At 42.5% G+C, this 254,734-nt stretch overlaps 1 protein-coding gene, 1 long non-coding RNA gene and 1 pseudogene across 6 annotated transcripts; 2 read left to right on the top strand and 1 right to left on the bottom strand.

Moving 5' to 3' along the window:
* Positions 1-29,230: 29,230 nt before the first annotated feature.
* On the bottom strand, positions 29,231-248,194 carry CLYBL (citramalyl-CoA lyase). 5 transcript variants are annotated; one of them, XM_036454691.2, is made up of 9 exons: positions 248,105-248,194; positions 122,709-122,895; positions 62,325-62,513; positions 58,092-58,193; positions 56,269-56,362; positions 54,798-54,965; positions 49,384-49,508; positions 33,290-33,409; positions 29,231-29,343 (listed from the first exon to the last, which is right to left on the bottom strand). In XM_036454691.2, exons 1-8 carry the CDS (start codon positions 248,161-248,163, stop codon positions 33,314-33,316), a joined length of 1,020 nt encoding a protein of 339 aa, XP_036310584.1. In that variant the 5' UTR covers positions 248,164-248,194; the 3' UTR covers positions 29,231-29,343; positions 33,290-33,313. The 5 variants fall into 5 exon arrangements, with proteins under 5 accessions (XP_036310584.1, XP_045444720.1, XP_036310583.1 ...); XM_045588764.1 differs by lacking the exon at positions 29,231-29,343 and adding an exon at positions 29,440-31,079; XM_036454690.2 differs by lacking the exon at positions 29,231-29,343 and adding an exon at positions 32,121-32,267.
* Positions 75,785-78,537, top strand: LOC118728304. Its single transcript, XR_004990862.2, has 3 exons — positions 75,785-76,349; positions 77,769-77,868; positions 78,381-78,537. It is a non-coding gene; the product is annotated as an uncharacterized LOC118728304 (long non-coding RNA).
* LOC118730999 lies at positions 163,766-163,864 on the top strand (annotated as a pseudogene).
* Positions 248,195-254,734: the final 6,540 nt, after the last annotated feature.

Raw genomic sequence — 254,734 nt, 5'->3', positions numbered from 1 at the left:
AAGAAGAAAAAAATTATGGGCTGCAAATGGCACTGAAAATGAGAAGCCTCTTTAGCAATGAACTTCACAGGAAGAACGAAAGCAACGTTTATGTCCTGACCACAGGTCCAAGGGGAAGCCAGGCAAGGACAAGAGGGTCAGCAGGGATTAAGGGGGGGTGGGGCAGGGAGAACATGTGAATGGCTTGGCACAGCCCTGCCCTGGTCTGGCCAACAGGAGGAGGCCTCGGGAGAAAGCCTTCCTTGAGGAGCGTCAAATTCTCCCCCAGCTTTCCACTGTTACCATTTTGCATGTGGGATTCAAGTTTCTCTCCTTGTCTTCTATCCAGCTTATGACTAGTTATTAGTCACAATAACTATTTAGGGTAATTCACTTTTTCATTTGATCAGTGTTGATTGTCAACATGCCAAATCCATGATCTTCCTGGCTGATGTTCTGGGTCACGTAGCAGGTGAGGACAAACTGTTCTCCCCTACTCCACTGGTCTGAGGAGGGGCTCTGGTGGGTTCTGGCTGATGGACTTGCAATGTCCAGAAGGAAGGGCTCATCATCAGTAGGTACGCTTCATAAGTGGAGATTACGGCAACTGCTGTTGATGGGAATAAAATACTGTATTTGCATAATGCTTGTTAACATCCAGTCCAGTAGGTTCTGTGGGATGAAACGTCCCACACACCACGTCTGAGGATCCATGCAGCGTGCTGCCCTGCAGCTTAGGGGAACGCTGTGGGCACAGGTTCCGAACGGTGCTCCCTGTTAGGCAGCAGAGTGTTTGTGGGGGTCTAATTCAGAACACAAAGTCTGGTGGGGCTCTGTCACCTTCAAGCCCAGATGTTCTTTCTCCGGCTCACCTCGTGGCACAGGTTCTGATGCAGGTGGTTCTGGGATCTTGGTGAGAACGTGTGTTCTAAAGCAGTTAAGTGTCGGGCATAATTTTGATTTCTGTGTTACCTGTCTGCCTGTGTGGACAAATACAAAGTTTATTGCCTTTTATTTGAAATGTACTATTAGCCCGGCTGGAGTGGCTTAGTGGTTGAGCATTGACCTATGACCCAGGAGGTCACAGTTCGATTCCCAGCCCGAGTTGCTGACTCCATCCCCAGTGGATGGTGTGGAGGGTGGCTGATCATCAATGATTCCCTCTCATCATTGATGTTTCTATCTCTCCCTCTCTCTCTCCTTTCATTTCTGAAATCAATAAAATCATATTTAAAAAAATAAAATGTACTATTATGATTAATACCTATTGTTACGTGCTTATTGAATATCAGATTTTTAAATATATATTTATTATTATTGACTTCAGAGAATAAGGGAAAGAGAGAGTAAGATAGAAACATTAATGATGAGAGAGCATCATGGATGGGTTGCCCTTTGCCACACTCTCCACTGGGATGGAGCCCACAACCGGGGCATGTGCCCTGACTGGGAATCGAACCATGACCTCCTGGTTCATAAATTGACACTCAGCTTCTGAGCCACACCCGCTGGGAGCATATCAGGCTCTATACCCACGTGCTAAGTGCTTTATACAATAGTCTCATCCATTCCTCAAACAGCCCCATGAGGTAGGAAGCCAATTATTATTCTCATCCGGCAAACGAAGAAACAGAGGCTTAGATTAGAGGTTGCATGGGTTGGTCAGGGACTGCATGGCAGGGACAGGATTTGAAGTCAGCTCTGTCCGGTTCCAAAGCCCACACTCCAAAAGGCATATCAGACCACCTCAGCTTCAAGCAGTTGGGTTTGATGTATTCAATATTTCCTTCATGGTCTCCACACAACCAGCTCCTAACAGCTTGCCCCTGCTCCCCAAGCCCGGCGGGCTGCCTCTTCTGCTGAGAATGAATGATGGCGGGCGCCTGAGGTGGCATCCAGGTGGCCTCCCCGGCGGGCTCCCCGGCCCAAACCAAATGGTGAGATCAAGCCCCTTGGGGGTGTCATTTCCTCACCCCTCCAGAGTAACTCAGTTGTTCCTGCTTGCCCCGTGTTTCTGTTTCCTCGCTAAGCCCGTAATAGTCACCGGGCCATGTCAGCATGTGAATGGACTCACTGTGCTCCATCCGGCAGCTGCGGCGCTCCAAGCACTTGCCCCACACACGGCAGACACAGGAGCTGCGCGCGGGGTGGGAGCCGCAAGCGACCAGGATCCCCGCAATGACAACCCCCAGCTGGAGAGACGTGCCAGGGGAGAAAATGCCATTCTGACATTCAGAAGCGATCGGCCCCCATTCAGCGCTCCCCGGCTTCTCCCCTGGCAAAGCGGGGAGGACATTCTGTGCGTGGGGAGGAGACTCCATGCAAATGTCCTCTCTCGGGCGGGGATCTCCCCCACTCGGAACAGAGCCCATATGTCCAACAGGGTCTGAAACCACACCGGCCGGCCAGCCAAGAGTGTCCATTGTCACATGCGCATTTGGACCGCAGGTAGTCCTCACGGGGCCCCTGTAATTCGAGTCAAAACAGCCTCCTCCGTGACAGGGAGGCGGGGAGGGAAAGTGGTAGTTGTGATTTCAACAAGCCCGAGGGCTGTTTTTTCTAAGAATCTCTGCCAGCGGCCACTGAGCATTCTCTGTGTGCGGCACCTACCGGAGATCTCAAAAATGCAGGAGCTATCAGATTCCAAATTAAACACCTCGGTGCGGCTGTGTGCTGGAGAGGCAGCCGGTCACGTGGGCCTGGGCTTGGAATAGACCAGAATCTGACTGTACTTGCTGCTTTTTATGGAAACCCTCCTCACGGGCCTCTTCAGCATCATGAATTAAATGCTGAGGTTTGAAGCTATCGGGCCAATGGAGCTCAGAAAACAGTCAGCTTTGAACCTCTGGCCTCTGTGGGCTATTATGATGCAAGCATGTGGAGTTTTTGTTGTTTCCTTTTTGATTTTTTTTTTTTACACCATTTTTACACACAGTGGGCTCTTTAGCTTCCATCTGGCTCCTCTTAGGACTCCTTTTTTCAGAAGTAAGCACTGGTCAGATTATAGCTAACATTTTCTCCTTTCCCCTAAATATTAATTTTAACACCAGAGAGGGAAAGAATGAAGACGTGTCTCTCAGGATTGAGGTGTATTAATGGGTTCTCATGAACGCGGTCTGGCCAGCGTGCTGGCTTCCTATCCTGGCCCTTCACCTCCCTGGCTGTGGAGCCTTGGGCAAATGACTTAGCACCCTTAAGCCTTGGCTTTTTTATCTATACAACTAGAGGCCCGGTGCACAAAATTCATGCACTGGGGGGGGGGTGTCTCTCAGACCGGCCTAAACCCTCTCACAGTCCGGGAGCCCTCAGGGGATGTCTAACTGATGGCTTAGGGTAGGGGTGTCGAACTCAATCAGAGAAGGGGCCAAAATCTAAAATCCAGCCTAAATCGCGGGCGGAATGGTTTACTGAACAGTCATAAACTGTCATTGTGATGGAAACGCAGCGGAGTGCAGTAATGACAGCGAGGTGCGGGCCACATTGCAAGGCCTGGCAGGACGGATTTGGCCCGTGGGCCTTGTGTTTGACACATGTGGCTTAGGGCATCATTAACACTCCTCTTGAGGGAGTGCATTGACCACTAGGGGGCAGCTCCTGCATTGTATATCTGCCCCCTGGTGGTCAGTGTGCGTCATAGTGATCGGTTGTTCCGACATTCGATCAATTTGCATATTAGCCTTTTATTATATAGAATGGGCATAATGATAATGAGAACTAGCTTATTAGATTGTTGTGTGAATTCAAATGAGTTGATTAACAAAACACTTAGCACAGTACCTGGCACAGAACATAAAACGTACAGTTTTGACCATTTGTAAGACTGCAGCTCGGTGTCACGAAGAACACTGACGTTGTTGTGAAACCACCACAGCCATCCGCTTCCAGAACTTTCTCATCTTCTCAAATCGAAATGCTGTGCCCGATAGAAAGTCACTCTCCTCCCCCTCCTTCCTTGGCCCTCGGCAACCACTATTCTATTTTCTGTCTCTATGAATTTGCCTACTCCAGGAATCTCGTGTAAATAGAATCATACAAAATTTGTCTCTTTGTCACTGGCTCACTTCACTGGGCATAATGTCTTCAAGGTGGTCCATGTTGTAGCGGGTGTCAGAGTTTTCTTCCTTTTTAAGGCTGAATAATACTCCGCGGCATGGATGTACCATGTTTTATTTACCCACTCACCTGTTGATACACGATCTGCTGAACATTTTAATAATGGTCCTTCCTTTAAGGAACTGGCAGTCTGAGTGTGTAGGACCAAGGAGTTTAATTCACTGGGTTCTTATCTCTCTCTGAGGTAGGCCTTTTTGGAGACAGGTGGCAGCATTGGCAGTGATACCAGCATATTGTGGGCACCAATATGTCCATCTGCCCCAAAAGGTGCTCTCTGCCAGGTTGGCATGGTGCCTGACATCCCAGCAGGAAGGTTACCTGTGACATGGAACCAAGTTCCTGGGAGGAGGAGTCCTGCGTGTCAGAGGGAGTGTAGGGGCTGGTCATCTGGAACAGAGTCCCGGGAAGGCTGTCTGGGGCGAGCATGCTGGGAAAGGCAGGGAGAAGATGTGAAGCTGGAGACCTTGTTCAGCAGCCTGGGGTGGACGGCAAGGCCTTAGACAGCACAGGGGAGGTGCAGCGTTTAGGGCAGCACTTCTATTCCTGGGGAGATGTCCCCACTCATGCTAGAATTCCTCTGTGGCTCCTCCATTCCTTTGCCCAGTTCCCACTTGCTCCATGACCTCTTTGGAGTCTCTGTCTCCCATTCACCTTCTTTCTAGCCTATCCGGAGTGCACCCCACCCATAGGTCTCTACTTCCTAGCTTCCTCTCACTTCTTTGGGTTTTAGTAGGAAGTCTGAGGTCTCTACAGGGAAATCTAGTAGAGAGGCTTGCTTCATCCTTGTTCTAGATCAAGCATGTCAAACTCAAAGGATAACATGGGCCAAATAAATGAGGCATGCAGCCCCGCAGGCTGCTAGTTTGACATGCTTGTTCTAGATTAGGGGTGTCGAACTCAATCAGAGAAGGGGCCAAAATCTAAAATCCAGCCTAAATCGCGGGCCGAATGGTTTACTGAACAGTCATAAACTGTCATTGTGATGGAAACGCAGCGGAGTGCAGTGATGACAGCGAGGTGCGGGCCACATTGCAAGGCCTGGCGGGACGGATTTGGCCTGCGGGCCTTGTGTTTGACACATGTGTTCTAGATGGTAGCTAGCTTCAGGTTAAATGTGCTGAGTGGGACTGGAAGAATAAAACAAGGATTCTGGAGAATCCAAGTGATTGTTCTTTCCACATTTCTGAGCAAATGAGGGGTCATGGCAGTTGATGGGGATCCAGGTGGCAGAGGTACCACTCCAGTCTGCTGTGCGGTTATTTTTGTCCAGTCCAGGGACAAAAGTGTAGAAGCCAGTGACGAGGACAATTTCAGTGTGATGGGTACTGACATGCAGGTCATGCAGGGACCAACGGGGGCACGAAGGAGCAGTTGGGGCTCGGTGAGTCAGGAAAGCTCATTTGACTCAGGTGCGGCATGACGTCATTGGGTTTTGGCACCCGCCGGAATCCAGGAACCCATGGTGCTATTCTACATATGGAATTATCCACTTTTCCTATTGTGCATTTATGTTGTAAGAGAGACAATATTAGAAAATGAAAGGCCATCAGCTGGGGTTCAGGCGGAACATTCTGCTGGATCTCGTGCTGTCGCAGTGGCTTTACTCACTCTTTCCTATGGCTTCTTCCTCACAGGCCGTTCGGGGATTTGCAAATTGATGCTCATGAGGCGTTGGAAACCCTGTGCAGAAAAACATGTTAGGTCAGCATCAAGTAAAAAGCATTTCTTATTTTCTTAGAGACAGCCAAACAACAGAAGTATATACCAAAGCAGCGTTAGCTATTCAATTGATCAAAAGGCAAGGGGAAAGATGTTAAAACATTATATTTGAAACCTCCTGAGTAGACAAAAGTGCAAAAGGAGAGGGAAACTTTTACTATGGTTCAAACTTTGGTCATTAAAATGAATAGAAAACATAAACAAACTTCACCATAAACTAAATTCAGGGGCTCTCACCCTGGCCGGTAGCTCAGTTGGTTAGAGCATCGTTCCCAAATGCTAAGGTTTCGGGTTCAATCCCGGTCAGGACACATACATACCATACAAGCATCAACCAAGGAATGCACAAATAAATGGAACAACAAATTGAGATTTCTCTCTCCCACCCCCACTTAAGAAAAAAAATCAATGCACAATAGGAAAATAAGACAAAATAAGAAATATTGTTCATCATTAGGATTACAGAATTGTTTTCAGGCCCTTGAGAGCTGAAATCTGGATATCAAACCAAGTTCAAACAGCATGACCGCCACTGTGTATGTTTTGAATAGGAGATTGGGGTCCCATCGTGTAATGTTTAGCACTTTGGACTTTGAATAGGAGATTGGCTTAGGGCGGTGCTTATTGTTTCATTTATTTATAATAATGCTGCAGATCTCTAGTATGTATTCACCCCGCAAATACACACATCTCCCCATTCAAATAACTAGTAAGTCCACTGGTAGAATGGCCTCAGATGGGAATGCAGCATTTCAGTGTCTGCCAATTCAGCAAATATTTTAAAAACAATATTTAAATTTGTTTGCAAGTTATGAACCTACAGGTTATTTTACTGTAAAAAGAAAATGTAATATTCTCTCTCTTTTATTCTGGGGACTCTATCACATAAATTTCTGTAACTCTAGATATTGGCTGGAAAAAAAAAAGTGTTTTTTTTTTTTTTTTTTTTAACATGACAGCTAGTGACTTTTAGGCCTTTATCCAAATATTTCCTCCTATTTCTAAAACACATAGAAAAGTGATATGTCTGCTTTCTTAAAGGATTTTCCAGGGATTATCCCCTTCAAGTACAGTAATCCCGCGCTGAGTCCGGTTGTCAGTTTCATTAAGAAGGCAGTGGCTCTTCTTGGCATACGCGTCCTTCCGCCGGGCCGGCGAGCTGCCTGCGGCGCCCGCTGGCGAGGAGCACCCGGAGGGGGCAGCTTTCGAACTACGGTCAGAATTCTCCTAAGAACCATTTTATTTATCTTAGAGTTAGTGGTGGCTGATGGTTATAAAAGGACTTCTTGGTGGACTTGTGACTCTTCTTGTGTTTGGGGGGGGGGGGCGGGAGGTGGGAGGAACAGGCATGGAAAGACTCGAAAGCTCACCCTATTTCTGGGGTGCCCCTGTTAGCCGGGAGGCGTGGACTTTGCCTCCCATTTGCTATGTCTGAGCTTGAATTTGGTTATGAGTGGGTCCTGTGGCAGATTTTACTGTCTTTCTTTTTTGGAAAGAATCTTGCATAAAAGTGCTTTTGAAGAACATTTGCAACGAAGCTGGGAGCCATTTAGGGAACTAGATACACAGACAGGGGAGAGCTAAAGGGAAGGGGGCAGGTGCATGGGATTAGCCCAAGGAATGGCCCGGGAAGCCGAGAAAGGAGCTCTCTCAGTACCAGTCTTGCTGCCACCGAGGCAAACGCCAAGGCTGTGGGGCCAGGGGACCTCCTTAGGAAGAGGCGACAACCACGCCACTCCCTTTCTCGCGAAGTACATGCCGCCCAGATTATACCCCCGGCGGCCGGATCCATGCCCTGCTTCTCTCTGGAGAATGAAGGCCATGGAGGTGAGGGAGGAGATGGAGAGAGCAGAGAGGGTGGGTGGGATAAACGTGAAAAGCTGACTGCAGTGCCTCCAACCTTTTCTCCACCTTGGCACAGGAAAAATAATAATATTTTCAGAGCAACTGGGCAGCTCTTGGCAGGAGAAGACCAGTGTGGAAGCTCCAGCCATTGTGGGCCCAGTGTCCCCGCTCAGCCACCGAGGAGCTGAGGCCGGGGGCTCAGGCACACGGATACCCCGTTCTTTCATAGGGATGGGGCAACTCTTTGTCTAGTGAACATCATGACTACACAGCCGCAGGATGGAGGTCACGGGGCTTTTTTAGCACCTGGTAAAAGTTATGGGCCCCTCTCCCAGAAAGGCCGTTATGTCACACTCATCGGATTTTTGCTCACAATTTCAAGGAATTCATGGAAATGCTCAAGTCTTGCTTTAGATTTAGTTCATCAAGGAAAAATGTGTTGATGAATAAATAAATTCAAAGACATATAGATAAATTCAGCAAATCAGATTTTAAAAAATTCATCTAAAGGATGAATTGTGGACTCTTTGGGTTTTAAAATGCCTTTCTATAAAGCTCTTGCTTTAGAAATGGTTTGAAAGCTGGAGACACTAAGCAGACAGTAGCCAGGCCAGGTAATTAGATTCAAACAGCTGAGAACATTGAAGTGGTTGAACAGATTGCTTAGCTCCACGTTGTCTACTTTTAAAAGGTAGCCACGTGCCCTAACTGGTTTGGCTCAGTGGATGGAGCGTTGGCCTGCAGACTCAAGGGTCCCAGGTTTGATTTCGGTCAAGGGCATGTACCTTGGTTGCAGGCACATCCCCTGTAGGGGTTGTGCAGGAGGCAGCTGATTGATGTTTCTCTCTCATCGATATTTCTAGCTCTCTTTCCCTCTCCCTTCCTCTCTGTAAAAAATCAATAAAATATATTAAAAATAATTAAATAAAAGGCAGCAAGTTGCCTCGGCCAGAGTGATTAACTGGTAAGTGGTCAGTTAGATCAGTGGCACAGTTTTAATTTCTGAACCCATTTCTTTCAAACTCTTTTCAAATGGGACCTTCTTTAATGTTCTCAGCAGGCATGGAGGTGCTGTAAGGGATGCCATCACAGGATTTCCAAATTTGACCCCGGGCTGCTTAGGCATTTTGCTCCTTGGTTCCCAGTCATTTGTTCTGACGGACTCAGCTTCACTTGCCCAGATAAGCCCATATGTACGCTTCAAGCACCCAGGGTACTACGATGACAGGTACTCAAAACAACACATTCAGGGCTCAATGCCTTCCCAATTACTTCTGAAACAAAATAAAAACCAGATCTGAAAAAGACGAAAAGGCGAGAACAGGGAGGGAGCAGCAGTGTTACCTTGGATAATATTTGACTTCTGTTAGTTTAATCTCAGGTCTCACATCACGTGAAAGCTGTGTCTTTGCAAAACACAGCCTGGAGGGAAATTTTGCCAGTGTCGTGCTCTGGTGAGTTAATACGCATCTAAACAGTTTTGTAACAGATTATTTACTGACGGGAACAGAATGCCTTGGCAAGGGGTGTTGTAGAGAGAGCTGTTCTGTTGCATTAGTTTATTCCACATTTCAAAATAATTTCCACAGACCTCCTGGTTCTTATAGGTTCTCTCAAGCTCTTCCCTCTTTGCCCTGACTGGTTTGGCTCGGTGGATAGAGCGTCGGTCTGTGGACTGAAGGGTGATTAAAAACAAAACAAAACTGGAAACAACCCAAACGTTCGTCCATAAGGGACCGTTTGGGTAATCCATAATATAACCACATGATCAAATACCATGTAATAAAAAGAGATGATGCCCTACCCGGTTTGGCTCAGTGTATAAAGCATCAACCTGCGGACTCAAGGTTCCCAGGTTCAATTACAGTCAAGGACATGTACCTTGGTTGCGGGCACATCCCCAGTGGGAGGTATGCAGGAGGCAGCTGAATTGATGTTTCTCTCTCATCCATGTTTCTAAGACTCTATTCCTCTCCCTTCCTCTCGGTAAAAAAAACAATAAAATATATATTTAAAAAGAAAAAAAAAAGCGTGTTCCTCTACTAGTTGGTAAAAGGAAAGAACTGAGGTGAGATTACGTTGCCCTCTGGTGTCAGCCAACCCAAAGAAAGAGCTAGAACTCAGAAGATAAGAAGGAAGTAGGAAGAAGACACTCCATACCTGAAGGTGGAGATGGAGAAGGAAGGGAATGGAGAGGGAAGAAGGGAGATGAGCCTGGCATGCTATACCCATTGGGTCCTCTTCTCATTGGTAAATGGTGGGATTTCACCTCCCATCTGGCTGAGGAGGATAGTGTTATTCCCAGGGCCATCTGCCTGGGGACCCTGGAGCCTCTGTGATCAGTGATGGGGAAGAGTGAGCTCCTGCAGAGATGGGGGTAGGCCTTTCTCTTGGGGAACCAATTGGGAAGAGAACTGAGCGATGGCCAACCATCAGCATTGCAGATTTTTTAACTCTTCCTTGAGATGGAGACTGAGATATTCATTCCTTTCAGGGGCATCCACCAATACCCCACATAGGGACAGGGCCTTACTGTCTAGCTCTTCACTATGTGCCTGGGCATGAGGGCCTCGGTGGTGCTGGTAGGTGGTGACAATGCCACTGGTCCCTGGAGCTCCTCCTTACCCCAGCTCTTCCCCCTTGCCCTATTGTCAGACTTTCCCACCCTCTGGCCATGCTTGCCAGGATTCATAAGCAGGGTATGGTTGGTTCAGACAGCTTATTAAATCTTGAATCATTTTTAGATGTGTTTTCCTGTCATTGCCTTTTTGTGCCTTATACAGGGACAGGCATCACGTCTTTTTGATGCAAGCTGTGGTAAGTCAGTGACATATTGCTGAAGATTTTTCTTATAGAAACAAATACCGTATTTTTCGGACCATAAGACGCTCCGGACCATAAGACACACCAGTTTTTAGAGAAGGGAAATGAAGAAAAAAATATTCTGAAACAAATAGTGTCCTAAAATATTTTATGTGCATTAAAACCCAACATCACAGTCATAAACACATGTAATCAACCCTATAAAGTAAACAGCAGCATTTAGAACCATTTTAGAGCCGGGCAAGCACACAGAGACCACACAGAGCCGAGCAAGTAAAAAAACTTTTTAAAAAAGTATATGTGTAGGCTATATTTGGACCATAAGACACAGGGACTTTTTCCCCCCCACTTCTGGGGGAAAAAAGTGCGTCTTATGGTCCGAAAAATATGGTAATTGGCGCCTATTTACTAGTAAAGAAGTGAATGGAAGCCAGGAGTAAAAATGTGGGCAAAGGCTCTGGCCAGTATGGCTTCCTTGACTGGGCATCGAGGCAGCTGGTGTCAATGTTTCTCTCTCCCCTCCCTTCCTCTCTCTCTAAAAAGTCAATAAAATATAAGTAAATAAATAAAAAGAATGTGGGCTAGGTTTGGGCAGAGGCACGGGAAGGTCAAGCATTCCATCTTTGGTCCTGAACAAGAGGAGCTAAAGGCCTGGGCAGGAAGCCCTGGGGCCGCAGAGGCAGAGCCTGGTGGGGAGCAGGGCTGTTTGGTTACCTGGAAAGAGGCAGGAAGTGAGACAAAGGAGGAAAGTGGAGTTGAGAGAAGGAGGCACCCGCAGTTGCAAGTTCCTTTTGTAGGTTCTTCCGGGGCCTTCAAATCTTAGTTCAAAGCTGTGACTTCTGAAGTATTCCAAGGGCTGGCAGAACTCTTGAATGAAAGAGGATTAACAGCCTAGCTCTTAGCACCTAGTAAAGTCAAGATGTATTATTGAATGAGTGAGTGAAACATTGCAGCTGATTTTATCATTGGTTTTCAAATAGAGGGCACATAGATGGATGGTAAGTAAGAAAACAAACAAACAAACAAACAAACAAAAAACCCAGCAAGAAAACAATTATTTTTTCCCCCACCCACCCTATGACCGTGTAGCTCAGGTTAGGGCTAGTTAGATTTGTGAAGTCTATGGAAGACTAGAAAATATAAGAGAAGTTGAGAGAGAGAGAAAAAAAGAAAGCAAGCAGAATAATTTTCAAAGATAGCTAATTCATAGATTTGTAAATCATTGTAATCCACTTATTAGTTATGCAATGGAAACAAGGCATCATAGTAGTTTCTTCAAACTCTATTCTATAAGCAAGGTAATACATTTGGGGATTGTGTCAGGAACCCCACCGGGCACTTCCTGTTTGTACCCCCAGGTATTTTCTCCACAGGTGAGACCGGCTTAGGCTAATGCCTAGGAATACCTAAGCCTGGCTTTTCCAACAAAGAGGCTGCTAAAGGACACTCTGAACTCTGGTGGTGTGTGAGATGCCACCCATTTCCCCTCGGTGCCCTCCAGGTGGTCCATGCCTTTGAACCTCAGGTCTCTGAGTGCCCGCCCACTTCCTCCCACTTCCTCTGCGTGTGCTGCCTCCGAGGAAATGGTCGAGGTTATTCTCCTCCGGCGTTGCTGTAACCTTAGTGCCGCTCTTTTCTAGAAAAAGATTTGGTGAGACTCACTGCAATCAGACGAGCTTGTTTCTTAAGAAATTGGTTCGTTTTGACTTCATTTGTATTCGTCCAAATATGAGCTCTACTGCTACGGGTCAATCATGTTGCTTAAAACCTTCCTTTTCCCCCATCCCCACCTTCCTTTGTCAGTCAAAGCTATTTTGTATTATTACCCAAGCAACACAATGATTTACAAAATAAGAGAGAGGGACAATCTATTCTAATGGTTGGGAGGCAATAAACAATATTTACGTGCGCCCGGCTGACGGGGACTTTTGGAGAGCGTGTGCACTTGTAAGCGGGAAGCTGGGGGAGATGGAAGATGAAAAGCCAGCCCTGGGGTTCTAATTGTGAGCGCGCATCTTCTTGGGAAAGAATAAATACATCTTCACTTTTTTTTTGGCTTCCGATTCTGTGTTTGTCAACCCAAGTTATTAACTCGGAACCCTCGGTGGGTAATGCCGGCTTGAGTTGCAGCTGATTTTCACGGGGCTGAGCCTCAGAGCGGGGGCCTGGAGGAAGGTGGTCAGGGAGGGGCCTGGGGGTGGGGAGGGTGCAAATCCTTAAAAGGCAAAGCTGCCGGCTTCCAGGTGCCGGAGGGCTCTGAAATTTGAGCCCTTCCTAGGCCTCATCTTTTTCCTTTCTCTTTCAAATCATAATGCCCCGGTGGAGAAAAAGATTTTTAAAATTAAAAAGACAGCAGACGGTTGTGTCCAGGCTTGTCTCGTTCTCCCGCTGCCACCCACCGTCCACCCTAACTGCTGCCCAGCGGCGGGTGGCAGGAGGTTTAGGGCTGTTGGGGTCACCTTGTCAGCCCGTTTGCACCCTGGCTGATGAATCTGGAGATCTTTGCTCTGTGATATTTGCACGGAAAAAATGCAATGTTTGCACAATAAAGCTCTCCAGATTTTTAAGCTGTAGGAGCGAGGCCAGTTTTACAATCAATGATAACAGGTTTCCCTTGCTGCCATTCCCTCAAATAGTATCTTATTTCAACAAAATGGTGGCGACCAGCGTGGGGTCCCACGATGCAGATTTTTAAGCAGAAAATTTAATTTTATGTACCATTCACAGTTGTGCGCGGCGAGAAATATTTCTCCCTGCGTGAACTTGCTGGACTCGGCTCTAAGCAGAAAGGAGTTTCCATGTCTGCACACAATGCCCCTCAGCACTTCCTGGTGAAATACGGCCTAAAATTACCCGGGATATTTATTTGCAGCAATTAAAAGGAAGCGGCTGCCTTGCACACAAATCCATTTTTAATGTAGACACCCAGTTGGCCGCGGTGTGAATGCTGAGCCTTTCTCCTCGCTGAGAGCCGGAGAGGCGGCTTTCCCCCTGGGCCCGCTGGTTCCCCGTGGACTCGTAAACTCTGGGACCGAAGCCCGAAGCCGGCAGGGGCCACGTTGACATGGAAGAGCCCTGGGTTTGGAGGAACGGACTCGCAGACCGGGCCCAGAAAGAGCGGTGGGGCCCCGGAGGGGAGGAGGCTCTCCCACGGATAACTGGGAGACGGGATAAGTGGCTGTCCTTGGATATGGGCTGGGTCCAAAGGGTGCAAGCCGTGTTCTCCGGCTGGGGAAGCAGGACTGCCTCCTCTGGGTGATGGTGAGGGGATGGTAAGAGCAGGCCAAGACCCAGGCAGAGGGAGGAGGCTGAGTCACAGGGCCAGAGGCAGGCAGAGAGGAGAGGTAGGGTCAAAGGGGGTGGAGAGAGGAGGGAGAGGAAGAAGGCCAAGGCTAGCCTCAGGGAACAGCCTTCCCATTGAGGAGTGGCCAGGAACTCGTATTTGAGACGGAGGCCCCCTTGGGAGGAGGTATGAGAGTGGCTCCCGAAAGAGCAGTACAGCCGAAACCGGACTGAAAGGTCCCAGGTTCGATTCCGGTCAGGGGCATCTACCTCAGTTGCGGGCACATCCCCAGTAGGGGGTGTGCAGGAGGCAGCTGATCGATGATTGTCTCTCATCGATGTTTCTAACTCTCTATCCCTCTCTCTTCCTCTCTGTGAAAAATCAATAAAGTATATTTTTTTTAAAAAAAGATTTTTTTTTTTTAAAAAGGAAGAGAGGCATGGCTGCCCTGAGTTCAGAGGAGCTGGGGGAGGCAGATAGGAGAGCCCTGCCCACTGGTCTCACCCTGGTGAGACCTCTCTGCTACGGAAAAGCACGCCCGCCCCCTCCAATGTCCCTTCCCATCGGGGTCTGTGGTGGGACCCTCACATGCACCTGGGGATCCCTTCACTCCCCACCCCTCACCCTTCCCCCCCCTCACCCTTCCCCACCCCTGCTGGCCTTCACCTCTTCCCACCTGTCCGAGCTCATGTGACCTTGAATTAATATTGACCGTTCATGTGGAGGGGGCAGCAGTGACTTAAACGGGAGCAACCCAGCCCTGTTGTATGTCATGGCAGGACCCTGGGGGAGGAGTAATGGGGGCGCTGTGCCAGGCTGGGGGGAAGGCAGAGCTGGGCTTAGTCACAACGCCATCTCCCGGGTATCAAGGGCCTATGCCACGGGGTCCAGTCACATGTCGCCGTTAAACCCCAACAATCCAGGAGGAGGGTCCTGTCCACTGGAGGCTCAGAGAGTGCTAAGTGACTGGCACAGCTGAGGCCATAGTCAGGCAGTGGCCATCGACCCACACAGGAGGGCAAAGTACCAGTACTAGCCGCTCCCCCACCCTGTCTTGGTGCGGGGTAGGGGGTACTGTGGGAGCCGGCTCCAGGCCTGGGAGCAGGGCAGTCGCAGGCAGCTCGGGCCGTAGGGGCCCGGGAAAATCAAACGCTGGGGCCAGAAGGTGAGGGTTAGGCCACAGACGCCCACAGGCCCTGCTTAGCAGTCACCGCCTGGCCCTGTGCGGAAAGTAGTTCTGAGCCTTCATTTAGACCACATGTGTCAAACACAAGGCCCGCGGGCCAAATCCGTCCCGCCAGGCCTTGCAATGTGGCCCGCACCGCGCTGTCATCACTGCACTCCGCTGCGTTTCCATCACAATGACAGTTTATGACTGTTCAGTAAACCATTCGGCCCGCGATTTAGGCTGGATTTTAGATTTTGGCCCCTTCTCTGATTGAGTTCAACACCCCTAATTTAGACGCAGTGAGAAAAGATGCTGGAGATGACGAGCAATGCCTGTCCTGACCCAGATGGGAGGCAGTGGTTGTTAGGATGGATCTGCCATCCTCGTTTAGGCTTCTTGAGTCCTTGGGAGTTTTTTCTTCTGGCCAGTTGCTCATCATGTTCCCCAAACAGATATTACTTTTTCTTCCCTTATGAACCTGAGTCCACAGCTTTGGAGTTGCATTTAGTCTCAGGTCATGTCTGGGAAGGAGAATCGGGCATGCGCAAAGAGAAAGCAGGAGAGTGCTTCATGAGATTTTAAAATCCAGGGGACAGAGGGAAGGGTTCGTTGCTTCACGGGTATTGATGTTTGGGACTGAGTATGGGTTTGGCACTGTCCGAGCGTCTTATGAGATATTAACTCGTTTCCTCTTCTCAGAAACCCTATTTTACAAACGAGACAGTGAGACCCAGGGAGGTAGGCCAGCCACTTGTCCAAGGTCAGAGCTTTGTGAACCTGAGCGGCCGGGTGCTGGGATCCCCGTGACTGAGTTACAGCGAGCTTCCTCTCCGTCCACCGTGCACACAGCTCGGTGCTGCTTTCCGTGTGGTGTGGTGCTGTCTGGGTCCAGGTTTGTCTTCCAGGCCGGACCGTGAGCTTTGAAGGAAAGGGCAATGCTTTACTCTGACCCAGGCGAAGAGCTGAAACATGAATACTGACTGTGATAGGCACGATTTTAGGACTCAGTCGCGTCTGTATGTGAGTCATTTTTCTATGAGTGTGTCTGGCTCCACCACTTGCATGAGCTTCTAGGAGTGGACTCCGAATCACTCCATGTTCCTGAATCCCCGGCATTGAACACAACACAGAGAAGAACATCTCTCATTTGTTCATTAATCCATTAACTGACGCATTTCAACGAAAAAAAATTTTAAGGGCAAGCACCACGCTAGATGTCAGGAATGAACAAAGTAAATAAACTCTCCATCTCTGCGGTTGAATTCCAACCTCACAAAAATAGATATAGAAAAATGATACTGACATTCTTTAAATGTCACATGTCTTTTTTTTACAAAAAAATAACACCAGATTATTCATTCCTTCCTTATCAGGCTGTATGAGGAAATAAAAGATGCAAACACCCATTTTATTCCTATTTTACTAACCAAGGGCATTGGCTGTCCCTATTAGTCAAATCGAATATTTAACATTAAGAGAAAGTGTTTTGGGCCAAAACCGGTTTGGCTCAATGGACAGAGTGTCAGCCTGCAGACTGAAAGGTCCCGGGTTCGATTCCGATCAAGGGCATGAACCTTGGTTTCAGGCACATCCCCAGTGGGTGTGTGTGTGTGTGTGTGTGTGCAGGAGGCAGCTGATTGATGATTCTCTCTCATCGATGTTTCTAACTCTCTATCCCTCTCACTTCCTCTCTGTAAAAAATCAATAAAATATATTAGAGAGAGAGAGAGAGAGAGAGAGAGAGAGAGAGAGAGAGAGAGAGAGAGAGAGAGAGTGTTTTTGGGACAGAGCTGATGGGAGAGCACTGGGCTCCCACATGCGAGGCAGGGCTGTCCCATCCTCTTTTGTTGTATGAAAAGCTGCGAGCATCATTCAGTGATGACAGAGCGTGCACTTGGCTCCTGGCATTCCTTTGAAGGCTTGCCTGCAGCGTGCTGCTGGGAGCAGGAACGATCCCACACACGGCCAGGGAGCCTCCCCCGCCGCCCCTGGGGCCCAGGTGTGTAAACAGAGCGGCCGGCCCTCCGCCCGGGAGGAGGAATTCTGAGATTGGACAGCTGGGGCGCAGTATTTTTCAAGAAAATTTTCCCTACCACTGAGGCAGTATCTCAGCATTCCCCTCGACTGCTTTTCTGATTGCCTGAGGCTGCTGATGGCATCCGAGATCCCTCCTTACAGACGGGGAAAGGCTCTTTTCAAGAACCTACAGCCCACAGGGAGGGTGGCAGAGTGGGACCGGAACTCAGGTCCCTTTCTTGGGCATCCCAGGTGCTTTCCACTGCCCAGCACAGCTGAGCCAGCGCCCGCTCTCCCCGTCGCCCCTCCCCACACCCCTCCCCCGCCCCCCGGAGGAGAAGGGGCCTGGCCTGTGTCAGAAGGAGCCTGGGCAGCTGTGCCCTGTGTGCCCAGGCCTGGCAGCAGGGTGTGTGAGCTCACATGGAAACCACCGGCTGGGGCCCCTCCAGCCCCGGTCTTGTAGGTGTAATTCATCATCGAATGATCAGAAGCAGGATTTTCACAGATTTCTATTTGTAATTAGCTCCATCCTGATTTTTTAAAATTTGATATACATTTAATGAAAACTTTGGAAATATAATACAAACATATAAAAGAAGGGAAAAAAATCAATTGTAGTCTTGTCATCCAAACACAGTGATTGCTATCTTTTTGACGTATTTTCTCGTCTGATGCTCTTTCTTTTCTTTTCTTTTCTTTTCTTTCTTTTTCTTTTTCTCTCTCTCTCTCTCTCTCTCTCTCTCTCTCTCTCTCTCTCTCTTTTTTTAATATATCTGTATTGATTTCAGAGAGGAAGGGAGAGGGAAAGAGAGATAGAAACATCAATGGTGAGAGAGAATCATTGGTTGGCTGCCTCCTGCACGACCCCACTGGGGATCAAGCCTGCAACCCAGGCTTGTGTCCTTGGCTGGAATCGAACCTGGGATCCTTCAGTCCGTGGGCTAATGCTATATCCACTGAGCCAAACCAGCTACGGCTCTCTTTCTCTCTCTCTCTCTCTCTCTCTCTCTTCTTCCCTCCCTCTCTTCTTCCCTCCCTTCTTTCCTTCCTTCCTTTCCTTCCTTCCTTCCTTCTTTCCTCCCTCCCTCTCTCTCCCTCCCCTCTTCTATATTTGTCCGAGAGAGAGAGAAACATCAATGTGAGAGAAACAACATAGATCAGTTCCCTCCAGTACACACACTGACCGGGATGGAGCCTGCAGTCTGGGTAAGTGCCCCAAGTGAGAACTGAGCCTTTGACCCTTCAGTGCACCAGATGATGCTCTAACTAACTGAGCCATCAGTCAGGCTGATGTTTCTTTATTTTAAAAAATGTTCTTATTGAGTTTTAGAGAGAGAGGAAAGGAGAAGGACAGAGAGATAGAAACATCGATGAGAGAGGAACATCATCGATCAGTTGCCTCCTGCATGCCCCCTTCTGGAGACCAAGCCTGCAACCTGGGCATGTGCCCTGACCAGGAATTGAACCAGCCACCTCTTGGTTCCTGGGTTGGTGCTCAACCACTGAGCAACACTGGCTGGGCTGTTATTCTTTTAAACATCTTTGAAATCACATTGTAATAATAATAATAGCAACTAACGTTTTGTCAGGGGCCTGCTCTGTGTCAGGTACTGTTCTTTATATATCAAACTCGTTCAGGTCTCAACAATTCTATGAGATAGGTACTATTATTATCTCATTTCACAGATAATAAAACTGAGGCGCAGGGAAGCTAGTCACTTAACCAAGGTTACTCAGCAAATAAGCCTACCTCCAGACTCTGCAAATGCAGTTTGCTGACTGTTTTTGAACTTAATTTTATATTTAGTGTATTTTCTTAAGAAATACCAACTTTAGTGACTGCCTAATGTTCCATCAAGTAAATTTCCCATGGTTTACTAAATCTACCTCTCTAATTTAATTGATGCAACTGCCAATTAAGTAGTGTTTGTGAATGAGGCTTTTTCTATATTTGGGATCACAGAATTTCTTTAGAGTAAATGCCTAGATCTAGATTTAAAAGGTACAAGAAAACCAGCCCGGCTGGTGTGGCCCAGTGGTTGAGTGTCAACCCAGAAACCAAGAGGTCACCAGTGGGGATTGCTGGCTCGATCACCAGTGGAGATCACCGGCATTTCTCTCTCTCTATCCCTCTCTCTAAAAATCAATAAAAACATATGTATTTTTTTAAAGGTACAAGAAAAGGACACTAAGTCTGTTGATACACTTTGCCAAATATTTTTTGAGATTGCACCTCGGCACATTGCCACACTGGCCCTCAAAAATAAATTTGATGGGCAAAAAAAGGTGCATTACTTGTTTTAGCAGTTCTCCTGGCCATTAAAATTTTTTAATATATATTTTTATTGATTTCAGAGAGGAAGGGAGAGAGAGAAACATCAATGATGAGAGAGAATCTTTGAATGGCTGCCTTCTGCCTACCCAACGCTGGGGATCGAGACCACAACCCGGGCATGTAGCCTTGACTGGAATCAAACCTGGCACCCTTCAGTCCGCAGGCTGATGCTCTATCCACTGAGCCACACCAGCGAGGGCGCTGTTAAAAAAAAAATTGAAAAAGTTTTTGTAAACGTTTTTTCTTATGGCTGCATGAGAACCAAGCTCTAAACTACTTTTAGATTTCTTCCTTTTTATTCCTTTTATTTTTGGTCTCAGACCTGGAGCTAGTCTCGGTTAATTTGCATGTTTATTGTAAAAGATAATGATGATTAATTAGAAAAGAATTGGGGAAGGGGGAGAGCCAGAATAGGAAAGTCCTTAACTGTCCATCCTGCTTTCACTTCTGCTGGAACCCTCTTAGAGAGAGGAAGGGAGGAGGACAGAGAGATAAAAACTCAGAGTGACACCACTTACTACAGGCACATGATAGAAGCTCAACAAATGTCTGCTGGAGGAGCGAATGAATGTATTCTATGTAGGACCAAACATATGGTAACCTACTGTCTAATAGTAACTACAGCTTTAATCATTGCATCTTATTCCCTTGGTTAAAAAAAAAATTCCATCTGTGATCTCAGGTCCTGGCCTTCTTAGGATCCACTAGGCGTGCCAACCCGCGGTCTTTTAGCCGAAGGCAGACAACTGAGATCAAAGCTCCCCGCACTCCCAGGAGCTCTGGCTGAGAGGACCAGGTCTCAGGTCACAGGACGGAGCTCTCTTTCCCTGGGCGACCTGCCAGCAGCCATCCCCAATGGGGAGAGGGGAGAAGTAGGCAGGTTAGGGGGGCAGGAAAGGTGCGGGAGGTGCTGAGGCAGAGAGAGGGTGTGTTTACAAAAATGCCTCAAAGGCCCACTGCGCTGCCCCCCCTCCCCCTCCCCCACTGAGGTTTCTTAGCGTGGCCTCTCAGAGACAGGCTAAGCTCACTTCTGCCTTCCTGGGATCGGGGGACTCACTCGGATGCCTTGTTATCTGACGGACATCCCTTTGCTTCTATTACTTAAACTTTAAATTTATTGGAGTGAAAATTGTTAATAAGATTCTGTAAGTTTCAACTGTACAATTTTATGACACCTCATCATTGTCACCCAATATACAGATGAGGTATCATAGAAAGTCACCGAAGTCAAATCTCCCATCACCATATATCTTATCTTTTAAAAAAAATATTTATTTTTTATTGATTTCAGAGAGGAAAGAAGAGGGGGGAGAGCTATGATGAGAGGGAATCATTGATCCGCCACCTCCTGCATGCCCTCTACTGGGGATTGAGCCCGAAACCTGGGCATGTGCCCTTGACCGTAATTGAACCCAGGACCCTTCAGTCCCTAGGCCGACACTCTAACCACTGAGCAAAACCAGCTAGGGCCTTTGCCTTCTTTTAAAAAAATAAAAACTGTACAATGGGAAGCTTTATGGTCCAGGTGTTTTGAGTTCTTCAGATGACACTGGGGCAAATATTGCCTTCTGCTCATATAGTTTAAAGATAGGTAGAAAAAATAAATTCGCAGAATATCATGACACATGATGGTCAGACTTCTAAGTGAAATTTGTAGGGAGGCTCCATTCCATACGTATGTACCTTATTTTAAAAGTTAATTGTGAAACATTTCAAGGCGAGGGCTGTTCCACTCTCCTGGGGTCGGCAAAGCATGTCACCTGGGAGGAACCCATCAACGATGTGGCCCAAAACGTCACCATGGAAACTTACTCGTTTAAGTTTGTTTGCTTTGTAAAGGTTATCATGGCCAGGAGTTCCCAAGTCGGGTGATAGTCCCATACCTTAGGCTTCTCATGCATAAGCCACACGATATCTTCCAGGGTTTTGTTCGGTTCACTTTTTAACTGCAAGATGGTGGGTTAGACTGAAGCCTTGTGTTTGGCGTCTCGGGAATTGGTGTTTATTTAATGCGCAGGTAGTTCTAACACGCAGCTCGGGTTCAGAACGTTTGGCCTAGGTCCATGGCCGGCAAACTGCGGCTCGTGAGCCACATGTGGTTCTTTGGCCTCTTGAGTGTGGCTCTTCCACAAAATACCAAGGCCTGGGCGAGTCTGTTTGGAAGACGTGGCATTAGAAGAAGCTTAAGTTTAAAAAATTTGGCTCTCCAAAGAAATTTCAATCGTACCGTTGATATTTGGCTCTGTTGACTAATGAGTTTGCCGATCACTGGCCTAGCTGATCTCTCAAGTCCTTTTTTGGCACCAGAATGGTGATTTCTATTCTTTTAAAAATTAAGTCAAAGTAACTAAGAAAATCAGATTCACCTGAGATAATTTTGCTCTAAAACATCTTCCTAAATTCAGAGATCTCAGAAGTCCTCAATCGAAACTTAACTTCATAAGTGACCATGAAGTACAATACTTTGGGCAGATCTTATGAATTGGGCAATTTTATGTTTGCCCCCACATTTCATTATTTCTAAAAGGCATTTCAAGTCAATTACCAAAACAAATATCTTTCACTTTTGGGAGTCAAGATGTGTGGTCAAAGTTTTTGATTTCCATGTGGAAATAAAAAGGAATCAAATGAAAATGTTTATGGATAAAGATAGATGAGAAATGAAGATATAGAATCTCTGCGGTTAACTTGGGATGACAACTGCATGCGTGTGTGTGTGTGTGTGTGTGTGTGTGTGTGTGTTCACTCCTGAGCCTCTGTGGTGTCCCGGAGGAGCAGCTGATGTGGGGGGTGTACCTCAGAGAAGGGAGAGGTGGTGGCAGATGCAGCCCTAAGGCAGCACCCTACGATTTCAAGGCCGTGACTACCTAGGAACACTTTTTCTTGAGGACTGTGTCACCACCAACTTTTAAAAATGTAGCCGGGACCGGTTTGGCTCAATGGATAGAGAGTCGGCTTGGGGACTGAAGGGTCCCGGGTTCGATTCCGGTCAAGGGCATGTACCTTGGTTGCGGGCATATTCCCAGTAGGGGGTGTGCAAGAGGCAGCTGATCGATGACTCTCTCTCATCGATGTTTCTAACTCTCTATCTCTCTCCCTTCCTCTCTGTATAAAATCAATAATAAAAATATATATATATAAAAAAATGTAATTAGCCAAAACCAGTTTGGCTCAGTGGATAGAGCATTGGCCTGCGGACTGGGGGGTCCCAGGTTCGATTCCGGTCAAGGGCATGTACCTTGGTTGCAGGCACATCCCCAGGAGGGGGTGTACAAGAGGCAGCTGATCGATGATTCTCTCTCATCGATGTTTCTAACTCTCTATCCCTCTCTCTCCCTGCCTGTAAAAAATCAATAAAATATATTTTTTAAAAAATAAAAAAATAAAAATGTAATTAAACTGGAGATGGTTTTTATTTTGTTGTTATGAAACCTAGGCGTCTGCGCTAAGGATTCCAACCGCTATATCCTGCATCGACCCAGTAAGATTATCTGTGGCAAAGAGATGCTGAGGTTTTTGACTTCTCCATGAATACACTGGGAGACAGAAAGACCCATGCTTGGTGTTTAGATTAGAAACACAAGAGAAAGAAGTAGCATCATCATCAGAAATGTGCAATCCTAAAGATATTCATTGGAAAGTTTTGAAAAAGTCAAGCTCCTGCCCTGGGGGCTTCTGGGAGTTATGTACAAAATACAATAATTAAATTAAGCCCAGCAGTTAAAATTCCTCATAAAAAGAACAAGCTGGAGCGCTTCCCAATGGGGAATGCTTGACTTAAAAGAGAGGTTTTACTCCGTGGCCTGGAGGTCAGCAAACTGGGACTCTGTGGGAATGTATAAAATTTCTTAAAGGGGTTCCTCCGCCTTTGTTTTGTGGAAAGAAAATAAAAGAGTAAAAGGGGACAAGTTCTGAAAATTAAAAAAAGAAAGGTGCAGTCCTACAATCATCGCGATTTTTATAAATGCAGCACCGGAGGCTATGAAAACATGCTCTCTCTTCTGAGTCCTAATCTAACACACATGCTCCAGGAGAAGGAGGGGAGAAGACCAGTGGCGCCATGTTCTCATTTTCAGAGGCAGTGCATGCAAACTTGTGGCCCGCTCATTTGCTACTGCTTTGGAGATTATTTACCTTAAATAGTCTCATAAGTATATTTCACAATTTAAAATTCCTTAGATGACACAAAGATGACACTTTTTAAAAGTTTATTTATTATTATTATTTATGAAGCCTGGTTGTAAACAATGTTTTTTTGGGAGGGGGGAAGGGGGAGGGGGTCACATCCTCCATAATCTGAAATGGAATCTTCGTCACAATTTGGAAATATCTGGTTTTGAAAATAATCCTTTATTATTACCTTTCTGGTATTATACTCCCCACACCCCACACCGAAAAGAATAAGATTAAGAACAGGATAGAAATAAAAAATTTTATCTCCTTAAACTTTGTACTGACAAGCATCATTCTAGGTTTCAGGCTGCAGACTCAAATGATTTGCACTAAAACATAAAGAACCAACACCAATTTGAAGATCCTCATCTTCTTTATCATTTAAACAGAATCCGAATTTTGGCTCCACATTCAAACAGCACGATCAAATGTAGGGCATTCAGAATAGCAGCGTTGACAGCAACATTTAATTTTCTGAATAATTAGCAGCCTCATTGGCATTTCTACTTTGATCCCAAAGTACAACACGAGCCGTCCTCTGCACACGGGCTCGGTGTGGTAAAACGGGCTGATAGACTTCCGTGCCAAGTTCACGGTCAATGGACTACGGAACATCCTGGAAACAGCCTGAGACACTAGACTTACTTCCAAAACATGGACACGAAATGAGGGTGTAGGGGTGTGGGGTGTTGGAATATAAATATCAGAGGGGGAAAAAACTACAGAATTTAAGGAAAAGTTTTTTCTTTCCCATATTGGTTCATTTTGCTTTTGGAATTGTGAGGAGAGGGAGGAAGGCAAAATAACAAGAAACAGGAGAAGGGAAGTGGAGCAGAGCCCAGTAGACAGAGGGAGGAAAGTGAATGAGTGGTAATACGTAGAACGATGTAGGGTGGGATGGGGCCACATGAGTGGGGCCAGAGCTGAGAGGAGGCCCAGCTTGGTGAGTGTACCCTTGGTCCTTGAGATCTAGGTCCTTCATCCTTCCACTGGGTGGGACTCCTTTCCTTAGGCCGCCCACGGCATCCTCCAGCCATTCAGACCAGGCTCCAGCGGGCAACCTGCAGCATGTCTGAGGGACTGTTCCGTCTGGGAACCCAATGCGATGAAGTTGTGAGGAGCTCAGATATTCAAATACCTTTACCCTGGTCAGGCAACTGCCCCTGAGGCAGCCAGTTGTTGAAAAATAGACTTTGGCTACCTTCTCTTTGTTTCAAAAAACTCTTTCAGACTACCTTAGCGGGGAGCTTAATGTGAAACCGTAAATGTAAGGCGTTCTCGGGTGTGGAGCTGTGTGGTTCAGTGCTCGAGGGTTGAGACTGGTGCTGGAGACTTGGTTTTGACAGCTGTGTGACCTAGAGCAAGTCCACTGAAAGGGTCGATATTGCCACAACTCCAGGAGGCACATGTACATTGTATTTCTCTATGTGCACGGAGCCCCCTTCGGCCAGCAACGGGCACTGCATAACCCGCCAGGGCCTCAGTGTCCTCCACAAAAGCAGGTGGTTGGACAAAATGGTAACGGCTTCCTAGTGAAAGACATCTCCATGGCCCAGGAGTGGGACTAAAAGATTCTGAGCAAGCACAAAAGAGCCACAAAGCTCCCTGGCACGCGTACAGCTCTCGGCGTGTGCCGCCATAGCCGGCGTGTCCAGGGATTGGCTTCACCAATACATTTTCCTGTGGGAACACTTCCTTTACCTGCCAATAACAGTGAATGAGGAAATGGGGTTCACTTCATAGAAATTCACTTCCCAGCCAGCTTTGCTGCGGTGGGATCCCCGCCCTGGACTGCAGCACAGTTCTGCTCCCGGATGGAAGTCATTCGGCCTTCACCGAATGCCTGCGATGCACCAAGCATGAATGCTAGGCGCCTTTTATTTGTTTTTGTTTAATTTTTTTTGTTAGGTGCCTTTTACAAAGCAATGTTCTTATTTATTTATGGTTTTCACCTATCTTCCATTGACATCAATTCTTTCTTAAAGATTCTTTTTTAAAACTGATAAAATATACATAACATAACATTCGCCAGATGCAGGCTGCCCTGGGAAGGCGAGACCTTGGACAAGGCTGTTGTCATTGGCTCAGGCAGAGGCCTGCCCCAGCTGGAAAGTGGGGCTCTGGGGGGTGGGGGTGGGGGAAGAGGGGGGCAGACTGGGTAAATTTCTCTGCCCACCACCTTAACATTGCAACTCTTTGTTAGGCAATTTTCTCCTTACAGTTGAAGAAACGGATGCTCATAGAGAATAAATGACCCGTCTGAACGTAGCACAACCCGTTAATTGTACAGCCAGGATCAAAACCGACGTGTCTGGTGGAGGAGAGCCTCGGTCCCTAATTTTAATAATGAACACTTTGATGGAGCTCTTGCTGGGGGTGAGAGATGAGGAGGGGGGGAGGGGTCCAGAGATGCAGGGCAGTGCCCCATATTCAGACCATCCACAGTCTTTTGGGGGTGGGGGTGGGGGTGGGGAACCACACAGAAGAAGTGCTGCCACAGAGATCCGACCCAACGTAACAGGAGGACGGGCTTGGGGAGGACCAGGACGTTGTCTCTGGGGAGCCGGAGAGGCCTCACAGAGGTGGCCTTCCGGTTGTGCCTGAAAACTGCCAGGAGTTTGTTGGGCTTGTTGGAGAGGGAGGGGCTGCTTACGGCTGGTAGGAAGGAGCCAGGCTGTGCCTGGCTGCATGGTGGCCCAGGCCCCTCGAGAGAGGCAGCGTGTTGCTGGTGTGGAAACGCTGGCAGGCTCCTGGTGGCCAGAGCGCCTTCACACGAGAAGAGACGAGGCGTTTGCACAGAGCCCAGCCCCCTTGGGAACTGCTGTGGGAATGCGGTCATTCAAACTCCCCATGAGGAAACGGACGAGCTCCTTTCCTCATCTGGGAGTTCAGGTATTAACACAGTTTTCCCAGGGAACCTAAGCCAGAAGTTCATTTTTTTTTTTTTTTTTTTAATGGTCTTCCTTCCATGGAACTCAAAGAGCCCGTTTAAAAAAAAAAAAAAAAAAGTTTAGCCAGAACCTTAGAGTGCAGTCTTCTGAAGGAACTCGGCAGCACAAAGCTATCTGAAATGGAATGCTCATTTTCCTCTCGGCTCCTTTGCTGTGTCTGAACAACCAAGGCAATCTGATTCATTATTTCACAACAAAACCAAACCCAGACAAGCCAGCGCTCTGGCGTTATGTGGACAAAAACATCTGGTTCCTTTTCACTGGGTTCCTCTCCTCCAGCTAGACATTTTAGCGTCACAGCATGGCTGGCGTGTAGTCGCCCTTGTTTTTCCATAAGCTGGAGTTTTCGGTATATCCACCCTCTTATTCCTGTAACGAAGGCCATCTCCAAAGTTCCTCCCAGGGTTGAGACTAATTGCTGGGATCGGGTCCAGCTTTCTATATGTTTGCATGTTGCACACACAGTATGAGAGAGAAATGGATTTTGATCAGTGGAGAAGTCTAACGTAGCTACAGGATTCCTCCACTCCCACCCCTGCCCCATTAGGTAGGCACAGGTGACTGGGGAGTGGATTTTCTACTCTATATGGTAATAGAAAGCTCTGCCTTTGATTTAAGGTTCAGCAGTTATACTCGGGGAAAGTGTGGTTCCCTCTGCTCTTTCTGAACGGGTTGATGCCTGAACAAGAGCTCCTATCGGAGAAAAGCATCTCACACTGACCACATTCTGCCCCGAGGCCAAGCACAGCTTTGCAGCCCCCTTTGTGAGGCCAAGGGGAGAAGGGGCCGGCCCTGAAGTGTCTGTTCCCTCTGCAAGGCTGACAGGCTGTTGACAAACACCCAGGGCTGACTTCACTCCTCAGACCCCCGGCAGGACTGACCCTGGCTTCAGGCCTGAGCTCCCAGGGGCCAGAAGAAGAGCCGAGAAGGAGATGAAATAGGTGGAAAGAGTGGCTGGTGTTTAAAGCCCACGGTGTGTAGTTTCCCAAGGTTTTAAATAGTTAATTCGACCTCTTTTGTTATTATCACGGCTGTGGCCGAGGGCGCTGACAGGTTCTGGGTGTTGGCATCTGACAGTGTTTTTACGCCTTCGCTCCTCCCGAGACTTCCCACGGGAGCATCTTAATTTTAAAAGGGCCTCCGAATAGCGTCATCAATAAAAATAAAGTAATTGTTGACAAGAAAATAATATAAATATACTAAACAAAAAGTACATCTGGAACCAGTCCTAGACTTCTAGACTAGCTGCCTGGCACCCAGGCAGGCTCAACAGATGTTTGTGGAGTGAATACACAAATGAAGTGATTCTCTCCCCAAAAAGTTCAGCGAAATCTTGACTTTCAGCAAGGCGGTTTAAGAAAGACATCATCAAACCCCGTACCCCCCTCCCCCGCCCCTCGGGATTATGACTAAAGTATATACTAAAGTATATACTGTATACTTTAGTCATAGAACAGGAAAATCTGCAAAGTTGATTTTGGAGTTTTTTTTTGAAAAAAACTCTCCACCAAAAAAGCTCTCTGAAATGGAATGTCCGTTTTTCCTGTTCATTCTAAAACCGTGTTTGTTTGACTAAGGTGCATTTCAGCTTAATGAGTGAAAAGCAAGGGAGCCCGGATCTTCCGCGAGTCCCTCGGGCCACGGACACCACGGATCCCGCTCGGGGCTGGACAGGTTCGGGGCGCCGGGCTCCGATCCAGTAGGCCGGGACCCGGGACACGCGCCCGCCGCTGGCAGGACCGCAGGTCCGGGTCCGGGCGCCTGGCCCGGGCGCCGATGTGGGGACGGAGGGACCCGGGGGCCCCGCGCAGGTGTCGGGCCTGTGCGCCCGGAGTGTCGGGGGGCCTGGAGGACCCGAGGGGGACGGTATTGTTACACTGTAACGAGTCTGATTAACATGCTCCTGACACTTTCTCTTCGTTCCTCGGGCTCCTAGCAACAGCGCACAAAGGCGCGGGATGGTCCCGGGCTCCGCGGGGACACCGGGCAGTCTTTGATCTGCCAGCGTTACCGCGGGGCTGCGCGCCAGGCTAGCGGGCTCCGGGCGGCCCGCGGTGGGCACGGCCCGGGCCACCGGCTCCCCGGCTTCCCAGCCTGCACCCCCTCCCTCCGCCCCGACGGCCGCCGCGCCCCGGCGGTCACCGAGGGCGGTGCCTGCGGGCTCCCCGCTCCCCGCGCTCCCGCCTCGGGCCCCGGGGAGCGGGCGGCGGCCGCAGATGCAGGTCCTTGGACCAGGCTCGCCGGGCCCTGCCCGTCGGAAGTAGCAACAGAACTTCCAATAGAAAAGAAAACTACAAAAACAAAAACAAACCCCACCTAAAATAAAGTTAGGGCGCGAGCAACACATTTAAAAGATTTCGCAAAATTAAAAAAGGAAAAAAGAAAAAAAAAAGACCCCGTGGACGTCAGCCCTCTGAGCTGAACCGGGGTTTGATCGGCACAAAAGGCGCTAACGAGGATGTGGGTCCCTTGCTTCGTGTCGCTGGCATCTCTCACGGATTCGGGAGGAACTATGCTGCCAAATGATTGCCGGGATGTAAACAAACTCCCAGCAACAAAACCCGCCCGTCACAGAGCGGCACAAAGCCGCCCGACCCCGCCGTGCAATATTTGGGCACCAAGTTAGGTGTTGGAAAGGAATTTACTTTCCATTTTGTGCGTCGCCTGAACCCCCCTCCTACGCCCACCCCGATTTAAAATAAAGCCGGAGAGAATAACTAAGGTTTTAACATTTAAATGTTGAATTCCACTGATTACGTTCCCCCTAAATCGCGTGCGAAAACCTCTCGGGTGGGTGGGGGGGAGGTGCCCCGAGCCTGGGGCCAGCGCTCTGCTCTGCGGTGACCGCCGGGCTGGGGCCCTCGCCCGTGTCAATGTGCACGAGATGCTGCTGATCATAAAGCCTCTTCTGTACCACCGATCGCTTGTCTTCCAAGAACTAGAGGTAAAAATATAATAAAAACGCAAGACATTTAGCTTTCCAAGATAAATGGAAACCATAAAAGTAGAATGTTCTTCAAGTTAAAAAAAAAAAAAAAAAGCGCGTATTCTTTTATTTCACTCCTTAAGATGTCGTTAGCAATTCAAAGCACCCAAAGAAAATCCGTTTTTCCAGCCGGCAGAACGATTAGGGGCAAAGGTGTTAATGATAATAATTGCGCGTGTATTTTAGTAAAGGGGGCAACAACCCTACATGGTCTTTTCCCATTTACCTAGCAAAATATGCCAGAAAACGAGTTCCTTTGAAATTCAAATCGGAGGTGGGAAAGTCTCGTTCTGGAGGACACTTTTCCCAGCCGTCCCTGAGGACCAGCCAGAAGGGCAGCCAGCGGTTGAACACTGCAGATATGAAAGGACCAGCTCCCAGATGCCCGGGAAACTTCCCAACTTGTGCTTCGGGACGCTGCCCGACTCCGCCAGAGTGTCCCTCGCCATTTCAATAAAACATGATTGTATTGATATAATCCTCTATACATTAAAATGAGGTTGTCACCGAGTGTCATTAAGACCACAGTAAAACAATGAAGACATTATTGGGCACCCCCCTCAGGCAAGGTATTAGGGGAATAAAACAATCTACACCACACGGGTCCTATTGAGATTAATGAAAAAATTATGCAAAAAAAGTCGCAATTTCATTTTCCCGTGACAGGGCTTTGCACACATACAGTCAGTCTTGCTTTGCACCTGATGATTTATTAAACTAATCTACGGTGATCACCACTGATGTTCTCAACTCAATCTTGTCTGGGCTCATTTTCTAAGTAATTGTTTCTCATTAGTTCTGATAATGTTTTAATAGTGTTGCCCATAATTTAGGCCCCACGAATTAATAACAGGGGGGTGATATGGCAAAGCGGTTTGTGATGAGCTACAGAAAATATAAAAACAGGTATCTTCTTTTGAAATTTAAATTGATCAGATCGACTGCAAAGTCCTCTTTTTGGGGCCCATGCCTAGCACAGAGTTCTCCAGGTTGGCATTGCTATCATGCTAGGTGGGATCTGTTCACCCAGTTCCTCGCTCCCTGGGATACCTGTGCCCCACCCCCCAAAGAGATGCAGGTGAGAAAACAGAGGGGAGACCTTATCTCCCAGCATCTCCTTGTCCTGAAGTTTTTATTCTTCAAGGAATGAGGCACAACAGGTATGACTCCCACCAACCCTTTCCAGAGCCCTCCTTAGTCTCTGCTCAGAGTGGGCCCTTGGTCCAGATTTTTGGCTCTCGTGGGTTCCTGTCTCATGACCCTACCATCACCAGGACCAGGGGGTTATAAGGAAGATGATGGATTTGAAGCTTGGGGAGACTTAGAGAGCAAGGTGGCTTTGTTTGAACAAAGTGCAGCTTGAGATGAAGGGTGCGGTGACTGTTCCAACATGGCCGAGGGCTGAGGAACCCGTGGGCCTGTTGGTGATGGGTGTGCAGACCCTGCTGAGGGGACTGCTTTTCCCAAGATCCAAAGGCCTTCACCCCCGCACCTGAGGTTCCTCACAGGGAGGGCTCGGCTCTCAGGGAGCTCCTGGCGTGAGGAGGCGCCCTGTAGGGTTTGGGGGTTGCTGTGTAACTGGAGTGGACACTAGCACATCTTGCGCTCTCATCCTGTCAGAGCCTGGTGGGGTCATCTGGACCAGCACAGAGGATGGGAAGGGCAGGTGGGTTGGAGAGGAGGGTTGCCTGTGGGGGAAGTATGAAGGAAGGTTTTATTTTCCTCTTTTGCTTAAGACCAGACCTGCCTACAGTGTTCGCACCCTGAGGGATGTGTGTGTGTGTGTGTGTGTGTGTGTGTGTGACCATGACAGGTTAGAATGAGAGGGGGCCTTTGCCTTCTGAGCAGTCCTGTGTCTGTGCTCTGAGCAGAGGGGTCTGACGGTGTGGACACCTATAGTCCTGGGTTACCCTTGTGCACACCGGCTACCAGCCCATTAAGAATGGCCGGCTGTTGTTTGTTTACCCTTCCTAGAACTGCAACAACAAGGTGGGGTGGGGACTGCTCCTCCTGGAACTGCCGCCCGCTGCTCCTGTCCGCAGTCCTGAAGCCATTGAGGCTGGAGGCCCTCTTTCTCCTCACGGCCCCCTTGTCTGTGGAGAGGGTTATCTCCCCTCTTCTTGTCCTGCTCGCGCTGAAGTGTCACAGAGGACCACGGTGAAGGTGACGGAGGGGCAGGCCAGGACCGCCAGGCACACACCTCCTTGGTTTAAGAGCTCACTTCAAGGATCCTATGCTTGGGGATATTAGCTGGTTTCTCAAGAACGTGTTTCCACAGAACCGTCCTGCTGGGTCGGGTTCCTCGGGTGTCCCAAGCAAAGCTGTGTGCCCCTTCCAGCTGAGCACTGGTGGGCGGGGGTGGCAGGATAACATGCGGGCCTCCCCACTCTGCTTTGGTTCCATGGTGCCTTTCCTTGAGTATAACCTTCAATTCTACTCCCCTCTGGGCTTCCTGTTGGAATGGAAGAGGTAGAGGAAAAGCAGACCCCTGGTTGGGGTACACACTAGGGGCCATGTAGGAAATAAACAAAAAGGACAGAGGAGGAGGTGAAAAATGAAAATAAAAAAAACCAAACTGTTTTCTATTTACACATTTAAATAAACAGAACAGCCTTCCCCGCGGTGTTTGTCTAAGAGTGGCAGCCTTGCCGCTGTGTAGGTCATGAAAAGGTTGGTGTAGAGTTTAAAACGTCCCATTCTGTTAATTTCTTAAAGAACAGTCGCCAGAGTCTCGGCACAAAAGCTCATGATTTAATGAGGAGCAGAAACAAAATCTCTGATTGTTGGTGTTTCAAATTTCATTGGCGTCCTCTGGCAAACACAAGTTGATCCTCCGCGGCTTCAATACCCTTTAGCCTTCAATATAAGAGCACACGCTGAATGGGGAAGAATGGCCGGTTGTTATGTTTATTTACCCTTCCTACAAGCTGGGTTAACCTCTTCAAAACAGCTTTCCTAAGCCCGTTAACCACACCACCCATCTGACCCGCAGCCGCATCTCTAATGTGATGCAAATCTCGAGGGGCACCATGTGCACCAGCTCGGGGCATTGTGTCCTCTCGGAGGCTACAAGTTTATTGCTAAGGGGCTTGTCCCGGCCGTACATTTACAGGGGAAATGGCCTCAATGGCAAACAGTTAAATGGGAAATAAAGGGGATGGATGGATGGTCCTGTGTTTCTTTGCATTTATTTTTTAATTGCTGGTAACTGCTGACCCGAAGTATTTGGGCTTTCTTAGTCACGGCCTAGTGGTTCAAGGATTACGGATGTTTCTTTTTTTGTGGGGGGGGGGAAGGGGGGGATGGAGCTTAATAGTCGTCAGTTCTGAAGATTATTTTTAGAGAGATCTATAGAAACCAAGATGATTAATCAACTTTTCTATGCCATCTCTGTTGTGTGTGTGTGTGTGTGTGTGTGTGTGTGTGTGTGTGTTTTAAATCAGATTTCTAGTGAAATGAACACAACCCCTTCCTTCAGTTGTTATTTTTTAAAAGCCTGGCCCGTCTTCAAATTATTTATGGGATCAAGTGACACATGAACACCAGGGGAAGCATCTAAGGTGAGAAGGGTGAAGGGAGTACACCTATTTGGGAAAGACCCGTTTCATTAAAGGCCTAACTCCCCCTTCCAGCCCACCTTCCCCTACTATTTTATCTCCGTGTGAGATAATGAGTCCATAGCCATATCACATTAATGAACAATAAAATCATAAGCTTGGAACCAAAGAGAAGAAGGTTCATTTTCAGAGGAATAACTGGCCAGTGAGATAACGACCACCACGAGAAACTGTGATTAACATGAACTGTAAGTGGGGAAAGGTTCCAATCTGGCATCCTAACAAGTTGCCTTGAGTATTATGGTCTGTCTTTAAGAAACCCACTGTATATGTCGGCCCACCTGAGGAGAGCTTGATTTAGCAGATCATTTTTCCCTGATGGATGTGGCAAGCGTAACAATGTTCTGGGCCTGCTTCAGTAATGGCATGTCGATCATACTCCCTCGGAAAGTAAAGGCTCCCTGGAAAACAGAGAATGCAAACTTCCTGAGAGAAAGCTGGGAAATTATAGGCTTCTTTAAGGCACAAGAACATTTCAGATTCCACCTGAATTATACTGACTTTCCAACCCAACTTTTGAGAAAGCCAAAGAAAATTACAGGGGAAAGATTCCCCCCCCCCACACACACACCTCTAAAGAGGAAAAAAAAAAATCTTGTAGCATTTTAATGGAGTGGAAAAACATCAGACCCAAGATCTTGGAAACTGTTCATTTAACTCTTGAAATCAAGCAGGAAACAACTGTGGAAGGGAAAGGTAAATATTTCCTTATAGGTTTTGAAATATCGTATAGAACTTTAAAAAGAGTAAAATGCTCTAACAACGGAATACTGTTTGAAGAATAAATGTAGGATCAGGTTAAGTTGCTTCTTGCTATAACATAATTGAGGGGTAACACTACCAGGGGATGAGAATATGTAACGTAGGATTATTCTGAGTAAAAAAGAGATTCCTCTGTTGGCAGACATTTGAAGGACAGGATTAGACTGACAAGGGACATGAGCCTGAAACCAAAAGATCACAGGTCTGTTGAATGGCAAGACTGGAAAGAATCTCTGAGATCTGATTTATCCCCATTTTACAGATTCTTTTGTTTAAACCTTCTGGAAATGCTTATTGAATGCATCATGTGATCTAGGCCCTGTTCTAGATGAGGAAACAGGTGAAGATGATTAGGAAATGTTAGAGCAGGGGCTAATCCTTGGATCTCAGAACTTCAAGCCTTCATCACAGACCCCCCAATTAACAAGATGGTTCTTCAGAAAAAGAAAAACTTAATGGTCAGAAGGTAGCATGCCCAGATTGTAAGTTAATGTTTGGATATTTGTGTTCTTTTAGTCACTTCTTTTTGCTGTTTGCCATCACAACTCTTCATCTATATTCATGGCAAGGATATGGTGTGAGTAAAAAGCAGATGATCTTTTGAGACCTGGAAGTGGACTAGAAAATCAGTCCTAGCTGAGTGATGGCATATATTGCCATCTACTTCTGGATTTCACAAGTACTACCTGTCAACCGTCAATGCTGTCTTTATGCTTCCTGGACAGGTCTCCTGGGCTCTCTAGAGACCTTCATCTCCCACAATAACACTGAGTTCTACATAGGACGGAGGTAAAATAAAATTGGCAGGGAATCCTTAGCAGCGACTTCAGAATTTATCTTTCAATCAACAGAGAGGCTTAAAAGCCACTAGGATTAGAATTTTCGCCAGGACTGCCATGCACCACAAACAATGTTTCAGTCAATGACCAGGACCACATATATGACAGTGGTGCCCTAAGATTGTAATGAAGCTGAAAAATTCCTGTCGCCTAGTGATGTCATAGCCATGGTAATACCATAGTGCAGCTACATTACAATCGCCTACAGTATGCAGCACAGTAATATGCTGGACAGGTTTGTAGGCTCTACCACACAGCCTAGGGGTGTAGTGGGCCATACCATCTAGGTTTGTGTAAGTGCTCTCAATGGTATTCGCACAACAATGGAAGAGCCTAATGACGAATTTCTCAGAAAGCATCCTAATTGTGAAGTGACGCATGGTGTATTGCTTACCCTTCCCAGCCTTGAAATGATAAATCTGATTCATAGGAACACCTGCGTGGACTACAATCCGTCATCTCTTACCCTCTTATTTCTCCATTTATACCCCCAGATTGGCCTGTGACTTATTTCATTCAGCCTAGAGCTAATTTTGGTCTGCTCTGTGACTAGGATGAATTTTATGAATTTGGTAGAAGTTCCAAGGATGTGCCATGCGTTAGCATGAGCCGTGAGATCAGGGTGTGAGTCTCACGCTGTTTTACAAGGCAATAGTCTAGTTTCCTTATTGGAGTAAGTGATGAAGACCAAAGGCCTCCTGGGTACCTGCCCACCGAGCGGATTACGGCCTGCAAAACAGCACATCTGTCCTGCCAAGGCTGAAAGAATAGGCCGGCGAGATGACATTAGCGTAGATGCACATGAACGCAACGCAACGCACCGAGAATCAGAACGACGGCTTTGGGTCTGTGCCACGTTCCTGAAATCTGCCCCTGGTCCCACGTGCATATCAAAGAGGCAGAATAGCCCACGTAGTGTTTTAAGACAGAAGACACCATGTCTTTCTCTACAGTGGCAGATTTTGCTTAACTTTCTTTACAAAGCTTAAGCTGGAAAACAAAATCTAACATTTTTATTCTTTGTTCCCTTCATCTCGGCAAATTCAGAATTAGACGCCCAGCACGAATATCCCCCTGCTTTCTCACATATCAACCAATAATATGGGTTGGGTTTTGTTTGTTTGTTTGTTTGTTTTTTAACATGGATCTACCTGTGAAATGTGAATGGGCTGTTGGTCAGGATTTAGAAAAATGCAGATTGTCGAAAGCTGCTTGGATCTGTAGGGAGGGCTGGAGACATTCCTTAATAAACGGTTACAGGTGAGTTTCAGTTTGACAGCCCCGTGCATTCCTGAGAAAGTGGCACACATGCCTTTTGCAAAGTAAAGGGACTTCCATCAGCATGGAGATTCAGACTGTCATTTGGTTTAAACAGTAACTCACTCATGGTTAAAGGCCTTAAGAACCATGACTAGAACAATAATAATAGCTATAATTTTTTGAGCAGTTGCTAGCCTAGCACTGGACGTATATTATTTCATGTAATGCTTGTACCAACAGTGTGAGGTAGATCCTATTACCCATCCCCATTGACAATATATATATATATTTTTCTATTTCTTTTTAATTGTGGTAAAAACATAACCTAAAATTTACCATTTCGACCATTTGTAAGTGTGCAGTTCAGTAGTATTAAGCATGTTCACATTGTTGTGTAATCAATTTCCAGAACCTTTTCATCTTGCAAAGGTAAAACTTGGTCAGTTCCTATTAAACAACAACTCCCCAGTTCTCCTTCCCTAGCCTCTAGCAATCGCCGCCTGCTTTCTGTTTCTACAAATTTCTATTCATCCCTATTTTATCGCTGAGGAAACTAAGGCACAAAGAACTGAAGGAACTTGTACCTGTCTGCCCTCTGGCTAGTAGATGCAGAAGTGGGGAAATCCTGGCTATCTCGTGCCCCTGGCTTACACCCTGGGCCTGTTGACTGAGAAGTGTTCTCTGGGTGACTTCCCTGACCACCTGAGTCAGAATCACCAAAGGGGGAGGGCCGCTTGTTAAAATGCAGACTCTCAGGCTGGACCCCATAGGGTTTGATGCAGAAGGCCTGTGGGTTGGCAGGAATTCTCTGATGACTCTAATGCATGTTTGGATTTGAGAAGTTCTGTGTTTTAGGTCCCCTGAGTAGAAATGGTTAGGTCGGCTTTGAAATGGATACAACTCCATCCCTGCCCTCCAGTTGCTTACAGTTTGCTGGAGGAGACAAGGAAGAAAGAAGCAGGTACAGTACAAAGCAGTAGAGTGAGAGGAAAAGGCAATGTGATGAGCACAGCGTGACGGAAATGGCTGCCCTTCCCCATCAGGATCGTTGCTGCCAGCTGCACAGCTCACTTAGCTGTGATGTCGTGTACCTACAGCGAGCCGGGCATTCCCCATTCGAGTTGCCATGAGCTCCTTGCGCAATGGACTTTCATGCTACAATTCCTATCAAGTTACTTGTGACAAATGACTGATCAATTGCTTTGGCACATTTTACTACATATAGGCCTGTGGTTTCAGTCTCCCGGATGTGAAGGGCGGTATCACTTTAGAATGAGCCTGGTGGCAAGCTAGGCATCGAAATCACGTCAACATGATTAGACCTGGAAGTTCTTCATGGCAGGGAGAATCTGACAAATTAAAAAATTATAACTTGATTGCGAAAGTATCGATGAGGGTGGTGGCGATGACAACAGTAAACATGTCTATGGGAAATATTCATATTTTGCATTTCTGGCGCTTCGTACTTGAGATATCTTTTTCTTTAGAGTATTCAAATAATAATGTTTTAGAAATCATAAGTTGATCTAACTTTTTTGGGCATTCCGGGAGTTCTCTCTGGCACTGGGAGGGGGATTTCTGTTGGCTTTAATATAGCATTTGAGCACAGCTGTTCCAGTTCTTCTTCTTCAGGGTCACACTCTTCCTCTGTGACGCTAAGTCTTACACCCGGCAAATTAATTATTTACCTCACAGCAGTTCCCAGGGAATTCCTAAAACTATCAGTCAGCGTTGGCCATTATCAAATTTCTCTACAAGATCTTGGTTGTGTCTCTACCTGCTACATCCTCTCAGCCCAGCCACGACCTCCTGCGATACAGCTTCCCTATGCACAGAGCCACCTGCTCCGAGATGCTCTCCACAATGGGCAGAGATGATGCTCTGGCTGACACTGTTTCATTCTCATTCTTCCTTTCCAATTTCTGCAACTTGGAGAGTCCTTGGACAGGTCCCCTCACAATTTGGCTATGACACTCCTTTTAAGGATGTGAGATTGGCTGCTTGTTACTCAAAGCTCAGGGCTAAGCTTTCGGCTCCCGGGCTGGGAAGATCTCACTGGGAGAGTGCTGGACACTTAACAGGGGAGTCGCCCCTTCCTAACTGGGATCATGCTGCAGTTTTTATAAAACATCAGGTCGGATTTCCACTTGCTTAAACCTTGTTTTGGCTCACTTTGGACTTACAGAATCAAATGCAATGCTCCTCCGACCAGGACAGGCCCTGCCTCTGCTCTTGGCCTTGTCTCCTGCCAGTGCAGCCACACACACACACACACACACACACACACGCACACGCACACGCACACGCACACCTCGGTACCTTTCGCACACACTCTTCTCTGCTCTGAAGGCCCTTCCATGTCTATCTGGCAAATTTCTTGTGCTTCCAGGCACAGAAATGTCACCAGCATCTCTAGATTTCCTTATAGGGCTAATCCCACGCCTTCCTTCCCTTAGGCAGCCTCCCTGTATAGCCCTCGTCACACCCTTTTGTAATTACCTGTTTACTTTGTTATCTTTCGAGCATTTTTTCTTGAGGGGAGGGGTTTAGTCTCATATTTCTTTGAAGTTACAGAACCCTAGTACCCAAAGTATGGTTCAGAGTGGAGTCTGGCTCTTCAGTGGGGCTGGAGTGGGGTGACCGGGTGGGCCATGGCCTGGGAAGATAGAATTTATCTTATGTTTCTTCTTCCCTTACCTGCTGGCACCTTTCTGTACCACTCAGTCTTTCCCTGGTCACGTAATACCCACTGGTCAGTTGGCTCATATTTGCTGAGCCTCCTCCAGTTGACACAGAGTCTAACCTCAACAAATGTGATGCTGGGTTGAGGTCAGGTTAGCTCATGCAAATGATGTAAAAGTTAAAATGCAAGTGAGCGTGTTATATTCGTGGCGCAAAGACAGAGGAGCCACAGAGAGAAGGAGCCCTCGAAACAGGGATGGTTTGGCCAGGCAAGGGCTTCGAGGAGAAGGCACTTTTAAAGTCACGTGAAGAAGGTCAGGGATGCCAAATGAAGGTCACAGAGGAGTGGGGGAGACTGAGAGTGGGGTTGGCTTTGTCTCTGTCCCTCAAGAGTCCCATGCCCTTCTGGTTGTCAGTGACTCAACAGATTAAGCAAAATGAGGGACCACAGTGTGAGAGGCAGGACCTTTCTATGGCCCTGTCGGTGGGTGAAGGGTTTTCTCCAGGGCCTGAGGAAAGGGAGCCCAAAGTAAAGCAATCTGAAGACTGAGAACATTTTAAAATATTGGTTCTGCTCTTCATCAGCTGCTTGACTGTCTGTATGACAAAGCACAGCACGTAAGACAGTCTCTGCTGGATGAAGCGGGACCGGGGATCCCCCTGGATCCCTTGCTCTTGCTGCACCCCCGGTGGGCCCAGACTGGCTCCTTCCTGGACACCAAGGAGAGGAAATTGAAACACCTGTTTCCTTTCCTTTATTCTGGGCGCTGTCCCTCTGCCCAGGGGTGGTCTGGGTACCCAACAATGGGAAAGCTAAACGCTGGCGCTGCCCCACTCAGCCTTGCTGCTGAGTGAGACCATCATGGATGGCCTGACCTCCCCCCCCACAACCCACCCCACAAACACAGATGGCTCTCTGGCGCCAGGAGAGGGGTTGGGAGTGGGTGGAGGATGTTTATTCTCTCTTGAGGAGGAAATCTCAAGACTCTCTCAGCAACTGTGGTTTATACACTACAACCTATTCCCTCAGTAAGCCCTAGACTATTCATTTCCACGCTAAAAATGGGACAGGTGCAACCTTATTAGGAAGTCCCATTAAAAAAAAAAAAAAAAAAAGAGGGTTCATCTGATGGTACTGTATACTTCTACAAAATATTTTCAAAGACATTCTCTCACTTTTAGTAGGAAAGGCATGCTTATTTCTGATTCATAGATGCAAAAACTGAGGTGCAGTATTAATTTTTTAAAGGAACATATGAGAAGGAGAGGACTAGAATCTAAGGCTTTTCATCCAAAATCTCAAACTCTTCCCACTAATATATATATCTCAAAGTATAGCTTTAAACAGTGGTACCTGTGGTTATATACAAAAATTTTATATATAATCATATAAAGTATACTATATACTTTAAATTTTTATTTTTATGTGATTTATAAAAAATAAGCAGCATATGTAAATGGTTATTTCAGAGATATTACTTAGGGTGAAACTTAAAAAAATTATATATAGGTAAGTTAATATGTGAAAATACAGTTTTAATAACTGAATTGGGAACTACTAAAATATAACATGCTTTCACCCTGAGTTTCCATTTGAAAGCTACTAGAATTATTTTGATATGAGAAATACCAAAGGATATTTTCAGTGGGAAAAAACTTAATTATATATATGTGAATGACATTTTAAGTCTTGAAAAGAAACCCAAAATATTTATAAGGAGGATTAAAGACAGTGACATTTCATCCTTATATATGTGTCTGAATGTCAGACTAAACATCTTTTAAAATTGCCAGGATGAGATTGAAGACTTGGGAAATAGGGAACATTTTTTTTTAACACTTTAAATTGTAGTGATAATTTGATAGGTATTTTAATACTATTTGGAATGAAAATTCAGTACTATTTACATCTATGGTCAGAATTTATAAATGCTAATGTAGCTCCACATGGAATTTCTAAAAGTTCCACTGAAGCCATTCAATATGGACAATGACCCACGTTGGGCAGCTCTCGCGTTGCTCTCGGCACGGCAATTCTGACAGATGACCTTCCATGGCTTTTGATGGGGAAGCCTTTCAAATGGTTCATGGGAATAAAACAGTTGGAAGATCTGAAGGGGGCTAGTTTCGTGCCTGATGGGGGGATGCAGTGACAATGTAGGTCTGTTGAGCTGCTTGGGATGGTGCCCCCGCCTAGGAGCCAGCCTCAGGGAGTGTGAGGTGCAGGGGATCCTGCATCCTGGGCAGCCTATGGGATTTACTTTCCAAGTTCTGAAAGGTGGAAAAGCCTGGAGAACACCCTCTTCATTCCTCCCATCCTTCCCCCTGTGGCTCTCAGGCTGTAAAAAGCACAAACCATCAATGGAGACCAGAATGGATGGCCCAGAATGCTCCCCAGCAGACCCTCCTGCCAGGTCAGTGCTGGCCTGAGGGCACCAGGGGCTACCTGGCATGCAGCCCCTCGGTGACTTCCCACCAAACAGAGATAGGCAGCTCGGCAGGATGGGCACAGAGACAAGAGTCCACACTGAAACCCGGAGAGAAAGGGACTTGCTTCTCGGGGTTCTCCTGCTTGAGGCCTCTTGATGCAGAGGTTAGGAATGGGCTTCTGGGTCAGCTACACTTGAGACTGAGTCCAGACTCTTTCTTTTGCTGTGTGTGATCTACAGCACATAATGCTACATTTCTGAGCCTCAGTTTCTTCATCTGACACAGCATCAATATTTGAAAGCAAATATACTTAATAGAATTTAAAAACTCAGACTATCAGCTAGAGGAGGGAGTGGAACAACGGGGAAGGAAGGACAGGGTTTTTAGTAGAGGGTGAACAGGACAAGGAAGTCCTAGCAAAGACAAGCGTCTGTTTGTAAAAAAAAAAAAAAAAAAAAAGAAAGAGGAAATTCCTTGGAATGTGGCTAGTGGGTAGATGTACAATGAATAGACATCATTAACATTTTGCTTTTTAGAAAGGAATGATTTAGCTTTAACTCTACATAGAAAATGGAAACAGTATTGTATATTAGTAAGATTGATTTGGGACCTTACCAACAGTTTTAGGAAGTTGGAAGAGAGAAAAAAAAACGCAGTAGAAGATTTGGAAAATGAATTTGGCAGGGTAGGTGGAGGTGGCTGAACCATAGGGAGGACAGATGAGGTGAGTGTCTGGGTCGATTATCTTAATACTAGAGGCCCTGCGATCAGGGCCATCTTCCCTGGCTGCCCTCCTGCAGCCGGCACCACCCCTACCACCACCCATCCCAGTTCCCCATTTGCTATTAGGTGATTGGAGCCTGTGGTTGTGGGGAGGAGTCAAGAGGTCGGCCTTTCACCTGCTTGCTGCCCCGCCCCTGCTGAGGATTGCCCTCTGTGTGTGGGGCAACTGGTGGGGCCAGGGCCTTGACACCCACTCCTGGTTCCCCATTCGCCATTGGGCAATCGGAACCTGCTGGCTGGGGAAAGAGACTGAGAGGTGGTCAGTATGCCTCATAGTGACTGGTCATTCCGCTGTCAGGGTCAGTTTGCATATAACCCTTTTATTATATAGGATTATTATATAGAATTTGACCAGTCCAGAGTCCTTTGCTGCCCAGATGGAGGTTCTCAGTGGACCAGAGCCATCCTTACTTCACAAATAGATAAGGAAGACCAAAAATGCCTTCTGTTTTAAAAATTCTTTTCAGAGCTCGCAAAATGTAGGCAGCAAGGTTTATCTTTAAAAATTTTTAGGCAGAATGATCAGACAGAAGTAGACAAGTCTTTGTTTTAAATATCTTTAAATCTGAAAAAATCAAGCCAAGTTCGTCATGTGGGAAGCTACCTACTGAAGTGAAACAATTGAATTTCTAAGCATGTTACAAAACCTAAAGGAACTTACACATTTTCTAGCAAAGTATATATTGTGCTTAATTTTCTCAGCTTTTCAATAGGTTTATTGAGGTATAATTTGCATACCATAAGACCCACCATTGTTAAGTGTGTATAATTCATTGAATTTTTAGTAATTGTCTAGAGTTCTATAACTATCACTTCCTTCCCAGATTTTTTTAATCAGAAATTTTGTCTGGAAAGATTTTTATTTAACAAATAAGTATGTAAATATTTTAAATTTAATTTAGAATATTTCATGTCAAATTTAAGTTGGTATTGCCTATGAGAAAAGTAGAGAATGAAGGCCATTTTATAGCAGCTTGCTGGTAAGAACATTAATGTTAAACTTCTATTTTATACACTTTAGACTATTCTTTCTTGGGGAAAGCACACCTAAATGAACAAATGTTAATCTTAAGGCACTTCAAAGGGTTTACTACTTTACAACTAACTGATAACAATAATGGATGGAATAAATGGTGACAATTTTTTTCTTTGGGTTTTTGTAGAAGGAAACAAAAAGTCAGTATCATATATTCTATAAGTACAATGAATAATTCTTTTTAGCACGGTCAGAAATTCTGAAACCAGTTATCTAACTAGTATTTACTAAACATATAGTGTGTACCTATTTCTGTCCAAGACACTGCAGGAAGGTAACTGATACAGAAGAGAGAATTCTTTACTCTTTAGGGTAGTGGTGAGAATCCCATCCCGTCTCCCCCCCACACACTTTTTTTTTTTTTTTTCCATTGGGGTCCAGTAACCTAAACAGGGGGAAAAAGAATTCTAGAAAATCTTGGTTTATATATTTTAATACAATTTCATTTACCTGCTTTTACTATTAAAAATATTTTAAAAATTTTAAATACAACAAAAATTAAAAGAATGCTCTAAACTTCTCTATTAAACTCGTTAAATGAGAGGAGGCAAGGGATAGTGGAGGGGTACAGCAGTGATGTCGTGAGAAAGAACAACATAAAGAAAAAGAGAAAACAAAAAGGAATCCTTGGAGAGGAAGACACGGGAGGAACAGGAGACACACACAGAAACACACATACAGAGTCACGCATACTAAGAGGGAGCCATACTGTAAAGGAAAAGAGGCGGGAAGAGGTCTGAGGAATAAAGCCATCCTTTTGCGGCCCTCACTTAGGTCTTGCTATTAGAGACACTGACAGCCGCGGTGTGTTTGTGCAACCACAGGTATAACTGAGACTGACTTGGGGAACCTGCCCTTTGAGGGAGATGAATCAGAGGCCGGGACTAGTCATGGCCTCCTTGCCCGAGGCTCGCAGTCTACCTTGGGAGACTGAACAACTGATGACTAATGAAACAGAACGGGGTTTGCAGGGATCAGAGCTGGGAAATCTTTCTGGGGTCCAGCGGGTGGGCAAGTACAGGATAGAATTGGGAGGGAGGGAGCGATGTGGGAAATCATGGCTGGGAAGGCATAGATACTCTGTGTTCTTTCTTGCCTCCTCAGAATTTCTGCTTACAACCCCCCCCCCCCCCCCCCCCCCCCCCCCCCCCCCCCCCCCCCCCAAAAGTGCATGACTAAGAAAATCATGCTAATCTGAATTAACTGAATTCACATTTTGTTTGTGACCAACTATTTTTAAGGTTCTATCTAGTTTTGGTCATTAACATGGGGACTTGCTGTGACCCAAGTAAATCGCATTTATGCTAACTATATTCATATCTTTATTTACAAAGCCGCATTTATGCTAACTATGTTCGTATCTTTATCTACAAAGTGAGCCCAGAATTCTGGCTGGGGCTCTGCCATCACCTAGGCTGGGAGTGACCTGGGGCAACTTCCAAACCCCAGTGGGTCTTTGGTGTATTAAGCTGCAAGCAGAAGAGATTTGACTAGAACATTTCTGAGATTTTATCCAACTAAAAAAAAAAAATTACTCTTTTTCATGGAAGCTGAGTGGGGGAAAAAAAATCCTGAAAAGTATAAACAAGCATAAAATTATTTTGATTAAAATATACTTAAGAATGTGCTCTACATTAAGGATGAAGCAAACAGCTTTGTAAGTTATCAGATTTAACCTACACACAAAATATCTTATCCTCTACTATGGAACCAGCCGTTTGTCACTAAAACTATGTGAAATAGGATGTGATCTACCCTGGAGTTGTGTCACATTGCTGCAAAATTTGCTGTTAATCAAATTAACCTGAAAGTCAGCATTGGCAGACCCTCAGCTTGTCTAAGATTTTGAATCTTTCAAGTCTAAATTATGGCATATAGTCCTAAAAGTATTGAGTGAATAAGAAGTAAAGGGGGACCCGCATGAGTAAGAATCTCGAAGGTAAAGTTATGTCTCTTCACCTTTCATTTTCACAGGAAATCACGCCAGTTGGGTTTTAGCATTCCTGCTTCCAAATAAGGAGGGGAAGGCTGTGGGTGGTGGGACGCAGTGGTGTGGGAGGGTACATTGTTGTCTATTAGTGGAATCAACCCTTTCAGTTGACAAAGACAACAACCGAATCTGTAGATGGTTTATTTGATCTGCGTGAAAGAGTGGCAGTGGGATTTCTGGCACTTGAATAAGCGGAAACAATATTTTTGGCTAGAGAGACTTCTGAGCTCTCTCAGGGAGCCTTCTAGAAGGCCATCTGGACCAAACAGTATTTCTTTTGTAAAGCTCTGCATTTGGAAACACAAATGAAAGGTGTGCGGGCTGCAATCAGATACCTAAGAAAATCACATGTATTGGTGTGGGGGGTATTCCTTGTAATTTTCTAGGTGAAAAACTTACATGAGGGGAAAAAAAACCCTTTTTCTTTCTTTTTTTTTAATTAAGATATAAGTTCCTAATTTATATTCCAGTAGAGGATTTGCTTATGAACACAAACTTATTAATTTGCATTATTGCTTGCTCTAGTGAAATTAGACTGTTTCAGTTATGTGTGTTATTTATAGTTATTATGTCAGATAGTGACCTTGTTTCTGACCTTTACGTTGTTAATTGAAGCTAGATTTTAAAGGTGAACCTTCTTTGGTTTTTGGCCAGCTTGCAAAGCTGTAACAAACAAAAAATCTTGAAAAAGTTAAATGAAATCCTCCCAAAATAAAATAAAGCATTTATGGCAATGATAGCAATAAACCAGGGTGCTTGGAAAACTGGAAATGAAGCAGAGCCACATTTATAGGCAGATACTGCAGAAATAGGAATATTCTAGCAAAGTACCTTTAAGAATTGGTCACATGTGCTACATTTTTCTTTAACATTTTTCTGTTAGAGCCTCTATTTGGAAATAAGTGGTAAATTCTTGTATTAAGATTTCTTGGGATTATCAATCAATTTTTAAAAAGCAACTACTTCCTTTAGCTGTCAATTTTGTCCAAGAAGTGATGAATATAGAAACAGAAAAAAATTATCACTGACTTTATCATATAGACATGGTATCATACATACATGAATGTATATGTAGTATAAATACATACGTTACATATATGTATTTGTAAACAAATTATAGTTTCCACTGATATCAACTAATTATTTACTTGAGATATTTTCATTTCAATGATCTACTTTTCATATTACATACAATTCTTAGTCGATAAAAAAAACTGTTAAAATCATATTTTCAAATAGGCAATACTAAATTTAGTTAATGGAGAATTTTCAAATATTATGGAATAATATTATTATGAAAAAATGACATAAAAATGAAATTAACTTTCAAAAACCCTTTATAAATTTAAAACAAATTAATGGAAGTAACTTATCCTGGCTAAAATATTTTATTAAGTAATTCAAAGCTAAAATAATTAATCACATGAAGCTTGCATCTCAGAATATATTTCTCTGGAAGGATGAAATAAAGAATCAAGGTTGATTAACATTATGGATATATACCTCCCAACTGATATCAGCTAAATTAGAAATAATTTAGCTTATGGGAATTAAAATAGGGGCATAGAGTATGTGGAACGTTTAGACATTTTCCAACAGATTTAATAGAAAAAGAGGACCTCAGTCCTTAATGTCAACTGGTAACCTAATTCTTATTAGTGGGAACTGGTGTACCAGGCAAATTCTTAAAGTAGTCACAAGTATCATTACCTGCCAAACAGTGACGGATTATTATTTTTTAATGTAAAGTATTTTCATCTGACATTACACTAAGGACCTCAAACTTGCTTTCCTTAGAACTTCTTATTAAAATAAAACAAGAAAATTCATGTGATACCAGAGACTGAACCCCAATAATTTATCTACTTATGACCTAAGTATTCTCATGAATTTTGTTATTGGGAGAGGAAAGGGAAAATTTTTTTTGAATTTATTTTTGAATAATAATGATAGCTATTTAATAATAATTATTATTATTACTGTAGAAGACATAATTACCCAGCATTAACTGTAAACTTCAGCTATACTTTTGTTCTTAGGGAATAATATAATTTAAGATAGGAGCAGGAAGTAGAGAAAAGTAAAGACATGTAATTTTGCTTTCTTGGGTCATTTCTAATTATAAACATCTCTTGAATGAAGTTTTTCATCAGAGGGGGGAAAAAAGGTCTTTCTGAAATTTGTAAGTGTCTCACTGGAACCCAACCATCAGCTTCCCCTCACTGACAGTCACCTGTGCTTTGGACAAAGTAACCGAGGGTGTGTGTTTTCATCAGTGATTCACATTTGAAATACAACAGATTAGATGTTTGTTGGAAGCAATACTTCCTACAACTGAGCAACCTATTTATACCAAATCTCCACAAACAGGACCCACATTATTTAAACCCCAAGACCTCTCAAGACCTGGCGTTACCTGCCTGCAGACCCTATTTTTGTGGCCAGCCAATTGATAGGCAAAGTGAAAGAAACATGGGAACTGGATAAAACAACCGTGTGTCCCCACTGGAAGCCCCATTACTGGAATCACTTAAACCTTGCTGGACAAAGCACCACGAGAATTTGCTGTCGGAAACAAACCTACACGAATGGGGCAGGGAAGAAATGACCTAATAGTTGGTCTCCCTTCTGCTCCAATCTCTACCCGTCTGTGTTAGCAAAAGCTGCCACACTGTTGTAAAAGCTTATGCCCCAACAAGAGGGCATTTCTTATTTATTTATTTATTTTTTAAAGTTCAGAATTTAACATTTAAGTTGCCATCATCAAAAGGCAGGAACACCCTGAGACGATTTTTCCCTGGGAACAACACTTTTAAGATACAATGGAAAAGTGCTGTGTTTTTCTTCATCCAAGAACTTAGATGCCGGTAAAAGAGTGCGCTTCTAGTCGGAATGTTGTTTGCTGGCTACCTGAAATTTAGGGGCACTTCTCCTAAGCCCGAGCTGCTTACAATGCCAAGTGGCATCCTTTGATGTTATCCAACATGAAACCAGACTGGAACTCTGCCTGGTCTGCTGTTTTGGGGACCCCCATCCTGCCTCAGTTGATTATTTCAGTTGGAAGTATTCCTCACACGCCTGTCCCCTGCTGCCACAAGGTGCACACAGGTGTAGGACAGTAAGGGAGTGTGTGGGCAGGCAAGCATGGGGAAGAGGAGAGTGGACGGCGTTATTTGCATGTATGAATGAAAAAGTACATGGCTCTTCTCTCTGGATAAATATATATGTTTCAGGATATTGGTTTTCGGGTCAAGGTAGAGAAGTGAACATAAAACACAATGTCAAGAATATTTTTCTATGAATGGCAATGTTCTTCCAATGGTCATTACTGATTTGAAATGAGAGGATGGATGCTATTTATCCTGAAAGTGGTCTATGTCTAAATGGGATAGTACCGTTATCACAGATCCTGTCTTTTGATTTTAAGTGCAAACTTGTACAAAGATGATCTTGTGGGTGTGTGAGGGTGAGCATGCGTGCCTGGTTGGAAGTGAAGGCAGGTGTCCATAGTGAGAGGGAGGGAGGGAGGCAGTGACCCACTTAATATTATTCCTTACTTTCCCAAGTCCTGGGATTTTCAGGTGTTTTCATTGCCAGCGGAAAGTGCAAGTGACACTTATACTGATGTCACCAGTTAGTTTTTGTTTGTTTGTTTGTTTGTTTGTAACAGGGACTATTTAACCTTTAGAACCTTAATAATGGTTCTAAGTACTTTTGCCTTGGGGGTATCAAACCCTCACTCTTTATGTAAGTAACAAGGGCGCATTTACATATTACCTCTAGGACAGTTTTGTAAATACAACCTTCCCCCCGCGGCCCCCCCCCCCCCCCCTTAAGGGGAGGCACTCGGTATTATTGCAAATAACCTTTAAGATAATTAACTGACAATGCTGCAACTAGCATAAAACCTTCCTTCAGGCGACACCTAATTTAAGTGTTACTGGCACAAAGTGGAGACAGATTGCGCATCACCACTGCAATATTTACATAGCAGAAACCCACAGCGCAGGAAACGCGAGGCTCAATGATGCACTAAATTAGGAACAACCGTGCTCCAGTGTTAATTTGCTTTTCATTCTATCCAAATCTCAGGTCCAGGAATTGGTACAAGTACATGGACAGCCTCCCACTCTTCTATGACTAAACCGGAGGAGATTTTTGTACTTTTCCGCCCCGATGTTAAAGTAACTTGAAATTTATTTCTCTCCACGAGAACCATTTGATCAAACTGTGCTTATTTCATTATAACTTGCTCTCACTTTGATCTAAAACTATTTTCATATGACAGCTGCATCAGAGTCTATAGAGAAAAACTAAACAGACTTCCTCTCTTTTCTCAAAGGCTGCCAGCATAGCTTATGAAAAGAAAAGAAAAAAAAAAAAAAAAAAAAAGAGAGAGAGATGTGAGAGCCAGTTGGTGAAATATTTAGAGACATGGCAGGGCAAATTTACCTTAGGCGAATTTCTCACTGATGAGTATTGTCCCCCCAGTTCAAACCCTCTCCACCAAAATCATCCAAACGACGATTTTCCCCCTCCTCCCCACAGTACTGTAAACACCGGTTTCATCCAAGTCATTAATAAAGCATTTACCTTTCCTAATTGCTGATGCTCTTGAAAGGCGGCGATCAGTTCTTCAGCCCACTTAATTTTTTCAGGGGAAGGAGAAAACTGCTCCTGGACGGCTGCAATTTGGTTAGGGTGTATCACCTGCTTACCTACAAAAGGATTAGCAGTTACACAGGGAACACAAAACAACAAGTAGATGTCTTAACCAGGAGAGGCTCCTGAATGCCTCACCGACTGTATGTAAAATAACTCATTATTTTAGCACATTTAAAAAGAAAACAACAGTAATTGGGCAGGCTTCTCCAGAACACCACATCAGAACAAACACAACAATGGGAGTAATTGTGTTTCCGATCCTATAGAAATGCCACCTTGGTGCAGATAATCTCTCAGTTTTAGCTACAGGTGGACTGACTGAGCAGCTCGTTGAATAACTGCTTTGGCTGGGACTTTAAAGGATAATGTCTGCAAATTAGAGTGATTATTTTGAAGTAAAGAAGAAAAATGTTATGTTAATTCTTTCTAATTTTATAAGTTGTCTTTGGCTTATTTGGCACCATTACCCTGCTTTCCACGATTTCTTTTAGGAGTAGTCTGTTGGTTTTCATAAAGCTTCAGAAGCAGGTGTTACAACTATATTAATATCAAATAGTGTCTTACAACAATAATTTATTTTTTTCCTCTTTAGGTATGATATGTCATTTCTAACCACTAGTAGAAATTTAGATTTCACTGAGAAAACTTTATTCAGTACAGTAAAGTAGAAGACAGATTTAAACAGTGTGGTCCCTAAATTACTCCATTTAAAAATGTTTAAATAAAAATAACAGAAAGTTTCTTGACCTAAAAACATAACCAGATTTTCCCTTTTTTCTTATAGAATGAAGATTTTGATTCCCTTTTATATATATACTTAGACACCCAGATGAAATCTTATCTTTGTAGTAATATCTTTTTTTTGAAGTTTAAGTATCTTTAATAAAAACATGATATAAAGATAAGAGTCACAGGATTCTAGGAAATCACGCAGTTATTAAAATGAAACAGTTTAGCAATCAGGGAAGAATGGAATCTAATCAGGTCATTAATAAAATGAAACATAATTTAATGTTATAATAATGTTGAGGTTATATTTTATTACATAATAAAATTATGGACATATTTGATTCTTTTAAAATGAATGTACACTTAGTGATAACTTACTTTGCTAAGTATATTTGTTGGTGTATCAATTTGCTTTGCTTTTGAAATAGTGTTTAACACTTAATCATTAGAAATTACAGTATATTATTGATGTTTTAAAAAAGGTGAATTCCTGTTACTGCCATTATTCTATCGAACAGAAAAAAGAAATGTTTGTAAAAATTTCTTTTTGTATTTGTGAGTCTCCGTGAATAAATACAGTAATATCTTTTCTTACAATGGCATAATTAAAACATACTCACATTGCTATTTCATTTTTAGTCTGTCAGCATATTAATAAAACATTAAAACACTATATAACTAAAGCTGCTTTAAATTATTTGAGGAATAATTTCTGGGAACAAATAACATCAATGATGACAAATGAGAGCTTTTTTCAATAGTAGGTACTGAAATTATATTTAAATAATCTAATAGTTGTTACAATATTATTAATAAAGGATGTCAGTTCTGGTACTCATTTTGTACTAATTGTTGGTCCTGAATTTTATAATTTATGTACATAATTTACACTGATGTGTAAAAAGCCAAATTTCATGGGAACTTCATAGTACAGACATGATAATGTGAGGAGCAAGACACAAACTATTTAAAATACAGTAAAACTACTGATGGCTTGCAAATACCCATATGCCGGTAATGAGGCTAATTTTAAGATATGCGTTAGGTTTTAGAAATTTATGAACATTCATTTGTGAAGTTATCTTTTGTTGAATCTTGAATACCCCAACAACTGAATATCGGACTTTAATGCCATGTGGGAGCAAAGCAAATATTTTATACAGAAGAGTTGTTATTGACAAGTTACTGAGAGGGTGCGAAACTAGAAGACATTAAAATTTATGACCATGAAATCCTTTTTACAGTACCACTTGATATATCATGCTTTAAATCAATACCTGTCAAGTCTTTTAGGTAACTGTATGATGCTGTCATTTTTGTCTTCTATAAAAGACTGCAAAAAAGAGAAAAATCTCTAGAGTTTCATATTTATAATCTTTCTTCTCAGCATGTAGTACTGGAGTCAGCTCTTAGAGCTTTATTCTAAGGTTTATTTTTATAAAAATAATACCTAAAGTTAACAGCTATTTTATACATCCAATGCATTGATTTAAAATCTGTGTCTCTGTGAAACAGACTACAGAAAAGAAACTACAACCCACTGTTTCATGCGTGGTTAACTTTAAAAAACCACAACTCATTAAAAATATATGTACTTTTTTAAAGTACAGAAAATCCCAATTACATAGACGGGGTGTTTCTTATCAGTGTTATGGATAACACAATACTTTCATTGAATTTTAAACTTTCAACCACCTGCTTCAGACAGGACGTGTGTCTTCTTCCTTCCTTCCTTCCTTCCTTCCTTCCTTCCTTCCTTCCTTCCTTCCTTCCTTCCTTCCTTCCTTCCTTCCTTCCTTTTTTTCATTACTCTCCTCCCTTCTTGTGCAAAGCGCAAGGTATGGAATTAAATGATAAGTAATTAGGACAAACAGATTACAAGTGGCCTAAAATACTTATTAAATCATTTATTGTTTTAAAATACTACAAATAACCTCATATCTTATCAGACTAATTACCTCTTATTGGCATGTAGAGATATAGTTGGGACAACAAAGACCTTCTTTCTGAAAATTGCAAAATGGCCATAAAGTGTAGCTCCCTACTTTACTGACTTGTTTGCTTGAATCTATAGTGGGCACTGTACCCTCTGTGCCTCCCCGTCCCCCCATTCCATTTTTTTGTGTGATTTAATACTCCCTGTTGTTGAGAAACAATAGTGCCAAGCCCATAAGCTCCTCATGCTGAGTTGGGCACAGTCTAGAAATTTAAATCTGATTTGAAATAACTTGTCTTCTGCGATCGAATTAGGGGCCAATTTAATGCAGTCCTGTATCTTGGAGAAACCCTCAAACTCCTTTGTAAGTTCCGGAGCAAACATTTACCCCAGAGGAGACGGAGGACACCTCGGTTATACTGAGTGAGGGTGACAGAGGCCCGCATCAGATCCAGCGTTTTCTGTTTCTGATTGCATTAGTGCTCATTTCAGAGCAACATCTGGCTGCTTGGCAGCCAAGGCCGGGCATTTTAGACCAACAACATTGGGGTCTATTAGATAGATTTCATGGAGTTTTTCTCCAGCTTCTCCATTTGGGCCACGTCCTAACCAGTCGTCAGGAAGAGACGGGTGTGCAGGCTAGCGGGAAAAGGACAGCCCTGGACCAGGGCAGAGGCACTCTTTCTTTCTTCCTTCCTTCCTTCCTTCCTTCCTTCCTTCCTTCCTTCCTTCCTTCCTTCCTTCCTTCCTTCCTCCCTCAGTCACTATTAAATGTAAGGAGGATTTGTTAATAGCTCAGATGATTGAAGAATATTTCCCTGTAAGAGATTGCAGGTATTTACTTATTTATTTACAAATTTGTGGGGGTCCCATTTGAACTCTCTCTGTTAAAAACACAAAAATCAAATGCCAAAGCTTTATTTAATTCTAATAAACCCCTTAAGATGGCTTCTTAAGCCTTGAATTTTACTTTGGGCTAAATCATCATCCATTCAGATATCTTGTGCATTTAAAGTGCATTTAAACCTTAAGACATGTTTCGTTAGTAACCCCTAACTGGACACATTTCAAAAACATTTTCCAAAGGGATAGCATGGGTGCTTGTCTTTTGTCCTTATTATTTGGATTCAATTCTGAGCATGATGTTTCTAGAAAGTGCAGCAGAAGGACAGATAAGAATAAAAGATTTTAGAGTGTTTTTTTTTTTTTTTAATCCATGGTTGCACATGCGTGTGTATGCAATTGCAGAATGTGTTTGGGTGTAGAATTCTATTGTGGTCTCTAAAAAAATAAATAAATAAATAAAAGAGATTTCTGTTGCAAAAACACAATTTTCGGTTGCTCCCTGGGTTCCTGGGGCCTGAGTGACTAGGCACACCAATCAACAGATATCCGCCTGCGCTCCAGGACCGGATTGTGAGGGACCTGCTGAGCGCAGTGCCAGCCAATGCCCGTAGGTGTTGCCAGGTGCACAGACACATATCGGGAGGTGGGAGAGAAAGAAGGGGCTTGGAGTGGCAGATGAATAAAAACCTAGTTTTGAGTGGGAAAAAAAATAAAAAAGATATCAACAATCTTTTTTTATGAAATTTATTAATATTTGGACTGCTGAAGAAAAATTTTCTTCAACCCATCAACACAAACTCTTAACCTGCTAACCGAGCGGGACCTATAAATACGTCAAATGCAAACAATATCGGGACTGGGTAGGACGTATGGATACGTCCTTGAAATATATGTTGTGCCCCGAGAGGGACGGTATATATTTTTTGTAATCTTTTTTTTTTTTTTAATATTTTATTGATTTTTTACAGAGAGCAAGGAAAGGGGAGGGATAGAGAGTTAGAAATATCGATGAGATGAGAGAGAAACATCGATCAGCTGCCTCTTGCATACCCCCCACTGGGGATGTGCCGGCAACCAAGGTACATGCCCTTGACCGGAATCAAACCCGGGATCTTTAGGTCGAAGGCTGATGCTCTATCCACTGAGCCAAATCGGTTTCAGCTATTTTTTGTCATCTCTATCATTGTTTGTAAAATTTATAATTTTTTAATTCGACGTGTCCATTTTTTTTTTTGTCGGTATTCTTTTCTATTTTTTTTGTAATTTTGTATTTTCCTTTGTGCTTTATATATATATATATATATATATATATATATATATATATACAAATATATATATATATATATATATATATATATATATATTTCATTTATTTTCATTAAGTATAAATAAAAAAAAATAATATGAAATTACGTCCTCCGGGCGTGACGTACTGACACGTCCTAGTGAAAGAGTACGCACCCGTTACAGGTTGCATCATTAAAAAGGGAACTCCCCGGTTAACAGGTTTAAGGCAGTTCACCCAAAAATACTTTTACGACAGCCTCATCCCTCCCCTCGTGTCAGCAAAAACTGCAACAAAATACTTAACAGAAAAAAAAAAAGGTCACTATTCTAACGAGAAAATAAAATAAGTGATTTGCTTGTTGACTGGCAGAGCCAAAGTAAAGCCTGACCATTTGTTGGGTGGGTTCTTGCCCTGGATGGCTTCTTTTCATGTTTCAGATGGTAGAATAGGTATGTGAACTACCTGGCCACCTTAAGGAACACTGATTTCTGGAATGTTCGAAAATCTAGACAATGCTGTTCAGGATACCACCGAGGACCATACCCGTAAATCCCATCGCCGCTCCTTCTCTCGCCTGCCTCAGGAGCCCCTCTTCGTCTCGGAAGTCGATGTACACCAGGTCTACGGCCTGCAGACCAAAGGCCTTCGCCACGACAACGATCTTTTGCCGGGCGTAGAGAATGTCGTGGGCTTCTTTACTACTTGTTGCACCTGGAAATGGGAGGTTGGCAGAAAAAAGGAGAGAGGTTAACTTTGGAAACCCAACCCATACATCTCTTGTAAAAACTCAGGACGTAAGGGTGTCTGGGTCCTCCATGGCCTTGCGGCCCAGGGAGGTGATGATTCAATATAAACGAAGAGGGATGTGTGGAGGCAGAGTTCAACCTCATGGGACCTTCTTGCAAGGTATCTTTCAGGGGAATGGCTGTGTGCATGAAGAAGAGGACCCCCCCCCCCCCCCCCCCCAGGAGCCAGAATCATGAATGACTTGGTAGGTCGGTCACAAATGACTTCTGACATGTATGTTTCCCTTTTGCCATCCCTTGGAAATTGTCGGTCCAAAGGTAGCACTGCAAGAGGTGGCCAGAGGGCTGTGTGAGGAAATGGCTCAGTTCTCCCGCTGAGCCCAGAGTTCCACAGGCTGTGGTGGCCATGCCCTGTTATCACTGAGGTTCTGAGCCAGGTACTTCCGGGGTTTGGATGGAGAACTTAAGAGAAATGGAAGGGCACTCGCTTTGAGAGAGGCAGAAAGTTTCCACTAAGCTACTGGTGATACTGAGTCCCCCGGGAAGACCGGTATTAAAATAAGTTCCTGGTGTTTCCACCCTGGGGGTGGGAGGGCGTGTGTTTACGTTTGCTCAGGGGGAAGCTCCTGTCTCGGGTCACTTGGGACCGTGGCTCTGAAAAGCCAGTGACCTGGGCTCCTTTTCCAGAGGCACCGTCTCTGGTTGCACATGCATCGTGCCCAAGGGATGGGGAGGACCAGTGAGAACAGGCACGCACACTATCTCAATGAGTAATTAATAATAAGAGTTCTGAAACAGACTTGAGGAGGTATTTAAAATCTATTTTAAATAATATTTACATACTACAGTTAATAAAGAAAATTACTCGGTAGAGCATATGTGGAATTGCCTTAAATTTGTGGTAGGGGCCTCAATCCCCTTTACACTGAGGTGAAAACAAAAATATTTAAGCAACAGAGAGGATGTTCGCATAACAACTATTATGAACAGAGTAGATGCTGTCTCTTCCCGAACACGTGTGAGGCTGCAACAGCCTTTTTACGAGTTACTTTATAAGTGAATAGACATAACGGTGCTGTGTTCTGAAAGCAGGACAATGGTGAGGTGTCCTAAATTATCGGGAAGTGCTGTCCATTCAGCTGAAAACCATTGTCACGGTTGGCAAATATATTGTCATGTAAATGTCCGTTTGTGAAGGGGCCCAAGGGGGGAAAAAAAAGTATACATGTGTACACAGAAAGAATGAGAGAGAAATGAGTCTTTGACACCTATGCTGGCTCGAAAGTCTTCTCCTCCGAAAACGACAGCATCTAGGCAAAGGCCCACCGGAGGCCCGGCCTTCACGGCTTCTTTGCACACGGCCTGTAAAAGAGCAGAGAGAGCGTCTCACAGACACACACGGTGGGGAGAAGCAGCCTGCTGTAGATTCAGCACCAGAAAGATCCAGTTCTGAATACAAGACAGTTTGTCTGAGAGCAGTCCTAAAAATGCAGCCCCAAGTCACCCCTTTCGAAAGGCATTTCACATTGTTCAAGATAAATAATGCTGTATACCTTGGCTTTGCTTTAATGGAGTATGTTAATATAGCCATTAACGTACGTTCATATAGTTACAATGTTTGACTTGTAGTTCATCCAATTTCTAGAAAAACTTGGGAGTTAACTCAGTTCGGTTGTACTATAAGTAATTTATGTTTTTCCAAAATTTGTTTTTGCTTTAAGAGACTCACACCATACACAGAAAGCCACAGGAAAGAAGGCAAGAATTTTTAAAATCAAACTAATTGGATTATTTGCATCGGGATCAAGATTTCTTAGTAAGTGGTTTTAGGATTAAAGACACACAATACAAAAACCTACAATGCCAGAGGGGAAAACAAAAATGCAACAAGTCACCCAAGACGTATTAATAAGCAACTTCGATATTTCCATGTGAAATAAAGATAAATGACATTCGTTGCAGACAGCACTGTGAAGCGACAAAGGTTCATGCTAATATACGTGGGTGGGGATGACATGAGAAACTCGTGAGGACTCTGCTGATTAATTTCAGGGGTTGTAAGTGCTTCTCGGTACGTTATGGAATAAAATGGCAAAACAGTGCTGAAAATCAAATCGTTATAGGAATCTAGCTGCATCTAAAAGATATGCTTTGATTATATTCCCAGAAATCTAGGGCAGGCTCGGAGAAATGTGTGGTTAGTGGTGTAAACACACGTGAAGTAGCTCGCAAACATTTGCACTCTGCCCCTCCTGCATGGTCCAGTAGGTCTCAGAGTTTCCTCTCAGAGCGTTTGCTCACATATTACCTCTCCAGTTACAGCTCAACTATCTTTTTATTGTGTTTTGTTTTGAGGAATTTCTTCTCTCGTGCCCTCTGGGATAGAATGCTACATTGATGTTCACAGGTCAGGTGTAATGTGAGGTATATTTTGGAAAACAATTTAAATGACAACCAATAAAGGGATTTTTTTTTTTTTTTTACAAGCTAGCTATTAATTTGTTAAGGCAAACAGCTTGATGCAACCAAGAAATGTTGGGAAGCACGTGGGTAAGATAATCTTCCTGGTATATATTAGGAAAGAGTTTCTGTTCTAATGTGGTAAACTGAAATATTATACCACAAATTATTGGCATATACTAACTAGGAAATAGTAATTGTTATCAACTGGACTTTATGGATGATGTTGCTACAGAGACCAGAAAGTTTCCCAATGAAAGACGGTTGCTACAAGAGAATAATCGAAAGTTAATTCATAAGGGTGACAAAATAAATTTTCATGCACATTTTATCTATAAACATAATAATTCAAAGCACATATTTTACATAGTGATGATTAAATTAAAATTATTGCTAGGAATCTACAGTTTAAATATTTAGGACTGGGAATTCTTCCTTGCTACTTAGTCCATTTCTTTCTTTTCTAAGATGCTCACAACCTGGTTTTGTATAATTACAAATAATAAATTGTGCTCAAGATTTACTTTGCTTATAAATTTTTTCAGAAAAATATTTTAAATTAATATTGAAAAGAAGAGTTCTCTTTAGGTAATAAAATATTAACTTCTAAGCCACGTTAGGGTTTTCTTACCTTAAAATTGAGCAAACCCATTGCAGTTTCCACAAAAGGGATTAAATTCATAGGTTGTTCAAGTTTTCGGCCTTTTAAGTAGAATGAAAATTTGTCTGAAAACTAAAATCAAAATTGTCATAGGTAATTAGTGAGAGGAAAATGTATAACCACTGAAGTGTAGACACAGAAGTAGTATTTAAGTCTTTGACCAGAGGAAGTAATATCCCAGCCTCTTTCGTCCACACAAAAGAATTTAAAAAAAAGAAAAGAGAAAAGAGGAAAGACCAAAGGAAAAAAGGTAACAAAGTTCCCACCAAACTAAATAGTAAAACCCCAAGCATTATACTTTTCTCTCTCTCTCTCTCTCTCTCTCTCTCTCTCTCTCTCTCTCTCTCTCTCTCTCGGAGCAATTTGAGGCCTACGACATAGAACTAGAAGGAGAGAATCTTGAGTTTAAATGCTTCCCTTAAAAACATACTTAGTTAAGACCTCTCACCCTCACTTCTTAAATGCAAGTGGTGGGCCCCTAAAACAATGCGCCTTGCCCTACCTGCCATTCTGTTTTTGTTTCACACCCAGCACTGACATCAGTGCGACTGCTCGGCCTTCTACGTGGAATCTGTATTATTCATTATCATACCATTACCCTTTGTGCAAGAGGGTTTTCTTCATAATTTTTTAGCTTACCTAGGAAGACCTTAAAAAGGAAGTTTAATTCTTTGAAGACCAAAGCTCGCCAATTTTTTCCATGAGACCAGTTCACAGCTAGCTCTGTGCTGCCAGTGGGGTAGCCCAAATTCCAAAATCTATCATCTGGAAACATACAAAAGCTCTTGCACAGACACCCCCCACCCCCCCTTTCAAAAGGAAAAAAAGAAAAAAACCAACCCAAAACCTCACCACACTCTAAATTGTAAATCTATTATGTCTATCTAGATCTAATAAGATGTGGGAAGATTAAAAACACACACACACACAAAAAAAACACACAGGTATGACAGATATTTTTGTAAATAAAGATGAAAACATTATCCATTTTAAATTTAAGGAATATTCATCCATTAATGGATATCAAAGGAAAAGGGAATTTTAATCATCCCTCCATTCAGTCTCAGTTGGGTAAATCATATCTAAGAGATTTGCATAAATATAAACCATCAAAGACTTTTCATCTTCAAAGGGGGTTTCAAGACCCTATAAGCTTTGTACTGTAATCATCGCAGGTCACCACCCTGCAGGAATAGGGCTGCTATGGCAACATAAAAAAACTAATGCTTAAGGCTTAGCATAATATTCTGACTAATAGAAAGGAAACTCATTTTAAAAGCTGGCAGCCTATTTACCCGAAGCAGGATTAGAGGTGTTATTTCCCCTTTTAGCTGCCCCCTCCTTGCCTGTGCGGCACCCTCCTCCCCCTAAAAAATCTAATCACTGGGATCTTTAAAAAGCTTTTGAGCAATTTGCAGTAACTTTACAATTAGGCTAAAATAAATCACAGCTTTCAGTAATGAAGAATTATTCCCAGTTGCTCCCACTGCCCCCTCCCTTCCTCTGTCACCATCATCATCACCTCCTTAGTAACTTTGCAAGGGAAGGAATAACTCAGCCGAAATAGCAAGAAAGAAGAGAGGGCTACCATTTAAGGGAACAAAACGTATAGTATTTCATGTAAATGAAAATAAAACATAATTTATGTCACAGTTAAGCTAGAAAGTAGGGAGTGACATATTGGTGGTTTTGGTGTTACAGATCCAGTGTGTGTGTGTGTGTGTGTGTGTGTGTGTGTGTGTGTGGTGTTCTTTTTTTTCTCATTAAAAAAAAAAAAAAATCTTGCCAGGTTTCTTGCCCCATGGTTTGTGATAATAGTTATAATTATAAACACCATCAAGTTTAAAACTAGGTAAACACTCTACAATATATTCCCGGTTCTCAGTGAGAAAAAAAATCTCTTGTTTTTAAAGCCAATAGGGGCATTTAAAAATTAAATATTCCAGCCCATCCTTCTTCCCCTCCTCCCCTTCTTTCTTAAAAAATTGCATTAAGTACGCACACAAAAGGTAACTAGTGGAGAAGTTTCAATTAATTTTTTTTTCAAAAGGAGACAATTAAATGTTTCCGGCCTGGTAAAGTGTTCATTTCAGCGAGGTGGAGGGACTAGGGGGGCAGGGGCGGGGGGCGGAGGGCGGAAAAGAAGGGGGAGAATCACAAAGAGATTGGGGAGGAGATGAAGTACAAGGCTCAGCAATTCTTTCAATTCCAGTGCACACCCAATAGTGTGTTGGAAGAATGCGCACTGTTCGGGATTTGTGGGAGAATTGTCCCGTCACAAAGGAGGCAGAGTCACGCTTGTTATAGTCCAATAAGCCGTGCCAGTCAAACAAGAACCCACACTAGCGACAAAAGGCCAGCAAGAGATTCTCACACAAAAGAAAACAAGGAAGCCCATCTTTCAGTTGTGCATCAGGCCCTGGATTTTATGCTTCACATAAATACAAACGGAGAGGAAAAAATAAACAGCCCAAACAGACTTCTGTTAACTAGAAATCCTATTTAGATTTCGGTACGTTCCTCACATCCAGGGATTTAAAACAGGGAACAGAAGCTGGGCCTGAAGGCTGGGGTGGGTCCTCTCCCCTCAAACGAGGGTAGTAACTGTGATAAATAGACATGAACTATGAAACCGAAAGGGAACAGTGACTTTGGATTCCATTTCAATCAATGGAAGACACCTTCAAGGGTAGAAGCCCTTGACGATATTAACCTAGTGTAACCAGCATCTCCCAGCCTCAGAGTTGACCTTGGAGCAGAGAGAGTAAAGAGGAGGGAGTCCTTGAACACCTGGCTCAGAAGCACCAACATGGAGCTGTCCAGCTGAAGAGTAATGGCAGCTGCCTATGCAATTCTGAATTCTACAGAAGCTGCATTAAATGAGTAAAATGAAGCAATCAACATCATGAAAAGCCAATGCGGCCTAAATATTATCATTTCAACATGTAAGAGGTCCGGGGACCACAAAAATCTTCAAAATCCCATGTGTACTTTACACTTCCAGGACATCTCAATTTGGGCTTGCCACATTTCAAGTTCTGGGTACCACACGTGGCAGGCAGCCACGGCTTTGGAAAGCACAGGCCCAACACATCGATGTGCATTTAAAGGGGACGGGTTTCCCCGGGTGTTACAACCTCGCAGTGTATTTGCTACCGTTGCCACTGCAGCCTTAGAGTAATCCAGATGTGGCATCAGAATCACCACTGTCCACATGCCCTCACCACACGTTCAGCATTTACGTGTCACAGGCCCTCTGCCCTGGAGTGACACAATGGAATGTTATTTTATTCAGCAGAGATCAGCAGAATCATAGCACCCCTTAAGTAAAATATCCCCCCATCCCCCGCCCCATTTTAACAATGAAAACAATCATAGTATAATTAGGCCCATTTCAAAGTTTTCTTAAGTAATTTGACATGCCAGGTTTTTATTGGCCGAAAAGTCTGTCATGAAACACAAACACACCTGTCAGCAATTTAAAAAGGAGGAACTAGAGAACTGTTCAGGAAATAATATCTGTGCTAATTAAAACCACTGGTTAAAAGCTTCCTGTTTACTCCTCCGCTTGCCCTATGGAGTGACCCTTACCTCTCCTCCTCCAGGTTCATTTTTTCATTTGTGGCTCATGTGCTGTCTCTGTCTATGCTGTCTTCCAACGAGTCTGGCCGGGGAAGGCCCTCTTACGGCCCTGTTCTCCCAGGTGGAGGGTTGGGGCCTGGCAGGGTGCAAGAAGCTATCCAATTCTCAGGCAAGCTACCCTGTTTCCCCGAAAATAAGACAGTGTCTTATATTAATTTTTGCTCCCAAAGATGCGCTAGGTCTTATTTTCAGGGGATGTCTTATTTTTCCATGCGCTACATCTTATTTTTGGAGGATGTCTTATTTTAGGGGACACACGGTAGTTTCCAAGGACTGCTCTGTAAGGGCTACTGAGGACCCTGTGCTGTCCAGTCCACAAATCCGGTGAGGGAGCAGAGGCATCATTTCAGGAGTAGAGTTATCCCGTTAGGACACTTGGGGCAAAGCCAGGACGTTCTCTGTGGGTGAAGAATATGGACTCTTGGGCTCACTCCTTTTTCTGAATTCCCTTTCTGCTCTGTGCATGTATTTTCCAAACTGGCAGCACCCAAATGCTTCCTTTCTGCTACTCCTTCTTAGCCAGTCTTGAATCTTTGATTAAAGAAAGCATTAGCTACTCACCCACTGGATTTCCTCGGGACCTTCCACCTTGGGTAGCATTATGCTGGAAGGAAGGACCCGGGACTGCAGGACGGCCTCCAGGTCTTCTTCAGCCAGGCCACTGGACACCGCGTTGATTCTCACACACTTTTCGGTTGGGCCCAGATCAAAGTCTTCAAGAGTTTTTACTATTCTTAATCGAGCTTCATTCTGTAAGTGTTGAGAAAATGAATCTCCTGAGTATATTGATCGAGAAGAAACAATCCAGCTGTCTGGGAAACTTATGTAGATTCAGGCCTGAGCACCATTACTATATCTACAACTACTAGCATACTTCTAAATAGTAGTATCGTTTTGCTCATTAACATTACTTCTCAATTGCAAAAGTAAATTAATTAATAGGTAGCATTTCTTGAGTATTTACTTGGTACAAGGCATAGTTCTACTATGTGCTATTTGGTCTTCTATCTGCTATTTCTCATTTAATAAATATAAGAAGCTATGCCGAAACCATTTTGGCTCAGTGGAGAGAGCATCTGCCTGCGGTCTGAAAGGTCCCAGGTTCGATTCTGGTCAAGGGCATGTACCTTGGTTGCAGGCACATCCCCAGTAGGGGGTGTGCAAGAGGCAGCTGGTCAATGTTTCTCTCTCATCGATGTTTCTGACTCTCTTCCTCTCTGTAAAAAATCAATAAAATATATATTAAAAATTTTTAAAAATAAATAATTAATAAATATGAGAAGCTAGATACTATGGATAATGGCAATCTCATCTGTCAGTGTAGTCAGTTTAGGGGCAAAAAATTGTTTTTCTTTTTCCATATGCTTCATGCTTTTTTACTCACTTTTTAAAAAATATTTTTTTTTTGCAATGGAGTTGAATCTTGACACTTAATTAGGAAGGCACTCAGAGGAAACTGACATTCCACACTACAAAAAAGCTCCAACTTATTCAAAAGGAAGACTGTAATATCACTGAGAAACCCCTTCATGGAGTGGAGGGAAATATACATGTTTTTCCTTTGATTTGACAGTCTTTGCTCCAGTTAAGGAAAACTGAAAGGTTGAAAGCCTGCCTCCGTGTCTGAATTGTCCTCGGCAAAACTATATGAAACCAAACATATTATTGATTGTCTTTGAGTTGGGGGTGATGAAGGTGAGGGGAGCCGGGAAAGGAGTGATTGAGGGGGTGGGGGTTGGGGTTGAAAGAATAGTACTTTGAGGTCATTACTTCCTGCCTATTTCAGTTTCAAAAACAAATTCCTCCACCTTGCCAACAGCCCTCAACTAATTCTCATTGTCAGAATGAACACGTATCAAAAGTAGTTTCATTTGGGAAGAGATTTTATGATACTAATAAAACTTGAAAGCTTCTCACTGCTGATGAATGTGGTTTAAAAAGAAAAGTTTTAACAATATGCAGCCATGTGCACAGCAATCCTTATCTAGGAAAGTAGCAAAACCGAAATGGTGACAAAAAAAAAAAAAAGAATGGTTTGAGCTGATATTGAATCTAAGTCTAATCAACAAGACAAGCCAGGACAGTAGATTTAAACCAGACGGAAGTGGGCCTACGACCCTGTGGAAGCAGGGAAGTCTTCGAAATGTGGTCCGAGTTAAACAGTGTGAGGAAACGGTAGCTTAGAGTTGTCAGGTCAGATGGAAACAGAGCATGTAGGACAGTTTAAGACGGCCCCGTGGAGTCCTGATTTACAGAGCTCCGATTGCCAATAATTAGACCACGCTTAGGTAAAAGCAAGAGAGCGCTCCCACGAGCTAAGGTGAGGGTGACACAGACACAGTGGCCTGGTTCCACACCATGCTGTTGGCCATTCCACGGCTGTAAAACGCACCCACTCCTTCACCATGCCCTCCTGTTACAGCCACTAAATACAAAGATCTTGAAGGCGAAAAGCAGACGTTAACTCAACGCCATGGTGCCAAGGCTGTCTAGAGCTGGCGAGAGAAATGCTTCCAGCTCTTGGGCAGTGCATGCATTGAGATCCCCGGCCTCAGAGAACCTAAAATGTGCTGTGCTCCGTGTAGCCTGCACAATCAACCACAAACTCAGGATTGCTGCGGCTCATACACATTTCAACTTGCAGGATTTCTTTCCATAGCAGGTCGAGCTTGTGAAGGGTCTGTTGGGACAATGAGTGGGGAATGGGAGGGAACTCACTAGATCATTTAGGCTGAAATGCATCTGAAAACCAGAGCTATTGGAATCTTCACCTCCGTTCTCTGCTTTGCTCTGCCTGTGAACTCAAGGACACAGGATCACTGGCAGCATCAACAACTTCCTACATTGTTTTTTTTTTTTTTTTTTTTTTTTTTTTAAGTATATTTTATTGATTTTGTACAGAGAGGAAGGGAGAGAGATAGAGAGTTAGAAACATCGATGAGAGCGAGTCATTGATCAGCTGCCTCTTGCACACCCCCTACTGGGGATATGCCCGCAACCAAGGTACATGCCCTTGACAGAATCGAACCCGGGACCCTTCAGTCCCCAAGCCGACGTTCTATCCATTGAGCCAAACCGGTCTTGGCAACTTCCTACATTGTTAACGCTGGTGTCAAACAAGAGGTAACCTCTAAGGTGTTTTGCCGTTGCACTTGGATGTGAAAGGGGGACTGTTTGTTCAAAGCTCATGTTCTAAACCTGTTGGCGATTTTTATCTCCAGTCAGATTGCCATGGTTTCAGCACATTCCGGTTTACTTAGTAAAATTCTGCCCTTGTGAAATTGGCTGCCAACGAAGTACCTAATTCCAACTTTAGGCATAATCTGATTAGTACTTTTCCTGTTATAATAACGAGCAGCAAATAATCAGCATTTTATTAGAAAATTTTTCCCTCCAACTTCTGGCTCATAATTAAAACCGAGCTCTTTCCACTTCATCATTCTGTACCTTTCCAAAAATAAAAAATAAAAAGATGGCTTTGGAGGTATATTGCCACACAACACCCTTATTAACAGGCTGTTGCTTGCTGCAATTTACATAAACTAAGTGTGCATCCCTCTGCCATGTATCCCAAAATATCCAATCATGGAATTCACACCAACCAACAAGCATGTTGATTTTTTTTTTTCCTTTTTGGTACTTCAATGGTGAAATATGTTACTGTACTAGCAAACATACCCATGCCATCTGTCGGGTGAGAGGAAGGCAGTTTCTAAGAACAATTAAGTTTAGTTCCGGGTGTTCAGCTAGAGAGAACCCCAGCCCACCCGGTTGTGAAAAGAAAGAAATTGGGTTCATTTCGCTCCCTGCCTTTCCCTCTCTCTCTCCTCCTCCCCTCTCTCTAACTTCTTGCTAACATCTCTCTCTCTCATCTCCATTTCCTCACTCCCTTTCACGTTTCTCTCTTTTTCTCCGCTCCTGTTTGGCCCCTGACATCCTTTCATTTCTGTCTTGTTAGGGGATTAGCAAAACACAGCCCAGCAGCCACCATCTCCCCAGAAGCGCTGGCTAGGTGATCTGCTGAGATTATCGGGAGCTGAGTGCGCTTGGAGAAAGAAGGAAGTGAAAACGAAAGTAAAAAAAGAGGCCACTCACAAAAGATCTTTTTTGGGGGGCTGGGGTAGGGGGATGTCAAATTCTGGTAGCAAAACGGGTTGTTCAAAATGAGGTTTAGAAGGAACCGCGTTCTAAGCGTGCTAACACGACGGGATGGCTTTGGTGAGCGCTTCTCGTGTGGGATGAACTTGTTCCCCCAAGAACTGACAACCTGGAAAGGTGGGGATAATGGAGCGAAGGCCTTTAGCAGCAGTTACATTAGGTCTCTGCAGACTCATCAGCACCGTGTGCTCTGCAGCGGGTCTGATTCCAGGCGGGCCCTGGGGAGGCCAGGGAGGGGAAAGCTGGCCCGGGTCCGAACCTTCCCAGGGCCCTGGTGGGAAAAGGGGGTGCCAGCAAAGTTCCCGCATTCAATCCATATTCCGTGCCAGGGGCTGCTCGGTGCAGTGGACCGGAGGCTAATGAACTTGTCCTTCTACATAAGCCACCGTATTATGGGACTGTGTCTGGGCCAGGAACCAAGGCGTGCGATGATTTCAGGGCCTGGGTCCCTGTCACCTGGGGAAGAGGCATGCTCCGGTGACGTCAGAAAGCGGGTAAATCAACCATCCCCGGGACCTGCGGACTCCGAAATTAAAGGAGAAAATATGCGTGCAGTTGGTTCAATTGGCACCCATTAAAGCTAATAACTAATCATCCTCGCGAGTTTCTAGCTCAGAATGATCAAATCTGCAAAGAAAACAACATCCGTCCACTTTTACACTCCAGTGGAAGAGGTGGTCCCTCGCGGCGGGGTGGCACAGTCTCGCCATCTGGAGAATAAATCGAGTGTGAAGTACAGTATAGTTTGGGACCAAGCTCCGTGGCGGCAGCTCAGCAGTCAGTTCATTAGTTCCAAACTTCCAGGGATTAGAGCCGCATCAATTCTACTGTCGGATAGGAAGAGACAGCCCGGATTCAGATTCAAGGAGGATTGTGACAACCGGGAGGGGCCCCTTGGGCTTATTTATAAAACTACAAAGTATAAACAGACCCAAATAAGTGCCTTAAATAATAGCATTATCACAGTTTCATAACATCTGAATTAACACCTTTCCCTTCCACACACCCCCTCCCCCCCTACACACACACACACACACACACACACACACACACAAACGCACACACTGAAACCTTGTATGTTAATGTATAGTTATTTTCAGAGGAAATCGCAAAGACTACCCGGATGCAACAGGAGCAATGAGAAAGAAAGCTGTGCAGCCGGACCTAGATTTGGTGATTAAGAAATACCAAAGACTTTCTAGACTCCAGGGAGATGCATAACACTTGTGATTTTTAAAAAATGTGTAATTAATATTTTCATCCCGCAAAAGGCACACTGCCACGCTGCATATCCAAAATGATATGCGAATCCAAAATGATAGTGAGTTCTATCTTTTCTGAATTGGTCCGGCTCATCTCATTCCCATTTTATCTAATTCCTAAAATGATGTCACAGGCATGGAGTGGAACAAATTTTTGGCAGAAGGGCTGTATATCAGGATCAATATAATTTTTTTTTTTTAATTTGAGAATGTTTGAAATAAATTCTGAGAGAATCGTTCCATTTAAGGTCTCCTTTAACTTATTTTCATACATTTATATTAAAAAAAAACAGAAGTGCTTCTGACATAAAAATGTCATAACTAAGTGAATTATATTTTTGTTTTTCTTATAAATGTATAAAATTTATTATAATCACAGAGACTTGTAGTGACTGCTTGAAAAATAAAGGCAAATAAATTCTCATTAATTATTACAACCTGGTAGTGTCTCTTTAGGCAAGATGATAGTGTTGAGTTTTTATCCCATTGAATTTTTTACATGAAAAACAAATCTTGGGTTGCCTGTTTTTGAAAACATAAAATCTACAAAACCATTGAACATACCATGAGTTAACTGGTTTGAAATTGCATTCATTAGTAACACTGCAGGCACAGTCAACAAAAGAAAAAAATAAATAAATTGGACTTTATGAAACATTAAATTTTTTAAAAATTTATAAAAGGCAACCCATAAAATGGGAGAAAATAGTTGCAGATCACATATCAGATAAATAATATCTAGTACACATACATAACTCCTAAAAGTCAACAACAACAAAAAATATAATTAAGAATTGGGCAAAGGACTTGAATAGATATTTCTTCAAATAAGATAGATATACAAATGGCCAGTACCCGGATGAAAAGATGCCCAGTATCACTGATCATTAGGGAGACAAAAATAAAAACTACAATGAGATACCACCACACCCATCAAGATGGCTATAATTAAAAAACAAAAACAAAAAAACACAACTACAAAAACAAAATAAAAGGGTTGGTGAGGATGTGGAGAAATTGGAACTCTTGTGCACTATTGGTGGGAATGTAAAATGGTATAGCCACTATAGAAAACAGTTCCTCAAAAATTTAAAAATAGGATTACCGTATCACCTAGCAGTTTCACTTTTGGATACATAACCAAAAGAATTAAAGACAGGGTTTCAAAGGGATTTGTACACCCATGTTTATAGCAGTATTATTCACGACTAAAATGTAGAAGAAACCAAAGTATCCATCCATAGAAAAATGGATAAACAAAATGTGTTTTATTTTATAATTGAAATATTATTCAGCTTTCTAAAGGAAGGAAATTCTGACATATACTACAACATGGATAAACATTAAAGACATTATGCTAAGCAAAATAAGCCAGTCACAGAAAGACAAATACTATATGATTCCACTTATACGAGGTCCTTAGTCAAAATTATAAAGACAGAAAGTAGAATGGTGATTGCCAGGGGCTGGGGGAGGGGGAAAGAATGGGGAGTTATTGTTTAACTAGAGGCCCAGTACACGGATTCGTGCAATGGTGGGGTCCCTTGGCCTGGCCTATGGGGATTGGGCCAAAACTGGCTCTCCAACATCACCAGAGGGATCCTGGATTGTGAGAGGGGGGTTCCTGGGTGATCCACCCCAGAACTGAGCTCCCTCCTCTCTGGTTCTGGGTGTGTCACCCAAGAACTGCCACTGCCAAGGGACTGCAGCTTGGCAGTTCCTGTGTTGAGTGTCTGCCCCCTGCTGGTCAGTGTGCATCATAGTTACTGGCTGGTTGGCGGTCACTTAAGCTCATATATATATATATATATATATATATATATATATATACACACACACACACATACATACTAGTGGCCCGGTGCATGCATTTGTGCACATCTAAAGGAAATTAATTAGAAGAAAGATTCATGTGGTAATTGTATTAGTACAAAAAATTACATGTCAAAATAGTATGTACATTACAATATTATAAAATTAAAACACACGTGCAATTGGTGCCAGCGAGAAATTTATATGTATCGCGTATGCACGAGTCAACATTTATTTTTAAATTGCCAGTGTGTGTCATATGTACCCGGTTGGTCAGTCAGTCAGACTATTGGTCACTTAGCCTTTTATATATGTAGATTATAGAGGCCAGTGCACAAATTCGTGCATGAGTGGGGTCCAGCCAGCCCACCCTTATCAAGATAAGGGGGTGAATTTGGGCGGAGCTGGCCAGAGGGAGGGGCTTTATGCAGTTGGCCTTTTCACAATCTGGGACCCCTCAGGGGATGTTGGAGAGATAGTTTTGACCCAATTCCCACAGGCCAGGCTGAGGGGCCCCACCAGTGCATGAATCTGTGCACCAGGCCTTTAGTAGGCATATAAGATCTTTGGTTAATCTCTTCCTGCCCTACCCCTTAGATTCATCAGTCTATTCCATGTTTCCATGCCTGTGGTTCCACTCCTGCAGTGAGCGTCTGCCCCCTGGTTGTCAGTTCACGTCATAGCTACCGGCCGGTCAGTCAGTCGCTTAGGCTTTTATATATGTAGAGGCCCAGTGCACAAAATTCGTACATGGAGTGGGGGGTTCCCTCAGCCCAGCGTGCACCCTCTCCAATCTGGGACCCTTCAGGGAATGTTCAATTGCTAGGTTAGCCCTGAACCCAGGGATCAGGCCTAAACTGGCAGTCAGACATGCCTCTCACAATCTGGGATCACTGGCTCCTAACTGCTCACCTGCCTGCCTGCCTGCCTGATCGCCCCTAACTACCCCCTCTGCCAGCCTGATCACCCCTAACCACCTCCACATGCCGGCCTGGTCACCCCTCATACCCCCCCCCCCCCCGCTGGCCTAATCGCCCCCAACTGCCCTCCCCCTACTGGCCTGGTTGCCCCTCACTGTCCCTCCTGCCAGCCTGGTCACCCCACGCAGCCTGTTGTTCGGTCATTTGGTTGCCCCTCATTGCCCCCCCTGCTGGCCTGGTCACCCCACGCAGCCTGCTGTTCGGTCATTTTGTTGTCCCTCACTAACCCCTCTGCTGGCCTGGTTGCCCCTAACTACCCCCACACCCTCCCCGTCAGCCTGGTTAACCCTTATTTCCCCCCATGCTGGTCTGGTTATCCCCAACTGCCCCCCTCCCACTAGTCTGGTCGACCTCAACTTCCCCCCAGCCAGCCTGGTCACCCCATACAGCCTGCTGTTTGGTCATACGATCGACTGTTTTGGTAGTGACGGCCCCTGGGTTTTTATATATTAGGATGGGTATAGCATTTCAGTTTTACAAGATAAAAAGAGTTATGGGGATGGATAGTGATGATGGTTGCACAGCAATATGGACATATTTAATAACCACTGAACAATGTACATAAAAATGGTTAAGATGGTAACTTTTGTTATATGTATTTTACAACAGTTAAAACAGGTGATTAACAAAAATTCTTATTGGCAGAGTGTCCCCTGGTAAAATTGCACATGTTATGAACCTAAAGCAGTCATAGTGTAGCGCAAATAAGTTAAAATGTAAAAGCTATTAAGACTACAGTATAAAATTTCCAAAAGTTTCCTATTATTTAAAGTAAAAAAGGGGGTGACAGTGGAAGAATATCATGTAAGGAAAAATATCCTGAGAATAATTTACATCTAAAAAATTTGTGCTTTAGAAAATTAATCTTCATTCGAAACACTAATAGCAAGATACCCATGAAAATACACACATGGTGACAAAACAAGCCAGGGGAAAATCATTTGGGGGGGGGAAATGGAAAAGAATCCCAAATCAAATTTAAAGAAAATATCCCTTGATTAACTTTTGGTCAAGAATATGTTTGTATATTTTCAGAAAACAACTCCGAGACCATCTGGAATCCTGTAACAGAGAGGAATACACAGAAGCGCTCCAGCCATGAAGACAGAAGAGACACAATTCAGAGATGGAAGATGCTGACGATGCCACAGCATACCAGCAGACAGCAGCTGCGGGTGCTGAAGGATGTCCAGGACCAAATCAGAGACGGGCGGACCTGAATTATCACCATTTGTCCACCAACCAGATCTGAAATATCATGGCTGACATGTACACATAAGGAACTATCTGGCATTGAAATTGGGACTCAAAAGAACTGTTGGCCCAGAAAGGAACTCACAGACTGATTCATTTGTCTCTCAGCATAACCATTATGGCTTGTTGCAGTTTAGATTCTTACAAGGGTATTTCTTGGACCACATGATCTCACACATCTAGAGGAAATAATGAACAACACAAACAGACACAGAGAAAGAGAACCAGTGATCAGACTCTCCAACCTCAGAGGGAAAGTAAGAGAGGATGGGGGTAAGGGGAAGAGATCAACCAAAGGAGTTGTGTGCATACATATGGGCCTAGCCAGTGGCCATGGACAACGGGGGTTGGGGAGGGCATATCTAGGGAGGGGTTTGGGATGGGAATCGGGGAATAAGGACAATTATGTGAGACCATAATCAATAAAAACAAAGCAAAACAAAACAAAAAAACAGGTGAAAAATGCACTTAATGCATCTCACAAATTATTGCATTCCATGTAATATTACACGATTACTTTAAAAACATAGATTTTGATAGAGCAAAGTTTCTGATGTGTTTATTATGAAAGATACATTAATATATAAGTTTATAGTAAAATGCCCAATCAGTTTTCATTAAAAAACTAAGAAGGCACAGGATGTATATAAATGGATGGCTCATAATATGTAATTGCCATTTTTGTCCCTCAGATATTTAATGAAAAAAGAAAAATTTCTATTAAAAAAACAACTAAAATATAATAAATCTATAAAAATTATTTTTAAGGTTTATGAGCAATTAAAATGTTTTTAAAAGACATTAAAATAATGGCTTTAACTTATTAAACAGGCCTATACTTTTGAAAAATTTCATAGAATACATACTTAAAGTTTGAGCATTTCATTGTATATAAATTTTACCTCAAAAGACAAAGAGAATGGTGAACAAAAGTTAATGATAAGCACACAATGTATTTAAGGAGAAGTGTACTGCTTCTTTCACAACTTAATATGAAACAAACTTAAAAAGTAAATTAATACACTTGGAAGAAATATAAAATGGTATTGAATATCAACTGTAATTTAAAAAAAATTAAATGAATTGATGGATGAGCTCTACAGCTCACCAACATTTGTTACGATCTTTTTGACGATAGCCATCCTCGTGGGTGTGAAGTGTCTCTCACTATGCTCACTCTGGTTTTTATTTCCCTGATGACTAATGATGTTTAGTCTCTTTTCATGTGTCATTTTTATATATCTTCTTTGGAAAAATGACTATGTAAAAAACACTATGATTAAATACATATATCATTTTCCACTGTAACAATTTTGAGTGTACCTTAGGGGTCTTAATTACATTCACAGAGTGATGCAACAATCACCATTATTTAATTTCAAAAGTTTTTTTATCACCCCAAACCAAAATTCTATAACCATTTTTGCAAAAATTCCTCATTTCTTCTTAACCCCTAGCTCTGGTAGCCTCTAATCTACTTTCTGTATCTATGTATTTATTCCAGTTATTTCATATAAGTAAAATCATACAATATTTGTTTTGTCTTTTTCCACTTAGTATCATAGTATTTTAAGGTCCATTTATGTTGTAGCATGTATCCAAATTTTATTCCTTGTTATGGTTAATAATCCTATTTAATAAGAGTAATATGCAAATTGACTGTACTTCCACCACACCCACAAGCCATGCCCGCCAGCCAATCAGGAGCAAGTATGAAAATTAACCCAACCAAGCTGGCTGTGGCCACAGAGAGAGCAGGAGGCTTGAGTTGCCCCTGGCAATGGAGGAAGCCAAGCTTTTCTCCTGCCCTGACCTGCCTTGGCCTCTACTCAAGGCCACAAAGTTTCAATTGTAGAATATAAATAAATCTCAGATACCAGGGCCTCCACTTGGGCCACTGTGGGGTGTGGCCAGCCTTCAAACCACCATAAGCCCCTCACCCAGGCCACCCCATGTCCCAAGGGAACCCTTCCTGATCCAGGACACCCTTCAAGGCAAACCAGCCAGCCCCCACCCATGCATCAAGGCCCCTACTCTATCTAATCCTATCTAATGAAAGAATAATATGCAAATTGACTGTCACTCCAACACACAAGATAGCAGCCCCCATGTGGTCAAAGCTGGTTGCCCCCATGTAGACACAAGATGGCCAACAGGGGAGGGCAATTAGGAGGTGACCAGGCTGGCAGAGGAGCAATTAGGCATCAATCAGGCTGGCAGGGGAGTGGTTAGGATATGATCAGGCTGGCAGGCAGAAGCCTAGAGGCAATCAGGAAGGCAGCCAGGTGTGCAGTTGGGAGCCAGCAGTCTTGGATTGTGAGAGGGATGTCCCAGATTGGAGAGGGTGCAGGCCGGGCTGAGGGACAACCCTCCCACCATGCATGAATTTCATGCACCAGGCCTCTAGTGTATGTATATACACTCACACACACACAACTCAGCCAATATATATGTACATTTTTAAAAACCCATTCATCCATTAATGGACATTTGGGTTGTTTCTACCTTTCAATTATTATGAATAATGCTTATATGCAGCATTCAAGTGGCTTTTGGAATCTCTGTTTTTAATTCTTTGGAAATATATCTAGGAGTAGAATTGTTGAGCCATATAGTAATTCCATGTTCAACTTTTTTGAGAAATTGCCATACTGTTTTCCACAATTTCGTTGCATAATTTCCATCAGCAATGTACCAGTTTTCCAATTTCTTCACATCCTTAATAACCCCTGTTATTTTCTATTTTATTTACTTGTTATCAAAGATAACAGCCATCCCAGTGGGTGTGACATGTATTTTATTGTGATTTTGATTTGCCCTTCTCTAATGACTGATGATGCTGTCCACATTCTTTGAAGAAATGTCTATTCTAGTCCTTTGCCCATTAAAAAAAAATGGGTTGTTTGTTTTTGTTGAGTTGTGAGTGCCTTTTATATATTCTGGATATCAAATATATGATTCTCAAATATTTCCTCCCCTTCTGTAGGTTGTTATTTCACTTTCCTGATGGTGGTCTATGAAGCACTAAAGTTATAGTTTCACTAAAGTCCAATTTATCTATTGCTTTCTTTTGTTGTTTGTGCTTTCATTACAGGATTCCAAGACAAAAGGAATAGGGAAACTGAGGCAGGAAAGTTTAAAACAGTGTGGGCAATTTGCAGCCATCTTGTAACTAATAAGCCATTATCTTCCCCAGCCAATGGTATAAAAACACACACACACCTCCCTAAGGAGAGAATGCAGAAAGGGAAGGGGAAAGGAGAAAGGAAGAAAGGAAGGAAGGAAGGAAGGAAGGAAGGAAGGAAGGAAGGAAGGAAGGAAGGAAGAAACAAAGAAAGACAGAAACAAAGAAAAGGGGGAAAAGGCAGTTTTACTCTTTAAAGAGAAAAGCAGTAGTCTCAAGGCTTGGCAAGATCCAATTGCCAGGTTCTTCTCATGAATTCTGGGAAGGCCACAACAAAGTAACAAGAAGGGACCAGAAGAATTAATCTGTACCAAAATATTCAGCAAGCAAATTTTGAAGCCTACAGACAGGAGGGTATATAATGCCTCGGACCCCCACCCAACTCACTCTTCAGATTAGCGGAAGATGTATAGATTTGCCTTTTCAATAAAGGTGCACGCTTTAATTGCCTTAATAAGTTGGCTTTTCACAACTCAGCCAAGGTTTCTGGTATAAATTCATTTATATGAGGAGAGAGGCTCAAGGTTGGGAACAGCCCTCTCCGCGGACTCAGGGAGCTGTCCAGTAACACCTCTCTGGTGTCGGTGAGAGGTGCCTCTCACACTTTCGTTACCGCTGTTTGAGACCACTGCCTAACCCAAGGTCACAAAGATGGACAGCTATGTTTTTGTTTAAGTGCTCTATTTCCACTCTAGCATGTAGGCCCATGTATATTCTGAGTGTTTATTTTTGAATATGTTGTGAGATAGGGAGGCTTATGATGTTTTTATTTTGTGTTTTCAGTCTTTATCATTCAACAAAATGAAATGGAAATTCTCTGGGAAGAGAAAACCCAAGTGGAAAGAAGGGGCTTACTTTCAGCTTCTTCACTCGGGTTTGCCCAGTCCTTGAGTTTGGATTTCTTGCTGCCATAGCCCTATCCATTCCCCTTCCCCACTCTCCATCTCTTTTCTTTTGCCCTTCCCCTACCTGCTCCTGATGGATTGTCCTCAGCTGCCTGTGATAGGCCTTCGGTTTTTGTGAGAACTTTGCCAGGCATCTGAGGGGCCTCAAATCCAAGTTCACGGGGCTGGGAAGATGCTCCTCATGGCACAGCTGCCTATACCTTTCACGTTTCTTGTTAACTTTATGATGTAGTAGTGCAGCTTTGAGGTACACTTTGCATGCAACTTTTAAAAAAGTAAAGGCTTGTGGTGACTTTTTCTTTTCTCTTAAAATACATTTTTATTCATTTCAGAGAAGAAGGGTGAGGGAGAGAGAGTAGAAACATCAATGATGAGAGAGAATCATTGATCGGCTGCCTCCCGCATGATCCCCTGTGCCCTGCAATCTGGGCATGCGCCCTGACAGGGATTCAAACCGTGACCTCCTGGTTCAGAGGTCAATGCTTAACCACTGAGACACACTGGCCAGCTGTGTGGATTTTTTTCATTGCCGGTAATAACCACCATGCTCAGATTTGTCTGTGGAGCTCTGGATTTTGCAGGTTCATGGCTCTTCTCACTTGTACTATTTTCTTTGTTCTCATGCATTGCTTGTTCTCACAGCCTCAGTGGGACAATGTTATAGTTTTTGTTCTCTGGCAGGGCAGCGGAGGCACAAGGAGCAGATTTGTTCCTGTGGGTCACTCGCTGACGAGGAAATGGGTGCTGTGATGTGCTCTCTCAGAGGGCCTACCAGCACGTCTGTCCACCTGCTGGGCAGGATTCATAGGATCACTCAGTAGGTGTTTTAAGTACTTAAGGCCAAACATCAGATTCTTGGAAACATTTAAATAACTGACAGGATTTGTTCTTTTCTCTTACGATTGTGTTTCTGAAAAGGAAATTTCCTGAACACCATCCCCAGATTCTGCCTGATGTCCCTGAACTGGTGCATTTAAAAATGTTAACCAGTAAGAGAGGAATCAATCAAATTCAGAATCATCACTATACAGGTGCTGGGGCCGGGGACAGGAAGTGGTAGGGAAAGATATCCAGATCACTTTATATTGCCGTATAGATCAATAGAAGAATGTGCCATCTAGTTGTGGCGATGAAAGGCCCACAGAATCGGAAGTGAAATGACAGGTCTAGCCAATGGGACAGACAATAGGAGCCGGGGATTAGAAGTGGGAGGGAGCACTTCAGGCCAAGATGCGGGGGGGGGGGGGGGGGGGGGGGGGGCGGGGGGGCAGAGGAGTTGAAGATTTCAATAGGTACAGAGAAGGGGTAGGACCCAGAGGGGGGCGGGGGGAGCCAGAAATGGGCACAGAGCTGAGGCAGGAAGAGTGAGTGAATGCAATGGCAGATGGTCAGGACATATGAGGTTAGCCGGGAAAGGTGCTGGTGCCAGGAAATGGACTGAAAGGTGGGAGATTCCAAAGCAGGCAAGGGTGAGCCCACAATTTAGGAACAAAGGGCTTAGGCCCTGTTCGGTTGGGGAAGGAAGGAGTGACGGGAGAGGTGGGCCAAGCGCTGAAGTTCAGTTGAGAAAGTGCCTTTTTTATTGGAAGGTCTGCCCCTTGCAGTGCCTTGAGCACTAAGTGGAGCAGGTCCTTGTTGCTTGAAGTTGCCCTAACCCTGGGCATCCCTGGAGTGCGAAGCATGCACTCTTATCAGGAGAGGGCTCTAGTCCCAAAGCTACTCAGCTTTGTCTTTGGAACAGGTGTTTGCACAGGGGTGTCTGTGTCTGGGGATTCGAAGTGTAGGGCAATGAAGAAGACATGCAAGTACATGCTGGCACCCCCCCTCCCGCCCCCCAAATGTGGGCCTTCTAACTGGTCTCCCCCGGCCCACCCTTCTCACTGGTGCAAAGCACAGCCCCCAAGAAAAGCTGCCCTCTCCCTTGCAACCAGCTATATTGTGTTGTGCAACTTCTCTGGGTTAGAGGAGGTAATTAACTGTTTTGGTTTAAAAGCCCCCTGCTGAGTTGCAGTCTGCGTGGGAATATAAAAATAAACAAGCACGAAAGGGAACAGTGTCATCAAAGGTCTTGGAACCTACCTTTCTTCATTCTGAGGGGGAAAGCACTACTGTTGGCCACGGGTGCCACGGATTACCCACGCAGGGCTGCGTCCACTGGCCTTTCATGCTTTTTTAACGATAAATCAAGACTGATCGGTTCATAATTTAATGAGGCGACCTTGCCATGGTTCCAGATCCGCCTCAGAAAACAGCCTGTCACCTGGCCTGGCCTGAGCAGTTTTACTGTGACTTTCTTTAGTTCTCAAGCTGGCTTGAGGAACATTGCTAGAAATGATCCAAATTTGTCCCCTTAATGTAAATATCAAGAACTGGGTGTCTTGGTGTGTGTGTGTGTGTGTGTGTGTGTGTGTGTGTGTGTGTGTGTGTTTTGTGTCTGTTTTGTTTTTAAGCCAAAGCCTCTTGATTTCTATGGAGGAAAACATTTGTTTCCCTGCCCGTTACCAAATTTTGGAGGCAAGTTGGGCCCCTTCCGTCCGAGGCCACACTCAGGTAGGTTCTGAAGGGGCTGTGTGCGCGGGGTTCCTGTCTGTGTGCCAACTGCTTCAACAACACTTCTCTAAGGTGCTGACACAAAGAATCTTGTCTCCATAAGTAGGAGGCTGCAAAAGCTTACAAGAGAAGTGCTAAGGCACAAATAGCCTTGCGGTTAAACGGGAGTTTGTGGTGGCTGCAGGGCCAGGCCTTGTTCTGTCATTCTGGGGAGGAAGCTGTACTGGGGGCAGGGCAGCGTCCCACACAGAATTCTTAAAAAAAAAAATTTTTTTTATTGATTTCAGAGAGGAAGGGAAAGGGAGAAGAAGAAACATCAATGATGATATAAAATCATTGATTGGATGATAATAGAGAATCATTGATTGGCTGCCTCCTGCACCCCCTCTCTCCCCACTGGGAATCAAGCCTGCAACCTGGGCATGTGCCCTTGACTGGAATCGATCCTGGGACCTTTCAGTCCACAGGCCGACGCTCTATCCATTGAGCCAAACCGGCTAGGTCCCAAACAGAATTCTTTGCATTCCTCAATGCTGATCAGCCTTCCTGGCAGCCCTGAAGGAAGAAATCAGATAACAGAGTAAGCTCTGTGATGGCAGAAATAGACCATAAGGAAAGATTTCTTGCATACACTGAACTGGATCATTAAACTCCCAAACTACTCTGAAGTAGGTGAGCTTAAAAAAAAAAAAAAAAAAAAAAAAAAAGGCAGTTTTAAAATTCCCAGCAAAATATTGCCAGTTGTTTCGCTTTTTGCATATTTTTATTTTTGTTGCATATATATATATATATTCACACACTTGTTTTTATAGGAGCTAATCTTTTGTCTTTCATGGCTTCTTATTTGTCTTGCTTCCTAATTATTTCTTAAAGAAAGTGGTACTTAAAAAAACTTTGTTTTTAGATGGCAAATTTACAGGTATTTTTTAAAAGTAGAACTTCTGCATTGTATTCTTTACCTATTTTATTTTATTCTAAAATCAACAAGGAAAAGAAAATATAATGTGGGAAAGAATGGAGGATGATGATGGCCATCAGAGTATTATGTACATACGAGAGGCCCAGTGCATGAAATTTATGCATGGGGGAGGAGGAGTCCCCTCAAAGAATGTCCAACTGCCGGTTTAGGCCCAATCCAGCAGCTGGACATCCCTCTCACAATCCTGGACCTCTGGCTCCTAATCACTCACCTGCCTGCCTTCCTGGTCACCCCTAACTGCGCCCGCTCCCCGCCAGCCCGGTTGCCCCCAACTGCCCCCAACTGCTGGCCAGGTCATCCCCAACTGCCCCCTCTTTGCCAGCCTGGCTGCTCCTAACTGCCCCTGTCCATCCCCCCCCCCCCACCAGCCTGGTCACCCTTTACTGCTCCCTCTGCCAGCCTGGTCGCCCTCAACGCCCCCCCACCCCCACCCCCTGTTGGCCTGGTCACCTCTTACTGCTCCCCCCGCCAGCCTGGTTACCCCCAGATGCCCCCTTCTGCTGGCCTAGTTGCCCCTAACTGCCCCCCTGTTGGCCTGGTCGCCCCAACTGCCCCCCTCTTCTGCCAGCCTGGTCATAGGCAGCCATCTTGTGAGGATGTGAGGGTTAATTTTCATATTACCTCTTTATTATATAGGACAGCAGATTCTGGCTTTTTAGTTTGGTCCAAGCCACACAGAAGAAGGTTTCTCTTTGCAGTCTACTGAAGCAAACCACAATTCCTCTGGATTTGGGTACCGTGGAAAAGGTGGCAGAGCCCAGTGTCATCTGACCTAGCTCAAGAACAAGGATCTTCTATAATTAAACGTCTTCCTCAACAAAATGCTAATAAAACAATGCAATGGCTGCACCACACTTGATTTTCATTACGTTTTACACCTTTTCCTCTTGCCAGCTCTTCAGGTTGACTTTCTCGGCGGCTTCATTCCTTCACTGGTGCCAGGCAGGCTCACTGCGGAACCACTTGGGTTTTCTTCCCCTTTTTGGCGCCCAGTAAATTTTCATAAACCATTTAACGTGAGAACAAGCAGGTTAATTTCCCGTGCCGGTGAGCCAGACTCTCGGAAGGCTCTCTGCAACACTGCCGTGTTCTGGCGTCAGAGTCAGAGGCCTGGGTCCCAGCGGCCAGGATGCTTGCCAGCGCCTTCTCTGTGCAGACACCAGGTGTGATTTAGCATAACAGATTGTGGGGACGCACAGCGGCTTCGAGAATCCATGCATCAGAACCAAACTGTACCCTTCGTGCAAGATGAAGAGGAAGTCTCGTGGGCTAGAGGCTGTGCCAGGAAAGGCCTCTGAACAAACGGGAAATGGGAAATCACTCCACCTGGCATCACACACCTGGTTTCAGGGACGTTCGAGTTCTTCCTAACGCTGTCAGAACCCCGTTAAATGCCGCATCATATCACAAAGCTGTTTTCTTCTGATGATAGGCAGTGAGTATATGCAAAAAATGGAATTACAGCTGACCCTTCACCAATGTGGGGGCTGGGGGGGCCAACCTCCATGCAGCTGAAAATTCAAGTATAACTATTGACTCTTTAAAAATTTACTAATAGAGTACTGTTGACTAAGACCCTTATTGGTAACATAAATAGTGATTAACACATATTTTGTATATATATTCTTACAATAAAGTAAGTTATAGAAAAGGAAATGTTAAGAAAATCATAAGAGAAAATACATTTACAATATTTATTGAAAAGAAAAAAAAAGTGGGCTTGCACAGTTCACATCTGTGTTGTTGAAGGGTCTACCGTATATGGAAATTTTAAAGCTTACTGAATTTTAAAGCTCATTGATTATGTACCTAACCAATGCCTAAACCATGCATGCAGCCTTGGTGGACAGTGACTCTGAATACAAGGCTCCAGGTGTCAACCCTTGGGATGCTGTTTAGGGAAGACTCTCAGGGAAGAAGCCAAGCTTTGGGGCCAGCGCAGTGTAGACCCCAGAGATGAGAACAAGCTCCCCATGTCGACAAGCTTAGTGAGAAGAGGACAGATCACCCACAGGAGAGAGGCTGAAGTCACATGGAAGGTGGTTTTAGGACAAGTTTAGCAAACACAACTGCTGGAATTAACCAGGCTTTCTGTTCAGACCATTGCCATGGGCAATTTAATGCTTCGTGATGCACAATTAGGTAATGGAGAGGACCAGTGGGGTCCCAGTGGCATCCCAATGCTGAGTAATATGGCTTTTGAGTTAAGTATATGTGCTCAAATATCCTAAATCACTTGACAATGATGATATACATGTATACACAGTTCTTTTAAGAACTTTTTAAAGGGCTTGCTCTCATTTGTCCTCATAGCAGTTCTGAGATGCAGACAAGACAGGTCTTATTCACCATGTTTGCCTGAAGAACATGTAGGTTATAAGATGTAACTTATCCAGAGATCGGACAGAGTCAGCAGTTGAGGTGAGGCAGAACTCGCGTTGGCGCCCAAGCTGGTGCTCTGTCTGTGAACCCTCCTGGCATCTGGGTCTGTGAGTTCCCCAGTAGCCTATCATAAACTATTTTGTTTTCTGCTTAATTTAAAATTAATACTTGTTTTAAATATATTTTTATTGATTTCAGAGAGGAAGAGAGAGAAGGAGAGAGAGATTGAAACATCAATGATGAGAAAAATCATTGATTGGGTGCCTTCTGCATATCCTCTACTTGGATATTGAGCCCACAACCTGAACTTATTCCCTTGACCAGAATTGAACCCGGGACTCTTCAGTATCCAGTCTGACGCTCTATCCACTGAGAAAACCCAGCCATGGCTTCAATAAAAGTATATTAATTAAAAATAATAAAAATCACTCATTTAGAAATAAAGAAATCCAATATTGTCACAAACATTATAAGCTGTTCACCTTCAAATGTGAACTAGTAAAATTGATTAACAAATTCTTAATTTGAAATGTGGGAAAACAGTCACTAAAAGATGTATTGAGACAGAGCTCTGAGATAAGACCAACAAATCTGGCCAAAAGAATAGTCGGCTGATAAACATGTAATAAAACAGCAGAATATTATTGTTACTATTATTATTGTTACTATTGTTACTAATATTATTGTTACTAATATTATTGTTACTATTCCTCTATGAAGCTGAAATACCCTAAAAGGGAGAAGTTAATGAACAGTGAGGATCTGGTACAGAAACAAAGTTACCAAAACAGAGTCAGGGAAGGAGAAATATGAAAACAAAGCTCCTTTCTCTGGCAGTGGGTGTTCCTTCTACCATCCAGTCTTGAGAAAATAGAGGTTCATTCAGGAGGTGGTATTTACAGACAGCTATGATGCAGGCAAAAAAAAAAAATGTTTATTTCAAAAGAGATCTAAGATTGCTATTTAATAATATTATTAATGTTCTATGTCAAGTGTTTTATGATGTTAATAGAGAAGAAGATACTGGAGTTCTTGATTAGTGATGTCCATCTTTTTAAATTTACTCATCAGAAGTTTAGTTTTCTAGAGATGCCATAACCAATTACCACAAACTTGGCTGCTTAAAGCAATAGTGATTTAATCTCTCACAGCTCTAAAGACCAGAAATTTAAGATCAAATTGTCTGTAGGGCTGTGCTTCCTCCCTAGAAAATCTTTCCTTGCCTCCCCCAGCTTCTGCTGGCTGTCAGCATTCCCTGTGGCTGCATTACTCTAACCTCTGACTCTGTCTCCATGTGGCCTTCACCTCTGAGCATCTCTTATAAGAACACTTGTCATTGGACTTAGGGCCCACCTGGATGATCCAGGATGATCTCAATCTTGACATCCTAGCTACACCTGTAAGACTCCTTTTCTAAATAAGGTTGCGTTTACAGGTTCCAGGGATTAGGACGTGGTCATATCTTTTGAGAAGCCACCATTCAATCCACTACAGGAAGCATATTCCATGACCAGTGGATTGAATGGTTCCTTAAAAGAACTACTAGAATATCCTACCTAATAAAAGAGTAAAAAGCAAATTAATCTTGTGCTTAGAGTAATTCTTTCTACCAAGAAATTTGGCTTTTCCATGTAAACCTCGTCAATACTTTTCATCATCCAGAGAATGCATTTTTAGATGGTTGGCTAAGGTTTGGAATCATAAAATCATGCAATTTTGGGGCTGAAGAAAGCTCAGCAATTATTTAGTCATTTTAGAAACAAGGAGATAAAATTCCCAGAGAAATCAACAAATTACTGAAGGTCACTGAACATAATAGTGGGAGAGCCAGAATTAGAACTCGTCTCCTGACACCTATTTAACCACTTTTCACACTATCACACACAATACAGAATGTGTTGCAGAGCTTGCTCCTACATGAATTAGGTACTCTTAAGATGTTGGCCTCAGTGGTGTCACCCAGTGAGATAACCAACCTTCTATGGACTGAATGTTTGTGTCTCCCCAAAACTCATATGTTGAAGCTCTAACTCTGAATGTGATGGTATATAGGGGTGAGGTCTTTAGAAGGTAATCAGGTCATAAGGGTGGAGCTCTTGAGTGAGATTAGTGCCCTTATGAGAACAGATAGAAGAGAGATGATCTTTCTCTCTGCCATATGAGGGCATAGCAAGAAGGTAGCCATCAATGATCCAAGAAGTGAATTCTCACCAGGAACCACACCATCCTGCACCTCGATCATAGATTTCTCAGCCCTCAGAATTGTGAGAAATAAATGTTTGCTGTTTAAGCCACCTAATCTATGGTATTTGTTATAGCAGCCATAACTAACAAAAACACAACCCAATGAAATATTTAGTGCTATTTTGTGTGCTGTGGGCAAGTAAGGCCTCTGCTCTCACAGAGCTTGCACATTCATGTAGGTGAATAATGACAGTACCTGCAAGACACAAGGCTCTATGTAGCCTTTTATTTGACAATCTAAGGCTCTTTTCCCTTAGATTGTCAAATAAAAAATGACAACAGTTAACACAACAATAGCTGTCTGGTATAAATGAATTAAAATTATACTCTTTTTTTTTTTCAGACTGGCAAAAAAATATTTTTTGGTGTGTCGCAGACTTTTAGTAATTAGTTTATATGTGCCATGAGATGAAAAGGTGAAAATCACTGCCTTAGAGGAAAGGTAAAGCAACTAGAGTTACCATCCCACTTAGAAGTATTCCTTATCTTGTCAGATGTCATCATTTGAGTCAAAAGCACTTCTTGGCCTAGAAAATAAGCCTCCTTACTCCTCTCTAGTGCCTAACTAGAGAATCAGGAACCCAAGGTCAACCATAACAAACAAAAAAAGCTGTTTTTTTTTTAAGTTATTAAACTCCACAGAATAAAGTATACCTCTCAGGGACAGTAAAGCCATTAACTAGCTACTTGTAAATGAGAGAGGCATTTTCTAGTTGATACAGTGAACAAAAAAGACCCATATGGCGGGTCCTTTTGGCATAGACGTCTCTGCCCTGGATGTCTAATATGTTTCTTCACTGCATTAATTCTTTATATCGGAACCATTGCACAATTTGCTTACTTCCCGGGAAGGTAAAAACAGAAAGGTTTTTGTCTGAAGGATACTTCCCTTCCCTCCCTCCTTCAGCACTGGAGCAGCCTCGTCCATGCAGGATGCCAGTGACCCGGGTCTTCTGATGAAATGGTCTGGCTCTTTTGGTAAAACAATCACAAGGCTCTGGCCCACACAAGATTCAACACAGTCCTTCCTCGTGAAACGGGAAAGGGGACTAGACTTCTGGGTAGTACTTCACCTGGGCTGGACCCGATGCCTGATGCAGATTCATTATTTATTTTGAGATGGGTTTTGGCTTGCTGGATGGAGCATGCTGCATTGCTGCTGGCTGGAGTGTGAGTCCCGCGGGCTTGCAGCCCTGTCTTCTTTCATAAGAAATCCTTGCCAATCCAGGATCTGTGAACTGATTCTGCCAGCCAATCTCTAATTTAGCATATGTACAAAGCCAATTTTTGGACACCATGATGGAGCTTGGCACCTCTGCAGCCCTCCATGTTTGCAATGCTCACAGTGAAATAATGAGGAACTAGCAAGATGGAAAGAAAAACATGACAGGAAAAAGCTTTCTAAATTCACAAATTGTCTCTGTATTATATATGTATATGTGTTTCCCTCCTGCTCTTCCAACATAAACTTCCCCCATGCCTTTCGTTGTCCTTATTTCATTTAGGTTTTCAATCTGGGATGCACTTAGCAACAGCCAACACTGACAAAGATAAAACCCTGCTCCCTACTGAGAACATCTGATTTTTAAAATGTAGAAATGCTGCTCTTTACAAAATAGGACATTTCCCTTTTAATTAGCTTCAAAATACACCCAAATAATTTGCTGTAGGAAATGATACCATTTTAGAGTACTTAAAAATAATTCCCGTCCTTGTAAAACCAATTTGATGAGAGGTGCAAGCTTAGTGAAACCTTTAGTTTTGAGACAAATTGAGGTGTTTCTGTGGAGATAGCTGTCACTGCCATGGAAAAATGCACCCAACCCTCAGGCTTTTATAACTGTCTTCTCTCAGAAGACTTGTGTCTGAGGTGTGTTAGCTAACATATTGGGGAACAATTGCTAATAGAGGCTCAAGTGCCCCATCCATCTTTGCTGAAATTGGATCTTCCTGCCTCCTTCCCTTTTATCGATTTTCTTGTCAATCACCTAGTTTTCTGACAGTTCCAAACAGAATAGGTATCCACAAAAGCTCTTCGGTGACATGTCATGTTATCTTTGAAAATAGGTATATGTACTGTGCTCCCACACTCAGCAAAGTGCTGGCATGGCGTCCTGAGACAGCGCCCACCAGGTTCAGCATGAGTCCAATCTCTGAATACAAGGGAGGGGAGACTGTGATTTTCTGATGTATACTTACTCCAATGCACAGATTGTGACCATGGCCAACTTTCTGGCTCTTTTGGTAAGTGAGATCCCTGCCAGGTGAGCCACCGCTGATAGGTTTGCTATCTGGGATAAACAACCCCTCCCCCCCAAAACAACAACAACAACAACAACAACAACAACATCTGGTCCTTACCTGCTGTGGCCTCTGTTGGTAGAAAAAGAGGCTGAGCCCTGCCTGTATAAATATTTTAGGAGCTGGCTGATGGCAAGCTCTGCAAAGCCATGCAGAAGCCAAGCTTGATTGCCCTGGCCTGGTGTGGGGCTCCCCAGGTGGCAGGGGTTGAGAGCGGGCAGTGTGGGTGGTGGGGGGTGGAAGTGAGTGCCTCCAGTCATTCCGAGTCGTCCCTGGGCTGGTTGGTGACTAGGGCTGACAGGCGCCCAAGGGGAGGTCCCATCCAGCTTTTTTTTTTTTTTTTCTATAGCAGGGATAATGGGCCATGTATGGGGTCTTAAGACAGAGACTGGGGACTTTTCTGTGTGACCATGACTACATTCCTCATCAACAAGGCCACACTCATGGTCTCTTGGAGGCCATTGGCTCACTGGAGGATTACCATTAGGGGACATCTGCTCAGTGGCGCCAGGTCCTTTCCCTACCCGTCAGGGGCCAGCATGGGGTCTCCATGCTGCTTCACCCAAGTCAGATAGAAGGGCAGGGCACCAGGTCTGGGAATTAGAGAGGACGATCGATATGTGTATATGTGATGCAGTCACAAATGCAGAGGCTCACACGTAACCCCACTGGGAACTGGTTAAAAATGAAGTCTGTGATAAATAACTCATGGAACCCAGACCCTGGCCAGTCTCCCCAAAAGACAGGAGGCTCCTAACATTTGAGATTCTGGAAGTTCAAGGGACTAGAATGTATGTAAAGAATTCCAGGACTGGCCTTACAAATAAAAGTATCTACTTAAACAGGGATGAGTTTTTCACTCCTGAGTGAGCCTGAAACCTTGAATTATGAGATCACCCCCTTTCAAGTTAAGTGTCAAGGGAATGATTAAGTCATTTAAACATAAATCTTATAACTTGAATTCCTCTGCCTAGGCACCCTGGAATAGCTGCTACCTTGTTGGTATATTGAAGTTCCCTATTATTTGACATGTGTTCACATAAGGAGACCATCCATCTAGGGGGATAATTAGAGACTGCAGAGTTCTAACAACCAAGGAAGAATAGAGATATTTTAAACTTTTGATAAGGTAAAATTGACAAGAATTTTAAAAAATGTATGTCACTTATATCAAAGTCACTTATAACAAGAATGCAGATGTTTTAAACTTTTGATGAGGTAAAATTGACGAGAATTTTAAAAAATGTATGTCATTTATATCAAAGTTTAGTAGATTTTTTTGTTTTTATTAATTTTGTTTGTTTGTTTGTTTTTTAGAGAGAGAGAGAGTGAGAAATATGAGAGAGAAACATCAATCTACTTACTGCCTTTCCCAAACACTGGGACCAGGGATGGAGCCTGCAACTTGGGCATGTGCCCTGAATAGGAATCGAACCAGCGACTTTTCAGTGTATGGGATGATGCACAATCAACTGAGCCACACCAGTAAGAGCAAAGTTTAGTAGATTTTAAGAAGATCAGAATTGGATTATAATTTGGAATTAATTTACACAATTTGTTGTTCCAGTTGTAGTTGATTTTTCTTGTAAAAAAATATTGTAGCCTGGACTGCTGAAAATTGGGTTATAATACAGTCAAAGGAAAAGGTAAACCATTAATAGAGAAAAGCTATATTGGTCAGGGCTCTCCAGAGAAACAGAACCAAAATATGATTGATAGATAGATAGATAAGTGAGAGAAAGACAGATAGATAGGTGTACTTTAAGGAATTCAAAATCTACAAGACAAGCTGGTGTAGTCCTGAGTCGATGTAGTCCTGAGGCAGAATTTCTTTTCCAGGAAATGTCAGTTTTTGCTCTTAAGGCCTGCAACTGATTGGATGAGGCCCACCTACATCATCCAGGGTAATCTAATTTACATAAAGTCAACTTTATGTAGATATTAACCACATCTACAAAATACCTTCCCAGCAACATCTAGGTTAGCGTTTGATTAAATAACTGGGTACTATAGCTTAGCCAGTTGACCCATAAAGTAGTTCATCACAGTCACTTTTTTCCAAACTGATAAAATAAGAAATGTCTTCTGTCTATAAGATTCAGTCTTCTCCCTTTTGGAAGGGAGAAGCCATACCCCATCAAATGAGACATGATATACTAGTGATTGGTAGTTCTATAGTCTTTTCCAAGATATTTCTTGGAAGAGGGTTGCAGAATCCTGAGCCTGGTACAGAGGTGCACCAGCAAAGGGGACTGGCAAACAATAGGCTAAATGAAGGGAAGGAAATCCACCTGTTTTATGGTATTCACTCTGGTTCCACCAGTGTCTCTGAAGCAGGTGCTCCACTACAGTCAGTACATGAATAGTTGCCTGTGCTGCCCACCTGACCAGTTCCTGACCCTTGCTCTTCATCACCATCCTTCTCAGTCACTAACTGTGCTCTTAGAGCAGCATATGCTCTCAACATGTGGGTGAATCTCATGAAATAAGATAATGGATGCTTTGTCTTGGGCCAGCAAGTCATCCCAAAGAAAAATAAGCTTTATTCCCTGCTAATTATACTCTGAGTCTTTCTTAAAAAAAAAAATAATAAAAAAAAAAATATATATATATATATATATATATATATATATATATATATATAATGTTATTGATTTTTTACAGAGAGGGATAGAGAGCTAGAAACAACGATGAGAGAGAATCATCGATCAGCTGCCTCTTGCACATCCCCTACTGGGGATGTGCCTGCAACCAAGGTACATGCCCTTAACCGGAATCAAACCTGGGACCTTTCAGTCCACAGGTCGATGCTCTATCCACTGAGCCAAAACAAATTTCATAATTTGTATAGTTCTACAATACTTTAAATGACAAAACAGCCTGCATTTTAAGACTCTAAATCAATGGGGGAGGGACCCACACCTTTGGAGTAAAAATGTACCATTTTGGTTGTTATCTCTAAGGTCAGATAATAATAAGTAACATGGTACTTTATCATTTATAAAGTGTTTTCACATACACTTATTTTATTCTTCTCCTTGCAGAAACCTTGGAAGGTCAATGGTTTCTCCCCATTTTACAGATGATGGTACAAAGGCTCAGGGAGGATAATAGACTTTCCTGATAGCACACAGCCATCTGATTGCTGAGCAGGGACTGGAACAGCGATCTGCTCTCCCTAGCTACACCTGGGGCTGCCTAGACTTCTCCAGGCCTTGTTGTTGGTGACAAGTTCAACCCTCAACCCCTAGTTTAGAGAGACACATAAGCGTGGCCAGAATCTGAACTGTTTCAATAAATCATGAAATTACTCTCTACTATAGAAAACCTTCACTGAAGGCAGTGTTCACACTTATGGCCAGGTATCTTTCCCTCTCCATCTGCCCTTCCTGGTGCAGGGAGCACTATTGGAAGCCAGTGAGCGTCTGTGCACAATAAAGAGTTGGGGGAATGAGAAACAAGGATGTGAATCTCGTCTGCAAAGTGAGGCCTTGTGTCCTAACAAATAATTAAGAAAAAAGTTGAGGTCATTTTCTTAGCTGATCCTCACTGGCAGAGCCAACTTTGGATTAAACACTTATGCTCAGTGGTTTTGACATTCTCATTGAGGCATATCTTGATGAAATTAGAGATGCAGAAAATATTTTTTGATAGAGTACAGAGACAAAACAGCTAGAAGGGAAGCCAACTTTGTGTGCAAACTTGTGCAGACTGAGTTAAAGAGGAAAAGAGAGTAAGGCGCATGCTCATGTGGATGTGTATAAATGAAGGAAGATGAAAGCAGGTTATAGAAGAGGAAGGGCGAAGCTGGGGTGATGCTAATTAATTAGACTTTCAGATCTTGGCAGCAAGAGGTGTGTTTATAAACAATCTTCATTAAAATGTACCTTTCCAACTATTAACTGTTGGCAGCAATAGTCCCTGTCTAATTATTCTGTACTTGATTCAGTCTAAAAGTGGAGAGGAAAATATTAATAAATGAACACAACCATTCTTATGCTGTTATATAGATTTCTGCACCGAGATTATTTCTAATGCTTAGTTAATGAAGTGTGGCCAATTCAAGCTATTTTATGAAAAGATTATGTGTTAGTCAGAAGGCTTTCAAGCTAGTAGAAAAGAAAAATTAGACAAAGATATAAGAATTAATAGAATGCTAACCATTCAGGAATCTCTTAATAGCATTCTCTTACTAAGCCCACCAGCAAGGCAACTATCGATATAATAGTTTTCCTCTTGGAATTCAACTCTAGAAAAGTCTGAACTACAAGGATACAATAAAGACTTGAAGACATTCTAAATATTTTTTAAAATTTATCTCCCAGGTATACTTTCTGAGGAAGTTACTAGAGGATGTATTCCATTAAAACAAGGGAATAAAGCAAGAAATGAAAATAAATGAGGTTCAGAAAAATGAATATCCAACTCAGAAATCAGGCCCAATGACTTCCCAATATAATAGAAATCTACCAGATAACAGTTTAGAGGGCAGCCAGCACAGACTAGAACAGAGTGGATGGTGACTTTAGCAAAAAAGAGAAAAAACTTATCGTTACTTCACATATGTAAAGACACTTTACAGCTCTGTTGGAGAGTTTGGGACTCAATTATAGAGCAATAACAATATATAGAAAATAAAGCACATTCAATAGGTAAATGGATAAACAAACTGGTGCATTCATACAATGGAATGTTATTCAGAGATAAAAAGAAGAGCGATCATGCTACAAAAAGACATGAATTTTTTTTACAGTACATGATACTGTATAGTAGTGTTTTATATAGTGTACTAGTGGCTCAGTGCATGAAATTCATACACAGAAAAGGAGGGTGTTCCTCAGCCTGGCCCGCACCCTCTCCAATCTGGGACCCCTCAAAGAATGTCCTACTGCCAGTTTACAGGGATTGGGCCTAAAATGGCAGTAAGACATCCCTCTCACAATCCAGGACTGCTGGCTCTAGCCACTTGCCTGCCTGTCTGCCTAATTTCCCCTAACCACTCTGCCTGCCGGCCTGCTCACCCCCAAATGCCATCATCTTACTTGGGTTAATTTGCATATTTTCTCCTCATTGGCTGGTGGGCATGGCTTGTGGGCATAGTAAAGTGATGGTCAATTTGAATGTTTCTCTTTTATTAGTATAGATGTGGTTTTTTTTACAGTGCTTTTTATTTTTTATTATTTTTTTATTATTTTTTTAATATATTTTATTGATTTTTTTACAGAGAGGAAGGGAGAAAGATAGAGAGCTAGAAACATAGATGAGAGTGAAACATCGACCAGCTGCCTCTTGCACACCCCTACTGGGAATGTGCCCACAACCAAGGTTAACCGGAATTGAACCTGGGACCTTTCATTCCACAGACCGACGCTCTACCACTGAGCCAAACCAGTTTCGGCTACAGTGCTTTTTAAAAAATATATATTTTGTGATTCTTTTTTTTCTTTTTTCTTTTAGAGAGAGGAAGAGGGATAGAGAGAAACATTAAAGAGAGAGAAGCATCGATCAGCTGCCTCCTGTACACTCCCCACTGGGGATGTGCCTGCAAGCACGGTACATGCTCTTGACTGGAATTAAACCTGGGATCCTTCAGTCCACAGGCCAATGCTCTATCCACTGAGCCAAACTGGTTAGGGCTACAGTGCATTTTTTATTGTATAGGATACTGTATAATAGTGGGTACAACTTATGTTTTCATTCTATGCCATATTAAACATGTGTGGTAATGTCCATAAATAATGAAACAATATGCTAAGGAACCTTTCTTATAAAACTTAATAGCTTGAGGTGGACCTTACTTATAATGCACACATTTAAGTGACACACATTACAATCTCTCCAGAAGATCAGCTGAACACCCTCTAATCCATTACCCTCAATCCATGTGAAACCTCAATATTTTTGCCAGCACACACTTGCAAACCCATATCAAAATTTTGATCCAGATGGTAAAATCTGGGTTAAAAGTTTCTATAAGTTGTTATAGTGATTACTCCAATGATGAGAGTTTAGATAGTGGGGACTTATGTTCTAACACTGAGAGTATGAAGCAAGGTGACAATGATCCTGCAGAGGATTACATGATCAAAGGGGGAAATAAAACTGTATCCAGACAAATGCAAGTAGGTATTCCTTCTGTATGCATACAGCAAAGTGAACAAAGAATACTGAAGCAGCACATCTGTTATTGTGATATGTTTTGGAGCAATGTTTCCCATTCCTATTATTCTATTGTCATGTTAGTTATAGTGTTGATTCTGCAGTTAAGACAAGATTTTAAAAATATGGGCATGTGCAAAAACAATGGGTGCAAATATAAGTGTGAGCACACGTAAATGCAATACCCCCAACCCTGCGCCTGCATGATCCTCTGCTGGTTAGACTACTGCAAGTGGAGAAGGTGGGGCACTCAGGAAAGATCACCTGGGTCAGACCTGCTTTAGAAAAGTTGGGATTCTTTGCAGCCAGTGGCCACCGAATGCAAACATCAAAGTATACATACATATTTTACTAATACTTTGCTTTCCATAGTAGGTAGCTGAGGGAGTAATACATTTTTATAATTTAAATTATAGCAAAGAAACACAAGGGGAGCCTAGTATTTAGAAGTCTTTGTGGAGAATTCTTTGGATGAGAAAAATTCCTTTAACTTTAGGATTAGTAAATCTCCCCTGCTCCCAAACCCAGATTTAACTGGTCTGATAAGTTGATTTTCCTCAAAGCAGGGTGTAACAGCAGCCTCTTCACCCTTGTTTAAGACAATTATGATACATCAGCTTGATATAATATTAAGCAGCCATTAACATTTATAATTATGAAGACTGTGGTGATGTGGAAAAATGCTTGTGGTGTCAAGTGAAGAGAGCTAAATATAAAATTATATTTAAGCTACAAGTAAAAATGCATGGGAAAAGGCTAGACTGAAACATGGGATAAGGAAAACATTTTTATACACATCACATTTCAATCTCAAGGGGATTAAGCGAAGCTCTGAAAAAAGCAAATCCTACTTTACAGTTATAGAAATGGAGGAGGGACTTCACTTTTTTTAGCTACAGCGATGTGAGCTGCAGTTACAGACACCACAATCATAGACGCTTCACACAACAGCAACCCCTTTCTTGTTCGTGTTGGATCTACTCTGTGGTAGGTGGAACGGCAGGGGCTGTGCCTTTTACTCCATGCAGTCTTCATGGACCCAGACAGCCAGTGGCTCTATCATCTATAACCTACAACTTCCAAAGTCTCTCTCTGCTATTAACAATCAACTAGGAGAAAGAACATGGAGCAGAGTGAAGAGTTTTTATGGGTGAGGGCTAGAAGTAGCACAAGTCACTTCAACCCACATTCTGTGGGTCAAAACTTAACCTCAAGGCAATACATAACTGCAAAGGAGGCTGGGAAATATCAGCTGTGTGCCAGGAAGAAGTGGAAGTGGGTTTTGGTGACGAGCTGGCTGATCCCTGGCACACAAATTCTCACATCTAACTAGAGATAGGGCAAGAACTGAATCCCAGGCCTTCCTCACTTAGATCAGAGCTTACTTACATTTTCATCTCTCATTCTCTTTCACACATATACGCATGTACACATACACATACATTAAAGATAAAGACTTATCTTTATGTTATGAAATCTAAACCGAAAACATCTAAGGACTCCCAATACATAATCTGATTTCTTTTAGGAAACACATTATGTTCTCAATGAAAATCATCTCTGGGAAGGAAGCAGTTACCAGGGATAAATCCAAGGTTCCGGAACAAGAGAATTTGACTAAGAGCTGACTTGCCTGAGAAAAAATGAGCAAATACCGACATCATCACATGACTCTTATATTTCTGGTGTCATGCACATCTTTGCTTAGACATTATCCCGTTATTGATGGGTAAGAAGAAAATCAAATCCTACCTGTAGCCCACATTAAGACTCGCTACCACTGCCCATGAATCCCAGCCAGAAGGCACTAAAAGGAGTTGGCATATGTGTATTCTTTGAGGCCTGTTTCACTAGGCCCTACCCCAACTTTTCAGGTCCGTGCCACTGTGGTGGTGATCAACAAAAGTAGGGATGCAGTAATTGAGAGAGGCATTTTTAAGCAAAACATCTTAAACACATATAAGATAATACTCTGGGGAAGACTCCAGCATCCTAGAAAACAGATTTCTGTCCCAAGTTTGGCATATTTTTATGTCAAATGTTCTCATTTAGAGAACAAATCCGTCCAAGTAAGTCAGAATCAATCATCAAATCTCACTGGTCCTTGGTGGAGTGAGGTGAGTGTTGTTTATGCCAAATATCAAAGATATAGCCAGAGCTTAGATTGGACAATGAGAAAAGTAAAATTGCTATTTTGTATTTTTCTCTCCCTTGCCAAGACTAACCAGTGCAATGCCTTGAACATTTAGGTACTTTAGTAAATACTGAAGTAATCATTATGGACATAATTATGTCATGTTGTTTGACTGTAATTCAGAAACTATTGAAGTATGGATAATTGCACCTATACCCCCCTTTCTCAGTGGTAAACACTGTACCAGTAAGTTTTTTGTTTGTTTTGTTCAGAAAACCCTTTTGAAAAAATATAAATTTAAATCACCTTTCATGTAGTTAGGCTAAGGGTAGAAAGAATGATTTTTGTTTTATTAAAAAAAGAAACTGGTTGGGCCATTTGCTAGTGGAAAGATAGCCCTCAGGGTAAGGTGTGGATGGACAAAGAACATCAGATTTCTCTGCAAAATAAAGTCAGGAATGATGAGGTTCTAGCAGTTTGAGAAAGAAGGGGAGAGGGAATCTGGAGAGGTAGTGGACAACTTTTCTATTGTAAGTAGTTTATTGTCTGTGATATCATTCCCAGAGGCTTAGAGAATGCAAAGTGGCCACCAGTTTACAGGTAAGAGAGAGTAAGCACTTGCCCTCTGCCAGGCACTAGGTTATGGTGTTAAGTGCACATTCCAACTGAATCCTCTCTCTCTCTCTCTCTCATCTCCCCTCCCCCACTTTTTTTTTGCAGATGAGGACAGAGACTTGAATGGACAAAATACACAGTAAGTCAGAGCACAAGTTGCGCTTGACTGATTCCAAAGTTCATCCTATTTAATAGTCACTAGAGCATGGACACTGAGGACTGTTGCAGCTATGGAGCAGAAATGATTTGAGGGTTACTAATTAATGGTAATAAAAGCATCCCAGACATGCAAAGTACTAAGTAAATACTAGTATTACAGTTCTTGCACTTGACCACTGACATCGGAAGGGAGCACTGTCATCTAAAATGAAAACGTGACAAGCTAGCAAGGGCTTATTAATGTCACATGAAAATGATATAGTTAAATACTCATGCTCACATTCCACTGGTTATTTATATTCTGACAACCATATTCTAGGGCACTGGACTCCCATTAAGGGCAGGATCGTTTGCAAATCCAAAAGAATATACGACTGTATTGCTGCTGCTGCTGCTGCTGCTGCTTCTTTTTTTCTGAGACAATAAGAAGGGAAGTGGTTCACCATTTTGGTGCAGAATTGCAAAGCAGAAATCATGGTGCCTCTACCACTCCTGCTTCAAAAAGAAAAAAATTATACCCTTTCATTCTCCTAGCAGCATGTAACTAAGGTTTAGATGAGTGAACAGATGCATGCAAAAATCAGCCACGCGCACAGAAAACATTCATTTTCACAATCTGGTAAATCTGCTAGGTACGCATGAAACGGAGCCAAATTGATTTCAGCAGAATGCAATGTCACAGCCTCGGCACGACAGGGATCCTCCTCAGCCTCGCTCACTGCCAGGGCTGTTTCCATCAGGGTCTTGGGCAGATTGATCACCCAGCCGCTGAGGATCCAGGAATAGTTCCATAAATGGTGGCATAATTTGCCAAATCCTAGTTGACCAGCTTGTGTTATTTCCATGCCTACTAATGGACAGAACATGCAACTCTGTTCTTGCTTTTGCCACTTTGAGGACTTTTCTGAGCTCCTTTAAGTATTATAGTTCACAGAATTATGGACTCTGAAACAGTGAGTGTCCTTAGAGATAGTCTCGTCCAAATCTTTCATTTTGTGGATAAGATCCAGGAAGGAGAAAAAGTCTTGTCCAGGAAACGTTTGACTCCCAGACCCATGCTTTTTTCACCACATGCTTTCTCCATTGAAATTTGAATTCAGACCTCTGCAATTCCATCACCCCCAAACATCTATGCGTCAATGAAATATTTATAGTGTCAAGGGCTCTCTTTAGTCTGCCCTTGAACTTCCTATTTGTCTACTGGACTACAAGTCCTCAAATCCATTACAATACAAGGTTACAATCCTTTATTAGACATGAAGAGTGTTTTGGACTCTGGAAAGGTAAAACGGTACCTACACAGTCTATTTTATAGGACCTCCCCCTGGAAACTTGGGGCTAAGTATAGGACTAATCGTGCTAAGAAAATAGGAGTCTACAAACTGTCTCACATTGGTTTAGGTCCAATTTTGCTGCCGAATGAGTATGCTAAAAGCTTATGATAAAATTTTTGTTTTTCAGAGCTCTTTGGGTTTTGAAAATGTAGACTGTGGATTCATACTACTGTCTTCACACAAGTGGCCTTAAATAAGCATCCTGGGCCAGTCAGATTACATCACTTTATCAAGAAATGGGTGGTTTTTCACTAGAGTTTCTTTGGCAAGACTTCTGTTTCTCTGTAAATTCCAGTTTTTGCACTTGCCTCTCAGTTCTACCCCAGATAACAAGACGAAATGGCTCCAAACCACACAGACCTCAGGGAGCTTAGTTCGGACGCTGAATGCCCTGTTTGTTACTTGGATTTTTTTCTAAAACAGATCCAGCTGGGATCACCAGCGGGCAGGCACGTTGTAAGGCAGCTGGGGAGGTGGTGTTGGGGACTGGCAGCAGCACCTGTCCTCCTGGGCTTTGGTAAAAGCAGAGCCGAGTGGGCTTGCCACCAGGTCCCCAATGGGCAACTGATCACGCCTGCATCTCTGGGCTCTCTCGGGCTCCCACAGCTTCTCAGCTTCCTGCTTCTCAGCAGATGGGCAGGTTTCCAGAGCTGTCAGATTTTCTTCTGCCCAAGTTAACAGGGACATTGATTTTGGAGGAAGGAAGGCCCTTCCTCCCCCAGCCCATCCTCCCCTGCTCCTGGCTTAGCCACGCCAGCTCCATGGCATTGTCTGGTTTTATTAGTACTGCCTGGCTGAGGCCTCCTTTCCCAGGCGGCCCCTGTGATTTCCAGCGCCTCTTCGCTTGGCATGTCATCATGCACTCCTGGTCTCCCAGGGAGCGCCTGCTTACCTGGATAATGGGCACTTGACCCCCTGGTTGCCAAAGTGGGCTTCGGTACCACAGCGGCGCTTGCATCTGTTTTTATTGTTTTCTGGACTGCTGCCGGGAGGGAGTCCCATAAACATGCCCTTGCTTGGCTGGCTCTGGGATTGATGGAAATTGGATCACTTTGGGGGTTCTCGTGGGTTTGGATGGAGGGTGTGGAGTGGCACAGGAGGGTCTACGTTTGTGAGGAGCCCCTTCGTTTCTCCAGAGCTGGAACATGGCTTTCCTAAAAGCGTTCACCCTGCTTCTTTGAGGTATTTCCCCGCAGAGAGAGGAGGAGGTAATTTTACTTAGAAAACTATAAAGGGAAAGGTCTTCAAAGAAAAAAGAACCCCCTTCTGTCTTCTGGAGCAGACAAGGTGGGTGAGGTGTGGAGAAGAAGGGAAGTCCTGTCTCCCACAGCATTCTGTATCCCCCTCCCCCTCATTCCCACTCACTGGCCACTGTGACAGCGTGTGACACCCTTGCCCAGATTCACTTCATTCTGCTGCATCCAGAATGATATTTTGTAAGATACCCATATCTGCTGTTTAAAACCCTTAGTGGCCTTCGATTATCCTAAGAATATATGTACAGTCCTTACCATGGTCCCTGGCCCCCAAGCAGCTGGCCCCTGCTCACCTCTCTAGCCTTATTCAGCATGACCCCCACGTTCTGGGCACCCTGGTCTCAGCGGCCTTCTCAGGCTTCTTGCTGCTCCTGGGCTTTTGCCCAAGCTTCTCCTCCTGCCCAAAGGTTCTCCTTCTGTTCATCTGCCCCCTGCACCCCACCCTTAGCCCAAGTATCTCCTGGTTATCTTTTCACATCCATTTCCATAGAGCCTCCTTCTCTCCAGCCCAGAGTCCTGTTTTATACTCTCATGGCACCCTGTACTTTGCCTTCCCATCACCTACCACAATTCACAACCGCACATTTAGTTTAGTGACCATTAGACTGATGTCTGACTCTCTCATCAGCCCATAAGCTCTGTGAGAGGAGGGACTGCATTTTCTTTGCTCACCATCATCACCTCCAGTGTTATCCTTATGATGCCAGACAATAGTTCCTCAATCATCTTTTATTTATTTATTTATTAAATATTTTTATTGATTTCAGTGAGGAAGGGAGAGGGAGAGAAATACCAATGGTGAGAGAGAATCATTGATTAGCTGCCTCCTGCATGCCCCCCATTGGGGATTGAGCCTGCAATCCAGGCATGTGCCCTTGACTGGAATCGAACCCAGAACCCTTAAGGCCACAGGCTGATGCTTTATCCATTAAGCCAAACCAGCTAGGGCCCTCAATCATCTTTTGATGAGTTACTGAGTGAATCACTTGTCTTGCTAGTCTGACAACCTCACCAACAATGCCACTATGTAAGAAAACAACTCCTACATTACTTCAGTGTAGAATGGAGCTTTCCATTGGCTGGCAAAATTCGGGTGTGGGTTATTCTTGAAATGTGGATGAGTGCACCAGTGCCCGCACTCCCTGCAGCCTACATCCCACTTCGTGTTTCTCTCTGGAAGCTCCCAGGGCCCTCTCTGATGGCATACTGGCATATCTTCCCTGAGCCTTTGTGTTGGCCAAGAGGAACATGTCACATTGGTAATAATGTCAGTAAACTCGGAAGTTGCCAAGGAGAACAGTAAGCGAAGGCCAAGAGGAAGCCAGCAGAGCCTTAAACACGCGAGCCCCAGAAAGCATCTCATTACCAGAGGCGCCAGCCATCACACCCTGGATGAAAGGGCATAATTGCTGAAAACAGCTAATCACTAACAGCATGACAGCCAAGGACCTAAGCAGTCCCTTTCTTCGCTGCAGACCTGCCCCATCACCAGGGGAAAAGGTGCCAGGAGAGGAAGGCTCGCGCCTGTATCAGAGATGCTCCGGATGCCCTCTCTTTGTCTACTATCAAGCTCGAAATCTTGATGCAAGATTTCTCCTAAGGCCGTGCCTCTGGACGTCAGAGATGTGACTGTGGGCCCAGTGTGGCAGAGGATGGTCTTCTGTGTGATGTTGCCATTCACAAAAAGACATCAACATTTGCTTTGGGGACAGTATGTGGACAAATAAGGATTGGGCACCCATGGTGTACACACTACCGCGTAAGGTTCCTATGAGAAAAATAAAATAAAAAATAAGCCTCATAATTTTTTGTTGTTTAATTATATTTATTATGATAATCCATCAAAATAAGTAGATGGTTTCATCTAGCAAATGTTCACAGAGATATCAAAACAGAAGTGGTAGCAGGTCTCTGGGAGGTGTGTGTATGTATGTACAAAATTAATAAGCATAGCACCGGGATAATTATTTTTAAGTGTATGGTTTAGTGGCATTAAGTACATGTAAATTATCTCCCATCTCCAGAACTTTATCTCTCCAAACTGAAACTCTATACCCACTAACTATGAATTGCACATTCTACACTTCCCCCAGCATTCAGCAGCCATCATTCTACTTCCTGTTTCTATGAATCTGACTATTCTAGGTACCTCATACAATATTTGTCCTTTTGTGACTGGTCCATTTCACTTAGCATAATGTCTTAAGATTCATACATGCTATTGTTTGTGTCAAAAATTCCTTCCTTTTAAAAAAATATATTTTATTGATTTTTTACAGAAAGGAAGAGAGAGAGATAGAGAGTTAGAAACATCAATGAGAGAAACATCGATCAGCTGCCTCCTGCACACCCTCCACTGGGGATGTGCCCGCAACCAAGGTACGTGCCCTTGACTGGAATTGAACCCGGGACCCTTCAGTCTGCAGGCCGGCACTCTATTCACTGAGCCAAACCAGTTTCAGCAAAATTTCCTTCCTTTTTAAGGCTGAAAAATATTCCATATATACTTCATTTTGTTTATCCAGTCGTGCATCATGGACACTTGAGTTGCTTCTACCGTTTGGCTGTTGTGAATATCGCTGCTACGAAAATAGGTATGCTGGTTCCTAGTTCTTATATATACTTTAATACGACCCAACCAGATTCTGCACCAAAGCAAACATTTGTGGCTGAGTTGTGCATGCTCTGGTTGCCACAGGCTGGGTTGAGGAAGTCAGCCAAATGGGTTATGATGAAGTCAAAAGGTACAAACATCCAGTTTTAAAGTAAATGTCACATATTAGGCCCAGGTAAGTTATGGAATATAACATGAGCATGGTGACTATATTTCATTATACTGTACTGCATATTTTTTTAATATATTTTTATTGATTTCAGAGAGGAAGGGAGAGATAGAAACATCAATGATGAGAGGAAATCATTGATTGGCTGCCTTTTTCATGCCCCCTACTGGGGACTGAGCTTGCAACCTAGGCATGTGCCCTTGGCGGGAATTGAACCCAGTACCCTTGAGTCCACAGGCCGACTCTATACACTGAGCCAAGCCAGCTAGGGCAATACTGTACTGCATATTTGGAAGTTGCTAAGAGTGTAGACCTTAAAAGTTCTTATTAAAAGAAAAAAATTCTGGAACTATGTAAGATGATGAATATTAACTAGACTTATTATGGTATTCATTTTATAATATATACAAATATCAAATCATTATATTGCATACCTAAAACTAATATAATGTTGTATATCAATTATAACCTCAAGAAACAAAAGAAAATAAGTCCAAAAAGGAAAAAAAACTATATACATGAAACTCTTTTTGGTTAAAATTAAACAATTTTAAGTTATACAATAATTTTATAATAAAGTTATATAATAGCTAACTATTAAATTGTAGTAAAAATACCATCTAAATATTCAGCAGTAGAAGAATGATTAAGTGCATTAAAATGAAACCACTTGATACATATTTATATCAATTAAAATAAAACATTTTATAGTAATAAAAAAAGCAGAATATAAGTTTATCAAACTGTAATCATATTAAGATTATGGCTGCAAAGGGACAAAGACTGGAAAGGAACAGGGAAATATTGAAGCAACATATTGTGGGACTGCCGATTAAGAATGATTTCTTCCCTTGTAAAAATATTCTTTATTGCTGCAGTTTAAAGCAATAAAAATTAAAAATTTAAAGTGGCTAACAAAACTTGTCCATAAAAATAAGGGCACCTGCTGGGCTATTTTGGTGGTTAAATAGGTTAATGGATGCAAAAACTCCTAGACATAGTTCCTGCAAGCACCCATCCGGGCCCTCTGTGCCCCTCACCTTTCCTTCCTTCCAGCTCCACTGGCCTGAGGCTGCAGGACCAACCCTGATCACACTGTACTTCTGCACCTCTCTCTTTCTCTGCGAGTGTGGCTTTCACTTTTTTTTTGTTTTGTTTTTAATCTATGACTTCTAGAGTTCAATAGGATCTAGACACATACCTTCTGATTCTCATCAAAATGAATTTGTTTGTTTCTCCTTGGTTAACATACAGTTTTTAAAAAGCATAAAGTATTAACAGCACGGCAGTTTCCCCAAACTAAACGTAGGGTTACTATAGCCTAGCAATTATACTTCCGGGAACATATCCCAACGAGGTGAAAGCAGGGATTCAAACAGATATGTGTGCACCAACACTCATAACAGCATTATTCACAATAGCCAAAAGGTGGAAACAGCACAAGTGTCCACCAGCAGATGAATCAATAAACTAAATGTGTTTTATATACATCCTGGAATATTAATTCACTCTTAAAAAGAAAGAAAATTCTGATACATGTTATAACATGTTTGAAGTTGAGGACATTATGCTAAGTGAAATAGCCAGTCACAAAAGAACAGATACTACGTGATTCCAATTACATGAAGTGCCTAAAAGAGCCAAATTCAGAAACACAGAAAGGAGGGTAGTGGATAGCAAGGGCTGGGGGAGAGGAGAATAGGGAGTTATTATTTAATGGGTATAGAGTCTCGGTTTGGATGATGACAGCATTCTGGAGATGGATGATGGTGATGGTACATAACAACATGAACGTACATGATGTCCCTGAAGGTACACTTAAAAATGATTAAAATGGTAAATTTTATCACAATTCAAAAAAAAAAATAGTATATGGTATTAGCCTCCTTCACAGGTAACAACCTACCTGGGCATTAACAGCTTACTAAGCATTATATTGGCATCTTACCAAGTACTTTCCAGAGGCCATGCCTCAGGTGAAAGATGGGAAATTTTCAGTTTTTGTGGCAGGTGAGACAGAAGACTATTGGGCACTACAGCCACACAAATCCCATTGCTCTGTCTGCCTGTACAAGATCACTCTGGTCATCAAGGAGTGTGGAAAAAAGCCAGAGGTGAGAGGTGAGTTTGGGGGTGGGGTGGAGGTGGTGGTCTGGGTTACAACAGAGGAGGAACTCAGAAAAACAACAGTGACAGCAAAACCAACAGAGAAGCCCTCTGAATTCACCTGTCATACTCCAAACAATTGTCTAGCAGTTGCACAGTTCAAAAGGGCACTCAGGCTGCTCTGCTTCGGTGATGGGCTCTCTCCCATTTATGCACTGCTCATTCTTCAACAGTTCTTTCTCCTGTTGAGTGCAAATCTATATCCTACTTTCCCTTCTGTAACATGCAGCAGACCTGTCAGACTTGGGCAGTGTTTGCTGATGGTTTTCTGCCCCCATTCTGCCCTCTGAGGCAGCATAAAATAATTCCACTCCCTCTTCTCTTTGAAATCTTTTCTGGTTTCAATTCTTCTTTTCTTGAGAATTAACATCAGCAGCACCTCCAATTGCTCCTTGTCCTCTTGTCTATGGCTTCAAGACCTGAACTCTGGCCTTTAGATGTGACCTGACTGTCCTCCTACCTTCCTGTAGCAGACTTGTTCTCCAATTAGGGCTGCTGAGGAGCGCACTGTAACCATGAATATGAATGTCTAACTTCCAGGCATTCATATGCAAACCAACTGACAGTTCATATGCAAAAGATGTGGTAGTTTAACCATTTCCTTGTTCATTAATTTAACCCATTGGATCCCCAAGATCAATACAGAAAACATCTCCTAAATGGAAAACAAGTAACAATGGTACAATACCTAATCTATTTTAGGCATTCTGGTAGCTGTTTTAATATATAATTTAACCTATACATCAACCTATGTAGAAGTACTACTTTCTCCACTCTATATATATTGAGAAAGTCAGCCCCTGGCCAGAGTGGCTCAGTTGGTTGAGCATCATCTCAAAGGTTGCAGGTTTGATCCTGATCAGGGCATGTATGGGATGTAACTGATCAATGTTTCTCTCACACACACACACTTCTGTCTGTCTCTCTCTCTCTCTCTCTCTCTCTCTCTCTCTCTCTCTCTCTCTCTTTCTCCGCCCCCCCTCCATTCCTCTCTCTCTAAAAAATCAATAAAAATATATATTCGAGCATTTTTTAGGTGAATGTATAAATAAAAGAAAGTCAGGCCTAAGTCCACACCAATAAGAATCAAAACCAAGGTATCTGACATCAAAGCCCATTTGCTTTCTACATTCCAGTTTGAATATACTACATTAGGCTGCAGCGAATGCAAAATCCAATTCAGACTCAATCGAACGCTAGGGATATTTATGTGACAATATCCAGTGGTAGAGGAGTTTCTGGGTTGGCAAAGCCAGCAGTTCCACAACGTCATGCCCATTGCTTCTGTACCCACTTTGCCACCCATAATGTTATCTTTGTTCTAAGGCAGGTTGTCGTTAGCAGTAACCGTGGCGACAGGCCTCTTTGTTACTGCTAACAGGAAAGAAAAACTGATTTGCCATGGTACTCTTTTAAGAAGAAAAACCACTTTAGTAGGAACCTTCTGCAAGCTACTTCAGATAACTCAATGGCTATAAAAAGCAATTGCCGGTAAGGAGGATTAAATTACCCTTCTCTGGCTGAGCCAGACTTAGCCTTTGAATCAGGACGGGTTCTTGAACTTAATATCCATTGCTCAATGTTAGGGAAAAGGAAGTCCAACACGGTTGTGCCACCCCACCTCTACTGAGAGCAGCAAAGCAGCAAAGGCAGGCAGAATGCTGAGTATGGGCACACAGACCCAACCCCTGCCCTCATGGGGCTTCCAGGGCATATGAAAGCCACACACTGCCCAAGTCTGACAGGTACGATGCATGTTTCAGAAGGGAAAGTACATGTAGCACACGCAGAACACAGAACTGGGAGATCACTGAATCTCAGTGGCTCAGGGAGGCCACCTAGAGATGGTGCTCCTGGTGAGATTGGATGGAGGCTGGCAGAGGGAAGAGCACAACTCTCACCCTTGAGTCCCTCGGGACACCTCCCAGCCAGAGACAAATCACTTGCTCAGTCACTCATTCATGCTTGCATTCATTTCACAAATATCTCCTTGCAGCGGTTGAGAACTCATGTACATCCCTGGCAAAAGGAACTTACTTAACAGATGAATACCCGTGAACGAGCCAAACCTTATCCTTTCCCCCTCTTTCCCACTTTTTATTCTATTGTTTATTTGAACTTCCACTGGAGTCTGGATTACCCCCCACCCCCCCCAAAGTGCTGAATTTCAAACCACAAGTGGTAAATTTTGCTATCTCTAAAGTCTGAGTTCAGTTTTCAAGGAAGATAATTTGGAATTATTAAGTTAAAATGAGGTTTTAAAATCATAAGTAAATTTCAATGATTCGTGTTCCTTTATTAGGAGTTTCTATGGATAGGCCCATTAGCTTCGGATTTCAAACCTCAGCATATGCAGACAGTTGACAGTTTCGCTAAAAATACAAACTGAAGGGGGAAAGGAACAAGCTGCTTGACTCATCCAGAATTCGGTAAGCAAAGCATAAAAATTTCCCTTAGCTTCTCTGAGAAACTTTCTATTTAAGGTAGCAGCATATTTTACTTCATAGAGAATTACAATATTTCTATTACTTATTTTCCAAAACTTTACGTTTTCCCCCCCAACCAATAAAAAAACATGAGATGTTGCATTCAGTCTGTTTTTTTTTTTTAAACCTGTCCTCTGAAATGTCAATAAAAGAATGCCTTAGAACAGTATCATTCTTGCCATGAGGATGTCTCTATTTTTTCATTTATTTTAATGGTTGAAATTGCACTTGGATGTGTAACTCACACATTGGGAGTACTTGATAAATATCAAAGTAATAAGAACAGGCAGGGGAAAAGGGAAAACATTCAGGCTGCATTTAAAGGTCTTTAATAAATGCTCCTCACAGCTTGAGCTCAGATGTGCAGAGGCCAGGAGACCCGGGGCACTCCCACAGGGCCAAGTGCAGCTCAGGGCCAGGCTGAGGTCCAAGGTGATTATTCTTTAATGAAGCCCAGCCTCCCCTCTGCCCTCACTTCCTCCCTGAGAGCAGGGTCTGCTCCCACGGGGCCTGCTCCCACGAAACCTTGTTCTCAGGAAAGGATCGAAAAAGTGATTATATCTGTTAGGGTTCTTTCTGAAGCAAGGACAGAAAAGCACCTCCAACAGGCTTACACCCTAAGTGGCATCAGGGGCTCAGGTGAGTGTTTTCAGGTCAGGGGTGTTTTCACTCCAGGTTCTTCTGGAATCAGCCTCAGCCAACACTCTCAGGGCATGGCTCCTCTCTATCCCTCATTTCCATCTTCTCTGGGGAGGCTTCATTTTCGGTTCCGTGTGGCTCCCCAGGCACCATGGCTGCAGCAGCCCCTGGCTCACCTCCTCTCAGGTGAGATCCTTTGAGGAGGGGAAAAAAAAAAAAAAAGCATGTATCCTTTCGTCCCGCAGCAGGACTGAGGTTCACCCTGATTGGACTGAGCCAGTTTCTGTGGACAGCTGAATGCAATTCATTGATGGGTTACCCCTGAATCCCAGACTCCCTGGGGCTGAAGCCACACTCAGACCACATGGACAGGAATGGAAATCACCAGCTGACCACTGAGGAAGGAAAAATGCATGCTTGGTGGCACACCACAAATGTCTTCTAGACCCATTCATATTGTTCCCAGGAGCATTTCCACTCTTGCAGGAGACAAAGATTTAAAACAAAAGTCTCAAATGGCCCTTGGATCATGGATCCCAGTGCTCTGCTCAGGAGGGCAGTGCTCCCTCAGCCCCTAAGGCACCCAGCTGCCACCTGACCTAGTGTGTGCACAGAGACACGCAGCTCTTCTCCAACATAAGCAAACACATGATATGACATGACAAGGCATGGCATGATCGCTTCACATGTAAGCCTCTACCAGAAAATCAGGATGTTGATGTGACTAATATCTACAAAATTATCCCTATTAGTACATGGGATGGATATGCACAGGATACCCATGTGATTATCTGCCATGAAGACACGCCCTTCCCTGATTCTAATGCGTTTACCTTCCTCTATGTAGATAGAATTGACACTCACGTGGTGACTTCCTCCAGATACACACATGATTGATGCCCATGCAATTATCTAGCACAATGATATGCCAGTGATTGATAACCATGTGATTATCTGCTAGGATGATACCCATGCAAATGAAAATTGGCAAGTCCTGCAAGCTCTAATAATAACCCTCACCAGCAAGCCAAAACCAATAGTTAAGCCGTAAGGAAGTTTCTTCTTTAAAAATAAAAAGGCCGCCTCTATATTGTTAAATATATATGTATATGTATATCTATACATGTGTGTATAAGTGTAAGTGTGTGTGAGAGAGAAATCCATCTTTTTGTAGCATTTAAAGTAAAATTTGGAATTGGAATATAAAAGTGTGTGTGTGTGTGTTGGGGGGCGGGGGGGGGGGGAATGTCAAGGCTCTTTCCAGCTCTAAAATTCTCAGATTCTAGGGTCTAACAATATCTAGGGAAATGTTTTTTATGATGTCACAAAAAGTAGCATCAGTTTGTGTTTTAGTTCATAGACTTTGGTTTCTAGTGACGATTTTTGCCCCCCTGGGGACCATATAACAAAACCAGGAGAGGGGAATTTACTGGCACAAATAACTACGTACAACTGAAGGTTGGGTGCTGACATGTGCACCAGCAGGGCCACATTTCCAACTCGAGAGCACGTGCCGTATTACAGACAAGGCCACACTCAGCTTCACTTCCTGGCCTCCATGCTCTTCTTAAAAAGGAACAGTCTAAGTAATAGAATGTTTAGTCACTTATCTTGCTCCTTTTTCCCAATTCACTGTTCTGACTTTTGAGAAAAGCATGTAATATCCCCATAGAATTTGATTATTTTCTTTGTTATTGTCAAAAAATGCTAATCCATGAAGAGAACCTTCCTGGGTAATGTTAATTCAGCTGCCTGTTTTATAATAGGATTATGTTTTCCAGGATTTCAAAACCCCACTTGTTAGCTAGCAAATAGACTTCCACAACAGCTATAAAATCTAATTTAATCCCTATTGGCATTAACAAAATAGCTGAGGTACAATTTATGTCTAACTACACTTAACACCCTACAACCTCCAATAAATGCATAACATTTCTTTTGAAGTTATAAAAGGAAACTGTTCAGTGGGATAACCAGAGTCTCCTGGGTCCAATCATGCAATATCTCTAAGGCAGAACAAATGTTGTTTACATACGGTAAGGATTATGGAGAAAGTTTATTTAAACAGATTAATTCATGTTTACATGTATTGATGCTCCCTTTTCCATCATGCAAATTCAAGTTAAAAATGATCTTCATTTCTTTCATTTGAAAATAATTATAGGGGAGCCAACTACTTGGTCTGTTACCATTTAGTTTAAGAACCTAATTAGGTTAGAATACATTTCAGAATAGAACAAACACTATGCCAAACTCAAGGTAGGAGGCTGATATCATATTTCACTTTGCAAGGGGGAGGGCATTTTTTGGAGGGTGGGTAAAGATAAGGGAAGGAGCCCAAAATGATCCCATGAGCCAGAGAGAGTGGTAAGATGATTCCTTTTTGTCTCTGCCTCCTCATTCCTGTAGCACCCTTTTTTCAAAAATGGAGTTGAGTCGGCATTAAAGGGCCTTCTGGGAATGTAAAATTCGAGCGCTGTGAAACAGACATATTTCTTCTCCCACCCCTCCCACCCTTCCTCCTTCAGACAGGTGACTATCGGGAAGCTTATGGTAGGCCAGATGGGAGCAGAGATATGCTGGCAAGTACTGTTTCAAGATGAAGGAGGGGAAAACAAGGAGGCTGACATGTAACATATCAAAGAATCTCTAAGCACTAGGAAGTTGAACATGAATCTCGGGGCAGTCCAACTTCTTTAAAGATGCAAATTGCAGTCAAACACAGAAAACAGTAGGGTTCTGTTTATCCTTTCACCAAGGGTGCAAACTGCTAATCAGGCTCCATTGCTGGGCTGGCCATTTTGTTTATCAATAAACAGGAAGACAGTTAGCCTATAATTTTCCTGCCTAGGACTGGTAGCCAAAAGGAAATGCTGGCAGCTTGGTAGTACTGAGTTCCAGTTGCATCAAAACCCAATTATTATTGTAATAATGTATGGGTGTTTGCAAGTTGCGCAGGCACACTACACATGCCTACAGAATCATGTGAAACATATTGGCAGGGAACGAGCTTGGTGATACATGAACTAAGAGGACCTGTCAAAATAGGCTGGTCCTCTAAGATCTCAGCTGGGGAGTGTTGTTTCAAAACACACACACACACGCTGGAAAAGAGTTAACATGGCAGATATGGGAATCTTCTACATGTTAACACAACATAACAAAAACATGGCTTGACTAAAATCAAACAACAAATAGGCAGTAATCTCAGCTCCAAAATGGGACGTTTGATTGGAATGTGCTATAATTACCATGACAAGCTCTGTTATCATAGAATGCTGTACACCCTCTAAAAGAGATGCTCAGAGTTGTTTTCATGTCAATGGAGCTATCTTCCTGACGTAAGACCCAAATCTAAAATAGAGGACAAAATTTGAAACCTCACAATAATTAAGAATAATTCAATCATACACATGCTTAGGCATTCATATTGTCCAAATGACCTTAGTTCTTTGTTCCATTTTGTCTGTACAGATGCATCTGTGAAAGATTAAGGTGCACTCTGAACTTCATGTAAATCCTGAGATGGGGCATTACAAATATGAAATACTAAAGAACTATCATTTCCACAATACATGCTTCTATTTTCCCCTGATTTTAACAGATTTATGGTGCTTCTGTTAATACTGAAATAATACATGTAATATAAGTTATATTGATCACATGTAAGTCATTTATTAATCAAATGTTTGCTAAGTACCTACTATGTAGCATGCACTATGGTAAAGTGTGGAGGATATAAAGGTACCCTTTTCACAAAGCTGACAGTCTAACAGGGAAGCAGATGTGGAACAGATCATTACAGTAAGGTGTGATCCTGTCATGATGGAGTAGGTGAACCAGTTACTTAACAATTATCTTCTGAATTGTTAATTTCTGGAATTTTCCACTGAATATTTTTGGATTGTGGTTGATTCAAGGTAACTGAAATTGCAGAAAGCTAAACTTCAGATAGTGCTGCCACATCTAAGTACCAGTACTCATTAAATGGTCTCTAAGTCTTGCACCTTTTTCAGCACCATGGTCAGCTCTTAGCCCTTGTCCTCGTAGGAAGTGCAGCTGGGGGATAAAATGTTGTGGGAAACTGTCTTCAGCCCAGAAATGAGCCGAAATTCAAGAAGGCTATCATCTTCCAGACAACCCAGGAGGGAGGTGTGATCATGCATGTCCCTCCTCTGACCCACAAAGTTGAAGGCTTATATATGTAATTTGTCTCTTGGGGAAACATGGAGAAAGCCCAGTTGTGTCTCCCAGCCAGAGAGCCATGACTGCCCGGACCAATGGGAATGCTTGATCTGGTTTTCCCTGACTCTCTCATGTCTTGATTCCAAAGTTGGGTTTTACATACCGACTTCAGGCTCCCTCTGCTCCCTCAAACTATTTGGAAAAGTTTTTGTTGTTTTTTCCATTTATTGGCTTTGTCTACTTTTCTTTCCCACATGCATCTATCCATCACAGCTTCAGGAAAGAAAGCCTCTTGACACTCCCTCTTCCCTGCAAACACTGCATCAATTGGACCAGACCATCAACCTTCTCCTGCTAGTAGGAAAGGGAGATTACACAATATGGCTGATAGGCTTAGGGAAATAGCCTTTTGGGGCCCAACTCTCAATTGAAAAAAACTTGGGAAGTCTTTGGAAAACCCACTTTTACCTCAGGCCAGCTCACTGGATCATCTTTCTCATTAGGCTTTTGCTCTTCAGAGAGATATCTAGGAGATATTTTTGGTCTAGTTATCTGGAGCTAATCAATTCTTTGCCAAAGAACACACTGCTTCTTAGACTACATTAGCTGGAAATTCAGGGCCCACCTGCTAAATTTTGGAGGTTAATTTCTAACCAATGGTTAGCACAATTGCATCACATGGAGAAAATTGTAAAAATATATTTGAAATAGACAGCATATCTATAGTAAAAATTAAACCAATATCACCACGTCCATCACCAACCTGAGAAGCTCTGCTATAGTTAGAATACATGGTAAAAGTATAATATTATTATTTTTTGGTTATCTCTCTAAATAAAAATGTTGCATTATGCCTTAAAATATTTCCACTTATTTATTATTGAAAACATGGTGGGACTTAATTCTTCATTTTGAAGTGTGGCCTCTAAAGTAAGAAAACTTGAAATAAAACACTATTCTTTGGTATCGAGTATGCTACTCTGCAAGATTTTCTACTGCCACCCCTTTATTTTGGCGGTGGCTATGTGTACTTGTTCTTTAGTCATAGAAATTTAGCAGACTGCAACCTCTTGGGCTCATTTTATGAAAATCACCTGTAGTTTCCTGGTTTAAAAAAAGAGGTTTTAATTGGTAGCTAAATTTGGAATAAGTTGAATGATTTTCACTATAGTCTCCAAGCTATTTCTTAGTTCATTTCAGAGGAAATGGCTGCAGTTACCACTTTTAAAAAGTTGCAGTTCATTAAATCTGGGTTCATTTCTTACAATCCTAATTTTGAGCTGGATGGAGCTGAAAGATCTGTTTCATTGTCATTGCTTATGCCTGGGCGTTCCATAGTCAGGTATTTCATATTAGAGATCATAGTAAGTCTTACTTAATTGGATTCCTAGGAATTGCAGGAAAAGAACTGACAATTTGAAGCCTGCATCTCTTTGTAAAGAGATTTTGTTGAGCTCATTAAAAGGAAATTGCTGACTATTGTGACCCTAATAGAGATATTTTAATTCTTGCATTAAGAAGATGCTTGCTTTAAAGACTAAAACAATGAAGGTAGGTGGAGGGTATTTTGTTTTCTGGGTTTTAAAAAAATAATTAATCCACAAAAGAGGACAGGTTATTTAAGGATATGAAGAGACTGACAAAAGACTGAAAATACTTTACTACTTTAATAAAAACCTGGATAGGTTTTTATATCCGAACCTTTAAGGATCAAAAAGACCTTGCAGAGTTGCTAAGCACAGTTCAGCTTTCCATACTGTTCCAAAAAGACTCACAGATACCCCAATTCCTATTGAAGAAATATCCTAAGCTCTCAAGTCTTTTAATAAAGGCAAGGCCCCTGGGAGAGGAGCCCTCCCATCCTAATTTCACACCCCTATTGAAGGAGAGTTAGCTCCTCACGCTCCTGTATACATTTAAACATTCATTGCCCGTCAGTTAGCTTTCTCCCTGTGGGGAGAGTACACCTCGCTAGTCTACTAATTTATTTCAAAGTGACAGCACTGAGGTATTTAACATTTAGCCAAATGGATTTGTGTGTGCATATGGTAAGTACAAATGGCGCTTTAGTGTCCGTGTTTGTGTGTGTTTGTGTGTGTGTGTGTGTGCGCGCGCGTGTGCGCGCACACATGCTCAAAATGAAGTCAAACAAGAGAGCACAAATTAAAGAGAATACATATGTTCACAGGGTAGAAAAGGATCTTCCATGTGAGTGGCACATAAGGTATTAGAGAGTAATTCAAGAGTTACCTGGTTTAAAACAAGGAGTGTCCGGAAATCATTCATATTACTCAAAGATTAATAATGAGCCAATAACCTTCACTGATAGTTGGTGTTTCTTAACGAGCAACTCATTCGCAAATGCAATGACTGTAGATTCTGCAGAATCTGACAGGAGTCCTTGTATGAATTATTTGTTCAGGAAGAGGTACCTTGAGAGTGGCTTACTATGGAGGACACTATCACACTCCCCTGGCCTATACAATCACTGACCTTCCTTAAGGCCTCACATGTGTCCTGATATCCAAGATGGATGGAGGGAGCAGAAGTATGTAAAGAATACTGCCCATGGAGGGGTGTGTGTGGAACTTCTGAAAAACTGACTGGTGCCAGAGGACAAATGGCTTCCTCTTGCTTTTCATAGCGGAAGACAGCTTGGATGAGACAGCCTCCTGGCAGCCGTGCCCTGTGCCAGGCAGAGCAGGTGGTGGGGGAGTCCCTGCTCTTATCCCTATGGGCCAAGGGCTCCCCTGGACACTGCTAAAGGCAGCCCTCCTCAGAGAGCCCATCCCCATCCCCATGGCGGTCCTGCTCCCATACAGATAAAGTCACTGTGAATGGGTCTTGCTCAGCCCAGTTCTCTCTTGCTCTGAACTGTGCTTACAGGGCCCAGGCCCTCGCAGGCAGATTCGCTGTCTCTAGAGTTTTTTGTTTGTCTACAATAGTTTAGGGAGAAGGTTAAAACAATAGCAAACTTGACAGACTCCTATCTGTGCCAATATTTTACCCTATGACAGGCAGGAATCTAAGGTATGAATCAATACCAGCACACATAGGCATTCTAAGCAATCATCAGAGACTTGAATTATACATCAGACCTGTGCCCAGGAGTACAACTGCTATTTAAGTATTAAATCAAACACAGATATCACTTATGTTGTGCCAGGCACTGTTCTAGCTACTTAAAAAATAGCCCATTGAGCCCTCTCTGGTTTGGTTCAGTGGGTAGAGTGTTGGCCTACAGATCAAAGGGTTGATTCCAGTCAAGGGCACATGCCTGGGTTACGGGCTCAGTCCAATGTGCACAAGGCAGCCAATCAATGGTTCCCTCTCATCATTAATGTTCCTATCTCTTCTTTTCCCTTCCTCTCTGAAATCAATAAAAATATATATTTAAAAATAGCCCATTTAATATAATTTTGGGGAGTAAATACTATTTTTACTATGGTTACCCTTCTTTTACAGAAGAGGAAACTGAGGCACAAAGAGGTGGAATAATTTGCCCAATGCCACATTGTTTAGGATGAGATGTTAACAGAATCCAGATACAGTTTAGCTCCAAAGTCTCTGTTTTTGGCCATCAAATATGTTCCTCTATGTGAAAGAGGATGTGCTCACTATCCATTTTCCTAAAATTTCTAAGCTTTATTCCTTTAGAAATGACATTGCTGCCTTTTTTTTTTTTAAGCAATATTTATTTAGCACTTGAGAGTTTACAAAGTGTTTTTCTATTTGAGTCTCACAGCAGGTCCTGTGGCTGGCAGGGCAGGTTTCACTGTTACCCATCTCTATGGGGACAGGCAAGAAAAGAAAGGCTCAGGGGATGACAGGGCTGAAGTTCCCTAGCCAGAAAGGGTTAAGATAGGGAAATTCAAGCAGGTCATCAGTTGCCAACCACCCTACCCTTTGCACTGAACCAGGCTGTTTGTATCAAAATACTTGCCCACAAGTGACATCCCAGGTTTCATTAGCTTAGGTTCCTATAGAAAAGCCTTTCTTGAATCACAATTCAGAGTTCCTCCTTTGACTTCTTAAATGGTCAGTATAAGATCCCTTATGACCATAAATTCCTGACCTATCCCCACTCTTCACAAATCAAATTAGAAAGAACATGAATTTATGTTTATATAAGTTGCTTCTGTGCTTCAGAGGGGAATGTTTTCTCAGGAATTATTAGAGGCTGTGTTCACCCAAATAAGAAAGCATACCAGATACACAAAGCCCTGGGACACACAAGACAGGCTATCTTAACACCGGAGAGAGGGGAAGGAGTCACAGTCAGACTTGAGGGGACCAGAAAATTCAAAGAGAGATTTCTCCAAGAAGATGAAAATGATAAAATACTGGATGCTTCTGAACATATTATGAAGAGATTTAGACAACTAGTGAAGAGGTGGGTATTAAATTAGTGACAGTTGGATAGAAAACTGAGCCCAAACAAAAAAATAGGTTGGCAAAAAGGAAGGTAATTAGTTTATTACAACATAGTTCAACTCTAAACAGTTTATATACAGTACTAAATACTAATCTCATCAAAGTTACATATAGTTGTACTGAGACAACTGAGGGACGGCTCACCCGTGGTGGGGGTAAGGTGATAATGGGGACAGAGACAAATCCCACAGCAAGGAGTCAATATCATGCCTAAAATTGGGGGGGAAATCAAGAAGTATGTTACTTAGAGAAATGGGAGTGAATTCTATAATGAGCTAGAAAAGGTAAAAGGGATTCTCGCTGGAGAGGGGAAATGAAATAATAGTTAGGGGGCTGCTTTATTTCATAACTATTTGACTCTTTATGCATAACAATAAACTTTAGACTAATTTTGTTCAAGTTTACAATAATTTTTTTTAAAAAGAATGGCTACTTTACTTTTGGCAATGTGGCAGACCATATTCTCTTGAAGAACCATCTACTATGAAATGGATACATTTCAACAAAAGTGTTTTTTAATGTATTGCTGGAATCATAAGAAGGTAAGGTAAATTTCCAGAGGCCAATGTAAAATGATAACAACAAATAAGCTTAATTCTGATTTACAAGAGGTCAAAAAATTATAAATTTAGGAGTCAAAGCCTCTATCAAACCTAATATAATGTTCTACGCCTGCAACAACTGTAAGGTGGGGGAAATAAACTGCAACTTTAGATTAGTATTATCCCTGACTCCAGGCAGACACACATTCTCTTTGGAGGAAAACCTGCCCATCCTAGACCCTTATAATTCCAAGAATTAATTCCAATCAATATGGGTCCATATAATGAGTATAAATCAGTGAACAACAAAGCAATTGAGATGCAAAAATACTGAAATTTGCACATTCAACAGATATGAAAAATAATAAAACAGAACTTCCATGTATGAAAAAATATATCCAGAGGATGGGTTAAACAGATTAGACACAAACTGTTGCTTAGATATGAAGAACCAATCCAGAATATAGCACAGAGATAAAAGGAGACAAAAAAATATAAAAATATTTTAAAGGAGCCCTAACCGGTTTGGCTCAGTAGATAAGATCGTCGGCCTGTGGACTGAAAGGTCCCAGGTTCAAATCTGGTGAAGGGCACATGCCTGAATTGTGGGCTCAATCCCTAGTAGAAGGCGTGCAGGAGGCAGCCAATCAATGATTCTCTCTCATCATTAATGTTTCTATCTCTCTCTTCCTTCCTCTCCGAAACATACATATATATTTATATATATATATATTAAAGGACAAAGAAAATAGACTAAAAAGCTCCTAAATATGTCTATCTGTCATCTCTGAAGGAAAATATAGAAAGGATGGACTAGAAGCAGCGTTTAAAGTACTAAGGGTGGAAATTTAAAGAGCTGATAAAAGACACAAACCCACAAATATAGTAAAAGTAACTTATACTATGTAAAAGAAGGAAAAAGAGAAGAGAGGGAAGAAGGAATAAATTAACTGTGGTCAATATTTTAGTAAACCTTCAGTATACCAAAGACAAATATCTTAGAAATAAGCCAAGGAAGAAAAGTCAAGTAATCTAGTTTTCGGATGGCAACGAAGTTCTCAATAGCAGCAATACTAACCAGAAGACAATGAAATAATATATTCCAAGTTCTGAGAGAAAATAATTGTCAAACTAGAGTTGTGTATGAAGCCTAACAGCAAAGATATTTTCAAATAAACAAAAACTGTGACAGCTTTCTATCAACAAATCTTAGCTACAAGGAAATTCTGAAAGATGCACATAAGGAGAAAAAAAAGGTTACCTGAAGATGCAAGAAGAAATAATGAGCAGAGAAAGTGGTAAAATATATAGGTTAATATAAATAATTACTATATATACAAAGTATTGATATTAATAATGCAAAATTCATAGGTTTAAAAGAGATAACTACAATACTGGGCAAAAATAACATAAACTACAAGAAAGATGATGGAATTTAAAATTTTCTGAAATTCTTGTGTTGTCCAGGAAGAAGATACAGGTTAATTTTAGGCTTTGTTAAGTATATGTGGCAAAATTTCAAAGGTAATCAATAAAAGTTAGAAATATAGTCATAGCTTCTAACTCTAAAGAGAGGGAAAATGAACTGATGAAAATAAACCAAAAAATGTCAAATAATCTTAAAAGGCAAAAAATATGAGAAAAAGAAGAAAAGCAGGTGAGGAAAACAGGACAAAAATATAGTTAAATATAATTACTGGTATACTTAAATTTATCAGTAATTACATTAAACCAAGTGGATTACTGTTTCAGTTAGAAAATAGATATTATCCAAATGGATATAAAATTTTTTAAAAACAATAGGATACATATTTAAAACAAATATATAGAAAAGTTAAAAGCAAAAGGCTGAAAACAATATGCTAGGCAAATACTAACCAAAATAAAGCTGACGTATTCATATCAGATCACATAGACAAATTTTAAAACAAAAACCTTTTTGGGGGGATTAAGAGCAGCAGTGCATAATAATAATAATGATTCGATATACCAGGAAGATATAATTCTAAATTTCTATCAACTAATAATATAGGCTCAAATTATGAGCAGCAAAAACTGATAGAACAACAGAGACAAATGGGCAAATTTTCCATTGGAGAGTAAATTTCAACTAGCCCAATAACTGATATATCAAGCAGATGAAAATCAGTAAAGATCTGGATATTTTAACATCAAGAGTGGTCTACTGGAAAACATAAAAAAAATCTTCTTTTAGTAAACAGAAAATATATATTTTCCTTAAGCACTCATAAAACATTTATAAAAATGGCTCATGTGACAGGCCATACAGCAGGACATTTCCAAAAACCACATCATTCAGATCACATTTGGTAACCATCATGCAGTGATCTAGCAGTCAGTAACAAAATAATGAATTAAAATATCTGCCATACACTTGGAAATTTTGAAATTCTAAGTTTCTGCTGCTCAAACAATAGTCTGGGACAACTCTTGGCCCACACACTCTGACATGACCACACCACTGCAGGGGCAGAATAAAATGGGAATGGGAATTTAGAAACTGCCATAGCATTGGCATCGCTATGACACTCAAGCAGCATTTAATTTTCTAGCAATTCTTTTTTTGGGGAATTTTGCAGAAGTATAATCCGACAATAGATTGGAAATGCTTTAAAAATAATGCAAAGTAACAATAACAAATAAAAATAACCAAACTAGCTCTTCACCACAGACAGTTTGGGAAACACTCTAATGCATCTCATGGCTCAACCAAGAGATCAAACTGGAAATCAAAATATACTTAGAATCAAATGATAATAAAAAGTGTGCATTTTTATAGACTTGTCTTGTAAGTTTACAATTGTTTACTATTTTTCCTCATTCACCACCTGCCTTTGACCCCTCCAGGTCAGGGGCCATGCAGCCATCTTTGTTGCCCTCCTGCTTGCCGTGATGCCTGGTTGAGTGAGTACCCAATACTTATTTAAATACTGAGCTTTTATGTTTACATATTTAAACTTAAATAATGAATACTTAAGTAAATAAATAAAAATAGCAGCCCTGGAATCCTGCTTCTAGTTACTCCATTTTTGCCATGTTGGCCTCCGCCGAGTGTCATGGAGGTTCACCAGGAATCCGTGATTACTTGGCTTATTTTCACTGTGTCCCAGCAAGCAGGGTTTTAGACAGGCCTGCATCTCCTCATGCATTTAACAACAAGGAGGAGAAGATAAGCAGGAAGTGGATACAATCTTTTCATCACCCACGCTTGGGAAGGTAAGTGGTAGTGCCTTCCTGGACATGAAGGAGCTGCTTAAACACAGATTGGATTAGCAGACCAGGATTAGAGCCCAGTGGAAGGTATTATATTCTTAGAAACTGCTCTGAAAACTCCTATTGTTTTCATTACAAGACTATACTACACAGGGTCAATAAAATGAAATACTGGGTTAGTCTATTAATAAAATGAGATACAGCTCTGGCCCAGTAGCTCAGTTAGAGCATTGTCTCAATGTGCCAAGGTTTTGTGTTAGATTCCTGATAAAGCAAAGTTGTGGGTTTGACCCCCAATCTGAGCACATACAAGAAACAACCAATGAGTGCATAAATAAGTGAAGCAACAAATCGATGTTTCTCTCTCCCTTCCTCTCTCTCTCTAAAATTAATAAATAAGTTTTAAAAAATAAAATGAAATATCAAATGAAGTGACTACATTTTAATAATACCAAGGAAGTTGAACTGGGCAACAATAGTTTAGTTTAGCAAAACTGTATATATAACTAGATCACCGGAAATGAGAGATTTAACATGTGTTTCATAAGAAATAAGAACTGAAAGTGGTCTATACTCTGTCTCCTCCATCTGGCCAGTGTGGCTCAGTTGGTTGAGTGTTGCCTGGTGCACTGAAGGGTCGCCAGTTATTATTGGTCAAGGCACACGCCTGGGGTTTCGAGTTTGGTCCCTAGTTGGGGTGCGTGCTGGAGGCAACCAATCAATGTTTCTCTCTCCCCCTCTCTCTTCCTCTCTCTCTAAAATCAATAAAAAATATTTAAAAAATAATAAACAAGAAATATTAAAAGGTGACTATAAGACAGAAAAAATAACGTGAGATATGTGAGAAATGTCAGACTTATCTAGACATTTCAAATGAATTGAAATCCCAGGTCTAAATGAATTATAGTCCCAGGATGCTGAAAGAATTTGCATATATGAAATTCCTGTCATAATCTTTGAACAACCAAGGAACACCCGAAGATGACAAAAAAAAAGAAAAAAAAGAAAGAGCTTTCCAATAAAGGGGGAAAAGGTTAATTATGGGATATGCCCACAATAAACTTGAGGCTGACAATTGGCAAAAATTCTAGGAGATACAATTCTGCCATTTACTGGCACTGTGACCTTGGGCATATTTCAAAACTTTTCTGTAAAGATTCAATGAAATAAAATAGAAAGCATTTCATATGCACAGAAAACATGCAGCAAATGGTACCTATTACCAGTTTTGTGTCTACATTTCCAAAAGAAGGTGGCAACAACTAGGTAATGACATGGGTCTTTCAAGGCTAACTTCATTCTTCTGGCCACACAAAGGTGTGTGGAGAAAGTGTTCCTAAAAGGTGTGCAGGAAAGGTCTTCATTTTGAAATGACTCTATAAAAAAATCTCTTATAATATTCTTGTGAAAAGACTGAATTTTAGGAGAATGGTGTTGACTTCTCCATGCCTCAGTTTCCTTATCTGTAGAAGGAACATATCTCTACTTCACTGGGTTGTTATGCAAAAAGCCCGTAGAGCTGCTCAGCAGTAGAGCGTGTGTCTGTGGACTGAAGGGTCCCAGGTTCGATTCCGGTCAAGGGCATGTACATTGGTTGCGGGCACATCCCCAGTAGGAGGTGTGCAAGAGGCAGCTGGTCTCTCATCAAAGTTTCTAGCTCTCTATCTCTCTCCCTTCCTCTCTGTAAAAAAATCAATAAAATATATTTTTTTTAAAAAAAGCCCTTACTTAGAACAGTGCCTGGCATTTAGTCAGCACTATGTAGATGCTTGGTAAATAAACTGCAACAGAATTTCCTAGTGGCATGTTTGTGTAGGACCTGGCTCCAACCTCTTCAACATTTTCATCAGAAAGTTGCTAAAATTTTATACAGTATGGATAATGGTCAAATACTCAGATAATATAAATGTTGGATGATGAAATAAAAATCCACAAAGGCCTTAACTGTATTTCAGGCTAGGGCTATGAAATGAAATGCATGAGATAAAATTAAATCCTAGATAGAGATTTTAAGAAAAAATAATAATTTATTTTTATTTACTTATTTATTTTTTTAAAGTACTAGTCTGACTTGCCAGAACTTTCTGTGGACAAGAAAGGGAAATTTAGTTGATTAAAAGCTCAGTGTGCACCCCTAGCCAGTTTGGCTCAGTCGATAGAGTGTGGGCCTGCAGACTGAAGGATCCCAGGTTCGATTATGGCCAAGGGCACATACCCAGGTTGCCGGCCCAATCCCCAGTGTGGGGCGTGCAAGAGGCAGCTGATCAATGATTCTCTCTCATCCTTGATGTTTCTATCTCTCCCACTCTCTTCCTCTCTGAAATCAATAAAATATATATATTTTTTTATAAAAGAACTTCTCTTTAAAAAAAAAAAAAAAAAGCTCACCATGCATAAAATAGTGTGTCTATTAATTAAAGTGAAGTTTAAGTGTATTAGGAGAACCAGAGTGTCCTGATGAAGACGCAGATGCCAAGAGGGCAGGCACGGTTTGTCCATCATAAACTCTTTTCTCCCCTTCCCCTCCTTAGGTTCCAGGTACATGAATGAGCTCTGGTCCTAGCTGGTTTGGCTCAGTGGTGGATAGAGTGTCAGCCTACGAACTGAAGGGTACCAGGTTCGATTTCGATCAAGGGCACATCTCTGGGTTGCAGGCTGGATTCCCAGTGCATCCAATCAATGGTTCTCTCTCATCATTGATGTGTCTCTCTCTCTCTCTTTCTCTCTCTCTCTCTCTCTCTCTCTCTCTCTCTCTCTCTCTCTCTCTCTCTCTCTCTCTCTCTCTTTCTCCCTTCCTCTATGAAATCAATTAAAAAATTATTAAAAGAAAGAATGAGCTCTGGGTACAAGAATGAGCTTAGGAACACAGATGAACAGAAAAGAAATGAAGGAAATAACACATCACATTTCCAACTCATCTGGATAGCAGGACACATCCTCAGGTGGGTATGAGAAGATGGCCTCAAGACATGTGAAGAAATGTAATTAGAAGTTCATGAGGGCACTGAATGCCTCACTGTGCTAAATGCCAAATAAATTCCCCTCTAATCATGATTATTACAGGATTTATCTAATCTATTTCTTGTAGGAAATCAAGCTACTCAGAGGCATTTTTATCACATTTTTTCCTCCTAATAATCTCTGTTCCTGACAAAGAAGATTTTATTATCCCAGAGTATAGATAAGAAATTGAGGCAAAGAAGTAAAGTTAATTGCCCTAGGTCATAGAATTGGAATTACAGTATAACATTTCATCTTAGTGTGTACCACAGGAGTTTTGGAAGGGAGCATGCTGGAGTCACATTATGTCCTTTGAGAAAAGGCTGATTTACCTTAATCTCTGGCAGAAAGAAGATTAATTGTATTTTCCTTAGTGCATGTCAAAGACCTTGAGTAGACACTATAAATTCCACATGCTTATTCTAAGCCTTTTCCAAATACTTGGAAAGCCATGAATTGACCATTAGGAAGACGCTAGAAATTACCGTATTTTTTGGACCATAAGACGCACTTTTTTCCCCCCAGAAGTGGGGGGGAAAAGTCCCTGCGTCTTATGGTCCAAATATAGCCTACACATATACTTCAAAAAAAAAGTTTTTTTACTTGCCCGGCTCTGTGTGATCTCTGTGTACTTGCCCGGCTCTAAAATGGTTCTAAATGCTGCTGTTTACTTTACAGGGTTGATTACATGTGTGTATGACTGTGATGTTGGGTTTTAATACACATAAAATATTTTAGGACACTATTTGTTTCAGAATCTTTTTTTCTTCATTTCCCTTCTCTAAAAACTGGTGCGTCTTATGGTCCGGAGCGTCTTATGGTCCGAAAAATACGGTAACTTTCTTAAAAATTTAAAGCAAATATTTGTTTGCTAGAATCTCCAAGAAAAAGCAATCAATCAAGAAAGTTGTACAGTACAGCCATGCTATTCACCCAAGGCAAAAAACTATCCCAATAGGCATATATTGAGATGGTCAGCTCCTCTGCCCCCAGACCCCCACAGTCCATTCCCAGCCAACCTCCCTGTCTAGGGACTAGATAAACGTCAAGTGAAAGCATGCTTTTAACAAAGAAAGTCCAATGCAAACATTAATTATGGTTCTAATGATTTACATATTTCACCTAATTATTGAAAAAAAATCCATGTTCATAATAAAAACCTGGAAAATGAAGTTAGGCGAACCAAAATGAATCAAAAGCCCCCACAATGCCACAATCCAGCAAGAATCTTTTGTACCTGTTTACAATTGGATGTTTTCTGAGGCTCATTTCTCTGGTCAGGCCATGTGTAAGTCAGCCAAAAGCTGCAACCCTAAGTTCTATGCACAGTTTGCCTTTAAGTAAGTAGAGAAAATAGTGACTTATCTGTAGAAACTCTCTTTTATTTTCTTGGCACTTGTCCCATAAGAGACAAGACCACTACTTAATATACCTGGCAGTAAAAATAATGAATAAATAAATAAATAAATTCCTAATTGCTTCTTACTGGCTTGAAAAATTTATGCTACATTTCTAAAAATAAGTCACTTATCCAAACTAGCAAATATCAGGGACAAAAAGGATTGTGACTATTTCTTTTTACACACACATAGCTGAATGTCCTGCAGGACCTGATTTGTCCTTTCTCTTGGAGAAAAGAGACGCACATTCAGAACTCATACAAGAGCTGAGTGAAGGATAGATTAGTCATCAGCAAAAGGGGAGAGCAGTCAAATCTTTCCATATAAGCAAGCCAATGTTCCCAGGAGAGCACCACATTTCAATCCGTTTGTTTTTCCCATCCTTAGCAAAAAAAATTACGCCATTACCTTTTTGTTCATGGCCACGCCATCCTCGCAGTCGAGCACCGCACAATCTACATTCAGGGATGGAATCTTCTTTATTTTCTTTTCATCATTTCCAGGTACATACAGCACTGCCCTCCGGGGAATGTACTTGTGATTGGATGAGGAACTATAGCCACGCCTGGGCACATCGGCCGTCAGAGAAGCTTCCCTGCGGGAGACGTGATTGGGATTAGTCCAGAATAGAGTTTATTTACAAGTTTTTGAAAAACCTCACTTTAATTCAAAATTATAATAGAAAACATGGATACCCTGTTTTAATTATGGCAGGAGACAATCACACATAACAAGGAGGAAAACAATAATAACAGAAATAACCAAGAAACAAAATGTAATTTGGGCTGAGGTTTACTAATATATAACATTGTTTAGAGGCACAATTTTCTGAGAAAAGGAGTGTACTTATTTCTTCTTGGGAAAACACTTCTAGTATTAGTATGCTGTCCAGATATCCATAGAGAAAAAGGAAAGGCATATTTATATCCAAAAGTTCCTAAATAACAACACTATCAACAGTTATATGAAAATTAAAAAATAGAATAAAAACTATGTAAGCCCGAGTCTTTTCTAGTAGACAAATAAGTGATTCAAGTTCAATTTTAACAACAAAAGATAGTTGGCCACTTCTAGAGTAGAAAGGACAGTTAATGAGAAAAGACCATTACTAGCTCTGTAATTGCAGGCAATTTAATTACTAGAAACTTCAGAGTCTTCATTTATAGAAATACTCATTTTGCAAGATGTGAAGAGGATTAAGAAAGAGGAACTAATGCACAAGAAGCACTTAGCGAGAGCTTGGCAGATATTAGCTCCTTGATGCGTGGTGGGCGTAGCAAGAGTAGTAGCAGCTGCTGTTGTTCTTAATAGAGAAACTCTAGCTGTCAATAGCCCCCGCCTGCTCCTAGATACTTCGCTCTCCTTCCTTTTCCTACTGTGCTCAGTCTGGCCTCCTGAGGAAATAAGAGGAGTTGGCCAGAAGCTCTGATGGCTCACTGTAGCCCTTACCCTCCTCCTCCCCTGGTCCCTAGTTTGATCCTGGGAAAACCAAGTTTTTATCCCATAATCCTACCTAATAAAAGAGTAATATGCAAATTAACCACCACTCTGCTACACCTACAAGCCACACCCACCAGCCGATCAGAGCGAGTATGCAAATAAACCTAACCAAGATGGCTATAGCCACTGAGAGCAGGAAGGAGGCTTGGGTTTCCCAGGCAATGGAGGAAGCCAAGCTTTCCACCTGCCCTTGCTAGACTAAGCCTCTACGCCAGGCTACAAAGTTTCAATTGTAGAAGGTAAATAAATTCCAGATAACCGAACCTCCGCTTAGGTCGCCAGGGGGCGTGGCTGGCCTGCAAACCACCACAGGCCCCTCGCCCAGGCTGCCCCACACCCCAAGGGAACTCCCACCCTGATCCGGGACATCCTTCAGGGAAAATCAGCTTGTCCCCACTCATGCACCAGGCCTCTATCCTATCTAATAAAAGAGTAATATGCAGACTGACCATCACTCCAACACACAAGATGGCTGCCCCCATGTGGTCAAAGATCCTGCCCCCATGTGGACACATGATGGCCACTACAAGATGGTCAGCAGGGGAGGGCAGTTGGGAGGCACCAGGCCTACAACAGAGGGCAGTTGGAGGCAATCAACCCTGCAGGGGAGGGTAGTTAGGGGTGACCAGGCTGGCAGAGGAGGGAAGTTGGGGGGAAACAGGCTGGCAGGGGAGCAGTTAGACATTAATCGGGCTGGCATGGGAGTGGTTAGGGGGTGATCAGGCTGGCAGGCAGAAGCAGTTAGGGGCAATCAGGAAGGCAGGCAGACGAGCAGTTGGAAACCAGCAGTCCTGGATTGTGAGAGGGGCCCCAGATTGGAGAGGGTACATGCTGGGCTGAGGGACACCTTCCCCCACCCCCATGCACGAATTTTGTGCACCAGGCCTCTAGTCTTATATAATAAAAACTTAATATATAAATCAACTGACCGTTAGAACAACTGGAGGAATGACTGGCAGAATGACCGGTAGTTATGATGTACACTGACCACCAGGGGGCAGCTCCTCCACAGGGGGAGCACCGCCCAGCGGTGGTGGTGGGAGCCTCTCTCGCCTCCGCAGCAGCACTAAGGAACAGCAAGCAGGAGGGCAGTAAGGAGCAAGGGGTCCTGGACTGTGAGAGGGTGCAGACCGAGCTGAGGGACTCTCCCTCTCCCCCCACCCAGTGCACAAAATTTGATGAAGAAGTATATTATAAAGAAGGTGAAATCAGCTTTTAGAATCAGGAAAGGACTAGTTACATAATTTGAAGTGCTCAATGTAAAATCAAAATGTGGAGCCCCTTGTTCAAAATCTATTTGGAATTTCAAGATGGTGATAGAAGAACATCAAACTAAGCACCAGACTCTCCTAAGCCCAGTCACACACCAGGAAGCCGGCCTTACCCACAGACAGAGCTGAATGCCATGAAGACTCCAGGTAGGGAGAGGGTAAAACCCCAGCGAACTGGTAATGCCCTGTTTACTCTCCTGGATAACCAATAGCATCCTATCCCAAACCAGGTCGGCTTGACTCTTTACCAAAGGTCTATTTGGTAGTTACCTAAGTTAATGCTACCAACTATTTTGACTGGTTGTAGCATTTTGCCATGATTAGTGTGCCTTCCGATGATGTATCTCAAGAAAAACCCTATCTCTCTAGGGCCTACCGATGCTGTGTGGACCCCTCATTCCTTCATGCTGCCAACACTTATAAACTCTAAAATTCGAGTCTGTCTTATTTTTTCACAAATAAGCATTGTGCTATGTAAGGTTTGGTGAAATATAGGTGGATTTTTAAAGTGTACATGTTTTAGCAGACATTTTAATTAATATAAAATATTGGCCTGCTAATTAAGGATGCCTGAGATATTCGTCATCATTTTGCACTGAATTGAAATATCTGATTGAAATATCATTTTGATTGAAAATATCTGATTTGTCTTTTTCAAAAGGGAAGAAATATAATGATGTAGCAGCAACAATCACATTTCACTTATCATTCACACTGGAAAACAGAATTTTCAATATACATTTCCTTAAAAATAGCAAAAATGCTATTAAAAGAAATGGAAGTTTTATTTCCAAAAAAAGCTTGGTGTAAAGTCACTTCTCATTAGGATTTGTAGTAACCACATGTGTAACAACTATTGAGGAGCACATGAGACGTGGTTGGAAAGTTTGTAAGGAGAACATTCTGAGCAAAGGAACGTACTATGTGGAAGGCCACCAGTTTATCGTAATTCCCACTTAGGGAGACAGGGAAATGTTGAAGGTGGCGCCCCTAATTATTCCCTGACATTTCCAAACCAGTCTGTGCCTGTGCAGACTCCCGGGTGTTTACTGGAATCCTTATGCTTAATCTTTCGGGTGTCCTTGCTTAAAGGACATTTCAAACACGTGTGTGTCCCCAATATTATTTACCTTACTGATTGTATCTAAAAGATAAGCTTTATCTCAAACTGCTATTGTAATAAAAGGCTAACGAGGCAGGCAATCAAGGGAGCTCGGTCCCTTGAGCCAGGCAACCCCTTAGCTCTCTCTTTCACAGTGACACTGTGTTGGAGTCATCTGTTCATTGGTTGTTCAGGGGCTGCTGGTCAGCCCCGGCAAATAACCAATGTGAGGATCAGAGCAGCTGTAGTGTAAAGAGGGTCCTTCCTCACCTTTCCTTTCCACGTGTCTGACAGCTTGAATGCCCGGACATCTTTGTCCCAGCGGCAACTGACCTTCACTTGGAGAAGTTGAGATTTCCTCAGTGTGAAATAGCTGCTCAGCATCATTTTGGGTCCAGCCACTATGATCTCCAAACTTGTTGAATCTCAGATCCTGAGCCACCCAGACACGGCTGACATGTCATCTCTGGTATAACAAGTCAGACCACTGTCACATGTCATCTCTGGTATAACAAGTCAGACCACTGTCACTAAGGCAAATCACTCCTAGGATATTTATATGATGTATGATTTTTAAAACAGATGACCATTCAAACAAATATTCTGCCACTATTAAAAATGTTTCTGGTTTAAGAACAGCCCTAGCTAGTTTGGCTCAGTGGATGGAGCGTTGGCCTGTGAACTAAAGGGTTCCAGGTTCGATTCCCATCAAGGGCATATGCCTGGGCTGTGGGCTCAGTCCCTGATGGGGGGTGTGCAGGAGGCAGCCAATCAGTGATTCTCTCGTTGATGTTTCTGTATCTCTCTCTCCCTCTTCCTTCCTTTCAGAAATCAATAAAAATATATTTTTAAAAATTAAAAAATACAACAATAAAATGTTTCTGGTTTCCCAAAGTCTGCTGAAATCATGAAAATAATGTTTTGCTCATCTCTTCCCCTGCTCAAAACCTGTCAACAACTCCCCATGACCTACCTGGTGAAGTTCAGTCTCAGTTGATATTCCTTTCCTCAGTTTATATCCCACTATTCCCATGAAGTAACTATCCACCCAAGAAAAATAAAATTGTGATGTCTCCACAATATGACATGTTCATTGTTTCCACTGTACCTTTGCTTCTGATGAAAAAGTTTCCCCTCTCAGTTTATTTGAACCTTATGAATCCTTCAAGCTCAGTTCAAGGTCTCCCTGATCCCTAAGCTTTTCTTGACTATTCATCTTTAAACTCCCTTGTCTTTAAATCACTGTCATAACCAAAGCAGAACCAGCAAAGGATTGGTTCTGCTATCAAGACTGAAGTTAATCAAGGCAGCACAAGCTTTCTGAAGAGCCAACTGATGACACCAATGAGGAGACTTTAAAAAAAGAGAGAGATTTTAAAAGGTTTTGCTCCTTGACACAGTAACTTCAAATACTTTGACATAAATTCTTTTGTGAATTGTTATAGACTGAATGTTTGTGCCTCTCTCCCCAAATTCATATGTTGAAACCTAATCTCCAATGGGATGGTATCAGGACATGGGGCCTTAGGGAGATGATTAATCATGAGGGTGAAGCCCTCATGAACAGGATTAGTGCCCTTATAGAGGAGACCACAGATTGTTTTCTTGCCCCTTACACCATGTGAGGACACAGCAAAAAGGTCTCAAATGGGAGCATAATGTAGTGGAAAGTGTTTGGATGAATTATATGACATTGCTGATTTCTAACAATTTTTGACCTGCAAAAAACGGTACCTTTATATAGTTCAACCCAATATTGTGATTGGCAGTCAGAAGATGGAATGAGAAGCAAGCCACTCTCAGTGTCAATGTCCTCTTCAGTGAGAAGCAACAAAATAGCTACCTCATACAGGGGAGAGTTCAGCACAGCAGTAAAGCAGCATGCACACATAGCTATGATTATCTGACACCTGTTACCCATGCCCAACACTAGTCAGTATAACCCTGTATCAGAAATCCTGTCTCCAGCGCCTTAATGAGATCATAAGCTCTCTGAGGGAAGGGTGGTCTTACATCTCCCCAACACTTTTCAGCACAGGATTCCACATATGAGAGGCATACAATTTCTGTCACCTTGCTACCTAACCAAAACCAGCTCTTCCCAGAAGTGGGTGCATACGACTGATCTGCAACCACATATCCTATTCTTCTTGTGCAACACTCAAGTTTTAATGGTGATTACAGGTAGAAGGCAATTTTCATTCCCTCTCTCCTTTGCCATCATGGAATCTTCAATCCAACCCATGGCCTGTTGCTTCTTCTCTTTTATTTATTCCCTCCTTCTCTATAGTTTACATCCATTTAGGATCTCACTAACCTTCACCTAGATGATTACAAAAGCCTCTTTTTTATCCTCACTGCCCCAACTTGGTTATTACATGTATTCATTCATTCATGCATTCAGTCAGTCAGTCATCCATTCATTCTGTGAGGACTTACTCAGTAAGCATCCATTGAGTGACCTGCACTAGCACACGTGTCAGGTACCTTTGTACAAATTAGAAAAAGGTGCCCCTTGTAACATACTGTTCCAGCAGGTAACATACTGTTCCTGAGGCAGCATGCTTTGGTGAATGGAGATGAGCTGAAACCCAGCCCCTACTACTCATATCCCTTTGTAGGTGCCCCACCCTACACAATTGTACACAGTGGCCCTGACCCACACTGTGCTGAGCACCGTGGGGAAGCAGCATAAAAGAAACAGGACATGCCCAGAAGGTCCAGGAGGAACATGCAAAGGATGGCCTGAAAGCCAGGTCAGGAAGGCTAAAGACCATACATGATGAAGCATGAGGGGAAAAGAGACCAAAGGTGGCAAAACTGGAATAATAATAAGAAGAAAGGTGTAGAGAGGGTCAGGCTTCAGGTTCTGTTGCAGACTCTACCGTCCAGGAGAGGCTGTCACTGGGCAACCCCTCCTCCACCTGCTGCTGGTGAGCCTTCTCCTTCCCCCATGCCCAGCTGCATGAAAATCTGTTCCCTACTTGAGTGTGTTCAGCACTGACTACTGTGTATGAACACAACTGCAGTAGGCGACAAGCTCTAACTTATTTTATGGTATCTTACATATTTTGAGTCAACATGTAAATATATTCAAACAATATGCAAAACAGGGGCTTAAGATGCGTTGGAAGAAAATCTGGCCACCTTATGGTGAGTTCTCTCCACAGAGGGGATCTTCTTTAGACAAGACATCCCTCAGCAGGCCCAGGAGGTCCTTCTGGCTGGAGGGGGCCCCTTCTTCCTCTCTCTGATGCCACTTATTAACCATTTATATGAAATGGAGGCCGAGCTAGTCCCCAGCGCTGCAGGTGCTCTCAACCTGGGAATCTACGTAACCATCCCCCGGGGAACTTTTAAAAACTGGTGTTCAATTCTGGACCCCATCCACTGCAATCAAATTCCATCCGCTGGTAACAGGGCCCAGGCTCTGTGCTTTTGTTTTGTTTTGAAGCTCTTGAGGTCCTTGCCACTCAAGAGAGGTGCTGCTGCAGACCAGCAGCATCACTGGTCTCTTACCGTTCTCCTGTGAGCATCTCCCATATCTCACAGGAGCAGCTCCTCTCCCATAAGAGCCTGTCAGAAATGCAGACTCTGAGGCCCCACCTCCAGCTCCCACTGAGTCAGAACCTGCACATTAACAACTCCCCGGGGGTGTGCCTATCAAATGAAAGTTTGAGAAAATCAACCTTGAGGGCAAATTGCAATCACTTGGGGAGTTTTCTAATATGCTGACCCTAAAGCCCCCACCTAAGGAAGTGTGATGGCATTAGTCAGCAGTGAGGCCTAGGCCCTGGGACTTCTAAAATCTCCCTCCTGATCATGATGCGTAGCCAAGTTGGAGGACCACCCTAGATGATTCCAGCGGGCAGCCACTGCCCTAATGCAGGAAAGTCTGCTCCCACAAAAAAGACTGAAGTGAGTCATGTGCTACCCATATAAATACACATAGAAGGCTGTGACAGTAGTAAGATCATAACTGAAAAATGCAGCAAACATGAAAAATGTCCATGTTTAAAGAAAAGTTTTTCTGATGGAAAAAATTAACACTCAAACTGCTAACAATATTAGAAATAGCAGTAATAACCACCTATGCTAGTGTCCATTTGAGCACTTACAACTTAGATGTGACTTCTACACTCAAGGTAGCGGTTTATTTACTAAGCTGAGAGGTAGTACAGAGCTCTATACTTTGACTGCACATTATAATCACCTGGGGCTGTGGTTGGCAAACTGCAGCTCGCAAGCCATATGCGGCTCTTTGGCCCCTTGAGTGTGGCTCTTCCACAAAATACCATGGCCTGGGCGAGTCTATTTTGAAGAAGTGGAGTTAGAAGAAGTTTAAGTTTAAAGAATTTAGCTCTCCAAAGAAATTTCAATCGTTGTACCGTTGATATTTGGCTCTGTTGACTGATGAGTTTGCCAACCACTGACTTGGGGAACTTAGAAAAGAAAAACAATCCAGGCCACACCCAAACCAATTAAAACTGAGCCTTGTAGTGATCCCAGGACTTGGTGCTTCTCTAAAGCTCGAGGGAGACCCTGAAGTGCAGCCAAGGATGAGACCCTCCGACCAGGGTCAGCAAGTGTTTTACTAATCCTGGACAGGGCTTGGGTGGTGGGTCGTTAACAGTTACTGAATGTAATCCTACCAGATTTAGGCAGGGGAGTTGGGTGCTAATCAGGGACTGGAGAAAGATATTTTCAGAGGAGGGGTAGTTTCCTCACTCGGAAATCATGGTGCTCTGTCTCCCCCACCCACTGAATCAGTAGCCATCACGGCAAAGATTTGGGGTAGTAAACACCAAGAAATCCATGCTGCGCTTAGAATCTCAAATTAGAGTTTGATATCAATTCCACAGTGAGATCATAAATGTGCCTTTTTAACAGAGAAGGAAGTCTAATTTCCAAAGTTTGATGGCCTTAACCTAGAGCTCCCAGGAGCAAAGTGAGCAAGGGTGGGGGACTAAAAGTAAAGGAAGTCTCTGCCATTGTCAGGGCCCAGGCCCTTTGGAAGTTGAGAGAAGCTCCGAGGGGGACAGTGGGTGTGATGAGACGGGGGGAGGGTTCTGTCAGGCCCATTCCCATCCCAGGAACCTGCACACTAATTAACACTCAAACATTAGTTGAGTGGGTAGAGAGGTGACAAAACTCAAGGTAAGCTGAGGGCACAGCTGAAAGCAAAAAACCGACTGTGCCAACTTCCCATTTCAAACGTTGGAAGGAAAGGTCATGGGGCAGTGGATTGAGTAGACATAGCAACACAAAGGGCTAGAGCAGGAGGTTCCTACTCCCCCAGGATGTGTGAGAAATCTGGAAGTTTCTACGGGCCCTCTGCCTGTGCTGCAGGAGTGAGACGCACTATCAGAGGATCCAGGAGGACAGCCAGGACAGGGCACTGAGAGTCTCCATCCTAAGCAGCACCTGTGAGAGTAGGGCTCCAGCAAAGCCTGCAGACAAACCCTGTGCACCACCTACATCCAGAGAACACCCAGGGACAGACCACATGAGGCCAATAGAGAACAGAAGCCAAGGGGCACGAGAGGTGACTCACTCTTCATCGGAGTAGGAAGAGAAGGCTGCCAGAAGGCATTACGTAGGCTCCCCTGGGCCCCCTGCCCCCCAGAAAGAAGTCCTGAAACTGCATATTGACCGTGTTTATGAGAAAGGATCTCTAGCCCGGCTGCCGAGGTTCAGTGGTTGAGCGTTGACCTATGAGCCAGGAGTTCAGGGTTCGATTTCCAGTCAGGGCACATGCCTGGGTTGTGGGTTCAGTTTCCAGTGCGGGGTGTGCAGGAGACAACCAATCCATCGATTGGTTCCCTCTCATCATTGATGTTTCTATCTCTCTCCCTTTCCCTTTCTCTCTGAAACCAATAAAAAAAATTTCTTTTCAAGATCAACCAGAAGAAACAGTCATTTGAAATAGTCAAACTTACAGGAATAATGCTGTCATGAACACTGATGTACAAATATCTGTTTGAGTCTCTGCTTTCAATGCCTTGGATATATTCCCAGAAGTGGAATTGATCTATTTGATCGATTATATGGTAATTCTATATTAAATTTTTGAAGAACCATCATACTGCTTTCCACAGTGGCCATATCATTTTACATTTCCCCCCAAAGTGTATTATTATAAAACACATTGTGCTGCATTCAAGTTCAGAAATTGGTGTTCCGGGACCAGAAAAAAAGAATAATCTCTTACGTGTCCTTGATCTTTAGAAATTGCCTCCACAAATCCTAATAAGTTTTGATACATTCTCATGTATCTATAAACATAAGAAATAATAAGAAAACATATAGAGCATCGTTTTAAAATAATACATCAATACATTTCCATTTAAGATACCATACAGAAATGATGTGGCCCTTTAAATTATTTTAAGAAGATTGACTCTAAGATGGGATAAAGGCTGAAAGTAAAACTTTTTTACAAAACATTCTGCACAGATCCACAGCTGTGTGACAGACTCCTGGCAGACTCCTGTACTGGGTCTGTCTTTTCAATCCTTTGAGGGTGTTGGAGTGTAGCTCTTCTAAGGTTATATGGTGGGGAAAGCTGAGTTCTGAGCTTGCAGGACAATCTGATGTTTATGGAAGACTGTGCAGCTAGAGTGAAGATTAGAGCCCATTCATTGGTCCTGTCCTCTCCCTTCTCCCCCACTGCTCCCCGCCCAGAGACAGTAAACTTCACCTACAAATTTCAACCATGCTATGACTATTAATAACTCGGTATTTATGCCAGCATCTATAATTGAGGCTTACTTATGTTCCCACTTTACTAAGTTCCCAAGTGCCCAGAGAGATTCCTTCCCTATTTCAAAAAAAACTGTTTCCGTTACTATGACAACGGTGTACAGAGAAAATGGGGAGCTTTCTTCATGCGTGAGGGCAAAACAACAGCGACTTGTCCTCTCGTGGGCAGAACAGGGCCTCCGGGAGGTGAACATGTGGCACAAATGCAAAGAAGCACACATCCCACTTCAGAAAAGCCAGAAAGATCTTCTCAGGGCAAACTCCCTCATGAAGCAATTATATCACACCTTAACCAAGTGCTCTCTTTTGTACTGAAACGAAGACATCGTGGTTAGTGTCTAGAGTGGACACACACAGAATAGCAGTTGTGGTCCACTGTGGCTTTGCTGCTACGGAAGGACCCAGGCACAGGGAGGACCCAGGCCACTGTGGGGTGCCAGGTACAGGGAGGGGCGTTGGTGAGGGAATTCCAGGAAGAGGGGTAGGTGTCAGATAAGGGACAGATTTGGCAGGATCCTATTTCTTCCCAGTTTGGTAAAGTTTGTCTCTTGCTGTTTCCGTGCGGATCTCCGCCTCCTCAGACATTCAGAACACCAGGAACAAAGCTAGTGACCCCAGGGAGAGAAGCCGTCCTTCACACAGGATGTGAAAGAAAGCAAACACACTTCTTGTCAAAATTTAAAGCCACTCGTTATGCTCAGTGAAATAAGCCAGACACAAAGGACAAATGCTGTATGATGCCACCTATAGGCGGTACCTAGAGCAATCAATTTCAAGAGACCAGAATTTCAAGAGAACAGGGTGGGAGAATAGGGAGGTTTGGGAATAAGACAATTCTGGAGATGGTGGTAAAAGTTGCACAACAATGAGAATGTACTTACTGCCACTGAGCGGTACACTTTAAAACACTTCAAATGGGCCCTCACCTGTTTGGCTCAATGGATGGAGCATTGACCTACGGTCTTGGGTTCGATTCTGGTCAAGAGCACATACCTTGGTTGTAGGCGGGAGGCACCCAATCGATGCGTCTCTCACATCCATGTTCCTCTCTTTCTGTCTCTCCCCCTCCTTTCCACTCTCTCTAAAAATCAATGGGAAAATATCCTGGGGTGAGGATGAACAACAACAACAACCACATTTACAATGGTAAATTGTGTATCATGTATATTTTACTACAATGAAAACAATTAAAATTATGAAATCACTTTCCCTTGTTATATCCATGCTGGGTATTGATCAAATTCAGTATCAATCAGCATTGATCAATTCAGTATTGATCAAATTCAGTATCAATCAAACTGAGTTTACCACGAGCTGGCCCTTGCTCAGTAAGGGCCATGGGTGTGTAAACATGGACAGAAAGCTGTGTGACCAGCAGACCCGCAATGCAGCCCAGGATTCAGTCCGCTTGGTACGGCCACATAAGTCTAGTTCTCCAGGTAGGCACACAGCGTGCGAGTGCGGTAAATCCCAGGAACAGGGGAACCCTCATACAACTGTGTGAGCGTTAATAGATCCCAAAAAAGGCAAGTTTTCCATGAAAATAGAAATTTATATTCTATTTATATCCCATATGGCTTAGACTTTTTAAAAGAAAGTCTAATAATCAATAGTTTATTGATTTTTAAAGAGAAAGGAAGAGAGAGGGAGAGAGAAACATCAATGTGATTGGCCACCTCCTCCATGCCCCCAATCATGAACTGAACTGGCAACTTCGTGATGCATACCCAGCCAACTGAGCCACACCGGCCAGAACTAGACTTTATTAATAAATGCGGCAGTGTCACCGTTCAGGGTCACTCCACCCTTTGGCAACTGGTAGCTTCTCTGACAGCAAACGATTCCGTCTCTGACAGGAAGATGAAGGGAAGGGAAGAATTCTACCCAAGATAAGACTACATCAGCCCAGCAGACAATAAGGAGATGGGGAGGGGGGTTCTGAGAGGAGGTGAGGGAGAGAGAGAGAATGAGGAAAAGGAAAAGGAGGGAGGGGAAAGAGATGGGTCCTGGAAATAAAGTTGGGGTGGACGAGAAAGTGGGAGGGAAGAGAGGAAGGTGTAGGTGAGGGCAAATAAGGGGGAAAAGGCAGGGGTCCCGGGGCAGAGAGGGGGTCCCGGGGCAGAGAGGGGGTGGGGGTGGGGAGCTTTGTTTTTCCGAAGAGCTAAAAACAAAGCCCCTGTTTAGTGTTGCAGAGAGGGTAACAATGGAGCATGTGCCTGTGGCTGGGTATTCGCTGTAATCCCACTTTCTCACTCCACTTTTGGTGAGAAGGAGGAGCAGAGGGTTTATCTAAACGGAACACTGGAGGGGCTTTTCCCTGGAGTGACACTGAGGTCAAGAGGGAAAGCGGCCCTCCTTCACTGAACACGGGGAGGCACACAATGCGATTAGCATCTCTTCTGTTTCTGGGCTGCTTCAGCCCGGGGCCTCTGGAAACAACAAAGGAGTCCGGAGATGTTGTTCATTAATAGTTAACTGTTGAAGCCCCTGAGAACTTGGTCCAAGAATGACGCTCAAGACCCTCTACCCGGAGAGATTTGATAGATGGATTTCCAACTGCAATCCCAGGGTCCAGGACTTTGAGAGAGAGCATACATTGTAACTAAAACCTAAAGAACATGCCCTCTTACTGCCCTTTGCCTCTGTAGGGAGGATTCGGGTGTTTTGGGTGTTGTTTTGTTTGTTTGTTTTGTTAATCCTCATCCAAGGATATTTTTCCATTGATTTTTTTTAGGGAGAATGGGAGAAAGAGGGAAAGACAGAGAGGAACATCAATCTGAGAGAAGCACATTGATTGGCTGCCTCCTGCATGAGCCCTGACCAGGGCCCGAGCCTGGAGGAGCCTGCACCCAAGGTACGTGCCCTTGACTGGAATCAAACCCGGGACCCTTCGTTCCACAGATGGATGCTCTATCAATTGAGCCAAACCGGCGAGGGCTGATTTGGTATTTTTGATCATGAAATGCTGAGTGTCAGGAATAGAGCATACTTGTTCCAGTCCTGGCCAAAGGTTAACATTCAGAGCACAGCCTTCCGTTTAGATTGCTCATTGTTGGCATTCCCGCCAGAGAAGGTTGATTCTAAAACCAGTCAAAGAAAAGATAGTATTTAGCAGTTGCTGAGTTGAAATAGCCGGTGGAAGGGATAGGAAACATGATTACCATAGCACTGCCAGAAAGTTTCACAAAGAAGGCCATTCACACAGTTTCTTCACTTACAGATTCCGTGAGTGCTGGGTTATTCTATCTCCAAAAAAATAATAAATTTAAAGCCGAGATGATTATTTCCTGGCTCAGGCACAGGAGGTAACTGAGCAAATGTGAACTAGAAAGATCAAATTCTCCCGTAACTTTTTTTTAAAGGTCATGACAGAAGACTGTCCACCTGACAGAGGTAACCACAAAGGCTGCTAAAGTGTCAGATTAATGCATCTGCCCATGACCGGGTTCTTTGATATGAAACTAATCATGGAGTGGGAAAATTGTTTTCCTTCCAGAAAGTGGCTCTGCAATCTTGAGAAAATAGGTCTCTCTGCATTGTCACTCTTCTTGGTAACTGTCATGAAAATAATCTGGTTAATGGCATCTCTGTTTTCTTCTTCCTAGATTCTCTCAAAAATACCTTTCAAGTGTCAATCTCAATCAAATGAGGCCAACATGTTACATAGCTTAGAATTCTGATGTTTTATTAACAACCATCCCTTGATTATCCTGATTTGCAAATTTGGGGAGGATTTAATAATGATTGCTCTCTAGCGCTGAATAATTTTTAGGAAAAAACACCCAATCTGAGTCTAATTGCCAAACCCATTCTACATACATGAAAGCTGTGAATACAAGCTGCGATCACGAATCACGTGCCTGTGCCTTTGATTGTGTGGGGCCCACAATACGATTAAGATTGTTTTTTTTTTCTTTTTTAATTATTCAGCGCTAAGTGTGATGAAAATTAAAACTAAACATATGGATGTGATCAGGAAGGGTTCTTCTAATAGTTTGGTTTTTTTTTAAGTATGGTTAATGTGCTGCAGGCACTAATTCCTTTAAGGCAGGACTTCCTAGAACTTGCTCTAATTTTAGGGGAGCTTAGTGTTGTTTTTTCTTAATTCGGTGCCACACTTAGCAATGCACTAGCTCAAAATGCAAAACAGCACCTTTCCCCTTTATTTTCAATTGCCTTCAAAATCCACTCTTACTGAATATGTACTGTGAAATGAACTGGTAAAACTCAGAAAGTAATACTTATTATAAACTAAAAAAGAATAAAATTAAAAATTGAGAGATGAAACCTTCCCTAAGCAATATGTCCATAATAACTTATGATTTATTTATGACTTGAGTCAAAATTTTCTATGATGATGGTAAGAGAGGGGAAATAGGTTATCCAGAGACCAAGATAATCAGACTTTTTTTTTTTTTTTTGTATTTGTCTTTGGAATGCATTAACTAGTTTTAAAACTAATTTAATCTTGTATTTTATGTAGACTAACACTGATATTTGTCTTCCTTTGGAAAGTGCTGATGATATGCTAAGAGGTAGGTGGCTCAGAAACCTGTTGGGTGACAAAGGACAGACCACTTGAGATTGAAAAGTTGTTGCAGGTCTTCATAGGATCCAACAGACAATCTCCAAATGGTTCTTCCTCTGACTCTGGTTTCAGAAATGCAAGCAGGGGACAAAGGAACACTGAGCTATAAGGTAGGAGGCCCCAAACATTTGTTCTTAGACAGACTGACCTCGGATTTCAGCCTCTGTCTGCCTGGCACATTCCCCAAGCCCTCCTTGGCACCTGGTTCCATTCTTCCATCTCATATCTACTTCCCATTCCCAATTGTGCCTCCAAAATCTCTTGCAGATTCCATTTAGCTGAGCTCACATTTCCTTGCTAACCCCAAACTCTTAGATACACTTCCAAGGGGAATCCAATTGCCCTCCAACTCTCTGCATTGGTCCTTATTCCTTTGGTCCATTCGGCCTTCCCCCTGGGTCCACCCACTTGCTTGGGTTGGGCTGGAGGACTTAGCAGAATGTTGACTGTCCTTATGGGCCAACTAGCTCCCAGTAAATGGTTCACTAGGTTACTCTTGCTGCATCTCTGTGGTCTTAACACCAGTCATAAATACAAGAGGATCTAGCAGAACTCACATCACATCACATCACATGTAGAAGTGATGACTATTCAAAGACAAAAGAAACAAACTTCACATAATTCTCCATTTTAAAGAAAGCAGAGCAAAGAAACAAACTCAAGAACTCAGTTTATCCCATCCCAGCAAGACCAGTAGACTGCAATAACAATCCAAAGGCAGAGAAACTGATAGGATATTAAATTACAAAACAGCAACATTTGCATAGTAATTCCCGCTAATTAAGAAAGAAAGATATAAGTTGTTTGTTATAAACACCACCAGGTCTTAAGCAAACACCACAGAGCCAAACCAAGCATTTGTCTAATCAGAGTCACTTTCCCAAGAGTTTTATTGGTGCAGCTGCAGAGCGCACATTTTATCACACATGCTAATAATCCCAGCTATGTCGCCTACATTTTAATCATTTGTTCTGGGCTTGTTTCTCAAACAATTAGCACTAATGAATGGTCAGAGTACCTCGGATCATATATGTCTAATTGCAGTCAAGAGCGGTTCTTGCCCGCATGTACATTTCAATTTACCTCTGGGGATAATGTTTGTTAATTGTATTTCCTTATATGCAAGTGAAGAAAAAGGAAGCTCAGGCAAAAAGGGACTAAGTGTTCTCGTCTTTCCCTTTGTTCCCACAAGAAGCTAAAGTCACTTCAAGAGGCACTTAATCTCATCATCCGCGGTTCCAATTGCCTTGCAGCATCTATCAGAAAGAACCTCAAGTAAAAAGATGCAGCTCCATGGTGTAATTAAACACAGTTCAGGTAGTTACTGCTTGGGGCACATACTTACAAGGGCCCTGCAGGGATCCTAACACTGTACTGTTTTAAATTTGGTCAGCAACACTTATCTAGAGGAAACGGAGACATATTAAAAACCATCACCAAACAACAACAAAAAGCTTACCACCCTCTCCTAGTGTGAACTGTCAAGCAAAAGGAAGAAGGAGAAGGAAAGTCTGAAGTGGAAAAAACAACAACCAACAACCCACAATTCTCTGCTACAAAATGAAATAAACACAGAAGGGAAGGAAGGAGGAAAAAGAAAACCGATGCTTTCCAAATTCACCAGTTCCTGTCCTAATCCAACCTTTGCACTTTAGAGGGGGGAAAAGTATAGTAATACTGGCTGGGTCTCTTCAACATGAAATGAAACAGCCTTGTACGGTCTATAACATAAAAGTAGAGGCTATCTGAACACTTAAACTCATTAAGAAAAATACAAAATAAGTATGTGGTGTGTCGAATTCCACAGTTACTTAAAGGCAAAGTGTGCGAAGAACTTTTTAAATGTTTGGCCAAGATTTCTAAAGCAATTTACTTAAATCATTAAAAAGAGCCGGTTAGGCTTCATTCATACTTGGCTTTCTGAGCCAACATGAGTTTAACACGGTGTTTTCTGCTGTTTGCATTTAACAAAGAGTCATCAATGACAGAAGGTGGGAACATGGGCACTTCTCTGGTTTTGATTCTTTGCTAAAGTATTTTTAAGTAAAAACACAACTCCTCAACAGATGTAAATCTAAATGTTAAAATAACAATGTGTGTTTAAGTTTTACCATCATTTCCCCCTTTATAATAAAAACGGGAAGGAAGGCTTCCTGTTGATTTATGAAAGAATTTCAGGAAAAATTGCTAAGCACATGCCTGAATGGCCTACTGGACGTTAAGGAGCTTTTCAGGAAGACAGCAGGTTACTCCCAGGATAAGGTGCATTCTGGAAGCACCCCACTTCTTGTCACTAGAACACAGCACTTCACAGCTGCACCGATAAACACTTTCTAAGATGCAAATCAGTGGCAAATGTAATTGTGGCCTGAAAACTATGTGTGAGTATGTGAGGGTCATATAACTTATCATTCAAATCATAAAATAATTGTGAGATAGCCAACAACGGTTCATTTAAACATAGAACAGTTCCATTTCCACATAAATATTCTAGCAATTTAAGTGAGTGCAAAAACCTACACCTGAAAATGTAAAAGTTTAACCTTAGTCCTGGATGGGTAGCTCAGTTGGTTAAAGTGTCATCCTGATACACCAAGGTTGTGGGTGAAGCAACAATGAATGAATAAATAAGTGGAACAACAAAACAACAAAGCGGTATTTCTCTCTCACCTCTCCCCCCCCCCCCCACTTCTTCTGTCTCTCAAATCAATTTTTTAAAAAGTATAACCTTATATGAACTACCAATGCAAAATGGCACAAACTGAGTTTGTCTTTAGTAAAATCAAACTTTAAAAAAATCTATAATTTTTTTTAGAAATCTGCTGTCCATGCTTTTCAACTATATATATTGATCCCAGTGTTAGAAATACTACAGACGACCAAACGGTTTTGTGTTGTGAAATTAAGTTGTTTTCTATAAGTTCAAACCGATTGTCCTGGCCAGCATGGCTCAGTGGTTAGCGCATCGGCCCTTGAACTGAAGGGTCACAGGTTTGATTCCAGTCAAGGACATGTACCTGGGTTGCAGGTTCCCCACCCTGATTGGGGCGCATGGGGGAGACAACCAATTGATGTGGCTCTCTCACATTGATGTTCTCTCTCTCTCTCTCTCTCTCTCTCTCTCTCTCTCTCTCTCTCTCCCTCCCTCCCTCCCTCCCTCCCTCCCTCCCCCTCTTCCTCCCACCCTCCTTCCCTCTTTCCAGCTCTTTCTAAAATCAATGGGGGGGAAATCCTCCAGAGAGGAATAACAACAAAAAAACACCCTAATATTATTATTCAGTGTTCAGTTTTTCTTCAAGCAGTCATTCAAAATCAATAGCCCTCAATACTGATTGATGGGGGTTTGGGGCTGACACCCCATCATCACATTCTTGTCACCCTTGCCTTCCAGCTGCCCTGGTGAGGTGACACACTCTGTGGGACTGAGAAGAGCAAGTGGATGACAACCCCCCCCCCCTGAGCTTGATTCCTTGTCTCTGCACCATCACCACCAAATTCTCAAACAAGTGATTTCATGATCAGACATCAGTGCTTCTTTGCCAAACGGTGCTGCTTAAGTTAAGCTGGTTGAAAGCAGGGCACTAAAAAAAAAATATTTTTGGTCCCTCAAAAATAACTGTTTCATCTCTTACAATATTTTTGATCCATCAAAATATCTGTTTCATCTCTTATGATATTTTTCACTAGCTTGGATCAAGACAGTCAGGTACTTTGTCTTAACATGGGACATTTTAGGAATACTCAAAAGTGAACTAAACAAGAGAAAAATGAATTAATTGATAATGAATTTCTGGCAAAAGTCTGGACTAGAATCTGTCTTCTGTAACAATTCCCACAAACAGGTGTTTTACCAATATCAGATTTCTTGCTTCTCTCGCCCCAGGCCTCCACACTGCTCCCTAGTCCCTGCAGCTCCCCTGGAACTCCCCAGGGGTGGAGCCCACTGCTGGCTGCCAGGAGCAGCCCCACCACTGGCCCTTCGATTCCTGCCCTCGATCCAGCGGTGTGCACGCTGACTAAATGCTGCCCAATAAGCTGAGCGCAGGACTTGAAAATGCAGCCTAATTACTGTGATTACAATCTGTGTCTCAAGCAGCCACGGCCTCTGGAAAGTATCTCCAGGCAACCTTTCTCTGAATCAAAAATCGCAGTTTGAGAGATGCAGAATCTATACACGCAGACTTTCCAACTCGTTAAGGCGTAATATGGGCATCAATTTGATACCTTCTCCCGAAGCATAGAACTAGCTAGTGTAAGCCCAGCACACAGGATGCACCAGTCAGACAGAGAGGGAAAAGGTTCAAACAGAACCCAAGTGGCCACAACAATTGCAAACACCAGAGCCCTGCAACATGATGCCCAGAGGGCGATTTTCATGAGGTGGGCCGAGAGCCTCGGAACCCAAACCAGGGAGCAAGGGGGCACTTGAGACATACTCGTAGGCATTATCGCTCTGCAAATAGCAGGGACAAATTTGTTCTGTGAAGCTAGTATCCCTGTGAGTTGTGTACTGACTACTGAGCTCCGGAAAGGCAGATGCACTGGAGTCGGAAAAAGTGATGTCATAAATACCTCACATGACAACAAAGAATTAAAAAAATATTGATATGAGAGAACGCTAAGATGTTTCATTTTCATGGGCTCATAAACATCTCTTTCAATAAGCCTGAATCGTTTGGAAACCAGTTGAGGAGCAAGGCAGCTAGTTTTGCTCTGGAGGGCACTTTCCTTTTTTCACAGACTGTGAAGATGTGCTTGTCCCTGTCCAAGTCCCGGGGCCAGGGAATTAGAACAGAACTAATTGCTCTGGATCATCATGCAGAAGTCTATGGGGATTTCTATTCTCACTGTCACATCAGAATGCCAGGTTTCCAGACACCGCCCTAGAATTGAGTGTGATTTCACATCTCACCCATCACAGGGGTCCTTCTGCAGCTGGTGGCACCACCCGGGCTTTCTCTGCGCCCATAACACGGGCTTTGGAGGATGGGAACTTTTCAGAGGACACACAGGTCAGTGTGGTCCCGAGACAGCAGGCAAAACCTGACCTGTCATTCTGAGCCTGGCCTGAATCGGTCAACATGTGCTGAAGACCACAGAGCCTTTATGATATGACTTCAAATATTTCTCTTTCCTCCTTTCATTTCCTTTTCCCAAGTACTCAGTTCAAAGGTGTGTCTGTGAGTGTGTTTATTTGAATATGCAACCACTTTTACAGGGCTCACTTGTTTTAAGTCAAGAACCCTGAAAATAGAAGGTGAAAGTTTTAGTATAAACTCATTCTATAAAATACCAATTTTTGATGAGTTCTTTATTTGCTGATAACTCACTCTAAATAAAGTTTTAAAAATTTGGGATTGTATATTTTAAGGTTTGGTGACTTCAGGTGGTAATTTTTCTTTTTTGAAAAATGAAATGAAATCACAGCATTAGCTTGGCAAAATAAGCCGTTCCTGCTTTTAAAAATTTCACTGATTCCCATGTCAGGCTCCTTTGCCACTAAAAGTGAACAATGTATTAAGTCAAAACTTTTGAGTACCTAAGTTTTCATTATTTTTTCCCAAGTCTGATGAGAGAGCCAGCAAGTCTCCTAGTCTATTTCTGAACCTGAGCCTCTGGGTCTGTTTAGTTGGCAGTAAGAACTCGGCCTTTTGACTCATGGGACACTGACACGAGTTTATCACAATCTATTTTATCAGCATCTAGCACAGGCCTGGTATGTGATCACCCTCATGCTTATTGACCAATTTGCTTACCCACTTCTTTCCTGCTTAAATGTAGGAACCATTCAAGTCATCATCATTGCATTTCTCAATGGCAAGAAACACATATTTTTGTTCCATTTCTAAGACGAATTCTTCTAAGAACTGTCAGCTCTATACCAGAGTCACAATCTGGCCCCTGCAGGCTGAAAAATAGCTTAGTCTACAAGACCACTAACGAGAAAATGCACCAAAAATATGCTCTGATCAATACAAATAAGTATAATGAAGACTGCCCCAGAAATAATTTCAATCAATTTTATACGATTGATTTGTTCTTTCAAGGAGCCTTTAATTTACTCAATCCTGATTGAGTTGTTACATGAGTCATGAAGGTTTAACTATGAAAATAAAAGCCGATATTTCAATCAGGGAATACCCAAGATGGTTTAATTAAAGAATTTTTGCATCTCACTTACAGAACATTGCTCCTTAAGTACAGCGTGGCATTTATTTAAAATGTCCCAGAGGCAATTAAGCCTTTGATTAACAATAAAATTTTCTTCCTTAGCTTCATTCTCAATTACCAGGAAGCTCATTTCTCATTGCCTGGAATTTCCAACACGTGGTGCTCAACGATTTAACTTGCTCGTGAATCCATATAAGCCACGAAAAAAAAAAAGGTTAGAAGAAACTGAAGTATTCAGAAGCTAGCCCTCCTTAAGGATTGGAGCTCTTACATGTATTGCACTTTGCCTCACAGGTCACCTTTGACTTGCAGCCTAGCCATGGTCGCAGATGTGTGATGACTCCCGAGTCAGGAGGGGACCAAGGGGACCCGGTGACCAGGACACAATTCCCGTCTCTGAGATCAGTTGTACTTGAGCTCAGAAAAGGGGAAAGACAGTGATTAATAATATACTTGCTCTAGACCATGTTTTGAGGAGAAAACAATGATGGAGTCCCAAACTAGCTAGCTCAGAAGACCCCTCCACTTCCCTGGAGAGGAGGTGACGGGTCAGGAAAGAGCAGCAGTTACAGGCATGGGCTCTGGAATCCAGCAGACCTGAATCTGGTGACCCCCTGAGTGTGTGACTCAACCTCTCTAGATCTCAGATGACAAGCTGGATTGTTGTGAGAGTGAATGAAGTGGTGCACACACACTCAATAAAGTGCCTCACACACCACAAGTCCTATCAATAACAGCTGCTATAAAGGAGACACTTTCCCGACCTCCGTAAACTAGACACTTGGTTCTGGAGCAAATCCCAGGGGAGGATTTGCAAATGAGGAGAGAATCAGCCTTTTGCGGGTGGAGGGGCAGGTTTGAGCTCTGGTCTCTAGGGAAAGAGGGCAAATGCTAACACTGGTTGGAAAACAGTGGCCCAGAACTCAGGGTGAGAGGGGGAATTCAAAGAAGACATCTCGGAAGTGGTGACACCAATAGGGTCTTGGAGGGGGGGAGGACAAACTCCAGAGGCTGAAAGTACATTCTGAGCGAGTAGAATGAGGTAAAACACAGGCAACTCATCAATTTCCTCTCCTCAGTTATCTAGCTATTTGAAATACCAAGACTGTCCTTTTTCTGATACTGTAAGTCTAAAACAGTGACACCCAACATCCTGAAATTTTCTGAACCAAAACCTCCCATTTTTGCTCTCTGACAAGATTTATTTATGCTTTAAAAATCACCTTAGAAATGGACAGGACTTAGGTAACAACTCTTTTTAAAGAGGTAGGGTCTTCCTTTAAAATCAGAATCATATTGAACAGAGACACAACCAGAGTATATTTTCCATTACCTGAAACTTATGAGAGCATTATGTAGGTACCACCAGTGTACAAGGAACAGTGTGCCTATACACAGACACAAAATGTTAAAATAAAAGGTGCTAGGAGCCACACGAAGGCGAATAAACAAGTCTCAGTGATAGACTTTGTCCTCTTTTTCTAACATCCATTGAGTCCTTTATTTGCACTATCTCACCAAACTCTTTCAACATTCCTATGGAATACCTACTGCCATAGTATCGCTTGCTATTTCATACAGGGAAACACAGTTTATTTTATTCTGTAACTTTAAATGCTCAAACACATAGCTACTGACCACATTTTGCCCCATTTCACAACTGACACTTGTTTTCTCAGGGTGTGGCACAAGCAGAAACATATTAACTCACATTCACATTGGCCAGAAAAGCTTTACTCTTAAAAAGGAAAATCCAGAGATTCAGGCAAAGAATCTTTTGCTTTGTGCTACAGTTTAGAACTTTAGAACATGGCTCAGCGAGCTTTGTCTGAAAGGGCCTGATAGGAAATATTTCAGATCCTGTAAGCTGAGAGACAGATGCAGACATATTATATAAGAACTTGTATAACAAGACAGAACACAAATTCCCACGCATTTTTTTATTGACAAAATTAAATTGAGTACAATTTTGTAATACAGTGTTACTCCTGAGGGGGAAAAAAAAGGTATTCTTTTGGGAAGGAATAACATTTTGCTTCACTGGAGTTCAAAGGTAATGTTCCCTATCATCAAAGCATTCGTCTGAAGAAAACATTCTTAGCTTCAGGGCTGAACAAAAACAGGTGGAGGGCAGGATCTGGCTCGGGGGCCCTGGTTGAAAACCCTTCTCTAAGGTTTTAGCTGCAGACACACTCATATGCCCTGGAGACTCAGAAGTGCCCTCGCCATGATCGTGGCAACGGGAAATGGCCAGGAAGCAGGCCCTCGGCTTTTAATCGTAGGTGGTGTGCCAGCCCTGCTTATTATTCAGGGACATCAATAAGTAGAAAGCTTCCTCTCCCACTCCCCTGCCTGCTGTGGGATTCTCATTGTTTAAAATATCACTTGTTAACCTAGGAGGTTTGAAATCACTGCCATACCTACCCATACCGGGTTGTGCTGCACTAAAGAAAAGTCGGTTTGGTGTGAATCACAAAGAGCAATGCTATATTCTCATTTATTTATTTATTTATTCATTCATTCATTCATTCATTTATTTATTCATTTATTTATAATTTCCATTTCTCTCATGTTCCTTAGTCCCCCTATCCTGACACCAATACTTGATTTTTTAAAATAAAGTTTTAACAGATCCATTCTCTACTTCTAAATATATCCAGCATTTCATCCTCCTTTTAAATACAAACTCAGAAACTCTGTCTTTTGTGGGCTCCTTGCTTTGTGTGACCACAGGGAAGGGGTGGGGGAGAGGGAGGGGGAGAGGTGAGAGGGAGGTTATTGGCTCACAAAAGTCCAGACAGTATTTGACTAAAAAAAAAAAAAAAAAAAAAAAAAAAAAAAAAAAAAAAAAAAAAAAAAAATGCCGAGCAGGGGAGCAGGGTGGAAGAAATGAATCAGAAATCCCACAAACAGAGGATGGTTGTTTTTCTTTTAAAAGATTAAGGATTGTAGGTTTTCATGCTTACTCAGGTGGAACAAGAAAAGATTTTAACCTCTTTGCCTCATTCAGATTGGGGCCTGAACAAAACAAAAGTGGAACACATTCAAAACATCCATTTTAATTTTCTCCTTCCCTTTAAGATGGCGAGGCAACATCTGGTGAGAGATGTGAGGTTACATCCCACTCAGTGAGAATCGTGGAGAAGGGAAGTCAAAGGCACACATGCCACAGGCAGCACGGGAGACGGAACCTGTCCCTGCCTTCCCCGGCAGGGACAGACCTGCTAGCAAAGCTGCTTGGCCACTGCCAAGTAAATTCCAGTTATAGCACAAGCAGGACCCCCAGCTCTAGCTTTCTGAAGGAGTACAAAGCGCACACACACAGCTATTTTACAGGAGGAGTGTGAGCCATTTCCTAGGAGGAGAGGAACCAGATTTTCCAAATTAGCCCGACTTGTAGTTCACGGGCTGAACCTCCATTTATCTGCATCCCTAACAAACCAGTGCTCCAGAGGACCAACAATGCCTTCAGGAAGTAGTTAAACATCACTATGTTGTATACTGGCGGTGCACGGGATAAAAAGCAAGGGAAAAGGGGGAAATGAAGAGGGAGGAAGTCAAGGCAGTAATTTTGACAATAAAATGGAAAGCATTTTCAAGCATTCAAATTACAACAGGGGTTCAGTGCAGCCTGAACAGCCCCTCCATGCCTACACGGACAAGTCTGTTAATTTCCCCGATAGAGCCAACTGCCCAGCAATTAAAATTTCTTAAAGATTGTCTCTTCTCTAACCATCCCTATTGCATATTACACTACTGGGATTACAAGATTTTAAAAATTAATCTAGCTCTAGTCAAGATAAGGAAGAACGTGGGGTGGATAGAGACAAAAGGTTTTAAGAGGTGTCATAATTTTCGTGTACTTTTTAAAAATTAAATATGTTTTTATTGATTTTAGAGAAAGGAAGGGAGAATGCTAGAGAGATAGAAACATCAATGAGAGAAATATCATTGATTGGCTGCCTCCTGAAGGTCCCCTACTGGGGATCGAACCTGTGACCAGTGCATGTGCCTTAACCAGGAATTGAACCAGCAACCTCTTGGTTCATGCTACGATGCTCAACCACTGAGCCACACTAACTGGGCGATTTTCATGTTCTTTTCGCTGACCCTGGCTAATGCCTGGTATATAACAGATGCTAATTAAATAGACATGAATAAATAAATGAATGCAGAAGCCAAATACATTAAATTAGTTTAAATAAATTTCCCTTCCCCATATGATATTGATAATGCTTATTGTAAAGCATTTTTTAAATTAGAAGAGCAAGTTAATGGGCCTCATCTCCTATGGCAGCCTAACCAATTGCAAATATTTCTGTTCTTTCCATGGAACCAGAGTAAGATTTATTTCAATGTTTTGAGGTGTTCTTTTCTTTTTCAAAGCAAGCTAGAGAGTCAGTTATTCTGTGGCCAGGCTCTATTTAAGTGAAGAAATTAAAGTCATCTTCAGCTTTTGAGGAAGGATTTGCTAGCCTATTTTGACTATACCAATCCATATAACTTTACAGTCCATGTTTATTTTTCTTTATATAAAACAACCTGCCAATGTTTGGCTGTAATAACACCCTCATCCTCAAACCCCTCTGGGGGATGCTCACTCTGGGGCTCCGGGTCTCTCTCAGGCGGGTGCTACGCTGCCATCCTCCAGGCTGTGGTTTCGTGGTCCTCCCACGGAAGCTCCAGGCAGTGGCACCTGCTGCTGGCTTCCCTGGGCTACATGGGCTGCACTGCTGCCCCCAGGCCTCTGGGGCTCCTGCTCTGAGGCGCCCTGTCCCCCAGCCCTACCCCACGCAGGAAGGAGCCATCTTGCCCCTCTTCTTGAGCCTTAGCATGGCCCGTCCGAAGAAAGATGAAGGGAAAGCGCCAGTCAAGTCCCAGGTTCTCACTAACAAAGAGGTCAGCAGTGCAGCCAAATGTTTTCTGCCCAGCATGGCCAGTGCCAAGGCTCCCCAGGAAGATCACTCACTCCCACCTGCCACCAGGCCACCACGCTGTCTACACACTTGCAAACTGTGGTGGTGCTAGCCCATTTATTGAATGGATGTCCACCCAGGAACCTGAGGCCTTAACTACCAACCAAGGAACCAGTTTCCTGAGTGCACACAGGTACAGGTACAGCTATGGTGACAAGGCCTTGGAAAGATCATCTCCATCCCCGGCTACCCTCTAGCCAGCGGCTGGTCTGGCAACAACACTAGCAATATTAACAGAGCACTAATGGGGGGTGGGTTGGAGTGACGGTGTCACTTGGAGTCAGGGCAGTCACGCCTACAAGACACTCCAGTACAGGCTGAAAGTGGTCCGGGATGCAGTGCCCCTCCTTCTCCCTAACATTTATCAGCAGACGAAAATCATGCTGTGCTAACTGACAGAGAAAGAAAAAGATTCACCAATGGGCCAATGCCCATCTGCACTTTCTTTGGGCCCCGCTGGAGGGGAGGAGAGGAGTGAGGATATATCTTATGGCTTATCTTTCCCCTCCTCCTATTTAAAAAAAAAAAAAAAAAAAAAAAATATATATATATATATATATATATATATATATATATATATATATTATTGATTTTTTTACAGAGAGGAAGGGAGAGAGATAGAGAGCTAGAAACGTCGATGAGAGAGAAACATAGACAAGCTGCCTCTTGCACACCCCCCACCAGGATGTGCCTGCAACCAACGTACATGCCCCTGACTGGAATCGAACCTGGGACCTTTCGGTCCGCAGACCGATGCTCTACCGCTGAACCAAACCGGTCTCGGCCCCCTCCTCCCATTTCTGTACATTTCCAAAGCCCATCAAATTTGGAAGATAGTCAGCCCCAAGAAACCCATGTGTCTAAAGCACACAGAAGATACTACGCCTCAGAGAAACATTTAGGGCATGTGCCATTGACCACTATTGCCTGTGTCCTTTCCTTAAACACAACTGATATTCAAGCAGACAAAGGAGTCCCACCTAACAGGCCAGGAAGAAAGGCTGAGTGAATGGCCTCTAGGTGGAGGGTCTCAGCGCTAAGACCACATGTGCATCGTCTCTCTGTGAATGGCTGAGTACGTTTGTTGGTCACCAATAATGTGGAAGGCACACCACAGCCTGAGAAGACACTTTCCCAGCTTTAGGGCTCACGTTTTTTAAAGATGAGAGAAGTCAGACCAGATCATCCTTTTCAGTGCTGGTTGTTTCTGGCTTAAAGTGAGAAATTACCTTTCTTTAATATTTTTTTTTAATTGATTTGAGAGAAAGGGAAAGGGAGAGAGAAATAGAAACATGAATGATGAGAAAAAAATCACTGATGGCTGCCTTCTTCACCCTCTACTGGGGATGGAGCCTATAACCCAGGCATGTGCCCTGACAGGGAATCAAACTGTGATCTCCTGGTTCATAGGTTGGTGCTAACCCCTGGTCAGGTGATAAGAACTGGTCAGGTGATACGAACTTTTAATTCAGTTCTTCATCCTGGTCGACAGGACGAAGGCAACTGGATGGTCCTTGCGTTCTGCTTTTTGTGGTGCAAAGAGCAATGGTAGAACTTCTAGAACATAACTATGCAGAAAGAAGTTTTCAGCATTCCAAAGCAGAACAGCTATCTTGGAGGTTTAAAAAAAAACCTGCTGTATTTTAAGTATTGAGACCCAGTTTATACTGAATGGGTTTGGGGAAATAGTCATCACAAAACACGTTAAAAGCAGCATTATGAGATCTGTCAATATTAATACTAATCCTCTCTGTAAAGGAAGGCCAAAAGGTTCTGTGAGGTCTATTGTAAGATTTAAAAGGACAATTTCTTCAGCTTGCATTTGTTACCCGTTGGCTGTGGGAGAGAGGACTAGATGTATTTTTAAGTCCAATCTCTTACCTGCCTGCTTCAAAGGAACTGGCTCATTTGCTAGGTGGCCTACTTTTCCTACCTTCTGGATCCTAGATCTGACCTGAGGAGGTTTGAGAGAGGGTGATGTGCTTTTGTTCATCCCCCTTTCCCACCTGGTTTCAGAAGGCGAGGACCACACTCTGCTGTTTTATGAGAGGACCTTCTGCCCTGCCTCCCTCTGAAACCTGGATCTGAAAAAGGACCTGCAGCCATGGAAGAAACGCAGACAGCCTTGATTTTATTGAGGAAGTTCAGGTTGTGGACTCTTTCTTCTCAGCAATTATCATGCTGATTGTGAAAAAGCAAAATTTGGAAGGTTTCCACTATAGGAAATACTTTAAATATCTGTAATTATGCTTCAAATTCTAAATATACATTCTTTTTTAAAAAATAAATCTTTATTGTTCATATTATTACAAATGTTCCTCATTCCCCCCCCCCCCCTCTTTGCTCCCCTCCACCAGGGTGAATATACATTCTTGTACCCTTTTTGGTGGCATAAAGTAATGACCAGGTAACTTTCCTGGTATGCTCGTGTGCGTGATGAGAACCAGAATGTAAGTTCTTGATGATGTCCTGTAGAAACCTATGTCTTAGGAATAAGAGGGAGGGGAGACATCACATGGACCAAGCCCCGTGCTGGTTTGATTCTCACACCAAGACCTGAGCAGTAGCTCTTCCCTTTCCGGTAAGGAAAAGTGACAGCCTATGACCTTCCCAGGATACCACTCTGCCACCATGACTCTCTGTGTCCTTCCCATGACACCACTCTGCCACCATGACTCTCTCAAGTTTCAAGTCTGAAAATCGATCACTCACGCCACTTCAGTTAGCATTCCTAGAACTAGGGCCAGGCCTGAGTAATCTATTTACAGATGTGCTTCAGAGACAATATCATCACTCCACAGCCAAAGCTGATGATGAAAACTAGGATACTGCCCGGCTGGCGTGGCTCAATGGTTGAGCGTCAACCTATGAACCAGGAGGTCACAGTTCACTTCCCAGTCAGGGCACATACTTGGGTTGCGGGCTCCATCCCTGGTAGGAGGTTGATGCTTCTGTCTCTCTATCCTTCTCCTTTCCTCTCTGAAATCAATAAAACTACGTTTAAAAAAAAACTAGGATACTTAGGGGTTTCCACAACTTACAATAATCACTGCAAATATAAATGAAAAACCAGATACATTGAGAATTATAACAATGGTGTTATAATACGAGGAGCCTGGCAGAAAGTGGGTGTTTCCTTAACCTGGGAATAGTACAAAAAAAAAAAATTAATAAGAAGTCTCCCATCTTCTTCATTTAAAATAATTTTATAAACTATGATTGGCTATTAAGCATTTAATAGGATAGTAATAATTATCATGAAACTAATTAATTCTGACATTTTGCCTTAACTTGTTTACATAAATATATCTGATGCATAATTTCATTAAAATAAACCCAACTACCCCTCTTTCAACAGAAAAATAAGGCCTTTCACTGAAAAGATGGGAGGGATTCCATCTATCCATACCCAAAACTACCTTCCTCAAGTCAGGACTACTAGCCTGCTGCCTTTATTCCCATGTGCAGGGGCTGAGTTAAGAGGGCAGAAAACAGCAGCCCTAAAAACCTATTCCATGTACATAGTGAGTAAACCACGAACAAGAGGGTAGTCACACACCACCACAACAGCCTTTTTAAACTGTCCCGGTCCATCAGAACCCAAATGCAACTTTTCAATATCACCCAAATGTATGGATATCCAATAGACTTTGCATTTGCAATAATGTAAACATTATGTGCCTTTGCAAAATCAGCTTGTAAAATACAACAGGTATGTGACTGAATTTGTGGTGTGTGTTTTTTAAGCTGTTTTAAAACACATCCTAAATTGTTTAGAGATCAAAACAACCAAAAGAATTAAAGCTTGCCACTGAGTTTCTACAACATAATACTAAAATATTCTTCCATGTCTCTGATGGTTTCTCAACGAAGTTGGCTAGTTTAATAAAATAAAAAATAAAAAGACAACAGAATCCAGTTTCCACCTGTTCCTGACCATCCTGGGAGCCTGACTCTCCCCGCAGCCGTAGCGATAGCACAGATTGGTAGCCCGCACTTGTCCCTTTCTTGCTTTTGTTTCCTTTGAGAGCCATTCCCGAAACTTCCCCAAGCTTCAAGTTTCTGAATAAGAGGCAGATCCAGTACCTTAAAAAAAGTGAATCATGGCAAAACACGGCCTTTAAAAAAAAATGAATTTATTGGAGTGTCACTGGCTAATAAAATCACAAATCGTCATCGTACTTACTGTTAGGTCTTTCCTTCTTTTACACCCGTTTCCCTTCTGCCACCAGCCTGCAGGTGAGTCTTCCCTGAGCCCAGCTCTCAGAGAACGGTCAGGTTTGAGACGGGCCCTGCTCGTCAAAGATGAGAGAGCTGTCTGCAGCCTGCGCTCTCCTTCCTCATCACCAAGTAGGCCCAACAAATGCGAATACTCAGCATGACGCACCAAGAACTTTAAGCCTCAGCCCTGGCTAAGCAGAAAGTATCACAAATTTACTGGAATTATCTGTGGCACAAAAGAGAAGAGAAGGAATTAATCAAAGTCTCTCTCTTAATGCAATGCTTGATTGAACCACCCCAATCCCTTTTTAAATAGGATCCTGGTGGTGAGTGACCCTGATGGCGTGCCCCAGTGAGATGCACAAGGCACACTTGTTCCATTTTTTTTTTCTCTTATGACCTCATTAAGGAGGATTTTGAAGACTGTCCCTGAATATGAAAACAAAGTGTCTTAAGACATCTCTAGCTTCTTATGTCTTTAGCCTTTTACTGCTGTGGTGGACTTTAGGGTCTGTGCTTGTGAGTAGGTACATTCATGCTCACACTCACCTGCCCCCAGAACGAGAACCAGGCAAGGTCAGCACTGCACATCTCTCAATACTAGTTTCCTACGGCTAGTTTCCTACACCGCAAAGTTTTGCCAAGACCAACTTGGGAATCCATTCTTCCCCGCATCCTCTCCAAGCTGTAGCTGCCATTAATTAGCTCTGGCGGGTGTTTCTAGGCGCTTGTTGAGGGAGGGTGCAGACTGCCAAATCTGCTTAGTGTGAAAGTACTCCGCCGCCAGGAACATTTTTCTCTAAGTGTTTGTTGATTCCACGCTTCGATTTAATATGGAAGATTGTATTTTCCGATCAGAAACAAACAGACAGATTTATAACAGAAGACTTGAAAGGCAAACAGGGGGGAAAAGCAAGCCAAGGACTAAGCCTAAATGTAGTATTTTTATTGACTTCTTAGAAACCAAATAGCCTAGCATATTAGTGTGTGCATTCTGCAACAGACATTCAGCCCCATTGTACTATTTAGAAGAGAATAAAAAGAAACCCTACTGTTTGAAACCCAGCGGAACATCCCCACAACAGGGCACAACTGTTCCCTCATGCATGAATGGGAAGGAGATGAAAGAAAAGATGGACTTCTGAGGTACAGCAAAAAACAAAGACAACAAAAGTGCTGATCATGAGGGAATGACACAACTCATTGCAGCAGAAAGGATGAGAGAAAGGAGCTCAGACAATGGTGAGGACAGCTAAGTGACACGAAGGAGAATTGAAAAATCTACAGAAGTGTCTTTTCTTTCCACCCTTGATAAAAAACAACAACAACAATTAAATGTTGGTACATCTGTCATAAAAAAAAAAAAAAAAAGAGGGCTGAAACCTGTTAGCATCATTATGTTTGGTAAACTTATATGCCCAAACTGTAACTCTGCAATTAAATGCTGCCACCTCTGTTTCTTATCCTTGCTGAAATGACACGATTTTATTTCTGACACTTTCCATCTGCTTATGTTGTAAAAAATGGTAAAGGCCTGAGGGGTCCTGAAAAGTGTGTGTGTATACATGTGTGGGGATGTGAATACAAAGGTTTAAAACACTTTGTGTAAAAGATGGGCTTTAGAAATGTATGTATAAACTCGGCTTTTGTTTATAAAATATTTTCTGCTTGACTCACATTATAATTATAGAGGTAGCTGCCCGACATTTTGGATTGGTTTTCATGGAGAAGCAGCTCGAAACATGTTGGCTTTAAGTTTCTTTGCTCTGGAACTCCACTGCTGAGAAGAGACTGTTTGTAAACACTTACTATGAAGGAAGGAAGCTCATGATTCAATGCTACTTTGTTAGGTAAATGCAGTCATTTGTATGTGATGGGAATAATTACCTTTTGATGTTTCTGTTTTTCTTAAGCAGAGGCACACCTGTCCACACTTTACTAATGCTCAGCCCTGCTAATGAAGTGTTCAGTGAGAAAATCCCATCAACCGAATATATTTAAAAAAAAAAAAAAGTCACCATATGAAATCCCCACTAGATGTTTATTGCTCCGGAAGTCCACCAGTCTGGGAAAGTCACACTGTTTTAAAGTGAGCTCCTGGGCATTCTTCCTTGCTTGATAACGTGCAGCCCCTCACAAAAACCCCCAAAAGCAGAGACTGACCCTGTCAGAACGCCTGATTAATGGATAAACGCTGTAATTGATTAGCCGAGAAGTGTGAATTAAAACAGGGCACGGCATCAATAACCAGCCTCTAACAAAGGTGGTTGACGGAAAATGTAAAACAAGAGCTTGCGGCTATATCTCATCAAAGGCACACTTTTCTTAAAACTGGGGCGAGGGGGGAAATAAACAGGCCTTGCGCCCTGTTCTCTGGCATCCTTTAATCTTTCCTCCTGGTCAGGATGCTGCGTGGAGCTACCAGCAAACGGTCTAGGAACTCACTCCTCTGTCCGCTGTCAGTCCACCTTTGGACAGCAAGCAGTGGGAGCCAGTAAACGTTCCCATTGTTCCGGGACGTAAAGAAAAAGCACGTTAAGAAGTCCTATCCCTCTTCATTTTGCTTACTGGGAACTTTCTTTACTTACGTCCTCCTGGGAAAGCAAATCCTGCTTGCCCCGGCACCCCTGAACAGATAACAGGCGTCACTCACAGGAACACGGCTTCCATCTGCTTCTGCAGGTGAAACATTCACCCATTCATTCAGTCATTCAGTCATTCATTCATTCAGTCAGTCAGTCAGTCATCAGTGTCTGGGCTGAGCAGTACAAAGACCGAATAAGGTTCATGGCAGACCCCACTCCTGCTTAAAATATATACAAATATTGGATAATCTAAAGCAAAAAAAAATTTTTAAAGGGTTTAATGTACCACTGAGCTTGAAACAAAAAGGAAATGAACTCTTAAAGTGATGAAACAACGCAGGGACTCCAGGGCTGTGATGCTGTGTGCAAAGGGGTATCAGCCATGGACCAAAGCCGGAGACGGAGTGTCCACACTGGTGCAAGGTGAGGGAATTGGACCATGGGACCCCTTAAAGAGTTATCTAGTCCACGAATAGGGAACGAGAAAAATGATGTCCCCCAAGGAAACAGCAAGGCAGCTTGGGGTCTGGCTTGGGCTCTGAGAAAATAAATGAAGCCCTTTGTATGAATCAGCCAAACCACCTCTGGATATAATGGAAAGCACTGAAAGTGGGGTCTTCAAGAGAGATCAGTACATGTGTGTGTAAGTAGCATTCCACACCAGCTAAAATGTGGAAGCAACCCCAAGTGTTCATCACAGATGGAGGGATAAGCAAGTATAGTGTGTACATACAATGGCATGTTGTTCAGATTTAAAGAGGAAGGAAACCCTGACACACACAACATAGATGAGCTTCAGGTCTTTAGGCTGAGTAAAATAAGCCAGTCACAAAAACAAATACTGTATGGTTCCACTTACACACCTAAGGTACTTAGAGTAGTTAGTCATGGAGACAGAAAATAGAGTGGCTGTCCCCAGGGCTGAGAGGCGGATGGAATGAGGAGCTGTTACTTAATGGGTGTGGGGTTTGATAAAATGAAGTTCTGGAGATGGATGATAATTATGGTTGTAACAATGTAAATGTAGTTAGGTGTCAACAAATTGTACATTTAAAAGTTGTTAAAGTGATACATTTTGTTACTTGTATTTCATCTCAATAAAACAAAATTTAAAAAATAAATTCCATAATCATAATATACAATACTTATAAAAGTTCATAGGGTTGGCTGAATATTAGATCAAAATACTAAAATCAAAAGCAGAAACATGGCTGATCAATAAGTGTTTCTCTCCACTTCCTTTAAGAAAACCCACATTTGCCGAAACCAGTTTGGCTCAATGGATAGAGCGTTGGCCTGCGGACTCAAGGGTCCCAGGTTCAATTCTGGTCAAGGGCATGTACCTTGGTTGCAGGCACATCCCCAGTAGGGGGTCTGCAGGAGGCAGCTGGTAGATGTCTCTCATCGATGTTTCTAACTCTCTATCCCTCTCCCTTCCTCTCTGTAAAAAAAAAATCAATAAAATATTAAAAAAAAAAAAAACACCCACATTAAAGGGGGGAGGAGTATAAACCCATAGGAACAGATACAATGGAGGAAGAAACCTCTTATAACAGATGTTCACAAATTCGGAAAAAGGAAAGGGAATCAACAAAGGGAAAGCTAAGTACTAACGGCCAGCAGTATGGGACAAAGAGGTGTGGATGCCAGGCCAAAAGGGATCAAGCTTGTCTCCACAAGAGAATTCTGGGGAAGCTTAAGAACGGAGGGCCCAGGTACCTCTGAAGGCAAGGTTGTGGGTTTAAACAAAAGGATTGTTTGAAAATCCATACAGAGGGCACTTAGACCCCTCCCCCTACTAACTTCCCCATTCCAGTAGAGCAAAGGAAGTAACAGAAGAAAACAGCTTCCAATCTGTGGCAGCCAAACAATGGGGAGGAGTTGGTCAAGGAGGTGAAAATTAGGAGGAAGTGAAAGTTTGCATTTGGAAAGCTGGGGATTCTCCAGGCCTCTTCCCCTTGGCTTCCAGAATGCTGCCAGCCTGGTTTTATCCCCAGAAGCCAAACGGTTGGAAGATTCTTCTCTGAGTAACAACGAAGGGCCCAAGAGAACAGCCCAACAGACACACTGATATGCGGTGATCCCCTGGTGAAGGTGTCAGGTCGCCATCTGATAAGCCTTCAGTGAGGCCCGTCAATGAGCACAGACAAAGAACTCTGTATTGGTTTTTAAGTTCCTACAAATCGGACATTCAATGGGAGGTACTAATGGGACAGAAAGGCCACAACAACCAGACAGAGCATTCAAGAGAAACAGACAGTGCAGAGAGCAGAATAAAACTAACAAACCACTTCCTATTAATATTATAGAAGAAATAAGATAGTACATCTGAAAAACAAAAATATCACTTAAAAAAGATATTCGAGAATGTGAAAAAGCTGTCGGAAATAAAAATATAAAAGCAAAATACTTTTTCTTTGAAAGTAGTGGAAAATAAAGTTGAAAGCGTCCAAAAAGCTGAACTAAAAATGGAAAATAGAAAAGATAAAAAATGAGAGAATAAAACAGGTCCAACATTCACACAATGAGAATTTGAGAAAGAGGAACTAAAAAAAGTGGGGAAAATAAATTTATAAGAGAAATTCAAGGAAAGCTCCCAGAACTGAAAGCCAAGTTTCCAGGCTGACAGGCCTATTGAAACCTACATAATTATTTAAAACTAGAGGCCCAGTGCATGAAATTTATGCACGAGGGTGGGATGGGGAGGGTCCCTCAGCCCGGCCTGCACCCTCTCCAATCTGGGACCACTGGCTCCTAACCATTTGCCTGCCTGCCTGATCGCCCCTAACCATTCTGCCCGCCTGCCTGATGTTCCTAACTGCTCCCTTGCTGATCTGATCACCCCTAACTGTAGCCCTGCCAGCCTGATTGTCCCTAACTACCTTTGCCTGCCAGCCTGATTGTGCCCCTAATTGCTTGCTCCCCCACACCAGCCTGATCTTGCCCCTAAGTGCTTGCTCCCCTGCCAGCCTGATCACCCCTAACCACCTTTGCCTTGGCCCCTGCCACCGTGGCTTTGTCCAGAAAGACAGTGGATGTCCAGAAGACATCTGGTCAATCAGGTATAATTAGCATATTACCCTTTTATTAGTATAGATGACTCCCACTAAAATATATCATTGCAAAGTTTGAGAAGACCAGGGATAAAGAAATGTTAGAATATTCAAGAGGGGAGAAAATTTTCATATAAAAAGGGATCAAGAAGACACAGGATCAATGCCTTTAAATATTCTCTGAGAAAATTTTTTTCCAAAGAAAACATTCTCAATGAAGTCTAAAGAACACTGAAGATATTTTCAGATATATTATATAAAATCACACAACAAGTTTTTCCTGTCAAATACCCCTTTTCACATAACTATTATGATATGCAACCCCAAATGAAGAAGTAAGCCAAGAAAGAAGGCTTGGTTTGGAGAGTCAGTCACAAAAATCAGGATTATAGATAAGAGAAGTCCTAGAAACATAAAAATGCAGCTGGCCTAGAAAGTAAGTTCAGGATAGAAGGCTACAGAAGGGATTCTTAAACAGTTTTGTAAAAAAGGAAATGATACATTGCTTAATATGGATAACTTTATTAGAGAGTTTGGAGAAAAAAATTAAGTTTTACCTAAGTAGAAAATAAAGTCAATAAAAAATAGGATCAGTGATGAACTCTAAGGGAACAAAAGTCATATGAGAAAGAAAGAAGTTTTACAAGAATAGGAACAAGGATAGTGTAGTACGTGGCTCAGCTGGGAACAGTATTTTCATTGGCATAGGATAAACACAGAAGTGTGCAGTGCGTATACAGGGGTATGGTATGACAAAGGAGAATGATAGCACATCTTGTTTTTCAGATATACTATCTTATTTTTATAGGAAGAAGTCCAGGGATAATGTCTAAAACTGAAGTAAAAATCAAGAGTAACAGCATATTATTTAAAAGCTTGGAGGTCAAACAGCAAAAGAGTTCAAAGTAGTTGTTTGGGAAGCTAGGAGTCAGACTTGGGATCTGGGGGAGGGGAGGAGGAATGGAAGGGAATTATTTTTATGATTATTTGTTTGTTTATTTATATTGATTTCAGAAAGGATGGAAGAGGAAGAGAGAGAGAAACATCAACCATGAGAGAGAATCATTAATCAACTGCCTCTTGCATGCCCTCTACTGGGGATTGAGCCTGCAACGAGGGCACATGCTCTTGACCAGAATCGAACCCGGGACCCTTTAGTCTGCAGACTGACGCTCTATCCACTGAGCCACACCAGCTAGGGCCATAATTTTTTGACTTTTAAAACTCTGTATCTTATATTACTTCATAAACATTTAAATATCCTTTTTTTTTCTTTTTTCTTTTAATCAAGCAGCCTTTCCATATATCAGCAACAATCAAACACAGATTTTGTAAGGACACAAGTCTTGCCCTTTGTGGCTTTAAAATTTTAGTTGCAAAGAGATAGATCACAACACAACATTGTAAGTGCTAATACTGAGTCATTATTTAGGAAAATGTTTTTTCAGAAATCTAATAAACTCAGTTTGATATATACAAAGTTTGAATAGCCATACAAATATCCATGATAAAATAAGATTCTGAGACCATCATAAAAAAAAAAAAAAAGATATTATCATTGAGGGAAAAGACTTGGAGGAAAAGACACGCTGGGCAGCATCAGGATTTTAGGGTCCACTGAAGGATGAAAACCCCTTTTAGGGATACAGAAAAGGATATTCCTATGAAGGATGAAATCCAGGGAGATTAGGGTCATTGATACTGGGGGAGAGGGAAGAGAGTTTTGAGAAATAGAACATGATCTACAGCACCACAGAGCTGGAAAGAGTCAATTAGCATGAGGATGAAAAACAGGAGCTTGGAGCCCAGCTGGTGTGGTTCAGTGGTTGAGCCTTGACCCAGAAACCAAGAGGTTACTGGTTTGATTCCTAGTCAAGGCACATGCCTAGATTGCAGACAAAGTCCCCACTGGGGGTATGTGCAGGAGTCAGCAAATTGATGATGTTGGTCTCTCATTGGATTTTTCTCTCTATCCTTCTCCCTTCCTCTCTCTCTAAAAGTCAATAAAAACATATTTAAAAAATAAACAAAAAAACCAGGGGCTTGGATTTGGCAATACTGAAGGCATCTGAGGCCTTAGGGTTCAGTTTCAGGGTTGGAGGGATGAACATGGCCCTAAGGGGCTAAGAATTCAATGGGACGTTATTGGAAGATGATAGGGAATGTGGAAGCAGACTACTGTACAAGAAGTTAGGCATCAAGAGAAGTTGGAACAGCTTAGGAAAGTTTATGGTTTATTTCATTTTGACAAGCAGGTGTGTAGAATATCTTGTAGGCTATGGAGAAGATTTCTACAAAGGGGCAAGGAGAAAAAAAAGAAGAAGAAGAAGAAGAAGAAGAAGAAGAAGAAGAAGAAGAAGAAGGAGGAGGAGGAGGAGGAGGAGGAGGAGGAGGAGAAGAAGAAGAAGAAGAAGAAGAAGAGAGCCCAGCCAGTGTGGCTCAGTGGTTGAGTGTCAACCTATGAATGGTAGGTCAGGGTTCGATTCCAGGTCAGGGCACATGCATGGGTTGTGGGCTTGATCCCCAGTAGGGGGCATGCAGAAGGCAGCTGATCAATGATTCTCTCTCATCATTGATTTTCCCATCTCTCTCTCTCTCTGAAATCAATAATTTTTGTTTTAAGAGAGAGGGGCTAAATCGGCGCACCAAGATTCCCCAAGGAGAAGAAGGAAATGAGGAGGGGGTAACACTGAAGAGGAAGAATGGCTCGTCTCCCTGAGGAAACTAGGGAGGCAGGAAGCAGGTTCCTTTCGGAGTGGAGGGGTAGGAGAGTAAGCCTAGGCCTACCCTTCCCGAGACCAAGTATTACTCCTTTTGCCTTGAAGAAAAGGATATTTAAGTGAGAGGGAACTTAGAGCAACCACAGAGAAACTTGATGATTAAGAAGACTGATTTTATATATCCCCCAGTGGCAGGAAAATGGTTGGGAGTTATGAGAATAGTACAGATGAGAAGAGGCAGATCAGTAGGGTGATGGTAGCAGCAAGGAGACAAAGGCTGGACAAGGGTGGTGAGGTCAGTGGTCACTATAAAGCTGGTGAAAGAACAGCAGAGAGAAAGGGCAAAGAAAAGGACTAAGAAAACTGATAACCCCATCTCTCCCTGCTGGATAAAAACTCACCAATTCCCTACGTCCTACATTGACCTCAGAAGTCTCAATGACAAAGACCACTGACAAAAATGCTGGGCAGTATAAATAATAACAGCTTTATTATTCCCCCAGCTTCACTGAGGCGGAGAAAAGTAGCAGACGGTCCTCAGAAAGAACAAATGTTAGTGCTCTTCAGTCCAGAATGCAACCGGCACATTGCTCTGGGCCTCTGGAGGGGAAGGAGAAACACTGTCCAATCTCAAGTTTCTTTCAAAGCAAACAAACAAAGAAAAACCCAAGCCACCAATTTAAAGATAGGTAGGAGGGACACCAGCCACTGAAATGCAGGAGAAGGGCTCTCCTCTCCTCTCGACCACATCTTTCCAATCACTTCATTTCATACAGCTGCTCATCTACATTTCCTTTTACTGAAAGAATTCACACATCAAAGTCTATAAAATAAACTCCCACCTCTCCTCAAGAATTTGGAAGAGGGTGGGCAATCTCTGGGAGTTAAATATTTATAAAAGGTTATGATCTTTCAGAGAAAGAGAAGTCAAGCTGAGAAGGTGAGAAGAAATGTGCTAAGAGAGAAAACAAACTTTCAACTACAGCTTTATAGGAAGACACAGGAAGGAAAGAGCATGGGAATTTTTTGAACACCTGTTCTCACTAGGAACATTTTTTTTTTTTTTTGGATGCTATTTCATGAGGAAGGAAGGAAGGAAGGAAGAAAGGAAGGAAGGAAGGAAGGAAGGGAGGGAGGGAGGGAGGGAGGAAGTACAAGCTGAAAAGGAGCAGATGTACTTCCCATTGGCCAGGAAATAGGCAGAGTTAGGTTCTCAGGTCAACGAGAAACACAGAATACTGAGGATGACAATGTCAGCTGTAGCAAGTACTACAAACCGAGTGGAGCAGGCGTCTTCAAACTATGGCCCGCGGGCCACATGCGGCCCGCAGAGGAGTCTGATCCGGCCCGCCAGGTTTTTTGGGCAGTGAGCGCAGCCGAGGTGTTACAGTAGGAATTAGTAGTTCATATAGTCTGGCCCTCCAGCTTTCTGAGGGACCGTGATCTGGCCCCCACTTTAAAAAGTTTGAGGACCCCTGGGTTAAAGCAACAGAAATGTGTTATCTTGCAGTTCTGGGGCTAGAAGTCTGAAATCAAGGCAGGGCTGATTCCTTCTGAGGGCGGGGGCAGGACCTGTTCCAGGCCTCTCTCCTTGGCTTGTAGATGGCCCTCTTCTCCTTGTGTCTCTTCACACATAGCAATTTTAACTATTTCTAAGGATACAGTTCGGTGGCACTGCATACACTGCATACATTTACATTATTGTGCAACCGTCACTATTATCCATCTCCAGAACTTTCATCGCCATCTCAAACTGAAACTCTATACTTGTTAAAAACTAACTTCCCAACCTCCAGCCCCTGGTAACCATTATTACATGTTCTATTTCTATGAATTACTCTTACCTCATGTAAGTAAAATCATACTGTATTTGTCCTTTTCCATCTGATTTATTTCACTTAGCATAATGCTGTCAACATTCACCAGTGCTGTAGCTTGTGCCAGAATTTCCTTCCTTTTTAAGGCTCAATAATAGTCCATTGAATGGATATACCACATTTCGTTTATCCATTCTTCCATCATTTGACACTTGAGATGCTTCTACTTTATGGCTACTGTGAATAGTGCTGCTGTGAATATGGGTGTGTAGATGTCTGTTAAGAGTCCTTCCTTCCATTCTTTTGGGTATATATACCCAGAAGTGGAATAGCTGATCATATGGTAATTCCATGTTTAATACCTTCATTGTATTTTGCTTACACGTAATATTGCAAACATTGCAAATGTTGTAAACAGATACAGTACATCCTTGCAATGTGTCAGGTCAGGTGAAAGCAGCTGAGGTTTCCTAAATGCTTTAGATCAGTGGTCATCAACCAGTGGTCTACAGACCACTGGTAGTCCATGAGGTCCAAAAGGTTGGTGACTGCTGCTTTAGATAACTGAGAGTCACCTCAATGCTTTCAAAATGTGGTTGTGTGCACGATGCTAAGGGAGATAAAAGGCTAAGAGCTAGGGATGACCTGTACAGATGAAGGAAGTCAGTCTATTAACCAAGTTCTTAATGATCTGGAACAGTGCTCGCTTCGGCAGCACATGTACTAAAATCGGAATGATACAGAGGTTAGCATGGCCCCTACCCAAGAATGAAAATTCGTGAAGCATTCCACATTTTGCTTTTCTAATATCTGTGGGTGGGGAAACGAGGCTGGATAAGGAAGTACCTTAATCAAAGTCCCTCCCATCCTCAAGCCCCATCCCTAATTCTTTCTTCAAAAACAAAAGAATCTGGGACAATCAGTCTACTGGATTAATTTCATAAATGTAAACAACAGGTATTTATTGAGTGCTGACTGCCCAACAGCTCCCAATCTTGGGGTGTGGATCTATCTCTTTTGGGATTGTCTGTACATTGCTGGGTCCCTGGGGCACAAAGTATTCAACACATTGGTTGGATACCCTGTTCACAGGTCATAATGTGAATACAGAACTGATCAAAGAAAGAAATGCATTGCATTAGACCAGGGCTCGGGAACCGTTTTTCTGCCAAGGGCCATTTGGATATTTATAAACATCACTCATGGGCCATACAAAATTATCAACTTAAAAATTAGCCTGCTATATTTGGTCAAACATTTAATTAACTCCCCCCACTGCCTCGGCAGGGCCAGACCAAATGATTTCTTGGGCCTTACATGGCCCGTGGGCTGGGTGTTTCCCACCAGAGCATTAGACAAACAAGTTAATGATATGATCAGTATTTAAGTCCTAATTAGCATCCAAATTAGTTTATAATCATAATTTAGATTTAGAGGAAATCAACCTATTCCCACTGGGCTATTTTAAAAGTCAGACCTGGGCTTTAAACATTGCAATAACATCCCTATAACTAAACCATTGAATTACCCAAAAGAGAATGACATCATCAAAGTAATATGAATAAGTCTCTCCTTTACTCTTCGCTATAATGTGTCAGATAAAGAAAAAAGATGGTCTGGAGGTCTGGAGGTCCGGAGGTCTGGAGGAAATGAATGGTGCACCCACAGAGGAGAAGAGGAAAGATCTGCACATCATTAGTGCGTGAAGACGGCTTAGCACTTCCTGAGGGCTGGGTACGGCCATCAGAGCACAGCACCGGCTTCCTCCAGAAGTCAGTGAGCACTACAGACACAGAAGTATTTCTCTACACATAAGCTTTGGTTTTGTTTTATAAATATAAAATTTATATAGGCATTCTACATGTGTTTATGAACACTATACATTATTATATTAAGTGCACCAGTTAATAATGTGGACTTTAAAATAAAATATAATAATTTTAAGAGAAACATCAAAAGTGCTTTATTCAAAGTAATGTCCATCACTAGCTACACATTTTCCCCATCTTTCAGGTAATTTGTGGATACCGTTCCAATAGAACTTTTCTTGTTTTGAGGCAAACCATTCAGAGACCCAATTTTCCACTTGTACATATGTTTTGAAGTACTACTCAGAAAGTGCGTGTGCCATCGATCGGAACAAGTGGTAATCTGAAGGAGCAAGGTCTGGTGAATATAGCAGGTGGATTAATACTTCCCAGGCAAGATCTTTTAACGTGTCTTTAACTGGTTTTGAAGTGTGTAATGGTGCGTCATCATGAAGCAAAATTACTTTGCCGGGTCTTCTGGCATAATCTGGTCGTTTTACAATCAAAGTATGGTTCAAATTTATTATTTGTCAGTAGTGATCAGTATTAACAGTTTCACCTGGTTTTAGAAGCTCATAATATACCACACCTTCCTGATCCCATCAAACACAGAGCATTGTCTTCTTTCCAAAGTGATTTGTCCTTGCAGTCAATGTTGATGGTTGACATGGATCAACTCATGATTTTGTGCATTTGGGATTCTCAAAATAAATCCACTTTTCATCACCAGTCACAATTTGATGCAAAAAAGACTTTCTTTTGTGCTGTTGAAGCAACATTTTACGGATGACTTTTTTTTTTCCATTTGTCTTTCATTCACTCATTTTTCTTCCTATAAATCTTTCCCATTGCTTGTAAGTGATAGGAAATTGCTGAACAATGTTTAATATTTCTGCAAGTTGTTTTTGAGTTTGACACGCATTTTCATCCAATAATACCTGTAATTGTTGGTCTTCAAACTTTTTCGGTTGACCGAGACGTTCTTTGTCTTTCACATAAAAATCATCACTTTTAAAGCATTTAAACCAGCGTTTACAAGTATCTTGAGATGGAGCATGTTCACCATAAACTTCCCAAAGTATACAATAGCTTTTTCTTCAAAATAAAGTAATGAATGAAAACTTCCTGCAAATGCTCTTTTTTTTTGGCACGAAATTCAACATTTTTAAGTGTAAAAATATCTATGATATTAACACTTTCAGAAAATTTGACATATGAAGTTTTGAAGCTTGTTGTCAATACAACAAAATAGCATACATATCAAATCGCATATATATCAACATATGTGTAAATCCACCTATTGAAAAAAAATCCAAATTATTAACCTGGTACATATATAACCACATATATAACCTGGTACACTAGAGGCACGATATTTGTGCACAGAGGTTGGGAAGTCCCTCAGCCCGGCCTGCATCCTCTCACAATCCAAGACCCCTTGGGGATGTCCGACTGCCTGTTTAGGCCCAATCCCACAGGGATCCCTGTGAGATCGGGCCTAAACAGGCAGTCAGACATCCCTCTCACAATCCAGGACTGCTGGCTCCTAACCACTGGCCTGCCTGCCTGCCTCATCTCCCTTAACCACTTGCCTGCCTGCCTGATGGCCCCTAACCACTCACCTGCCTGCCTAATCACCCCTAACCACTATGCCTGCCTGCCTGATTGCTCCTAACTGCTCACCTGCCTTCCTGATTGTCCCTAACCATCTCTGCCTTGGCCCCTGCCACCTCAGCTTCATCTGGAAGGATGGCCGGAAGGTAGTTTGGCTATCTGGTCTAATTAGCATATTACATTTTATTATTATAGATGTACAAGTTTTTTCATGCCTATTGATATATTAAAGAGAAGTTTCCAATTAGTAGATAGGAGAAGACTAAGGTCAAATTCTCTATTCTATTCTAAACACAAGATGCGTTTTTGAGGGGGAAAAACAAATGCTTTGCATGAAAGCAGATTTTTAGCCCTGGCCAGTATTGCTCAGTGGTAGACTGTCAGCCCCTGTACCAAAGAGTCTTGGGTTCAAATCCAGGTCAAGGGCACATACCTGGGTTGTAGTCCTACACCTGGCCCCTGCTGGGGCACATATGGGAGGCAACCAATCGATGTGTCTCTTTCACATCAATGTTTCTTTCTCTCCACCACTGCCCACCCCCCCTCACTTCCACTTTCTCTAAAAATCAATGGAAAAAGTATCCTCGGGTGAGGATTAACAACAAAAATTTACATGATTTTTCTGAATAAATCTCCTATAGAGAAAAGAATATATTTATGAAACGAATGCCATTCAAAGAGATCTACTCACTTAAAAAACAAACAAACAAACAAAAACAAAAACAAAAAACACAAGAGTTGTGAGGCAGGAAGAAATAAAAAAAAAAAAATCACCCAACTTCATATAAGAGGCTATGGTTAATCAAATAAAGGAAGCACTGTGGAGTTGGTGGCCCAGGAAATAAGGGGTGAAAAGGTGAACGGAAACACAAACTGAGTGGTGGCTCAACCTACAAAATAAAGATAAACTTAGAACTACCAATATTGGCATGATGGTCTGGATCCAAGGAAATTCCCATTTCCACTAGATTACACTTTTATGAGAAAGAGTCATTTTCTTTTGAAAAGGTATATGCACATGGTTCCAGAAAGCTACCATAGAGTTCCTAGTGAAAAGCATTCCTCTCACTCATCTCACCCCTCTGTCCCCAGTTCAGCTCCGTGAAGCCCACTGATGGTATCAGCTCCTGAGTAACTGAGCAAAGTACTTAGACAGAAGGTCAGAAGCTCTCAGGCACCTCCCGATGCCCCACTAAATGAGCTGGAGCCATGAGGAGGCATTTTCCAGGGAGCATCTTAACCTTTCCCTGCATACCTGCTCTAAGGCAGAAAAACTCAAGGCTTCCAGTGTTTAATCTGGAACTTGCAGGGAATTCTACAAGCAGCTTCCTTTTTCAATACTGAACCAATTTTTTAAAATTAAATCTTTATTGCTGAAAGTATCACATATGTACCTTTCCTCACCTCATTGACCCCTTCTAGCCTGCTCCCATCCCCCTGAGCCAATTCTTTAAAAGCCCCTAACAGCCCAGCCAGAATGGCTTGGTAGTTGAGCATCGACCTATGAAACAGGAAGCCATGGTTTGATTCTGGTGGGGGAGGAAGGGGGCAGATGCCAGGGTTGCAGGCTTGATCCCCATTGTGGGGCGTGGAAAAGGCAGCCGATCGATGATCTTCTCTCATCATTGATGTTTCTATCTCTCTCCCCCTCTCCATTTCTCTCTGAAATTAAAAAAATATATATTTAAAAATAATAATAGTAAGTAAACTAAATTGTTTAAAAACAGATGAAAAGACACGTGATGAAAAGCAGTGCCTAGCACATAATAAGTAGTTGTTGAACAAATGGGATGTGGCTCTAAAATCTGCCATGCCTGGGTTCAAATGTTGGCTGCCACTTATGGGGGTGCCTGAGCCCTACTTCACTCATGGGCTAAGAACGAGGAAACACACACCCACACATTGCTGCTGCTACATTGCTGGGACTCAGTGAGACAATGTGTGTGACGTGAGCAGAGGTCCCGACACGCGTTAAGTGCCGTGTAACTGACAGCTATCATTACTGCTGCTATGAGCGATCCGTAACCTCCCACAGACTTTTGGTCACAGAGATCATTTGGAGACTTGGTCCCCGAGGGCACACAGGCTGTCACCGAAACATCTCTACATTTGCCCCATGCTGGGGTGAAGTGACAATCGACATGGGCTCACGGCTGTTTGACATCATCCTCGGCAACATCACTGAGGTCATGTCAGCTTCCTCTGCACAGAGCGGGAGAATCCACAGCCCACACTGACACCGACAGAGCAATCCTGACAATCCGGGAGGGGGAAATCCAACTTTTCCATCATGAATAAGAAATTATAATATTTGCTTTAAAGTTCTTTCATGCTGTGCTCAGAGGAACAAGAGAATATATTGACTGTGTCCCACAAATACATCAAAAAGAAGAGCACTCAAATGTTGATTCTTGAGGTTTTATGCTTATCACTGTAGCAAATACACACCTGGCCTTAGTGAGGCCTTGGGGTAAAAGCCAGGCTATTTCTTTCTTTTTTAAGAATTTTTGTGAGTTTATTTGAGCCAAACTGTCGACAATTGCCAGGAAGCAGAATCTCAACGTATTGAGATAATGACAGGTTTTGCGTGTGGTTGTTGTTTTTTTACCTTGTTTTATAAATTACAATAAAAGGAGGAGGTGTAAGTGGGTTATTTAATCCACAGAATGCAAAAACCTATGACCAGCGACATCTTCAAGCGGCGCAGTGTGGGAAGGAACACGGAGGCTCCACACGGCCTAGCTGTGTGTGGAAGCTGTCTGTGGCTAGACTCTGTAGCACGAGGGCTGTCAGAGCATTGAACTGTAAAGGAGTCGCAACACCAGTCTGTCCCGCACCAACACAACCTCAGCACTATCCTCGTGGTCCCACTCCTGGGTCCTGTGCCCAACAAGGGGGGTTTACAAGTAGCCATTTAGCACCTTCCTTGAGTATTTTTACACTGTGTTGTTGCCTTTCCTGAGAAGGAGAAGAAACAAGAAGGCTAAAAAACATTCTCTCTTCTGTGCCACAATTTAAAATAAGAAAATATAATCACTTCAGGTTTAAAAAAAAAAAATGGCAATGTTTAAAATCTCTTCTGTGTCAGGGACGAAGGAAAAAAAAATCTTACTCCTAAAAAATGACTCTTTCATAGAACATCGGGGTTAGTTTGTGAGTGGCACGTTTTTAAAACATTTAATCAGTGATCTGAATAAATGTCAACACCTTCTGGCGGTGTGCTATAAAACGTGAACCTTGTCAACAGCAACAGAGGAAGGTGACGCACTGGGGACACGGAGCTTTTATGCTGACACACAGTAATAATATAATTTTAAAATTTATCATCTGTTTAGCTGCAAGCAACAACAATTAATCTTTTTGACAATTCGTACAATGCTGGAAATAACACCTGGGAAGAAAAACAACGCATTCTAATTTCTACTCTTTCATCGTCTTCCAGGCCTCTATAGCTACAAATGCATAGAAAGCCACACACAGTAAATTTTGTGATAAGGATTAAAATGTTAGCAAAAAAGTATTTCTCTTGTCACCGCATGCCCCTCCTTGCCTCGGTTAATAAAATTACTTAACACAAGAACTGTAAGTGAGAGCAAGTCCCAGAGGAACTGAGGGCCTCTGAGGGTTCATTTCTGTCACGTCAAATGACATTTTATTCCCTAATCATTTAACCTATGACTTCGCATGACTACATATAGCCTGAACAGAATTCTGGTGGGGGTCCAGAAATGATGCTAATTCCTCTACTGGAAACGCCATCAAAGCGTGACCATCCCGAGCCCATCTGATACCAAAAACTGAAAAAAAAATATATAGCCAGAATAGTCTTCAAAATGCTTAGAAGCATATGAATATGTAAATGTTGTATGGATTGGTGTTTCGTGTGTCCTGTGAGGGCTCATAAGATTTCATGTTAAACCACATTAATATCCTTAATTAATCTCTTTCTTGTTAATATTAAACCAAATGCATCTTGCCAAATACGCCTGCTGACCCAGTGGCCTGCTAACCTTGAGATTTAAAAAGCCGTGGGGAGTCCTGGCCTGTGTGGCTCAGTTGGTTGAACAACCTAACAGTTAGATTCCCGGTCAGGGCACATGCCTGGTTTGCAGGCTGGAGCCCCAGGCGCGGCTGTGCAGGAGGCAGCCAATTGATGGTTCTTTCTCAGGGACGTTTCTCTCTCTCGTTTCCTCTCTCTTCCTCTTTCTCTCTCAAATCAATAAAAACATATATTAAAAAGAGCTTTGGGTGAGTGGGGTAGAGTGGTAAAGCAGAGGCACCACTAGCACAAAAGAGGATCCAACTGAGACTAAAAATCACAAGCTTGTGACATTTGCAAATGAAATGAAACAGGAAGATAATAACAGCACTGTCAGCACACCTCTGTGCAGCCAGCCTTCCAGGACTCTGGCCTCCTCTTACGGATAAGGAAGCCAGAGTGCCACACTCACAACTCAGGGGTCTCCAAATCCTTATCCGAATCCCACTTTTTCTATTGTCACCTTCCTTAAACATCAACTAAGATTCAAAAATAAGAAAGCAGCTCAAAGAGGGTGACTCAGTGGGTGAGATAGAACATTAAATATTCCGGGTCCTGGTTTAGGAAAACGCCAGCAGCAGAAATCCGTAGAAAAACATAAGCTCTGCTATAATGCACAGAAAAGATGGGACCAGAAGACAATATGGGTCATGAAATATACATGTGCACATTTGTAGGGAAAAATAGAGGTTGAGTATGTGTACACTCTCTTCTTTCTTTTCCTTTCTTGCCCAAATCTGGGCCTTCTAGGAAGTATCAAGTTGGTTTTTACCATGTGCTTTGTATCATATGTTGGGACCTGAATAGTGGATTTTAATTCCAGTAATTTGGAATTTTAAAAGCTGGTTTCTTATTTTTGAGTCTTAGTTGATGTTTAAGAAATGTGATGGTAGAAAACACAGGGGATTCTGATAAGGATTTGAAGAACTCCTGAGCTCTGAGTATGCACTCTGGTTTTGGTGATAGACTGCCATATACCCCATAACTTTGCCCATGTGTTTATTAGAAATGACTGCAAAGTCTTTTTCATACGAGATTTGCAGAGGAGAGCTTGCCATTCAACACAGAATGTCAGGCTCTTTCTAACGGCTGCCTTACAGGCTGTGGCTCTAAATTTATATTTTGAGTCTCTAAACCGAAACTCATAAAGGCTTCCTTCATCCTTCGTTACTTACTCATGAACTGACCCCCCACAAGGAAGGGGCCCTGATGATATGGCACTCTGTGTGCACACTTGTGCAGCTGCTTGTGCAGCGTTCGAAACGGTAGCAGGAATTTGAAATACGGATGCTTTATTTTGAAAGTCAGAATTCTAGATTTGCATGGGGACTTTGTTCTCCTCGCTGTGGGGACTAGCAACCCAAGACCGAAGACTTCAAATTTGCTGACATCTGTGCTCCTGAACTGGCGACCCCCTATCCAGCTTCCTCTCGGTGCCTCACGATGCTTAGTCATCTTCCTAGCCCCAAGAGGGATAAACATGGCTTTCCACCAAATCCCAAAAGGGGTGAAATCCTCCATATTTAATTGATTGATATGGTTTTCATATCAATGAAAATTAAATAAATCAATATGTTTAATTGATTGATAAAGTTTTCTTTCTAATTACACCTAGTATCAATATTAATATTTAAGTCTCAGGCCCGAAACAGAACTCTGCAGCTGATGGGAAAGCGCTGACATCCACAGCACATTCGCAAGAGAGAGGACTCTTCAAACGTGTTTAATTACAGGGAGCCCCTCCTGGCATGGACTCAGAGAACAGTGATCTCAGAAAGCAATTTTCCATCTAGACTGTGCTTCTCGGCTAATTAAAAAATAACAAACAAACAAACAAAAAACAGGACAGCAGTCTGGACAAGGAGACAACGAAAAGCCACACGTTACAACCCAGGTAAAGGTATGTGTGAGCCTAAATGGGAACAAAAACTGCAGGAACCCAAAGGTGCAAAACAGCCGCTTACAGCAGTGGCCCGGACGGATGGGTAAGTGCCTGACCGGCGAGTGACAGGCTCACTTTGTGGCTGGAACACAGAAACGCCCTGGCCATCTGTTGTATCTGTAGAAACCCCCACCCAGGAGGAAGAAGAGGAGGAGGGGGGAGGCAGAGGGGAGGGGGGGGGGGGAGAAGAACGACGCCTTTGGTTGCAGCTGCAGTGACTATGCTCACAGCTGATGTGTGCTCCGTGGCACAGCCAGGATTTCAGGTTTCAGCCCTTGGTGACTGATCTCTCCCCCCAAACTGTTCTACCAGATTTCCCAAGTTTCTGCAGGAAATCTGTTGAAGGGGCGAGAGACATAGACATATAGGGAAGGAGGGATGATGCAGAGTGGCCACTGACTTTTAAATGAACTCAGTTCTCTGATGACTATTGAAATGCCTGCCCGATGGAGGAAGGTCCAGCGATTGGCTGCAGGTTTGCACCCGCCATAAATCCCGCTTAGCTTCCTTTCATTTACAGTTTATTGTATTAACATTTCTTTTGTGCTGGCTGCTGCTGGAAAGCTATTGTAAATTTGGGCAATTGCGACTTTTGTTCCATCTGTCCCTCCCCTCCTTGGAACTGTAACATCAAAGGTGGCCCATTCAGTAGAGGCTGCCTGTCTCTTAAATCCAACCTGAAATAGACGTTATTTCAGATCACAGGCTCTGAGTAAAAGGTGGAGAATAAATCATAGAGATGCTGCTCTAGTCTTCTGAGAAAGTCTTAAAATAAGCTTTCTTAAACCTCTTACGTAACACTCCAAGTCAAAGCCTGGAGAGGCATTTTAGGGCCTCCTTGTCCAAATCCCTCCAAAGCACATGTATGAGCCGTGTCAAATAGGGGCCAGGCACCCAAATGCCAGGGTTTCCACCAGCCCTGCCTCTGCGGGGTTCCTGTGGTGCTTAAAATAATCTTCCTTAAAGCATCTGCACCACCCGGAGTGGGTCCTGATGCTGCTGTGAGTGTGAGCAGCCCGGAGAAGTCCCGAGAGTCAGATGAAGGCCCCACAGCAGATAAGGAGGGTCAGCGCCAAGCTGGAAAGCTCCTTGGGCAACACAGAGCTTGTATTCCTGACAAGCTGTCACTGGTTACAGGGAAGGGGGGCTCAGGTCTGAGAATCAGGAGTGTTGGTGACGTCATAGGCAAGGGGCACTGCATTGCTCAGCTCCATTCTCAACAATTTTCTGAGAACCTACTAGTCACCTGGTGGGTGCTGGACTGGGGAGGAGGGCTCAGAGAGGAACAAGAATGATCCTGCCTCAAGAAACTTAAAACCTAGTGCAAGAGGCAAGCCTAATGATAGCTGACTAAAGTTGCTTCATAATTAGTTTCATAACTTAGGCACAAAACTTTATGCTTCCCAGTTCCTCAAAATGTGAAACACAGAGCCCTGGCCGGTCTGGCTTAGTGAATAGAGCGCCAGCTGGTGGACTGAAGGGTCCCAAGTTCGATTCTAGTCAAGGGCATGTACCTGGGCTGCAGGCTCCATCCCAGCCCAGGAGATGACCAACCAACGTGTCTCTCTCACATCCACGTTTCTCTATGTCTCCTCCTCCCTTCCGCTCTTTCTAAAAATTCAATGGAAAAAGATCCTTGGGTGAGGATTAACAAACAACAACAAAAATTGAAACTTAGAGTTAACCTATAACGCAGCAATTCTACTTCTAGGTATACCCAAGGGAACTGAAAACATATGTCCACAATGTACACTAATGTTCATAGCAACATCTATAGACATAAAAGCCTCAGTGATGGGGTTAGAACCGAATGACCAGAATGAGCAGTCAACCAGTTGCTATGATGCGCACTGACCTTCAGGGGGCAGAGGATCAACACCAGAAGCATCAGTGTGCTCCCACAGCCAACCTCCCACAGCTGGCCGGTGGCGTAGGTGGCCAGTGTCTGTTCCTTCCACGCCTGGCTGGCAACCGTCACCTGTGGCTGGGATGGGGAACCGGGGGTGGGTAGTGGCGGATCCCTTTCCCAGGACGGGGCTGAAGGCCGGCTCCCTCCTTGGGGCTGGCAACCTACCTCCCATGCCCGTCCCTCTCCCTGGCAGGCTGGCCCTGATCGGGCCCACGGGCCCACCCCGATGTCTCCCCCTGGCAGGCAGGCCCTGATAGGCCCGGCCCTGAGTGCCAGCCAGGCCTAGGGACCCTACCTGTGCATGAATTCATGCACCGGGCCTCTAATTATTCATAATAGCCCCAAACGAAACAATCCAAATGTCTGTGATGGATAAAGAGATAAATAAAATGTGGTTTTGTTTTTCTTTTTTACAAGGGGACATAATTTTGGCCACAAAAAGGAATGATATACTGATCCTGCTAAAACAGGAATGAACCTTGAAAACATTATGCTAAGTGAAAGAAACCAGACACAAAAGGGCACAATTATACAATTTGGGTATATGAAATGCCCAAAATGGGTAAATCTATAGGTTAAAAGGCATTACCAGGGGAAAGGAAGAGTGGAACGTGAGAGTGACTGTCAGTGGCTGCAGGACTGCATTTAGGGCTGAAGAAAATGTTCTGAAATTAGATAGGAGAGATTATGGCACAACTGGGTGAAGAGGCAAAAAACACTGAACTGTATACTTTAAGAGGGTGGATTTCATAGTACTTAATGATATCTCAATAAAACTATTATTTTTAAATGCTATGGAAGCTTAGAATTAGGAGTAATTGTGACTAAAGAAAGAGGGCTGTTAGTATTAAGAACATAGTAAGGCCCTAGCTGGTTTGGCTCAGTGGATGGAGCGTCAGCCTGCAAACTGAAGGGTCCCAGGTTCAATTCTGGTCAAGGGAACATGCCTGGGTTATGTGCTTAATCCCTAGTGGGCGGAGTACAGGAGGCAGCTGATCAATGGTTCTTTCTCATCAATGATCTCTCTCTCTCTCTCTCTCTCTCTCTCTCTCTCTCTCTCTCTCCTCCCCTCCCTTCATCTCTAAAATCAATAAAAATATATATTTTTAAAAAGAGCATAGTAAGAATCCTAAATACTTTCCTCAAATGATGAATGAATGAATGAATGAATGAATGGGGGGGAAATGATAAGTCACTGGATTCATTGCTCACTTTGATACCTCCTAGCATGAGGAATAGACACTAAGTTTCTACTTTTTGAAACTATTATTACTTTGCCCTATTTCATTACACAAAATGTGTCTTAAACTTGGGGCTTTGAAAGCTCCTTCAGGGAATACCAATTGAGAGGCAAGAGGGGCCTCCGATCCATGACTACCTCCTGCAAAACAGGAATCAGAGTTTTTACATAAGAGCTGGCTCAAACTAAAGACCTAAAGATGTGCGTCTTAAAATTCATTGGTACGGCTTATTTATAGCTGTAACTCCACTTACACATTCATTAAGAAAATGGTCCTTAAGTCAAGGAAACAAGAATACTGCTTAAGTTTTTTACTTTCAGTCCATTTGAAAACCAGAGTGCTTACAAATTTTCATGCTGTTTACCCTCCAGGCAACTAGGGAGAGGCATCTACCTGTTGGAAGGACTGGGGCAGTGATAGTGGGCTAGAAAGTCAAAGCAGCAGTTCAAGAGTTAATTCCAGAAAGTGCTATTAACCCATGCCTTTCTGCATAGTGTCTACATCACCCTTCCACCTCTAACCAAACAGGACACTGGAGGTCTCAGGAAGACAGAAAGCTTTTGTTGAAAGTAGGAGGTTGACAGCTATTTGTGATGAGGGAGTTTTTGTTTATTTGTTTGTTATTCAAATAGCTTTACCCCTGAAGAAATACAAAGGGAAAATGTCAGAAGTAAGTGATTAATTATTTTTTAAATTAGATGGGGTTCCCCCCTCCCATCCAGGGAACTGAAAAGTATAATAGGTATTGAAAAGGAATCTGCCCATTAAATGGTAGATTCTCCTACATAAGTAAGTTTGATATTAATTCTCTAAAAGAGTCATGTTTGGGAGTCAGATCAATGACAGGAGGGTCTGTCTTAGTACCAACATCCTCTGAAGGGGGCTGTTCAGGAACATTCTCACATCATCGCAAGTAGGACTGGAGCACTGATGGTGGGAAAAGCTCAGGCTGGGAGAGTAATCCGGGTCTCTTACCTTCCACGCTGTGCAGTAGTAATGAGCTTCCTAAAACTACTTTTAACATTTAAGAAATTACATGGCATTGGGGGGGAGGTGACAAAGCATCCAGGAAGACAAGGGAAGATTCCAGGAAAAAAAAGTCTACATCAACAACTACTTTCTTTTCATTTTTTTAAAAGGTTCCTTTTAATCAGCTCTTAAAGCAAAGACAGAAGCTGAAAACATTCCACGTAAATAAACAGCAAAGAGCTCCAAATGCTTAGCAGGCAAGAGCACCGGAAAGAGCTTGCATGGTTGGTACCGCCAGGCATGGCCAGCTTTAGTGGATTTAACAATTAAAAAAAAAAAAAAAAAAAAGATGGCGCCAAGCTACCTGGGACCTTCTCTTCCTGCAGGAAAAAAATGGGTAAAACTTTCCACTGGGGAGGGGAGAGGGTCCAGAGAGAGAAAATGCTACTTAACACAACAATGTGGATGGCATTTGGGCTACATGCAAATCTCATCCACAGAGTTTACAAAGGGAATGTAATTTACTTCTTAGAGGATATAACCGAGTTCAGTCTACAGAGCTAATTAATAAAATAAAAAAAGTCTCAAAAAGAATGCAGAGTTAATTGCAACCCATCTTCTGGGCTACTTCAACTTGGTTCTTTATACTTGCTGTTAAGCAAAATTCCAAATATTGTTATAGCAATCATGTTTTGGTTACGAAAAGGCAAATTGGGTTTTCATCAAATTTAAGTCCCTTTCAAAAGAAACATTTGAAAAACTGAAGCTGCTTTTCTCCTCAGAGCCTGTTCTGCGATGGTAAACATTGCAACAACTATAAAGGCTTCAATTTATAAAGTAACAGTAAGTAAATGTAACTTCAGTATGCTTCAAAAAGCATAATCTCATTTACAGATATACAATAGCTGGGGACATGGGCTGTACACCTACTGAGCTACCCAGCCATGGGGAAGATAGCATTACTTTTCATCTCCAATTTTCCTCTTGACTTTTTCTTCCCTTAAGCATCCCTGCACGAAATAATTTTTGGTCTTCACTGATAGCAAGAAGTTCCAGATAGATTATTTCTTTTGGGACAACCTGTCAATGGCTGTAAGGATACATTTCAAAACGTCCTTATGGCTCATCCCTAACCCTGAAGCTTGATGAAGGAAAGCATGATGCTCTTTCATCTTTCAAGGTTTCAGTGTTTCTGGAATCCTGAACTTGAGAATGAACTATATCCCTTTTTCAATAACTAGGCTTAAAATGTCAAAGACTCTACAAGAGGTTTTTGACTGGAAGAAGATACTCTCTGAATTTGTATGAAGCCCTCGGACTGGCTCCTGACACTGCTCCGCTTCAGCCAGGGCACTCGCTCAGGATGGGAAGGGCAGCCCTCGGAGGGTGAGGCTCGTTTTACGGAGAGTTCCCTGAAACCTGAGGGTGCAGACCTGGAAAATGCTGGTCTTACCTTGGCCACAGTCCCAAAGGGGCATCTGTACCACTGGCTTTTGTCAGAATGAAGGATGGTGTTGAGTAATTTCAGGAAAGCAACTCATCTGCCAGAATATGACTGCCAAGATATTTGGTATAATGTAATTTTGCATTTCAATGTAATTTTACTTTCTGACTTTACAAATAAGGGAAAAGTTGCCTTCTGGCCAGTACAGCTTTTGCTCGGTGCTTTAATTCCCAGGAGCAGCTCATTTCTCCACCCTCCATTCCATGGAGGGGCTAGAAGAGATAAACTGAGCATATTCTCTCTATGTCATCACTTTCTCATTCTCAGTTCACTTGTTATTCTCCTTGTAATGCCAAGTTTGTACACTAAAAAAAACCCCAAAAAACAACCTCTGACTAAAGAAAGCCAAAAGAATTATATCATTAGCAAATGCAAATATGCTAATTAAGATAGAAATCTAATGCTTAGAAGTCCAACTTGTCATATGTAAAATTACTCTAATGACATATTCAAGAAGATTCTGGAGATTATGCTGCCAAGAAGGCAAATACATTTAAGGCAATCTTACAAAGTATATAAAATCACAGACTGTAAGATCCTGCAACTATTTTAATTTTAAAAGCTCAGTTTACAAATATATACCAATATTTTTCTCACTTTTAATCACTCCCCCACTGTTTTAGCATAAGAGCTAAAATAACCTGAACCACCCCCCTAAACACACACACAGCAAGTCTGTCACACGGATCTACAAAACAAAACATACGCAAAATGTATGAAAAAAGGAATTTTCAAAATAACCTCAAAGTGGTGAGAAAAAAGGTTGTAGTTTCTAGGTTTTAGGTACTAATGCTTTTTTTTTCCCTGGGAAATTTTTACATTAAAGCAACTCTAAGTAAAAATGCATATAATTAAGGGAAAGACCATTTCTTCAAACAGATTGACTGTCTTTAACAAGTTTCTCTCTTTCTAGCTACTCAGATATGCTATATTTCCTAATTATCACCTTTTAAGGGCCATCTGGGCCCATTCCTCCCCATCAGGGGGCAATTCCATTTGCATTGTTCCTGGGTTTTAGTCATGATCAAGTAGTCCGGTGGTAAAGTTCATTAGAAATTAGAACAGAAGCATTCAACCCAGCACAGTAAACCAAGTATGTGCTACTCAGGCACCCACAGGAGAGATGATAAGCACTTCATACAGATTCTCACATAACTAATAAGTCTTCCCCACGCATTTTATCAAGTCGCTTAAAGAAACATGCAGCTTAGTCCCAAACCAGGTATGTATTGGAAATCTGATTAAGTCTTCTCATACTGCAAAATATTTCTCAATTAAGGCAACATAACTCTAGTCCCTTATGTGTTTTTGGTTCAAAAGTCTATTAAAAACCCTTTAATGATTCCCTCATTTAGCCTACCATTCACAAGCAGTATACTACTTCCTTCCTGTAGAGAACACACAAGAATGATCCTAATTGTATTTTCTGTGAAACGAACGCACATTACAGAGAAAGCGTATCCAATCCACAGACCAGTGCTAACGGGGAGAAGTTCCAAGGAGCATTCCTTCCGGTCCTCATCAGTAGATCATTCTATACATTCACACGCTCTTTACAAACATGTTTGTGTGCCAGAGGCAAGCTCGGGGCATGGCTGTGCCAGATATTTTAGGCAGAGCTGATTGGGAAAGGCCTGGTGAATTCGGGCAGCGGAATGTATGGGTTCCCGCTTCCTACCTCCTCATAAGGTCTAATACATAAAACTCAGGAAACAGCTACCTGCCTCATCTTGCAATTTCTGAGCCCGGCTTGCAATGGCCACCTAAATCTGAAATGCCAGCCCTATTGAGATCGAAAAGGAGCACACCCTGCTGAGGCCCACCACCCCACCGAGCTATACCTTAGTCTTGCAAATGAAGACAGCTGCAGCAGGCCTAATCTAGGCGAGGCAGGTGTAGCCCCGGGCTCTCCACCAGTGACCCTAGGAGCTCCGAGGGCTGTGAAGTTAAGAAGTCACTGTTATAAAAAGAACGATTTCATAGCCTCTCATTATCGAGGTTACCATGCTTTTTAAAGGAACAATGGCTTATTTCCTCCCCTCTGTACCTTGATATTCTCCCCTGCCTTTCTGAAATTCCCTTATTGAGGTGGTCTCTAATTCTGACCCCAGCTGGGACACTTCAAATCCGCGGCTGTAGTTCACACCTGGTGGTATTCACTCAATGCTATGGTAAAAAAACAACTGGTCCTCTATTTTTTAAACCTATCCTAAAAATGGACTATCCAGACATTACTAGAGATTTCAGGAGAAAACAATGCTTATAAGATCTTCCTGAGATTCAATAAGGAATAAAAATGATAATTCAATATTGCTTGGTAAAAAAAAAAAAAAAAAAAATCTACAGCAAAACAGAACCACTGAAACTGAGCCAACAGTAATTAACTCAAGAAGTGGCCGTCGAGTTCCCTCTCTTCCTCTTCCCCTCTTCTCTCTCTCTGAATGTATTGAAACAAATACATCTATGTCTGATCTCCGTGTCCCCCAAAGGGCCGAGGAAAGGAACTCCAGAGGAAATAGGGTGCAATCCCCCAGCCCCTTAGAGTCCTCAGCTGAGCCACCAGCCAGGCGGATGCTGGGCCAGGCTGCTGAGCTGGGATGTGTGTGAGGTTCCTGGCAGAGACTCACCAAACCTTAAGGCTTATCCCCTAGGAAGGCCTCCCATCTGAGGGAGTGAAGGTTTGCTCAGCTGACGTTCAAGCTATGAAGGCTTTCATAGAAGAGGCGGTTGAAAACCCAAAACCTAGTACGTGATTTTACTGAAAGTTTGTCATTAAGTGTCATTTTTAAATTGTTGTTACTTTAAGGCACATGTGTCAAACACAAGGCCCGCGGGCCAAATCCGTCCCGCCAGGCCTTGCAATGTGGCCCGCACCGAGCTGTCATCACTGCACTCCGCTGCGTTTCCATCACAATGACAGTTTATGACTGTTCAGTAAACCATTCGGCCCGCAATTTAGGCTGGATTTTAGATTTTGGCCCCTTCTCTGACTGAGTTCGACACCCCTACTTTAAGGCATACTTTAAAAATCTGGAATTTGACATATTAATTTTGAAATAAAAAGATAAATATTTTTAAACATTTAGATTTTCTTGAATTATTTTAGAACCTGTTTCTCTCTTTTTAAAAAATCATTTCTACTATATTTTTCTACCCTTCACTTTTAGAATACACATAATAGGCTTTTTTTTTTTTTTTTTTCCTATAGAACTGTTGAGTTTTTATAAAAGTATAAAATGTGAAACAAGTGCAGAAAGCTTGTACATGTACCGGGAATACCGGGTTACACCTCCATACCCATTACTTCTAACAATTTCATAAGAAGGAGCACATTTTCATGAGTTGTGTGATGTTTTAGCAACAAGACTCCTATGGGCTTTAATGGAAGTCACACAGCTAAAACTCCATGTACCACTTTGAAAATTTAAGAGTAATTGCTAAGTCCCCCTTAGAGGGTCATAGAAATACTAAAAACCAAAGTATTTTGCTAAGAACTTCAATTATGCCTGAAGGCTTACATCAGATTTTATAAAAATGATTGGTCACATATATAATGTTCTCTAATACCACTTTATTGGCTGGTTGTTCTCTTTATTAAAGGGGGTCTTTGTGAAGTCCCGTCTGAATGGAAACATACAGTACAGTGAACTTCAGTCCTCATGTTCACTTAACCCATGGCTCCATCTTACAGGGGAGGTGCGAGTGAGGAATAAATGGACTTGGGAACATTTCCTCTTATTTGTACACTCAGAGGGGATCGTTTAGTTTGATACTACATCAGGCTGGTAGATTTTGAAGAAATGCATTAAACCGTTGCAGATAATCCATCGCCTTGGTAAACGTGCATCCTAAGAATCCAGTTTGACTGGCTGAGTCAGTACCACTGATCCTCTGCGTGGGCACAGGGGCAAAGCTTGTCTGAGAACCCCTGTTGTAGGAGAGCCTCTGGCTTTCCAGAATCATACACAAGATAGTTTATTAATGTGGGGGAAGAACCAGCATTTCTACTTGAATTTTTAAATTAAAAACAAAATAATTTGAAACTAACAGGATATCTGCAAGGAAAGCACACAAAAAAAACTCCTAAATACCCTTTTGCATTTTATCATAGTTGCTCTATCATTGCTGCCCTCTCTCTCTCTATTGATTGATGGATGGATATTCCTATATTATGTACATGTTTATTTTTTTCTGCTGAACCGTTCGAGAGCTGCACCCCTTAACTCCTAAAAATGCTTCCCTAGACAAAGGACACTGTCCTCCACAATGGTACTACAACATCAAATTCGGGAACTATAACACAGATACAATGCCGTTATCTATTCTACCAACCTTATTCAAATTCCATCAACTGTCCTAAGTAATGTGATTTATGTTGTGTGTTTCTTTCTGGTCCATGATCCAATCCTGAATCACTCATTGCATCTAGTTTGCATGCCTCTTTTAGACTCTAAATTGCAAATATCCTTCCTAAAGACTGTTCACAAATGATCCCTCATAATCTTCTGATGTTATGGCTCTGGTTTAAAATAATCACATGGGGAAAATTAAAGTGTATAGGAAACAATGTAATTATTTTTCTTCCTTTAATGGGATAAGAAAGAGCACGTAGGAAAACATCATGAAAAATGTGATGTAGTTTCATAACTAGGCCGTCTATTTGGTTGAAGCCTCATGCAATGACTAGTGACACCAACAAAGTTGTCAGAGACTAGACCCTTAATCCCAGTGGCTCCCACATCTGTGCTGCTGGCCTGAGCGCTGTTGCGTATGGAGCACAGGTATTGCCTATGCACGCAGTAGCAGCAATGGAGAATTCCAAGAACCATCACCATTCAATGATACAAGCACACGGGGAAACTCGAGACCTTCTTAGGTATAAAACAAACAAACTTTCTTACTAATAGTGGCAAACTCGAGGCGTTGGCTTGGGGGTGAGAGTTTTGGTCTACAGCTGACCAGCCCTTGCCAATTTTTTCTGGAGGCCTCATACATAATTGTCTTTAATAAGACTTGGTCAATTTAGATATCATCCTTTCATTTTGACACAACAGGAATATGAGTCAGGAAACTGTTATTCTAACCCTAGTAATGCCATTTCATCAGGCTATGTTACTCACCTCCTAACTTGATTCACAAAATGTTTCATGTGTGATCTATGACATGGGAATATGTTTTCGATGGAAGGGTGCACTCTCCTTCTAGAGTCCTGTAGGCATGAGTGTAGAGAAGGACAGTAAGTGCTCTAGAAGTCAAAGATGGTATCAGATATTTTCTTGTGAATGTGTGGAGGGAAACGTTGTTTTTAAAGAATGCCTTGCACTTGTAGTCCCAGGCATTGCCATTTTGAAATTCTCCCATTAGTAGGCCAACTTTCTCATACCATTATCCGTGAAAACACCAGCCAGGAAAAGCTACTTTATGGCAGTTTGCTTTCAGCTGAGGTCATGAATATAAAAGTTTCCAACACAAATATTTTTAAAAAAGCAAGCCAAGCCCTGGCCAGATAGCCTAGCTGGTTGGAGCATCATCCTGTACACGAAAAGGTTGCAGGTTCGATTCCCATTCAGGGCACATATCTTGGTTGCTGGTCCAACCCCCAGTCGGGGCATGTGAAGAAGGAAGCCGATCAATGTTTCTCTCTCACAGTGATGTTTCTCTCTCTCTCTTTCTCAAAATCAATAAACATAACCTCAGGTGAGGATAAAAGAAAAATGCAAACCAAGCATCCTAAATTTTTATATTAACTATTGCCCCCACAATAAAACATGGGCATTTATATACTGTTATCTAAATTCTAAGTATATGCACTAGACAGTAATATAGTACATAGACATTTAAAATGCTGTTTCTGACACCAGAGCATAGTTGGCCAACATTTTCTTTAAATGAAATTTAACAATAGGTATCTGGAAATCTGAGGGCAGCTGATGAATTTTGTAATATAATTAATGGCTAGAGGAATCCATAGATATGCTTTTCTTCCCATTTCCAGCAGACATTCTCCTCTCCCTCTCTGTTTTAGAAACAGAAGAAATGTGGTTTCTATAAAGTGGGTTGTGGTTACTCATTACATGACACTTGGACAGATGTGTCATTTGCAGATATAACAGGTCTGTGCTTTACCACCCCCTACACAATTACTCAGATCACCATCTGAGGAGCTATAAGAGTGATTCAAAAGGTAAAAAGACAGTCCCAGCACAGTGGACATCTGAGTAACACTCTGGTAAACAGAAACACAGATCTGCCAAGTGAGGAAGACAAGCATAATACCCCAAAAGGCGGGTGGTTTAATAGGAGTTCTGGGACATTAAAGAGCATTTCTTGAGGCCTAAAAGAAGTTCAATTCTCCCTTTATAATATGTATCCAGGGCAGAGTTTAATTAGCTGTACAATTTAGTTCACAAGGAACAATATATCAACAATATAAACTGTTAAATTTTTTTTTTTTTTTTACAAATTGGTAGTTATAAAATAGTCAGAGGGATGTAAAGTGCAGCATAGGGAATGCAGCTAGTCAATAATACTGTAATAACTATAATGGTGTCAGGTAGGTACAAGATTTATTGAGGGATCACTTTGTAAGTTATATAAATATCTAACCACTACTCTTTACACCTGAAGCTAATATAATATTGAATGTCAAATGTAATTAAAAAAAATTTTTTTTAATGTTAAAATATTCTGAATGAGAAAAATAAATCGCTGCATTCATCCTCAGTTTTTTCACTGCGTGGAGCAACAATGCAGCACACAGTAGGTCCTCATTAAATGTCTGTTAAGTGAATGAATGCTAGAAGAACTATCCTGTACTTTCCTTTTTTTAAAGAGCTCGCCCTACATGAAAGCATTGGGAGAGTGAAATACTTCACACTACTCTTACCTCCTACCTTTTCTTTAATTATACAAAAGATGATTGTAACAAATCCACACCAAAGCCCCCTAAAACAAACAAACAAAAAAAGATAATACTTCCCTAATTTTAGTTTGGTTACAGAAAAGGCAAATTGGTGCATAATTAACAATTTGTTGGTGCAAATTCATCTGCATCTTTTAATTGGTGTTAATTAGATTAGGACTAAAATTTCTTTAATCCTCTATCTTGCCTTTTTTGATGCAAACTAATTTTCTCAGCTGGATGTCAAAGTTTCCCATTAATTACACTTTTCTAACAGGAGTTTCTCCAACCACACAGACGCAGACATATAGACCAACAGCAGGTTTCAGAAGGGCTGGACCTTTTGGGGGAAATAAGGAATGGTGAGAATTGACACTTGGAAGATAACTAGTGAATTTACCCAAATTCACTGGTGAAGCAAGGCTGTCTGACCCCTGAGAGCCCCAGCATTTGGTAGCTGTGACTAACACCCTGAAACGTAGCTGAGCCTCACGGTGCAGATGTTAGCCACAGACTTTTGGAAACAACGACCAAGTGTTTAGCTTTACAGTTAGGAAGATAACACACTTTTAAATCCCCAAATAACAATAGGTTGCCTTTGACTCTGTTACCTAGGAGCTACTCACAATACTGGTAGACCCATTTCTAATGGAAAATGAACGCAAATGTAAACCATCTTAGGTGAATAAGTTCCACATTTCATTTGGTTTCCTCCGTATATTGTAACCCTTACACAATGGTTAACATGTCAGGTAGGAAAGCCACAAAATATATTCAATATCTTTTATGGCATGGTGACCTGAAATAAAATTTTATGTAGTTACGGATTTTTGATAGTTTTTTATCCATCACTTTCCTCTCACCATGTAGCAGTGATGATTGAAACCTGATGTGTACTGCAAAAAAAGGCTATAAAACATTTTATATACAAATAAAACAGTAGCCATTAAGTTTTGCTATGATGTCTGAGTAGATATTCAGCATGAAAACATGATAAAACAACTGTAAACTGATTGAGATCAAATGTAATTACAATGACTTGTCTCCAATGAATGACATGAACTAAACACAGTCACAGACTTCCCCAAAATTACTTTGGGCAAAAGACCAAGAGAACACTATATTCTTTCTTCACCGAAGGCATTTTGCCAAATAAATCGCAAACACACAAGCTTTAATAACCGCGGCCAAAAAAGCACTTGGGAACTCATTATGGAAATGTTTAAAACCACACACACAGACACACGCGCACACATGTACATGCACACATGTGATCATATTTGATAAATCTCTTTTGTATTCATATAATTCCACTGGGGGGGAAAGCCACATTTGAGATTTTAAATTGGTGCTCCCCAGAAGTGAATCCAAGGACTGATAAGCAATTACCAGTCTTTTTTTCTTTTGAAGGCAATGTATTTGACTGCCTTTCCTGGCATCTTTATTTTGAAGATGTTGTAAGAAAATCTACTTGATTTTTATGCAGCTAAAAGTAAACAATGACTTGCATTCTGAAATAACCTTATTTTTCCATACACCAATGCGGGTGGATTCTCTCCCGCACTCCCTGGCCTCTTTGATGCAGCTTGCTCCGGTACTGTGCTTCAAAACTGAACAAAGAAAAATACCCCTTCATTTAGCACCGCAGGAACACAACAGTAACTACGGTCGAAATAGCTCTAGGAACCTAGGGAGCTGGGACAAAACAGAAGATACTGTGTGCTCTAGGTTTCCATTCTTCAACTTTGTCCAATTTTTTATTTCTTGCCCTGAAATTCTGGCAATACTGATATAGGCTATTTGATGATATAAGCAAAAAAGTAGATATCCAATTTCACTCCTAAGTAAGCACATACCCCAGAAAATATACACTGAGTGGCCAGATTATTATGATCTCTGAACACATAATAATCTGGCCACTCAGTGTGTGTGTGTGTGTGTGTGTGTGTGTGTGTGTGTACATATTAGAGGCCCGGTGCATGAATTTATGCATGGGTGGGGTCTGGCCAGGGGCAAGGGACATGGGCAGTTGGCAGCCTGCCTACTGGTCGAACTCCTGGTCAAGGGGACAATTTGCATATTAGCCTTTTATTATATAGGATATACACTGAGTGGCCAGATTATTATGTGTTCAGAGATCATAATAATCTGGCCACTCAGTGTATGTCTACACAACTTGTGTTCAAATGTTCATAGCAGTATTACTCATAATAGCTAAAAAAACAGAAACAAATATCCATCAACTCAACACCTGATCAACAGATAAGTAAAATGTGGTATCCCCATACAGTGGAACATTATTCAGCTATAAAAAATATAATAAAGAACTGATATATTCTAGAACATGGATGAAACATTGCACTAAGAGAAAGAAGCCAGCTACAAAAGACCATATTATATGATTCCATTTATATGAAATACCCAGAATAGGCAAAATCTATAGAAACAAAAAATCAATTAACAGATGCCTAGGGCTAGAGAGTTTGGAGGGCAATGACTGCTAATGGGAATGAGGTTTCTTCTGAGTGATGACATGTTTTAAAATTGATTGCTGGTTATATAACTTAAGAATAAACTAAAAGTCACTGAATTGCATACACTTTGAGTGAGTAAATTATATGATATATAAATTATATTTTAATAAAACTGTTTTATCTATCTATCTATATATATATCTTTATTAGATAGGATATATATATATATAATAAAGAGGGAATATGCCAATTAACCATCATGCCCTCACAAAGATGGCGGCACCCACAGTCAATAAGAAGAAAATATGCTAATTGACTGTCACACCTTCAAAGATGGCGGCGCTGTCCCCTTAGCCCCCCAGCCACCCAGGGCTGCCCGAGGCTCAGGTAACCAAGGCCGGCCGAGGCTTGTGCTGCTGGCAGTGGCAGCAGCAGAGGTGTGATGGGGTCGTGGCCTTCCCTGGATCACCAGGTCGCTTCCCCCACTGACGGCTCCCGGACTGTGCAAGGGGGTAAGCTGGGCTGAGGGACACCCCCTCCAGTGCATGAATTTTTCATATATATATAGTTGGTTCCTTTGTGTATTCCAGTGTAAGCTGCTGGGACAATTATAAAGATTGAGTGCTACAAATATAGTTTTATTTAAATTTTGTCCTCTCCTAAAGAGGAAGAAAATTAGGAAAAACCCATACTGCCTCTAACTCTGCTCTTGTTGAGCCAACCAGTGACCCATTCCCTCCCCATTGCCAAATCCAGTAACCAATTCTCAGTTCCCAAACTACTTGATCCATCAGCAGCATCTGGCACCATCACCACCCCATCTCGATACATTGTTACTACTTGATTTCCAGGACACATACTCTGGTTATCGTCCTATCTTTCTGTTCCCTATTTCTCCAGCTCCTTGGCTAGTTCTCCCCATCCCACCACCACCCTGCCCCTTAATGTTGGGGTAGACCACAACCAGACCATGTCTGTAACCTTACACACACTTTCTCGCTGCTTTAAGCACCAGCCTAACTGCTTTAAACATCATCCCAATGCCAGCGACTTCCACAGGTGGCTCCCCAGTCCAGACCTCTCAAATGCCAGCCTCCAATGTCCAGCTGCTGACTTGGCATCTCCACTTAGGTTTCTAGTTGACAATCTCAACTTCAGCATGTCCAAATGTAACTCCAGACCCCTTCCCCTTTCCCACTATCCAAGAAAACCATGTTCCCTCTATAGCCTCTCATATATCATTTGAGGCCATCTCTTTCCTCCCAGCGATTCAAGCCAAATACTTTGTCATCCTTCACTTCTCTCCCATTTCCAACTGCAAAACATTCCATCCACCGGGAAAGTGTGTTGCCACTGCTTCAGAATATATTTAAAATACATCTCACCAATTCCCACTCTGGTTTGAGCTGCTGTCTGCTCTCACCAGGCTCAAGGCAACCCCCTCCTGACATGTTTCCCTGCTTCTAACCTTGCCCCATGCAATCTATTCATATATATAAAATCAATTTTATATATATATATATATATATATATATATATATATATATATATATATATATATATATATATATATATAATTGATTTTTTACAGAGAGGAAGGGAGAGGGATAGAATCAGAAACATCTATGAGAGAGAAACATCGATCAGCTGCCTCCTGCACACCCCCTACTGGGGATGTGCCCGCAACCAAGGTACAAGCCCTTGACTGGAATCAAACATGGGACCTTTCAGTCTGCAGGCCGATGCTCTATTCACTGAGCCAAACCAGTTAGGGCCTCCTGTAATCTATTCTTCACACAGGTTCCAGAGAGATCAGTCTCTCTCCTTTACTCAAAACCCTGCAATGCTTCTCTACTTCACTTGGAGTAAAAATCAAAATTCTTACAGCGATTTGGTCCCCCTCTCTCGTTACCTCTTATATCACCGCATCTCCTGTTGTTTTGTACGCTCTCCCTCCACACCAGCCAACAGGCCTTCTTGATGTCCTGAGCCCTCTGTCTACACTACTCTTCTCCAAGACACAGGCATGTATAAGATATGTGCATATATATATAACATATATAAGTCCCTTCCTTCCTTTAAGCCTTTACTCAAATGTTACCTTCTCAATAGGACTTAACCCTTAGCACCCTATTTCAAATTGTGGCCTGACTCCCGGCCCCCACCCATTTCCTTTGCCTTGCTGTACCTTTTTCTTTCACCAAGTTCTAAAATTAGCCATGCCCTACTTATTTATTCTCTCTGCGGATTACTGTCAGGCTGCTAAAATGTAAGGTCCAGGAGGGTGGATCTTTGTTCTCTTCACAGAAGAATCTCAATTGTCTAGAACATGGTAGTTCCTGAATACAGAGTTGCTGGGTGGATGAATGACTGCTGAAATCCCACCGGACCCATTACCTGCCAACATTTGTTTAACGGCGACTTTATGAGGTAAGGGATAAAATTTTGCTACACAGATTTTTAAACAAAATGAACAGTGGGGAAACTTGAGGTAAAGAGTTATTGCCACTGTTTAATATTTACGATAGCCCTGAAACATGTTAGGTGACACAGAGGAGATTCTCTCAACTCCATGAGTCTTACAATAAAATTGTGGGTATTGAGATATTTACACTCTTGTAGCAAATGAACACTTGCAGGGAAAGGAGGAGAATGTACTCTAGATTTCCCAAGAGTTTGTCCCAACATTTGGAGCAGAAAGAAAACAGAAGAGTATAGAGGGGTCTGTTAGACTCAAGGGGTCTTTGAGATGTTCAGGGCTCTCTAGTGCTGCTCTCTCTGCAATGACATGTGCGAATGGTTTTTAAACAGGAGAGTCTAGAAACAGTCTGTGCTACCAAAGGAGAGAAGTTAGTGATTTGTGAATAACATTGGTCTTCTTGTGAGCACAGGGGATTGCTGGGTTTAGAAACGGGAAGACATGGATCCCATTCACAATGCCACCTTAGAAATGGTGTGTGAAATTTTCCTCTGAGTCGGTGGAAGCACTGCCGTATCTTAAGTCAAATTTTTATTAATAAAAAACTTTACTGCATGGTGTTTTCTGATTAAGACTAAAGAAGTTCCCAGTGAAAAAGATGTAAAGTAGTCACTTACAGTGTATTTGGTTTTACTTGAGAAGGGGTTATACTGTCTCCTAAAAGACATGAGACAGATTCGACGCTCAAGCAGCACTCAGGAAGCCATGAACATCTGCTTCAGAGGTGACAGTTCCAACAAGAAGCATTTCCGTGTCCACAACTGTAGCTTGTACGGGTAGTGCTTGGAGTTAAAATTGAAAACAAAAACGTTAGAGACTGATTACGGTTTATACCCCTGGACCTTCAGCCTGGCTTGCATCTAAGCATCTCTTTTGATTATAAAAAAAGTCCATGTCATGTTCCAGTACGAGGTCGGGAGAGCTGGAGCTGGCCCATACTGGAATTTGTGCTGGGTAACACCGGCCCCCACACGGACATTTCTGAGTTGTGCACTATCTTACTATACAGCTCTGAATATATTCAATACAATCTTCATAATATACTCTTGGGCAAACTTTAATGGTTATTCAGAGGTTTCATTTTATACTCAAATATTTTAAAAGATGAATGGCCCCATAGATTGCTGTGAAGGATTGAATAAAACAATAATGCTTATCATCTCAAGTCCCAATGTATCTCTTACTATCAGCAAACTTTTCACCCAAAGCTCTAGCATTGTGCTAGGGAATGATCTTAGAAGTTTAGATACTTGGTCTCATGCCATTTAATCATTGTAATGGTATCCTCATTCCTCAAATGAGAGAACTGAGACTTAGAGAAACAAAATAACTTGGGTCACAGGACAACAAACATGAAGAGAGAGGATTCTAAACTTGGGGACCTATACTCTTCACCATTCTGCTCTCCTGCCACCAAATTAAAACCAGAAAGTGAAGGAAAGTGCACCAAGTGCTCCAAAATTATAATATAAATTACTAAAAGTTTGCATAGTAAATTGTTTTCAGGTTTGATTTAGTTATTCAGAAGTATTTGTTGAGCACCTACTATGTGCCATCTAGTCTACTGGAGACTAAAAATAAGAATACAAGTGGACTGACTGTTCTCGGGGAAAGGGGGAGTGGTGGATGCGGGAAGAGACTGAACATAAACTGTGCATCTATGGATGAGGACAATGGGGGGTGGGGAGGGGGCGGAGGGTGGGGTGGGAACCTGGTGGAGGGGGGAAGAAATGAGGAACCTTTGTAATAATATGAACAATAAAGATTGATTTAAAAACAATAAAGTGATAAGACCAGTAATGAGGGGGGAAAAAATAAGAATACAGTAAAGCACAGTCCTTGGCTTTGATGCTGCAGCCCTGCGCAGGGGGAGAAGGGGTGTCTCCCAAAGGGAGTGCGTGAGCCAAAGGTGGAGAGAAGGGGAGGGTGGGAGTGTGTGCTGTGGTGGGGCCCACAGTGGGGGGAAGGGAGGAAGAGTGCAAATAGAGAAAATGAATCCAGGCGAGAAGAGAGTCTCTCACACGTTGCTTCCTCCTAAAAGTTTGGGTCCCTGTCACCTCCTACTAGGACTTTCCCCACAATTTCCTAATTTTAGCTTTTCTACTTCCAGTCTCCCCTGGCCTCCCCCAAGGCTTTAAATTTATCTTGCCCACTGCTATGGATTTATCTTCCTTAAATGCAATCATGTCCCTTCCCAACGGAAAACTATCAGGGGCTCCCTGAGACTCAGATCCAATTCCTCAGCCTGGAAGGCCAAAGTCCTTCAGAACCTGGCTCCTACGTCTTCTGCACTTCTATTTATCACGATGTGGAACACTTGGCAGCATCTACCATATCCACATTCCACTTGTGCTATTATTTCTTCTTTTTCAGGCAACTCACTTTAAATTTTTTTTTCATTTATTGATTTAAGAGAGAAACATCCATTTATTGTTTCACTTATTTATTCACTCGATGGTTGATTCTTGTATGTGTTCTGACCCGCGATCGAACCCGCAACCTTGGCATATCAGGATGATGCTATAACCAACTGAACTACCCGGTCAGAGCTCAATTAACTCACTTTAAAAATTAGACATGAACCGCCTCCTTAGCGCAGTAGGCAGCGCGTCAGTCTCATAAAAATTAGACATGCATGTATTTTTTAGCCTTTGCGTTAGCACTTTTCTGCAAGAAATTCTGGATTTGAAGGGCTAATTCTAGTTTTCTTTAATGAACATTAAACACATATGTAAAAAGATGTTTGTTCTTGGACCACCTAGTGCCACCTTGAGTTCCAGCAACAGTGGAACAAGATGAGCTCTGAGAATCACTCTCCCATAGGGTTCCCAGTTGCCCAGGTCCAGGTGGGCACTATAGAGCACAGGGATTAATGCGTAAGGCAGCAAGGAACACATTTCATTTATTCATTCAGTTCTAACTATTTACTGAGCACCTACTATGTGCTGGGTACTCTACTAACTCTAGGGATACTCAGTAAGAACAAAACAGACATAATCCCTGGCCTCCTGGAGTGTATGTTGCAGTGGGGAAGACAAACATTTCATGAGAAAATAAATGAATCAATAAAAACATTTTGCCCTGGCCCATGTGGCTCAGTTGGCTGGAGCATCTTGGATTCGATTCCTGGTCAGAGCACATATCCAGGCTGCAGACTCGATCCCTAGTTAAGGCACGTACGGAAGGCAACCAATTGATGTTTCTCACTCTCCCTCTTTCTCTCTAGAATCAATGAAAAACATATCCCCCAGTGAGGACTTTGAAAAAAAAAAACAAAAACAAAAAACAAAACAAAACAAAACAGCCGAAACCAGTTTGGCTCAGAGGATGGAGCTTCGGTCTGCGGACTGAAAGGTCCAGGGTTCGATTACGGTCAAGGGCATGTGCCTTGGTTGCGGGTGCATCCCCAGTGGGGGTGTGTGCAAGAGGCAGCTGATCGATGATTCTCTCTCATTGATGTTTCTAGCTCTCTATCCCTCTCTGTAAAATATCAATAAAATATATATATTTTTAAAAACACACACAACATTTTTACAGTTTGCAATAAATGCTATGAAGGAAAAAAAGCAGATGCTGTGATAGAGACTCATACATACAGTGGAGAAAGGAAGGATGTTAAAAATAGGATGGTAGGGAGGGCTTTTAGGACCTCAGAATGAAAAGGAGCCAGAAGCAGGGTAAGGGACCAGCTGGTGCAAAGATCCTGAGGTAGGAAATAGCTTGCCGAATATTAGAGGTGGCAAAAGGAGAACAGTGTGGCTTAAAAAGAGTGAGCAAGGGAGAGGTGGTGTAAGATGAGGTTGGAGAGACTGGCAGGGACCAGAAATAGAGGGCTTTGCAGGCCATGGTGAAGACTGTGCATTTCATTCTAAATTCAACAGGAAAGATCATAAGCAGAGAACTGACATGATCAGATTCTCCGGCTTGCTGTTTAAAGAACAGATGCCTCAACCCATTCTTCCAAGAATGCTGAAACAAGAACAAGGTGAAAAGCACTGGGAGTACTGAGACTTCCCCAGTGAGGGAATGGGTGGACTGTGGGGCTGCATGCTAGACAGGGGCTGAGTCTAGATGAGAGTGTGTTAATTTTGCAATGAACAAAATTTGTTGTTGTTTTTTTGTTGCTGATGTTTCTGCTAAAAACAAAACAAAACATAAATAAACCATACAATTCCAGAAAGTCAGTAACAGAGGATCTCCTCACATATGTGAAATGTTCAAACAACCTTGTGTTTAATTTGAACAGTTGAAAGAAGGTGAGGTAGCATCTTATTAAAAATAGTGTTCATGGGTATCTGCTTACAGAGCATGTGTCTAGAAATTGCAAACAAGTTATGATTCAGGAAATGATAGATTACCTTGGTAAATCCCACATAAAATAATTTGGATAGTGAGATTCTTTTTTTAAAATATATTTTTATTGATTTCAAAGAGGAAGAGAGAGGAAGAAAGGGATGGAAACATCAATGATAGGAGAGAATCATTGAACGGCTGCCTCCTGCATGCCCCATATTGGGGATCAAACCTGAAACCTGGGCATGTGCCCTTGGCCGGAATCAAACTCGAGACCCTTCAGTCTGCAGGCTGACGCTCTATCCACTGAGCCAAACCAGCTAGGGCAAGGATAGTGAGATCTTTTTAAGCATCATTTATAGACATGGAAATTTCTAAAAGAACTTTCATAAAAAATAACAGAATGAGAAAACATGCCTATAAGGAAACCTAACAGATTGACTAACGCCAAATTTGTCCTGCAGTTCCAGGAACTCTGTCTCTAATCCTGAGATGTGCACTGTGCGGTGTGTTAGAATTTTATTCCTATCGCAATTTTAACAGCTCTTAAAAGCTAAAAATAGGGATCTTTATGGGGAATGAAAAGAAACCTTATAATATCCATGCAATTGAAGGCAGGTTCTCAGTGAACTGGTAAATCCTTTGGAGGTAAAGAAAATGAAACAATAATTTGAAATCCCCACCCAACTTTACATTTCTTATTTGGAAAATAAGGCATGTACGGAGTTCCTGGTTTTTAAGGCTTCTGACATTCACTGTGACTCTAAAAGGATCCCGTGGAATTTTTGCAAAATGCTAGAGAAGGCTCTCAAAAGAAAAGAGGACAACCCACATGTTCATCAAGTATCTTAGGATCCTTAATGCCTCACTCCCCGTTCAAAGCTCAGACCCTATAAAAGCTTTCGGGGTTCTGCCTGACAGCTGAGGACTGGTCTTGGGGCTCTATCTCCTGCCTTCTGCCATGAAAAAGCTTGTCCAGCTCCTTGGTTGCTTTGAACTTGGCTCTGGTCTCTCCAATTCATCTAGATTAGTATCTTGATTCCAAGGACTGTACCATAGCCTTTGAGTTTGGCTCTGGCTTTATCCCTTAATTCTACCTCCTGGATTGGGCTCAGCACCTTGAACATGGCCAGGAAAACCCTCAACTACAGAAGCCAGAAGCCCAAGGTCCTGCTAGTGTTGCTGGCACAGCAACATGCCCAGCAAGGCAGTTCAGACATAGGCAATAGGCAGTGTTTAGTGTTCCTCTTTCATCTATCTACCAAAATACAATTATCTAGTCCAAACAACTTCCAGTGAAGTTTTATTTTTTGCTTTTCATCTTTTCATACTTATTTGCCAAGCATTAATGGGAAGTGGTGGGCAGGCCTTGTTTCTCTGGCGGCTATACATGTACCTTTTATTCAAAAACAGACTGCTTTTGCCAACTGAAATATCAGGAAGATTTGTCTTGAGAGACAATCAGGTGAGCATAAAGTGAGTTAATTAGTAAAATTTAAGAGAGAATGTTTAATTTTACTTTTAGAAATAACTATTCTCATCAGAAAGGTAAATTAGTTTCTTAGATAATACCAATTATATTATATGACTTCATAAAAATAATTTTTAATGTGAACGTTAGTTGCTTCCACTAAAATGTTCAGTTTTACTATGTAAACACCCAAGACTACTTAGGAAATTTAGGCCAAGACACAACATGCATACACAGAAAATTATGTCTTAATGATTACTATCAAACCCTGAACCTGTTATAGAATTAGTTGCAAGATGGCTTCTCCACTCTTCCAGTGGCAGCTTAATGTCTATAAGAAGCAACGTCCTTTAACCAGGAATACACTGCAATCTTTTCCATAATCTGGCTCTATGTGTAAAAGAGAGAATGAGGAGCAGGGAAGTGGGGAGAGAAACAGTGAGAGTTACATGTTTATAGTAGAGTTATAATGAAAATATATTATTTTTTTCACCATTATTCCACTCTGTTCAGAATTTGTCTAGGTTATTTACAAGTGTCAGCTCCCACCACATTCTGGTAGAGCAGTGACTTCTGACAGACCCAGGACCAATAACTCTCGAGTCTCCAAAAGAACCTCGCAACACAACTTGCTTCTCTCCTCACTTTAGAGTCTACATGAAGGTCTTTCAATTTAGGTTGGGAACCCTCTGAAGCAGAATTCTCACATGTCGTTAGTGTGCAGGCCCTGGGGTGGGGCCTTGGGACAACATCCCCGTGTGCTCAGCCACATAAGGGTGAGACGCGTCAGCGAGCCTTCCATGGACCCTCAGTATAGGCAGCATCACTGAAAAATAGGAAAACTACTCCTGAGCAGTCCAAATACCAAAGAACATCTTTAAAGTCAGCAAGGCATTTTAAATTTTGTTAATGTAGGTGGATTTGCCTGTCCCTGGTGGCTTTTTGGGTCAGTGGAAATTTTCGAATTAATGGTATAAATTTTGCACCATATTTTGACATCTGCTTCATCTGATTCAAAGGCAAAAAAAAAAAATAAAAATAAAATCTGCATAATGAAAAACCATTCATTCTTTCCTTTCCTGTCCCAGCAGGAATAGAAAGCAATTCCAAAACAGACATTCTGAAAATGTATCCAAGGTTAGAGATTTTGGAAGGAGGAGCTGGCCAGCATCTCATGCCCCAAATCACTCAAGCATTTCAGTAGACTCAAACTAATAATTTAAGAAAGAAGAAGAAGAAGAAAAAAACACCTTCAGGGGGGAAAAACAACAACAACAACAAAAAAAACAACCCTGTGAGATGTGTGAAAGTTCTGATGCAGGACAGATTCTTTCTAGAACCATCTCAGAGTCTTATCATGTTGGACTTGATCTCTGGGATCTGCTCCAGTTGGCACACCCACCGGAGTCATCCCGATGTGTGTGTGGGGGTGGGGGGGTCAGACTGCACAAAGCCGCCTGGTGTTGTCCATCAGCACTCAGCCCCCGTGCTGGGGGCTAAGGTTGGCAATGCCACAGTTTCTCCGGGAGACATCTATTCACCTCCACCCACCCACAACCCATCCCAAACGTCCATCCTCTCTTCCCTTCACTCCCATCGCTACTACTACTCCAAGCGGCCTCTCGGCCTTGCTGCCTGGAAAATGTTCCAAAGCCCCACGTTCCCTCCAGCGGGTAGACCTGTACTTAGGAGGGGCTCTTCCTCCTTCTCATCCTCAGCTCCTCCAAAGGAAACCCACAGTAAATTCCTCCCCAGACGTACCTTGGAAATGATTAATCTCTCAGATTAACTGAATGGGCTCAAGTATAAAAATATTTTTTAAAAAACAGTAGGGTCGTTAAAGAGTGACAGATTTAAGCACCATCTGGGCTCGCTGGTCAGGGTGGCGCGAATTCCATCAAACGGCTGAACGGTGCACGATCTGGGAATCCCATCTGTTTTATCTAACACGAAGCAGTCCAACAGTTTGGCCATTTTGATGTTAGAGTTGTTTAAAGAAAACCCCGGACATATAATAATAATAGTTTTCTCCTTCTCTAAACTTCTAGGATGTAAAATGTATGCTTGATCATCACAATTAAAGATGAAAATGAAGCTTGATTTGATTCTAAGAGCAGCCCTGGTGAAATTCTAAATAGACTTTTTTTTTTTTCTTTTTTTTTCATAAAATGATTACTGCCCCAGAGTTTTATTTCTTTTTTTAAAAAAATCTTTGGGACCATATGTGAAGACTTTTCTTAGGGCTATCATATGAAAGTTTACTTTAATAATTATTTTTTTCACTGAACACTATATTGGTAAGATTCTGAACTTGTAAAATAGTAAACATTTTTTGTCCTTTTTCTCATTTCAGTTCTTCCTCCTCTACTCCCCTCAACCAAAACCAAGATTTTTTATGAAAATAATATGGAAGTATTATAATTAAGTATAGTCCAAAATATTTCTTTAAAAATTTTAATTACCCTTAAGAAACATGTATTTTTTTTTAAATAAGTAAAGCTTTTTCCTAGTTTTTATAAATTGTTTCTAACCTTTAGCATTTGGACTGCTTCCTTGTCTTGCTGTGCTATAATAATTCTTAGAAACACTAATCACATTTCTCTGCACTCAGTATAGTTCTGTTTCTGAACCGTAGCAGTAAGTTGCTCCAAAACAAATACTCGGGCTACCTAGCCTTTAACAAGCAGAAGAAAAAAATATCATTTTTAAGAGTAATATATTTTGTCCGTTCTGCCATTTCATAAGAAAAATAATCATATTTTAAACTACAAACCAGACTATCCTTTCATTGGAAAACATTCTTGTGCTATGATCTTGTGATTATAATTTATATATTTAAAAATACGAGGGAAATTTTTTATTTTACTATGCTGTAATTATGTAGCATATTATGGTATTTTAAACATGAAACACAAAAAAAGTAGCAATCAAAAAGCCAAAATTCATGCAATTGTGCATTATAAGGGGGATTGAGTATTTATCACAGTTTCATTTCTGTTTTTGGTCATCTTTTGTAGCTATATGAAGAATCAAAATAGCTTCAGTCTTAGATAGGTGTTTTCTAGACATTTTCACATCAAATATATTTCCTAAAATAAAGGATTCTCTGGAAATACAAGCTGGCACCATGTGGCATTTATTGTTTTTTTTTTGTCCATAAAACCAGGATAATAATATTGTTCTATAGAACTTTCTTAAGGATTATATTTAATAATGTTTGTAAAAGTACATTAAAATTATAAAGTGCTGTGCAAATATAAGGTCTCATTAGTAATTATTATAACAATAATTTCATATTCTTATGGGGGGGAACTACTGAAAATAAAACATCCTTTCTCCAAATCTCCCCTATGATTAAATAAAGCAGCACATTTATATGGATCCTTTCTAAGGCAGCATTTCTCTTTAAAGTATTCACTTCAGTATATTAAAAAGTTTCAAAGAAAGGTTATTTCTACACTTCACAAATCTTGAAAAGCAGAAGTAAACAGTTTACTTTATTTTAATCCTTGACTTTCCTAAATGTTGCTGTGACCAATTCGGAATTCTGAGACCATAGGAAAACTTGTCGGAGGGGACTGGCCACAGAGCCGGATCAGCTCTGTGTCTCTGACCTTGATTATCTTGGTAAATGTCAGTGGTCAAGTGTCATAATCCACTTAGGTCACCGACTAAGGCAAATGCTGGGACCACTGACTCTTTCTCTTTATCCTTCAAGTGTATAAAATCAATCATAGAGTGAGAAAGACAGAACTTTTAGAGAATAAATGGTGCTCACAAAAGTCTTTAAGGAGAAAAATTGTACAGATTATTAAAATTTCATTAATTTTGCAGTCTTATCCCTCCCTGCATCATCAACCAAGAAGTGGGTCACAGCTTTGGCCCCCAGGTTATTCTCCCCGCTCCCCTACGATGGCCAAGCCTGCAGATGCCCCTGGAATAACAGAAGCAAATGGGACCCGTAGGAACCCAGCTTAGGTGACAATGGAGCAGCTCAGGTTGTCCCTGGGAGATGCCAGCTGGCTTCTGCACAAAGGTGACAAGCTTTCTTTGTTTGCTGTTAATCCCTTTGGCTTTCTTGGCATACCCTGGTTACGTAGCCATGCACTGGACACTTCCCTCAGGCGGCCACCGTACTGATGTTTGGTCTCCATGATAGGGTAGTGCCCACACCCCCATGCATATCCCCAACACCAAGGCCCGGAGTGCTCATTGAGCAAGCATGCAAACATGATGTCAGCTACACTGAGTAGCGAGGCGATTTTGTTGCCCATGGCACAGGGGTGGGCAGCAACAACAGCTTTGGGTAAAAATGATCAGCAGTTATGGTCCAGGGAAAACTGCAGCGATATTCTTCCTCGGCCAAGTAAAATGACCCAAATTAAGCAGCAAATATTCAAAAATCCAGCTGAACATGTTATTATTTACACTGGTGCATGTGGCTAACATCAGACCAGGCCCTGTGTGCTCCAGTTTCATACGCTGCTCAATCAATAGATGCACATCTGTAGGGTTTATCAAGTATAAGAAACTATCCCCTTTGGGGCTAGCACAATACGTACTACGACAAGTGATAAGCTGGCACTGCCCTGTCTTCGTTCTAGCATATTCCTTGACAAAAATAGTAATATTTTGTAATCATAGTTCATTTAATTGTATCTCATTCCCTGTGTCTGGATGCATTTGAGTAATTTCACTTGTACTCAGTTTAAAGAAAATGTTCAGTATCCTGCGTCCAAGGTGAGATGTTTTTCTATATATTGACTGTGACCATCTCGCATCTCAGCGCTCTACTTTGAGCCACTGAACAGGGGTCTGATGAAAAGTAAATATAAATAACAACAACAAAAAGCACATTACAAGAGAAAACAATGCCAATAAATGACGAGGAAAGTGCTTGTGCAATCTAAAACTACTTAAGTCTCAATAATGTCTCATCTCTTACCCAAACTGGAGTAACACTCAATAAGAATTGGGAAATACTTTATAAATGTGATATACTTTGTAAGTTATTAAATCAGATGGTGGCAAAGAATAAGACAGTTTAACTGATTTGTCAGGTTAGCCCATAAATCCCGTAGTTTTAAATAAGACAATTTGTCAAATTAGTAAAACCAATAAAAAATAGACTTCCTAATAATCTTTATTTTCAACTCATTATAACCACTGCCTAACAAAGGCAATATTTTAAAGACTTAGAAGATATAAATCTATTTTTTTCAAAGCATAAATTCAACAAAATAAGACCAGTCGTCTAACATCAGTAGGTTATCTTATTCTCTCTCCATGACATAGCTACAGGGAAGAGACACTACAAAAGATTTAGAATCAATTTTGGCTCAAGATAATTGATGAAATTGTATTCCACTTTTAAAAAAAAACACACCACTATTACTTGCTGTGTCAAATTTTTAAAAAATGATTGTGAGTGCTAACATCTAGTCAAATGACTAAAGATCACCAAGCACAATTAAATCTGTGCCGAGATGGATCTTAAATAATCCCAAACTTCTAAAACGTCTTTGGCTTTAATAAAAGCATCATAAAATGCGGGGCAACCAGAGTAAAACCTCTTTATAGCGACAGAATAGCAAGGAAAGGTCAGCAAGCCACGCAGGTCAACACAGTCCTTCTTCCCAATTTGGGGCCATTCTTCCCTCCAGCACTGATTGGTCTCCCAGTAAATTCCACATTAGCTCCTCCCTTCAGCCGCCGCAGAAACACTTGAACTGCCTTCTCCCTCCACAAAAGTTTAGTTTGCTGATTGGGCATGAAACAAAGGGAAGACAGCAGGGGTACAATTTATAAGGGGGCAGGAGAGGTTGACAGGCTATTGTGCTCTGGAGGCATCCACAAGCTGTTAATTCTATTTTAACATCGTTAATAAGACTGTTAACACATCAGACTTTGTTTAGAGACCTTGAAAACATCAACAAACTATTAAACGACCCACCTGAAATAAAATAGTATCCACTTTGGAAGCATCAAAATCATACTTAAAAAAAAACACACTTAAAATAGAGACTAAAGAAAGAAAAAAAAGAAAATTTATTACTGTAAAATATGTGCTGACTCCAAATTCTTGTTTCATTCTCTTGAAACATTCCTTTTAATTTTGATACCATTTTTGATCCATGGATTTTCAAACAAGGAAGTATGTCAAAACAGAATCACTTTCCTGTGCATATGCAAAAAAGGATTTTAATACACAAATGCACAGGTTTAATCAAATATTTAAAATGAACAATTACTCTGACAGATTAACAGCAGTTAATTTTGCAATAGAGTAGAAAAATGTTTTGGTCTCAGCCTTTAAAGATTAGGAAAACATTCCAATTATATACGGGCAGTTTTTATCCAACTGAAAATTGTTGAGTAATTTCAGTAAGAATAAAAAGTTCCACTTCATGACTTAAGGGAAATAACTTTCCTAAAAATTATTTTACTTTTTTCTCTTTTGCTTCAATTAGCTTAATTTTAGGAATTAAGATTTAACAAAGTAAAAAGTATTATGCCAAAAATCAAAGAGCCCAAATAACTAGTAATCAATGCTTAACCAACAGTGTTTATAAAGAAATTTCATTTGTGTTTTCCAACGTAAATGTATTTTTCAGTGCCAAACTTTTTTTCAATTAAAATAACATATTTCTTATGGGGAAAGTCTGCTAAAATTATTATAATTGACATTTAACTATCTTTTTATTTAAAGGAAAAAAATCCAAATATATTGCAAGGAAGCTGTTTAAAAACAATCTTCTGGACACTGTATAGATCTGAAATCTAATGCCTGAAAAATGTGAACATTCTAGATATGGCTTAAGGTTCTGCTTTCCCAAAACACTGTAATACGAATTTGTAGGTGTTAATTTTTAAAATCCTTGCCAGTTCTGGAGAAGAAGATAAAAAAGCATGAGAAATTAAGAGAAGAACAATTTATGTAGACGGGCTAAACAGCTTTTAGAAGAGAGGGGAGAAGTCTAGGGAATATTTAAATATTTTGACTCGTTTGAGTGCAGCTGCGTGTTGATGGGCTTGGTTTGGGGGTAACAGTGAATGAAAAAACCACAGAGATTATTCACAAACAAGGACATAAGTATGAGGACACAGAAGTGTAAACTTATGGGCAAATGCTGAGAGAACTCTAAATGCAATCTCCACGTTGAACACAATACGACAGGGAGTGTATTCTCAACAGGTCAAACGACCAATGAGCAAACGCTGGTACAAGGCCCAGCGACTTTGGGCGACGCAGACTGGGGAAGCATCAATCACCACACGTTTTAAAAAGTGGAAATCAAGGTAGTAACCCCGAATGATGACCGACAGAGGAATAATATTTGGCAACCACTGTTCTTCGACCGCCTCTCCCAAATACAATGCCGTGCGTATTTCTCGGCTTCCTACAATCTTTCATGTTTCAGATACACACATTTCAATCCAAGTGTTTCAGTTGCCATAACAACTTCAAAAATTTGTTCTCAGATGTCCTCTTTTAATCACAACATTTTTTTAAAAAAAGGCTGGATGGGTCAGGACAGTGCCTCGATTTATTCTGCTCACACCTACCTCATGAGGAGGCTGGGTATTTGTTCCTTTTCTCTAAGAATTCAAACACCTGAAAATAATGTCAACTATTCCTCTTATCTACAGACAAAGGAGATATGTGTGTGTGTGTGTGTGTGTGTGTGTGTGTGTGTGTGTGTTAATCTGTTTGCATATGGCCTTATTATCAAGTTTGAAAACCAGGTGACATAACGCCCGGGGAATCGTCCCTGGTTTGTGGAAGTACAGGGATGGCCGGCGCTGCCAGCCATGTACAGCAGGGCCCTGCACAGAGCGGCAGCTTCATTTCCAGATATCAATTATTTACACCGTCAAACTGTTTACATATATATATATATATATATATATATATATATATATATATATATATTCCTGAAGGTTTTAATTGGCTTCTGGTGACTATTATTACCTAATACCTTTAAAATATTATCCACTTTATGATGGGGAAAATAAAACTATGCACACATGTAACAGTTTCAACAGCATGCATTAATTTTTAAAACACTTCAGGATATTTTCGGATTTCGTTCCAGTAAAGAATGAGGCACAGTATCCCAGGCAGGCATCCTTAAACAAATGACTTTTGCCAACATCAACAACCAGACAGACAATAGAAAACAGGGCTCCACCAACAAATGGAGGGGGGGGGGGGGGTTAAAATTCCAGCCGGGCTCTTTGCATACGTAGTGAAACCAAAGGCACTTCCCCAGAAAGTATTGAAATGCACAGATAAGAACACAAAAGGCCCTGAAGTGGTTGCGAGGGTCACAATTTGTTATGAAACTCAGCGGAGGGAAAGAGTGAAAGTCCACATGAGTGAACTTGAGAAAGCTCTAGTGTAAAATAAAACCAGTGGAGGATTGGAGAGGTTTGTTGCATATGCATATTGAAACTTGAGGGAATGAGCTGCAGGGGGTGTGTATGGGTGTGGGGGGGGGGGAGGGGAGAAACACTGTTTTTAAGCCCATCTGTTGGAAATTAAAATGCAGGGTGAATGGCATACAACTAAGTACCAGCAAAAAGTAAATATTGGTATATTTAGAAAAGAGCATGAGAACAGATGTTATATGAAAAATTAGACCTTTTACTTAAAAAAAATACGCAGTTCCTTGCCACTGGGGGAGAAGGGACCACCTTCTTTAATTATGCAAAGTGTGAGGAGAAGGTGGGATTCTTTACCTTTGAATTCTAAATAGGGAAGCAGCCTCGTGAAAGGCAGGCATGAACTGCTCGGCTTAAAAAATTAATAGGCTCGACAAGTAGCTTCTAGAAGTGCAAAAGCAGGGGTTCTAGTGACACCATCAGTCCCAGGCACAAAATGCAGCTGGGGAGGAGGGTTGGGGGTTGGGGGAGGGCTTTTTGTTTGTTTTGGGGGGTTTTGTCTGTTGGTTTTTCTGTCATCACGACGGATAAAGCCATAAGCCTACAGAGGACCTGCACAGTGCTCGGCCACCTTCCTCCTGCTCCTTCTCCCTCTCCTCCCTTGTCCACACCGCCCCTCGGCCTGGCCTGCTGGAGGTGGCCCGTGGCCACCGCGGGCCTGGCTGGAAGGCCGGCCACCCCGGCCCTGCAGTTTCAAAGGGCAGGGAGTTGAAAGGAGGGGAGGACCGTGAGAGGGGCAGGGATGCCGAGGAAAGACATCAATTCAGCATTCCTCAGTAGCTTCAGATCTTCACACTTGTTTTCTTTCCCCTCGCCCCTCCTGGAAGGGTGAGGAGGGACTCGGCACTTCAAAGGGGAAACTTTCTCGGTGGAAGGAAGGACTTGTTATCAAGCTCGGGCTCTCCCCCAGCCGCGTGATTAAGGTTATTATTTTCGATACAACTAAAATGATCCCTCCTAAAGAAAATCACAGCCCTCTTCCAAATCGCTGATGAAGCTGTTGGTGCCAGAGAGGGTGGGAAAGGGGGGGGGGGGGGGAGGGGCACAGCACAAAAGCTTCCCCCTCACTTGGCCCCTTCCAGAAAAATGCCAGGGACACCTCTACAGAGGGGGCACCAGGCGGCTTCCTGCTCACACATCAAACTCAGCCTCGTCTTTTGTCCGGCGCCTCTGGGCACCCCGCTCCTGTGGCAGGGCGTGGGGAGGGCCGCGAGGGGCCAGCGCTCCAGCGGAAAGGGGAGGGACGGGAAAGGTGGCCAATTCAATAGTAGGAAACCCACGGCACCAGGCAGGATGAGGCGGGCGCGCAGGCCCGAGCTCTGTGTCTGGGGCTGAGAGGAAACATGGAGGTTCAAGGCAAAGGCCTCCTAATGAAACAGACTTGGCTTACGTTCCGGGGAAACGCTGGTAAAGAAAGTCGCGGAGGACGACTATTTAAAGATGAAGGAGAGCCGAGCTGCTAATTCACTCCATAATGCATCCTAATTGCTCAAAACAGAGCCGCTGAGTTTCCAGAATGCTGGAGAGGCTTTTCAGAGAGTAACTCACAGCACAAAGCCCAGGCAATATCATCGTTAAAAACAGAAGATTTTCAGGATCAGGGATCAAGATAGAGCTGTACCTTAAAAAAAAAAAAAAAAAAAAAAAAAAAAAGATTTGATTCCCCCCATCACTCCCAATTAGGTTGGAATTCAGATGTCATTACGATGTAACTACAAGCCATTTATTTGACTGCCTTTTAAAAAGAAAAGACACAGGAGAGATCCATGTGCCTTCACCACTAAAAAAGCTCAAAATCCGAATTTAAAAGAAGAAAACATCCCTAAACAATTACACGGAAAGTCAAGAAGGATTTTGTGAGAGCTATCGAAAGACAATATTTGTGTAGAGGTTGAGCATTAGCAGCTAGCCTGACACAGCAAAACCATTGTATTTTCCTCTGGTTTTGTTTTGCTCTATACAGCTGTGTTTTCACAGATGCAAAGCCATGTGTCTCCACCAAAAGGTCTAGCCTTCCCTTCAGATGTGAACGCAGATCAAAGGTTCAAACGCAGAAATACAAGATCCTTTTCCCTTTGGAACATGTTTTTATTTTTCTGCAGTGGCTGCAAACCCGAATTTCCATCTGTTGTCCTTCTGAGCGCACAGGTTAACCTTAGCAGTGGGGCTCAGAGCTCCGTAGCGCGGCTAAGAACGCACACAGAGGAAGCAGGGCTGTGTGGACGCTCGAACTGCTTCCCAGGATGTCCACGCGGCCGAGAGAAACAAACCAGGAGAAAGCAAAGATCATTTTAGATGGTACATAGAAATTCTTTTTTTTTAATTTCTTGGAACTATCAGAACAGATCATTAAAATATCAGAGGAGTTTTGCTTTTCCACAACCTGCACTCTACTAAAGATGATGATGTCAACTGTGATAGCCTGCCACCCCTTCTCCCTCCCACCCCCAGCAGTTTGCAACAAGATGTTCTGCATTTGAATCTTGGCTTATGGAAAATTCTCTAACAATGGACAATTGTTTGATAAAATAAGTCACTCATCTTAAGAGATTTTTTTTTTACTTCATTACCAGTTACTAACCCATCATTTTGAATGAAACTATTTTTAAACATTGCTGTTATCTATTACTTTTATAAATAACTCCCTTTCCATCCCTTTTATTGAACATATTCTCAGAATGACTGGAGAGAGAAACAAGGTTCCCTGTTAAGTACTCTAAAAATGGATGTGCTCCCACATAAAACATTTGCTTTGGAGGATAGTAAAAATACAGCACTGCAGTTAAAAAAGGTGGGAGGTGTTGAGGGTATTTTTGGCAGGTTTTTAAGGTCACTAAAGAGAAGAGAGTGAGAAAGAGGGGTAGGGAGGGGAGGGAGAGGCACATCTACCTATCTGTAGAAGATCAAGAGAGGTTAGAGGGATGAGGGGTTGGTGGGTGGGTGGGTGGATGGATGGATGGATGGATGGATGGATGGATGGATGGATGGGGGTGGCAGATAGGATGCTTTGGCTAGTCCCTAGAGAGATTTTACCAAAGCCCAAAGTGGAAAGTAACCATGGGCCAGTCCTAACACTAGTGTGTGATTGCCATCTAGTGGTCTTCCTGGAACTGCACTCTACGTGAAACCAGAAACCTGCTCTCTGCTCTCATTTCTCCCACTTCATTTTGGTTCATTTCAGTCCTCCCAAACCCCCTGCCCAATAATGGTAGTTTTCCTGCCGTAATTACAAAAATAAACCTAGAAAAGAAAACAATAAAAATGCCTCCAAAGGTTGGGGAGGGCCTGCCAGAGCAGTGTGCTGTCACAGGTGTCCGCCCTGAAGACTGCCTGGAGCCGGTGGGGAAGCTGAAAGGGGATGTTTCTACATGAGGAATCACTGTGACCACACCTGAAGGACCCAACTACAGAAGTCTGTACCTGCCCACTCTGTTGTCAGTGTTTCTGGGGGAAATAATTAGCTCTGTGACTGGGCATCAGCATTGCTCCATAGGTCCTGAAGGTGGAGGAAGAGAGGCAGTCTGTACAGCTGGACAGTACCCATCCCCACTCTTTATTTATTTTTTTTTAAATATATTTTATTGATTTTGTACAGAGAGGAAGGGAGAGGGATAGAGAGTTAGAAACATCGATGAGAGAGAGTCATCGATCAGCTGCCTCTTGCACACCCCCTACTGGGGATATGCCCGCAACCAAGGTACATGCCCTTGACCGGAATCGAACCTGGGACCTTTCAGTCCCCAAGCCGACACTCAATCCATTGAGCCAAACCGGTTTCGGCCCATCCCCACTCTTTATTATCAATGCATGACTCAGAAAGGTGAAGGCCTGCCCAGGTACCATATTTTTCGGACCATAAGACGCTCCGGACCATAAGACGCACCAGTTTTTAGAGAAGGGAAATGAAGAAAAAAAGATTCTGAAACAAATAGTGTCCTAAAATATTTTATGTGCATTAAAACCCAACATCACAGTCATAAACACATGTAATCAACCCTGTAAAGTAAACAGCAGCATTTAGAACCATTTTAGAGCCGGGCAAGCACACAGAGACCACACAGAGCCGGGCAAGTAAAAAAACTTTTTTTATAAAGTATATGTGTAGGCTATATTTGGACCATAAGACGCAGGGACTTTTCCCCCCCACTTCTGGGGGGGAAAAAGTGCGTCTTATGGTCCGAAAAATACGGTAACTCAGGGGAACAAGGCCTCTACTCAGCACCGCCTCCTGCTCCAAAAAGGGGTGGCAGAGAGAAGGGCGGACAGTGGCTCAGGGAAGAAACAGGGCACTTGTGCAGGCTGTGCAGGCACCAGCCCTTCACCAGGGTACATGGGACTCCCAGGGCTCAGTCACAAGCAGCTGGCCTTTGGAGGAGGTAATAAACTTAAACCGTCTTTCCTTAGTTACCAGCTCATCCCTGCTCCCCTCCTTTTCCACTTTAATAATAAACGATGACATTACACACTTTTTAAGCTCTTCCAGTCTTATCTCGCCGAATCCTCACAAAAGCTCTCTGGAGTAGGCACTACTATTATTCTTCCCGGTTACAGCTGAGGAGACTGGACTAGAGGTGCCCTGGGGCCAGCAGGAACCGGCCTGTGGCAGTGCTGGGAGTGAGTGTTGGGTCTGGCTCCAGCCGGTGCTGCATCTTTCTCTCTGTGCAAAACCGTGGACACCTACAGCCCCTGACAGTTACAGAGGAGCTTACAGAGGGACTGACAGGCCGGCCCTCAGACCCAGCCTGTTAGTGAATGGTCCCCGGCCATGTGGCTTTGGCCAAACCATGCAGTGTCAGAGCATCGGCTGTTCATCTATACGCAGTGTTTCCCAAAGTGTGGTACGCGTACCCCCAGGGGTATGGGAAGAGTTTGGTGGGGATAGGCACTGCACCGTGCTTAGCTGCGCCTAATTCTACGTTCTCATGAGTAGGAGGGGGTACTCAGCGTTACGAAAATTATAGAAGGGCTACACATATGTCAAAAGTTTGGGAAATACTGATCTATAAAATGGAGATGTGATCTCTGCACGAACAGCTCAGAGAGGGTTGCTAAATATGGTCCCTAGAGTCAAGCCCACTGGGATGGGAAGTGGCATTCATTTTTACTATTGTGTGAGGCCATCAGCTGTGACATCCAGCAGAGCAAGCAGGACCAACAGTCTCCATGCTTCAGATACTTAATTAGATTGTAAGTTACATGAGAATCAACCTGCAATGTGCCGTTTTCTAGAATAAGACAGGATGCCACCCCAATCATGCCAGGGCCCAACAGGCAAAACTGGAATTAGGAAGCTTGTTTACTGAATAATAATGAGAAATAGTGGTGATATTAATCCTACTGGGACAAACACAGTGGTTAACATCTCAAGCAGGACTCCTCACAGCACCCTTTGGCCCACCTAAGGTGGCAGCGTTCAGTGTGTCCCTTGGGAACCTTCTCCTACGTGCACTGAGGCAGCAGGAGGGTGGGGAGAGGCTCAGAGCTGACTGGCTCCAACACCTGTCCTGGCCACTAGAGGCCGCTGTCCTGGCTTCATTCTGTGAGTCACACTCGTGGGCAGACACACTGACAGAAACAAAACGATATATTGTAGCACTCACCATACTCCTATTGGTTCTTTCCCCAACTGGTTTTTTGAGACATAACTTACATATAATGTTGTGCAAGTTTAAAGTGTACAACGTAATGATACGATGCACAAACATACTTCGTTTTAGTGCGCTTCAGTCACTGCAGATTTTTGGGTTTTTTTTTTACAAATTGAAAGTAAGACTTTTCACCAGCAAAAAGATTTGTGACTTGCTGAAGGTTCAGATGATGGTTTTCATCAATAAAATATTTTTCAGCAATAAAATATTCTTAATTAAGGAATGTAGATCGCCTATTTTAGATATACTATTGCATACTTAATAGACTGCAATACAGTATAAATGTAACTTTTATATGCACTCTAATATGCACTAGAAAACAAAAGAATCAGTGTGACTCACTTTGTTGCGGTATTTGCTTTGCTGTGGTGGTCTGAAACCAAACCCTCAATATCTTGGGGTGTACCTGTGCACATATATTGAAAAATGATTACCACAATAGTGTTAGTTAACACACCTATCATCTCACATAATTACCATTTTTGTGTGTGTAGTGAGAACATTTATGATCTACCTACTTGGGCTTGGGAGAGGGAGTGGTTCTTGAGACAGATTGGTGATTGTATGGAAAAAATGGGCTTTGGCATGGGTTTGGCCAGAATCCTGGTTCTGCCACTTCAGCATGTGATCCTAGCAAGACCCTTAATTGTCTAGATCTCATGCTCATCCGATATGAAACAAGATCACAACTCCTGTCCTACAGGGCTGGCGCCAGAGGTAAATGAGATGATGTACTCAGGAAGCTCAGAACCAACAGAGGAATGGGCTAAATGCATATTCACTGACTAACAGGAGGAGGGAGGGGACCACCAAGGGATGATGGTGGTATGCATCGCCATGGGAATGACACCATAAGCATTGCCCGCATCTCATTGCCCATGCTAAACAGGCCAGGTGAGCATAGCTTAATGCTTGAGAACACAGGTTCTAAAGTCAGGCAGACCTAGGTACACAGGCCCAGCATCTCTACCTGTCCTCGCAGTAGCCTTGGCCAAGTTTTTTTAACTGCAGCGAATGTGCTAGCTAATGAATAAAAAAGGGAGAGGAAAGGGCCAAGCCTACAGGACTGTCTGAGGCACAGAAGTAGGACATACTAAATACAGTCTAGAACACGTGTAGAAGCATGAGATTTGAGATATGAACCTCAGGGTTGGACCCTATAAGATTAATATCAGCACTGTTATTTCTCCTTATCATTAATAAGACAAGCTTCCTGCATTCTATTTTTGCCTTTGTGCGCTTGCAGTAAGGACTCTTGGACCTTTGCATTTGTTAAAATACTACTACATTTTCAGTGGGTAGAGTATCTGCCTATGGACTGAAGGGTCTCGGGTTTGATTCCCATCAAGGACACATACCCAGGTTGCGGGATTAGTCCCCAGTAGGGGGCATGCAGGAGGCAGTTGATCAGTGATTCTTTCCCATCACTGATGTCTCTCTCTTTCTCACTCTTTCTCCCTCCTTGCCTTCCTTCCTCCCTCTCTCCCTCTCTAAAATCAATAAAAATATATATTAAAAATACCACTGAATTCTAAAATTGTAACTTGTCTCCAGGTGGCTTTTAGGCTGGAGGCTCCATGCTCTGCCCACTTCTACTTTCACCCATTGCTCTGATGGGACTGCTTTGGACACCTTGATGGTGAGCAAAACTATAGTGACATGAAAGCAGCATAATATCATGGGAAAGAGAAGACTAGAGACCAGAAGATATGAATGGGACAGCCCCACCTTGCCACAGGAAGCACCAGCCACAAGGGGGCTGCAGGTTCAGGTACAGAGGATCCCCGGAGTCCCAGCCAGCCCCTCCCCTGGCTCAGTCCTGCACATGAATGAACAGGCCAGCCTATTCATCCAATGCTCTGGGCTTCACTCCCCAGCTTACCCACTCTCAGATACCCTTGTTCTGGGGTGCAAATGCTGCCACTGGCACTGTCTGCCCACTAGAATGGACACAGGGAGAGGCTCATGGATGCCCAGCTAACAAGGACATTTCTCAGCCTTCCCTGCATTTGAGTGCATTCATGGGACAAAGTTCTGGTTGGTGGGATGTGGTCAGGGTAAGCACAGATAAGGAAGTCTCATGAAAGGAAGGGGCATTTCTGGCCCAGGTACGAGGAGCATTCTTAAGTAAGATGCTGAGGATGAAAGAGCCATAAAGTAAAAGGAACCTGGGTCCTCACTGAGCCATGATATCAGTCCTCCATCATCTACCTTTAGTTAAAGGGAGAGAGAAATAATTCTATATAATAAAAGCCCAGCGACCAACCAGCAGAACGACCAGTCAACTAGTTGCAATGATGCACACTGACCACAGGGGACAGGCACTCAATCCAAGAGCTGCCCCTGGTGGTCAGTGTGCTCCCACAGGGGGAGGGCTGCTCAGCTGACTGGGGTGAGCAGCTGCTCCCGCAGTGGCCAATCCCCACAGGCCACACATCTCACCAGTGCACAAATCTCGTGCACTGTGCCGCTAGTCTCTGATAAAGGCACTGTATTTAGGGGGTCTTACTGATCGCAACACCGATACCTGTTTCCTGACTTTCATACTAGTTACTGGCTGTGTTTAAATGAAAAGGGCCCTTGCCCTCTCTTTGCCTGCTGTACGATCACCAGAATCCACCTAATTCTGAGCAGGAGAGAAACAAGTAAACCAAAGCTGTACTGTTGGTCTGCTAGGACATCTGGACTTTTCGGGGGTTCCAAGGCATAAAGGAAGTTTACTAAAAACTAGCAAGGAGGAGGGGGGAAATAGAAAAGAAAAAACTGGAGAACAAATGGAAAGCCAAGGAAAAAAAAGAAAATCATCATAGCAGCTTCTGGTGTGGTATTTTAAATTTTTCCAACAGATGCAGGTGACTAAGTAGACGTTTTTAAATGAAATGCCATTATTTCACTTGATCCTAACAATACCAGCGAAGAAGCACCATGCCCTTCCCGGTGCGCGAACTCAGGCACAGTCCCTGCCCAGGAGTCGGTGGCAGCTTTAAGTCCAGCTGCTCCCTCCCATAGAGGATGTCATTGTCTTAGCCACCTTTGTTCCCAGGTCATCGGCCCCCTGGCAGAGACTCCTCAGCGGCCTGCTACTGAGTCCTGCTCTTTTAAAAACAGCACATGCATCATGATACTCCCTTTCTGAAATCCACAGGCTCCTAGTTGCCTACAAAATCTCATCTAAAATCCTTAGCCTAGAGATCCAGACTCGACCCAAGAGTGACCTTCCAGCCTCATTTCCCACCACTCCCCACACAAGCCTTTGCCTTCCTTGGCTTATGTGTCTTATCCCAGCACTCTGCAGCCCTTCCTGCCCCCAGCGATTTTCCTCACATAATTCCACCTCCCAGCGTCATCCCCCCTCTGCCATCGTGATCAAAGCTTACTCGTCATGGGAATGTTATTTATTGCCACCTGTTATTCATCGTCATCTTTTAGACTGTCTCCTCCAGCTCGTGACTGCAACTCCTCCCACCTCTGTATCAGCCACTCCAGGTGGCTGGCAAAGCCCTTTCTGCTCACTACAGCGGGATCCATGGTTGTGATTTGATGGATGTCTGAGGAGAAACAAGCTTCAGGGGGCATCCTCGCCTCCAGGACCCAGCCCAGAACCTGACTGTTCTCCCACGGTGGCTGACTCCGAGCGGCCCTGCCCACCAGTGTGGAGGTGAAGGAAGCTGAGGCACCCCTGAGTGGTGTGCGTGGTACTGCGGGCACGCTCACTGCTGTTCTCATGCCTACTCTGCCCCCTGCACCCACAGGCTCTACTTTTGGCAAATCGATGCTGACTGGCAGGGGCTGCTATCACCTTCCGGAGATAACTGTGTTTTCACGGAGAACGTCCTTCCCTTCGGGGTAGAAAGGCTCGCTCAGAACCCCTAGACAAGGCCAGTCGGATGCCCGAGTACTAAACAAGGAAGGCTCAGTCCTTTATGCACGCTTCTTGGTTATTCATGCCACAAGAGCCACTCCACCTCTTGAGGAATGGCCTCATCAGACCCACACATAGCTCAGTCTGCTGCTGGAATTACCATCGAGGTCCCAGCTCTCCCAGAGCCAAAGGGCAGGCCCATTTCGACCGTCCCTGGAGTTGGCATCCTGAACATGGAGTTAGAGGCTGAACATGCTGGCAGCTGAGCTGGGACTAAATGGAGGAGCAGGGCTGATGCCAAGACGCCTAGAGCTGCCTTCTCGGCGGTTTTGTGAGTGTGTCTTTATGTTCCCAATAAATCTCCCTTTTGCCTAAAAAAAAAAAAAAAAAAAAAAAAGGCCATATTCGGTCTCAGTTGCTGATAATCAAGAATATTAACTGATTGAAGGCCACAGCCCAGAATTCCATTTCATTCTAAGACAATGTATTAAATTCTTGTCATGCACTCGGCACCGAGACAGGTGCTTGGCCCGCAAACAGGCAAAGGACTGGCGTTACCCTCCAGGAGGTTTAGTCTGACATACGAGAAAGAACAGGATGCAAAGAACAGCAGTCACACACAAGCAGAGCTATAGGGGTGCACAGGGAGGGTCTGCTAGCCAGGGGGAGTGGGGTGATTGGTAAGAGGTCATAAGAGGAAGGTAATATCTGATAGCAGGGTCTCACCTGTGGAAAATGAGGAGGAGGGCCCTCCAGGCAGAAGGAACAGCATGAGCAACAGTGAAGAGATGGGAAGAGTGGGGGCCAGGGAATGGGTGGGGGCATGTCTCATCACATTAAGAATTTCCATGAGACTGGAGGTCAGGTGCCAGGAGTGGGAAGGAGATGATATGGGAAGGCCACCTGGGGCCCAGTTAGGAAGGACATGGAATGCCATGCAAGGTCTTCATTCTTCTGGGTTGGGAGCCATGGAAACTTTTAGAGGGTTTGGCAATGAGAGGCCAGCAAGAGGAGACAGTGATGGGCCCGGACAGCAGTGAGGAAGAGGGTGGGAGCCATGATGCTGATGTGCAGAGGCAGAGGGACTGGATGGAGCCAAGATTTCAGCCACAAGACGTGACGCTTCAGAGCCATGGCCTTGCATGGTGTGCTGACCAGAACAACACACCTGACTCAGAGGCCGCTTGGCTTAGCTTGCTCCTTATGAGAGCACACTTACCTTCAGCCACATCAAGAGTCAACCCCACTATGAAAGAGAATTCAGAGATATAGCTTCTGTCTCTGGGGCCGTGAGGACAAAGTTAGACACACACCTGAGGTTTCTCCTTCCCCTCTTGGAAAATAATTTTCTTCATGAAGCGTCATAGAAATACTTAACACATTAAGTCCTTCATCGCTATTTCAAATTCCCCCACCTCTCCTCAACTTTTAAGAGCAAATAAGTAAGGTTTGCCAAGGCATCAGGACGTTGCCTTAAAGACACCTCTCACTAATGGCTATTAACTGCTCCACTGGTTTAGCTTCTTTACCTTCATTGACACAGTGTTTGAGGGTGTTCATATTCTTCACAGAATTGCACCTGGGCTATCCTCTGAAAAATGGGTGCCTATTTAGTTAAAATTGGTTCCCGCATATCATTGTCTGTGCTAGAAGTGAGCTGGCATGAATAACAAAGGGTTGCTATTAATAGTACAACACAGAATGCAAGCGGGAAACTTGAGTGAAATTATGTTTTTTAAAACCCACTATTTAGAGCCCAAAAAGGGACAGACTGTGCAGCATCTGTGCTGGGGGGATACAGAACTAGTAAATCATTGCCATTTTTACTACGCACAGGCAGAATATCATCGTACATCCAAAGCCAAACATTTGCTGTCCGAGAAAAATGATTTACGTTCCAGGGCTTTTTTTTTTTTTTTTTCACTCAATTTGAAATTTTATGCATTTAGGCAGCTGAAATGATTTTTATTAATTTAACTATCCTGTAATCATTAACAGGTTTTTTTTCATTTGGGGTTTAAAGTTTTGAAAAAAAATTAATATAAACATATATACATCTTTAGGTTCAAATATAATACACACATTTCAAAGTGTAAAACCGTGAAACACATAAGACTGGGCTGGATATAAATGATACTTTGATGCATGTAAAAACAACTACTGGTTTTAAGATACTACTAGTGAAGCTAGATAGCTAACTTGTTATCCATGGAAGAAAGCAGATCAAAGCAAGTCTATAAAAGACCTTAAACACCGATGATAGTACAATATCCTTCTTCAACAAATAACCATTTTGGGCCGATTTCCGAAGCCAGTCACGCCGGGCACCCTATTTGCTCTGGAATACATTAGCGTAATAAAAGGGAGCTTCCAAATATTATAGTAACCCAGGCAGTTAGTTCCTCTAATCAGATTATCATCATAATGCATGGACTGCGAGAGAAGTCACAGAAAACAAGGACTGACCTGACAGGAACACTGTTTCAGAATTCAAAGAACAACGAACTTCTTATTTTGGTGCGGCATGATCACTTTACCTACACACTCTTTTAGAAAACTCGAAATCCAGGAAGCAGAGCGAGAAGGGCCGCAGATATTGGGAGACTTCTGAACAGTCGACGGCCTTCAGATTTTTGTCCTAGGACTTGAAAAGTTAAAGACGTGGTCCTGCCAATTGTGAGATGCCCTCTCCAACACAGACCACCCACAACTAAAGATTTTCCATCTGGTGAACAAAACAGACAGCTCCCTAATTATTTTTAAAAAGGATTTTTTCCCCCCCTAACATACTTTCTTTATTTGTCGGTGACCTGGAACTTAATGGAAAGCCTGGTGGATGCCAACTTCATTTCTGGTAATGAAACATCCTATTTTATTGTTTTAACTGGGCGTTTTCAAAGGCTCTAACATAGATATTATTACCCCCAGAGCTAACACACCAAACCACCAATGACCCACTGGTTTCTCTGAACAGGGATTATCTTGTTTAAATATTAACCACTGAAGTTTTCCCTCATAACCAACATGATGAAAATAGGAGGGAAATTATCTTCAATCATTTTCGACGGGGCGCCCATACTGCTAGTGTCAAAATCTATGGCTTTTCCAACAAGATAGCCACCTCTGCCAAAAGCATACTCAGAAATGCCAACTGTAATTAAAATCTGGCACCTGTCTTGGGCACCAAATTTGCTTCTAATATCTCCATGTTGAAATGTGTCTCAGCTTTGAGAGGATGTAAGATGCTTCTTGCCCTCTGCCCTTCGGAAACACACTGGAGTGGAAAAATTGACGGCTGTTATCTCCCAAATTACACTTTTTTACATCTTAACTATCCTAAATCTTCTTTTTCTTTCCCTGTCGGTTTATTTAATTAGTCCCAAGAGAATCAGCATATATTCCCTGCACACATTTCGTTTTAACCCCGGGGGATGGAGGGGGGGGAGGGAATAGGCGGTGAAATAAGTTCTTCCTAATATGGTGTTGAGCTTGGACAGATCAACAAGGGTTTAGAGACTATGGAATTGGAGAGTGATAGGTGAGAATGGGTTGCTTCCCTAAGTTTGTTTTTCAGAGACTGGAGCAATAAATCTTAATCTGATGTATGTTGTCCTCTCTGACTGCTGTCTATGAATAAGTTTGTGCCTCAACTATGGTTTTGTTGAGCTGGAATACTCAAAGTCTTACTAAGGTTCTAATTATTAAAAAAATCGGTAGCCTGGCCAGTGTTGCTCAGTGGTTATGCACTGACCCAGGGACCAAGAGGTTGCCAGTTTGATTCCTGGTCAGGGCACATGCCGGGTTGCAGGCTCCATCCCAGTGGGGGCATGCAGGAGGCAGCTAATCAATGATATTTCTCTCTCATTGATGTTTCTATTGCTCTCTCCCTCTCCCTTCCTCTCTCTCTAATATCAATAAAAACGTATTAATAATAATAAAAAAAAAAGAACCTGTACCATTTCCCAAGAAGAAAATAACTTTTCTCTTTCGAGCCTTTCACATGCTCGACACCTGGCTTCACTTAGGTAGGGAGAGGGTGGTCCTTGCTTGGGCCCAGCCATCCGTTGGAAGGTAAATGTACTGCACAGATCAGTCCCAACAAGACCAATGGACCAAAAGGCAGGAGTATGAGATGACCCAAGAAAAGGCTCACTGGCACAGAAGCTCCTGGGGAGGCCCCTGCCCAGCGTGCGCACCACCACTCAGGGCCTTGCCCAGAAAAGATGCTGGTCAATGCCTCCTGAAGAACGGTGAGCAGACGCTGTGTGCACGGCAGTTATACAGAGCGCTTCACAGTGTAAGACCCCTTGGCTCCAATGGTAAAGGAACCTGATTAGGTAATTATATAATAAATCACTGCAAGTGCAAGAAGACACCCTCCTGAGATTTGTTAGGGGCGCAGACATACACGTTCTGACCTTTGCACTTGCCAGACTCCCTCGTTAGAAGCACTGTCTGTCAGCACCACCCCTGAACCCAGGCCACTCTGAGCTCCTAGGACACATCACTCTTCATTAGAAATGGGAAAAGGGTAACAGAGTGTGACAGACAGCTAAAGGCACAAAGAGATGTCACTATTAGATAATACTGAAAATGCATAAAAGAAGTGCTTAATGTATAAAAGGGTTCTGCTCAAAAAATTTCACCAAGAAGTTGCTTCTTTGCAAATGAATTTTCCCCAGTGGAAAGGATGTTACAAATGACGGTTAGGGCTTCAGGAGCGCTCACGAAAGGCCATTTAACCCCATAATGTCTCAGATTGCTAGGCGGACTACACCCAACCACCCTATAACAGCATATTCTCGGGAAGAGAATCTTGAGTTTAAACTAGGGAGCTCACAGCCTCAGAGCTTATAAATGCCCCAAACCTTCCTAAAGAAAGCCATTTATTAAGACCAGAAATTCCTCCAAGGCAGCATTTTTCTAAATTTTTTTTTTTTTTTTACTGCAATCCACAGGAAGAAACATAGTTTATATTCAGAGCCCATAAACATACACATGTACAGATACCCCATAAATTAAAAGAAACCTTTCATAAAACGAATTATATGTGATGTGCTCTGAATAGAACAGTTCTCTGAATAGTTTCTATTCTATCATAGTACTTTTTTGTTTGTTTTATTAATCCTCATCCAAGGATATTTTCCATTCATTTTCAGAGAGACTGGAAAGGAGGGATGGAGAGAAAGGAAGATAGAAACATCAATGTTAGAGAGAGATCAATTGGTTTTGCACCCTGGATGGGGCCAGGGATCAAACCTGCAACCCAGGTACTTGCCCTTGAATAGGAATCAAACTCCCAACTCTTTGGTCTGTGAGCTGACACTCTATCTCCTGAGTCATACCAGCCAGGGCTACAGTTCATTAGAGGCCCGACACACGAAATTCGTGTGCGGGTGTGTGTGTGTGTGTGTGTGTGTGTGTGTGTGTAAATGGTTCCCTAGCCCTGTTCCCATTCGGTGGCTGTTGATGTGCATTCCCTCAACTTCCTAAATTTTAATGTCATTCTAGAGAAAAAAAAGATAAAACGAGATAATTTTCTGCAAATGTGTCATAAATCCACCTGTCCCTTGGTTCAGGCTCCCACCTGTTTAAGCAATTCCTTTCTCCTCCTTTTCTCTTTTTAAAGATGCAAGTGTTGGCAGAAAACCTGAGATTTCAGATAATTATAGATTCTAGATAACAAAGACAGAGACTACAAATCATGCTTATGAAAAGCCTCAAGATCTGTACTCTGCCGAAACCGGTTTGGCTCAATGGATAGAGCGTCAGCTTGGGGACTGAAAGGTCCCGGGTTCGATTCCGGTCAAGGGCATGTACCTTGTTTGCGGGCATATCCCCAATAAGGGGTGTGCAAGAGGCAGCTGATCGATGACTCTCTCTCATCGATGTTTCTAACTCTCTATCTCTCTCCCTTCCTCTCTGTACAAAATCAATAAAATATATTTTTTTTAAAAAAGAAAAAAGATCTGTACTCTTAAGCCTTTTTGGTTACTCAGAATACATGGATATAATGCAATCAGTGTCTGGGCTTTTATCACCAGAGCAACATGCACAGTGTGGCTAGGAGTGGGAACCAGTCATTCCTATCCACTAGGGGTGGCCTCGGGAAGCAGGCAGAAGCACAGTATCCCCAGCCTTCTAGCCCTCATCCAGACTCACTGAGTTTTCTCTCCAGAGTAAAGTAAAAGATTCTGGCTGAAGAATGACTCTGGTGACTCCAGGGACAAGTAAGTTCCTGAGAGGAGGAACCCATGAGCCCAGGGCAAAGTCTTCATGAAGGCCATGCCCAGTAAGCAGCTGAGTTCAGTAAATAAGAAAGGAACAATGTTCTAGATTTCACCCGGTGGTGGATTCAAGTAACCTGCCACTACTGCCTCCCGCCCTTCCACACCTGGCTTTGGCTGACAATGACTGAATATTCCCAGTGGCCCGCAACAGTTTGCTCCTCCCAGCCAAACCTACCCACAGTTGGAGACCATAAAATGAGAATCTTCCTTACAATCTCAGAACCCTCTTGCATGTGTCTGAGAACTTGGAACCTTTATAGGCTTTCCTCCCAGTGAAGGGGGTCCGCCTTGAGATGTGTCCTGTGGGTTTTCATCATCATAAGTATACATGTTTTACATTCTGTCATGTTTTATTTTAAAATTCCATTCAAAAGACTGGGGAGCAGTATTTTTCAATTTTAATTTTAAAAGGTTTAATCTGACTTGACATTTCAAAAAAAAAATTAATGCACCAATCTCAGAAATATCTCACTCCATGGAGTTCATCTTGAGCTATTTATTTCTGTACTTCTTTCCTTCTTCTGTTATAGGACCATTTTTAAGACATATTATTTTGTATAAGAAAGAATGGGAAGATGCATAAAGGGTTCCTACCTTTATCCACTTATAATTTCACTTTAATCTACAGGTTACAAAGATTAATTATTGATCCTTTAAAATCAGCAAAATGTATGCTATGTCAATTGGGATTGCATCAGCTGCAAACAAGGCACAATCTCAGGCCTGCATCGGTGATCTGAGAAAAGATTCCCAGCAGGACCGAAAGCAAGAACTTTCAGAGAAAACCCCACAGACAAAAATTTCATTTTTTTTTTTTTCACATTTGCTATCTGACAATACAGGCCATAAAACCAACCGATGAAAAGCCCACGTTAGAAAAACAATAAATGTGAAATAAAGTAAAACCAGGCATTGTTGTTTCCTTGTTGTTCAGTTCCTGCATAAAGGGGACATTTTTAGGAAACATATCAGCATGAATCTTTGGATTTGCCCCTCCCACCATATACTCATGTTCACACGTGGGTGTATTTGTGCACATATGTCTATCTCGGGGGACATGCAGACACGTTTCCAGAAAAGTAAAAACACTACAGACCTTCAGACAAAATAGTAGGGGGCAATGCCCTCTAAGTTATCAGTTCCAGGCCCTCACTCTCTAACTGACGAATTCAGGGCTACTTTCAGCACCTGTCAACTTCAAACCCACACTCACTTTTTCCTTTTAGACAATGCTGCATGTGTACTAGTAATACAGGAATGTTTCTGACATATTACAGCATGTTCTGCTACGAAGACGTCTTCAGAAGCTTATTAGAGGGTAGAAAGGGAGGAATCCTGCTAAACGTTCATCTAACAACTACACAAAAGAATGTTGTATAAAAAAAAATACATTTCCACACTTAAATATATTTTTCACTAGTATTAGCAATAATTCAAAACTAAAACCAGTAGATAAGGAATTAAATAAAATACAAAAGGGGGAGGAAGAGAGAAGGAGAGACAGCGAAATATCATGTGAGAAGAAACATTAATTTGTTGATTCCCATATACATCCTAACCCTAACAGGGGACGAAATACAACAATAAATATCTTAAGTCTAACATGGTAAAGCTAGTGAAATATTAGAGACGACATTTCATGTCTATTAACATACAAAAATCAAAGGGAAATATATTTGGATCCAAACTAAATGACTTAATAAGATGAGGAAAAATATCAAAAAGGTAAGTATGCAATTGTCCAGTCTATTAAATTGCCATGTGTGAAAGATAAATAAAATAATTGCTTTAAGTTAATAGGTGCTTTAAGCATATGTTTTTATGATTTTAAAAAACACCCAAAGTAAAGAAAAAGTAAATTCAAAGCTTACTTTTATAATATCAATAGTCAGACTAAAATCAGCCGGGACCAGTTTGGCTCAATGGATAGAGCGTCGGCTTGGGGACTGAAGGGTCCCGGGTTCGATTCCGGTCAGGGGCATGTACCTTGGTTGCGGGCATATCCCCAATAGGGGGTGTGCAAGAGGCAGCTGATTGATGACTCTCTCTCATCAATGTTTCTCTCTATCTCTCTCCCTTCCTCTCTGTATAAAATCAATAAAATATATATATATTTAAAAATAGTCAGACTAAAATCAGATCATTCTGTTTAATTAGGAGTAAACTCCACATTACATGGAGAATATAAAATTTTCAACCCCACATGTAGTAATCAGATGCCTGAAATTTTCCAAGATAATTTCATTTTCAAATATTTTTCCCACTACCCACTTCTATAAGTGAACTCAAATCATGTGCTCAGACTGTGTATATCAATTTGTGGCATCACCTTCTATAGGCAAATAGGATGGGTTTTACATACTATTTAAATTAAAAATTTTTTGGCTTTCATTTTGTTATATATAAACACATTTTCATGACTGCTAAACCACTGAAGCACTCCTTTAAGAATGACTATAAATGCTTATGTTCGAGAACTGGATTTGGCCAAGGATTGTTATGAGTACCAATATTAATAAAACAATGTAAGATCAAATCACAGAGTTATTTTTGTGCATTTAGTAGTATTTATATAACTATACAAACATGTTTAGGCAGTAACATGCTGTGAGCATAGAGTAATCACAAGCCCTCGCTTGCCTGGACGGTCCTGGCTGATTCCTAATGTCCCAGCATCTGGGAATCCAATCATGATGTCCTGGTTCATAGATTGATGCTCAGCCACTGAGCCACGCTGGCGGGCTAATGATACACCGTCTTGCCCTGGCCAGTGTGGCTCGGTCGGCGGAGCATTATCCCATGCACCAAAATGTTGCTGGTTTGATTCCCATTAAGGCACATGCCCAAGTTACAGGTTTGGTCCCCTGTTAGGGTTAGGATGTATACGGGAGTCAACAAATTGATGTTTCTTCTCACATGATATTTCGCTGTCTCTCCTTCTCTCTTCCTCTCCCGCAAAAAAAAAAAAAAAAAAAAAAAAAAAATCAATAAAAACATATTTAAAATTTTCTTTTAAAATGATAGTGTTTTGTTGATGGAATAGAAAAGAAACCTAGAACCCCCAACTCCCAGTTCACATTTTCCTCCTTTCTGTCAAATTCCTTATAAGGTAGAGACAAAATATGTTCCCACTTCAGACCAAGTACTCTATTTTTTCACAGCTATTTCATGACATTTAAATTTTTATTTAAAAAATATATATGTTGGCCGAAGCTGGTTTGGCTCAGTGGTAGAGCGTCGGTCTGCGGACTGAAGGGTCCCAGGTTCGATTCCGGTCAAGGGCATGTACATTGGTTGCGGGCACATCCCCAGCAGGGGGTGTGCAAGAGGCAGCTGGCCGATGTTTCTCTCTCATCGACGTTTCTAGCTCTCTATCTCTCTCTCCCTTCCTCTCTGTAAAAAATCAATAAAATATATTAAAAAAAAATATATATATATATATGTTATATGCACGCATGAAAACGTATTCAAAACAAAACTATCTCCCTTTCCATACTCGAAGCCCTCAATTTCTCTTTCATTCACTGTGCATATATTTTTCATTAAGTTCTGGAACATATGATAGATACTTTCAAGTTTTTGTTAATTGCAACATCTGGATCGTGTATAGTGATTTTTGTTCTAGTAGACAGTTAATTCAGCTGAGCAGAACACTAAACTCTGTCTCCCCTGTGATGGGCAGCAGCTAGGATCTCTGCTCAGTTCTTTCAGCTTCTAGAAGATGCTTTTCGCCAGTCCTCTTAGGATCTTCCCTACATGCATATACTATTATAGTAGTTTGTGGCTAGCCAAGGACTTTTGCCATTTTGTATATAGACTGCAGGGTTTATCCCCTCTGTAGCTCCCTCTCCTCTGGGATTTCCCTCCTAACTTCCTTGCTACTCTGCCAGTCACCATCTATGCCTTCTGACACCTCAATACAATAAAGCTATGGCTTGCCACTTAGGTTAGGTGGATTTGAGAGTGTCTGTAGGTAAAAAGGCACAAACTTGCAAATTTACCCATTTTAGTTTGTCTTTCAAAGGTACAGTCTGCTCCAGATTCTGCCTGATTTTGCTTGCTCTCCAGTGTCTTAAAATAGTTGGTTTTAAAAAAAGATTTTTAAAAATCCTCACCTGAGAATATGGGTTTTTGGTTATTTTATATTATGGACTTTAAAGAGAAAGGGAAAGGGAAGAGAGAGAGAGAAAAAAAAAAATCAACAAGTTGCCTCATATATGCAAACCAGCAACCTGGGTATGTGCCCTGACCAGTAATCGAACCCATGACCTTTTGGTGTGCAGGATGACACTCCAACCAATTGAGATACACCAGCCAAGGTTAAAAAAATTTTTTATAAATATTATCTATAGGGGGACTGGTGCAATCACACTATTTCACCATTCATAAGGAAACTGCCTTATACTTTTTAATAGCTACATCATTACTATTATATGTTATGACTATAGTATTTTTAAATATATTTTTATTGATTTCAGAGAGGAAGGAAGAGGGAGAGAGAAATAGAAATGTCAATGATCAGAATCATTGATTGGCAGCCTCCTGCATGCCCCCCACTGGGGATCGAGCCTGCAACCTGGGCATGTGCCCTTGACAGGAATCAAACTGGGACCTTTCAGTAAGCAGGCCGACACTCTATCCACTGAGCCAAAGGACCATAACTTATTTTTTAAATCTTCAATTAATGGACACTTAGTATTTCATCTGGTAACAGTGAAGAATCTTCATTTCCCAAGGTGTCCAGACTGGTTGGCTAAAATTATATGTTCAGCAAATAGGCTCCAGAAATGGGATTTAGCTCCTGCTCTAGTCCTTTGTGGGTATGAAAATTTGGGCAACTCACCTAACTTCCCTGAATCTCACTTATTTCATCTGTAAAATAGGCAAAAGAACACTTTCCTCATGACAATATATATAAAGCACAGTTCTTGATACACAGAAAGAGCTCAATAGAGTGCACTCCTCCCCAAGAATAAGAACAGGACCCAGGAGGAAGCAGAGCTGGGTTATGATGAATAGTGTAGAGCAACTGGGGACAAGAGAGCTGGGCTGAAATGAAAGGTCACAAGGAAAAGGTGAAAGAAAAGAGGAAAGAAGAAAAAAGAGAAGCCAAAAATATTGTCTTTGTATGAGGCAAGATTCCATCAAATGCTCTTCATGTTCAGAACTACTTTGGTCAACACAGGAAACAGGCAAAGCCCCTGCACCTGGCCCTTCGATTCCAGCACTTCTCTGAGCCTCCTGAGCTCCTACCAGCCTGGTGCCTGAGTTACAACCAGGAACTTTTTTAGGGATGTACTAACCAGCAGTCCTCCTACAGCTTCCCTCAATCCCAGGAAGACCATCCTCACCAATACATTAATGCTTGCACTACAAGGGATTCCAGAGTAAAGAAGGAAAGAGGCATAAAATATCAGGATGGTTTTGCATGGCTCAGTGGTTGAGCATAGACTTATGAACCAGGAGGTCATGGTTCGATTCCCAGTCAGGGCACATGTCCAGATTGTGGGGCATGCAGGAGGTAGCTGATTAATGATTCCCTATTATCATTGATGTTTCTAGCTCTTTCTCTTCCTCTCCCTTCCTCTCTGAAATCAATAAAAAAAAAAAATTTTTTTTTAAAGAGAGGATCAGCATGAATTTTCCTTAGAAAAGGAAGAAATGTTTAAAAGGAACTGGGCTTAAGACAAGGTGGACATATGGGTCCTAGAGCAAAAGCAGCCTGAACCATTGCTGGAAACAAAAATTACAAATGTGAAGCTGCCCTACTTCAGGCACGTCATAAGAAGACAGGGTTCTTTATTTTTTTTTAATATATTTTAATTAATTTCAGAGAGGAAGGGAGAGGGAGAAAGAGCTAGAAACACTGATGAGAGAGAATCATTGATTGACTGCTTCCTACATGCCCCCAACTGGAGATTGAGCCCACAACCCTTGCATGTGCCCGGACCAGGAATCAAACGTGACCTCCTGGTTCATAAGCTGATGCTCAACCACTGAGCCACGCCAGCTGGGCAGAAGGCAATGTTCTTTAGAAAAGACAATAATGCGCCGAAACAGGTTTGGCTCAGCGGTAGAGCGTCGGTCTGGGGACTGAAAGGTCCCAGGTTCGATTCCGGTCAGGGGCATGTAGGTTGGTTGCGACCACATCTCCGGTAGAGGATGTGCAAGAGGCAGCTGGTCGGTGTTTCTCTCTCATCAACGTTTCTAGCTCTCTATCTCTCTCCTTTCCTCTCTGTAAAAAATCAATAAAATATATTAAAAAAAAAAAAAAAAAAGAAAGAAAGAAAGAAAAGAAAAGACAATAATGCTGGGGAAAAAATCAAAGGCAGCAGGAAAAGAGGAAGACCAAATATGGCAAGGACTGACTCCATAAAAGAAGCCATAGCTGTTAGCTCCAGGGGCTGAGCAGGGCTGAGCATGGCTGCTGAAGACAGCTCACTGAGGACATCAGCATTCACAGGGCTGCCTGGAGGTGGAACAGACTCTGTGGCACATATAAGCACAAAGAAGAGGGATGGCTGTGACACTTTCAGCCATCATCGTGGCCACATTTTTTTTTTTAACTGTCAAAAATATTCTGTTGTACTTATTCTGCTTGCAGTATGGTCCCCTTCCCCTCCACCCTCATTTACGAAGGCAGAATAAAAAATAATATCACAATAAAGAGGAGGAAATGAGTGGCCATTGTTTCCGCCTTTTACAGTCAGATGTTTCATGAGATTTGCCCGCAACACATAACAGCACATTTGTGATGCTGATAACTGAAGACTTTAAACTATATTACAAACTGATTACCGTCCAGAGCCTAAAGCTACGGTTTACAAGCCTGTTCTGCCTTCCTTCAGGCTCTCCATGCTTATAAATGACGCCTTCCAGTGTCTTAAAGTATGAGAGGTAGCTAGCCCCAAATTCTCGGCCTGCTAATGGTCACATAAAATGAACTCCTACAATTTTATTACCACCCTGGTGCGAATTTGCAGGTGAGGGGCCACCAGGGAAAGGTGAGGATATGTTTCTCACTCCTGGCCTCCTGACTTTTCCAAGTACAAGGGACTTTTCCACTCAATATTTAAAATGATTGCTCCAATTCCCAAGGCTGCGGATTAAGCCAAATGGGCTCTACCATGGTACTCAGGGAAAGCAGGAGTAAGCCATCAAGTTTATCTCTCTGGAGAGAGAAGGGACACGAAATCGCATCCTAACTTTACACCTATAAAGCTGATTAAGCAACTGATCCTTTATAGTTTGACTGATGTACTAGTATACATTTAGTGATACCAGTTGATTTGCATGTTGAGAAGTAACTACAGGAAAATGTTAAATTTCACATTCCAATCGGATAAGACAGACATGATTTTTGTATGCGTGAGATATGACACATGTGTCTCACAACACAAAGATTAACAAATTGGAAAGGTGATCATGATCACATGCCACTAAAAGTGTCCTGATGGGCTCTGAAAACTACATGATTCATTCAGTACCTCTGAATGAATGTTTATGGAGGTTTTTAAAAAATATATTTTTTTATTGATTTCAGAGAGGAAGTGAGAGAGAGAGAGAAATAGAAATATCAATGATGACATCAAATTGTGGACTGGCTGCCTCCTGCATGCCCCCCCACTGGGGATCGAGCCCACAACCCCAAACATGTGCCCTTGACTGGAATCGAATCGGGGATTGAACTGGGAACACTTCAGTCTGCAGGCCAATACTTTATCCACTGAGACAAACCAGCTAGGGCTTATATGAAGTTTTAGTAACATTTATATGAAGTTTTAATAACACAACACGCCAAATACAGCATCAATGAACTGCTCTTACGAGAACTCCTAGAAACCTTTAAAGCAGAGCTGATTACCAGAAAATACATAAAATCCACACATTCTATAGGTATATCTAACTTGGTATGACTATTTTCTTACCTTGAAAGTTACTTCTGGCAGACCAAAGAGATAAATGGAGAGATGGTGAATCTAAGTATAGTTAGTAACATTCTTTCTCCTGAGGCTTGGGGGGATAACCTAAAACCATACAAACTAAAAATAATTTCTTAATTTTCAAAAGTTGACTACTAAATAGTGAATGCTTAGTTGGGATGGGGGATGTTTCTCAGTGTCTTTTAAAACAGGCAAATTAACTTCTAAATGTCAAACATAAAAACAGTTCAATATGGCAGACTTTACTTTAAAAAGATTTTTTTTAATTTCAAATTCAAATAAAACAAAATTCCACATAAATGGCTTACATAAAAAAAGCCTTCAAAAACAACAAAACTGAACTTAAAACTCACACATAAAAGTTTTCCTTTTAAGACCAAGGATATCCTAAGATCATTTGTCATAGGCTTAGAAGTGGTGAAAACTAAACCAGCTGCCAAAAATTATTTACTTTGTAGCACAAACGACTAAGGATGTAACACCCACTAAGTGACCTGCAGAGAAAATGCAAGGTTAATTTATTCTGCATGTTTTTGGTTTTGCTCTCTGTTAAAATAATATTCATCACCATATTCAACTCCTCATGCATTTTATCTTAATAAAAAATAGAGGCAAAGGAAGGAACACAGGGGTAAAAAACAGTGGGAATAACAAGAAACAAACAAGCCAGAATTTCTTGGTTACAGATTAAAAAATAACCCACTCATTAAGAATAAATCTATGACAAAATACATCACAAATACTTTTTTTCCTCTCAAAAATGTAGGATTAAAATTGGAATTATTATATTTACTGTATATTCAACATATTTTTATGTATATAGTATCTTTTGGATCTTTCCAGATTCAAAAGTGCCAGCCAAAACACAGAGCCCGAATGAATGTAGTAAACTGAGGCTGAGCCCTGTCAGATAAGCCAAAAATGTAGACAGTCCTGCAAGTATAGCAACAACAGGGCCTGGCTTGTTAGTCCTGAAAAAATACAGTATAAATTCTTTGTAACTGAAGCTCTGGAATGTCATCTGTCTTAAATTACATCCACCTGGGATTATGTTCCAATGACCAATATGGGCAGATTACTGGAACTTGAAAACCTCACTTTTTTGGTAATTGACATTTAAACTGTTTGAAGTTTCTCATTAAGGTCTCTTAAGAAATCAACTACAGATGTAGGAAACTAAGTGTATAGTACTCAGAGAAATGAAGTCACCTGAAGGCTCCAAATAACTAGAAGTATTTAAATGTAGTGAGTGCATTAGAAGGAAGGGATGAACTAGCCTGCCCCAGAGGCTGCAATTTCACCACTTTTTCTCTAGCCCAATTAGGTTTCCCAGCACATTCTGAATGTAATTAAAAGAAAAGAGAAAGGCAAGAGGTTGAAATGACATGGACCTACACTTAGACCAGAGTACAGGGTGGAGAACTAACCTGATGGAGGCTGAGAGAGATGAAACATCTCCACTGCTTCCCTGATGCCAATAGAGTATAAATTCGGAATGTGGCCTGGCCTTGGAGGCCCTTCACAGCCTGATGCCAACACACCAGTTCAGCTTCATGTCCATCCCCACTGCCCATACTCTACAATGGCCCGCTTATAACTCCCTTGCCATCCTTTGCACCTGCAGTTCTCTTGGCCAGGAATGCCCTTCCCTCTCCGATCACCTTTTTATTTTATTTTATTTTTATTTTTTAAAATATATTTTATTGATTTTTACAGAGAGGAAGGGAGAGGGAGAGAGAGTTAGAAACATCGATGAGAGAGATACATCAATCAGCTGTCTCCTGCACCTCCCCCCCCCCCCCACTGGGTATGTGCCTGCAGCCAAGATACATGCCCTTGATCGGAATCGAACCTGGGACCTTTCAGTCCACAGACCGACACTCTATCCACTGAGCCAAACTGGTCATCTTTTTAAATCTGCTCAGAGATCCACTTCCCTATGAGTAGTACCATGTCCTCAGAAGGGCACTCTGGCCTCTGCTTTACTGCTCTCCATGATAATTCCATTTAGTCAGCATATCCTAAGAACTTACCATGGGCCAAGGCACTATGGTGATCACTCAAGAATAAGATACAACAGAGGTAGGATTGCTCCTTTCAGGCTCTCTTCTCCAGCTTCCTCAAACTGCACGCTAATCGCACACGAGACACTCAGAAAAGGCCCTCGGGAAATTTTTTCACCTTCCCACTTCTTAGCAGCGGCCAAGGACTTAGTAGGGGCATAATTCTCATTCTTTTCAGGAGAACGTATAAATGAGTGACTGAATAATAAAAAGAAATGTGTTGTAGGTACTCTTAAAAAGAATACCATTGATATAGTCTAGAATTTTTATTGTTGTAAGAAAATATTATATGAAATACTTTTCCCATTTACTTCATAATAAATTCAATGAGTCCTGCAAGAAAAAGGTTTTCTTCTTACTAAAATAAAATTTTAAAAAATCCACAAATTTAAAAAGCATTTAAAGAGAGAAACTCTATCAAGCAAGAAACCATGTGGTTTATGAAGATAAGTTTCTTACCCCTCTTTAACAATACTCCTGGAAATATTACAACTTTTACTAATTCCTCAAAAACCGTATACTAATTAGTAAAATGCACCTGTGTCAATAGACCTGTTTCTATCTTGAAAGTCGTTTCTTCAGCTGATGCCTGGGGATCTCAGCACATTAAATGTGTGTGGAGCCTAAAAACTGCTTGCGGCTGCTGGTCACTGGCTAGTTGCTAATGCTTTGAGGTTCCCACGTGTAACAGAATGTGTGGAGCCTTCCAGCTGGTTTCAGAAGCCCCCCACCCCCACCCCCACCCCTCTGTTAGCAGCTCCGCCCAGGCCCTGCACAGACAGGAATGCGGACATATGGGCCTTGTCCTCCAGGAGAGGAGTGCCCAGCAGGCATGAGACCAACAGCAGAACTCTGCCCCAAATAGGGGTGAGGGTTCATGACTAATGCCCGGGGGAGAAGACAGGCAGTAGAGGGCACTGGGACTTTCCCAACAGCAACTCAGCATCCCATGTTGGCCATAGGAGTTCACAATCAAAGGCGGAGTCCACGCCTTCCATGACACCTCATTCTAGTAATAACCAGGGCTTCTTGGGTAAGGCAGGGTGGGGAGAAAACAAAAGCAGAACATTTTAGAATGAAAGTGAGTATTGTCTCAGATCCTGCTAAGATTCCTCCATGGAAATGAAAGCCAGTTACTTTCTTTTGAGCACACCCTCCATTTCCTAAGTCAGTCCTGAGCTGAGGGAAGGAAGTGTGCTCCACAGGTGAGAAATTCCAAAGGAGACAGAATGTCCCTGGGACAGAAACACTGGCCGGGGGGCGGGGAGAGGGGGGGACTGTTAGCCCCACGGACTCAGACTGGGCAGGCTCTCTGGGGACACCTGGGTGCTGTGGAAAAGCCATGCTTGGCCATTCAGCTATCCCCTCCGCCCAGGACTTGTTTACATAAATGATTACAGACAAATATGTACAGAAGGCGTTGCTTTGTGCTTTTGAAATTTTTCACAAAAAGGAGAATAATAAAGAATCTGAAAACAGCCCTGGACTGTGTTCAAAAACTCAAGCCAAAAAAGAACCTTCAGATTTGACCTCGTAAATTGGCAGGAATGTTTAGACAAATCTATAATCTAAGAAAACATACATACGCCCACAGTCACACATGAAAAGTTTGCCTTTCCATCCTCTCATGTCAAGTGAATAACTGGAAATGAATCGTGTGTAGTGTGCACATATGATGATATTTTCATTCAAGAATTTTTAATAAGTGCCTATTATGTGTCAGACACCATGCTAAGTGAGAATGATGAGCATGGAGTTCCCAGGCGAGCAGGTGGGATCAAACAAAAGGGCAATGCACCCATTCATGTTGCATCATGAAACTACGTGTGATGAAGAACAGGCTGCGCTGAGGGAGGGCAATGGGACTGGGAGGGAGGACATCCCCCTCCCTGAGGAGGTGGCTTTTATGTATGTAATTTACAGTAGTCCCCCCTTATCCTTATTTTGTTTCCATGGTTTCAATTACCCATGGTCAACTGTGGTCCAAAAATATAAAATGGAAAGACAATTCCAGAAATAAACAATTCATAAGTTTTAAATTGTGTGCTGTTCTGAGCAGCATAATGAAATTTGCCATCGTCCCCCTCCATCTCACCCAGGACAGGAATCACCCCTTCGTCCAAGGTATCCAGGCTGGCTGCCCACCCATTAGCCACTTAGTAACCATCTTGGTTATAGAATCGACTGCTGTGGTACCCTGGTGCTTGTGTTCAAGTCAACCTTATAGTAGCCTAATGCTATGTCCCAATGTCTACACCATTCATCTCCATCATTCCATTACATAGGTACTGCATTCTCTCACATCATCAAAAGAAGGGTGAGTGTGGTACAATAAGATATTTTGAGAAAGAAAGACCACATTCACATAATTTTTATCATAGTATATTGCTATAATTGTTCTGATTAGCTACTGTTATTAATCTTACTGTGTCTAATTTGTAAATTAAACTTTATCACAAGTATATATGTGTAGGGAGAAAAAACATAGTACATATAGGGTTTGTACTATCTGTGGTTTCAGCCATCCATGGAGGTATCTTGGAACATATCCCCCATGGATAACAGGGAACTACTATATTTCCCTTTTGACATGCACTGTTTATTGATGTTCTTATAAGCCAAGCACCATGCCCAGCATTCAGTGCATCATTGTAATTCTAACCACTCTCTGCGGTAAGTATCATGAGCCCCTTTTACAGATAGGAAAGTAAAGGGAGCTGGCTAGTAAATGGCATGGCCTGGGCTCTGGCTCAGGTCTGTGTGACCCTGGAGAAGTGCCTAAACTTTGCTGAGCCTCAACACTGCTTTCTTTGGTTGAGGAAACAAGATGCTGAGTAGAAGAGGCAAGACCAGACATTCCCGGGGAAGGTACTTTAAAGATGCCAACCAGAGGAGGAAAATGAACCAATTTGTATATGTAAAAATAGTTTGGAGGAAAACACAATGAGATACACTCACGCCTTTAAGATGTCTATAGTCAAAACTAATGGAAAATAATTAATTTTGGCAAGGAGCAGAGAAATTGGAACACTTGTGCATTGTCAACAGAATGTAAATTGGTAAAGCCACTGTGGAAAACAGTTTGGTGGTTGCTCAAAAAAGTTAAACACAAAATTGCCATATGACCCAATAATTCCATTCCTAGGTATACACCCAAAAAAAAAAAAAAAAAAATGAAAACAGATACTCAAACATTTGAATGTTCATAATGAGATCATTCACAATTGTCACAAGATGGAAACAACCCAAATGTTCATCAAATGATGACTAGATAAACAGAATATATTCTTCTTTTTTTTTTAATTTCAGAATATATTTTATATCTACAATGGAATACTATTCAGCCATAAAAGGGAATGAAATACTTATAGATTCTACAACATGGATGAGCCTTGAAAACATTATGCTAAGTAAAAGAAGCCAATCATAAAAGGCCACTTATTGTATAACTCAATTAGATGAAATATTGTACCTGCATAGAGACACAAAGCAGACTAGTGGTTGCCAGGGGTTGGGGGAGGAGAGAATGGGGAGTGACTGCTAACAGGTACAATATTTGGAGTGATGAAATATCTTGGAACTAGATAAGGATTATAGTTGTACAACACTGTAAATGTACTAAATTGTACACTTTAAAATGGTTAATTTAAAATTATGTAAATTCTTACCTCAATTTTTAAAAAATGGCTCAAAGGGGTATAGTAAGCTATGAAGGAACCTTTTTCACAATGGTCCAGACGAGAGATGACCATTTGGGTGGTGGCAGTGGAGATGAAGTGAAAGGGGCAGATTCAATAGTATTTTTGGAGGCAGACTCAACAAATCTTAAAAACAGAATATATATGGTAACTAGCGGTCCGGTGCATGACATTCACATACTGGGGGGCTCCTCAGCCCGGTCTGAGCTCTCTCGTAGTGCAGAACCCCTTGGGGATGTCCACCTGCTGAGGAGCAGGCCTAAGTTGGCAGGTGGACATCCCCTGAGGGGTCCTTAGCGCTGCCATGAGCCTGGCTTCTGGCTGAGTGGCATTCCCCCTGCGGAGCTCACTGACCACGCCTGCATTGAGTGTCTGGCACCTGGTGGTCAGTGCATGTCATAGCAACCAGTTGTTCCACTCTTTAGTCGATTTGCATATTAGTGTTTTATTAAAAATAATATTTATGCAGGTGGCATGTAACATGGGAGGCCATGAGGGAGGTGAGGCAGGCAGCAGGCAGCCAATTGGATGGGTACTCTAAAAGCTCAAACCTAAATCGAGGAGAGTGGGCATGGTAAACAGAATAATGGTTCCCCAAAGATGGCCATGCCCTAACTCCCAGAACCCGTGAATACGTTAGGTTGCATGGCAAAGTGGAATTAAACTTGCAGATCAAATTAGGGTTGCTAATCAGCTGCCCTTTGGATAGGGAGATTAGCCTGGATTATTTGGGTAGCCTCAATATAATCACAAATGTTCTCATAAGTGGGAGAGGGAGGCAGAAGACCAAAAAGATGGCAGCAGGAAAAGAATTTGACTGGCTTTGCTGGTTTTGGAGGCGGAGAAAAGAGCCATGAGCCAAAGAATGTGGACAGCCTCTGAAGCTGGAAAAGCAAGGAAATGGATTCTCCTGTGGAGCCTCCAAAAAGGAACACAGCCCGGCCAACACCTAGTTTCAGCCCATTGAGACCTGCTTCAGACTCCTGACTTCCAGAAGTGTCAGATAATAAATTGGTATTGACATAAACCTCTGGTTTGTGGCAATCTGTTATAGCAGCAGGAGAAAACTAATACCATGGGGAAGCGTTGACAACTAAAGGGGAAACTACACAGGCCTGGCCACAGATGGGGTGGGGGTGGGAAAGAGACGAAGGCATTAAAGTCAACTCGGACTTCTGGTCCTCCATCACCTTAATGAAGGAAAGGTGGCAATAGCCACTAGGAGGCTTGGGGTTTCAGAGGAAAAGGGAGAGAGGGCTGCTGTTTGAGAGGACCGGGGAAGGATGGCTTCCAGGAGTAAGTAGCATTTGCAAGGAGCCCTGATGAATTGGCGGAACCTGGAGGATAAGGTGGGAGAAAGAGTGAGAGCAAATTAGAAGGGGAGAGGGCTGAGAGGGTACAAGGAACAGTGAGTATTCTGGTTGAATGGTGCAAGGTGAACAGCACTGGGAGAGATGCTGAAAAGGTGGGCAATAGATGAGAAGGCCTGTGCGTAATACCCCGAGGGATCAAGACTTCATACAGCCGAAACCAGTTTGGCTCAGTGGATTGAGTGTCGGTCTGCGGACTGAAAGGTCCCAGGTTCGATTCCGGTCAAGGGCATGTACATTGGTTGTGGTCATATCCCCAGTAGGGGGTGAGCAAGAGGCAGCTGGTCGATGTTTCTCTCTCATCGATGTTTCTAACTCTCTATTCCTCTCTGTAAAAAATCAATAAAATATATATTTAAAAAAAAAAAAGACTTCATACAGCAGACAACTGGAGGACAGCAGGGAATTTGCACTGGGTAAGAGTCTGGATAACAAGATTGGAGTCCACTTTAGCAAGCTTAGAGTCGGTAAGAAGTGATGAGTGTGTGGGTAGCATTGGGGGTGGGGGTAGATTCTAAGGGTATGACTCTCTCCAGTCTCAGGCATGTCACCAGGTCACCTGGTAAACCCTGACTACTCTACAGCACCAGGAAGACACTGATGATCCAAATTCACAGCCCGGCCCCTTGTCCAGAGCTTGGGGGTGGAGAAACATCACGAGTCTCTCTATGTCCACATTTGCTTCCCTGGTAGAGGAGAAATTCTCTTTACTCGCCCGACTCCTCTGTGGGTAAGGCATGTACAGAAAGCGTTCGTTAAAACGTACTATATTCAAGTGGGGATACACATGACATTACCACATGCTGATTTCCTCACATTCAGGGGCTCACTAGGCAGGCGAACTGCTAACCACGGGCCCTCAGAGCACTGGCCTCCAAGCACTGGGCATCTGTGGGTCAACATGAGAGCACTAGGAGGACAGGAGAAACACAGGCTGCCTCCTGCATTGGGTGTTTGAACAGAGCACCTGGCATCAGCCCCTGCTGCATGACAGAGGCACCTCTGACCTGGAGGGCCTAACGGGTGAGGAAGCATAACACACAGACAAAAACACCTCCCCGGTGGCAGGAGGAGTTCGAATTAACTGAGTGCAAACTGCACCCATAAGTTTGGGGGGAGGCAGAGCTATTATCTTCATTCTCTGGTCAAATTGAGCTGAAATGGACCAAAATAATTCAAAGCTCAAAAAGCCATGTTTGGTGTTTCTGAATTCTCCAAATTCCTTTCAGATTATGGAATGTCAACTGGGAGGAGGCATCTAGTCCACCCTCCTTGTTTTCACTGTGAGAAAGATGAAGCTCAATTTATATAGACAAGGCCCTCGAACAAGGTCAAGGCCAGCACTGGACTAGCATCCCCCTGTATTTATCTAAGATCTTCCTGCTTATACCAGAGAATTAGTAACTTGATTTTGTGAATGGTTTCTTCTTTTGAAATTTATAAGAAAAACCTGAATAGCACCATAGGGATATTAAACCAATTCTGATTTTTAGGATCTTTAATAAGTTTCTATTTTAATCTGTACTAAAAGCATTTCCTAAAGGCAGAAATCATACTCATTGGTATAATTTAAAGATGTTATCGCCATTTCAAAGACACCCATTTTCAATTCTAAACCTTAGCATCATGTTTCTGAGCCATAGAGTGGAAACTATCCAAATGTCCACTGATGGATGAGGGCGGATGGGGTACAAACAGAGAATAAAATATTATTCAGTCTTTAAGAGTAAGGAAATTTGGACACATACAACAACATGAATAAACCTTGAGGGCATTATGCTAAAGAAATAAGCCAGACACATGCCGAAACCGGTTTGGCTCAGTGAATAGAGCCGGCCTGGGACTGACAGATCCCTTGGTTGAGAGCACATCCCCAGCGAGCGTGTGCAAGAGGCGGCTGATAGATGATTCTCTCTCATCAACGATGTTTCTAGCTCTCTATCCCTCTCTCTCTTCCTCTCTGTAAAAAATCAATAAAAAATATTTTTTTAAAAAAAGAAATAAGCCAGACACAAAAGACAAATATCGCATGATTCCAGTTATATGAGAATCTAGAATAGTTGAATTCACAGAGACAGAAAGGAGAACAGTAGTTATTGGGGCTGAGGGGAGGAGACAATGGGGAGTTATTCAATGGGTACAGAGTTTCAGTTTTCGATGATGAAAAAGTTCTGGAGGTGAATGGTGGTGATGGTTGTACAACAATTAAACCAACTTAATGCCACTGAACTGTAGACTTAAAAATGGTTAAACTGATGAAAGTATGTTATGTATATTTTACTACGATGAAAAGGGTACTAATCCCTCCCAAAACTATCTTAAATACTTCATTTCCTAAATTTTCTCTGTGTGTGTGTGTGTGTGTGTGTGTGTGTTTTCATTCAGCAAATCTATACTTGAGGCTTACTATGTAACAGATAGTATGGTATAAAGGAATAAAGGTTGGGTTAAACTGGCCAAGTCCCTGCTCTCATGAACATTTGGGAGGTGGGGGTAGGGTACAGGCAGACAATAAACAGAGAAATGTACAATGTCAGGTGGATGTGAGTGCAATGGAAAAATCATTAGGCAGAGTGAGGGAGAAGAGAGTGCAGAGGCTGATGGGGGGAGGGGTGCTACGATTACAGGGTGGTTGGGAAAGAATCTTCCCATGAGTAACACCTGAGCAAAGACTTGAAGTGGCAGAGTGCTGCAGGCAGAGGGCACAGCTCTGTAAGGAAGGGGTAACGGGATGAAGGAGGTAATAGGAGGCACAGAGCATAGAGCCACTTCTTGCTTCTTATAAACTTTTCAAAGGATAGTCGGTTAATACAGAAGTATCTCCTCTACCATCTATGTGTCTTTCATTTGTTGTAAAAATGATCAGGAAAACCAACTCTCCAACCTTATTCTAATAGGCATGTTTGAAAGGAGACAATTTACATCTCCCATGGCTGCTAATTTACATCTTCCATTGCTAGAGCGCCCTCCAGTGTCTCTGTATGAAAATAGCACTAGGCTTGAATTTCCCCACCCCCCACTTCATTTTTTTTTTTTTAATTTGGCCAAAAAAATAAAGTGGGCATATCATCCCTCTCACAAAAAAATACTGAGACTAATTAAGAAGACAATACAAGTGCAAGTGTTTTAAAATAATCCTGCACAGCCTGTAAAGTGGTACAATGTATATATGTTCAATGATGTTTTTAAATGACCATATAAACTTTAAAAAGGTTAAAAGAGAGGCCCTTATTTTGATAATATACAATTTTTCGGCATTGTAGAACTTTCAATTAACAGCAAACACCACCTACCACTAAACTGTAACCCAAATTTTACTGGGGGTGGCAAGTAGAAAAAAAAAATTTTTTTTAAGTGTTGTCTTAAAATTTTTAATATCCTGCAAATACCACGCACTGGAGTGACTATCTTCTCAGTCAGAATATAGTGCAGAGAAACTGTTAAGACAGTCTTGCCCATACTAAGCATCCTTGTGAAATAGAATCCTTGCTTCTCATGGAAATTGGTTTTGTTCCTTTTTATGAAATCTGGCATCTTTGTTAATACAAAAGCCTAGCTAAGAGGAAGATGCTACATGTGGTGTAATTCCAAAGAGAACTCGCAGGACGGGTAAAACTTCATGGCCGTACGGAAACACCTTGTAGCTCGGTCAGTGTGACAGCCGAGGCCATAGACGGTAAAACCACCAGTGGCTGACAGCCGGGGAGGGATTCTTTCCAGTCCCGGAGCTGCCTGCTGTGTAACCAACAAAACATTCTGCTTCCTGTACCATGCTTCCTGGCACCTGGGTCTGCTGTGCCAAGGAAAATGGGCAAATAAGCCTTCACACAACATACTGGAATCCAGGTATCTAGCTCCTGAATTTCTGGAGGGTGATTTGACAACAAGCATCAAAACTCTTTGGTCTAGCAAGTTCACATGTAGAAATTTATCTCCAAGGATATAAGTAAGGGTAGCCAAGTTTGGGTATAGGGACACTTATCTCTGTATTTCTAAGAAAGAAAACTTGGAAATAGACCACATGAACAACTGTGGTTATATACATACAAATATAAGTATGTATGAGAGTTGGGGAACAATAGTGAACATCAGTGCTCCAAGGTCAGGTGAACATTCTAAACTTTAACCAAAACATAAAAGCAAAGCAACTGCTCAGCCAGCATGGCTCAGTGGTTGAGCGTCAGTCTATCTATGAACCAGAAGGTCACAGTTCAATTCCCTGTCAGGGCACATGCCCGACTTTCGGGCTCGATCCCCAGTGTGGGGCGTGCAGGAGGCAGCCAATCAGTGATTCTCTCTCATCATTGATGTTTCTATCTCTCTCCCTTCCTCTCTGAAATCAGTAAAAATATATAGTAAAAAATCACGATACCAAAAAAAAAAAAAAAAAAAACAAAACATTTACAAACTAAAACCCATTCTTTGTTTTTAAATTGAATTTACTGGGGTGACATTGGTTTGCAAAACCATACAGTGTTCAAGTGTGTAGCTCAATAAAACATCATCTGCACACTGCAACAGGTGCGCAAAGCAAAGTCTCTTTCCTGGCCCCTCCCCACTTTGCCCACCTCCACCTACTCCCCACCCACTTTTCCTCTGGCTATCACCACACGGTTGTCCATTTTTATGTGTTTGTGTGTGTGTGTAAGTGTTTTGCTTAATCCCTTCATTTTTCAAACCCATTCTTTTTTTAAAATATATATATTTTATTTATTTGTTACAGAGAGGAAGAGAGAGGAATAGAGAGCTAGAAACATCAATGAGAGAGGAACATTGACCAGCTGGGGATGTGCCCACAACCAAGGTACATGCCCTTGACCAGAATCGAACTCAGAACCTCTCAGTCTGCAGGCCGACGCTCTATCCACCGAGCCAAACCGGTTTAGACTCAAACCCATTCTTGATCAAAACTCTAAGCTGGGATGACTTTAGCAAAATTGCAGAGAAAGGACCTTCAAAAAATCCTACCCTCCATAAAAATAAAAAAAATATTTACCAACATTGTCAGAATCAACTTTTTTTCAGAACTCTAGAAATTAACCAGTCTTACAGCAATCTGGAAGCATTTACTGACATGGATGAACAGGAAACTATGTAGGTTTTTTTTATCTTACCCTATGCCTTCTCTCCCCAATTTGATGGTAGCCTTGAAAATCAACAGCCACGATCACCTGAAAACCAGCCGCCTGGCAGCCAGGGCAGGATCAGAGCTCTTTCAAAGCCCCATTCCCAGAGAACTGTCACTATTGGACCTGCCTGGCGGGTCCCTGGAAAACCCCACTTGCAAAATTGACTTGACTTGGAGCTCAAAAAGTGAAAATAGCATTTTCTCTGAGGGCGTTTGTTGAAAACAATCAGAAGCAATTATCTAACATCACAGCTACCTGAGATGGTGGTTAACAATTGGTGCAAAAACAGACTAACCAAAACGCTTACTAGGAAAAGCTGGAGAATGAGATATCCTTAGTAAATTTAAAAGGACATGCACAATTATAGGGCTGCTCCTAGCAGACTCACTTTAAAAGAAACGCTAAGGGAAATTCTTCAGACTGAAAATAAGTGATCCCATAATTCAAATTCACACACACACACACACACACACACACACACACACAGAGAGAGCAATGGTATAGGCAATATGTAATTATAAAACACAGTATAAGTGCATATTTTTGTTCCTTCCTTCTTTTGCCTAATTTATAAAAACAAAGGTATAAAAGAATACTGTATGAACTGTATTGTTAGGCCTTTAACATACAGAAATGTAATATATTTGCCAATAATAACACAAAGGAGTTGGGTGGGAGCAAAGACGTACTGGACTACAGAAATGGCACCAGATGGCAACTCAAATCCACAAGAACAAATGAACAGAACCAGAAATAGTGAGAAGATTATAACAAATATACTGTAAAGTGGATATATATATATATATATATATATTTATATATAGTATGTGTATATGTATACTTCCATCTCCTTTCTTACGTTTCTTTAAAAGAGATAAAATTATATAAGTAATATCTACAACAATTATTACCAAGTTTACAAATATATATAAATATAATGTATATAGCAATAATGCCCCAAAAAAAAGAAAGGGGGATAAAACTATATAGAAGTAACATTTCTCTATCTTCTAGAATGAAGTGTAAATCAAAAGTAGGTTCCAATAAATTAAGATATATTGTATATGGTAATGTACAAACAATGAAATATAATCCAGTCATAAAAAGTACTGAAGTTCTGATACATGCTACAACATGGATGAATCTTAAACACATTATGCTAAGTAAACTAAGCTAGAAACGAAAGGGCAAATATTATATAATTCCACTTATATGAAATATCTAGAAAAGACAGAGTCAGAGAGAAGGGAATAGATTAGAGATTACCAGGCACTAAGGAAGGAGGAGTTATTGCTTTCTGGATACAGAGTTTCTGTTTAACTTGACAAAAAAAAATTGGAAATACAGAGTGACAATGGTTACACAAGAATATGAAATTAGCCGAGACCGGTCTGGCTCAATGGATAAAGCATCGGATTGGAGACTGAAGGGTCCCGGGTTCGATTCCAGGGGCATGTACCTTGATTGCGGGCATATCCCCAGTAGGGGGTGTGCATGAGGCAGCTGATCGATGACTCTCTCTCATCGATGTTTCTAACTCTCTGTCTCTCCCTTCCTCTCTGTATAAAATCAATAAAATATATTTTTAAAAAAAGAATATGAAATTAATAATGCCACTAAGTTGTACACTGAAAATGGTTAAAATGGCAAGGCTATGTCTATTTTACCACAATTTTAAAAAATGTATATGGTAAGCCCCCCAAAATGTATATGGTTATTTAAAAAAACACCAATCCCCCCTCTCTTTCTATCTCTCTCCCCCCTTCCTCTCTGAAATCAATTAAAAATTTTTTAAATAAAAATAATTATACACATAAACAAGGGGATTTATTCCATGTATACAAGACTGGTTCAACATTCAAAAGTCATTAGTATAAATCTGCCACATCAACAAACCACAAAACAAAAATTATATGATCATATCAATTGATGCAGAAAAAGAACTTAACAAAATCCAACACCCCTTCATGACAAAACACACACACACACACACACACACACACACAAAACAAACAACTGTTAGCAAACTAGATTTAAAAAAATCTACATCACAGCTAAGTCAGATTTACTGGTGGGAAACAGAATGCTTTCCCTAAATTGGGAAGGAGGGAGTAATGTCCCCTCTTATCACTTCTAGTTAGCATCATACTGAAACCACCATCTATATATATAAAAGGCTAAGCAACCATCCAACCGTCCAGGAGGTATAACATGCACTGACCACCAGGGGGCAGATGCTCCACGCAGGATAGTGGTGGTTCTTGGGTGATGCATCCGGGAACCAGAGAGGAGGGCGCCAGGTCCTTCATAGGGCCGTGTGATTTCACCTTCAGCCGTGGGTTATGTTGTTGGTGGGGCACTGTCAGCCCCAATCTGGTTTACTGCACGCTTGTGTTTGTGTTCCACACCCTGTATCACAGCAACTTTGCAGAGTGCCCTCTTACACTCCGGGACCTCTCGGAGGGTGTCAGAGAGCTAGTGTCAACAATCCCCACAAGTCAGGCCAAGTGACCCCACCTGTCAGAGGGACCCCGCTCACTCTGCAGATGCCCGTCGAGCCAAGGCGCTGTCCCAGGTGCAGCAGGCTGGGGAGGGACCATGGGAGGTCGGCTCCAGGGCGTGTCTGGCCTGTCTCGCCCAGTTCCACCCCTCGGCACCTTCTAATTAATTCCCTTTCAAAGTGCATGAATCCGTGCACAAGGCCACTAGTCTAAATGCAATCAGAAAATAAAAGAAATACAAAGTATACACATTGGGAAGAAAAAGTAAAACTGTCTTTAGCCGAGACCAGTTTGGCTCAATGGATAGAGCATCGGCTTGGGGACTGAAGGGTCCCGGGTTCGATACCGGTCAAGGGCATGTACCTTGGTTGCGGGCATATCCCCAGTAGTGGGTGTGCTAGAGGCAGCTGATCGATGACTCTCTCTCATCGATGTTTCTAACTATCTCTCTCCCTTCCTCTCTGCACAAAATCAATAAAATATATTTTTTAAAAAAAACTGTCTTTGTTTGCAAATGACATGTCTAACAAAAAATAATTAACAAAAAATAATTCATGAAATTAATAAGTGATTATGGCAAACTTATAGGACACAAATTAATACTTAAAAAGTCTATTGCTTTCCTATATACCCATGGTCGGCAAACTGCAGCTCGCGAGCCACATGCGGCTCTTTGGCCCCTTGAGTGTGGCTCTTTCACAAAATACCACAGACTGGGCGAGTCTATTTTGAAGAAGTGGCCTTAGAAGAAGTTTAAGTTTAAAAAATTTGGCTCTCAAAAGAAATTTCAATCATTGTACTGTTGATATTTGGCTCTGTTGACTAATGAGTTTGCTGACCACTGCTATATACCATCAATGAACAATTGAAGTTTGAAATTTAACACACAATATCATTTACAATAACACCCTCAAATATGAAATAATTAGGCATATATCTAACAAAACATGTACAAAATATATGTGCAGAGAGGTATTCAACTCTGATAAAAGAAATTAACATTTCAATAAATGGAGAGACAGTTCCTGTTCAAGGATTGGAAGACTCAGTATGTTAGGCTGTCAATTATTCCCAACCTAATCTATGGATTCAATGCAATCCCAAACACATCTCAGCAAGCTATTCTGTGGATATCAACAAACTGACTATAAAGTTTATGTTGAAAGGAAAAGATTCAGAATAGCCAATATAATACAAAAGAGGACTTACGTTGGAAGTCTGACACCACCTAACGTCAAGACTTAATATAAAGCTACAGTAATAAAAGCAGCATGATATTGACAATAGGTATATAGGTCAATATAACAGAACAGAGAGGCCAGAAATAGACACACACAAATATAGTCAACTGATCTTTGACAAAGGGACAAAGGCAATTTAGTGGAGAAAGGATAGTGTGGGGATTTTTCAACAAATGGGCTGGAACAATTGGATCAATATGCAAAAAAGTGAATTATACAAACCTTACACCTATTATAGAAATTAACTCTAAATGGTCCATAAACCTAAGTATAAACACGGTACTGTAAAATTTCTAAAAGGGAATGTAGGAGAAAATCTACTGTAACCTTGGATTTGGGAATGAGTTTTTAAATATAACACCCAGAGCAAGATCCATGAAAGAAAAAAACTGATATGACTGATGGTTAAAAAAGAAAAACTTCTGCCGAAACCGGTTTGGCTCAGTGGTAGAGCATCGGTCTGTTTTCTGAAAGGTCCCGGGTTCGATTCCAGTCAAGGGCATGTACCTTGGTTGCCGGCACATCCCCAGTAGTGGGTGTGTAAGAGACAGCTGGTCGATGTTTCTCTCTCATCGACATTTCTAACTCTCTCTCTCCCTTCCTCCTCTCTGTAAAATATCAATAAAAAATAAAAAATAAAAAAATAAAAAACTTCTGCTATTTGAAAAGGACCATTAAGAAAATGAAAAGATAAACTACAAACTAGAAAAAAAATATTTGCAATATATATATCTAATAAAGGACTTATATCTACAATATGAAAACAATACTTAAAACTCAACAATAAGAAAAGAACCCAATTAAGAAATGGGAAGATCTGAATAGACACCTCACCAAAAATATACAGATAATGCTCAACATCAGACAATTTCAAGTTAAAACAAATTAACATATTAAAACAGTAACATATATATTAGAATGGCTAATTTTTTTTAACTGACAATACTAATTGCTGACAAGAATATGGAGTAACAGAAACAGGACCATCCTAGTTGGAATGCCACATGGGATAGCCACTTTGGAAGACCGCTTGGTACTCCCTACAAAACTAAATATAGTCTTCCCATACATTCATACTTCCAGGTGTTTATGCAATTGGTTTGAAATTTATAATCAAAACCTGTACACAAATATAGCAGCTTTATTCATAATCAATAAAAACTAGAAGTAACCAAAATGTCCTTCAATAGGTACATCTATACAATGGAATATTATTCAGCAATAAAAGAAAATGAGTTATCAGGGCACATAAAAGACATGGAGAGTCCTTAATACCTATAGCTAAGTGAAGGGATGCAATCTAACAGGGCAAAACTACAGGGTGGGCAAAAGTGGGTGTACAGTTGTAATACAATAATTAATAAATTATTAATTCAATACAAGAATAAACTGTGTTTTGTATACTCACAACTGTACCTACTCTTGCCAACCCCTGTATAAAAAGAGTAAACTGACCAGTGCTTGCCAGGAGTTTGAAGTGGGGGAAGGGGGTGAATGCATAAGCGAAGCACAGATGAATTTTTAGGAAAGTAAAACTATTCTGTATGATGCTGTTATGGTAAGTACATGAAATTATGCATTTGCCATTACCCAAAGAACTTTATAGCAAGAAGAGTGAGCCTTAATACATGCAATTTTTAAAAAATCATTTGGGAGGTAGGGGGATCTCAGGAAATAATGCAGACCCTGACAAGAGAATCTAACTGTAGTACAAAGATATGAAACAACTTCATTGAAGGGGATGGGAGAAAAAGGTGCTAGCCTAACTGACTTTGGAAATGAGCAGAACCTGAAGGACTACCGGGAAAGGACCTGCTCATAAGCACTGTACTGTAGTTGATAAAGTTGTTTTTTTTTTATTGTCTAAAGTTTTACATTTGTCTTATTTTCCCCCAATTGACTCTTCCCCTCTCCCCCACAGTTGATAAAGTTTTTGCCCCCATGAAGTATGGTCTAACAATTTAGATACCGCTATATGAATATGCTGAAATTAACCAATTAAGTAACTAGATGGCTATGGTGGAGTCCAGGATTCTCACTGCTTGGAGTGAAATTTTACAAATAAGCAAGGGAGAAGTCTAGAATGAGCCATACAGTAATGAATTAGAAGTGGAGGCTACAGGTGTCTAAAAAAAAAAAAAAAAAAAAAAAAAATTCTACACACTTTAACACCCGATAGCTCAATTTTGAAAATGAAGTGTATTTTAATAAACTGCCTTTATAATTATTCAAAGTGCATATGTATATATTTTTGGGACACCCTATATATGAATTCATGTTTAGACTAATGTAGCTACAGATGGTTATATATAGAAATATTTGTAGATGTGTGTATATGCATGGACTGTTATTCACACACACACATGTATTTCTTTGCTCTATCAGCTAAGGGGGTGTTAATGGAAACGTTACCCCTAATAAAAGTTATGGTCCCCCAACTTGAGGGCAGAGTACATAAACGGAGCAGCGGCCACAGAGAGCAGCAGGGCTGGAGGCAGGCTGGGCAGGGACGCCTCAAACAGCACTGCAACAGGGGCAAACGTTGGAGGGTTGGGAAGAGGAGTCAGCAGTGGTGCTGATGCTCTAAAAACCGGAGGAAAAAAGCCAGCAAAAGCATACAGTGCTCTTCACCTCCATCATGTAAATGAACTTGGGGTAGAAATGAAAACTTCCTCTAAGCTAAGGTGACCAGGTGTCTCGCTTTTCAACTATTTGTCCCGCGTCCTGCGGCGTTTTAAAAAAAGTCCCGATTTTTGGAAAGATTCTTTTTAAAACGCCCCCGGGACTCGGGACACATTGTTAAAAAGCGGGACTGTCCCGCCAAAAGCGGGACGTCTGGTCACCTTACTCTAAGCAGGCTTTCCTAAGTTCATGTGGCGCCTTTACCTCTCCCATCCCCGGGTGTTCTGAACACACCAGGACGGGAGGATTTACCTCAGGGTGTAGCCTCTGGAAAGCAGCCTGCATGGAAGCCTGCAGCCCGGGCCGCGGTCGGGTGTGCAGGTGTGTAGAGAATGAGCCAGGGCTAATGGAGGCGAAGAGCACGGTACGCTGAGCACCGAGCACCTTAGAAGGCGGTGACTGCGTGTGGTCACTGGACCCACTGTTGAACAGGCACATTTTCGTAGGCCTGAAAAGAGACTTTCTGGAAGGGTCTGCATGTACACCTCAATGACTCCTCTGGTTCCAGGGCCGATCCCCTGAGGCGGGGCCCTGTGCCCGGCCTGGGTGTAGGAAATGGGAAGGCGGGATGCATTCACCTGGTCGGTCTTGGCATGGGACACTGGTGAGGCAGGAAGCAGGGAGCAAGCAAATGTAAGGCGTTCTGGAACCACGGACTTGGTTTCTGAACCAAACTCCGAGCCTCAGTTTCCCCACCTTTATAAACAAGTCCCTGGACTTCTTCCCCTGGCGGTCAAAGAGGCAAATGAGATAAGGTGTATTCAGGCAAGTGGTAGGCCAACGGTTCCCAAAGTGTGGTCCGAGGACACCTGAGGGGGTTCCGGAGGCCCTACTCTCTGAAAGGGTCTAGGAGGGCTTCCCTTTTCCAACAAGTATCCGCATCTGTGTGAGATCGAAATCTCCTTGTCAATTTCCCCCAGGACAGCTGATAGGAGAATTGTCCTTTATTAAAACCAGAGGTTTTCAAAACTATAAAGCCATGCCACTCTTCTTACTTCATATAGTTATTTATACATTAAAGATGTCATTGGCGTTAAAAGGCAATGGGTTTGTTATTTTTAAGTAAGTATTTTTAAAGTGCTTTGATTCCTCATACAGTAAAAATCGAGATACAAGCAAAAGCTCTTAGAGGTCCTCGATCACTTTTCACGTGTAGCGGGGTCCTCAGACCGAGCAGTTTGGGAACCGCCTGCGGCACCCAAGAGGGAAGGTGCTCCCGTTCCTTAGGTGAGCAGAGGAGGTGACGCCGGGCCCCTGGATGGGACCTCTGCGTCCCGTTAGACAGGAGGCTGGCCCGTTCTCCGGGGCTGACAGACCGAATGTCCGCACCCCCGGTCCGGGTCTGCACCCACGTCCCACCAGGAGGCGCGAGCAGGGGGCGACCTTGGCAGGCAGAGGTCGGCCGGCGCACGGGGGCGCACAGCACTGCAGCCCCGCAGGGGTTCCTACCGGGACTCGGGAAAACCCACGGTGCCGCGGGCTGAGCCGGGCAGAGCGGCGGGGGAAGGGGACCTGCACTCACAGCCTGGGCAGCGCCGCCGCCGCTCCGCGCGCCGCCCTCCGCAGCAGACGTAGCGCCATCTTCCCCACGCATGCGCCGCGCCCCGCCTGCCCGTCCCCCTGCGCCACGCCCCCTGCGCCACGCCCCCTGCGCCACGCCCCTTATTCTCCGCTGCGTGGCCACGCCCCTCAACACCACTTCCCTGGCGGGTCTCAGGCCCTGTTTCCGTGTAGAGGGGTCTGCAGGCCCCGCCCAGCCCCTGCAAGCCACGCCCACCCCGCTGCGCACCTGCCCTGCGCACCTGCCCTCCGCACCTGCCCTGATCAGAACTTCCCAGGCTGAGCTGCTGGGGAGCTCCTTCCTGGGCAGATTTTCTGCAGACTGAATCCAACTCTCCCCGTGCTTGTGGGGGTTTCAATACGGCTGTTGACACGCCTTGCATTTTCTAGCCTGTACAGGACACATTTTCTTGAAATGTGTTGTTGTTGTTGTGAAAAATCCTGCCTTAAAAAGTTTGTGAGCTCCCTAAACAGTTTGGCTCAGTGGATAGAGGGTCGGCCTGCGGACTGAAAGGTCCCAGGTTTGATTCTGGGCAAGGGCATGTACATTGGTTGCGGGCACATCCCCGGTAGGGGGTGTGCAGGAGGCAGCTGGTCGATGTTTCTCTCTCATTTCTAGCTCTCTATCCCTCTTCCTACTTCTCTGTAAAAAATCAATAAAAAAAATATGTATTTTTTAAAAAGTTCGTGAGTGTCACCTGGTGCATGCCTTGGTGAACAATCCATTATGGGAAGTATATGCTTGTAATAGGCAGCTGTCTGAGCCAGAAACATAACCTTCCCCTGAAACTCTGGCCAGTCTTTCAGCAAACAGCTCCTCCGGCTTCATATTCGGGAAACTGCTAAGGGATTAAAACAGAGTTTACTAGTTGTGTGACTGGGAAAGTTACTTAAGCTCTCAGTGCTTTAGTTTCCTCCTCTAAAAGATAAGACTATAAATGGTACTTACCTCTGAGGGTTGTTATAAGTATATATTGAGTTAATTAATAAGCTTAGAGCGTTCTGGAGCTAGGGATCCACATGTTCCAAGGCCCTGATGTGGGAGGGGGCTTAGTGCACTTAATGAAGGCGGGGAGAGTGAAACAAGACTGGAAAGACGGGCAGGTATCAGATCAGGGTTGTAGTAAAGAATTTAGGTTTTACTATAAATGCTTCCCGTAGGAAACCACTAAAAGTTTTAAGAAGGGAATTGATGGTGATGATAATAATGAGAAGTAATTAACCCTATTGATCACTAGCTCTGGGCCAACCATTCTCTCTCATCACTGATGTTTCTCTCGCTCTCTCCCTTCCTCTCTGAAATCAATAAAGAAATATATTTTTTAAAAAGCCGAAACCGGTTTGGCTTAGTGGTAAAGCGTCAGTGTGCAGACTGAAAGGTCCCAGGTTTGATTCCGGTCAAGCGCATGTACATTGGTTGCGGGCACATCCCCGGTAGGGTGTGTGCAAGAGGCAGCTGGTCAATGTTTCTCTCTCATCGATGTTTCTAGCTCTCTATCTCTCTTCTTTCCTCTCTGTAAAATATCAATAAAATATATTTTTTTAAAAAGAAATATATTTTTTTAAAAAAGAAAAAGGAGCATTATTAAGTGGCTGCCTCCTGCACTGGAGATTGGGCCCACAACCTGGGCATGTGCCCTGATCAGGAATTGAACCCACGGCCTCTTAGTTCCTGGATTGACCCTCAACCACTGAGCCATGCCAGCCAGACATAAATTTACTTTATTGTTGCTTTCCCCACAGTGGGAGAAATAGCAGTTTTCAACATGGGAAGGAACTGTAATCAGGTGGGCTTTTTAGGTGCATTGTTATCACTTAGGAGGCAGGGCTAGGACTGAGTGGGCAGTCCCACTTGAAAAGGCTGCTAGTGCTCCATCTACAGGAATAGACGGTTAGCTCTTTGAGAAACATGGACCTGGCATATCTTGTTATTGCTCTATGCTCCTGGCTCAGTGATAGGTATTTAATAAATATAAAATGAAAATGTTCCACTAGCCTCATTATAATTCTGACAACTGCCATATTAGTTATCCTTATTAAGGATGCCCTAGCCAAAACTGGTTTGGCTCAGTGGGTAGAGCATCGACCTGTGGACTGAAAAGTCCCAGGTTCAATTCTGGTCAAGAGCATGTACCTTGGTTGCGGGCACATCCCCAGTAAGGGGTGTGCAAGACGCAGCTGATCGATGTCTCTCTCTCATCGATGTTTCTAACTCTCTATCCCTCTCTCTTCTTCTCTGTAAAAAATCAATAAAATATATTTAAAAAAAAAATAATGCCCTGGCTCAGCCCTGGTTGGATAGCTCAGTTGGTTAGAGCATCATCCTGATATGTCAAGGTTTCGGGTTTGAGCCCCTGTCAGAATACATACAAGAATCAACCAGTTAATGCACAAAAAGTGGAACAACAAATCGATGTTTCTCTCCCCCTCCCTTCCTCTCTCTCTAAAATCAATAAAAAATAAAAAGAATGTCCTGAACCTTATGGCTAATTTGCTGATTCCATTTCTTTCCAATTATGCTTGAAAAAAATTATAGCTATGCCTATTCTCACCAGGGATGTTGTGGTTTTATTGAGTTTCTTCATGAAATTACAAACTGGTAGGTTTTAAGAACTGTCTTCTAATGTTGGTATATTTTAAATAATGCTATATAAAGCTTTATCTACATGAGTGTGGAATTCTGAAGGATGTTTTTCCAGGTCTAATAGAGAAAAGGATTGGAGTTTCTCCTTTGAGGCTAGTCAAAGCTGTCTTTACTCACAGTCCCCAAAACTGAAAGGAAAATAAAGTATGTTTGCCCCAAGGGCATTAAAAGAAAACATATGACATTTATCAGGGTGAATAATCCGATGAGACCCATTACCCTGTTGAGTTAAGCAATCTGGTGGGGTAAGAACCTGGCAGAGATCGGAGAAAGAAGTATAGGAGCCAGATTTATCACACCTCTATTGTATAATGGATTTGGCGTGATGATGGTGGGCACTAGAAAAATCAGCCAACACTGATAATTGTCGAAGCTGGGTGATGCATGCGTGAGGTGGAGTGAGGTTTATTATGAGGAGCAGTTCCTCAACTTTGTGAATGTTGGAAAATATTCTTAATAAAAAAGCTGAAAACAAAATCAATTCAACTAATGCTCTGTATAGAAAGAGCCAGAGGCAAATTTTCCCAAAGCCAATGGCGGTTGAGCCTTCCAAGTGCCCACCAATGTGTTCACAAGGTCATTTGTTTTTGCAAACTGTACAAAGTAATGCATTTAACTACCAATAGTTAAGAGAATTCCTCTGCCTACTCCGACTTTCCCTCTCAGATTTCTTTTGTGTTGGATGGCACTGGGGTGGCTGCAGTATTTTGGGACTCCAGCTAAGAAGACATTAAAGTGGGATGGAGTTGGTTTTGGTTTAGTAGAATGTGTTTATGTGATTTGCAGTCACTTCCATGTTTAGTTATTTTAGCAGTCCCGGTTTAGAAATGGCTTCCAGGAATACTGCTACCCACTGTGCTGAGTGCCTTGTAAAGGTATTAAAGGTCAGAGGTCATAGTCCAGTAACAAAGTGCCCTTCGAGCCCCTAGCACCAGAGGCATGTGGGTAGCAGAAGAGAAACAACGTTTGAAATGTAGGGCCCCTGAGACCATCTGTGGAAGATTCCTCTAGTCACCAGGTATGTAAAGTTGCAAACACGGTTTCATTCTTCTCTTTGTCTGACCAACATAGAAACTCTCTCCTATCTGGACTACACCCCAATAGCACTGTGGTGGCGTTCACATTGGAGAACCACCTCTTCCAGAATTTCCTCGCCTGTATGGGGTCCCCATTGTAGTTGTTCACAAGAGGCATTTGCATACAATCTGAAAGGTGTGCGTGAGGCAGCAGGTCAGCATGGGAACCAGGCACTGCAGCCTGTGGCACATGTATGCCTCTTGATCTGTGGGCTCACCCTATTGGCAAGGGGCTGTCAGTGTTGGCTTTCTTTTGAGATTGTTTTGCAGGTCTTGTTACTTTGCATTCATATCTCCTCTTTAAAAAAAAAAATTTTTTTTCAAATAGACTTACGCACTTATTGACATGATTCCTGACCTCAAAAAGTGATCTAAATGAAAGTCTGACACATGCTACAACATGGATGAACAACCTTGAAGACATTATGCTAAGTTAAAAAGGCAGGCACGTGTGCGCATGTGCACGCACGCGTGTATATATATACACACACACACACACACACACACACACAAATATTATATGATTCCACTTATTTGAGCTTCCAGGAATAGTCAAATTCATGGAGACAGGAGAATATGGGTAGCCAGGTGCTGTGGGCTGTTTCTCTGTTTTCCATGTCCATCACGGAAAACGATAGGTTCCTGAGTGGAGGAGCTGGGGATTAAGAAAGAAAGAAAGAGACCAGGAGGCAGAAACAGATTCATCAACTGGGTACTAGGTGGGCGCCACCTCTCTGATGGAGAGGCAGCAAAGGCGACCCCCCAAGCCACGCAGGTTTATTTGTAGGGTCAAAGGAGCTTATTTGCATACTGAACGAGGCCCTAGCATTACTGGATTTACATATCTAGGCCCACCTCTGCTGACACCTGGACAAAGGTACTCTGCCAGTGCCTCGAGCTCAGCTGACAATTTATTATTATTTTTTTATTTTTTAAATATATTTTATTGATTTTGTACATAGAGGAAGGGAGAGAGATAGAGAGCTAGAAACATCGATGAGAGAGAATCATCCATCAGCTGCCTCTTGCACACCCCCTACCGAGGATATGCCTGCAACCAAGGTACATGCCCTTGACCGGAATCGAACCCGGGTCCCCCCAGTTCCCAAGCCGACACTCTATCCATTGAGCCAAACCGGTTTCGGCTCAGCTGACAATTTAAAGAATGTCCTTGTGCCTACTCAGGGGGCCCTCTACAGCCAGGGCCTGAGCGGGGGTAGTCAGGGCCAATGGTTTACTATAACCTTTTAAAACTTAAATAATTTAGATAATTTAAAGCTTAAATAACTTACATAACCATTTAAAGCAGCAATGATTAGGAAAACAAAGCTGCATTATTCTTTTGTTATAAACACCAAAGGTTCTTTATCATAATCTATTTTTTCCTTCTTTTTAGTGTCTGGCTGATGTAGGTTATTTTCACCAAAGTTGAGTCTCAAAGGCTGACGGGCCAGAGTCACTGATTTAAGACTTCAGAATGCTCCACTTAGAAAGAGACACATTAGAAGTTCTGTGGGATGATTTTTCAACAGTGGCACAGATAGAACTGCACTCTGAAATCAGCCATCCCTCCTGCTGCTCCCATACAAAACCCTTCTAGCCTTGCCTCCTGGCAGGAGCTGGCTTTGATAACGTGAGGACTATGTCTGGCCTTCTTGGGGAGAGAGGAGGAGACTGTCTCTCAAATTTAGGCCAAATGCAGAATAACTAGCAGCCACGTTATGGACCTGAGCCTTAGCATTTCTCTGAGGAAGTTAGACCAGCTGATGTGAAAATTCCTTCAGGCTTCCAGATACTGATTTTATAACTAGGACAAGAGACCTGGTGTACGAATATGTGCACAAATGGGGTTCCTGGAGATGCCCTATGGGGATCAGACCCCAGCTAGTGCCCCCAGGCTTGCAGGCCCAGTTCACCTTCCCTCAGCCTGGCAGCCCTGCAGCTCCATCTGGCACCCCGCCGTAGTCTGGAGCCACCTGCTCACCTGCTCCACCATCCCGCTGTGGTCCCACTCTCATTAGGGCCCTTCAGGGCTGGCAGTGCCTCAATTGCCACCTGCTGCCAACACTGTGTTGCCAACATATGCCATGGTCTGTGCCACCCCCTGGTGGTCAGTCCATGTCATAGCAAGTGGTTGAACTCCCAGTCAGACCATTTGCTTATTAGGCTTTTATTATATAGGACTAGAGGCCTGGTGCACAAAATTCATGCACAAGGAGGGGAGGGTGTTCCTCAGCCCAGCCTGCAATCTCTCCAATCTGGGACCCCTTGAGAGATGTCTTACCACCCGTTTAGGCCCTTAACAGGCAGTTGGACATCCCTTTCACAATCCAGGATGACTGGGTCCCAACCGCTCATCTGCCAGCCTGATGACCCCCTAATCACTCAATTGCCAGCTGGTTCAACACCTAACTGCTCCCATGCCAGCCCAATTTTCCCTAACTGCCCTTCCCTGCCAGTCTGGTCACCCTATCTGTCCTCCCTGCAGGCCTGCTCACCCCCAACTGCCTTCCCCTGCTAGCCCAGTAACCCCTAACTGCCCTCTCTTGCCGGCCTGATCACCCCTAACTGCCCTCCCCTGCTGGCCTGATCGCCCCCAACTGCCTCCCCTGCTTGCCTGGTCTTTCCCAATTGTCCTCCTCTGCTGGCTTGGTCACTCCTAATTGCCCTCCTTGCTGGCCTGGTCATCCCTAACTGCCCTCCCCTGCAGCCCTGGTTCCCCCCAACTGCCCTCCCCTGCTGGCCATCTTGTGGTGGCCATCTTGTGCCCACAAGGAGGCAGCCATCTTTGACCACATGGGGGCAGCCATCTTGTGTCTTTGAGTGATGGTCAATTTTCATATCACTATTTTATTAGATAGAATTTTTCTTC

The sequence above is a fragment of the Pipistrellus kuhlii genome, unplaced genomic scaffold, assembly GCF_014108245.1.
Source record: "Pipistrellus kuhlii isolate mPipKuh1 unplaced genomic scaffold, mPipKuh1.p scaffold_m20_p_3, whole genome shotgun sequence".
NCBI classification, from domain to species: Eukaryota; Metazoa; Chordata; class Mammalia; order Chiroptera; family Vespertilionidae; genus Pipistrellus; species Pipistrellus kuhlii.
This window is presented reverse-complemented; position numbering and strand designations above follow the sequence as displayed.

Excerpts from the sequence above, each read along its gene's own strand:
- CLYBL (XM_036454691.2), bottom strand. The coding sequence starts at position 248,163 with ATGGCGCTACGTCTGCTGCGGAGGGCGGCGCGCGGAGCGGCGGCGGCG. Across the intron at positions 54,966-56,268 it reads AGACTTTCGAGCCAGCATAG|GTGCAACAAGTAGTAAAGAA; the intron begins GTGTCAAAGACT and ends TCCCATTTCCAG. Across the intron at positions 49,509-54,797 it reads AGCGGCGATGGGATTTACGG|GTAAGCAGGTGATACACCCT; the intron begins GTATGGTCCTCG and ends ATCCTTTTGTAG.